This window comes from Aricia agestis, chromosome 17, assembly GCF_905147365.1.
Source record: "Aricia agestis chromosome 17, ilAriAges1.1, whole genome shotgun sequence".
NCBI classification, from domain to species: domain Eukaryota; kingdom Metazoa; phylum Arthropoda; class Insecta; order Lepidoptera; family Lycaenidae; genus Aricia; species Aricia agestis.
Genome location: NC_056422.1, coordinates 12,536,700 through 12,752,777, shown reverse-complemented (window position 1 = coordinate 12,752,777; position 216,078 = coordinate 12,536,700). Strand labels below are relative to the sequence as shown.

General features: G+C 37.6%; 12 protein-coding genes and 3 long non-coding RNA genes across 18 annotated transcripts; 6 read left to right on the top strand and 9 right to left on the bottom strand.

Moving 5' to 3' along the window:
• Window positions 1-5,719: 5,719 nt before the first annotated feature.
• On the bottom strand, window positions 5,720-9,380 carry LOC121735521. Its single transcript, XM_042126360.1, has 3 exons — window positions 9,240-9,380; window positions 7,532-9,158; window positions 5,720-5,873 (listed from the first exon to the last, which is right to left on the bottom strand). Exons 1-3 carry the CDS (start codon window positions 9,308-9,310, stop codon window positions 5,739-5,741), a joined length of 1,833 nt encoding a protein of 610 aa, XP_041982294.1. The 5' UTR covers window positions 9,311-9,380; the 3' UTR covers window positions 5,720-5,738.
• A 449-nt stretch (window positions 9,381-9,829) lies between these two features.
• Window positions 9,830-15,996, top strand: LOC121735522 (sterol carrier protein 2). The gene is made up of 2 exons (XM_042126361.1): window positions 9,830-11,129; window positions 15,351-15,996. Exons 1-2 carry the CDS (start codon window positions 10,023-10,025, stop codon window positions 15,852-15,854), a joined length of 1,611 nt encoding a protein of 536 aa, XP_041982295.1. The 5' UTR covers window positions 9,830-10,022; the 3' UTR covers window positions 15,855-15,996.
• Window positions 15,997-29,052: 13,056 nt separating this feature from the next.
• LOC121735527 (ski oncogene) lies at window positions 29,053-88,683 on the bottom strand. Its single transcript, XM_042126367.1, has 2 exons — window positions 87,843-88,683; window positions 29,053-32,559 (listed from the first exon to the last, which is right to left on the bottom strand). The coding sequence occupies exons 1-2, from the start codon at window positions 88,635-88,637 to the stop codon at window positions 32,086-32,088; spliced, it is 1,269 nt and encodes a 422-aa protein (XP_041982301.1). The 5' UTR covers window positions 88,638-88,683; the 3' UTR covers window positions 29,053-32,085.
• A 12,313-nt stretch (window positions 88,684-100,996) lies between these two features.
• On the bottom strand, window positions 100,997-118,546 carry LOC121735547. Its single transcript, XR_006036875.1, has 3 exons — window positions 118,333-118,546; window positions 107,674-107,680; window positions 100,997-101,007 (listed from the first exon to the last, which is right to left on the bottom strand). It is a non-coding gene; the product is annotated as an uncharacterized LOC121735547 (long non-coding RNA).
• On the top strand, window positions 102,027-109,338 carry LOC121735543. Of its 2 annotated transcripts, XM_042126393.1 has the most exons (4): window positions 102,027-102,115; window positions 105,491-105,656; window positions 106,260-106,356; window positions 108,419-109,338. In XM_042126393.1, the coding sequence occupies exons 2-4, from the start codon at window positions 105,495-105,497 to the stop codon at window positions 108,430-108,432; spliced, it is 273 nt and encodes a 90-aa protein (XP_041982327.1). In that variant the 5' UTR covers window positions 102,027-102,115; window positions 105,491-105,494; the 3' UTR covers window positions 108,433-109,338. The 2 variants fall into 2 exon arrangements, with proteins under 2 accessions (XP_041982327.1, XP_041982328.1); XM_042126394.1 differs by lacking the exon at window positions 108,419-109,338 and having other exon boundaries at window positions 106,260-106,361.
• LOC121735537 (sepiapterin reductase) lies at window positions 102,113-103,089 on the top strand. Its single transcript, XM_042126384.1, has one exon. The coding sequence runs from the start codon at window positions 102,126-102,128 to the stop codon at window positions 102,924-102,926; it is 801 nt and encodes a 266-aa protein (XP_041982318.1). The 5' UTR covers window positions 102,113-102,125; the 3' UTR covers window positions 102,927-103,089.
• Window positions 112,781-118,133, bottom strand: LOC121735534 (mitochondrial 2-oxoglutarate/malate carrier protein-like). Of its 2 annotated transcripts, none has more exons than XM_042126378.1 (6): window positions 118,110-118,133; window positions 117,150-117,371; window positions 116,327-116,500; window positions 115,615-115,717; window positions 114,501-114,619; window positions 112,781-113,438 (listed from the first exon to the last, which is right to left on the bottom strand). In XM_042126378.1, the coding sequence occupies exons 2-6, from the start codon at window positions 117,368-117,370 to the stop codon at window positions 113,249-113,251; spliced, it is 807 nt and encodes a 268-aa protein (XP_041982312.1). In that variant the 5' UTR covers window position 117,371; window positions 118,110-118,133; the 3' UTR covers window positions 112,781-113,248. The 2 variants fall into 2 exon arrangements, with proteins under 2 accessions (XP_041982312.1, XP_041982311.1); XM_042126377.1 differs by lacking the exon at window positions 118,110-118,133 and adding an exon at window positions 117,996-118,098.
• LOC121735548 lies at window positions 117,477-135,896 on the top strand. Its single transcript, XR_006036876.1, has 3 exons — window positions 117,477-117,488; window positions 129,011-129,015; window positions 135,768-135,896. It is a non-coding gene; the product is annotated as an uncharacterized LOC121735548 (long non-coding RNA).
• On the bottom strand, window positions 119,037-128,131 carry LOC121735524 (slowpoke-binding protein). The gene is made up of 10 exons (XM_042126364.1): window positions 127,575-128,131; window positions 125,922-126,051; window positions 124,649-124,720; window positions 124,251-124,353; window positions 123,603-123,788; window positions 122,847-123,028; window positions 121,668-121,830; window positions 120,105-120,221; window positions 119,332-119,459; window positions 119,037-119,130 (listed from the first exon to the last, which is right to left on the bottom strand). The coding sequence occupies exons 1-10, from the start codon at window positions 127,807-127,809 to the stop codon at window positions 119,079-119,081; spliced, it is 1,368 nt and encodes a 455-aa protein (XP_041982298.1). The 5' UTR covers window positions 127,810-128,131; the 3' UTR covers window positions 119,037-119,078.
• On the bottom strand, window positions 132,003-148,830 carry LOC121735533 (mitochondrial 2-oxoglutarate/malate carrier protein-like). The gene is made up of 7 exons (XM_042126376.1): window positions 148,568-148,830; window positions 147,822-148,040; window positions 139,024-139,117; window positions 138,097-138,182; window positions 135,459-135,561; window positions 134,105-134,223; window positions 132,003-132,587 (listed from the first exon to the last, which is right to left on the bottom strand). Exons 1-7 carry the CDS (start codon window positions 148,645-148,647, stop codon window positions 132,407-132,409), a joined length of 882 nt encoding a protein of 293 aa, XP_041982310.1. The 5' UTR covers window positions 148,648-148,830; the 3' UTR covers window positions 132,003-132,406.
• Window positions 148,831-150,851: 2,021 nt separating this feature from the next.
• Window positions 150,852-165,100, bottom strand: LOC121735539 (non-structural maintenance of chromosomes element 3 homolog). Its single transcript, XM_042126387.1, has 6 exons — window positions 165,090-165,100; window positions 156,051-156,360; window positions 155,643-155,817; window positions 151,486-151,598; window positions 151,178-151,273; window positions 150,852-150,953 (listed from the first exon to the last, which is right to left on the bottom strand). Exons 2-6 carry the CDS (start codon window positions 156,261-156,263, stop codon window positions 150,879-150,881), a joined length of 672 nt encoding a protein of 223 aa, XP_041982321.1. The 5' UTR covers window positions 156,264-156,360; window positions 165,090-165,100; the 3' UTR covers window positions 150,852-150,878.
• On the top strand, window positions 157,437-171,911 carry LOC121735540 (glutathione S-transferase 2-like). 2 transcript variants are annotated; one of them, XM_042126388.1, is made up of 5 exons: window positions 157,437-157,517; window positions 162,594-162,728; window positions 168,146-168,313; window positions 168,955-169,097; window positions 171,684-171,911. In XM_042126388.1, exons 2-5 carry the CDS (start codon window positions 162,596-162,598, stop codon window positions 171,852-171,854), a joined length of 615 nt encoding a protein of 204 aa, XP_041982322.1. In that variant the 5' UTR covers window positions 157,437-157,517; window positions 162,594-162,595; the 3' UTR covers window positions 171,855-171,911. The 2 variants fall into 2 exon arrangements, with proteins under 2 accessions (XP_041982322.1, XP_041982323.1); XM_042126389.1 differs by lacking the exon at window positions 157,437-157,517 and adding an exon at window positions 161,620-161,627.
• Window positions 171,912-174,043: 2,132 nt separating this feature from the next.
• LOC121735685 lies at window positions 174,044-196,031 on the bottom strand. Its single transcript, XM_042126587.1, has 9 exons — window positions 195,971-196,031; window positions 190,086-190,223; window positions 189,144-189,311; window positions 188,219-188,361; window positions 184,436-184,607; window positions 178,831-178,962; window positions 178,138-178,305; window positions 174,754-174,896; window positions 174,044-174,224 (listed from the first exon to the last, which is right to left on the bottom strand). The coding sequence occupies exons 2-9, from the start codon at window positions 190,216-190,218 to the stop codon at window positions 174,048-174,050; spliced, it is 1,236 nt and encodes a 411-aa protein (XP_041982521.1). The 5' UTR covers window positions 190,219-190,223; window positions 195,971-196,031; the 3' UTR covers window positions 174,044-174,047.
• A 1,853-nt stretch (window positions 196,032-197,884) lies between these two features.
• On the top strand, window positions 197,885-210,030 carry LOC121735684 (glutathione S-transferase 1-like). Its single transcript, XM_042126586.1, has 9 exons — window positions 197,885-197,986; window positions 198,262-198,402; window positions 199,030-199,197; window positions 199,787-199,929; window positions 200,242-200,399; window positions 207,633-207,766; window positions 208,284-208,451; window positions 209,031-209,173; window positions 209,671-210,030. Exons 2-9 carry the CDS (start codon window positions 198,270-198,272, stop codon window positions 209,830-209,832), a joined length of 1,209 nt encoding a protein of 402 aa, XP_041982520.1. The 5' UTR covers window positions 197,885-197,986; window positions 198,262-198,269; the 3' UTR covers window positions 209,833-210,030.
• A 1,460-nt stretch (window positions 210,031-211,490) lies between these two features.
• On the bottom strand, window positions 211,491-214,622 carry LOC121735545. The gene is made up of 2 exons (XR_006036874.1): window positions 214,500-214,622; window positions 211,491-211,700 (listed from the first exon to the last, which is right to left on the bottom strand). It is a non-coding gene; the product is annotated as an uncharacterized LOC121735545 (long non-coding RNA).
• Window positions 214,623-216,078: the final 1,456 nt, after the last annotated feature.

The following is a 216,078-nucleotide window of genomic DNA, read 5'->3' as shown; positions in this document are numbered from 1 at the left end:
TTAATTCTTAATGAAAAAAGTACTTAAATCGGTTAAGTTTTGGAGAAGGAATCAGCGGACAACGATTCGATGATTTTCTGTTCTTTTATTAGAACTTTTGTCGTGTTGTCTCTATCGCGCTCTGCGGTGGGAGACTTGAGATTGGTGAGACAGCAATACATTTTCAAAAACCTATTTTCAATTTCTCTCGCCCCTGGACCCTGGTGTATCCTCCTAATTAACTGCTGGGCCGATTTTGATGATTCTTTATTGTGTGTGTTTTGAGAATGGTTTAGATTCATAGTTTGGTCCACTGGAAAATGCCCTTTTAATTATTTTTTTGTGTGATGTAGGTATGTACCTAGTTATTATGTAGGTACAGACTGGACAAAGGCTTTTGTTTTGGGTCCGCTAGTATTTTTTAATTTCCTATCATCCCATTCCTCATCCGCATCCTCTTCCCCAAAAAATGTCCTCTTCCTCATCCGCATCCTCTAAATTTGCGCGTGACAATTCCTCTTCCTCCTCCTCTTCCTCATAATCACTTCCTCAACAACCCTAGTCTACAGTCTACACTTTACAGTCTATACTACTATTTGACTCATAAACTCATCATAAACATATAAAATACTATTTGACTCATAGTATATATTATGTCTATGATTTGACTCATTGGGTACTATAGACTGGAGAGAGCCTTTTATCGGTGTATTTAAAGCGTCAAAAGCGTGTAATATTATGTCCTACTTAGTAGGACATAACAAAGGAGTCGGTCTGCATATTTTATATAATAAAAGTGTTAATAAATGTCTTTAGTGAACATTTAATGCTAGATATTGTTGAGTTCTGTGGTTCCCGTAAATAATAAATCATAAGAATGGTCAAAGAATGCCTAAAACAGGTGGATTTAGCATTAAATACGTAACAATTGAACAACGTTTTTTTGGTTTTTTAATCGGTATTTTTGTCAGCTAAAAAGATAATTTATAATTTTTTTAATCCCTTATTCGTGCTATATAAGACATTAGTGCTAAAAATGTCAAATCAATTAATAATTTGGCTATAAAAATTGCATAGCTTTTTACGTGTGTTTATGGATTCTCATCTCTTGAACTATAGTTAATCGATATTATAAACTAATTGACTTTCTTTCCTGTATCATAATGTGCTTCGAAATGATCGACAGATAGAAATATTCAAGAAAATAAACGCACACTACTTGTATGAAAAAAAGCACAAAATGGCCACGCGATGACGGGCTAAGACTACATCTTTACTATAATACTTTATCTATGATTTGACTTCTCTTGACTTCTATAGTCTATACCAGAGGTTCCCAAACTCCTTTGTTTCGTGAATGGCCCACTTTTAACCGATTCAAGAAACCAATGCGGCGGCCGGCGCATATTTTTGAAGACTTTTAGTCGTGGCGGCATACAATTTTCTCGTGACACGTTAGCCATGTCATACGCCATAGAAGTAGATGACATGGCTACCGTGTCACCCGCCATGTTCAAAAAGGTTTATTGTTTTTTTTTTTTCTTTTTTACGCGTGTATTATTAACTTGACGTAATTGTAGTTGAGCCCAAACCACTGAATATGTTAACGGAAAGTTACGTTGTTTTGAGTAGTTTTACTAAGTGTTAACCTAAAAATGGCTGGTAAGCGATTTTTTTATTCAGATGTTGCAAACCTTTTGTAGGTTTCAAAGTTAGAAAAATGAGTATATAGATCTGGGTTTCCGATGTAAATTATACGTTCGTAGATAAATTTAAAGAAGTTCGTTGTTAAGTTTTTTTAACCGACTCCCAAAAAGATTTCCAGTAATAAAGCTTATAGGTACAAGACCACTTTTAACCGCAGGGAAACGTTTTGTTCCTATGGATAAGGAAGTTTGCAGAAACAGCTAGTTAGAAATATTTTCGAAAGAAACAACTTAGATAAAAACAAAAAATCGTTAGTGAGTTAGTAATACTTTGATGTCAACGCAAGTATTTTTCTACATCATTGTTTAAAAAAAATTACGAGAACTTGAAAGTCTAAAATAATATAGAATAATATGGACTCCCAATATTACTTCTTTATTTTCTTAAAAGTTTACTACTAAAAAGCCCGGCCGCACATTATCCGAATTTCTGATCAGAAAAATTCGGATGCTTATACATTTTAACACGTCAGAATTCTGATAATATGCGGGGTCCATAACAAATTGTATGAAAAAAGTGCGTCCAGGCGAATTTTTCTAATCAGAAATTTTGGATAAAGTACGGCCGGGCTAAAAAAAGGAGACAGCCCCTACTTTTTTTCAATTAACAGAATATTCAGAAACGAAGCCTGTGGGCTTGTTTTACGTGGAAAATTAAGACGGTTTTGTTTGGAGTAATACCTTCTTTATTTCATTAATTTTATTAATTAATTAATTTCATTAATTGTAATTTGAGGGAGATACAATCGCTTTCTAAATGACACGGCTCACGTGTCATACGCTACATTTTAAAAACCCATGAAGCACGGCTGCCGTGTAATCCGCAATGGATGCACCTTTAAAAAAGGTTGAAGGCCCCTACTTTTTTTTCAATTCACAGAATATTCAGAGGTGAAGCATATAGGCTTATTCTACGTGGAAAATTAAGATGATTTTGTTAAAAGTAGGACCTTCTAAAGTGTAATTTGAGGGAGATACAATCGTTTTTTAATGACACGGCTCACGTGTCATACGACTCATACGCCACACGTTAAAAACATGTATGACACGGCTCCCGTGTCGGGAATATAATGTACATACTGCGGACCCCCTGGTTAAATAACAAATTAACTAAGGTGACAATTAGGTTAGTGTTATTATTACACAAGCGTAATGATAACAAGTAGAATAAATTATATTCTAATTATTTGAACACAATTTCAATAAATACCGTGTAGTGGTCCGTGATGCATTTCATAATCCCGTGATTTCTCCTTCAATATTTTTGCTTCAATTTTGATTCACTCGTACGTGCCCCCATAATTTCTGTCACTTGTATAACACTTGTATCGTAAATTTACGAAAAATATCTTAATACAATCACAAAATACCGGCTAGTTGACGCCATATTGGCGTCAACTAGCCGGTATTTATATATATTAAAAGTGGGAGAGCCATGCTTCGGCACGAATGGGCCGGCTCGACCGAATAAATACCACGTTCTCACAGAAAACCGGCGTGAAACAGCGCTTGCGCTGTGTTTCGCCGAGTGAGTGAGTTTACCGGAGGCCCAATCCCCTAACCCCTACCCTATTCCCTTCCCTACCCTCATCTATTCCCTTCCCTTCCCTTCCCTACCCTCCCCTATTACCCTATTCCCTCTTAAAAGGCCGGCAACGCACTTGCAGCTCTTCTGATGCTGCGAGTGTCCATGGGCGACGGAAGTTGCTTTCCATCAGGTGACCCGTTTGCTCGTTTGCCCCCTTATTTCATAAAAAAAAAATTGTAAACAAAACGCACCTAGCGCCGCGGTGGTGAGCGTTGAACTAATTCAATCAAACGGCTGCTTTTGACTCAGCTGTAGTGTTGAACATTTTGAGCTTTCAGTTATAGCTCAATAAGTTCAACACTACAGCTTCAACACTATTCAATTAAAAAGCTAGACGTGTGATTGAATGTCGTTGTTCAGTCAAAGGGCTAACTGTTTGATTGAGCGGCTATTTTAACCAGTTGGCTGCGACATCGACACACTCTTTCTGATTATGGAATATGCAAGTTCTTACAAAAACAATTTCAGCGCTTCTTACCACTTTGGCTGCCTATATTCATTGGAGAAGTCAAGTCGGGTCACCAATTACATTTTTATTGACCCCCGTTAACGACTTGTGGACCCCCATTTTTTCCACGCAAGCGTAGACCCCTGTCGGGATTCCGTGGACCCCTGGGGGTCCACTCACCTCTCATCTGGACCACTTTGGGAATCAATGGTCTATACTCTATGCCTTATTTAGCAAAAAAATCTATACCTACTAGTGCGCCCTCTATCGTAAATTTTTTGTAACTATAGTCTATCAATAAAGTGAAGAAATTAACTACGGAACCCTTAAAGTGGCGACATCGTAGTGTCATCCCTTTTTTCTTAGATTGATTTGAAAGGGATGACACTACGATGTTGCCACTTTTTAATTTCTTCACTTTCTTGACAGACTATAGTACGGTCTACGGTTTAGAATCTCTATTTAATATTACGAAGCCTACGAACGAGGATTATTGTCTCTTTGATTCGTATATTATGGTATATTTCGTATTAAAATTAAATGGTAATCAAAAAAACAATTACTTATAACAAACTATAATAAAATATTTACACACTAAAATATTTTAGTGTTTAAATATTTTGTAGTAATTTTTTGTGCAGGAACCTACGTAATTATTATTTTAAGCTGAAAAATAACTCAAACATCTTAATTATTTTCGTATGAGAAAATGATTTTGGTATAACCACAGAATATAATATATTGGTAGTACCAAGTATTACGTATATATGAGAATTGCGATGGCGCCCGTCCTTTAAATTAATATAGATTAACCTAACATACTCCACACTTATTATTATATTGCCAGCATGTTAAATAAAACCAATAAGTAATAAAATCGGCCAAGTGCGAGTCGGAATCGCGCATGAAGGATTCCGTCCCGATACAGAGCAAAATAGGCTAAAAATTGTACTTATTTTTGCCTGGGAGCCCCCTTTCAATTTTAATTTTATTTTAAAATTATTATAAAACGAGCTTCTGCCCGCGGCTTCGCTCGTGTGAAGCAGTATTATTACATACAAACTTTCATCCCTTCTTTTAACCCCTTGGAGGTAGAATTGGTAATTTTGAATGGGCTGGCTCGACCGGAGAAATACCACGTTCTCACAGAAAACCGGCGTGAAACAGCGCTTCCGCTGTGTTTCGCCGAGTGAGTGAGTTTACTGGAGGCCCGATTCCCTTCCCTATCCTCCCCTATTCCTTTCCCTTCCAATCCCCACCCGCCCCTATTACCCTATTCCCTCTAAAAGGCCGGCAACGCACCTGCAGTTCTTCTGATGCTGCGAGTGTCCATGGGCGACGGAAGTTGCTTTCCGTCAGGTGACCCGTTTGCTCGTTTGCCCCCTTATTTCATATAAAAAAAAAAAAAACCCTTTCTTAGCGGATGCCTACGTCATAACATCTACCTGCATGCCAAATTTCCCGATCGGTCCAGTGGTTTGGGCTGTGCGTTGATCGATCACCATGTCAGTCAGTCACCCTTGAGTTTTATATATATATAGATATTAAAGTACACGTAATACGTACCTATATGTACTTATAACAAAAAATGTATGAAAAAAAATTCAAGTGCCCTATCTCTTGCCATTATTGATATAGAGTGAAAAAGGCCGAAAAAATGACGTTATTTGTATGGGAGCCCCCCAATATTAATTTTATTTTGTTTTGTTAGTGTCAAGGTTGTTTTCAGTATATTTTGTCATTATAGCGGCAACAGAAATACACAATCTTTGAAAATTTCAGAAGTCTAGCTATAGCGGTTCTTCAGATACAGCCTGGAGACAGACAGACGGACAAACAACGAAGTCTTAGTAATAGGATCCCGTTTTTACCCTTTGGGTACGGAACCCTAAAAATTGTTAATCATTCAAGACAAAAAAGAGGTTAAAAATATAAAAAATATGCATTTTTTTGAGTATATTACTATCAGAAACACAAAACAACAATAAGAAAACATTGTAAAGAAATATAAAAATAGTTAAACTGGTCGTTGTCCAGGCGGAAAGGTTTTTCGCGCATTTCCATGGAACGACCACTTTGTAGACTTTGGGTACGACGTGTAGACAATATCCTGGAGACCATTCCTGTGTTTGCGGTCAGAATTTGGAGATAGCTGAAATAAAAATATATAAATTAGGTACCTACTAATTTAACTTGGCTTATAAACAGTGTCGCAGTCCGGTCCGAAGCTAGTAGGTCTGGAGATACTGACACAAAATTCTTGGTCATTTGTACCATTATGGCGGTTTTACAGGGGTATAATTACGTAAAGGCAAAAAGGAAAATTATGGTCATAGCACTCGCACTGGCAGCCCAAACGCGTGAGCGTTAATCGAACGTGTCGGATAATTAACGAGTGTCGAACGATTTGTTCCACAAAAATGCTTGTATTTTCAGATAGTCGAAAAAAAATAAGTAGGCGAAAGCGTAATGCCATACTTGTCGGGTGTGGCTTACAGCCCGCCATACCGACGCGAATACGTTAAAATTAATTAAAAAATTGAACCATTTGTACCAGGCTAATTTATGCATAGCTAATCATCGTCGAGTAGCCATTCATGAAAATCACCTTGCCATACTTTTCCGACAGCGCCTAATGGCCGCCATACCACTGCAAAGGTGTAATTTTTTTTTTCGCCAAACGATTTGTACCACCCTGAAACTTTTTTAACAGTTCCCTGTATGATCATAAATAGGACCCTGATAATGCCATACCTATGAGAGGCAGCGAATATGAACAATATCATTTCAAAATCCTAAGATTTTGTATGTAAATTCAAACGGTTTTTCAAGTATGGCGCCACTTTTTCCCTCTACTACAAGTATGGCAAATATATCAATGGTCACATTGTATCGTATAATTTCCAATAATCCAAATGCCATACTGGTACAAATAGTCCAAATTTTATTACTTTTTTGCTAAAGTCCGAGAGTCATCCCGCCCCATGGTTACAATCTGTAACTGCCAAATGAAGAGACTACAATGAAGCCATGATGTAAAAATGATTTTACGTATTTTATAGTCGTATTTTTGAAACGTGTCAAATAAATAAGTATTTCAAGTATGGCAGCACTTTTTCCCCCTACTAGAAGTATAGGAAAAATAATAACGGTCATATTTTGTCAAATACTTTCCATAAATTTAAATGCCATACTGGTACAAATCGTTTGGCGAAAAAAAAATTACACCTTTGCAGTGGTATGGCGGCCATTGGGCGCTGTCGGAAAAGTATGGCAAGGTGATTTTCGTGAATGGCTACTTGACGATGATTAGCTATACAAAAATTTGCCTGGTACCACTGGTTCAATTTTTTTATTAAAATTAACGTATTCGCGTCGGTATGGCGGGCTGTAAGCCGCACCCGACAAGTATGGCATTACGCTTTCGCCTTATTTTTTTTCGACTATCTGAAAATACAAGCATTTTTGTGGAACAAATCGTTCGACACTCGTTATAATATAACCGACACGTTTGATTAACGCCCACGCGTTTGGGCTGCCAGTGCGAGCGCTATGACCATCATTTTCCTTTTTGCCTTTACGTAACTGTACCCCTGTAAAACCGCCATACTGGTACAAATGACCAAGAATTTTATGTCAGTATCTCCAGGCCTATAGGTTTTGGAGCGAGATCGGATTATAGCGCCTTCTTGCTTGCTTGAATAGGTAAAATTAAACCATTGAGGCGCCCTCTGAGAGTCTGCTCAATTCGCCCTTTGGTAGGGCCAGTCTTGCTTATAAAACTTTTCAATATTCTAAATTTAAAGTTACCTTTTCAGGAGCACCTGCACTAGGCGCAATATCTGGCTTGTCCCCAGCATGTAAATCAACTTGTGGTCGCGGGGATTTATGATTGTTTACTGCAGTGTCCCCTACCGTACTTTCAACAAAGTTGTTGTCGTTCTTAGGGAGATTCATATTCAGTTGCCCATCGGAATGTGTTCCGTAGGACATGGCGTTTGCCAACAGGCAAGGCGTTTTGTTCGATGCTATGTTGTTCACTATATACTCTTTGTTCATCGAAGCATTCATGTGACCGCTCGATAGATTGTTCAGCTGCGGCGATAATGTTTGCGGTAAACTCTCTTCGGGCTTGTGGTAAATCTCTGCTGGTAGAATTTCCACCGGTTGCCCAAGAGTGTTGTATTCCAGTTTTTGTCCCTGTGGTTGTATTTTGAAGACTGGCGGTACAGGTGAATGAATGTGTTCACAAATGCCAGATTTTGGAGTAGGCACAGACCCCGGCAGAACTTCATTCATGAGCTTTTCGGTGGCAGGGTGGAATGGTCTGTGCATAGGGGGAGTGAGGTCGGGAGCTGGTTTTGACCGTGTGGTTTGCTGCCTCGGAGTAATCTGATAGACTTGCTGCTCGTCCGGGTACAAGCCGTTGTTGCTGTTATGTACTTTTGGAGTATCGGCTGTAGTCGCACTCAATGGCGCAATACTCGGGTTTGCCATTGGCATACTAATGTTAGGTATGTTAGGATGCAATGCGTTTAACTGTTGCGAAGGCGCTGTAAGATGAGCACAAGGGATCGCATTGTTGGCTTGATTAAAATTATTTAAACTCTGTCCCACTGGTATTTGTGCACCCTGGTTGTTAGGATTCATTTTTATCGCTACTGCCATGGGGTCGAAACCTAGATCTCCATTACCCATTACTCCAGGAAACAGTTCTTGAAATTTTGCCATGCCTTGCGCATGTTGACCGTATGGAGAGTGATTTTGTAGCATTTGTTGCGGGTTGGTTGGAATGACATTATTAGGTACTTGAGTGAGACCATTATTGGCTATTTGTTGAACCGGTGCTGCTGTTGCTCTACAGTTTTGACATTGCATAACATTATACATCGGAGGTGGAGCCAGTTTTGGTGAAATTGGTTGAGTGTTTTCAAGTGTATTGTTTGCCATATTTTGATCATGGTTTACTGTGTTCATAAATTTATTTCCCATCGCTTGCATAGCTTTAGCATTCTCCATAGCTTTTTGCATATCAGGCATATTGGTCGCGTTGTATTGATTAGGAAAATTATGTGGGTCTTTAGCAATAGGTAGACCCATTTGATTAGCGATAGGAGAGTTAACAAACGTATTCTCGGGCGTCATTGTTTTAAGTTCGTCGTAAACTTCTTTAACAATTGGTTGGACGACTGCCGGATCAAAGTGGTTATGTGTGGCGTTGCCAAAATTAGATGGGCGGTGATGAGTGCAGTTACCATGTGCTTGACCATTAGAACAGGGCTCCCCACACGAACTCTGGACAGCAGCTCCGCCTGGACTGTGACCACAGTTGCCACCATGGCTGTTATGTCCATAGCCATGTGGTGCATTAAAGCCCACCATTTGTGGTTGGCTACTCGAGACTTGCTGATTATTAAATACATTGCCTAAACAACCACTGTAAAGGTTTTTTTTATGAAAATGCATTCAAATAAAATGTGAATTATTTGGAAAGAATGTTTCATCAAGAAATACTTACCAATTTGCACTTTGAAGCTGGTTCATTACACTCTCTAATTCATTTAAAATTTTTTGTTTATCCAAAGCCATTTCCAATCTCTGTTGTAATTACAAAATTGAAAGAAAACTATTATATTAAGACGTATATTGTCAATCAGAAATAAAAAGCCATTGAAAAGTCGCCAGTGTATTGTTATATTTTATTTATTTTTAGTCAAATATTTTATTTCATACCAGTATTTCATTTTTCGAAGAAATTCGTAATTACTTATAATAAATTCATACAAATAAGTAAAATTTCTATCCAGAATGGATATTATAGTAAATTGCTGTGCATACCCTTGTATAGTTTGTATACTAATTACTGTACAAAACGTATTAAAGAAAGAGGTTATGAGTTAGTAGTTGCCTACTTATGTGATGATAGCATCCGCCACAAAAAAGTACGCAGGATAAAAAAAATATTGACATGTCACTGACGCCTGACGGTGACAGCATTCAGCAAACATATGACAAATGACAGCTGACTTGCAAAGCGTAATTTTGTGGAATTCGGACTTTGGTTCATTTTCCTTTCCATTTTGCACACAGATTACTAGTATATATTTGATTTTGCATTTCAAGTTTTACTTTGATACGGGGGTCACGCTTCAACTGACCTAGCAAAATAATAATTAACTTATAAACTTCGTGCTAGCTGCGTCAGTGCATTTCGTAAACTAATTGCGCGGCCACAAACGTCGTCTTCGAAGACATCGTGTAATCTCAACTCAGCAAATCATACGAGGTAATTATAATCAAAATGCCCAGAAAAGTTTTTGTGGTCGGTGTCGGTATGACGAAATTCGTCAAGCCCAGTTCTGGCGTCGATTACCCGGAGCTAGGGAAGGAGGCCGTCGAAGCGGCGCTAGCCGACGCCCGTATCAAGTATGAGGCGGTACAGCAGGCGGTCTGTGGCTACGTTTTTGGGGACTCCACCTGCGGCCAGCGCGTGCTGTACCAGGTCGGGATGACCGGCATCCCCATCTACAACGTCAACAACAACTGCTCCACCGGCTCGAACGCGCTGTTCCTCGGAAAGCAGCTGATCGAGGGCGGCGTATCCGACGTCATCCTAGCCGTCGGATTCGAAAAAATGGCCCCCGGTGCCCTCGGCGGCGGCGCCTACACGGACCGTACGAATCCGATGGACAAATTGACCCTTAAAATGTCCGAGCTGGCAGACCTAGCCGGCGCACCGATGACCGCACAATATTTCGGCAATGCTGGCATTGAGCACATGAAAAAGTATGGCACAAAGGAGATACACTTTGCAAAGATCGCCGCCAAGAATCACCGTCATGGAGCCAAAAATCCTAGGGCTCAGAGTACAAGAGTTTATACAGTTGAAGAGGTCATGAACTCCAGAAAAATCTATGGTCCTCTCACAAAACTAGAATGCTGCCCGACGAGTGATGGGGCAGCAGCAGCTGTCTTGATGTCGGAGGAGGCTGTCATTCGGTATGGACTGCAGAACAAAGCAGTAGAAATTATCGGTATGGAGATGGCCACAGACACCGAGGCAGTCTTCAAAGAAAACAGTTTGATAAAGATTGCCGGATACGATATGACCGCATTGGCCGCAAAACGCTTGTACGCTAAGACAGGAATATCACCAAAGCAGGTTGATGTTGTAGAGCTTCACGATTGTTTTGCTGTAAATGAGCTAATAACTTATGAAGGGCTGCAACTGTGCGGAGAAGGTGAAGGCGGTAAATTTGTTGATTCCGGTGACAACACGTATGGAGGCAGATGTGTTGTAAACCCGAGCGGTGGCTTAATAGCTAAGGGGCATCCTTTAGGGGCTACGGGATTGGCACAATGCGCTGAATTAGTCTGGCAGCTCAGAGGGGAGGCTGGAGATAGACAGGTTCGTTATCTACATTGTAATGGTTGAGTTGTCTGTGTGTTCATCTGAATGTTGTAGGGCAACAGTTGTTCATCATAGAAAAAGATTCTCATACAAAATTTTATTTAAGAAATACACAGTTTAATGACACTCAATATGCAAGTCACAGTACAAGGATCAGATTAACTTAATTATATATTCACTGAATCTCAATTAACTTATACATATAGTGGCTTATATATTCAACTTTTTGTTAACTCACACAATATACAGATCTCAAGAAAATAAATTATAACTATGTTGCTAACGGTCTTGCCTGATAAAGGAAGAGGAATATTAACTTGTTATTTTGCTGAGTTACAAAATATTATTGAATTCAATTGTATTATGGCTTCAGACTGAATTCTCTTTGAAACTCTCAAGTAGCATCCTCCATCATGGGTGTAGCAGTAAGCAGACAATAGATTTTCAATTGTTATGTGGCAGCCGGCTGCCGCTTGGGGATTGATGGGATAAAATTTCTATGTCACATTAGCATGTCAAATTATCTAAGTGCATGTCAGACAAAAAGTAGACTGTCGCCATACAGCAAATTGAACATAACAGAGTTACAGCCACTCAGTATAAAATTAAATGTGTAACATATAATAAAAATCTTAAATATATGTATAGTACAAGTCCTTCAGGTACTTAGCATGTGGCCAGACTGACGTTGTGTGAAGCGTCCATAGATATTATTATTATTATATAAAAAGTATGTTTATCATAATATAAACACATGTTCTGCTCCATACCAATCTAGGTAAACTTTCTAATGTTACAACTGTTACATAAATGCTAATATTCTTTAGCTAGAAACATCAAACAGCATTCTGATGTTATTTAATGAATGGTTAGTATTTGCATAACACAAAGTTCAAGGCTCCTGCTATTATGAGTAATTAGCAGCTAAAATTTAACTACTTAAGAGCCCCGGAGACGATCAAATGGTTTGATTCAAACCTTACGTGTTTGATGCAACCCTTTGATGTCGGTTTGAACGGTTTGTCAAACGACACTGCGCAGTTTCATTCAATACGCGCTGTCGAGTACACGTCTTGTGATGCAGAAGATGCTCTAGATTCTAGAACGAGGATCGCGATTTTATTATCTCATGTTTATAACGTTAATGTCCTCTGTCAGAAGAGAAAAAAAAAAGATATACGGGGGAGAGCCATAATTCTGCACGAATGGACCGGCTCGACCGAAATAATGCCACGTTCTCACAGAAAACCGGCGTGAAACAGCGCTTGCGCTGTGTTTCGCCGAGTGAGCGAGTTTACCGGAGGCCCAATCCCCTAACCTATACCCTTCCCTACCCTCCCCTATTCCCTTCCCATCCCTACCCTCCCCTATTACCCTATTCCCTCTTAAAAGGCCTGCAACGCACATTCAGCTCTTCTGATGCTGCGAGTGTCCATGGGCGACGGAAGTTGCTTTCCATCAGGAGACCCGTTTACTCGTTTGCCCCCTTATTTCATAAAAAAAAGACTGGTCCAAAGAATGGTATGGACTATGGACTAACATAATATCGTTTTACCCACGAATTCTTTTTTTCTTCTTCATAATCCAGCACTAAACTAAGCCGGGTTTGATCAAACCTTCAAACGCGTCGGAACACGATCAAACGGCGCGTCAAACACAACGAAAATATGAAATTTCATCAAACAAGCTTCAAACCAGGGCTCGAAAAACGTTATATTTTTCGAAACGTTATCGCCTTAAATACCTAAAGAACATTATATTTCGGTTTCGTTCAGAACGGAACGCTATTCGGAACACTAATTGAGAACATTATGATTTTTTCGTTTTTGATCCTTAAAACGGTTTTAACCGGTTTTTGCCATTACCTCGATCGATATAACAAAAACTATTATTTTTATTTTTTTGGTCATTCATTCGCGGGATCGCGGCCATAGTATGAGAAATGAGAACTGAGAGTAGAAGTCTTAGTAATAGGGTTTACTAAGACTTTGTTGTCTGTCCGTCTCTCTGTGTGTCTATATGTCTCTAGGCTGTATCAGCTCAAGAACCGCTATAGCTATACTTCTGAAATTTTCACAGATTGTGTATATCTGTTGCCGCTATAAGAACAAGTACTAAAAATAAAATAAAGTTAATATTTAACTTTATTTTTATTTCTTAGGAAAAAATAAAACCCCCTGTATTATTGCACCATTCGCTAGTATTTCTTATTATAAATAATTTTTCCACAGTAACAATGCACGGTAAAATCCAGGAAAGGTTAGATTTTTAAGGTTTTATTGTTTTCCCATACATTTCTTCAAAATATGAAATATGGCACCGGGTTGCTCCATGGCAAACAGGCATTTATATCATCAGGAGGGCAATTTGAAGAGGATCGCATAAAAAATTGAGGTGGAATAGTTTCCGGTACTCATGCGCCGACTCGTGCTGCACTATATCCAAAGTACTCAAAATCCGTTAATGCGATGCGACCCGGCCGGCAATAGTGTGCTATAGCGCATTTTGCGCTGCGCTGAGCCCCGATCCGCCCCGGCACGCGCCGACAAACTGTGCGTGTACCTTTCTTTAGCAGGCGGTGCGGAAGTCGGCACTGCGCTTTAACAAAAACAAGTTTATTCATGTCAACCCGTGGTCAGCATTCGGTGGTCCCGCTGTGTGGATTTAACCGTTTTATTTCGTTTTTTAAAACGTTCTCATTTTGTTTTCGTTCCCAAAAGCGTTATTGCAAAGACTTGTTCCGAACGATTTGAAACCGTTAATTAAATAACGTTCTCATTTCGTTTTCGTTCCCAAAAAACGTTATTGCAAGGAAACGTTTCGAATAATTTGAAACCGTTATTTAAAATAACGTTTTCGAACGTAAATGTTTGACAAACCGTTCAAACTAGCTTTGTAAACGATCAAATCGGTTTGAGTCAAACCAAAATTTACGTGTTTGAGTCAAACCGTTTGATCGTCTTCGGGGCCCTTTATAGTATTTTAATTTGACAGTTAACACACTGTCAAATTAAAATGCATATTCAAAGAGTATTCAACAAAAATTGCAATCAAGTTGATAAACTTCTTGTTAAATAGAATATTGGATGGTTGGGTAAGATAGGGTGCCTTTTCATTTACACACATTACTTTTACTTACATTATTTATATATTTTAATTACTAGGTAAGTATAAAGAAAAAAAAATATCCACAGCCGAATATATAACCTCCTCGTTTTTTGGAAGTCGGTTAAAAATACATGTACAAGTACCAAGTACATAATAGTAATGAAAATGTTAAGAAATGAAATCAAACTTCTTAATGACACAAGTTACAACTTACAATTTTCTTGTCGTGTTTTTCATGGTTTTGACTATTAAAAAAATCTAATGTTATATCTTGTTACAGAAAAATATAATTATTAATTAATTTACAACTATAATTTGTTAGCTAACGTTCTTGTAATTAAGTAATAATATTTAGTACATACTTAATTAATTCTTCCTTGTTCCTAAGCTGAATTCAGTATGATAAATTATTTTTTAATCTTGCGCTCCAACAATAGACTATTAATAGTAACTTATTGCTAAAGATACTATTTCCTTATTTACTTAACAACCTTAACCTTACTTACACCTTATGTACAACATAATTGCATTGTCCAATTTCATAATTTAAATCTTTAACACCTCGATTGTGGCAAGCCGGGTGTCGTTTGGGGATTGATGGGTCAACTAAAGCCATTGAGAATTCGCCATCTCTAGACACATGTGGAGAATCTAAATCGTGTCGTCATTTACTCATCCACAATACAACAGCTTCACATTTACAAGTGTACAACCCAGGGCCCCCGCTACCATAATATGTGCAATGTGTGCATGTGTGCATTGCATTGGGCAACATCCTCTAGGGCGCCAAATCGTCATCTTTAGGGGCGCCAAAAAATTGCCTAAGGGGGCGCCAAAATCCTTTTTTTGCACACAGGCGCCACTAGCCCTTACGGGGGCCCTGGTACAACCAATAATATTAATTAAACAACAATGGACTTTGTTACTTGTACACGTACTCGCATATCGGTTAAATCTCACAAAGAGGACATTGGTCGCGTTTTCGATAAGCCAGCAGTGCAAGGGTCACTGCTATCAACTACTTATCACGTTCTTGACGTTTTCGCCACACTCGTTAGTCGTTACGCCGATAAGGTGTGATAGCAATAATTTATTCTCTACTCGTTTCAGGTACCTCGCGCGCGAATCGCTCTTCAGCACAACTTGGGATTAGGAGGTGCCGTCGTCATAGCCATGTATCGCAAAGGTTTCGCCAATGTCGTGCCCAACCAGGTCGCGGCCATCACCGATGATCCCCAGGACTTCAAAGTGTACAAATACATGAAGATCCTGGAGGAGGCGATGGCATCTGACACGGAAAACCTCATAGAGAAGGTGAGGGGCATCTACGGCTTCCGAGTGAAGGCCGGGCCCAACGGCGCCGAGGGCTACTGGGTGATCAACGCCAAGGAGGGCAAGGGCAAAGTCTGCTACAACGGCAAGGACAAGTGTGACGTCACCTTCACCATCAACGACGCGGACGTCGCCGACCTAATCTCCGGCAAACTTAACCCTCAGAAGGCGTTCTTCCAGGGAAAAATCAAGATCCAAGGCAACATGGGCCTGGCGATGAAACTGACGGACCTACAGAAATCAGCCGCCGGCAGAATCGATGCTATACGCTCCAAGTTGTAAATGTTAGCGCTAGTTTTATACACGGGAAGGGTAGAGGGACTAAGGCATTTAATGTAAACAACATTGAAGGCGATGTCAGTATGATGGTCACAAGAAATCGTAATAAGTTTATCACTGTATTGTTATAATGATACATGTGAATCGAGTTATTTTTATTGCTGAGATAACGAAGAAAGGACCGCAATAAAAGTATGTCATATTCTTAAAGATAATGACATTTAAAACATGTTTTATGGAAATGTTAATAATAATTTATATTGCCAATACTTTTATGTTTATTCAATGTTAAATGTTTATTTTATTTCTATACTTAATTAAGAATAATAATTAATACCATTCCATATTTTGCAACATGCACTATGTAAATTTTATTACGTTCTTTATAAAATAAAATATTTTTATACAAAGTTTACTTTTTATTTTTATTGTTATTACTTGCCTGAGCTGCAATATAAATACTTGAGAGGTGTCAAGGGACACCCGAATGGAACGAAGTTATTTCTTAGTTCTTACGTTCAAAAATCCTGTATATTATATTACAAATACACTCAAAAAAATTATTAAATAAAACGCCGTCTACTGACGCCCAGGAATACTAACAACGCGTCGCTGATTATTCTCAAAAAACGCAATCTAGTTGACGCATAGGAATACTATTCACGCCCTCTGCCCCTACCATGCAGGTACTAATAAAAAAGTGTCGTTACAACTTTTTCAGTCTAGCCCGATGCGCAGCGCGCGATAAGGAACTACGGTCCAATATATTTTTTTGTTTTTGAATAATAATTACCTATACTTAGTTTCTTTTTGTTAAAACTTCCACTGGAACATATTATTATCTAAGTACCTAATATCTTAAAATATTATTTAGAAATAACTTATAGGTTAGGCTTACCTACCTAATACTACGGAGTAGGATGTAGATACTAATATATATTCTGTGCTAATATAATATATTATCTACTTTAAAACCTAACTAGCTGTTGCCCCGTGCCCGCGACTTCGTCCGCGTGGACTTCAGTTTATAGCGCGCGGTGTCAACAAAATTGTTGTCAAATTTAAAAGCTTTTTAAAACCCTAGTACCCCTTAAACAGGGCTCCCGCTACCTTATGTGCAATGTGTGCAATGCACACGGGCGCCATTCTGTAGGGGCGCCAAAACCGAGGACCCAAAAAATTGCCTAAAGGGACGCCAAAATCCATTTTTTGCACACAGGCGCCAGTAGCCCTTACGGGGGTCCTGCCCTTAAATCAAAATACCCAAAAACAGCTGTGCAGTGTGCACATAATATTTCATTATTTTAAATTAAACTTTATTTATGCCTAAAACCCATTTAGCCCCCCATTACACAACTTTACCCATAAACTATAATTTATCATTGATAGGTTAAAGGTTACGTCACTGCATAGATACATTACTGAGTAGTGAGTTATATTATACAAGCGTGTAAAACAATCTAAAGAATCGAAAAATATAGTATTTGAAATTGTACCACCTGTAGAAATACGTAAGAGCAAGCGATAGCGCGATGTAACTTAATTTGAACAAATTTTATGCATTTTCACCCCCTTACACGCCCTTTTTTCAGTAAAAAGTAGCCTATGTCCTTTCTCAGGCTTTAGACTATCTGTGTACAAAATTTCATTACAATCGGTTCAGTAGTTTTGGCGTGAAAGCAAGACAGACAGAGATACTTTCGCATTTATAATATTATATATATACTAGCTAACTAGCTATTTGACCGAGCTTTGCTCGGTATTCGATAAAACACGAATAAAATACTTTAGGGTGTGTATGTGTTCCTTATAGAGAGTTCACTGTGAAAGTAGCAGCGCTAAAAGACTCCTGTATATTCTGTGGTAGTATTTTAAACTTCGTCTATTTTCGTATCCATTCGGCCTGCGCCCTGCCTACCCTGCCCCGGTCCCCGGGGCAGTTCTAGATGCCGAAAACGCTAGTCAATTCATGGTCAAAGTAACAATTATTTGAATTTTGAACCAGTCTTCGCGACGCGGTAGTCTGTATCCTGTAGCCTGTAGCCTTGTAGGTATGCGTGAATTTTTGTACCTACTACCTGGTTACGTAGACTTTAGACCAGTGGTACTCAACCTTCTTTATAATCGGGCCACAAAGACGTTTTTTCCTTGGGTGGCGGCCTGCGGGCCGTAACCAAAATTGATTACTTAAGGTGACGCCGCGTTAAAGTAAAAAACCGTGTTGGATATTATGTTTTAGATTGCTTGCAAATGCAATGGAACAGCAAAAAATGGAAAGGGCGAAAGCGACAAAATGTTTTTTGTCGCGTAATTTAAAAACCATAAATACATTTCATATGAGCTATGAGCAAATTAAAGTGTATGCTATGAAATTTTGGAACCTTAAATCACTTTCCTCTGTTGACAAAATAGGAATCCCTTTTTTACAGAGGTTTTTTAATTGATTATTCTGTGTTATAAAAGTTGACCAATCGTGTTATGCTATGGGTAATTCAAAGACATGATGAATACTGACAATGAACTTTAGTTTATTAGCTTTCAGTCATTGCTGAGAAAAATCGATATCGCTACATCCAAATTATCAAGGCGTCGCCATAACGTTCTTTGAAATAAGCGATTTAAAAGAATTAACGACTTTCACGACGACTTTGCAGTTTGTACTATTTTTCCGGTGGGCGTGAAATTCAAAATAGTTTAACTTAACGCGCGCCACTGAAAAAGTCCTAGCGGGCCGCAGGTTGAGTATCGCTGCTTTAGACTTTGACTAGACTTTTTATGTAAAGGTTATTGTTAATAACATTTTCATAACAGTATTTAGTTGACACTTGATAATACAAGCTTACATCCGTTTGCGAGAACAAAATTTATCACATATTTATAAACAGTCGAGTATATTATATTATTAACCTAATTAAGTCGACACGAGAAAATTTTTTTATAGGTACCTAATGGGCATTGTCCAAAAAAAATCACATGTACTTTTTATATTTTTTTTCGTTAAAATAGGGTATTTTAAGAATATAAATTAAATAATTTTGAAATTCATTGGCTAGTTTTTTCTCAATAAATTTTTAAAGTTTCGCTCTGACGTCATCATCGGCGGCCTACCAAAAGTTCGAAACGTAATGTTGGTCGAATTTATTGCTAATTTAACGCCATCGAAGGTCAAACAAAGGTTAAACATATTTGTTCAAAAATATAAGTAACTAATGGGTATTTTTTCGTTTATATACAGAAAAACGATCACTGACCTTATTCCTCGAAATGTTTTTGTAATGAGCAAAATTAAAAAAAAATGGACAATCCCCATTGTGTTCGATAACTGGTCGTCTCGTAGCTATTCCATCTTACCTCGCTCTACCCCATAGTGATTATAATATTCTCTTTGCTCTACTCTTCCTAGTTTTACCAGAGACCAGGTTTTACCAAGGATAACCATCTTGGCACTTGAAGGTAGTTATATTATCTGAAAAAATCGAAACCGGATATCAAATAAGTACCTACTTACTGTATAATATTTTATGTACATATTTTTAAAAGATGCAATCTGCCTCAGTTTGCTTTTAAACATTTTCACTCATAGATAAAGTAAGTATTATATTAGAGGTTATAGGACTTATATAGGAGATAGGGATAGCTGCTAAAGACGTACAATATTTCTTAACGATCGTATTGTACTTCGGTATGATATACTAATAATTAATTACACATTAAATTAAATATCACATTATAGTCATTACTATTGATATATTTTTTTTTTAATGAAATAAGGGGGCAAACGAGCAAACGGGTCACCTGATGGAAAGCAACTTCCGTCGTCCACGGACACTCGCAGCATCAGAAGAGCTGCGGGTGCGTTGCCGGCCTTTTAAGAGGGACTAGGGTAATAGGGGAGGGTAGGGATGGGAAGGGGAGGGAATAGGGGAGGGTAGGGAAGGAAATAGGGTAGGGGATTGGGCCTCCGGTAAACTCACTCACTCGGCGAAACACAGCGCAAGCGCTGTTTCACGCCGGTTTTCTGTGAGAACGTGGTATTTCTCCGGTCGAGCCGGCCCATTCGTGCCGGAGCATGGCTCTCCCACGTTAAATTAATTATTATAGACTTAAACAAAGTCTAGCTCTCACAGTACTAACAAATAAACGGCCAAGTGCGAGTTGGAGTCGCGCACGTAGGGTCCGTACTATTTAAGAGCAAAAATAACCTAAAAAAATGTATTTTTGTATGGGGGGCCCCCCTTAAATATATTTTATTTTATTTTACTACAAATTATTAAAAGTACTAAGACGTAATGTCTAGGTTGGGTTGCACCAGAGGCGTGGTTAAAGTTAAAGTTGTGGTCAAAGTTATGGTTATAGTTAAGGCTAATTTAACTTTGACCACAGAATTTGACAGAAGACGTTGCTGGTCCGACAAGGCTTTATAAGAACGTGGGTGGTGGCGCTGCTGGTAAAGGAGAACTGTCAAAAATGGCGTTTTTGTATGATGACAGCGTTAGTTCCTTTTTTTCGACACGTGTATTTAAAGCCTTGTCTAGCTCTTTGGTTATGGTTAAATATGGCGTCTTGATGGCGTCCATTTTAAAAGCTTTTACTTAACTTGCTCTGTATGTATGTAAGTATGTATGTTACGGTGGAATTTTGGAACTCAATTTTAAAGTAGATATAGTTTTGGTTATTTTGCATTGTAGTTATAGTTAAAGTTACAGTTATAGTTAAAGTAAGTTGGTGCAACCCACAAATAATACCACAGTGTAGATAAATAGATCTATTTATCTACACTGTGCTAATAGTACCTACCTATTTTGTGAATATTTCAAGTGCCTACGTGTAGCCATCCATACTTCCAAACTAATATTATAAATGCGAAAATGTGTCTTTCTGTCTGTCTGTCCGTCTGTCTGTTTAATCTCTTCACGACCAAACCGCTGAACCAATTTTGCTGAAATTTAGTATGGATATACTTTGAGCCCCGGGAAAGGAAATAGGATACTTTTTATCCCGGGAAAATGTACGGTTCTCGGGCGATAAACGATTTTTGGCGCAACGAAGTTACGGCCGTCATCTAGTGTTTAATGTTATTAACCCTTTTAATTTATTTTATTAGTGTAGGTAGGGTTGCCAGGTCGTTAAACCGAAAAGCCGGACAAAGCAGCCAGCTTGGCCGGACATTTGTACAAAAAAGTCCTGCTATCGAGCACTTAGAATCTGAACTTTAGTGTAGGAATAAGTTCGTAATTTTCTGTTTTATTAAAACAATTTTACATTTCATTACGTGTAAGACCTTCGAAAATTAGTAGATTTTCATTTAAAATTATATTGATTCAAAGCTCTACAAAAGCCGGACTCCTCTTAATTTTAGCCGGACACGTAATCAAAAACCTGACTGTGTCCGGCTTTATCTGCATGCCTGGCAACCCTAAGTGTAGGCCACTTTTTCCGCCGCCCCATGTACGAAATCTACCGCCTCCTTAGAACGCTGCCGCCCTCCTAGGACGCTGCCGCCCTCCCATAGGACGCTGCCGCGGCCTATACGGCCTTTTCATAAATCTAGGGCTGCTGATCTACCGGCTTCCTATTACCTATGGCTATTTTTTTCATAGATCAAGACATTACAAATCATGGGCGTACCCAGGTTCTGGGCCAGGGGGGGGGGGCAAATTACCCAGGTTCTGCGCCATCCGATTTTTCATAAGCTAGGTGTTTATAAAGAATAAAAAATTTATAATGTGAACATGATTCAGGGAGGGCAGCGGGTACGCCCATGCGTGCTCCCATTTTCCCATTTTCCCAGCGTGTTCTCCAAATTGTAACTTACAATAGTGCCTTAAAGTGGACTACCCTATCATGTACTTATTGTTCTCATTGGTGAACACGCTGGGAACATTAAAATAATTATTAGCACGTAGGTAATCCCTAGTTCTGTTATTGTCAAGTCACTGTAAAAATTACTCATCTTGTTTACTAACAAGTGTACCCTACGGCTTAAGTTTTAAGCCAGAACCTTGCGCAGCTTTGCGGTCTGAAATAAAGGATTACTAGTCCAATTAATAATAGTAAGTTCACCTCGGAATTCGAGATACCCAGCTGTAAGTCTGTCAGGCGCGGTCGCAGCCTGAATTTGGGGGGGGTCACTCACTACACAAATAAATATTTTTTTATTTGCGCCCTCGGACGGTTCTGGGTTGACAGCTGTCTAAGGTCGGACGCAGTGGTGGTTAGGGAATAGCTAGAAATTTTCTTTTATTATTTGGCTAGATTTTGAGATGAGATTTTTCAATTTTGTCCTTAGACTTGGGGGGGGGGGGGGGGTCATGTCCCCTGTGACCCCCCCCCCCCCCTTCGGACCGCGCCTGAAGTCTGTAAATATTTGTATATTGGCACCCTAAATGTTGTCTAAAAACCTACATATGGTAGGGTATGCGCAGCTATTAAATTTCAAGGTCAAAAGGTCACAAAAATCGGTTTTTTGCACTTATTTTGTGAATATTTAATTTCCTATGGGTTTTTGCTATTTGTATTTATTACTATAATGTAGAATACAAAATTCTCTACAACTTTTGTTCAAAAATTTTTTTCATACGGTGAACCGTTTCCGATAAAGAGTTAAGAGGGCGGAGAGCGCGCGGTATCTATGTTTAATTTTCGAAATTCAAAACGTATTGCCTGTGTAAGCGTAGTCCATAAGTTTAGCTATTAAATACATGAGAAGTATTGGTCAGATTAGTGTGATAACCCGAGCTGGCTGCCATTTTACAACCGCGAGAGAGAGACAAAATTTGAGAGCCAATTTATTGATGAATTAATATGCCATACATTACGACATTAAAGGATCGGACACCGGTGTCGCGACACATTGAATATGGCGCGTTTTCGACCGGAGGCACCGGTTAACCTGAAGTGATACTTTGACCGCGCGCTCTCCGCCCTCTTTATCGGAAACGGTTCACCGTATAAAAAAATTTCGAACAGAAGTTGTAGAGAATTTTGTATTCTACATTATGGTAATAAATACAAATAGCAAAAAACCCATAGGAAATGAAATATTAACAAAAAAAAACGCAAAAACCGATTTTTATGACCTTTTGACCTTGAAATTTAATAGTTGCGGACACCCTACCATATTACGTAGGTTTTGAGCAAGGTTTTGAGACAACAATTAGGGTGCCAATTTACAAATATTTACAGACATACAGCTGGGTATCTCAAATTCCGAGGTTCCTACCTAATTTAAGCCTAATTTCACTGGACCATACATAAATAATTATTAAGTGTCGTACCTACTTGAATAGTAAAGCGACACTAAAAATAATAAAGTGTCTTCAAAAATCTTTACTGTGCAGTGCTATAAGCTCTAACGAAATCGACAAGGATAGGGAAGGAAAATTATATTAATAGCTGATATCCTCATTAGAAAATCCATAGCATCAACACAATGATATTGTGAACAAAGCTAATATTATAATAAGAGGACTCATGCCTTCTAGAATGAAACAGCACACAAACAATAATAATATTATTCATACTCATATTATAATATGGTCAACTTGGTTGGTTTTCCTTTTGTAATGTATCTAGAAAGACGGTGTTCACAGTAGATGGTAAAGTAATCTTTTATAAACTTAATACAGACGTTTATCTTATATCTTTAAACAAGCAATTCTTGTATACAGGGTGTAACGAAAATAAGTGATAATACTTTAGGGTGTGTATGTGTCCCTTGTGGAGAGTTCACTGTGAAAGTGGCAGCGCTGAAAGACCAAAAATTTTTTTCACTTGTGTATGGGGAAACTCGTGACGCTCGGGCCTTTGCCCATACAAAAGTGAAAAAATTTTTTCGTCTTTCAGAGCTGCTTTGCAGAGTTTGTTACACACTGTATATATATAATTGGAATCTCGGAATCGGCTCCAACGATTTTCATGAAATTTAGTACTTATATACAGGGTGTAACAAAAATAAGTGATAATACTTTAGGGTGTGTACGTGTTCCTTGTAGAGAGTTCACCGTGAAAGTAGCAGCGCTGAAAGACCAAAATTTTTTTTCACTTTTGTATGGGGAAACTCGTGACGCTCGGGCCCTTGCCCATACAAAAGTGAAAAAAAAAATTCGTCTTTCAGAGCTGCTACTTTCACAGTGAACTCTCTACAAGGAACACGTACACACCTTAAAGTATTATCACTTATTTTTGTTACACACTGTATAGGGGGTTTCGGGGGCGATAAATCGATCTAGCTAGAAATCATTTCAAGAAAATGTCATTTTCATCGGATACCGAGCAAAGCTCGGTCAAACAGCTAGTAATAATATTATGTCCCCACGTATTTATTGTGTGGCAAATATAGTTGATGTTTCAAAGAAACATATTGTAGACGGACTTTCCCAGTCTTTGGGGCAAGTCCATCTAAAGGCGCATTTCGACATCGTATGTACCTACACTAAAGAGACTAAAAACCAGATAGTGACATCTGTAAGTAGGAGTTATTGAAGAAGAACTATACTGTTATAATCTTAAAGTCTCATTTAGTTTTTATTGAGTAAAAAAAAATAATTGGGGCAAGTCCGGCATGTGTTTGGGTTCAGGGCTATCAAAAATTTTTTGACATGTCACATGTGTAATCCGTAATTTAAAATAAAACAACGTTATAAAAGAACATATTAATATTATTTACTTATAAAGTTATGAGCCCAAAATCATAATTTTCGGTGGTGGAGGTCAGGTTTCCAGGGCACTTGTGAACCGGGCCACTTTATGGGCAATGCCATCTAGTAGGTTTGAAAAGGTTGACAATATCTGATTGGAGGTAAGACCGGCATATGACGGCCTTTCCTTATGCAAGTTAGACGGACTTCCCCACTATTGCACATTTAGGTAAGTAATATTTTACAGGTGATAATAACCAAATTAAAGCGATATTAAAGAATTGAACACCAGTAATAAGTAAAAGGTTCACTAAATTACTTACGTAACCCAAGAAACTCCAAATAATCCTTCGTATTGCCCATGCGCGTAGCGAGGTGCTCATATTTTGTTTTAAATTTTTACCTCACCTTCAACACTATTGTGAGATACTCATAAAATCACGAATTAGAAGTTTAGCATTTCCTTATACTATACTCACCATACCATGGTACCATGGCATGGTGGTGATCTGATGATGGGATCCTTGAGGAATCGAGGGGACTTCTTGGAATTTGTATGGAAACATATAGTAATTTCAATTTTTTCTAAAGTATTCGAGGCACATGCTACCAAAAAAAAAAAAGACTTCACATCAGGTTATACCCTGGATCCGAAGGTACCCAATAGAACTTTCGAATCCCTATAGATACATGTTCGGGGATTTTTGCGTTGTTTAAACCACTGAAAGCATAAGCCAATTTATCAATTTGATTAATCATCGTCATTACAATTATAATTATACCATGGGTCATCAAATTATGACCCAATTAGTGGTACTTTTCGTGATATTTTGCATCGAAGCGGATGTTTTTGATGATTGTTTCGCTGTTTGTGGACCGTTTTTTTAAAAATTCTTGTGGTGTTGTATAGGATATAATCTAAATTTTGTATAACAATTACGAAAGCGGTGATTTGATGATGGGATCTATGAGCAGTCGAGGTAAATCCTTGAAATTTATTAAAACACACATAGTGGTTAGGAAGTTGTTTCTAGTAACTTAAACATAATTATGTCACAAATAAGTGAAATTTCATACGAAGGTTTCCCTGGAGCCAGAGACACTCAACATAACTCCTGAACCTTTAAAGATAAAAGTTTGGAAATTGCAGCATCGCTTAGATAACTGCAAGCATTTACCACTTACCGCTTACAGTAACACAATGTGAATATTTAACATTCGTACTGGTTATTTACGCATAAAGCCTTATCTTGTAGATAACTAAAAAGAGTGAAATTATTATTTTTAACAAAAAATTAAAACCGACTTCCAAGGTAAAAATAATAATAATATGAACTAAAAAGTATTAAAATAACTCTTACTCTTTAATACTTATTGCCTTAATCAGAATTCGTCTAAATCTCAACTATTTCTGTACCTAATACAGTCTTCATTGTTTTGAAGTCGGTACCAGCTAATTGAGTGAGTTCAGTCAATGTCAGAATATCTGAAACTTTTGGGACTGGTACCGACTTCAAACTAATGATGACTGTTTATGTCTATTGTGACTGTAGTATGTACTATGTACAGAAATAGTTAAGGTTTAGGCGAATTCGGAAAAGGGTACTATTAGATAAGAAAAATTATTTAATACTTTTTAGTTCATATTATAAGGATGTTATTCTTGTTTTTACCTTGGAAGTCGGTTTTAATTTTTTACCGACTTCAAAACAATGAAGACTGTATTAGGTACAGAAATAGTTGAGATTTAGACGAATTCTGAATAAGGCAATAAGTATTAAAGAGTAAGAGTTATTTGATACTTTTTAGTTCATATTATTATTATTTTTACCTTGGAAGTCGGTTTTAATTTTTTGTTAAAAATAATAATTGAAATGAAATGTCGCGTCGCGCCGAATGCGGAATGCCGATTCGCCGCAGCGTAGTTACACCGGTGCAAGTGCAGTGCTTGGTGGCTGGTGCAGTGCGGTCTCATCTTGAACCTCCTCGTTTTTTGGAAGTCGGTTAAAAAGCGGGAAAATGAAACATCCGTTTGGAAATGATTTCGTTTTATTGCTCCACATTTTAAAAGCTTTTATTTTCCAAAAACACACATCCACCTCGTTACGATAGTGTGTGTGCCAACAGAAATCGATTCTCATTATATTCTTACGCTAATTTATCAGGTACTTTATAAAGTATATTATAATATACAATTTGCTGATTTTCGGCACTCAATCGCTACTTAAGTCCTCAAGTCACGCTAATTCCGAAAGGCTTGAGAGGCTCCTAAAACTAGCAAAATGTTGAGGCATGTAACATGTTGCCCGTTTTAGGAGACTCCTAAGTAGCATTCGAGAACGGCCATATTATGTGTCTCGTACGAATCCAAAAAACGGAATGTTATTGGATTTAAATTATTTTTCATCGCAAAATAATTTCTGGTTGAAGCACACACAAGTCATAAAGAAGTCAAATCCACTTAAACTGGGAAACCGGTAATAAATACGGTAACACAAATACAAATAAACGTTCCTCTCGACTTATTTATTTTTTAATTGTATGCTCGTAAAAAAATATAATAATAAATATTTACATGCGAGATAGTGGGGCAACGAGAAGGTTAAAAACATGTTTAAAACATAATTAGGTACATCATCAACATCTCAAGAGTCAAGATCCTTGGATTCTGAAATCTGAACCTTAGGTGCCCATCATGTTTTGCCAGAGACATGATACTTACAACTAGACTGTGCACTGTGTGTGTGTGTGATACATACTTATGATACTTATGTACTTATGTCATATTATATTATAATATTATTATAAATGCGAAAGTGTGTCCGTCCGTCTGTCTGTTACCTCTTCACGCTCAAATCGAACCGATTTTTTGAAATTTGGGATGTAGATACTTTGAGTCCCGGGAAAGGATAGGATATTATCCCGGAAAAATGTACGGTTCCCACGCAATAAACGAATTTTTGCGCAACGGAATTCCGGGCGTTATCTGGTTATTGATAACGAGTCTAGCTAATAGCGGTAGTATATAGGCGGTATAAGCGGCGATTTCCGATAGTATAGGTAAAAAATAAAAGCCAGGATTTATTTGGCTAGCACCGACTCAAAAGAAATCCAGAGCTTCATTAATATTACTTTTCTTACTTTATACTTTTCATGCCATTTGGTGCATCTCCAATAATTCAAATTCATGGTTACCTGAAAGATTAAGATTGTTGTTTTTACTTTCCCGTAGAAGGAATAGCAACTACCTACTCATTATTGCACCCTGTCACCTTTCACACGACAATAATTCACCGTTTTTCATAAAAATATAATAAACTTTATTACGAAAAAGGACTTGTTCGTGTTGCAAATCGAAACACGAAAAACAAACAAACAACCAAAGCAAATCGCCATCTTACATTTAGTATTACCAGTACCAAAATATCTAATTACCACACTGTTGCTCAGTTTTGAATTATACTTTCGAGTACAATCACCTAATATATTAATTATTAAAACTGTACAACTTCGTTTAAACACGTTTCCAAGTTTACGAAACGTTCGTATTGGCAAATTATTAAAAAGAAAAGTATTTCATTTTCTAACATTTTAATCAAAAGAAATGATTATGTGAGCTGGCAAGAAGTCAGACAAGGACACACTACCAGCGGGAACGCTCTCGCTCGGACCGCTTTTTGCATGCTACCGCTTAGAGGGAAATACCTACCGTATTGTTAAAGAAATAGAACTAATTTTAGGAAAACATCGTTTTTGGGTGCGCTGTCTAGTTATAAGTATCATGTCTCTGTGTTTTGCAAGCTGCAGCCCTTCCACTCTTTACAATTACTTTGGAAAAAGATGTTTATTTAACAACTAAGTATAATTTTTAAACAAATCTTAAAAAAGTATTTATTTTAAACAGAAATTGATTAAGATAAAAAATATTTTCTCAGAATTTAAATAACAGAGAATGTTACAAAATACTAGTGTTGGGCTATGTTTTATCGACATTCCGGGATGACACTCCAAATTTAATCCATTCTTCTTTTTATTTATTTTGTTGGCACAAAACAATCCACTTGCATTTTTAATTTCTTTAAAAAATAATACGTCGAGAGGTAGGTAATTGATATTATTATAGCTTGAGAAGGAAAATAAAAAACCTAGACATTTTAAGGATTATAACGGAACTAAATTAAATTGAAATTTAGTGCCAAATCTTTGAGATTTAAGACAAGATCCAACAACACGGCAATCTGGGCTTGTGTTAATTACATTTTTATCAAAATGAAGCCCTCTATTTGTTTTTTATTTTCCTAATCGGGCTCATAAAACGTGATATTTCCAAATTGCGATATTTAATGAATTCTACATAATGTAATACATTCACGCTTTGAGATCACAGGAGTATGTTATACCCTAACAAATCATCAAGTGCAAGAAAAACTTGTCTAAAATAACTCTAGTGCATAGAGATGTGACACACTATTTCAATATCGAGTCTTTCAAATAATTCACAACTGTGTTTTGCTTTTGCAAAGCCAAAATATTTTACTCGTAAATTTTGTTACATTAATTGTTGGTGATAGTAATAGACAAGTATTTTCTGCACTTACTCGTGCTTTAGGGTTTAAAAACAGCCTTACAATCGCTCATATTCATACCATATTATAAAATAGATAATATTTACATTTTTACTCTCACTGTCTCTTTTTTCGAATATTTTATAACTAGGAAAACAAATACCAAATACAATTTTGTTAGCAGGTTAAACCTTTTTTATAAAAGCACTTTAAAATCATACTCCGGGTTAAAAATTAGCACCGTTTTAAACTTTTACAATTTTGATTAGCAGACAGTGAGAGACTTTGAAACTTTTCCATCGATTAAATGTAATATATAAGTAACTTAAGAATTCAAGCCACGCTTATGAGAGACCTAGAGGCCTAGCATAGAACTGTACACAAAACGTAATAATGTATTGAATGAACGTAACATATTTTAAATCACCAATCCCATAAAATATTTATAATTTAATTACTACTCCGATAGATACCAACTTCAGTGAAACCAACAGTAGGTAAATAAGTTTTTTTATCAAAAAACTAAAACAAACCACAAGTAAAAAGGAGGATAACAATCGTAAAGTGAGAGACGGCTTAGCCCAATAATCATTAAAAATAACAAAAATAGTTTCACAAAAGGATCAGACTGAACTGTTGCCAATAAATATTAAATTATTTTATTTACAATAATTAAAGTCTACGTTAGCCAAGCCAAAAGTATTATAGCACCAAAATACAATATAACCAACAGTGGTACTGACAGAAAAGTTTCATTATAATATTATACAACTTATTATACATACCACATACTGACATACAGCTCGATTACGATTATTTCTATTGTTTAAAATAAGTTATTTCACTTGCCTGCAGTACCTATTTGAATATATTAAAATGGTAATTTTTTCTCAAAAGTCTCTGACTAGAGATACGACCTTACCTAACTGAAATACTTCATAAAACTAGCTACAACATAACATAGCACTCTCAAAGGAATAAAATATTAAAAGAAAAAACATTAAGAATCTAAACATGTTTGAGCTTTGCCAAATGTTACAAGTCACTTCAGTGTGTGAAATCTAATTTCACGTTTTCATAATATCGTTTCCTCAGCGCGGGTAGAACTGGCTCTCGGTTGCCAGAAAAAATCGAATATTCTATTCGATAAATCTCAACTAATTTTGTTAACTAACTACATTCTTTACAAGAATTCCCCTTCACTACTCCACTTATATGTATAACACGAAAATATCGAGAATCGATATATTAAGTTTCACGAACCGGGGATTAAATTATTAAAAAAACCGTTACATCACAAAGACGTTTAAAATAAAGCATCTAATCAGCTAAATCACAAATTGCGTAATCATAACTTTAGTTACGAAGAAGATAGTTCAGTCGCCAAAAATGCACACTGGCAATAACTATGAAAAATATCGACTTTATAAAAAATGCTAAAGGTACATCACTAGTTCATTACAAATGACGTAAGATATTTTTAAATTGTGATGATAAGAACGAGACATAGGTACTACTGTCATTATGCCAGACGGTACGTATATACAACCGATTACTCTTAAAATATTATTAAAAATGTAAGTAATTGTATAGTCTAACAGACAGAAAAGTTCTATTATAGACAGGCAGTGATAATTCACACCGTTATAATAATCAAATTATTGCTCCAAAGTACATGCTCGAAATTAATAAGTAGTCTTAAAAAAACTTACATTTCTTATTAATTTAGCCAAATATAAATTTATTTACAATGAGGTAGAACACGGGATGTTAGCCCTTTATATTTTGTAAACTTTGATTTCATTATGTGTCAATTCAATTGAATTTAGGCCGCTGAATTACAAACTTTATACACTCAGAAAATCCAACTGGTGTGTTGAAACATAACAGAGATAATCGGTACTAACAATACAAAATATTGTAGAAGATTACTGGAAGTTAACAAGGATTTATATTTAGGTACACAGATTTTTTTTACAACCATTCCAGAAAATTGCTTCTCGAGTTTATACAGAGTTATGTTTAAACAGGATCACCGAGGAGCGATCTAGACGCGCGGCAGCGTGTCAAGCCAAGTTCAATCAATGAAACTGGCTAGCCAGTGCCGATTTTATTTTGTATAATTGTACAGATAAAAAACTTAACATCGGTTTATTGTATTGGTAACAAAGACAGACGAATACTGTGGTAGATAAAGATAAACCTTAAAAATAACCCTGTATAAATTATGCTTATTGTTGTATTTTAAATCTATTATATTATATTACGTGAGTATTATTGAAAAAGCATAGATGAGGTTACATGGAAAGGTAACGGGAGTACCTTCAGAATGGCACACATTCAAAAAAGACTACATGAAAAACTGTATATTAAATAGAAAAATCATTAAAACTGTACTTTTTAGATACGTATATGTACATCGATTTCCACATTTAAAAAACAATTTGAATATTATGTCGTACTCGGGAAACTGTCGTTCCAATCAAGGCATTGAATAAAAAGATAATGTTACCATCTCACGTGATAGTAATTGCTACGTACACTGCTAACGAGTGTGCTTGACAGTTTCGACATGCCAGCTACTGTAACGCTGGAAAAACGTGTAAACAAATAAAAAATACAGCGGCACAATATAACAGACATTCGGAATATTACTTCAAGAGCGACCTATTCTCTGAGAAAAGTCTACGTCTACTTCGAACTTCGAAGCTTCATAGTGAAGATTTATAAAAAAATTACATCGCTTGCAACGAGTGGTTTAAAAACTCGAGTTAAAAGTAAGTATAGTTAATAAATATAGTATTCAAAATTAGGCTCAGAAACTCGAATTAAATTAATTAAATACTGTTTACGATTTAAAATTATTCTAAATGCCTTGGTTAGGTCGGCAGCTCGGCACTAGTCCTGGGACGCCGAGTCGGACTCGGCGCTACGTACACATCACTAACTTCGGGGTCACTTTGTACTCGACGCACGAGCGTTCGTCACAACACAACACTAGAAGCGGAGCCTCACGATGACCCCCGTCGGTCAACACGGCTCGCTGGGGTCCGGCTTGACTTCCGTCTCGCTCTCGCCCGCTCGCTCGCGTCGTTCTATCTCCCTCTCCCGCTCCTCGAGTCGTGCCTCGCGGCGGGCGAGCTCTGCTTCCCGCTCGTCGAGGCGCCGCTCGCGCTCGCTGAGGCGCGCCTCGGCGTCGAGCAGGCGCGCGGCGAGCTCGGAGTCGGGCGGGGGGGAGGTGGAGGAGGTGACGTCATCGGCCGGGGGGGTGCGGGGCTTGAGCGCCACGTTGGGCTGGAAGTCGGGCTCGAGGCGGGTGCAGTCGGCCACGCGGACCACACGCTCGGGGTGCTGCAGCGCCGGCTCCTTGCCCCAGGGCCGGAAGGCTCGGTACCGCAGGTGCACGTACGGGTCCAGGTACAGGGGATACCCGTAGTCGTCACCCCGGGACTTCTTAGGAGGGGACTCCGGTGGCTCCGGCTTGCATACCACCGTCTCCACCGCCTGAAATTGAGAAAATGCTTGTTTTAGTCACAGTAAACTCATTCGATGTTACCTTTCTTAATCCTGTTATTCGTCATTTTAGAATTTTCATTAGCAATTTTAATAAACATTGGTCGTCACTTGTTAAATAACGCAATTAAAACCTTATCGATAAAACATCTTTACAAGTTACAACACTAGACTCTTCAGACATGTTCGATTCGATGCAATGTTTTATTATTTATTACATTAATATCTTAAATCGAAGTCGATATGATATCTCTTAGCAAAATTACTGTGCCTAGGTTATCCTAGGTTTACAAGGACTTTGGGCAAACAAAAAATCCTATTTTCGTCCAAAGGTAGTTCTTGGTCAAACGGTCAAACCACAAGGTTCAAAGAATATTTTTACAAAATCAAATTAGCATTCACTAAAAATGAAAACATATTTTGTTATGATTCAATTACGAATTAAAAGCCCACCAGAAAGCCAAACATCCATTTGCAGCTTTTAATTTGCCGCCGCGTCAAATGAATCATGTTTACAAGTCGGCGAATGCGAAATTGAAATAAAAAAGCGTAATGCGTCTGGCCCTAATCGGTTACGTAACCCCCCGGTGCACGCGTGACCTCCGGGAGGTGGGGGGCCCCAACTCCCCAGCCGTGGGGGTCCAAAAGTAGGTCGCCGGGCCGCAGACGACCCCCAGACGCGGCCTCACCCTGTCCCGCGCTAGCGATGCGAGCTGAATTACAATGTAACCAAGTAATGTGCAGGTTACACTGTTATTATTTTTTCTCACTAGGTTAATAAGGAACGTAATGTAATATTATGTTATGAGTTATGACTTATGAGAATCAAAGCCAAGCCCTACTAATGGTTTTGTACATTTTACCTTATTAGCAGTAGATAAAATATTTAAATTAAGAAAAAAATAATTACTGCTCTTTTGTGATAGATAATTACTATTTTCATACCTAATCAATATTGTAATTAAGTATTATCAAGTATATCAAAAACAAGACTAACATATTTTATCGTCTGATTGATTAAAATATGTACTAAACAAACTAACTGAACTATTTCGTCAACTGTCGTGTCTTTCACCTTGCAGGATTACAAAAAGATAAATTATAAGCATTAAAGCCCGGTTAATTGTAATGTAAAGGTAAAAACTACCAAAAATCACAGAAAAATTGGAACCAACCATGGTTCTTAGCTCGTGATAGCACACAAAAGCATCTTTGCACATAGCAGCTATCTGAAAATATTATCACAACCTATAAAACTATAGAGCACCGATATCGTGCATCGCAGATTCAATGGATGGAGATATTTCATCGATTTTAAACCCGGCCGGGGCGGAAAGGGTGCAGCTATTCTAAATATAATTGCAAAGCTTTTCGCTCAAACTATAAATTGTATGGATACATTTTTATTGATTTTCCAGTTGCTACCATCATCCAACATTCCCGTTACAGATAACTTTATGTTAGGTACTGCTTAGTTAATCACATAGTTTAAAAAACCAGACGCGACCACAGACTTAACAACAAGGAAAAACTTATCCAAAATAACAAATATTTTTATACCTATTGAACAACCGGAAAGTGACATGCGATTAATATTGATTACAGAAATGATAATAAACGAATAAATAATAGTCCAAAAAATGTAATTATTATTTCTGTGTTTAAGTCTGTATCAGCTAAATGCTAATGTTATCATTTCAGTCTACTCACTATCATATTTGAAGCAAAAAGACTGATAAAATGCTGTTAAGGGTGTAACAGAACGAAGTAATAATACATACTTTAGGGTGTGTATGTGTAAATAAAGAGCAACGCACCTTCAGCTCTTCTGATGTTGCGAGTGTCCATAGGCGACGGTAGTTGCTTACCATCAGGTGACCCATTTGCTCGTTTGCCCCCTTATTTAATAATAAAAAAAAAGAATATTATTACGCTGATAAAGTGCGATGCCATATATTTTGACTAAATTTTTTTAGCTGTAACTTCGGCATTCCGTTCATGAATTTATTATAACACTTTATAATAAATTCATCATCGAATTTTAATAGCTGTTGTGTTCTTTCTGCAAATAAATGATTATAATAATTATGAAGAATTCGCCCTTATGTTCACATGATTTATGTTATAATAAACTGAATACCTGCAGGCTGCAACACATAACACCGGGGCCGATCCCGGATTTTATCGATAACACTATTTCCCATCGCTTAAGCTCTGACGTCACTGGGAAACCAAAGATGGCCGCCGCAGACGTCAGCGCGGGCTTTACTTCGCTTGTAGTTTTACTTTGCTGTACCTACTTGATTGCTACTTAGTTATTTTTATTTTATTTCATGGAAAATTGTATCATTACGATCAAAATTAAAACTGATTTTGTTGCTACTAGACAATTCAGCACAGATTAGGTACTAAATATTTCCTATGTATGATGACTGATTAGTGATCATAATATTATTATTTATTAGACATAAGTACCTACTGTGTTAGGAAGTATTCCAACATGTTTTCCAATTAAAAAAAATATATTTGCTTATATCATGGTTCAGAGTGATTTAAATTCAATGGAGATTAATTTTCATAGTTATATACACTGTATTTCCGTAAATTCGTTATCATTTTGGGGTTTTACAAATTAAGTAAGTACATAATTTCATTGATAAAATCATAATATCATCAGCATCAGCTGTACCAGCCTAGTAAAACTGGCCGAGATTTTGTTGTGTGCCGTACGTGGCGACGCATTGATACTATGGCGCACACATACAAGCTGCGCGCGGTGCCTTTGTACGAAGATAACTTACTTCCCCTCCTTTTACTATGTCAGCTATGCGCAAACTGCGCAAAACAGGCAAAATTAACCAGAGCTCGCTCCTGTATTTTTCACGAATTTCATACTACTTTTTGAGCTGAATTAACTTAAATTAACTTCACGGAGGCAAACGAGAGTAACGTTACAGGAGTATGCAATTTTTTAAATTAAACCCGACGAAATTTTATTTAGACGTTTCATCAAGGGGAGAGATGTAATAGGATGAATCGTTTTATTTTTATATCAACATTCTAGCCAGGTGAGTTTCACCACTCTGCTAAATTAATTTAAATAAAGTATTCCGAGGAATTTGCAAAATTTGTCCTGGAAGAAGTCAATATTTTGAGAGGTGTAGAAAATGTAAGTGGAATTTTCTTTAGTGTTCCAAAACCTCCACGTTTTAAATCGGTCACGCACAAATTGGTATTTGGCTATTAAACGGCCCCAACTACGACGCAAGTCACATAATACTAAGAATTTTTGTGTCTAGTTTCGTTAGCACCAGTGTCTTTAGCAGTTTACGCAGTGGTGTGCTAATGGACAAATATTTGTGTTTAATAGATAATGGGCATAGACAACAACAAAGGCAATGCGGTGGTTTATAAATAGTCTGGATCAATTGACTCCCAGACAAGATCAGCTACTGGACGTAGGATGTGCGTAGGGTTGTCAAAAAGAAAAGTTATCTTATGACGTAGGTTACACGATCAGTTTCTCATCAATCTGGTAAAGATTGACGGAAAACTGATCGTCTAACCCACGGAGTCATGGACTGATCATTTTTTTAATATTATGTAGTTTTTATTACCATCAATCTGACGTCAATCACAGATTGACGCCAGATTAATGGAGATTTATCGTGTATAATATTATATCGATTGATAAGGGATATCAGACCGCAACGCGACGTGTAGATTATTTCTAAATTTGTATGGATTTGACAGATTTGCAAGACGTCCACGCTTTTGAAATCTGTCAATTCAGTACAAATTTAGAAACGCATCTACGCGTAGCGTTGCTGTGTGTTTTGACCCTAAGATCGCATTTTTTCTCTCTACATCGACTCTTGAGCAAGCGATTTCGAACGTGTAGACTGTAGAGGGCCTTCTAGGTACGACGAACATCGATTATGCATAATATTATAGTCAGCTTCGCAATCATATTGGTTATCGATCATAGACATCATTGAGTATGTACAATATACATGCATCAATTAACAATGCGATATAACTATTATAACTTCTAATGCTAAGTACTCACATGCGGTTTTGCTCGATAGTTTTACTCCAAATCGAGTAATAATTACTGTGAGGCCCGCAAATCTCACAGCTCGAAGGCTCGCATCGAGCTGGCTCGATGGAATTAAAATATAAGTATAGCGATACAAAAAGAAAATAATTTTTTAAAGATTTTCTTGTCCATTAAAGATCGAAAAAGTAATTTTTCTCGGAGTTGCTAACCCTACCGTCACGAATCAATGAAGGCGTGTGTTTTGATAGACTACAACAAACACTAAAATGGCAGCCAGACGAGTAATTACGATTTACGCCTAGACATTGTTTAGAGTTTACTATTACATAAATAACACCGGTTTATTCGCGGAGTAAGGATTCTGTGGAAAACTTTGTTGGGTTTTCGTTTAGAGAAGAGTTTTGACTTATGGGGCTAATTCTATAAAGTAAAGCGCTGTAATAAAGAAGTAGATATAACTAATATTACTAATGAAAAATATCTGTATGGCGTCTTTACTCTCTATACTTAAATATGTACCGTACGCACGTTATAGTTAACTTAGATACAACTTTTGTAAAGCTACTTTCTACCGTATCAGACAAGGACAAAACATTGTGTAAAATGTTTGTATAGTAATACATTTTACACAATGTAATTTATGCTATACTGATGCTAAGGGTGTTTTAATATTATTTTTAAAAGCAATTTTTGGGAAACTTCTGCAGCAAGATTTCCAAATTCAAATGACATTAATCGTAATATGCATTTTGCAAACGTCTCAATAACACCTAGAGTCTAGACATTTATTCAAAATTGTTTAGCCGGTTATATGGCCTCTGATTTCTAAACTATCAGTTTAGAAATCAGAGGCCATATTATAATTGACGGCAGATTTCATGCGATTCGCTGGCGCCAGCAGTAGATAGTGAGCGCTGCTGTAGTCGTTATTACCCTGTAAGTACACTATTATTGCCTATAGTGGCTAATTATACCGGCCAGACGCACTTTCGTGTTATATTCAGAGTAATGTGCACTGAAGGAACCATTTTGCTAATCTAAAGGGGCAATAGAGTTTGAAGTTTAAGGTATATTGGAGAGCAGCGGGGCTAAAATGGTCGCTTTGGAGAATCATGATATGAATCATAATTTATGATTCATTTTTTTAAAATCGCAAAATGCAACTCTGCTGGCAATTCATGTCTAGTAATTCGTACTGATTTGACATTTGTCAGTTTGACAGTTTTCACAATTCATTTGCTGAATTGATTGAGAGGAATTGCTAAATGTTACCATTTTAGCCCCGCTGAGCTTGGGCATTTAATATGCTACATATCGAAATAGAAGATGCTAATACAGCCTCTGAAAACAGACGTAGGAGTCTTTGGAGACAATTTGCTTTTATATGTAATTGATTGTACTGTCGGTTCTTGGTGGAAATTCATATTGAACACTAATAAAACACAATATTTCTTGCACTTTTTACACTATATTACGATATTATTAAATTTTTTAACAAATTACACGACCGGTTTCGAAATAAATCATCATCAGGTGTAAGTTTAACGTCGGTAGTTTTAAATAATTAAATATAATCAAAACAAACATTAGGGTTGTCAGCATCATGGTATTTTTTTTTGCAATTTGGTAGAATTTTTCTTCCACATATGACTATTTTCTACTGATGTTAAATTTAATATTTAGTTGGAATTACCCATTTTAAATTGATAAATTAATGATATTATGCTGGTAATGCAAATTGAACAATTATTGCTTAATTTTAGGCTCTGAAATCTGTATATGTGAATACAGATTTCAGAGCCTAAAATTAAGCAATAATTGTTCAATTTGCTTTTGTTGGAATAAGGAATAAGAATCTAGGATACAGAATAAGTATGATTTTTTAATATAAAAATATTCTTGATTGTTACAATCAAGAATATTTTTATAAGTATTAAAAAAATTGTTACGTCTACAGTAGACGTAACAATTTATATGTCTACTATCTGACAGTTGCCTTTTCACGCAAGCGTTACGCTGAGCCGTTTTTGGTGAAATTTCCTATGAAAATAATTTCAGTCCTGGGAAACGACCTAGGATAGCTCAGCCACGTGAACGAATTTTCACGTAAGCGAATCACATTACTGAATCTTATATCTTTAAACGAGCAATTCTTGTATACATATATATTTATTTATAATAATTGGAATCTCGGAATCGCCTCTAACGATTTTCATGAAATTTAGTATATAAAGCTTTCGGGGGCAATAAATCGATCTAGCTAGGAATCATTTTTAGAAAATGTCATTTTATTCGTGTTTTATCGAATACCGAGCAAAGCTCGGTCAAATAGCTAGTAACTGTTTATTTAGCGATTTGTTAAATTTTATAAAAATCGCAGTCAGCAAGATAGTAATATTCTTGTTGCTCTCAATACTCTAAAGTCTAAAGACTAATATAGTATTAGCAACCTAGATAATCTTGTTGCTACCTAAATCTTATACTTAGGTACAAGTACAACTTACAAAACATAATATTGTCACAATAGACAAATATTGTTATGTAGTCTGAAGGATGTCTGTGATAAGCTGATAATGCTTATCAGTGTGTATAAAGTACCTAGTTATTCTATTACATCATCATTGCTCTCTGTAATAGACTATTGTCAGTATTCACATCACATTAATTTCTGGCCTGGCCCCTTAGACAAAGTATCTTTCGTTAAAAACGAAGACGAAATTCGTTAACAAAAAGTATGCGGTTTGACATAAGTCATCGCTAAATGACATTTCGCTTGCGAAGACTAATGTCAAATCCCATACATTTTGATAACGAATTTCGTCATCGTTTTTAACGAAAGGGACTTTGTCTAGAAGTAGCGGTTTCTTAGCTTTTTCGACAGGAATTTGTTTATTAGCAACAACAACAACAACAAAAACAGCTTACAACAACAACAACAACAACTTAGTTTCGGCGTTAACCAATCGACATCATTAAGTAAATTATACTAAATAAATAGAGTTTTGTTAAAAAACTCCAGAAATTGGTCACGACGGACTATGTGTACTCTACCAAACAAACTCAGAAAAATTACGGGCAAAATGCGAGTGTACCAAAGTTCTTAAAGATATTTTTGATAACAGAAGATGACCTTCAGTTTATCAGTCAGACAAGTCTTGATTACTCAGCCGTTTCAGAAGATAACTATCGTAATTTTAGTGATAAGGACACCACTACCTATCTTGTTCCCAGTTGATGTGCTGATTTCGAACTTCGAAGATTAAATAATATTATTAAAGAAAATATGTCGGGAAAAGGAAAATATTGAAGAAATCAAAGAAAATATTAGATTTTAAGAAAAAAAGAAAGAATAACAACTAGAACGATTTTAATGCAAGCTTTACTGATAGTAAGATGATAAAAGATGAACCGTAAATATTTCCGAAAAAGAGTACGTCCTATATCCTTTCCGGATACCAAATTACCATACAAATTTTAGGTAAATCGGTTCAGCGGTTCGGGCGAGAAGCGATAACAGATAGAAGGCAAACATACACACTTTCGCATTTATAATATTACATATTAGTATGGATGGATGTAACGCTAAAATATATCCAGAAGCACACGACAGCAGTCTGCGCAATGGCGGGGGTATAAATATATCTATTACGTAATCCGACGCACCCACCCTCTGGCGTCTGCCCGCCACCCCCAAACACGCTCGCAAGGTCAAACGCCCGCCACGACGATACAACCCCTATTGTGTTGTACCAACGTTGAATATTCCATGCAGGCATGTGCCAAAATCCCGCCGTGATTCAATATCTAACAATCAATGAATTCTGCCCTTGTGCTAACTACATTTCGACAAATTTTCGTTACAATCTCTACTATTTTGTACAGTTATACTTTATTAATTCAGTCTGTGTAAACAAAGCTCTGCTATTATAATGCTACTAATTTAAGTAATGCATAATCGCGCAATAACTACAATTCAATTTGAACGGATTTCCACTTTTCTTTTTTTTTCTAAAATGTAGCTTATTGGAATAAGAGTTTAGTGAAAAGAATAATAAATGATTTGAAAATAAATAATAATAAATCATTATCATGATTCGGGAATTATTTAAAAGTTGTTTATGCCTAGCCACAGAATATATATTAGTTATACAAGCTAGCCACAGAATATATATTAATAGTCCGAACTAACTCTACGTTTTAGTTCTAAGCTTCTAAGAACGCGCGTAAAAAAGTTAATCAGTCCTTCTAATTCACCGCAAAATTTACAGTCACGCTTGTTAAGTCTCGGACTTTAGTTTTTGTTAATACGTATAGCACTAAATATCTTTTTTGTTTCAACGTTAACATGAAATTGTAAATTTTAACACATTTTGAATAGTTGCTGCTGCAGCGCTGATTTTCGAAGCGTCAGGGTTCCCTAGAACAATTTTTTTTATTACTATCAAGCTAATTTTTTGTGAGTAGCTTAATTTTGATAAGACGAACTTGCTACCACTTTCAATTTTTTTCGTAGATAAAAATGTTGTTCGTCAACAAAAAATTAGCTTAATGGTAATCAAAAAAAAGTTGTTCTAGGGAACCCTGACTATGAAAAATTATTATTTTTAGGTACTTTTCTACTAGTAGCAGTCGTCTTGACCAAGACTTATTAGGAATGCTATGCTTATAGGAATTCAGAAACGAAAAATTAAAACAATATAATAAATACCTAATACCTATTTGTCTATGTCTTCGAAACTACATTTTTAAAGTCAATTCGATATTTAATTAAGTTGGATTACAAGTATCGCCTAGTATTGTTCATTTAAAAAAAGTCTTATAAGACAAAAAATTAAGCAGATACAGTAACATCTACAGTAGTAAGCAGTAAGCACTATGATTAAGAGGATACATCAGGGCGAGAGAAATTGAAAATAGGTATTTGAAAATGTATTACTGTCTCACCAATCTCAAGTCTCCCACCGCAGAGCGCGATAGAGACAATACGACAAATGTTGTAATAAAAGAACAGAAAATCTTCTAATCGTTGTCCGCTGATTCCTTCTCTAAAACTTAACCGATTTAAGTACTTTTTTCATTAAGAATTAAAGCAAGGCTTGAACTGTGTTCCTATGTTTTATTTATTTTTTGTATATTCTAGCCAGTTTTGTTTTCTGGGCGTTTGAACACAGAGGAAAATCTGGCCATTTTTTTGGGTTTTTGGACGTTCTTATCTTTTTTAATAATAAAATTATGAAAAAAAAAAGAAAACATAGGGACATGCTAATAGTGGCCATAGATATTCAGGAAAAAAATCATAACTCTACCGGCATTATCCAGGGACGAAACAGAGGACAACGTTTGTATGAAAAAACGGCGATGTGGACTCCTCTTAAGCATTTGACTCTACATTTTTTTATTTTCGTTCCAATGCCGGATTCTCGCATTTTGCATATTGTCTATATAACTGGATACGAGTTCCACAATTAAAAGTGTTTTGTACTATTCGGGTGTCGGACCGACGAGGGTGTTCTTGTAATTGCGTGGGCTGCATCCACGTCAGCTAAAATCAATACCACGTTGTCAAATCACGCCTGATGGTTGACCAATGTTAGCCAAATTACATTTCCGTTCTCGCTTTGGGACGATCTAATTTGGTTATCTTAATGAAATGTTTTTGAAACAAAAGTTATGTTACTGTATTAAGAGACGAAGTTAAATTTTCCGTACCAAATGTATTTAGAAGTAATTATTTCGGTTGTTTAGAGAACCTTTAGTAGATTATTATTATCGATATATTTTTAATAATCAATTGTTTATTTTACTAGGCAGTTAACGGGAAACTTGTTGACATGTTTTTCTTAAAAAAAAAATACAAATCCAATTCGTGGCAACTTTTAAAACATTCTCACGCGCTCCCAACGACGCTCTGGAATAAGTTCCAGGAATGGCCCTAATGTGGGACTACAGTAATGGCTTACTGGAATCCGCACAGCCTTCTGTAAAAACGGCTCCTAATGTTCACGTCTAGCCTCTTTGCGAGGACATAAAAAAAACTTTGACATTTTGTTCGCGCCTCTCTGCACACAGACAAAATTCAAAATTAGAATAGAACTCATATTCCCTTATTTCTTGTTATCTATGAAAATCAACGATTTAATCAGAGGCATTTTTTATTGACATAATATTTTAGTAAGTACTTATGTTAATTTTATGTTAATAACAATAATTCGAATTATATAAAGTATAATATTCTTATACCTGCACAAACGGTAGGAAGATATTTTAATTCTTGGTAATATCATAATATTATGTATTCTGTGGTAATATTTTAAGTTAAAATGTTATTTGTCTCGCGGCAAATCTCAAGATCGGATCTTATGTCAGAGAGCTACATTATTCTTATTAAATATTATATCTTAATCTGATATTTTAATAAAAGTAAGCGCATTAATAATATTTATGATCGTGCCAAGGCCGAGGAGATATTTGACGCCCACATCCAAAATTCGAGTTCTTATCTTCATTGTCGACATTTTGTATAAAATGTAGTGCGTATAAAAGTGATTTAGGAGATCCATCCTGCCACGTGACCCAGGGTCGATATAATATTATTATTATTTCTTTCTGCAGATAAATCCTACTTATAAAGGCGAAAGTTTGTATTATGTATTATGTATATTGTTGTGTATATGTATATTGTATGGATGTATGGATGTCTGGAATCTGGATGTCTAGATGTATGTATGGATGTTTGTTACTCTTTCACGCAAAAACTACTGAATGGATTTTAATGAAACTTTACAATAATATTATAGCTCTTCTCTTATAGATCAGAATAACACATAAGTAGGCTATAATTTTAACCGACTTTCAAAAAGGAGGAGGTGTTATGTGATTTTCAATTTTTTTCTTTTCGTGTATAGGGCATCATCCACACAAGTGTGTGTGGATGATGATGATGATGACATAATAAGAAACGTTTCGTTTTTTTTTATCCATTTTCTTTACATACACAGTGGTGTATGTAAAGAAAATGGATAAAAAAAAACGAAACGTTTCTTCGTAAATTTTATATCGCAAAATGTCAAAATGGCCGCAAGTAACCGAGATGTGGAGCTATTCATTTAACAACACATCTTGCCTGACATGCCTCTACCATGTGATACATTTAGAAGAAGATCTGCCAATTTTTCAGCAAGCTTTTTCTACTAATTATAACAAACATATTAAAATATTTGGTTATTTTTACCATGAACTAGTTACTAGACCTATAACTTAACATTTGCATTAGCACCACTCCAATTTTCCCGCAAGACTTTCAAACTCCCGATTTCCCATTAAAAACCGTTTATGACTAACGCATTCGTGAAAGTCATAAAAATTAATGGCGTTAGCTCATTAAAATTATCACTTTTGGCCTTAACAATCGACAGTTGGATTCTTGGTGAGCCGCCAATATCACCTTTTGATGTTAATTTATCTCTCCGGATGTTTGGTATACGGTTTAGGGTTTTCTAATTGTTGGAAAAATATTTTTCTCAATCTTCATAGAACGAGTCATCGAGAAATTCAAATATTTCAGCGAATTTTTTTAAGATACTTAGAACGTGTATCATAAAATATTTGGCCGTAATTCTCATCCAATCATTACAGAATTCGGAGAAAGCTATGTTTTGGCAAGTAATTACATATTTCTAGTTAGCGAGGTTTCGGTAGAGTTCCGGAAATTCGGAAGACACGTTTACTGATTGATCGCACGATCGATCCAGCGATCTCGTTCAACCCAAAAAAAAGTTGAGACTTAGAAGCAGATTAACGATAAACATTTTCCTATTACTGCAAAACAAAAAAAAAACCGGCCAAGTGCTTGGCGGGCCACGCGCAATATAGAGTTCCGTAGTACCGCTAGTTTTTTGATAATTTTGGTATGGTCATGGGTACCTTATCAAAGCTAGCATATGCTTTGATAAGGGAGGGGTCCCTATCGTGAAAAGCGCCCAAGTGCGAGTGGGAATCGCCCTTGAAGGGTTCCGCAGCAGCAAATAGGCAACGTGTTTAGGAAATCAAAAATATTTTTTATATACATGTATGATGTACACCGTCCGCACCGATTTTAATCGGAGAAGTACATACATATATTATTGTCGAAATTGGACAAGTAAGATGGATAGTAATGGGGGGGTCCGGACCCCCAGGACACCCCCCATACACCCATGGGTATGGTCAATGAATGTACATATTTTATAACGTTTTTTACACTACTAACGATACCATCTCAGTTACGTTCAAAGGAATTTGAACGAATAGTTCCTTTATACTTCGCCGAAATTTTTTTTCAGTTGATCGACTATTAGGTGATAAATAACTTTTGAAGTCTTCTAAGCCGCGATAATTTTTTTTTTAAATTCAGCATATTTCCTACTACCGTGAATTTTTTCACATTTCCAGAAGCAATACCGTTTAGCTGGTAGAAAGGGGGGGGACACTGGACTGAGGACTTTAACGATTTTTTCCGCTTTGAAACTTCATATTTCACAAATGGATCCCTAAATCGGAAAATGATCTATGAAACATGAATAGGTACTCAAAATATTTAAAAAAACCTATCCAACGACACCCCACACGGTGGGGTGGACGTAAAAAAAAAATGTATCCCCGCTTGATGTGTAGGAAAGGTACCATAAAAAAAAATACTTTTTAGATTTCATGTACTACTTTGTCGGCATCATTAATATGTGCATTCATACCAAATTACAGCTTTGTAGGTCCTAGTATAGTCTCTGAGCAAAACCGCGGAAAGACAGACGGACGGACGGACGCACGGACGGACAGACGGACAGACGGACGGACAGACCGAAACTATAAGGGTTAAAAAAGAAAGAAAAAAGAACATTCCATATTCAAAATGAGGGCACAGTTTTCAAGATGTCGTTGCCCAAAAATTAAGTATTAAAATAGCGCATTTTTACGATCAACTGACATTGTCGGTGTTGCCAACATGTCGGGATTCCAACATGGCGACGAAGAATTCTGTCGTCCAACAAGATGAATCATTAAACAATAATCTGAGATGAATTCCAATATCATTAAAAGGAATTTAGGAGAGAGTGAGTTTGGACGATGGCGACGTGTAGACTGTAGACGCCGTAAATGAGAAGAGATCGCATTTGAAATTCGAACGTGAAAAATAGTGGTCAACTTGTCAACCAATGAAAATTGCTAGCACTGGATTAAAATCCTGTCAAAAAACTTTCGAAACCGTGCATAAAATATTTACTGTTTTGTTATGACTTGAACTTTATACCCAAAAACAAATGAAAATAACAGTGATCACTGATCAGTAATCCACGTGCTTAAAATATTCGCATTCTTACTGACTTTCTCACAACTTTTACACAACAGATCACAGTGCCAAATAATTTAGATATGACTAGAAGAAATTATTGATGGCACTCCTATACTTATTGAATAATTATGACGCCGAGTCATACTTTAAAATAAAATTTAAAACTATTTATAAATTACAATCCACATACAAAATGTCACTACATAATTATTTTTTTTAATAAAATAAGGGGGCAAACGAGCAAACGGGTCACCTGTTGGAAAGCAACTTCCGTCGCCCATGGACACTCGCAGCATCAGAAGAGCTGCAAGTGCGTTGCCGGCCTTTTAAGAGGGAATATGGTAATAGGGGAGGGTAGAGAAGGGAAGGGACGGGAATAGTTGAGGGTAGGGAAGGAAATAGGGTAGGGGTCAGGGGATTGGGCCTCCGGTAAACTCACTCACTCGGCGAAACACAGCGCAAGCGCTGTTTCACGCCGGTTTTCTGTGAGAACGTGGTATTTATCCGGTCGAGCCGGCCCATTCGTGCTGAAGCATGGCTCTCCCACGTATAAATAATGCTTTGTAAACAAGCGGTATTGCTGAAATTTAGTACTTGATTCACAAGAATCACAAGCAATAAACTATCAGAGGTTAACAAAACTAAAAATACTTTAGGCAGTGCTTTAGGCTGTGCATGGATATTGGGTACCTACCATTTATCAAATTGGATATGAAAGTAATAAAGTGTACTGAAAGAGTAACTTTTTTTTTACTTTTGTATGGCAAAAATTCATGACGCTCGGGCGCTTGCGCAATAAAAAGCACAAATATATATTTATTATGGCTCTTTTAGCGCTGATACCAAGCTGATAATTTTATATTGAACCTTATAGGGTCACATAATATAAACCCTAAAGTATTATCACTTAGTTTTGTTACACCTTGAAGAAGAGATTGTATGATAAAATGAGATTTTTTTACTAAGACGTTTTTTAACCTTTCACATAATTTACATTGGTTCCATAAAGTTAATATACCTAGCGGAATAGAAAAACAAAGGCCTGAGTAAGAGAGATGTAACTATCAGTAACACTGCGTAGTAAAAAGAGACGTGTGACACATGACAGCAGCACTCTTTTTTGACGTCCAGTCGGCACGTGCCGCACGTTGACAATTTAATCTCATAGATATAGAATCATGTTAAAGAATTCATGTTCAATCATGCTTGTCACTTGTGTAAGTGTATACGACATACGTACCTACACATATTTTTACACATAGATGAAACCAATTTCGGTTTCGTTTGACAGCTCGAGATTGTTGCTCTATTCTACTAGGTATTTAACTTTATGATTGGTTTAAGCAGGATACGCAAAAATTCGCGGCAACAACTAGTTTCAAACAAACATGACAAGCGTGCCGTTTTCGTCCCATTCAGTTTGAATTTCGAACGCAATTTTGAAATCTTGTTGACAGATGGCAAATGGATTCCATCATCAGCCATCTGGACAAGAACCTTGTTGTGTCAGTTACGTGTAAACCTAGATCTGGAGCTCTGGAAAACAGATGGTAGCAAGATTTGACGTCTTGACTGAAGTATTTAAACTGCATTTGCATACCAATTACCATTAGGACAATTGTTTAATATTTTTAATAATATTATTTTAAAAAGATAAAAAACCAACTTCAAAACTGTCTTCAAAATCACTTTAATCGGACTTGCAGTTCCGGAGATATGCGAACAGCCGAATACAAACATAAAACATACAGACTTACACTTTTGAAAGGCACATTTGTTCAGACGCTGATAATATAGACTAACATACCTATATAGGAAAACTGGGCAGTTCTGGAAGTTTTACATAAGTACATACGGGTCGAATTGATAATCTTCTTTTTTGAAGTCGGTTAAAAACGGGTAGAAACATGCACTATCAAAGATATATCGCAGATAGCGGACCTATACGTTATTTCGTGGAGCCATGTAACTTGTAAGGCTCGTGTATAATATTGACTTGACATAGCCCGACCAAGACGAGCTGCCATCTGCCTATAAATCAATTTGAATGAATCAAATAACGTAAACCATGAGAGTACTCATGTACTTTCCTACATCCCAGTATCAACGACGTTAACCAACCTCAAAAACCAACGCCCGAGAGCCCAAGAGCCCGAGCTAAAACTGTTCTAACCACGTTCTTACTGACAAGCTGTTTTTGGTCAATACTCCATTTTCAGATAACGCGCTACGAACTGTATAACAAATCGAGAGGCAATATTGTGTATAAATCATAAAGTTAACATAACTAGCGGAATAGAGCAACAATCTCGAGCTGTCAAACGAAACCGAAAATACCGAAATTGGTTTAATCTGTGTGTAAAAATATGTGTACGTAAACACTTACACAAACATGATTGAACATGAATTCTATGAGATTAAATTGTCAACGTGCGGCACGTGCCGATTGGACGTCAAAAAAAGAGTGCTGCTGGCATTTGTTCCTCTATTTCGCTAGGTATATTAAGAGGATTCCACACCGCCATTTTTCCCATACAAACGCTGTCCCCTGTTTCCTCCCTGGATAATGCTAGTAGAGTTATAATTTTTTTCCTGAATATCTACGGCCACTAATACAATGTCCCTATGTTTTCCTTTTTTTCATAATTTAATTATTAAATAAGATATGAACGTTCAAAAACCCAAAAAAATGGCCAGATTTTCCACTGTGTTCAAACGTCCAGAAAACAGATTTGGATAGATTATACAAAAAAAGCAAAACATAGGAACACAGCTCAAGCCTTTTTTAAATCTTTAATGAAAAAAGTACTTAAATCGGTTAAGTTTTGGAGAAGGAATCAGGGGACAACGAATCGTTGATTTTCTGGATTTTCTGCAGTTGTCTCTATCGCGTTCTGCGGTATAGGCTTGAGGTAAGGGAGACAGCTATAGATATTACACGTACTTTTTTTTCATTTCTCTAGCTGCTGTGGTATCCTCTTAACTTTATGGTATAAATACGCATATACGTAGAAGTGAAAGCCTTAAAACGTGACCAGACCTATCCTAATATCTACAAACCAGTTGCATCTGAAGCCAAAACAGAAGCTTTCGTGTATCCTCAGGCATTTAGAGACGTGCAGTGAAAACTATGAAGTGCATTCGTAAGTCTTCTTGTTTTGGGTCTGTTAATTTGTTTAAAGGAACATAACAATTTGGCCAATTTTTTACTGATTGTAGAGTTCGTAAAACTGCATTAATGTTGCATTAACATAGTATAATCAGGGTACAGCAATCGTCGAGTTGGCTCCACAGTGCCAGTCTAATTTAGGGTACTCTCTTGCTCTTATTGCGTACTATTTCTGTTAATCCATTTGACATTTCTGCGAGAGAGCTACTCGTTGATGTTCGAAATGAATAATTTCAGTGTACTCTATGACTCATGTCTCTACTTTGTCCTTCGAGCTAAAAAAACATAATGTCACTGTCAATTGGACTTTGATTGATGAAAAGGCGGGACGTCGTAGAGTCCGAAACAACTAGATTTTCATGAACATGACAATTTACAGACGAAACAGTTGACCACAGGCAAGCCACAGGCCAAGTGCAAGCCAACTTAATGGCTGAAAAATGTACGTTTGCGAAATATAAGCTTTCAACTCTACACCATCATACGAAGCTCATATGATTTTCCATTGACTCTGCTTGTTTTTGCTGTCCCAGTTTTGGAGTCCAAAAATATTATTGCTACCAATCGCAACGGTAACTTATCTATAAAGTTGTTATACCAACATTGTTAAACTGGACTCTCTCACAACTGACATACCAATGTTATGAATTCTAGTATTTGGATTCTGAGTATTGTCACTTAATTAATCATAATCTGATTCTGATCTGATTGAAATGCATAAGTTCCATATTAGAATTTTCCGCGAACGACACTCGTCTGTTTCACAATATCTGGCGACGCGCCAGCTCTCCGCACCTGTCCCTCCACAATGACTAATATTCATATTTTCATTTGTTTTGCTTTTCAATACCACAATGTAAAACATAATTGGACCTCCAGAATCAGGCACACATAATGCGTATTTTGGGATAACTTTGAGTACGGAATAATAGCAGAGTTTTATTCACAGGTAGAAAAGCGAAAGTATAGACAAACTGTGGACATATTAAACTTAAGGTGCCGTTCCGATCTTTACCGCGGCTAATCGCTAAGTAGGATTATTTCAATTTTTAGGACTATAGTCTGTCATAAAGTGGCATTTTAATTGAATTTTTCGGAACGAAAAAAGAGTTTAGGCTGATTAAGAGGAGTCCACACCGCCGTTTTTCCATACAAACGTTGTCCTCTGTTTCCTCCCTGGATAATGCCGGTAGAGTTATGCTTTTTTTCCTGAATATCTATGGCCACTATTAGCATGTCCTTATGTTTTCTTTTTTTTTCATAATTTTATTATTAAAAAAGATAAGAACGTCCAAAAACCCAAAAAAATGGCCAGATTTTCCTCTGTGTTTAAACACCCAGAAAACAAAACTGACTAGAATATACAATAAAAATAAAACATAGGAACACAGCTCAAGCCTTGCTTTAATTCTTAATGAAAAAAGTACTTAAATCGGTTAAGTTTTGGAGAAGGAATCAGCGGACAACGAATCGAAGATTTTCTGTTCTTTTATTAGAACTTTTGTCGTATTGTCTCTATCGCGCTCTACGGTGGGAGACTTGAGATTGGTGAGACAGCAATACATTTTCAAATACCTATTTTCAATTTCTCTCGCCCCTGGTGTATCCTCTTAAAGCCCGTCAAAGACTTAGTTGACTCTCACGTTGACTGCTCGCTGACCGTCGGCACGAGGTCGGCACCGACACCGAAATATAATATGAAACTAGATGACGTCCGCAGCGCCATTGCGCCAAAATCGCGCGGGAACCGTCAATTTTTTCGGCATAAACAGTATCCTATGTCCTTTCCCGGGTCTAAAAGTATCTCCAGCAAAATCGGTTCAGCGGTTTAGACGAGAAGAGGTAACAGGCAGATATAATATTAGTATGGATATCAGCGTAGGCCGCTACGCATTATTCAAAAATGCTTTCTAGAATTTCATACAGTTTACATCTCGGGCCATCAGCGCCGATACCGGTCAGCGTGAGATTAGCATAAGTCTTAAGCCGGGTCCAGACGAGTGTAACGCGTAATGTAATTCACCGTGTAATGTTACACGAATTCTACGTGTGGACGGCACTACGAGCATTACATGTAACGCTCGGGGTTTATCCATTGGCTGTCGGTTTTCGCGCGAGCACAAAGGCTCGTTTGGACAATTCGCTTTGAGTTCGTGTGCCGTCCACACTGTTGACGCTAAATTACACGTAAGTTTACATTACACGTTACACTCGTCTGGACCCGGCTTTAGAGCCTAGATTGGGCTTTTCTGTCAATTATGTTTCGGCCCATCCGAGCTGATGCATGGCTTTCTTTTATTTGTCTTTAGATAGGATCTGAACATTGTTGATCGCAAATGAAACAAGGATTAGTAAACCTTTGATGATATTATCACTATGCGTATTGTTGTCAGTATATCCTTTAACATATCGTGCCCGGCTCATATTAACTGGCGAACATAATATTATTATATTAGAGCCACATAGCATTCGTATGCTGGCGACGTTGTACAAAAAATATACACAGCACGTGATGTATGTATGTAATGAACCCGTGAGAGAATGACACCGGAAGACTTCGTTCGGTTTTTTAATTTGGATGAAAAATATGTGATTTTCCTTTAAAGTAACTTAAACTAAGGCAGATAAAAATTGAAACTTCTAATATTGCTAGCAAGAACGTAGTCTTAAATATTTTTGCTTTTATGTTAGGTTTTATTTATGTATAGTTGGATATTGAAAGCTAAAGACGTGGGAGAGCCATGCTTCAGCACGAATGGGCCGGCTCGACCGGAGAAATACCACGTTATCACAGAAAACCGGCGTGAAACAGCGCTTGCGCTGTGTTTCGCCGAGTGAGTGAGTTTACCGGAGGCCCAATCCCCTACCCTATTCTCTTCCCTACCCTCCCCTATTCGCTTCCTTACCCTCCACTTTTCCCTCTTAAAAGGCCGGTAAATGTTGCGAGTGTTCATTGGCGACGGAAGTTGCTTTCTATCAGGTGACCCGTTTGCTCGTTTGCCCCCTTATTTCATAAAAAAAAAATAGCATACATAAGGTTATATTTAAGGTTATCTGCCTAATATCCAAGGAATCCCACAAGAGATCTATCCATTCTTATGTCTGCTATCTGTTACCTTTTCGCTCTTTTATCGCTGATAAAGATTTGGATGAAATATATTGGTAAGTATAGGGATACTTAAATGGATCTCAGGAAAGGACATGGTTAGTTCTTATCTACGGTAGACTGCGCTTTACAACATCAAGTTTGCTTAAAATGTTGCTTGAATCTCTAGAGCTAGAATTAACGTACAACATTCTAGAACAGTGTTTCCCAACCTTTGTCAGCCATGGACCTCAAGTAGAAATCAAGCAGTTTTCACGGACCCCCTTAATAAAATAAACATGAAACAGCAAAAAATTCGGAGTATGTACGGTCCAGAGATGACACCGCGGACCCCCCATTCGCGGACTACCAGGGCTCCGCGACCACAGATTGGGAAACACTGTTCTAGAAGGTGCGCTTTAGAATGAAGACAGCCAGTTGAATGTACGGAGAAACTGGTGAGGTATTCGCACTTACTGGCATACCAGCACCGAGTGAAGGCGCATTGCTTAAAAATTACAGCGCCGCACTAAAATTCCTAGAGTCCATTACACGACTAGGTTCTAGATTTTTGTCGCGTACCAAGTAAAAGTGGTCTCTAAGGGTGAAGCCAAACGAGCATAATTTGTGAGTTGTGAGTCGCAGAATTTCAGCCGCGTAAATATCTTTTCATACAAACCATGACACCCTAGGAATAAAGCTCTACCTATAACAATAAATAATTAATTGTTTTGTATAATATGGAAAAGCGTGTATCATAAATGGACACTGTTAAGCATTCGTGTACTAACCCACACAAAAATTATGTATTGAGTTATGAATGTAGTTATGTTCTGTAGATGATTTAGAACAAGACTGCATTTAAAATTCAACAACAAAAAAAATTGTGGGTTAGGACACTAATGCTTAACCGCTGTTAAGCATTAGTGTCCTAACCCACAATTTTTTTTGTTGTTGGTCGCTACGTGTCTTGGTCGCTACCAAATAGGCTTTTCAAATTCTAAATAGTTACAAACTATCAGCATTCTAAGGATCTAAGTATTAGTACTGTCGCGGTATAGTGAGACATATTTTCGAGATAATAATATGGAAACAAGACAGCATTAAATTCGTGTGCGATTGAATGAAAGAAGTACTTAGCGTTTTACTTTGTACAATTCCTCTCTCCGTCGACCGGGCTTTATGGATATACAGCTCGACAAGGCTTTAAATGAACGTGGCGAAAAAAGGAACTACCGCTGCCATCATAGCAAAACGTAATTTTTGACAGTTATCCTTTACCAGCAGCGCTCCCGCCCACGTTCAAGCCTTGTCGAGCTGTAGACGAAAAGTTTATTGACGGAAGCTTTCCGTGCTTTCTAGAAAGCGATTTGCATAAGATCCATACTGTAAGGTTTAACAATGATGTCACGTATATGATCTACAATAAAGATATTACTTTTTATCGCTTTGACCACCGGCGTCGCCATTTTTGTTTTACGACTTATCCACTACCGTTTAAATCTGAACGATCGTGGACGTGGAAGGAAATGTTTAACGGACAGTTGGTACTCTACTAAAATTTTCCTACTAATTCTTCAACTCCAAACAAAAAGCAATAGTAGTTAAATCTATCAAGGAAGTAGCTTGCTCCTTACTACATCCTATTTTCACCATCCACTCCCTAACGCTAAGTCGCCTTGTCTAGTCTAAAAGACCGCTAAGGGCGACTTGCCCGGTCATGTATCTTTTACGACGCTTTTCCATTTCATCAAGTCCTACGTTCTTGTAAAGATAAAGGCCACTTATGAACACTGCTGAAAATACAAACTTCAGACTTCGAAGAGCAAAAGTTGATCCAAATCCCCTGTTTCTAACTCCGACAGTTTTTTCCAGATTTTTCAAGAATCCTTTGCTGGATGCAAAGGATTCAAGAAAAATCTACGAAGAAAATGCAAGAAAACATATACGAAGTATTCAGTGTATATATAATATTATTCTAGCGAGTGTTATCAGTTAGTGGGTCCGCAGCCCGCAGGGCAGGCAGGGCAGCCATCAGCCGGTCAATGACACATCTCACCCTGCGCGCTGTGGACGATCTTTAATTACTACACCGATTGTTGTAATGAGACAGAAGAATAGCAGAGAGATCTGTTTTGTTTTTGACCGACTTCCAAAAAGGAGGAGGTTATACGTTCGGCTGTATGTATCTTTTTTTTTTTTGTATGTTCAACGATAACTCAGCCGTTTGTGATCCGATTTTCAAAATTCTTTTTGTGTTGTATAGGGTTTAACTCGAATTTGGTACCATGTTCACAAAAGTGGTGATCTGATGATGGGATCCTGGAGGAATCGAGGGGACTCCTTGAAATTTGTATGGAAACATATAGTGATTTTAATTTTTTCTGAAACATTCGAGGTAAATGCTACCAAAAAGTAAGATTTCGCACCAGGTTATACCCTGGATCCGAAGGTACCCAACAGAACTTTTGAATCCTTATAGATACAGGTTGGCGGATTTCGGCGTTGTTTAAACAACTGAAAGCATAAGCCAACACATCAATTTATTTGATCATCATCAATAAAATCATAATTATGCCATGGGTTCAAATAATGAAGACTGTAGTATGTACAGGAATAGTTGAGATTTAGACGAATTCTGAAAAAGGCACTAATAAAGAGTAAGAGTTATTTAATACTTTTTGTTCATATTATTATTGTTTTTACCTTGGAAGTCGGTTTTAATTTTTTGTTAAAAATAATAATTCTGCTTTTAATGTGTCATTATTACAGCTTCTAACTATTTCGGATTATACTTACAGCAAATCTGTAATTTCCTTATGCGTTAAACTAGCGTCAAGACTCAAGTGGCTGATTTTTGGAGTTACCACCAATCGTGTCGAGTTTGACGTTGGTTTTATTTTATTTGCAGGTTTTGCGTTTATTACCGATATTCAGAACTGGATACCATCTAAAGTAACCGCTACAAAACTTCATGGTTGCTTATTGCTAGTCGTTCTCACTACTATAATGCTTCGTTCAAACGTGGTTCAAACCTACGCGACCAAGCGACTGCGAAGCGGGAGCGTCAAGTTGTCAAATGTGGTTTTGAATCCTAACACACACTTGACAACTTGACGCAACTTGACGCTCCCGCTTCGCAACTTCGCTTGGTCACGTAGGTTTGAACGAAGCCTTAGGGTCGTTTTATAAAATTACAATATTTTGGCTGCATCTAAACTTTATTCATGTTGAATTGAATATCAGAATCTGTATTGCATGTCATAAATAATAAGTGCTAATAACTAATAATCGGCTCTTGTATATGTAACAACTAATAAGACGCACAATACTCGTTATCTATGTATAATTGGTGCTATGATAAGATATGACGCATGACCTGGTTCCACGATGGTACCACGTGGTACCAGAGGGAAGAGGGTTAGGGTCAGTGACCCGAAGGCGGGAAGATATAGTAACTTCAAGGAAGTGTACTAAGACTTAAGATTGTTCTACCAAAGATGGTTGTTTTATATCTGAAGGATGTTTTTGGAATTGGAATGAATATTCTTGAAAAGATATTTTAAACACTATTAAACAATATAGAAAGTGAACAGGAACATTGCTGGACCGAAATACATTCCGCCTAGCCAGTAGCCATTGCCCTGCGTCTTGGTGCTCACCACGGCCACGTCGTCCCCCATCAATGTGTTTGCGGCGCGCACGTAGACAGCTACCGTTACAGTGATCACGGGTTGTGCTGCTCGCGAAGTGCTGGACGCTTCTCTCGACATCACAGCCTGAACGACCTCATTCGTCGGGCTCTTGTCACTCCCGGAGTGCCAGCGATACTGGAGCTCTCCGGTTTGGTGCGCGACGATGGAAAGAGACCCGATGGAATGACCCTGGTTCCCTGGAATGTGGGACGGGCCCTTGTGTGGGACGCTACTTGTGTCGACACAAGTAGCGTCCCAACCACGGCGCTGCCGCTAACCAAGAAGAGAACCTCAAGCGGCGCAAATATGAGAACCAGCATTATTGAAGCCACCCGAGACCCCAGATCCGGGAGCTACCTGGCACAGCGGATAGCAATTGCCATCCAACGTAGCAATGCTGTCAGCTTGCTGGGCACTTTGCCAGGTGGGGACGACCTGGGGAAGTTTTTCTTTTTATAGTTTTTATTTTTTTAAGTTTGTTAATATATATTATGTATATTTTTAGAGTGTATTTCTAGTGATAAATTGTATGGTTTATTCGATGTTCTTTTAGAGCTTTAAGTTTTATGAATAAACAAGTAATTATATAGAAAGTTCTGTCCATTTATTGCCCAGGAAATGTTGACCCTAGATTGTTACTGACCCAAAGGCGTTGTTTTTGAAGTAAACAGGAATCTCCTAGCAAATATATACCTAAAATTGATATTAGGAAAGTAGCGGAGTATGGTACTTATATAACTCAATAATTGGCAAGAAATTTCCAACTTTAATAATATGGTCTCTATCCAAATATAGCTGTTATGGAAAAATTGTAACAATTATTATCTATTTTCGCCAATACACAAAAAAGCTCGCCAATTAGCAAAGTTTATTGACTTCCAGGATGTTTTTGAAGTCAGCACGAGTCTGCTTACATAGAGACAGTACAGTTTTGTAGTTAGTATAGTTCTGTTATAAATAAGCAAAAAACGCGACTAGTATTCACAAATTTGATTTCCTTTTGACCGAGGCTCACAGGGACAGTTTTTTTCTGGAAAAAAAAAAGTTCAAAAATCAAAAATCCGTTCAGTAGCTTCAACATCAAAGAAAGGTCTATCCAACCTCATAAAGTTTCATATTAAAATGGCGGTAAATTGTTTGTAGATCAATAAGTAGAAACAAAAAAAATCTACCTTCAAAGTTTGGGAAAACCATCACTGATTGCGTATTAAATGCGCAATTATTACACAGACATCGAGGAAGGAAAACACATTAGCTAATATCTACACGTGCCATTTGATATTCTCAAAGATAAGGACAATAATTCTGCCTTGAACACATGGTCAGAATTCAGAAAGATTATAGACGAGATTAAACATTAAAAGTTACGAGAGTGAGGCAGATCAAAAGACGAAAAAATCTAATAGGGTTATGACTTGAGAGGCAAAAAGACCTTCCGTTACTGGCTGATCCATCAATTAGAAGCTTGAACCCATCGACGGCTCTTAGTAAACCATTATCATAATGAAGAGCCAAGTCTTAAATGATGAATCATAAATCAAAATTCGAAACCCAAGAGAGCTAGCAGATAGTTTAACCGCACAATGGAAGGATTTACGTAAAGTCACCCTTAGGATGAATTTATGTTTATGAATATAGGAAAAATATAGTTTTACTTAAGTAGTTAACATTTTCGAAAAATAAAGTTTGATTACTTTAATGCTGGATTGCAATATTAATCAGAATAATATCTTGCTCAATTTCGGTGTAGAGAAAGAAATGGGAATCCAAATATTACAGCACAGGCATCTTTATGCAGTAGTTGAATCTATGCCATATTTCAAAGCCCGCGATGCGTACGCGATTAAAGTTTGAATAACAATGATGGGATGCATTATGCAGAACGGCGTGATGCGTGCGCGCCGAATCAATATTCCCGACACCCGGACACGGTCGCCTACACTTCAATAGCGAGGTTATCTGCCGGTGACGCCGCACAGAATATAAACCACTGAATTATGGCGAACGTGACGGTGTTGCCAGGTCAAACGGGGGAGATGATAATGCACATGGCTACTGTTTATAAATTGGTTGGTTCGTCCAGTTATCACCTCTGATAGTATCTTCGTAGCAACAAAGGACCGATCGAGTACTTCTCGATCGATCTCGATTTCTGGGTTATTTCCCAGGACTACTTTACATTTTTAAGGAAAGTGCGAAATAGCTTCTCTCTGTAATTGTGTACCACTCACCAGAGTCAAAATAATGCTAGCTGGTAGTTATGATTAGGTTTGAAACTTAATGCAAGCTGGTAAAGCATGAAGGTTTCAAAGGGGTATTTCGTAGAATATTGATAATATCAGCAAACTAAGGCAGAGGCTTAGTTTCTCTACACTTCCCTCATTTCTCTCAATCGGGATAAACTACTAGTATAATGAGATTAACAGCACCGGAAAAACCTTACACGATCATGAAAGTAAATATCGCTTTATCTATTTGCTTCTTGTTTTCGTCTCAACGTCAAATGTCGGAGCTGATTCAGCTAAAGTAACGTCACACCAGATAAGATACTCGTCGATTTGCGTCTAAATTTACAGTTTAGAAAATAAAGATACCATACTAGCGTGTGCTAGCGTCCTCTTTGAGGAAAAATATTGTTGATGTGGCAACTCCATCTGTCGCCATTTTGAATCTGTACGCGGCGGCGCGGCTCTGAGCGCGGTGCGGCGACCCCATGACCGAGCGTACATATTAATGCTTTGACCGCCCACGGCCACGGAGCAATTCGACCGAGTTGAGAAGGCTCCATAACATTAGACGTCACACCGAACCGACTGCCTCCTCGAAGTAGCCGCGTTCGAGCGACCAGACTCACTGAGGCGTGCTCTTGTTGCGTCTCAGACGCGTTTATTGTTTTCGATTTACACTTTTTCGTGTTTACGAACCAAGGCGAGGTCGCCTAGCATCCGTTTGGAATATATTTTACGACTACGCAGCGAGAGCTCCGTGGAAAGTATTTTGATCGCTTTTCGCTAGGCACAATTTCGTTATCGCAACGTGGAAGCTGCGAAATTGCTTTTTTATGTTACAATTAAAACGTTCAATTTATTTTTCCGTATCTAGATAGACTCGTATAAAACTCTTTGTGTGTTTCACATAAAACAATACGTATAGAGATGGGGGCTCGATTGAAGAGTGTATTTCAATGGCCGCGGCTATTAACCTATTTTTTCATCTATTATTACTGGTGTAAGCATGATTATTTCTACTACAATGAGAAGTATGGCTTGTATCTTTTGAAGAAGGATATTATATATTATCGAAGGACCAACTCTACGATATAAAGTACTGTTACTTTGTATTGCAAACTTGGTCCTTCGAAATCCAAGGACTAAGCGCCAAAACCTTGGTAAATACCGACGCTCAAAGAGCACACATACACAAGGAAGCTCACTTATTAGTATTACACGCGGCTTGCGTGACAAAATAACATTCGGCCTTAGCCTTCGAAATGAGCTTTTCGCTTTCCAAACACGCTACTGCCTATAGATAGAACAATATAGACGATAAAATACGATTAGAAAGGGCGGGAACTACAATGGCGTCGGATTGCTGTCAAATTAAACTTATCTGAGGCAGCAGATCAGTTCAAATTGGAAAATCGGTGACAGTTATATCCAAGCACGAATTATGCTCGCTTTTTCGGAAATATTATTAAGCTTGCAATATCCAAACAAATATTTACGGAGCCTAGCTTGAGTGTTCTTTACGAAAGTACTTCCCTTACCCTCCCATGTCCCGGAGGAGACGGCGTCTGGTCAATATAATATGTGTACAATGTAGACATCAGACAGCTATAACCTAATTGGCAACATGGCTGCTCAATTAGAAGCCTCGGCATGGTCAATCGGTCGTCAAGAGCGCGCCAAGGTCAACTTTACAACTGGGCCGCGCCATCATTGATTTCACTACGTGATGGTCACCACACGCTAGGGCTTAGAAGGACAAGCCCAGTGAGTTGACAACTAGTGTAGTTTTCAGTACTTTCGAAATAAATAACATGCAGACGTAGAAGATGTATATCACCAAATACTATTTAAAAGTGACCGAAGGCTTATAAGTATCGTTATTCGTGAAGTGACGTCGACTTGTAACCTTGCCACGGGAAATAATTAGTATACAAAAATAAACATGAATGACTATAATTAAAAGTGGTATATAAATAGCTTCTTAGCAAGAAATTTTAAAAGGATATATACGTATGACTTTACAAGATAAAATAGTCGTAAAGTAGCTAATATAATGCTGGTTTACAACAGTTAAGCATCGTAAAACTGACAAGTGTAGATTCAAAGTGGGTAAATAAGTTTCAAGGAATTTGCAAGTTTTTACTATTGTGTAACATTTTGTACTTTGGGTGTTCGAGTCCCTATAAATTATATTTCTATTTCTTTATATCTATGTATATCTTTATAAATTTCATTAAAGTATGTTGTCATTGCACAATATTTTTCTTTAAATTTCTTTATACACCGGTCCACAGTAATATTATCAAAATCCAACGATTAGTCCAACAATTTTTACCTCGATGATATTATTATGTCAACGTCTTTGGTAGACATAATAATACTTGTCCCACAAGATCTGCCCGTGTGGGGAGCACACGAGTGACGCAAGCTATGCGCTGTCAGACGTCTCTGCCCCACTATTGTGGGTGGTATCACCCACCTGATATAACAATAACTTGTAGCGTTTAATCTTTTCTACTGAGAAACTGAGGTAATTGTCTTTGTCGCTTAGTCCACCTACATTCTGTAATAAGATATTATGCAGATAAGGTACAGTTAGTTTTGCTTACATATATTTGATAATAAGTTTTAATCCTTCGATCGTGGATTCTTGGAAATCTATTGTGTCTCGCCCACCGGTGAGCTTATGGCGCTTGATGGGTTAAAATCGTGCTATCTTACTAACATCCACAGACCACAATATGACGAAGTAGCAGTATTTAAACCGCCCTAATTTTGATATACCAATGGAACAATACCGAATCTTATCTTCCAACTAGCAACAGACATAGCCACGATTAAACTACCATGGTCTTAACCAGACCAGTAGCTTAGACTCTTCCGAAAAAAAAAAACGAATCTTATCAAACAAAATAGTAGAAGACAGATTTTTTGATTTGAACAGCGGGGCTAAAATGGTCGCTTTGAAGAATCATGATATGAATCATAATATGATTTATTTTTCTGAAATCGCAAAATGCAGTATTTTTGTGCTGATTTGACATTTGTCAGTTTGACAGTTTTGACAAATCATTTGCTGAATTGATTGAGAGGAATTGCTAAATGTGACCATTTTAGCCCCGCAGATAGATAGAGTACCGATATTGTACTTGCATTGAAAAAGATGTGTAAATAATTGAAATAGCAAAAAAGGGAAGGTTCTGAAAATACTGAAAAACTAAATGGTATACAAGTAGTTACTATAAGGTAGTAACTGTTACTAGTTACTACCTAATATAGCAATAGTCGGTTAGAGTTACTATACGGAAACTCTTTTGAGAGTAGACTTTATGACCATAGCCTAAAGGTTCTGTTGAAGGTAGAATAACTGTAAACAGAGTCTACCGTGAGGTTTCTGGAAATATAGTTAGTCATACACATAGATGAGCGTTTCCTCATCCGGTCAATTTAACAAATTAACTTTTATATAAGCAGCTTTACAATTATAAGTTTTAAGGCCCCAGCCGGGCTAGCACGGTCACGGTTCGTTCCGAAAAATTCAATTTACTTAAATGCCACTTTATGACAGACTATAGTCCTAAAAATTCAAATAATATATCCTACCTTATGACAAATATTATAGTCTGTCATAAAGTGAAATTTTAATTGAATTTTTGTCGGTCGCGATTAGCCGCGGTAAAAATCGGAACGGACCTTAAGTTTATGTCCACAATTTGTCCATACTTTCGCATTTCTACTGGTGGCCATGCTAGCCCGGCTGACGAACACAGAAACATTCTTCTTTTACATACTTACGATGACTGTGTATAGGCTAGCATGCTGATTCATTTTGAGCGTTTTTTTGTTCTTTTTAAAAATTTAAATACTCAAGTGAAATGACTTCCTCACTTTATGCCCGCGTGGGTCGCGTTCCTTATACGTGAATACAATATTTTTAGCCGCAATCTTGACTTACTTTTATTATGATCATAAAGATGTGAAGATTTACCTGCAACAAAAAAGAATTCATAAGCAACACTCGCGACGACAATAACATAAATTATGCGCGCCATTTTGTAACGTCATATTGCAAGTCTTTTGGCGTCATACCTTCATATTGAAAATGACTTTTTCAATTTGTTACTGTCGTCTTTTTTTTGTAATTCGAATCCAGAAATTCATCAAATTGCAGTTCAATTAAGCACATAAAAACATGGTAAAAACGTAAGTACATATTATTATTATTTTTTTATGATATAAGGGGGCAAACGAGCAAACGGGTCACCTGATGGAAAGCAACATCCATCGCCCATGGACACTCGCAGCATCAGAAGAGCTGCAAGTGCGTTGCCGGCCAAGTAAGAGGGAATAGGGTAAAAGGGGAGGGTAGGGAAGGGAAGGGAATAGGGGAAGGTAGGGAAGGGAATAGGGGAAGGCAGGGAAGGGAATAGGGTAGGGGATTGGGCCTCCGGTAAACTCACTCACTCGGCGAAACACAGCGCAAGCGCTGTTTCACGCCGGTTTTCTGTGAGAACGTGGTATTTCTCCGGTCAAGCCGGCCCATCCCTGCCGAAGCATGGCTCTCCCACGTTTAAATTATTTCTTGATGTACCTACAAATAATAATATCAATCAGCTTAAAAAAACGAACAAATATTAGGTACAAACATTACAACGAACAAATATTACAATTAATACAAATTACAAACCCAACCATGTCAGACAGATCATAATCATCATTGACAGGATAATGGATATACCCGATATACCCCTACCAAATAACGATGTCCGCCATCTGCCTACGCATGAAGGCTAGTCACAAAATGCAAGTATTTTGATATCGTTGACAAATTGTCATACAAGTCGCCTCGTGGTTTTGATGATAGGGCTATAGACACACGAAACAAGTCAGCGGGGCTAAAATGGTAACTTTTAGCAATTCCTCTAAATCAATTCAGCGACGATATTACGAGCAATATCGTCGGTGATTCATCTAATTTTGTAAAATAGCGTCCTACGTCAACGGCAATTCAATTCATTAGCAGATTCATAATTAAAACTGCATTGCCATTCTGAAAAACATAAAAACGAACATGACCGGTTTTTTTCTACATTTATTTATAATTTTATGAATGATCCACGAAATATTTGATATAATTGTTATATTTTATGTATTAAACTGTACACTTATTGTATATTTGTTCATTTTATAACTAAAAACAAAATGTTGTTTAATAATTTCACCATAATCTTCAAATAACGTTATATTTTCGTAACGTTACTGCCGCAAGGTCATTAACGTTGCGAAACTATCTATGCCCATATAACAATATGAAAATTTAACCGATACTTGAAATTATTAATTATATGGAAACATAATATGGTGATTTTGATTTAAAGAGAAGTATCCTAAGCATATGCTACCAAAAAGTTTTGCACCAAGGTATGCTATGGTTCCGAAGATACTAAGAGAACTCCGGATTCCTTATAGATAAAAGTTTGGGGGTTCCGGCGTTGTTTTACGAAGAAAGCATATTATTATGCTACTATGTAAATTACATTCATCATCATCATCATCACTACCATCACACCACAGACCAATTATTATACATAAGACTCTTGAATCCCATAAAAAACAGCGTGTCTGCAGTTTTTAGTTCTCATCTGAACGATAGATGGCGTTGAGTGTATCAAATTAGCCTAACAAATAAAAAATACAATAAATAAATGCACCATCTAGTAGACTATTTTTAAAACACGTTCACAAACTGCAAAATTCTCACAAAAATGTCGCTGATTAATTTTAATCGGAAATGACATTCATTAAAGCTTTCTTAAGTCCGTTAGTTTTTGGCTCTTTTAAAATATCTATATTTTTTTATAAATATAGATACTAAAAAAAATATTTTTTTTATTCCGTCGGCGGGATTCGAACCCGCGACTCCCGGCTTGAGCTACCAATGCGCTCATCCATCTGTTTTTCTGACATTATGTATTTCTATTGCCGCTATAATACTAAATACTAAAAACAAAATAAATTAAAAATTTAAGGCGGGCTATATGTAGCTTCACTCTGCATCCTCTATCAGTTGTATCACGGGGAGTGCTCTGAGGAATTGTTCGGAATCATACCTCCGGCAACTTTTCGCCATCGCCCCACGCGAAAAAATATACTTACCATCCTCATCACCTTGATGAGTGGCAGTCTTCCACCATGCATTTTTCGCGTAATTGTAAAACTCTGGAACGAACTGTTACCAGCAGTATTTCCGGACCTATACGACCTGCAAACCTTCAAGAAGAGAGCGTATTCCCTCTTAAAAGACCGGCAACGCACCTGCAGCTCTTCTGATGTTGCGAGTGTCCATGGGCGACGGTAGTTGCTTTCTATCAGGTGACTCAGGACTCACAAAATTACGCTCGTTTGGCCTCACCCTAAGGGTTCCTTGTTGACTACGGAACTCTTAAATATGCGTCATGTCGAATTTTTTTTTATGAAATAAGGGGGCAAACGAGCAAACGGGTCACGGCTCACGGATCACTGAATAATTAAATTAATCAACAATCTTGCGCGTAAATAAATAGTACGAGCACACCCGCGTGCACTGCGCAGTGTTCGCTGTAAATAAGAACAAGTATGACATGTCCGTGTTCGCGTGGTATGGCGCGTAATTTCAAACGCGGTACAAGATGGTAAGTATAGATGTCCGCATCTAGCACAGTAAAATTTAATACAGACAGACAGAAGGCCTGACAGACCGAAACTATAAGGGTTCCTTGTTGACTACGGAACCCTAAAAAGTAGGTAAGCACAAATCTTGCGAAAAAACTTTGGTGCTCGAAGTTGGGCTTTGAGTGAGATTTCGTGCGGCTACTAACATGAACGGAAGGTGTCGCGTCGAACTGGCATCGTTGCATACCAAAAATTACCGTTAAAAATATCAGTATTAATAACGTTATTTTATATCTATAGGTATCTAAAAATGTTACCCACAGACTTGTATGAATATTAACGAAATGTGTCGCGTCGAACTGGCAACGTGGCATACCAGAAAATAACGATATTTTTACCGGTAATAATAACGGCATTTTTAAAGTATATTTAAATGTTATGTTACCTACTAGATATCGTTAAAAATATCGTTAAGCTACCCTTATAAAAATAACGGTACGTAACGATAATTTTTCTAGTAATCGATAACGTTATGAAGCCATGCTATATGCTGGCAACATTTTTTACTTTACTCATGTTTGTATAGTCACCGTAAGATTGTAAAAACCGCGAGATTGTAATATGACGAAGTGATGGATTGTAAACAAACAGTTTTCCGGTGATTTTAAATTAATTATTTCGTATTTAAAATAACTTCAATTGCCTGAATATTTGATGTATAACATTGAATAAAATTTAGATATATTTAAAGTGCAGTTTGAATTATAAATTAGGTTAATTTTAATAACCGAACATTCACACAGCACTTTAAATATATCTAAATTTTTTTTATGTTATACATCTCATACTATTTGGCATTGAAATTACTTTAAATACGAAATAATTAATTTAAAATCACCGGAAAACTGTTTGTTTACAATCCATCACTTCGTCATATTGCAATCTCGCGGTTTTTACAATCTTACGGTGACATATACAAACTTCAAAGTTTTGAAACCGACTTTGTAATTTTAAATTTCTTTATTTAAACAATTTCTATAATGTTATGCGAGTTGCGACATAAGAATAGTTCTAAGATCAAAGATGACGTTTATAGTAACATTTGATGATTCTACTATTTGACAGAAAAGCAATTCGGATTTATTGGACCATTTTTACGACTTTTCATAGAAAAATGTCAAAGAAATGAATTGCTTAGTACGAATCATTAAATGAATTGCACGTTAAGAGAAGTTTAAAAATGAATCGGAAATGATTCATTGTATGATTCAACTAAGCGACCATTTTAGCCCCGCAGAATGTAGGGTGAACGTACCACGACTATACCACGCGACATTTACCATCAAAGGGGTCAACGCTTAATCCTTGGTGTGAATTGCCATCAATTCCTCATTGTGTTCATTATTCTCGCTTTGAATGGTACCCCGGTTTTGAATGTTCGGATGCCCAAGTAAATAGACCATAAATAATTGAGCCGCAGATTAAAAATCTATGCCTCTTTAGGTCTTTTGTTAAAAAGTTTGAAGACTTTAATCTTAAACTGCCGTAGCCCGTACTGGTTTTAAAAATATGTTTGAGTATTTTGAAAATGGAAAAGCGGTTTTGGTTCTTGTACCCTAATGGCCGCGTTGGCCAAAAGCTCGATCTACATCTGTCAAATGCGATTTAAAAAAAGATTTTTGGCGCCAGACTGGAACGCAGAAGGGTGCGAACGTAAATATTATGGGCAATTTATCATCCACATTGTTCAGATAAACGGGTTAAATTACGACATATTACGAAAACTAGTTTTGTTTCTAGACCCAAATGTCAAATACATAACGCAAATTGTGCCATTTGAATATCGAAGCGATACTAGCTGGAAACATTTGAAGAAATAAGTTTATGAGCTTTGATCAACGATTTCGAAATGTACGGCGACTTTTATGCAAGCAAAAACAAAATTGTACGTGGTTTACGTTAAAGATCACAGCTCAAATGCCATAATAGCCGCAAACAACCCAAAAGCCGTGCAAAATTAATTATCAATGTTATTTAAATGCATAAGATTCAATTCACAAGAAGCAAAATGTGTATCCCGCTTTCCTAAAGCCTCAAACTTCGCTTGAATTCCCCTCACATGACTTGAAACTAGTGCCTCTGCTTTCATACAACATACAACTCTTGTATAGCTAGTACGTACTTACTCGGGTTTAAGAATGTTTTGTATGAGCGCGTAAGTTGGTATAAAAGCACTTATAACTTAGTCCCCTCCGTGCATGGAGAAAAAATTCTATAGGGATATGTTATGACATAAGACATATGTTGAGAGATTTAACCCTATGTACCCCAGGGTGCTTACTACTTAGAGGGGGACTCGCTACATAGGAAGGGGTACAGTGTTACAAGTAATTAAAACTAGGCTTAATGCAGAGTACCTAGGCACAGTTACCCTAGGCTTTTCAAAGAAAGAACGACTCAGCATTCTGAAGTGAAAATTTCGTTTTTTTTTAAACTGAATGTAAAGAAGTGGTAACAAAAAAAAAGAAACAACCACCGTCTGTTTTTTTAATTCTAGAGCGCTTTTTGATTGGCTAGAGTTTTGAACCAATCAACAACTTTGTTGAAAAGATAAACTTCCATAAAAATCTGAGAAACCGAGCCCATAATATCAGATATTAACGAGTATTAATTAAAAATTAGTTATAATTAATAGTTACTGGCTAAAAGCCGAGCTTTGTGAGGGCTCGCGTCGTCTCACCTTGCTGACTGATAATAATAAATAACACATCTAGAATAAGAATAATATCATATTATAACTGTCTCCAGGCTGTAACTTGAACGGCAATAGCTAGATAGTTGTCACAGATTATGTATTTCTGTTGCTGCCACAATAACAAATACTTACTAAAAATAAAATAAATTTAATATTCCTATACAACAAACGTGATTTTTTGCTCGGTATGTTACCTGAAATGTTCACAAAATAACTACTCAGTTTTATTTATAAGTACTTTAATAATTCATAATAAAATTTAAAGAAAAATAATAATTAATAAAATTAAATAAAAACACTTTTTTTTCCTATTTTTGCTCTATAGTGGTACGGAAGTCGGAACCCTTCGTGCGCGAGTCTAACTCGCACTTGGCCGATTTTGTTGCAGGTTTTACGATGTAATATGCACTTTTGTGACTGAAAGTATATTACCATAGTAACAACAATCAATTTTACCTTCATAAAAGTTTTTAATTTTTTCATTTTTGCAGCATTCTTATAAGGTGATTGTACCCTTCTTTATGATTGGTTAACAAAGCTGAGCCGAGGTCAGTGCTCGCCGCGCCGGGAACAAACAAATTGAAGCCCGCGAAATGATCCTGCAGGGTTCTAAATTCAAAACTTTTTCACACCCTTCGATTTTTAAATTTTGCTTTACGATACCCACCATTTTATTAGGGTTTCGTACCCAAAGGGTAAAACGGGACCCTATTACTAAGAAGCATTGTCTGTCCGTCTGTCTATCTCCAGGCTTGTATCTCAAGAACGGTATTATATATTATAGAGTTGAATTTTTCACAGATTGTGTATTTCTGTTGCCGCTACAACAACTAATACTAAAAACAAAATAAAATTAATATTTAAGGGGGGCTCTCATACAACAAACGTGATTTTTTGGCTTTTTTTGCTCGATAATGGCAACAGGTGGGGACTTCAACATTTCACAAAAACCTTAATTATGTACCATCGAGGAAATTGATTCCTAAGCAGTTGACAGACCAGTGTCATTTGGTCGGATCATGTCAATTCAATGTTGTGATCTGTCGGCTGGGTTTGACATAACGCGACCAATCTACGTAGGTCCCCCATCTGCCTAGGAATCAACTTCTCTTATAGTACATAATATGTACTTTAATAATTACTAGATATTGAAATAAAATTAAAAATTAAGGGCGCCCATACAAAAAAAAAACATAATTTTTGGCCTACTTTTGCTCTATAACGGCACGGAACCCTTCGTGCGCGAGTCCGACTCGCACGTGGCCGATTTTTTCAATCTATGTCATTAAAGATGCGACAACAACCTTTCAACTACTCATTATTTTCTGAAAATTAGAAGAAAGTAGAATCGTAAAGGTTTTACGTAGACACTATACCACAATAGACATAACGACCAGTAGTTCGACTGCAAAGAAACGTACAGCCCGTACAGGTTTCAATATCTGTCAAATTCGTCGGGTTTCACTAGGATTATAAACGGAATGTGCCTCGCGCTGGCTGATATAATTTATTTTTAAATATTTAAAATAATGATTTCAAAATTGGATTCTGATAATTTTAATCACATGTGCCAAAACACAAACAACAATACGACCATTGACCAAAGAGGAATACGTCCAGCGAATATGTCATAGTTTTAAATTCGTAGGTAACAATTTAACAACCCTAGCGACGATTTTCGTCATAATACGTCAAATTTAAAAATTTCAACATTAGTTCTAAGTCGGCATACTCTATCATTCTGTCTACTCTGACTATACTCTACGTAGCGTAGACGGTACTTTCTAGATAGTAGTACTGGACTCTACTACATTAAGATTTTCTTGGGTTTAAAATAATTTATATTTACTTATATTATATTTTATTACTAGCTGTCCCGGCAAATCTTGTTTTGTCATATAAAGTATTTCGCCCATATTATTTTATTGAAGTGACTAAATAAGTACCTATGTCACCATGGCAACGTCCATAGCTATCCCGTCGCACAAACAAAGCAATGGTTGCAGTCAGTCTTGAGTTGTAATCATTTACTATAATTGTTTATTCAACAAATGCACTTATTAGTATAAAAAAGTAGCCAGTAGCCGATTCTCAAAGCTACTGAATATGCATATCAAATTTGGTAAAAATTAGTTAAGCCATTTCGGACGAGTACAGTAACTAACATTGTGACGCGAGAATTTTATATATATAAGATATAAGTAAATAGTACAAAAAACAACAGAAGTTACCCATTTGTGTGAATTACAACGCTATTCTCTACGAATAATAAAAAGTTTTTATTCACGAATAAGTTTTTATTATTCGTAGGCGGTAGGCTACTCTACATTAACGGCCGTTCCCAATATTTGATATATCTCTGGTGTCTCTGGTTTTGCCCTACTAGAGATAGGAATAGCTCACATTAGACATAAATTTTATGTCAATTGTGAGCTATTCCTATCTCTAGTAGAGCAAAACCAGAGATAGATCAAATATTGGGAACGGCCGTAAGTATGACGTATGTAGATTGTAGACCCTCTACGCTTCGTAGCATAACATTACAATAATTCTACGATGACGTGTCATTAAAAAAACAATATGTAACTAATTAAAATGTTAATTATTAAAGTATTTTTAGCTTCCTAGATAATAATAATTGTACTTATTACTTGTACATAATATGCACTAGTTAAAAATAAAATGTTAAATATTCATAATATAATGAATATTTAACATTCTATTTTTAACTCGTATAATTTACCTAATCTTATCAGTTATCTGTATGGTACACAATTCTACAGTACTAACAATTATATTTTTTTTGTCAAAATAAGAAAAAATTACATATGTTACCTACATGTTTTAAGTATTTATATTTTTAAGAATACTTTAAAAAGGGTACTGAGATTTTGACGTCATTTTAAAGTGCCAAGACGCGAGAGGAAAACTAAAAAACTTGCGTAGTATAACCAAAAATTATAAACTGTCAGATAAAGGTACTTTCAAACATTTTTTACATACTAAATACTACCCTTTAATAAATAGTTATTCACTTATCGGTTACATAAGTAAACCTAACCTACAGATACATATTATATACTTAATAATGTATTACATTATCTAATATATTTAAAAAATAAGTCGGGTTTTCCTTCCTGACGCTATAACTCCAGAACGCACGAACCGATTTTCACAGTTTTGCATTCGTTGGCAAGGTCTCGGGCTCCGTGAGGTCTATAAAAAAAAATCTGAAAAAACTTCAAGAGGAAAGCAGGAAAACAGGGAAAATCATTTTATGGCAAAACAACATTTGCCGGGACAGCTAGTACATAATACATATATTATATACATTATTATTTATTTTAATACACGGTCCTTGTACTAGACATTCACAGTTACAAAACATTACGTCCTATTACATCTAGTATCCTTATAATTTTATAGGTAAGCAGATATACGGCTGATAGTGATAAACCGAATTAAGAAAGGTACCGCCATCTTATTCAGTAATGGAGCCACCCCCGCACTCCCTCGTCTAGAACGTGCAGACCCTAAGGTTGACGTCCCGTTTACAGCTGACAGGAGTACCCTCCCCTCCCCCCCCCCGTCCCCCGAGCGGGCAACGACCCCGCAATTATCTTTTATCTGTACCATAGTCCATAGACACATACTTGTATAGCGCGATAAAGCGCGTTTATTGGCAAAATGTATCTGATTTCTAAGCGCCTGGATTACGCTCAGTCTAAAGATTGATTGGTAGAGTCCACCTATGTGCTTTGTGCGTTAGGCTAAGAATAATAAAAAGTAAAAACTAAGGAAGAGTAGTTGTGTCAAAAAAATTGTCCACGAGTCTACAAAATATGACCCGAATAATTTATGCATGTATTCGGTACACAATTTTGTGTAAATATAGAATGTGACAATAATTAATATCAACGGCTTTATTTCTTAAATTTAGTGTTTCGTTGCTATTGCCAATTGCCATATTTTAGTGTGCGAAAAGGAACCAAATTCAAAACTGTTTAAGTACTTAATAAAAATGATTACGGATAGGCTCTCTGAAAACTACATACGTACTACGTAGTAACATAAAAGGGAAAGGAGAGTGGGTAGTTGGGTACCCTTCATACACAACTCTTTCTGACTCAAAATCGCCTTAGTATGGAATCCTCCATCCGGAATAACATGCTGCCATACGGAATCGTACCGTGTAAATAAATACGTATACGTCATCCTTGCCATCTTATTATGTAGATTATTTTTAAGCGTATAGTTTCTATTAAAAATAAGTAGTAAACTTTATAGTTAATCTAATTCCATCGTGAAAGCTGGTGAAACCTCATTGGATATGCTAAAAGTGCCGATGGTATTCAGTACTCACACAGATCAGATGTAGATGTTAGATATCAAAATAATTATAATGTGCATATTCTAGCCTAGGTAAGCGTATATACTACATAGTCTAAACCGGCGCAACTACTGACGTGGCAATCGCAAAGTTACTTGTACTATAATAATATTATAATAAAGGTTGTTTTGTATGGGTGGTAGGTATTTCTGGATCAATTAGACTGAAGTTTCCGTAAAATAAATATCGGAAGTTTATTTTCTTCGTAGAAAAAAAACATACTGTGCTCAGAATGAAGACTTCATCACTGCTAATCATTACTTACATTACATACTGGATTTTACTAATTTATAATATTTGCGTTTCGTTTTACGTAACATAAGTAAACGTGGGATCAATAAGAACATTGTCGAGACTCGAGACAGAGTTAAGGCTTCAGAGGAATGTACTATTTTGTTTTAAGGAGTTCATTGCACGGGCCACGGACCTAAAATGTAGACTATATTATAATAGCTCTATATAATACATATGGTATAGAGCTCTACATACTGTTGAGTACAGTTTTTTCATCGTATTTTCTACTTTTGAGACACATAAATATTATAGTGATAGCAAATTAACACCTCCATCGTGGGTATCGCAGACGCAATAGAATATAGATTTTCAATTGTTATGCGGCAGCCGGCTGCTGCTTGGGTATTGATGGGTTAATAACTATAGACTACAGTGCAACTATTGTTGCTTTTTTCGTTTACTTCGAAGTGTTCTTATCTTTAAATCAAAAAGTAGCGTAGAATTTAATCCAACTGTTAAAACTACATAGCAGCCGCCCGCGGCATAGTCCTTTTACTAAATTACTATGCGAGTTTTTTGATGTAATAATTGGAGATAGGTTGTTGCTAGGAGGTGGCGCGCGAGTCCAAGGTCGATACCCCCTACCACAACAAACCTCCGCGTACGCCGCCAATTTTAAATCACTAATTTACCGATGCGTCGAACGAGCCCAAAAATCGATTTTTTAAAAAAATGATTGATTAGCTGGACGCGTCACTTTTTTGGCACGTTCCGTTCTACGCAACCGTGGACTATTTTAGTGGTTTTCTTATATTATAAACTTTAAGATAGCTCCTGGCAGTGTACAACAACAATACATTATTTTTATTATTTTCGTTAAGTACATATTTTTATGATGTTAAAACTTAGAGTTATGTAAAATCGGTGGCCGCTCGTAATTACGTACGTCAACAGCGATTAAAAATTGGGCATGCAACACCAATTCAAATACACGAGAGTAGTAGAGAACATTTCATGCACAAACAACTTATTTCTACACCGGTTCGTCTGTCTCGCTCGGGCATGCGATATCGCTCGTGCTAGAGCGGGAAGCAGCTACAAGGTCACTGGTCAGCCGTTCTCTCAGACAGCGGGTCGCGGAGGGGGAGGGCGGGACGGGGGGAGGGAGCGGCGTGCGCGGGCGCAGACAGCGCAACGACATGGCGGCACATGGCAGACGTGACGTCACGACTCACGACCAACCGAGCCTTCACCATAACATCCACAAGTTCTACACGCGTATAAGTTACCAGCTACAAAATATCTAACGCTCATGTGGTACCATCGGGCACCGGGTTTTTCAGTTCCGTACCCTAAAGGCAAGGTTGAGATAAAGGATACTAAATTGAGGTTAACCATGATAGGTAAACTGTTAAAATAAATGATATACGGTAACTGTTAAAAAGATGTATTATTTGTTACCAATAGCCACTACAATATCAGACTAATATAAATGCGTAGATCTCATACAGCAAGGTAAGTTATGTAGCGGTGTTTAGTCGTTTTATCCGGAACCCTAGTCGTACAAGCCCAACTCGCGCTCGGCCGATTTAAAACACGCAAATCGCAATAGGCTTGAAGACTTGTAACTGAATTTTTAGTTACAAGCTGACAACAATTTATTGCTAAACTGGTTCTATTTGCAAATATCACCAGAAAATGAGGATAAATAAAACATAAATAAATATAAAATATGTTGGAATAATTTAAAAGGTGGCATATAAAAGCTGAAGAATAAAGTAAAGTAATAAACATAAATCAAGTCGCATATTATACTTAAAATAGGCAGATTTTTTAATCTCCGAAATACTAAGAACAATATAGGTACTAATTATCAAAAAAATAAAAAAGATGCGGTACAATTTTGAGGCTACTATGTTGAGGAGAATTGCCACAATTCTTTCAGCATTATGCAATAATTGTACAAGCCGGAAACAGCCGGAAACGTCGATAAACATGTATTGATTTTTGTTCTATATTTTGAAAATTAAATAATTTTAGCAATATGTTTCAGTTTCATTTTTATTTTGTGTTACTTACTTATTCCAAATATTTTTTTTTATTGCTTAATTTTTATAATTAAGCTATTAAATTCTGCCGTTCGTTTAGTAACTATACTATTCTAAATAGGAAATGGGTATTATGATAATACCTATTTCCTTTCTAAGTCTAGAATACGAAAAATAAATATATTTAGAATCTAAAATACAGAGCAAACCATCGCTGATCGTATCTCAAAGTTTTTCTTATTCTGTTGTACCTATCTCAAAGTTGTTATCAAAAACATTTTTTTTTTTAATTTTAGACTCACAAATGTCGCATTACTATTCCTCGCATCCTGTGATGGATATCTCGTCATCGGTATACGTTACATTAAACCTGGAGCATAATCTACACAAATCCTTCGGAGGTGTCATTGCCTCCTCTAAAAAAATCAAAATTATTCATGCCGTACAGAATAACGCGTATGCCGCAGCAAAAAAATACTACAAATAGAAGTACTTACGGAAAATTTGAATAAAAAATGCGCATAAAATTTTTATACGGTTTCGTACAACACATAAAACTATCCGATAGCTTGAAAACGCAATAAAAAGTCTAAATATAGTTTTGAATAACTTAAAACCCTTCGAATTATTGTTTTATCTTTGCCACTGAGTTAAAAATAAGTTTGACCATAAAAGCCAGTACAGTTTCCTATTTTGGACACTTATTTTTAAATACTTGAACATTCATCGTGATGTTATTTTTTTACGATGTTGTTTATAGATTTGGTTAGGCTTTTAAAAGTTTTTTAGATGAAGAAAATTTTGCTTCGTACATTATTCTTAATGATTAGAAATCAAAAAAAAAATCTGTGGTTTTGACATAAGTTTATCGATTTACTAGAGATTTTGATTGGCTGATTTCAAATTATTATTAAACAATTATATTATTAACGCTGTTGAATACATAAAGTCCTGTCAAAAACCTTAAAAAATCAGGCATTAGACACGTGTAAATCGTAAAAGAACTAAAAGCGGTCGACGGCCTCTGAATATTTTTTTTATAAATTAGTATCTAGCCCTCTAAAATTAAATAAAAAACCTGGCAGATGTCTAGCCTAGACTAGTTTGTAATCATTAGATCCATTGAATTAATTAATATAATAAATAAAAAACCGCAGATGTTTTTGTTAGGCTTAGTTTTTTTTTTAGATTTTCGCTACATTTAAAATACTTACTTAAAAGTGGAAAATTAAAAACATCTTAAAATACAAAATGTTATGAGGTTCAAAATACTTCGGATAAATATGTTTTTTTTTGTACAGTTTGGTTTTTGGTACAAAATTTTCGATGTTACCTTTGGCTTGGCTATAAACATCTGGTTTTATCCACAACTTGAATTAATTCTAGATTAGTATTAGGTTGCTTAAGAATTATTTCTTAGATCGATATTAATATTATAGGTCTACCAGAATCTGATGGCAAATTTTGACGGCAGATTTTAAAAAAATATCCTTGATCATTGGATACATTTTTATTTTCGCATGTTTCACTCACAGAATAAGCCGCTATTAGGAAAAAAAGGATCAAAATGTTTTATTCCAATTACCCCGGTATTACTAGTCAATTTATTTTCTCACTCTTTGCCATCAGATTCTGGTAGACCTATATTTAAGCACAGTATGTAAGTACAAGAAAAGTTTAAGGATGTTAAAAAATCTATAAAACTGTACTACACTTTTTTTCTTATAAAAATAATTCATACTTACTTAATAATCTATTCAGATTTTTAAAACGAAATCAAGTTTTTTGTAGTCAACACGTGTGTCTAGTTTGAAGGCCGTATTTAATTGTATTTCATTCTTCAAATAAAATTTTTGTACTATTTTTTACTAAGTAAGTACTAAAAAGTTTGTAAAATAGTTACCTACTTTTCTTTTCAGGTAATCAAATGGACAGGTAAATTATAAATCACAAATTTGAAATTATACAGTCACAACTCACAACTAACAACAAGGAAAATAACTAAAATAAAAAACAATACACGACTATAATGCATAGGTAAAACTTAATAAGTCTGAAATTAACAGCTGTCTCGTCTACTTTTAGTTCTTTTATCGTTATAATTAATTTAATGTATGTCTTCATAATAAATTAATTGCAAATATACTTTATAATTAATTTTTAATTACCGCATTCCAAATAATTCATACAAATGTGATGATAAAAATAGCATTTAACTGTGTACGGTTGGTCAACTGACAACACTTTGTAAGTAATTAATAATTATGTTTATTTGGAATAATTGAACAGTTGAATTAAAGGAAATTGCTTTGAGTTAGCTATATTATATTAATATTGTGCACAGTATTATTGTGCATTAATACGACCTATTTGTCACTTCTTTACAATATAGTTTTGTAGAAAAAAACTTGAACAATATTTTTGTCTCGCATGGGAGCAAGAATACTTAAAAAATAGATTTACACTTTAAAGTAAAAGCACAGAGAGTAGCGTTTAAATCTAAAACCTTGCGCGAAGCCGACGTTACATAATATTCCCACTCTCCCAGTAAAAGTTCACGAAAACTAACGCTTGACCTAAATAGGCGGTTTCGTCTGAAAGCGTGCGCCATTTTTTCACCAATTTACACGAGAATATTTTATATTTCATTTTTAGGGTTCCGTAGTCAACAGGAATCAATAGGAAAAAACTATGTGCATAAGTGCATAGTTTTTCCTATATTTTTTAATTTTAAGTTGTGCAATTTACAAATTTTCTATTCTATTCATTTATGGTGAAATATGTGGAAGTCAGAGACCAACATTATTGTCTACACCTGTGAGTTGTGAGACCATTCTTAGGGTTCCGTAAAGTAAGGGTAAACCCAACCACGATACTATTGTAAATCTCCTGAAGATTTATACCTTTTTTTCAAATTTAAAAACAACACAATTTTTACTACGTTCTGTCTACTCTGCTTGACCTATAGCCTTTTTTTTTTTTTTTTTGGTCGCTCTTGTGTACTGCGCACACACTTGGGCAATATAAAATTACTCCCGCGTAGCTGGCCTGGTTTCAATGAAACCAGCCACCGTCACCGAAACCACAGTATAGCAATATGACATAATATTGCTATACTGTGCCGAAACCGGTATGGGAGCTATTAAGTATTATTATAATAATCCAGCGCTGGATTCGATCACCTGGATGTATATATAATTCTAGAGTCTAGAGTCTAGACTACAGAACTCTACTTAATTAGTCCGGCTCGCACTTCGTCAATTTTCATGAGAGAGACCTGAGACATCACCTAAGCACACGCCAAATAGGAACACTGTAATATTTTAGTGTCTGTTTACAGCTTTTACAGCGAACATATTAGTAGCAACTATGTAGAGAAGCTGTAGCTTTAAAACATCGGCCAAGTGCGAGTCGGTCTCGCGCACGAAGGGTTTCGTACCGTTATAGCACAGTTATAGAGCAAAAATAGGGCAACATTTTTTGTTTTTTGTATGGGAGCCCCCCTTAAATTTTAATTTTATTATTAGTTATTCACTGCACATATTTAATACAGTTTATAACTGAGGATGAAGTGAAATTTTCAAGTGCCTATCTGTTGCCATTATCGACATAAAGCGAAAAAGGCCAAAAAAATCACGTTTGTTGTATGGGAGCCCCCCTTGAATATAAATTTTATTTTGTTTTTAGTATTTGTTGTTATAGCGGCAACAGATAAACACAATCTGTGAAAACAGAAGTCTAGCTGGTCTAGTTATAACGGTTCTTGAGATACAGCCTGGAGACAGACAGACAGACAGACAGAGTCTCAGTAATAGGGTCCTGCTTTTACCAGCTTTGGGTACGGAACCCTAAAAAAGGAAATTACACAGAAGCTGCAGATTTAAAAAATTAAATTAAGAAATTTAAAAAACCCCCGCCAAACAACTTTAAAAAGTAATGAAATAATATATTTTACTGGCTTTAAGTTTATATAATTCCTATGTGTAAAGTGATATTTTAGTCCATAATTGTTGTCACTGTGTCGGGGGACCGCCAACAGTGTCTTCTGCATTTCGTATCGCCATGTCACTGATTGTCTCGATTTGGTTTGCTGAAAACTGACCCTTAAACTATAATGTTATGTGAAATCAAACATCTACATTAGCGGTCCCCCGACACACCTTGACAACAATTATGGACTAAAATATCACTTTACACTTAGGAATTATTTAAACTTAAAGCCAGTAAAATATATTATTTCATTACTTTTTAAAGTTGTTTGGCGGGGGTTTTTTAAATTTCTTAATTTAATTTTATTTCATGCTTTTTTAAACTTGTGTTGGTTATAGTGCAGAATAATTCCTATCAACAGGATCATATTATATCCCAATGAATACCATCTAGGAATGTCCTTTTGGATGAGGCCGTCAATATGAGTCCAAACATGAAACCTCCACTTAGCTCCATATGGACTCGGCTCCTATAGAATCCAGGTGATGCTGCAGCAGCAGCATGCAAAAATTTATTGATTATCTACGTCTTACTAGTTGTCGCAATTAAAATGAGCCCAAACACGAAACCATTGCTCTAAGTTGGTGAGGAGTTGGGTATCCTATTGATTACCAGGTGATGCTGCAGCACCAGGTCAACTTTCCATTAATGTGTAAATATTCATAAACGTCACGAACTAGAATGCAATAAAGCCCACCAAACGACTGCAAGTTGCTAATCGGCCCTTCACGAACCAGATGAACCACGATTTTTCAGCACGGAGCAGGCTGATCATGATGAACTATAGCTAAGAACATTCTCAATTAAGTCAGCTTTCAAACAAAAAAAACTAGATCAAAATCGGTCCACCCGTTTGGATGCTACGATGCCACAGACAGACAGACAGACAGACAGACAGACAGAAAGACAGACCGACAGACAGACACGTCAAACTTATAACACCCCTCTTTTTTGTCGGGGGTTAAAAATAAAATAGTGTACACGAGACCAAATGACACGATGTGAAAAAGTTCAAGTTATCAATTAAGTAGTGAAAAGTCACTTAACACTTAGAAGAAACAAATGCTCTTCTTAGGAGGAAAGTTCTAACTTTTAAGTATTTCCTAACTCGGTGCTATGGTTTTGAAAAAATATTTTTCAAAAAAGTTCCTCGGCATTTTGGATATCCCTGTTGTAGAGAGCCTGTGGGTTTTCAAAAAACAGTATCGGTAGTATCGGTAACAAAAAATTGAAAATCTAAAATATTTCCTCAGCAAGCAACCACTGCCAAGAATGGCCGCTAAAAATACATCGTCGCAACCCGCAATTTTATTAATACCTACATTACACTGTGTTTATCAACTAGTTTAATGTGAAGCTAAGAGAGATTAGGTTTTAGAACATTGTGCTGATTACGTCAAGCATGAGCCCAGCCAGGGCTTTTCAAACTTTATATCGTGACCCCCCGTTTGTCAGTATAAAAGGTTTGATACAATTTTGATTTTTTATTTGTATGTCAAATCGTAACGTTTTGTAGTCACAAGTATTTATTTGTATGTTTGTTTTGGTATAATTAATTATTGCAAAATAATATACTAGATTCCGTATGTGTATGCAAAACTGTTTAACAGTCATCGCTCGCTCCATGTAAATTTAGAACGGTAGCATAATGCAACTTTGTAAATTTGATTAGCCATGTACTTACTTGTCTTCGACATACCTACCTGAATACCAAGCAGAGAAGTCGAGGCATATAGATGGTGAAATTAGTACGCAAATGTACACTCTATTAGGTACGTTAAAAAACTCTTTATAACTCACTGCCAAGGAGTTAACGAGTTGATGATGATTAATTATAGCTCAAAACACTCTTCGTCGTGTAAGCTTCCCAACGTTAAGACTACATCAAAATCGGTTTAGACATTTGGGAGATATGAACATACACAGTTCTCTTTTTTCATCAGAATTAGTGATTCCGATACTAAAACGTGGTCTAGTACTGCTGCGCAGTTTTACCGAGAAGAGCGTTGCTGACACCAAATGTGTTAATATGACACTTTAAATGTCATCAGTCATTAACTCATTACCCAGTCGTACTGACCACAAACATATAGCCCCACAGGCCATAGCATGGCGCAGATCTATGAATTATGCAACCACTTTTAAATTACATTCGGGTAGCATAGTTCTTCGTACCCAATGGTATGAATAAATTAATTATTAGATTAAAGATGGCAGATAAAGGACCTACGTTATTTGGTTGTGTTATGAAAAGTCAATGTCAGTCGTGACTCTCTCGGCTGGGCCTAACATAACCCAACCGAATCACGTAGGTCCGCCATATGCTTACAATTTCTCTAATCCAACGAAAATCATCAACATTAAACCTTGTATTTAAAGCGTTAGGCCGTAAACCTCGCTGTACACTACCTGGCAACTGCGCATCTAAGCTAGGGCCTAGGTCACGCGCCGTTTCGCATTGTAAATCGTACATTTAATACGTAAATCCATTCGGAATATGCTGACGCTTTCTTTTTAATATTCACCAGGTAGCCGCTTAGTCTGCAAGTTAGCGTTACAAGCTACCTATTGTACATTTTGAACTGTAGTTAATTTATTTTATGATGGTTTTCTTGCAGAAGTTACAAAATGTGTGTAGTTTCGTACGTTTTCGTTAGTGTTACGCAGGTTAAGAATTTACAAAATGATGAAATTTTTCTTTAAATAAGAGAACAAGGAAAGAAGAAAGACTGCGTGTTCATTTGGCCGGGTTAATTCCTTAATCCTTATATTTTCAAGTCTATGGAAGGTTATGTATGTCATACTATGAAAGAACACTAGTTGCAATTCATGGTTATGGCGATGATAACAATATCATTGAGGTTGTGATAATTATGTTTTGCACTCGAATCTCGAAAGTCTGGCCGATAAAAGCTGATTACAATAATAAACATCGCTACGTCAAACGGTTCATTGTTCATCAAATCAGTAATGTGCGTTTTGACAGTGTTTATCCTAACGTATAAAAAATATACTTTGTTTAATACACTACGACGTGCTACTGAAACTTTTTCCGGGGACCCCTTAAGCAAAATCCATTAAAATCAATTTAATCTGTCGGCCATGTCGGGGGAACAAAATATTATGTAAGCATTACATTAAAAATTTAAAGTAGAAAAAATATTTAAAGTAGCGAGGGCATAATATCAATATTCCTAACTAATTCGAATCTAATTAGAATAAGAAACCGGTTGGAGTAATTTCCATATTTTATGTGAATATTAAATACTTTTTTTTTGTATTATTACACGCTGAATAGCTATTCCATCGCAGATATGCCAGCTTTAAAGTATCTGCTATGCTTAGACCGATCACTGACGAAAGATGAAAAAAAGAGTTTAGCAAAAATAGCTTAGGGTAGCTGTTACTGCAAAAATCTTTTTAGGGTTCCGTACCCAAAGGGTAAAACGGGGCCCTATTACTGAGACTTCGATGTCTGTCCGTCTGTCTGCCTGGCTGTATCTCAAGAACCGCTATAGTTAGACTTTTTAAATTTTCACAGATTGTGTATATCTGTTGCCGCTATAACAACAAATACTTAAAACAAAATAAAGTTAATATTTAAGGGGCTCCCATACAACAAACGTGATTTTTTTGGCTTTTTTTGCTCGTAATCCACAACAGGTAGGCACTTGAAATGTTCACAAAATCTTTAGTTATATTCGTAGTTTAATGCTTAATAAGAAAATTAAAATAAAATAAATAATTCGGGGGGGCTCCCACACAAAAGACACTATTTTTTTGCTCTATAATGGTACGGAACCTTTCGTGCGTGAGTCCGACTCGCACTTAGCCGATTATTTCAAGGTTTATACTTATTAATACTTAAGAATTAGAGAATTCAAGTTCCCTTAAAAAAATCCTCACACTTAGGACAAATACTAACCCATGCTAATGTCTTCGTCCTTGATACGTTGGAAAAGTCACAGGCTAGACCCCCTTTTAAATATTTTTCTTAAAAAGGGGGATAGTCTATGATTAAAGCTAAATTTAACCGAAAGTGAATTCATAAACCACAACTTAATTTTTCCTGGAACTTACAGATTTTCTCGGAGCTGTAGACCTGGGACCTCCTGCCTAAAGGACATAATATTATTCTCAAACTACATTTATCTAAAACCCCCAGTAATAATGAAAATTGTGTTTGTATCCAGCACAAAGATAATACAAAAACGTGTACTTTATCGCGCTCCTTGACATTTCTTGATAACCTTTCGATGTGCCTCATTTGATTACAGAAGCCGAGTGGACAGTAAATAAACGAGTACAGACGTATTTTAAATTCAGATGACACACTCAAACCTAGACTTCAATGTAAATAAACAAGTATATTTTCCTTATTATTATCAAAAACGACGCTTTCGAATCTTCAACCTAATTATGAACCGTACGTGATTATCTATTAAATGAGCTTTAAACAATAATAAATAAATATAATATTGACTATCCATAATTTATGAATTAGGTCTGGAAAGCAGGTGATTAATACCTGTGGTTCCTCAAAGCCATTGTTACAATTTAGTGATTCGAATGTGTACAACGCGACATTAGCAACATTTTTTATGTGAGACCCCAGGTGAGCTCTGAGGATTTGATGGCTAAGACCTTTTTTTTAGTTGTTTTTTAGGCTGCAAACGCATGAATATTGAATACGCTTGGCTGTCAAAATGCCGTTCAATATTAGAGTGTATATGAGTTCAATAGAGTTCACAGTGAGTGTAGAAGCGCTAAAAGAGCGCCAACTTTATTATTATTATTGTACTAGCTGTTGCCCGCGACTTCGTCCGCGTCAGTAAAATGTGATAACAAAGATAATAAAAAAGAGAATAACTATGCGTTTTAATATAAATTTCAAGGAGTCCCATCGATTTCTCATGGATTGCATCATCAGATCACCACTTTTATGATCATGTTACTAAATTCGGGCTACATCTCATTCAACAACAAAAGGATTTTGGAAATCGGCCCACAAATGGCGGAGTTGTCCGCGAACCATTATAAAAAAAGTGAAATACATCCTCCTCCTTTTCGGAAATCGGTTAAAACTAGCCTAAGTTATTCCTTACTACATCAGCTATCTGCCAAAAAAAGTCCCGTCAAAATCGCTCCAGCCATTTCAGAGATAAGCCGGAACAAACAGACCGACAGACAGACAGACAGACATACAGACAAAAATTAAAAAAAATGTTGTTTTGGTGTATGTAGCATATATATGTCGCAGCCGACTGGTTTAAATAGCCGTTCAATCAAACAGCTAGCCCTTTGACTGAACAACGCCATTCAATCACACGTCTAGCTTTTATATTGAATATTTTAGTCGCTCATTCAAAAGCCGCCGTCTAATTGAAGTAGTTCAGCGCGCACCGCTGCGGCGCTAGGTGCGTTTTATTCACAATATGGCGTCAACTAGCAGGTGTTTGTTGGTATTTGTGGTTGTTTTTCGGAAAGAAAGTAGTTAATAAAAGTTACAAGTGTTATTAAAAAGACAAAAATTGTGGAGGCACATAAGAGTGAATTAAAATTTCAACAAATATTCGAGGAGAAATTACGGGATTATGAAATGGATGGACGCAGCCTCCCCCAAAGGGGGGTTCGGGGGGCTGTGCTGTGCAGCCCCCCGTCAAAATAAAAACAAACACAATCCAGAAAGTCCAAAAGTTGGTTAGGTTAGGTTAGAACTTAGACCACAACGCAGAGGGAGCCGAGCGAGCGCAGCGAGCGTGCTGCGGCAGCAGCCGGCGACCGCTGTCAAATAAAAGGGGGGCTCGGGGGGCGCAGCCCCCCGCCAAAACAAAAACGAACCAGTTGGCTAAGCGTCGTCTAGCTGTAGTGTTGAACGTTGTAGTCAACAAGTCGGCTAAACGACGTATAGCCGTGTGATTGAATGGCGTTGTTCAGTCAAAGGGCTAGCTGTTTGATTGAATGGCTATTTAAACCAATAGGCTGCGACATACACATTCATATGCATGTAGTAAAAACAGTTCTTTCAATGTTCCAAACAGACACTCCAATTTTATTTATATGTATAGATCTATATATTAAGTAGATGATCAATTAATGACGTTGGGGGCTTTCTCATAGAAACATATCAAGATGTCAAAAGTAAGTAACTCTTTGAGCGCAGGCTGCAGCTACTTTTATAGTAAACTCTAAATAAGGGACACATCATACCCAACTAAAGTTTTATCACTTAGTTTTGTTACACCCTGTTTGTGCCGATGCACAGCCCTCCCACGGTAATACAATCTGTTTTTGTATCACATCACTCCATACGTTTACGTTTATAATGTTGAAAGAAAATTCAATGCGTAGGTAAAGTAAACAATACAATACTTTTAAATAATTTAGTACTATCCAACGATGTCAATACTTGGATATGGCATACGCCATCAAAACTGTAGCAATGTTTTTGCATGCTAAATGTGTATCGAGAAAATATTGTCGTCCTTTTTGTCTTACAGCAATAGCATAATATACTACTTTCTCTTTCACTCATTTTACGCTGTCAATGCATATTTTACGTAATCAATGCATTAAACACGTCCGGCTGTTACCGCGTCCTAAGGCACACTGCTCTCAGATGAGTGAGCTCACTCATTTCGAGGGCGACACATTTTCGCTCTGACGATTGTATGGAATGCCTTTTCTAAAGGTTATAATTCTATGGTACTATCGTCACTGTTTCAATGTTTAAAATAATAAACCCATAATGGTTCCTAATAAGTATGGAAAACTCTTTCAAATTTAATTTTGTTTATTTTCAAAGAAAAATATTATACAGTTCAATTATTTTTTTCTGTCTCAAATTAGGGGTTCAACGGAAAAAGTTTGGGAAACACTGCAAGATGGCATGTCACATGCTGTCACATGGCTGATTTCAATCAAATCAATCTGTAATCTGTATTTTCTTTCCAGTTTTCATCCTATTTATTTTTCATCTATTTTTTTAGGAAACGTGTCATGATATAATTATTATAATGTCGTCTTTAATACAAACACGATAATAATATTTTGATAAAGGTACGCAGTGCGCTAGACCAAACAAAATGAAATTGATATAAAAGTAACAACACTTTACTGCGACGCACTTTTCATAAAGATATAATATCGTTGTTGAAGAATGGGGATTGCCCATTTTTTTTTAATTTTGCTCATTACAAAAACATTTCGAGGAATAAGGTCAGTGATCATTTTTCTGTATATAAACGAAAATAAATACCCAATAGTTACTTATATTTTTGAACAAATATGTTTAACCTTTGTTTGACCTTCAATGGCGTTAAATTAGCAATAAATTCGACCAACATTACGTTTCGAACTTTTGGTAAGCTTCTCGTATCAGCTTTCACATAATGAGAACTTGCATTTGACGAACCAGCCATTATAAATAAGATTGAAAGAAAAAACATACTGCAGGGGTCAATTATTGGCCGGCGATGATGACGTCAGAGCGAAACTTTAAAAATTTATTGAGAAAAAACTAGCCAATGAATTTCAAAATTATTTAATTTATATTCTTGAAATACCCTATTTTAACGAAAAAAAATATAAAAAGTACATGTGATTTTTTTTGGACAATGCCCGCGATACATTGCGTTTATTGATTTACATAATTACACTTATGTCTGTGGACTGTGTCTCGTTTCACCGCCCACAAGCCGACGACGTCATTATAATAAGAATAACACAATATTAACGTCAACGTATTGACAATATTTGTAATAGATTAAATAGGTTCGTATTTGCACTAAAAAGAATACAAAATATAGTATCTAAAGAAACAGCCTTATTATCATATCACGGCTACGTCTCATCTGTCTTAAGATATGGTCTGATATTATGGGGAAACTCAGTAGAAGTGGATAGAGCATTCATCATCCAAAAGAAATGCATTAGAGCTATAGCGGGAGTAAGAAACCTAACGCCCTCTAAACCGCTCTTTAAAAAATTTAAAATTCTACCTTTAGCCAGCCTATACATATTAGAAGCGTGTTTATTTGTTAAAAAATATGATTATTTTTTCGAAAAAAAAACCAATAACCGAATCAAAAACAAACTTAACATACCCACACAAAAGTCGTCTTAAAACAGCAAAAATGCATATTGTATGACAGTAAAAATATATAATAATCTTCCCGATAAAATTAAAAAGGACCACGCTACCTTTGATAAATTTAAGAAAGATCTTTCTGAGTGGTTGTTAGAGAAATGCTTCTACACAGTACAAGAATATTTTAATGATAAAATAGTCGCAAATAGGTTTAAATGACATTTTATTTAAATTGTTTTTTTTACTCTCTGACATTAAATGTATTATTCTATTAAATTATTATTTTTTACTCTCTGACATTAGGTATTATTCTAGTTAATTATTTTTATATTATTTATGACAAAACAATAGAATTTTTATTTTTCTAAAACATTGTATTTTACTGAATTAAATTGACAACTGACATTGTAAATTTAGATTATTGTTATTTTGACATGAATTCATTGAAATGTAATTATTATTGTATGACATGATTGATGATTGTAATATGTTAATGTCTTAATGTTTATAGGTAATTTTTTTCTCTTTTAAAATTTTAATTTTAAAGTTATGATGAATTTAGTTAAAATTATTGAATTAACGATAACAATGTTTTTGGCTTTAAGTTGACAATATTGGTAATAATTATATTAATGTACTTACTTTGTTATTAGTAATTTAGTGTGACATAACTGATAACCACATGACAATATTTCCACGCCCATGAGGCAGAAATTGTGATCAAATATAAATTGTAAGACCTTTGTACCAATTTCTTGGAAATAAATAAATTGAATTGAATTGAAAAAAAAAAACGGTCAAACGTTTTCTAATAAAAATATTAAAAAAAAAAACAAATGTCAAGCCGCGCGTTTTCAAGCGACGATAGTGGAAAGTGGGGTATAGACTATAGTGGGACGTTCTCTATGCCGTATATTTTGCAATTTATGGTAACGTTAAAAATTAAAATACTTATGTACATAATAAAAAATAATGTATTTTTAATTACTGCTCAGCGTGTAGTATAGTAGGTAGTATATAATCAAAGTGCTTATACTTAACACTTTCGTGTCAGCATTATGTCGACTGTATACGACTGTAGAGCTAATGATTATAGTTGTTCATCCATTAAGAATGTGGTAAATGCTTATTATATGTATATTTTTACGAAATTTCCTATTTTTGCTACAGATTGTAAAAAGGGTTTCCTGTTCCAAATATACTTCACAGATAAAGTAATCGTTTACCGCTACAATTACGTTGCGGTTACCCGATAGGAAGTGGAAATATGACCGTAGGGTACTCTACAATGTAGAGAGGCAGGTTAAGACATTTGAAACCCTTGCTGTTTTTGCTATTTTATAATATTTACTTACATAGCGAAATTAACATTGCTCGGCAGAACCTTATTATTATAGAGATAGATAATATAGGGTCGAGTCTCACTTAACTTTACCATAACTCTATCCAAGTATAATGGTGAAGTAGAGAATATTTGTAACGACTGTTATGTAGGTACGTAGTTTCTTTCCCATTGATAACGATGATGATTAATAAAAAACTTTCGACTTGCCTGTTTTCTTTTAAGTGTAGCGTGGTGGTTTTGTTGCGGGGGCGGCGGCGGCGGAGCGGCGTCGCGCGCGGCCACGTCGTCCAACAGCGCAGCGCAGCGCTCGCGCTCCCGCTCCTCCTCGCCCACCAGCAGGAACCGCCGCCAGCGCGACGAGTCGAATCCCCAGTGGCACGTGCGGTGCTCCGTGCCGTGCGAGTGGCACACGAACCGCCGCGGCCGAAACACCCCGCGGCACTCCGAGCACTGCACCAGCCCCAACTCGGGCGCGCACACGCCTCGCGCGCCCCCGAAACACTCGTGGTACACGCGGAACCCGGGCAGCTTGCGCGGCGCCCCGGCCGGCGCGTGCAGCAGCGCGGCGCACAGCCGCTCCGCGTCCGTCTGCGTGATGAGCCCGCACGACGGCGCCGAGCGCGGCAGCACGCCCGTCGACTTGAGCTCGTGCAGCTGCTCCGGTGTGCATCGCGAGCAGTAGATCTGGAGTTCGTCGCACACGCGGTTGATCTGCTCTAGACTGAAGTCCGTCAGCACCGAGGTGAGGATCTGCGGCAGGCACAGGCGCCGCTCGCCGCCCACGCTGAAGCACGAGATGGGCTCGCCCTCGAGGGCGGTCTCGCCGCGCTCGCCCAGCACCGGGTCGGCGGCGAGCAGGATGGGCGGCGCGGGCCGCGGGGGCGGGGGCGGCGGCGCGGCGGCGGCGCGCGGCGGGCGCTGGCCCGGGCCCTGCAGGCTGCGGGGCGCGCTGGCCTGGTAGGTCCTCAGCACGGAGGTAATGTGAGGCGTCACCACGTCCATGGCGGAGCTCTATCGCGGCGCGGGCGCGCGCGCGTGGCGCCCGGCGAGCGGCCCGGCCATATCTGCCGCGGGCGCCGCGCCGCGCCTCGCCCGTCCCTCACCCCGCGCGCCGTTCGCGCCCGAGGCGAAACCGTGCAAAAATACGCGAGCGAGGGCCGCTCGCTCCGCGAACCGAGGTGTCGCGGAGCACCGACTCCGAATCTCCCCGCTCTCGCCGCGAGTCGGTCGGCGCTGTTCGATCGCGATCGCGGCGGAGAGGTCGCGCATCGGACGTGCCGGTCGAGGCGAGGTGTGCGGGCGCGAAAAACGAGGGCGTGTGTTCCTCCGCTCGCGAGCGCAGTCGAGGCAGCAGACGGATGGCTCGGCTACTGGAGAGTCTAGCCGGCGCCCCGCACCCCGGACCGCCGCGACGCGTCACGTGACCGACCTTCCCGTCAAAATATCTAGAATGGCGGCTCCACTAGCGCAGAGCGCTCCACCCGCCACAAAGAGCAGCATACACAGAAGCGTCAGAAGTAATACATTTTATCTGCTCACAATAATTATTATTGATTGGTAAATTGGACCTGGGAGGCGGAACTATTTGTTGTTGTGTTATACAGCGTGTAACAAAACATAATCCCACCAAAAACATTTCTCGTAAAATGTAGCCGAGACGACCACATAAGGTCCCTTTGAAAAAGATACGAGATCTCATGTAGAGCCAAGCTTCTGAATCTACACGGCCAAACTCTACCGACCCTAACTTCAACAAATTCTACATACCAGTAAATATGTATGGCTTTGCCGTTTCGCCACCGTCGTGGAGATGATGCGAAATGCGAATATTATTTAGTAACAAAACAGCCGAGCCATACATATTTACTGATAATATGTAGAATTTGTTTAAGTTAGGATCAGTAGAGTTAGGCCGTGTAGATTCAAAAGCTTGGCTCTACATGAGATCTCATATCTTTTTAAAAGGGCAAACCTTATGTGGTCGTCTCGGCTACGTTTTACGAGAAATGTTTTTGGTGGGATTCGTGATATAGGCGGACGGATAATAATTTGTTGAAAAGCACAGCGACTGTTACTTAAATTATTGTATACTAAACTTAGATTACGTACCAAATTTCAGCTTTCCAGCACTTCAGGAACTAACCAAAAATATATATTTTAAGGTGTTGGTGCATACTGCGGACCCCCCTTAAGCACATGAAACTTGCTTTTAAACTTTAAAAGTAACAGTCGCTGTGCTTCTCAGCAAATTATCCGCCATCCGCCTATTTATACCAGGAATGCGTATGCGAATTAATTTACATGGACCCCCGCCTACAATTGTGGACCCCCATTTTTTGTCAGGGCCAAAGAAGATCCCCGTCTAGTCTCGTGTGGACCCCTGGTGGTCCACCTGGACCACATTGGGAATCACTGCTTTAGAGTTTAGGCTGTCGATGTGTTCCTTATACATACTCTTTCAGCGCTGCAACTTTCACAATGAACTCTATATAAGGAACACATATACACACTAGAGCATTATCAATATTATGTTTTGTTACACCCTGTATATTTTATTGTTTTAATATTAAGCAAATAAGAGAAATCTATAGATATTAAATATTATATGAAAATAGAATTCATATATCCCTTGGTCACGCCATCTCGTCGCGTGAACGGCTGGACCGATTTTGCTGAAATTTGGTATAGTTACTTTGAGTCCCGGGAAAGGACATAGAATACATTTTGTCCCGGGAAAATGTATATGTAATTTGCGCGTTAACTATTCAATCGATTTTGATGAATTTTGCTATGGAGATACTATGAGTCTCGGGAAAGGACAAGGGATACTTTTTTGTCCCGGAAAATGTACGGTTCCCGCATAATATACTTTTATGATTTGCGCGTAAACTATTCAATCGATGTACGAGAATAACTATAAACTAAAGTCCACGCGGATGAAGTCGCGGGCTACAGCTAGTAAAATAATAATAAATTATAATAATATCATGTATGTAAATAGATTAAAGAAACCTCTGACCCACATTTAATCCATTGAAATGTTACATGAGCTTTACATTTTTAGAGGACGCAATTTTATTTTTGGGACACGTGGGGGAGGGGGGTCAATAGAAGCTTAACCTCAAGTTTGTGTGGCGCCAACCTTGTCCCCCGGCCACCTTGAAAAAAGGGGTGACAACACTATTTTCGCGATATCTCTTTTACTGAAATAGTTTTCTCGACCTCGACCCCCTTAGAGATGATTTGCGAGCCCCTGGGAGGTTGCAACTCACCGTTTGAGAAACACTGACATAATTTATTAAATAGAATATCATTCTTAAACCTTACTAATAGGACCAGACAACCCAAGCTTGTCACTTACAAGAATGAATCTAATAGTAAGTACTTACAGGATAATATCCTAATAAGAAATCAGATAAAAAAAACGAATAAGAAATCAGATTAACAAAAATCTGATCGGATTTTTTTTACTATGTAAATATGTTTAAAATAATAATGATTTATAATGTGTGTAGACTGCAATGTTATATTATGTTTAAAATAATATTGATTTATAATAGTGTGATAGTATAATTTATTTTTATTATTAGCAAAAAATAAGGGAATGGAGGGACAAGATGGGGCTAGTGTACTTAAAGTTTCAGCCTATGTAAAGGCGATAAAACGACTGTTGTCTGTGCACCTATTATAAGAGACCATGATTGTACCCAAACTTCCCATATTTCCTAATTTTCAATTTTTTTTTCATAAAGGCTATAAAATGAATTTATCATCTTAGATAGCTCCACCTAGTATATCCCACAACCTGAGCACTTTTGTGGTACACTTTACGGAAAAACTATCACTTGATTTGTGCTTTAAGATAGTGGTTTTTATTTATATGTAAGTAGATGTGTTATCATCGGTCAGTCAAGGTTTGGCTACTATTAAAATATAAAAAAACTGCCTTAAATATTATTAAGGAGATCGCAGACGACAGACTTTTTGTGCGATCGAGTTAGCGGCACCAATACAGTCGGCATGGCCTCCCTTACCAGTTACCACGCAGGAAAACGACGCGAGCCCTCACAAAGCTTTTTAGCTAGTAATATTATACGTGTTGCTGTCTTAACTCTTAACTGGTATCGGGGAACAAAAGTTATCCCAGGCGTTTGAATTTTCTATGATATCTTTACTATTTAAACAATGTACTCTCTTCTGATTCTGTGTAATCTCGTTACGTCGGGTAGTGCGGCGAATGACGAACGTACGTGGCTCTACTGTTGCTGAAAGCGGAGTTACATACAGTGCTGGGGTCAAAAATTACCCCCATTACCAGAAGTGTATGTTTTTTTTCAGTGGTACCTTGTAATTTGTAATGGTTTTTAATATTTTTTCGATATATCGGGAATTTTAAACCAAAACTGGTGCCTTACTCCCGAAACTGATATCGATTTCGATTTTCGATTTCAACGGTTTTTTGACACTTTAGACATCTAAAATATGTCTAAAAAATGTCAAAAAAACCGTTGAAATTAAAAATCGAAATCGATATCAGTTTCGGGAGTAAGGCACCTGGCTTTTATGAAATAAGTACTCGAAATCTAATTCAGAAACCACCCTGAAAACTGTTATAACAGTCTGCGACGTGAAACAGTTTACGATCGTAAGAAGAGGAAGGAAATCAGCTGTTCTAGCGAAATTATCATAGTTACAGTTTCGGATTCTTCTAATTCTAGAAGCAAACAATGTGTATCGTGATTCGTGTATAGCAAGTACTTACCTATTATTGTAATGTAAAGAAAATTTTGCCAAAATCACATACAAAATAGTAAAATTTTACGAGTATTTTTTGGTTTCTGGTTTTGCTCTGTATTTTTTTATTTTTAGTCGATATCAAACGAAATTAATGTGTTTTATTATTAAGACTATATAAGAAAACCAGATAAAAAAAGAAATAAAAGATATTATGTTTATGTTTTAATATATTCAAGGGCTCCTAAAGTAACAGTCTTCTAAGCATGATCGAAAACTTAGATCTTTTTTTATATATAAGGAAAAAATATTATTTATTAATGCTATTGGCCTTAAAAGCTGAAATTTATTTAGGTTAAGAGATTTATTTCAGTATACAAAACTAATTGATTTGAAAAAAAGCTGTTTTGATATACAGTGTGTTTGTGTAAACACCGTTATCCTTGAAACCATCACCGACCATCACCGACACCAACCATTGTATGGGTATGAAGACGAATTTTTTGAGCTCCGAGAATTGTTCTCATAGAAAAAGTTGTTCATTTTGACGGTCTCATTTGATGGTTTTAAGGATAACGGTGTTTACACAAACACACTGTATTTTTTATGTTTCATTGGAGTGGGATCACTTTTTACCCCCGATACCAGATACGTTGCCTTTTTTAGCGAAACCAGCTAAGGGTTAATGTTGAGTGGAATAAAATGATGATGATTCTTATTTTTCACGTGTCACTCTGTTCTAATCTACTCTTTGAAACCGCGACACGCGCGGGGAATGCGCGGGTCGCGAGAGGGGCTCCGAAGCGGAACGAGGGGAGAGGGGGGCAGCTGCGTCTAGTACGGTCGCTAGCAGTACCTACACGAGTTGCTTTTGTCATATATCACGTGCAACCAACATTAAGCCTTATCTCACTAAGTGTAAGATACATTTTCATTTATGCTCGCAGAATTAATATAAAATACTCATGCTACACGGAAAAAATACTTTTGTTATCTTCGCAGCATGGTACAGTTTCCAGTGCAGTATTCCTAACAAAGAGTTTTGTAATCGCGCGGCCTGCTGAGTGCCTGTTTATTATAATCTGGTACGGTGTCCAACTTTGTCGCTATATTTTTCTTTTCTACTGTTCCCATTCATTTAATATCTAAGGTTTAGACTTAATCCCGACTCAATAATTACATCTAAATAGTTTAAATTCTATAAATTATTATGTATTATGTTAAGGGGTCATGTCTTGAAAAAGATTGAAAAACACTGCCCTAAATAAATTAAACACGATAAGAGTGCTAAAATTATTAAAAAAATATATGGACGGATCACGGAAGGCTAAACTCCCTTCTACTTTATTTAATTACAATCGTGCAGTTTTAAGATTTTTGAAAAAATGGTTTAGAGCAGTGTTTTAACCAGTGGGTCACGAACTCACGACCCCGGGGGTCAATTGATTTTTTTCATACCAAGTCGCAATCACTAATAAGTAAGAAGGTTGAAAAACATTAGTCCGGCTAACGAATGACTGAAACGAGGGTAAAGAGTGCGTGAGCGGGAACCTAAGCGATTTCTGCTGGAACTTATTCAGGGTGATTAGGGAGAAAACATACTAAACGAGGTGAGTCTAGGGAGGGGAGGGCGACACGACAAAGGTCTAATTTTTTGGTTTTTCACCAATAACTAAAAAACTGTGCGTTGTAGCAAAAAATATTCTATGCTGAAATTAAGCCTTATTAAATTCTCTATAAATTAGATTAGACGCCCCTCATAAGTAAATCATTGTTCAACCAAAATTTACTACTTTTGGTTGAAAGATGATTTACTTATTTGAGTTAATTGATCACCAACATTAGTAAATTATCACCAACATTATACAGTTTATTACTTACTAGCATTTTAATGTAAAATTATAACCAAAGTATTTTCATTTTGCTATCCTAATAAAGAATAATCGGCCAAGTGCGAGTCGGACTCACGCACGAAGGGTTTCGTGAAAATATCAAGTAGTACTGTTGCCATTTATTGATATCGAGCAAAAAAGGCCAAAAAATTCACGTTTGTTGTATGGGAGCCCCCTTTCAATATCAATTTTATTTTGTTTTTAGCAATGATGAAATACTCAAACCAGTTACTACCGCGCGCGTTGTGAAGCTTCAAATACGGCCCAATTGGGCCGTCTGTTGTTTAGTCTGTATCGAGCGCAGTCACGAAAGCCGCGTCTTGTCTTACCTAAATAAATTGAAAATGACGTCGTGCGTGTATCGAAAATGTACCAATTATGACTCGAAAGTAAACAAAACACATGGAATCTCTTACCACATGTCTTGATCGCAATAAATACCTCGATTATTTACATTTTCAATTATTTTTTCGAACAATCTGGAAAAAATCGAATTTTCGTCATAGCTCAGGCGAAGAAAGAGACAGCGATACGATTCGACGTTTAAAAATAGAACTGTCTCTTTTACGTAAATGGTTTTTCGTATCTTTTATTTCACTCATCTGTCAAATTTGTCAATGTCAGCAATTTTGAATTTGAAAATTGTTCGGAAGAGATTTAAGCCGGAAAATAGTATGGACGTAACATATCTGTATAAGTACAATATCATCGGTTTTTAGTATTTGTTGTTATATCGCGATCGGCAACAGATATTATATACACAATCTGTGAACATTTCAGAACTCTAGCTATAGCGGTTCTTGAGCAGGGGCGGAATGCGGATCTACTATATGGCTTTTTGGGCTGCAGCCCAGGGCCCCGCGAATACAGAGGGCCCCCAACCGAACTGAAACCAATCCATACTAATATTATAAATGCGAAAGTATCTCTGTCTGTCTGTCTGTCTGTCTGTCTTGCTTTCACGCCAAAACTACTAAACCGATTGCAATGAAATTTTGTATACAGTTATTCTAGAGTCTGAGAAAGGACATAGGCTACATTTTGATGTGGGAAAATATCTTATTTCCATGAAAATATCGATGAAAATGAATTCGCATTGCGCGTGGCCAGCGCTCATCCCAGGGGTCCTGGGTTCGAGTCCCGCAGGCGGAACAAAAAGTTTTCAATGTTCCTGGGTCTTGGATGTGTATTAAAATAAAATTTCAAAAATCTTAAACATATTTTATGTATAATATTATAAAAAATCCAGAAATATATCGATGGAATGAACATTTTAGTTCTAATACGATTCAACAGATGGCGTTTTATTTTTTACTTTATTGTAACATAGAACTAATCATACTTATTAGTTAGTATGTTTTTGTTTATAGTTTTTAATACGTTAGAATATTATGTTTAATAATATTATCACTTGGTATAATAATAATCAATCTATCTTATCTTATGTAGAACTCCTACTGCATTTCTAATCCATACTATCCATACTAATCCATATCCATACTAATATTATAAATGCGAAAGTATCTCTGTCTGTCTGTCTGTCTGTCTGTCTTGCTTTCACGCCAAAACTACTGAACCGATTGCAATGAAATTTTGTATACAGTTATTCTAGAGTCTGAGAAATTACATAGGCTACATTTTGATGTGGGAAAATATCTTATTTCCATGAAAATATCGATGAAAATGAATTCGCATTGCGCGTGGCCAGCGCTCATCCCGGGGGTCCTGGGTTCGAGTCCCGCAGGCGGAACAAAAAGTTTTCAATGTTCCTGGGTCTTGGATGTGTATTAAAATAAAATTTCAAAAATCTTAAACATATTTTATGTATAATATTATAAAAAATCCAGAAATATATCGATGGAATGAACATTTTAGTTCTAATACGATTCAACAGATGGCGTTTTATTTTTTACTTTATTGTAACACTAGCTGTTGCCCGCGACTTCGTCCGCGTGGACTTTAGTTTATAGCGCGCGGTGTCAACAAAATGTGTGTCAAATTTAAAAACTTTTTAAAACCCTGGTAAGTGGTACCCCTCTTAGGGCCGCGCTACACCGGAATGGCAGCGCTGAAAGTGCTCGCCTCGCCGCTGCCATTCCGGTGTAGCGCGGCCCTTAATTAATCAAAATACCCAAAAACAGCTGTGCAGTGTGCACATAATCTATACTAACATTGTAAATGCGAAAGTATCTCTGTCTGTCTGTCTGTCTGTCAGTCTCGCTTTCACGCCAAACGCCAAAAGTATCTCTGTATGTCTGTCTGTCTGTCTGTCAGTCTCGCTTTCACGCCAAACGCCAAAACTACCGAACCGATTGTAATGAAATTTTGTATACAGATAGTTTAAAGCCTGAGAAAGGACAAAGGCTACTTTTTTACTGGAAAAAAGGGTTGTAAGGGGGTGAAAATGCGTAAATTTGTTCAAATTAAGTTAGTTCCAACAGTTCATAATAGATGGCGCCGTGCGTCTTCTACATCGCGCTGACGCTTGCTCAAAAGTCTTTCTATAAGACGTGGTATCATCTTACATTTAAGTTTCGATTTTTTTCGATTGTTATATCTATTCTACGGTATTAAATAAGTCAGTACTTTATCTGTGCAGTGACGTAACCTTAAATCTATCAATGATAAATAGTTTATGGGTAAAGTTGTGTAATTGGAGGGCTAAATAAGCTTTAAAATTTGGCATAAAATATAAAGTTTAATATAAAAAAATGAAATACTTATTGTGTGCACACTGCACAGCTGTATTGATTTAAGGGGTACCAGGGTTTTTTTATAAAAGCTTTTGACACCAATTTTGTTGACATCGCGCGCTATAAACTGAAGTCCACGCGGACGAAGTCGCGGGCAACAGCTAGTAGACGATATTGTCAATAATAAAAATTATATAGAATTTAAAAATTAAAAAAAAAGCGAATATAAGGTTGGCGCATTATCCAAATGCCGTAGATGAACATTTAGTGAATGAGTGCAAATCTTACTTACTGCAGTCTAAGACAGAGTCTTACACCTCTTGCAGTGAATTTTTTTGGCTAATTTATGAAAAGAAACTTGTTGATGTTTCCCCAAACTGCTATACCAACTTAAAGATTTTTAACGATGCCGATCACTAGCTGTGAAGCAGAGCCATAGAAAAATATAATACACGGGGAGCAGAGCGTTCTTTCTCCAGGATGTCGTATATAGAAAACAAATACAACGCCCCGCTGTATTTGTTTTCTATATACGACATCCTATATGGTCACATTTAGCAATTCCTCTCAATCAATTCAGCAAATGAATTGTCAAAACTGTCAAACTGACAAATGTCAAATCAGTACAAAAATATAGAAATGAATTGCAAGCAGAGTTGAATTTTGCGATTTTAGAAAAATGAATCATATCATGATTCTTCAAAGCGACCATTTTAGCCCCGCTGGACAACAATGTCATCATTAATTATCAGTTCTTACGATACAGTGCGATGACCAAATAAAAGAATTTGCAGTTTGTTTGTTAGTTTGAACGAGCTAATCTTAGGAACTACTGGTCCGATTTGAAAAATTCTTTCAGTGTTAGATAGCCCATTTATTGAGGAAGGCTATAGGCTATATCTTATCACGCTAAGACTAATAGGAGCGAAGAAATAGAGGAAAATGTGGGAAAAACGGGGAGAAATTATTTGACAGGGCTTAATTGAACGCGCTAATCTCAGGAACTACGCGGAACGTCTAGTATAACATGACTATTTATAACTCATATAAATAAATTAAATATTTTGTTTTCATATTTTCTTCCTGTACTTAACATAATATATTACACTAGATGTTTTGCGCGGCTTCGCTAGCGTAAGTTAGATATTTCACAGACAAATTAGTCCACAAAAAATAGCCTATAATCCTTAACGTGGTCTACTTCTTACCTGTGCCAAATAACAGAAAAAATCCTCCAGTAGTTCGTGAGATAAGCCCTTTCAAATAATTTCCCCCGTTTTTTCTACATTTCCCTTTATTTCTTCGCTCCTATTAGTCATAGCATAGCTTATAGCCTTTTTCAATAAATGGACTATCTAACACTGAAATAATTTTTCAAATCGGACTAGTAGTTCCTGAGATTAGCGCGTTCAAATAAGCCCTTTCAAATAATTTCCCCCGTTTTTTTCACACTTTCCTCTATTTCTTCGCTCCTATTAGTATTAGCGTGATAAAAATAGCCTATAGCCCTCGATAAATGGGCTTTCTAACACTGAAAGAATTTTTCAAATCGGACCAGTTGTTCCTGAGATTAGCGCGTTCAAACAAACAAACAAACTCTTCCCAATTATAATATTAGTATAGATTAGTATAGATATACCTACATCACTACAGAGAATAGTTTCTTGTCAAAATGGCAATTAGTTAAATTAGTTAGAGTAATTAGGTAGGGCCCCTAAGCAGTATTAGCCCAGGGCCCCACAAATTCAAGATCCGCCCCTGTTCTTGAGATACAGCCTGGAGACAGACAGACGCACAGACGGACAGACAGACATCGAAATCTCTTGAATAGGGTCCCGTTTTCACCCTTTGGGTACGGAACCGTAAAAATGAACCAAAAAATCATTCTTAACCGGAAAATAATAAACAATAAAAACCAGAACTACTTAGGTACTTATAACATTTTAATTTAATAATAATAAATAATAATATAATGATAACGGGACTCAAAGTACCTACATACCTATGTCCATACCAAATTTCAACAAAATCGGTTCAGTGGCTTGGGAGTTGGGCGTGAAGAGGTTAACAGACAGATATATAGACAGACAGACATAAAGACACACTTTTGCATTTATAATATTAGTAAGTAAGTATGTATAACTCTCATCATCCATGCTAATATTTTAAATTGGAAAGGGTAGGTGTCCGTCTGTTATCTCTTCCAGGTCCAAACTGCTGAACCGATTTTACACGTGGGACGTGTGTCCGGGCATGCACGGCCATTGAGGTACTATAGACTGGAGAGAGCATTATATCGGTGTATAAGCGTCAAAAGCGTGTAATGTTATGTCCTACTTACTAGGACATAACAAAGGAGTCGGTCTGCATATTTCATGTAATAAAAGTATTAATAAAGGTTTTTAATGAACATTAATGCTAGATATTGTTGAGTTTTGTGGTTCCGCTAAATAATAAACCATAAGAATGGTCAAAGAATGCCTGAAACACGTGGATTTAACATTAAATACGTAAGTTTTGAACAACGTTTTTTGGGCTTTTCAATCGGTATTTTTGTTAGCTAAAAAGATAATTTATAAGTTTATTAATCCCTTATTCGTGCTATGTAAGGCATTAGTGCTAAAAATGTCACATCAATTAATAATTTGGCTATAAAAATTGCATAGCTTTTTACGTGTGTTTACGGATTCTCATCACTTGAACTATAGTTAATCGATATCATGAACTAATTGACTTTCTTTCCTGTATTGTGCTTCAAAATAATCGACAAATAGAAATATTCAAGAAAATATACGCACACTACTTGTATGAAAATAAGCACAAAATGGCCACGCGATGACGGGCTAAGTCTACATCTATACTATAATACTTTATCTATGGTCAAATACCTACGAAGCATAGACTTAATTTAAACTGTAGCATTATAGGTTTATGCTACGAAGTGACATCTGACTTGTGTCATTGTCAGTGTCCAGTGATGTTTGAATTTCGATCATTGAGGTACTATAGACTGGAGAGAGCCTTATATCGGTGTATAAGCGTCAAAAGTGTGTAATGTTATGTCCTACTTACTAGGACATAACAAAGGAGTGTGTCTGCATATTTCATGTAATAAAAGTGTTAATAAAGGTTTTTAGTGAACTTTTAATGCTAGATATTGTTGAATTTTGTGGTTCCGCTAAATAATAAACCATAAGAATGGTCAAAGAATGCCTCAAACACGTGGATTTAACATTAAATACGTAAGTTTTGAACAACTTTTTTTGGGCTTTTCAATCGGTATTTTTGTAAGCTAAAAAGATAATTTATAAGTTTATTAATCCGTTATTCGTGCTATATGAGGCATTAGTGCTAAAAATGTCACATAAATTAATAATTTGGCTATAAAAATTGCATAGCTTTTTACGTGTGTTTACGGATTCTCATCACTCGAACTGTAGTTAATCGATATCATGAACTAATTGACTTTCTTTCCTGTATCATAATGTGCTTCGAAATAATCGACAAATAGAAATATTCAAGAAAATAAACGCACACTACTTGTATGAAAATAAGCACAAAATGGCCACGCGATGACGGGCTAAGACTAAATCTATACTATAATACTTTATCTATGGTTTTGACTAGTGATGGGACTCGAATCAAAATTGAGTATTCGAATCCTTTCGAATCACCACGAAAATAATCGAATCGTGATTCGAATCAACCATTGATTCGAATAGACTGTTGATTCGAATCAAATCTTTAATTCGAATAGATTGTTGATTCAAATCAAATCCTTATTTGAATCATGATTTAAATCAATAATCATACAGAAATACTTAACTACAACGAAATGAAGCTGTCCATTTATCATTCTGTCTGTGTCTGCTACGCTTTCACGCATAAACCACTGAATCGTTTTCGATAGGAGTTAGTATAGACGTTTGGAAAGGACATAAGCAGTTAAAGATGGATAGCTATCCTCGATCAACAGTAAGCTGCTATCCATCCGTAATTTGCGTTTCACAATCAACGATAGGCCCAATGAGAGCTCGCGTCTTTATAATCGCACTGAACATTACCTTATAATTATGGTACTAATATTTCGCGGGGCGTTGCACTGACGTGATTCGAATCAGCTCGTGGAATCGAATCAGCTCGTGAATTCGAATCAGCTCGTGGATTCGAATCAACTCGACAATTCGAATCAATTTAAAAACTGACTCGAATCGAGATATAAATGTCGTGATTCGAATCAAAATATGTGATTCAAGTCCCATCACTAGTTTTGACGTTAAATACCATATTGACGTCTCACGTCAGTTTTATATGCTGTAATATTTTGTGGTTTGAAATAGAAAATTCTTAATTATTTATATTGTAAAATAATAATCTGGGTTCATTTCTCTTCTAGTATAATTCGTAGCCTTTACGTAAGTTATGTATTGCTTAATCAATAAGCTACTAAACCAAACTACATGTGGCTGCATTATATTATTGTATCTGCAATGAGCAATCATTGTTTTTTACATACAATCTCATGCGCTCTATAAATATTAAAGACTAAGCCAAGAGTAGGCTTTTTGTATTATACATTTCAAGGCTGTTGTGTACTATGAAGTGAGACTAGTTTGAAGACATTCTCTTCATCATTTACAGATTTTGAATGGATCCGTGGGGCGCGGGCGGTGCGAATGTAGAAGTAAAGGAAATATCAGAATTCGAAGACAATTTTAAACCAGAGAAGGACAATAAGCTAGCTGATAGCGCCGAATACCTCGCGATACTGGGTTAGTGGTCATTTTGTTTAAAAAGTTAAAACTACTAGATAATAATTGTCCCTATCAAAACAAAAGGTTATCAAGGTTACTAATACTCGAGCGATTTCAGTTTTCGCTCAGTTATTTCATAATTTGCTACAGTGAGGTAGACGTTACTTTGCCATTTTAAATAGTATATCAGTGGCAGTTCATTTTTTATTAAATATACTCATTTTAACTGTACTACTTACAGAGCGAAAGCTTCAAGCTTTAAGGAAGAAGAACAAAGTTGTTGAAAATCTAGCTGCATATAGAGAAGATTGTATTAACCGATTAATGCGAGACGGCTGTGATCTCGAGCCAGTCATTGGGGATACTGAATCTGAGAAGTTAATTCAAGAGCAAGAATAAACAATATTGTAAGTAATCATGGCTACCTCCTGTGCTATTGACCTGTCCGGATCATCATTTTGTGTCGTCAGTGGTGCATCACAAGGAATCGGTAGAGCTATCGCTGTTGAAGTTGCAAAATTATTAGGTCCCAAATCAGTCATGCTACTGCTAGCTCGTAACAAGCAGGAACTAGCCATCACCGCTAGTCTGTGTGAGTCACCCAATGTAAAAGTCATACCCACATCCATCGACCTTGGAGTAGCCACAGAAGCTGAAATGAGTGTTGTTCTCAAACAGGCACTAAAAGGCTACAGTCCCGAGGACTTCGCCAACAGCCTGATCTTCCACAACGTGGGGTCTCTCGGCAACTTAGCGGTGGAGACGTTCCGCATGGAAAATGTCGAGGAACTACGACAATATTACGACTTGAATGTTTTCAAGGTTATATCTCTAAACACTCAGTTCCTCAAAATATTCGAGGATGTGGAAGACAGAGTGATAATTGTGAATATCACTTCTCTCTGTGCGATAAAACCTATGGGTGGGATGGCCTACTACTGCAGCGGGAAAGCCGCTCGCGAAATGTACTTTAAGGTATTGGCAGAGGAAAAGAAAAACATCAGAGTACTTAATTATGCTCCTGGGCCAGTCGAGACGGCAATGATTGATTACATTGTCTCCGAGGCTGTTAATGAGAATCTCAAAGACGTGTTTAACTCATTTAAAAATCAAGGCTCCCTGCTGAAGCCAGAAATTACAGCTAAAAAGTGTGTTAAAGTGTTGCTCGCTGGTAAATTTGGCCCCGGAGAGCATGTAGATTTCTTTGATGATGAGTAATCTTTGTTGATTAGATATTCATTCTCTATGTAGTTCGCTCAACGCTTAGTTTTTCTACTCTTTGAATATTAGAAGAAAATGTATCTTGTAATAGTATTTATGTAACTTCACTAACATTCCATGTTCACTTAGAAGCAGATTTATATTTATCAAGATTTACTTCATGGTTAATATTAATGGAAGGAAAATTTAATATCAATAATAGAAAAGCAATTTGTTAATTAGTGTAGAGTTTATTGTATACTATAGAATTATTTCAGTTTTATGTAATCAAAAAAATAGTTATTACATATTTGCTACTTTAATAGTAGCAAATATGTAATAATAACAAATTAGAAAAAATATAAATCTACTTCTAGCGTCTACATATTTTATGAAAATATGAATGCAATTCATATAAATAAAAGCTTTGATGTGGAACTGTTTTATTATTTAACCTCAATTATTTTATATGAGTTACATTCATTTTTTATTGCCCTTTATATTTTGACCCTACAATTTGAATTCCAACCTCATTTATATTTTTAATATTTTCTTGAACAGATACCAATTTTAATAAGGCCTGTAAAATTTAATGGTCATAAAAGGGTGTTAAAGGAAATATAGCAAACTTCACCTTGTATAAATTCGGCTGTCCTCTCACTACTTGTCTTCTAATGATCGGGCCACACCAACGAGAAATGCTATTAATTATTGCGATAATGCTAAAACATTAGCATTATCGCCTATAATAATTAATGGCATATAAAGGCGATAATACTATAACATGTTTTAGTATTATCGCAATAATTAATGGCATTTCTCGTTAGTGTGGCTCGAGCATAACTGAAAGAGACAACATGTGGTAAGTTAAAGGAGTGATCACACTGAGACGGGCCGTGTCGGGGCTCAGCGTGCCGGGGCTCATCGCAAAAATCCGCCTCCATACAATTTGTATGGAAGCGGAAATCCGCTGTGCCCCGACACAGTGTGCGATATGCGCATCCGCTTCCATACAAATTGTATGAAGGCGGATTTTTGCGATGAGCCCCGGCACGCTGAGCCCCGGCACGGCCCGTCTCAGTGTGCTCACTCCTTAAAGGTTCAGTTACACATGCTTATTTCAAGCGCGCAGCATGCTTAAACCGAGCAAGCTGATTACGACCAAGTGTGTCCATGCATTGCTCAAAATAGCATGCTTATTTCGAGCATGCTCAAAAATCGACAGGCGTGCGATTTTCGAGTATGCTACATGCGGCGCGGGTGGCGCGGGGTATGGTTTAGGCACACGTTGACAGGTATGTGGTAGTATCAATCAGTTTTTCTCTTTTAATAGAAGCAAATGTATCGAGTTCAAACAGCATGCTTGTCTTAAGCATGCTAGTTTTGAGCATGTGTAACTGTACCTTGCCTTGTCAATCCTCAATGCCATTCCTTAGTTCTTATATTTCCATTGAATACACGCAAGTTTGTATTACGGGCTTTCATTTTACTCAATTAGAGGTACTTGCGGCTACTTTTGACAAGGCAACCCAACATTAATCCATTCTATACGTTCTAAAGATTATTTTAAAATAAATTTGATCGAAAAAAACGATTCCTGCAGGATTTTACGGTCGGATCCAATACTAAGATGTTGTACCGTCGAAGAAATTCACATGTAGTTGGCGGACCTACTTATAATATTACTAGATGACGTCCGCAACTCCGTTGCAAAGAAATTTCAGTAAAATCGGTTCAGTGGTTTGGGCGTGAAGAGGTAAAAGACAGACAGACAGACACACTTTCGCATTTATAATATTAGTATGGATGGATGCGAAAGTGTGTATGTCTGTCTGTCTGTTACCTCTTTACGCCCAAACCGCTGAACTGATTTTGCTGAAATTTGGTATGGAGATACTTTGAGTCCTAGGAAAGGACATAGGATACATTTTATCCCGGGAAAATGTACAGTTCCCGCGCGAATTTAGCGCAACGGAGTTGCGGGTGTCATCTGGTTTAAAGTAATTAAAATGCCAGCTGGGTTTGATATAATATACGATAGGGGCTGTTTCACTTCCTGATAAGTGCCGGATAGGCTATCTACAACTTAACTTGACAGATAGAGTATGGAGAATCTTTCATATACTTAAGTTGTGGAAAACCCATGGGGCACTTATCAGGAAGTGGTGAAACAGGCCCTAAATGATGTAGGTCCACCATCCGCCTATGAATCAACTTCAACCTTGTTAACACCACCATATAATATACGATAGGGGCTGTTTCACTTCCTGATAAGTGCCGGATAGGCTATCTACAACTTAACTTGACAGATAGAGTATGGAGAATCTTTCAGATACTTAAGTTGTGGAAAACCCATGGGGCACTTATCAGGAAGTGGTGAAACAGGCCCTAAATGATGTAGGTCCACCATCTGCCTATGAATCAACATGTACCTTGTTCACAACACAATGAAAGCGTCCCGCAAGTCGCTATACATATTCCTAGCTGGGTTTGATATAACTACAGATTTTAGAAGCAAGATTATATAACGCTACCCAAATGATGTAGGTCCGCCTATGAATCAACTTGTACCTTGTTCACAGCACGATGACAGCGTCCCGCAAGTCGCTGTTCATATTCCTGATGGGTCTGGCGTGGCGGTGCCGGTACACCATGCCGCTGCTGCTGAGCGGCACGGTGGCGCTGCTCGGCCAGGCCTGGATGTTCCAGATCAGGGTGCAGACGGTGCACAGGCTGCACGAGAACGATGTGAGGTTTATATAATATGATGAGTCTGTTGACTCGTAAACCGCTGTACCGTTTTGAAGGGTATGGAGATACTTTGCGTCTCGGGAATGGACATACGATAATCTTATTCTAAGTACTCATATACGGTTTTAATCGATAGTTTTACTCCAGCAAAAACCACCGTGTGGATCGCAAAACTCACAGCTCGAAGGCTCGCATCGAGCCGGCTCGATGGAATTAAATACCTACTTATATCTCATTTCCTTCGATTTTAAGTAAAACTATCGAACAGTGCTGAATGTGTGGACGAAAGCCCGAGCCGTGGTTACTCGATCGAGCAAAACCGTATCCGGAAAAGTGCATGGTTCACAAACACGCATCGCATCACAAAAAAGGTTGAAAAACACTGCTAAGTATACATATAGCAACAATCTCCGTCTTATACGGCCTCTACAGTCTAAACTCGAAATGATCATAATTGCCTGTTTGTTTATCAACGTAAAGAAGGAGGCCTTTAATGTCCTAATTAAAAAAATAAAATTACTACAAGATTTCCTTTAATGCATTTATTAATAGTTTTAATACCGTGACGATCATAACTTTTGCAAAAATTTTAAATTTCAGCTGGGCTTCTACGATGACGAGGGTTCGGTGGAGGAGTCGTCGTGGGAGACGGAATCCACAGACAGCTGGGAGACCATCGTGGAAGAAGTCGCTTACGGTTGATATACTGTTTATTATGAGAAGTTAATTCATAAGGGAGTGATGTTATAATATACTATTTATTATAACAGAAGTTAATTCATTAGGGAGCCATACGCAACTTGGTCGTGTTATGTGAAGTCAATCTTACGGACGAAGATAGTCGGTAGATTTTCGGGACTGAAAAATATCGGCTTAAGGGTCAATTTATAATAGCGCAGAGTCGAAGCGAAGCGGATTTCCAAAACTGACCACAGAAAATTCAACCTTAACTCCAGAGCGAAACCCAAACATTACTTCTGCTTGGCCAATCAGCGTTGGTCGGGCGCATTCGCGCCTTTTTAATACTCATAAGTAATAAAGTGCGTTAGCGCTTTGGAGTTAAGGCGAGGATAAACCCCAATTTGTTATTCCGTGACTCCCGGTTTACCTAGTTCCAATATAATAACGAAGTGTTAAAAAATATGAGATATAAAGCACAATATTCAAAATACCTTAAACCATAAACATTTTAATAAAACGTAATACTTTGGCTGTAATTAATTTACAAACTTACCTCCGAAAAAACTCTATTTCATCGAAATATAAGTATTAACTAGGATAATTGTACATTTTATTTCAATAAATTGTTAGTAAATCTATATTAAAAATTCTTTAACCGAACAATTTTGTTTCTTAATATTTATTTCCAAAGATATTTAAAAAAAACATGAAAAATAGAGAAGATCCGCCCGAGAACCTACAGTTTTATGCTAAGCTAAAATGAATCTTATTGCGATGCGTATACGCTTGGTCTTTGGTTGTGTGCAAGGTTATCGTTTTTGATTGAGATTAATCCCCGTCTTAAGGTTAAATTTGTAATGTTCACTTTTAATAATTCGCTTCGATGCGCTTTCGATGCGCGCTGCACTAGTATAAATTAACCCTTACTCAATTATTCAGGCACTTTTCAAGCTGTTAAATGTTTTGTTCTATCTATTATCTACATTGCAAATGCCTCTTGATTGACATTAAGGAGAAGAAAATTGTATAACAAAATATAATAATTAGAATTCTCAATATCCATAGTTGATAGTGCCTTAAGATAGCTTAAAAAGCAATAAGTATTAATGATTTAACATTATATGAACATATTTTAGTAGTTTGAAACAAATTGGATCGAAATTTGAATTATGAATAAATCAGCATTAACGTTAAATTAATAATTTACAAAGTTTAGGAAATAGAATTTTAGTAGATATTCATCTCCGATGGTATGGGTATGTTCCCTTATAATGACCCTACCTATCTGGGTTCATTCTTCTAATATTTATCAATGACTTGGTTAGATAAGAACATGATAGCTAAAATAATTAGGTAACTATTTCAATACGTTATGCAATATGTTATATCAATGTAGATAACTAATACTAACTTGAATGAAAAAGTAACTAAGTAATTGGTACTTTGTATTAAGTATGTAATTAATTTAGTTGGGAGATATATTTTATATTTTCGATTCAAAGCAAATCTACGGGTGGGTTGCACCAACTTACTTTAGCTATAACTTTAACTTTAACTACAATGCAAATGTCAAATCTTTGGTTAAAGTAAAAAATGGACGCCATATTTAACCATAACCTTGAGCTCGACAAGGCTTTGAATGAACGTGGCGAAAAAAGGAACTAAGGCTGTCATCATACAAAAACGCCATTTTTGACAGTTGTCCTTTACCAGCAGCGCCCCCGCCCACGTTCATTTCAAGCCTTGTCAGACCAGCTGCCATCTGTCAAATTTTGTGGTCAAAGTTAAGGTTAAAGTTAAAGTTACCCTTACTATAATACATACAATAACCATAACTTTAACTTTAACTACGCCTCTGGTGCAACCCACCCATAGTAGTTAGAAAGGTCAAATACAGTTGATTTGACATAATATTTTTTAAATGTCGTTATTATGTTCAATGGAAAGCAAAACATTAATTTTTAGTACAGCAAAATGTATCATGTTAATAGCGAATTGAAAATATATACTAATAAATAATAATAATTTGATTAAGTATGTAAAATTTATATTGATGGCAACATTTTGGCATTTTCCAGACTTAAACGGCTGATAAGAAGTTGAAAATCACGCGAAAACGGAGGAAAATGAGGAAAATTCCAAATATTAGCACCACTGGGATGATGTAAGGTGCTGGAAACATAATAATTTAAATTAGCCATTTTTGTAATGGCGCCGCAGGGGCGTAGCTACTGTTACCTTTCATGCGAATTGCGCAAGTTACCCTTCCTGAGGGCCCTCGAACAAACTTTTATACGGGGCCCTCCCAAAGCACGCTACGCTTCTTATCGATAGAGTTGTTGCTTGACCATACGATGAAAAACGCTTAACAGCACCGTCAAATCGGCGTACGCACACAATACGTGTTTGTTTATCAGTATGTTATAAAGGAAGTGATAATTTCTTTTTTTATATATTCTGTTGCGGACTTGTAAAAAGGCAAAAGTAGTAATCGAGTCAAAATCGAGTAAAAAAGTGGCCGAGCAGAAATTTTATTGTTGGAGTATTAGGATTTATAAGCAAATGGCTGACCAACGTAATTTGGTCGGGTCAAGCTTAGCTATCATATGCTATCATTTGCTATAGCCGACAGGCAGCTCTGTTTCAATATTTCTGTTATTTGTTTTATTGAGTTTATTGTATTTATGGGCCCAAAGTACTTAAGAATGGTCTTAACAGTGGTTCAGTAGATGGCGCTTTAAAAAGACATCAAATATTGTTTAAAATTTATTAATCAACGACGCGACGGTATCTGCAGAAGAAATTATATGGCCTTAAGTATGTTCCTAAGCTTATAACAGTATAAAAGTAAACTAAAAAGACACCACGCTAATTATGGTACTTAATCCATCCAAATATTATCTAATTAAATTCTTTCTTTCATGTCATATTTTATTTTGCTGTAAAATGTCTTATTGGTACGTTGGGAGAGTCATTTGACGGATAAATGCAAAAAGACGGTTAAGGCAGAGTAGACAGAATTATAGAGTATGCCGATTTAGAACTGATGTTGAAATTTTTAAATTTGACGTATTATGACGAAAATCGTCGCTAGGGTTGTTAACTTGTTACCTACGAATTTAAAACTATGACATATTCGCTGGACGTGTTCCTCTTTGGTCGTATTGTTGTTTGTGTTTCGGCACATGCGATTAAAATTGTCAGAATCCAATTTTGAAATCTTTATTTTAAATATTTAAAAATAAATTATATCAGCCAGCGCGAGGCACATTCCATTTATAATCCTAGTGAAACCTGACGAATTTGACAGATATTGAAACCTGTCCGTCTCTTTGCAGTCGAACTACTGGTCGTTATGTCTATTGTGGTTAAAGTTTCGGATCACGCCCCATATTGTAGTATTATGAAATGAAATGCAAGCTTAAAGGAGTGGCCGTGCCGGGGCTCAGCGTGCCGGGGCTCATCGCAAAAATCCGCCTCCATACAATTTGTATGGAAGCGGATGCGCGTATCGCACACTGTGTCGGGGCGCAGCGGATTTCCGCTTCCATACAAATTGTATGGAGGCGGATTTTTGCGATGAGCCCCGGCACGGCCCGTCTCAGTGTGCTCACTCCTTAATAAGACAATAGGACAGTACTGTATTTGTTTAAACACGACAGGATAATAACTGCATACTATAAAATATTTTATTAAATTGGCATCGTTGAAAATCCGCAGACATTTGTAATATTAAACATTTTAAATTATAAAATAAATTTAATTCGAAGCAATTATTTGTTAGAGTATGGTAAATTCGTTACAGTCATTTTGGGTAACTTTGAATTGCGGTTTAACTTTGAACAATACATTATTGTATTGTTCAAAGTTATATTGCAATGGGGATTGTCCATTTTTTTTTAATTTTGCTCATTACAAAAACATTTCGAGGAATAAGGTCAGTGATCGTTTTTCTGTATATAAACGAAAAAAATACCCATTAGTTACTTACATTTTTGAACAAATATGTTTAACCTTAGTTTGACCTTCAATGGCATTAAATTAGCAATAAATTCGACCAACATTACGTTTCGAACTTTTGGTAAGCTTCTCGTATTAGCTTTCACATAATGAGATTTTTTTTTTGGACAATGCCCATTCAAAGTTACCCAAAATGAGCGTACTGTCTCTCTTTTCTTTGAGGCACGATGAGGCACAGAGAACTATGAGGCACGATATTTACAGGATAAGCACTATTCATGTGTGGTGACTGGTATGTGATCTGTCCCTCTGGTGGATTTTTTGGGAACTAATTTTTTTGCTGAAGCTTATAAGACTCAAATCGATCTAAAAATCTATTATTGTTTTGTTGTCTTGAAATATAAAATATTTTTACACATTACAACGAATTATAAAACCATATTTTAGCTGAAATTATAAAAGCAGTGCCAATAAACTACATAGATAGTCTTCACCTGTACTTATTCTAAGATCTTTTGTAATCATATAAACATAATAAATTTGAAGTTATTGTTTAAATGTTGTGATTACACCGATACTTATAATAATTCCCCGCACCATAATAATATTCACCAATATTTTTGTAACCAAATATGAAAAATATGTATAATATTTTACTACTTGATGTATAATTTAAGAATTTATTGAGTTTTGTCTAATTGTAGCTTATTGTCAAATCTTATAACGCCATAGGACGAATTTTGGCCATTGTAAATTGATTGTAAAAATATTACTTTAGTAATGACATTCCTTCTTATTGGTCAATTATATCATCTTTGTTTTAAAAATTCTTGTAAATAGTAGTTTTTAATGTAAATTATAACGTTTTGTGTTTTTAGAGGTGATCCATTCATTTTGAGACCGATTTCCGATAAAGGAGGTTACATAACATGAACATTGCTTTAACTACCTAGTTATGTATCTAATTAAGTGTTATGTATTAGTTTTAATTATTATTAACCTTAAAATGTATATCTAAGGCTAGGATATAAACGCAAGCGACATTCGACACTGTTTTGAATTTTTCGATTTTGAACTCTATTGGATTACAGCAGAGTAATAATTTCAGTTCTGTAAATCCTAGAACTATGGAATTTTGTCGCCTATAAAGTAAAGACTATAGTCCCAGCATTAGGTAATATCCCACTAATGTAAGCTACAGTCGTTTTTGAGTTTATTTACCTTTATTATGACCTTTACTACCAACTACATAGGAATCACCTCCAATAGCTCTACCATGAGTTTAAAGCTATAGTATTTTTCGATACTCGATACCGACAACGTAAATTTTTTGTATATCCTCTAGCGGTTACTTGCGGAACTAAAATCGCCATACTAAATATTTACGTAGTCGGTATCGAGTATCGATAAATACTATAGCTTTAAACTCATGGTAGAGCTACAGGTCTCAAAGAATCTTATAGGTAAAATAACTCTAAACGGACTAAAATAAGGAATTGAAAGTTTGTGATATTAAATAAAATTGTTGTTACATTTTGTTCGGTTTTATTCATGCAAGGAAAACAGTCGAGACCGCACTAAAGCGACACTACGCTTGGCGACAAAACGGATCTATAGTCTGTATGACGTCACTGCTGTCCTGCCCCGCGTTCTATTTAGCGTTAAAAACGATCAAAACGCTCAAAATGCCTCCTGTTTTGATCGTTTTTAATGCTAAATGGAACGCGGCAGGTGTGAAGTCACTGAACGCTGACTGGTGTTTGGAAATCCGTTCCGTTTCAAGTTACTTTTAATTCGTAATTTTTGTAAAAAAAATTCATATATATTATTATTTATTACATATATTTGCATGATCCCTATTTGAACAAACCTTGTAAATTATCTACTTCCTCACCTGGTTTCTTCAACTGTTAACTGTTATTATTCTTTATTGTTATTAGTTATATCTGGCTACACATAAAATGTAGTTATTTTTATTTCAAATAATTTTTCCGGTCCTAAAGCCTCCATTTATGCGAAAAACCGCCAATTTTTTTACTATTATTGTGTTCAAACGTCAAATCTTTGGAAAGTGAACCACGCGTTCCACTTGATGTTAAAAACGATCAAAACGCTCAAAATAGAAGGCATTTTGAGCGTTTTGATCGTTTTTAACGTCAAGTGGAACGCGGAGGATGTGTCGCGTCGCGTCTCGCCGCGTAGTGTTGCGTAGTGCAGTCTCGCAATTTTTTTGTTCACTATCGCTAATATTCTGAACAAGTTGGACATCTGATATTGTAACTCTTAATACAAATTATTAATAGTATATTAAATATTTACTCATAGACAGAATAACTAGTGTCTAGTAAGCATAGTTAGCTATTTTTATACTGGTTAGCTATACTACAATAAAAAAAAAAAAACATTTTAAATGGCCAATTATATAATATATTTCTTAGATGTTATTTAACATTACATAAATAATAAATACTTTATAGGACCACTCCGATCGGTTGAGAGAGTATGAACACTCAAATCTAACAATATTATTTTTATAGGATGGATGGGAATCGCCAAGTCAGATCTTTTCTTTTGGGAGACTGAACTCTCAAACCCTTATATTATATGACCATTTTCAACCCTTTGACATACTTTAAGTATTATAAATATAGCACGCTAGGTTAAGTTATTTACACAACTTTTCGGAAAAAACCTGGCATCTTCAGACAAAAAAATTAAAGTCCCTACGGCCTACATACAGAAAAAACACACCTTACAAGAGCCGCAGTTTATGTGTGTTTACCGTTTAGGCGTTTAGGCGTAGTTCCACTAGCCTCTGCAGAATTCTATTTTAACTTTTAGTATTATCTGTGCTGGCACCAAAAAGTTTTTTCTCCTTCATTCATTTTTGATCGGCCTCAATTTCCTACATGTTTTGTTCAAGCTGAACTGTACAGTTCATTTCTTCCTTATTCATTCTGTACATAAGTATAGTATAGTTTGTTCAGCTGTTCTAGGAATATAAAAGTCAATACGGTGTGGGGGCCAATTTTGCAGTAAGTGGGGATGAAACCACTCCATAGGGTCAAAACTCCCTCGTTTCGTATCACGTTCGTGAGGACCTTCAGTTGACTGGTGCCCTTCTCCGCGTTTTGGACTCTGAAAAAGAAAACAAAAAAACTCTAAGAATTGCTGACTACCCCAATTGGCAAATAGCATAAACGCTATGTAGGATTAGACTTAAGTTATATTAAAGCTAGCTTTAAGTTATATTAAAGTTTTGTTGCCGCGATTTATAAAGCAAACAGTCAAATAGAGGCATATTACGTATGCAATTATGTTTTTTCACCAAAAGCTGTGTAAAATTGCGCTATAATCGCTTAATATACATCTTTTTATATAGGAACGCTACGCCGTGCCGCGCTGCGCCGCGCCGCCATAATATTTTAAAATGTCACTTGAGATTCGAGAGGCGACAGCAGCTGTTTAACTACCTTTTTATCGTCATCATAAACGTGATTATTTTGTATCATTTTGCTTGTGGTCGAATTATGAGTAACGACTGGTGCACATTCTGAAGCGACATTTTACAATATGGCAGCGTTAGCCGTTAGTTCCTGGTCTCACCACGCAGCAAAAACCTTTTTTTTTAAATAAAATAAGGGGGCAAACGAGCAAACGGGTCACCTGATGGAAAGCAACTACCGTCACCCATGGACACTCGCAACATCAGAAGAGCTGCAGGTGCGTTGCCGGCCTTTTAAGAGAGAATACGCTCTCTTCTTGAAGTTTGCAGGTCGTATAGGTCCGGAAAAACTGCTGGTGACAGTTCGTTCCAGCCTTTCAGGTTTCAGTCTTGAAATCAGCGGGCATGTGGGGCGGGCGTGGCGGGCGTGGCGGCGGCGCGAGAAGCCGTCTAGTACGCCGCGCCGCGCCGCTGCTTTCGAGGCCAGTTCCATATAAATCTATACATTGGAATGCGCCACGCCCGCGCCGCCGCTGCTCCTGTCCCGCGCCCGGTGATTTCGACTGAAGCCTTAGGTTTGATTTATATGCGTCCGCTCGTTCACGCGGTGTATAAAGAACTAAAAAGAATTGCTTCCTATTAAAGTGACGTTTTAACGTGGGAGAGCCATGCTCCGGCACGAATGGACCGGCTCGACCGGAGAAATACCACGGGCTCGTTTGCCCCCTTATTTCATTTTTAAAAAAATTGTTTACCTGGTCTTGACGATGTCGACAGGCAGGGAAGCGAGAGAGGTGGCCAGGCCGGAGATCATGGAGGACACGAAGTGTAGCGAGATGCCTTCGCCCATATGCGTCAGCAGCATCTCGCGGGCCTGGAATACGAGATTTTCTTAATAATCCCGGCCAAATCAGTTCTACGCGATCCGCTATCTGCTTGTGACCCGCTATTTCCGGGTGGGACTTGTCGGCCCCTGAACCTTTATCAATAACACAGCTGCAAATAAATCACATACATACCTAAATAGTGGGCCTCTTTCACCACTTCCTGACAAGGCTATCCACCAATTAACTTGACAGATCAAGTATGGAGAATCTGTCAAAAAAGTTGTGAATAGCCTATTAAGCACTTTATCAGAAAGTGGTGAAACAGGCCCTAAGTATTTAATTATTATACTTTTTATCTACAGGGCATACATCCAACTTTTTAGCCTAGATAAACCTAGACTAAGGTTAATAGGTTTTAGTTGAGATTATCTCTTAATGAGCAGCCTCGTATGGATTCTAGCGGAGAATTCGATAATGTTTGCTTTATTTTATTAAATATTTAGGTCGTAAAAGGTGTTTTAAAAGGACTTAGGTACAAATGAGAGTAACAAGTTTAATAAGTTATTTTTGGAAGTATGACAACCCTTTTGCTCATGATGTTTCTCTTTCCATCAAGCCTATTTGACGACCTCTGTGGCACAGTTGATGGGCTGTTGGTAGCTCAAGCCGGGGGTCGCGGGTTCGAATCCCGCCGACGGAACAAAAAGGTTTCAAAGTTGATATTATGGTTTGAATGGTGGAATTGATCTCATTGATTATAATACACAACCTGGGTCATGGATGTGTATTAAATATGTGTATGATATAATAAAAATCTTAAATATATGTATAGTATAAAAGTATTAAAATATATATTTCCGTTGTCTGGTACCCGTAACACAAGTCATTCAGGTACTTATACCACGGGTCCAGAGTGACGTGGTGTGAAGCGTCCATAGATATTATTATTATTTGCTCGTTTGCTAGCATAACTTCTCCGATGTTCCACTTTCTATCATATTATCCCTCTGATCGTTTGCTATCATAACAATACAACCCAGACCTGAGCATATACAGCAAGCTGCGAGCCGTTGACGACCATAGCTCGGGTGACGGTAGCTCCCGCGCCGCGCCACAGCGTGAATAGTCCTTCTTCGCGCACAATTCTGAAAGACAGTACATTCATGTCTAAAGGTGATCGCAAATTTGTCCGCAACGTACGCGCCGCATGCCCGCATCCCAGAATTCGTTGTATTCGGTGCGGATGAATGTGTCCGCACCGTACGCGTACGTATCGAGTGATACCAGCGCAGGCATAACTGCACAGGTGACCAGGGCCTGTAGACAAGTGGCAAAGCGCTAACGCTAACGCTAACGCTAGCGCTACAAAATGTATACGATTTGACATAAGTCATCGTTTCGCTAGCGAATACTAATGTCAAATCCATACATTTTGTAGCGCTAGCGTTAGCGTTAGCGTTTTGCCACTTGTCTACGGGGGCTGGGCCTGTAGACAAGTGGCAAAGCGCTAACGCTAACGCTAGTGCTACAAAATGTATGCGATTTGACATACTAAGTCATCGCTTCGCTAGCGAATACTAATGTCAAATCCATACATTTTGTAGCGTTAGCGTTTTGCCACTTGTCTACGGGGGCTGTCCGCTAGACCGTAGCATGTATGGCGTCAGATCACGAATTAAATTAACTACATTGAATTGACCAAATGACGTTGGTCTGTCAACTGCCTAGGAATCAACTACTCTGATAGTACATACCTGGCGAGAGCATTAAACACATTCCTATAGTTCCTCCTCTTCTCCGGCGGGAGACGCCCGTCGGCCGTCATCCTTATGAGCGCGACCTCGGCGGGCGTGCCGACGTACGCGCCCACCGCGCCCGACACCACGCCGATGCCGACCTTCGTGGCGAAACTTGGGGTGCCGTAGTTGCTGGAATGTAGAGATTGGGTTAGTTTTGTCTATGTCAGCATTTCGATGGAATATAGAGAAGGTGGTTGCTAGAATTATTGGATTTAAGCTTTGTGTCTTATGTTAGAATTTTGATCCAGTACCATCTAGCATTTAATACTCATTCTTTTGGTGGAAATTTGAGTGGCGCCGGCTATAAAGAAAGTTTTTCCGATTGAACCGGGTACTTACTCTGCGCCATAATATGACATATCTGATATCGTGCATAATATTATGTAAGTTACTCTGTGCCATACTGAACCAGGCTGAAAAAGCCCGGTAATTTAAAATGTCGCGCCGATCTCAGAAGCATGAAAAGCACCATCACTCATCAGGATTATCCGCCGGTCCGCTACACTTTCATGGATAACGCAGGTTGGTAAGCGATAAAGGTTTTCTTGCAATACTTAGTAAGTTTAAAGTTTTGTGCTTCTTATGTGAATCAGACGGTTAAGCCCGGCCGCACATTATAACTACGAAATTTCTGATCAGAGAAATTCAGAATTTCTGACGTGTCATAATGTATAAGCGGGGCGGGGCGTCCGAATTTTTCTGATCAGAATTTCGGATAATGTGCGGCCGGGCTAAGTATCCCATCGCCAGTAAACAAATTACCAACATCTCAATTTACGTCTTATAATAATCCGACACGCTGTTAAAGCAGCCCATTCTGCCCGTGGTATACGTGGCCTGTCGGAACAGCGCCGCGGTCAGCCCCTTGTAGAAGCCCCCCGCGCCCTCCGTCCGTAGGATGTCACCGGCAACCGCCACCAGCGACTTCCGCTCCGGGCCCAGCAGCTGCATCCTCGTCTTCATCAGGTCCGCCGGCTGCACCACGCAGATCGCCAGCATGCTGGTTCATTTGATAGGCTTTAATAGTATAGATTTTTAACACGCTTTAATGAGCTTGGGCTGTATGTATGTAACTGAATCTTTGAGCACGATTTTTACCTATCTAGTATCTCAAGTAGTCTAATTCATTCGAAACTTTGAGTTTCAGTTTTTCCCACAGACATAGATCAAGATAGATACCGCATATCGCTCCATTGTATGAAAACGAGCGTGTCACTTTTTTCCTACCTACTTGTAACGTACCAATGATAAGAATCGTGTCCATTATCTTGGCCAACGTTTCTATTTGAATTTCTACAGCTCAATACGGTACTCTTAGGCATTTGGGCATTTTTAAAATTCCGATTGACGTCCGATTCTTATAGCAGAATAAAGAATAGACTTTCGAAAGACGAGCATTGCTCGTCGTTTGGGAAGTGCCATAGTACATAAGTACATGCGGTATCTATCTTGATCTATGTCTGTGGTTTTTCCAGTAAAATACGTAATAATAATACGTTTAAATATTGCGATTGAAAGTGATTGTTGAAGGTACGCGTATGCATAATACTTTTTTATGAGACCATCAACCTTATAATCAGATCATTGACATTATATGCATGCATAATTTTATAAAATGACTTACCCGCTCGATCCGCCGATCACAAAATTCACCCAGGCCGGCATCTTTCCTTTTTTATCACCCATTTTGTATGAAAAACACTCACAAATAAACAAACAAAATTTCGTTACAAAACACCAAAACCACCTCTGAAGTGAGATATCTGTCAGTCAGTTTGATAAGTTTACTTTTATTGTTTGTGTAGGTTCTTATCGGCCGGCTAAAGGTTAGCCGATGAATATTCATTAATTTATACCTATGTATATAAAACAGATATAAGCACAGTATTGTTATAGAGTCCTAATAAGAATAATGAAAATATGAATAATTATATTATGACGACCGCAACGAACAGACAGACAGACATCGAAGTCTTAAGGGTCCCACACATTAACAGTCCGCCTGCAGGCTCTGGTCGGCAGGCTGCCTGACAGTCATTGACCGTCGATACAAAATCGTCAGGGGAACTGTGGGTATCTGCTCTTTTCCGATTAACTGCCAGGCGGCGGCCTGCCGGCGAACTGTTAGGCGCTTTGCAGACGACGGGGCGGGGCAGGCTTTTTGTTCACGAAGCAATAAAGACCGCATCTGTCCGTCAATGTCTGCGGCTGCCCGCGCCGCGTACACAAAGGCCAAAGCACACGCCGTCTGCGTTACTGCATGTAAACTGGTTTGTGTGATCCACGGCGGGCAACCGCGGACATGCGCCGCCAGTGTCCGCCGGGCACCTGCAGCGCATTCTTTTTGCCCGCCGTGTGCATTGGTAACATAGGATTCCCTTTGTGCTATCGTTCGCGGGGAAATTGACCGGCCCGCCCGATCCGTCGTCTGCAAAGCGCCTTAATGTATGGGGTCCTTTAGTAATAGGGTCCCGTTTTTACCCTTTGGGTATGGAATCGTAAAAAAGCTGGCTGGTTACTTTCACAGCGAACTCTATACAGGAGTTTACAGGGGACATAAACAGTGCACAGTACACCCCCTAAAGTATAAACACTTTGTTTTGATAAGCCCCGTATATTAGAAACTTCTTGTAATACTTAAGATGTTAAATGATACTCAAAAATTTTGTATATTGTTTAATTATTACAAAATGTACAGTAAAAATATTCACCATTGCTGCCATTCCTCCGTGTAGTCTTGATCTTTTAATAAGTGTCTTCTGTAAAGAGCAAAAAAAAAATACTAACATAAAAAATTAAAATATAGTTTATACGTATTTGTATTCCAATAAACAGAATTTTTTAACACCCATATAAAATATGTTACATATAGGTACCCCGCGTTTTCTTTTGTTGGTTGAATTTCGAATAACACCAAATACCATCTAAGCTAGACAGAGGCAGACAGTCGGACCTCTCACCTGCGCACTAGGGGCGGCGCGGCGGGTGCGGGGGGTGCGGCGAGCGCGGCGGGGCGGCGCGGCTCGCACGCTCGCGTCACCTCGCTCAGCAGCGATAGACACGAGCGAGACAGACGCTGGCTGAAGTTCTGTGGAATATTTTAATCCTTCGATCGCGGATTCTTGGAAATCTATTGTTGTCGCGATCACCGGTGGTCTCATGGGGCTATTTAGATGAGCCAGTAGGCACCTACGAAACCGTTTTGGGACTCAAACATTCGGATGAGAATGCCGCGTCCTGCTCTAACAACAGGTCATTTCTCGTTAGAATAGGATGCAGCAATATCGTACGATTGTTTTAGTCTCAAAACGGTTTCGCGGTACGGCCCTTGGTTAGGAGAAAAACCACTATGTTTGTCGCAGCGTTTATGCTTATTTAATTTAAATGTAAATAGTGGTAGCGCTTTACAATGTAATTTTTAGACCTAACAAGGCTGCTTTTGTGGGCGTAGATGACATTGCTATGGGGGCGTGGCCTGCTTCGCACGCAGCTGTTGATCAAAATGACGCCAGAGGGAGCGTTTACATGTTGGCCTCATGCAAAGTGGCGCTTCGATAGCATTGACTGTAGAGTGTTAAGTGTTAATATTATGGTCAGACATTGGTGACATTGGGACTTAGCGAAATAATGCAATTCTATGTTCTCTTACCCATCTCTCTGTAGTTTCACTTACTATGCCCTATGGGAGCTTCTCGTTCAGCGCAACACGTTCAGTGGTTTGAGCGGTACTGACCGGCAGACAGGAGCCCTTCATCTCCCGCAGGTCGATCTTCCGGAACAGCTCGCTCATCACCAGCTCGTGCAGGTTTGGCGGCCGTGGCCCGAAGATCTGGCCCATAATATCTACCACCTACATCAATGTCGGTAAAAGCTTTAGGATCAGTTTATACTGCGGCGGAAAGATACGCAAAGCGACGTTGCATTTTTGAGAAATTGAATTTGGCCTCAATTCTTTAAATAAGAGATACATCTTCAATAGGTAATAAATAAATCTGTTGTCAAAAAAAGGTTTAAGGTTATCGCACATATTTTGTCGGCAACGTACGCGCCGCACGCGCCGATTTTTAGTATTCATTGAATGCAATATATGAAACTTCGCACATTCACCCGAATCTCGTGTACTATGCGGTGCGTTCGACGCGTACGGCGCGTGCGGTGCTGACAAGCGGGCGATCAGCTTTAAGAGGATTCCACACCGCCGTTTTTCCACACAAACGCTGTCCCCTGTTTCCTCCCTAGATAATGCCGGTAGAGTTATGATTTTTTTCCCTGAATATCTATGGCCACTATTAGCATGTCCCTATGTTTTCTTTTTTTTTTTTCATAATTTTATTATTAAAAAAGATAAGAACGTCCAAAAACCCAAAAAATGGCAAGATTTTCCTCTGTGTTCAAACACCTAGAAAACAAAACTGGCTAAAATGTACAAAAAAAGTAAAACATAGCCTCAAGCCTTTCTTTAATTTTTAATGAAAAAAGTACTTAAATCGGTTAAGTTTTGGAGAAGGAATCAGCGGACAACGAATCGAAGATTTTCTGTTCTTTTATTAGAACTTTTGTCGTGTTGTCTCCATCGCGCTCTGCGGTGGGAGACTTGAGATTGGTGAGACAGCAATACATTTTCAAATACCTATTTTCAATTTCTCTCGCCCCTGGTGTATCCTCTTAATGGACACTCGCAATAGAGAATTCAAAAATTCCTCTAATGTTTTCTTCAATTGTATTGAGGTTGAGTGCATTGGATTTGAAGAACATTGTGAAGTTACTCTGTTGTAGGATGTTTAGCATCAGCATCAGTAGCATCATCATTATCAGCAGTGACTATCAACTATCAAAGTCTTATCCAAGTCTTATTCAAGTCTTTAACTTACTTATTAATTATTATCAATCAAATCTATACTTATAATATTATAAAGCGGAAGAGTTTGTTTGTTTGAACGCGCTAATCTCAGGAACTAATGGTCCGATTTGAAAAATTCTTTAAGTGTTAGATAGCCCATTTATCGAGGAAGGATATATGCTATATTTTATTACGCTAAAACTAATAGGAGCGAAGAAATAGAGGAAAATGTGGAAAAAAACGGGGGAAATTATTTGAAAGGGCTTATCTCACGAACTACTGGAGCAATTTTTCTGTTATTTGACACAGATAAGAAGTAGACCATGTGAAGGATCATAGGCTATTTTTGTGGACTAATTTGTCTGTGAAATATCTAATTTTCGCGGGCGAAGCCGCGCGGAACGTCTTGTCAGCCTATATTAATTTTGTCTACCGCTGGACATAGGCCTTACTTACCTGTGAATAACTCGGCGCCAACGTCGCCAACAGCGTCAGATCTGTGTCGGCGGCGGTGCACATCTCGAACAGCACGTGGCCGAGCGACAGCACCTCCGCGTGTCGCAACGGCAGCGAGCGGCGAGGTGTGGCCGCGACTAAAGTGTTCTCGAGACCGCTGATACTGGAATGTGAACATTAATCGTAGGGTGGTAGGAGCTAAGTTTGGATGCTAACGTGTGACGAAGAGGCCACAATGTTGTGTCGGCGATACAGAATAAAGGTCACATCACATTGCAGCGTGACGTGCGATTTTTGAATTCCCCATCCCAAACTGAATGAACTTTACTTACTACACAAGAAGATACACATTGAATTGACAGACTTGCTCCTTAGGTTGTTCCTTTCTGTTCCAAATAATGCCTCAATCGCAAAGCCTCGCGACAGGCTGCAATGTGAGTTGACCTCAATGGGCCAGTCAGTACTCAGTAGTTTAGCAGAATATAAGATGGTGTCAGCGTAAGGGCGCTTGTGCACTACACGGAATTTTACCGTCCGACGTACATAACTTTCATGTTTGCCATATAAATAAGGTAGGAAATCGAGATGCCGCGCCGCGCCGGATGGTAAAGTTCCGTGTAGTGCACAAACACCCTAACACATCATTCTATTATTCCCGTCCGTTGTTTCATCGACCGTTTCCATCCAACGACACAACATATCAATGTGGCATAATATTTCCATACTCCGGTGCTTACTGCCACTACCACTGCTACCTGTATTTAATAATTGTGTATTTGTAGAAAAGAAAGATAATTCGGTAAGGTTTCTCTTTCATAGTCCATTTTTGCTTTTTTTTTTATGAAAAAGGGTGGCAAACGAGCAAACCCGATCACCTGATGGAAAGCAACATCCGTCGCCCATGGACACTCGCAGCATCAGAAGAGATGCAGGTGCGCTGTCGGCCTTTTAAGAGGTAATAGGGGAGGGTAGGGAAGGGAATAGGGTAGGGGATTGGGCCTCCGGTAAACTCACTCACTCGGCGAAACACAGCGCAAGCGCTGTTTCACGCTGGTTTTCTGTGAGAACGTGGTATTTATCCGGTCGAGCCAGCCCATTCGTGCCGAAGCATGGCTCTCCCACGTCTAAACGCTTTTACTTTTTCTCCAAACATAATTATAAATTATCACAAACACATACCGCGCCACCCCATTCTGCAGTATAACGTTCCCTGTGTGGAGGTGACAGAAGGGGGGGAATCCCTTCTCCCTTAGGAACAGCAGCCCCTCCAGCAGCTGCCGGCCGAAGCGCGCCACCTGGGAGACCGGCAGACCGGCGCCGGTGGCGGTATACTTACGGGAGTACTCCTCGCTCCAGGTGCTCTGTAAGTGGAGGCTGTGGTTAATAGAATATGAAGAGCGTCCGTGGCCTAATGGGTAGACCTTCGGTTCGCACTTCTAGGGGGCGCAGGTTCGAACCCGGGTGGAGGCGTCCTATGACATATGACCTATGAGACGTTTTCTGATCTCAAGTACATAATACGGACGCTCGTACGGTGAAGGAAAACATCGTGAGGAAACCCGCACATAGTTGGTCCCAGACGTATTGACTAGTTCTTTCCTCTGGACTAGGCCGACTATGATGCGAGAATGTCGTATGCGCTTGGGCAACCATACGGACATTTAAAAATCTTGTCCCAGGTACTACAGTATTTGAGGAGTGGTTACTTCGCTCTGAAAAATACTGTATAAATCATCCACAACGGATGAAAAGGCCTAGTTTTTTTTAAATAGAATATGACAAGAGCTATAAGGATTAAGGGCATGATTCACATTTAGCAAGGCAAGAGTTCTAAAGCCCTGATTCACATCAGAAGCCAGATTCTTTTGTTACGTTATGAGTTATGACTTATGGTATATTGCATTATATTTTAATTAAAATATTTTTAGAGAATACCTTGTATATGAGATCCTTGAGGCTGCCACTGGGGTTGTAGGGTATGACAGCTAGCGCGTGGCCGCTGCGCAGCTCGAGGTCCAGCACAGGGTAGATGTAGGGGTGGTGCAGCGCGCGAAACAGCTCCAGCATCAGACCGCGAGTGTGCTCACTCGCTTCCACTACGCAGTTAGGCGGGAGGGGGATCTGGAGACAGATGGAGACAATAGATAAATTATGGAGACGATAGACAACTTATGGAGACAAAAGCTGACCCAATAGTCAGTGGGGCCTTACATATTGCTAGGCCCCGGGCGGAAGGTCTTTGTGAGACCCTGAGCGGCAGGTCTTTGCGAGGCCCTTTGTCTTCCAAAAAAACACCTTGCGAAGCCCCTGCAAGAGCGAGGCCCAGGCGGGCAATCGCCTGGGCCTTGCCACCCCCTAATGCCGCCACTGCTCATAGTCAAAATATAGTCAAAATGCATTCGCCAGATTTTATAAGCGTCATGACTGATGACACTTAGCGATGAGTTATGTCAAATTCCATGTACTGACGCACTCAGTATTTATAAGTTTATGCTGGTAAGTTGGATAGGAGTAATAGTAATAGGAGATATTTCAAATTTTCTATTCCTAAAGGTTCTTAAGGTTAATTTCATTTAACCATACCAGCGAAAGCAGTCGTTCAGTTTTAATGGAGTTATCGTGGATAGCGAACCACTGCTTGTTCGGTCTGGAGCCGATACAACTGAGCGGTGATATGAGTTCATATCTGAAAAAAAGTTAAAAATAAAAACTTAAAAACAGAAAATTTGGTGGCAGCAGTGGGATCATTATTATCTCTATAAGATATATAAGAGTCCAGAACTTGAGTTGTACAAATACAATTAGGATAAGAATAATTTTATTAACAACTTTACATCTGTCGACAAATGTTTAATGTTACATTTTTGTTTTAACTGTACAAATAAACAATTTATAGTAATTTTACATTGAAAAGTTTTTCATACATTTCAATGTAATTTAAATGAAATTAAGACGCTAATTAAATAGTCAAACCAATTTACCTTGGAGTGACTGATAAGTACTCGTTGCAAATCACCAAAGCGACTGAGCTCTCCATCGACCGGTCTGCGTACCTGAAAAAACAACTTATCGTCTAAACTCTAAGATTACGGTTACACGGTCAGTCTGGCATCAGTTCAGTCTATCAGTCTGATACTGACATCAGAATGTTGGCCGGAAAGTACGTAATAAAAAAATGATCAGTCCGTCAATCACACGGTTACACGATCATCTCGTCAGTCTGGATCAGACATTGCTTGGCCGAGAGCACTGTCAAGCCACGCAGTCGGTAGGTGTAACAAGGCCCTTACAGTACCCTAAAATATAATCCGTTTAGACGGTGTAAGGTGTCAGTTATAATCATTATCGATCTACAAATTCCAACAGGTGGATCGTCTGACACCTTATACTTTAAGCCTCTGTCGGCAAGCAGTAATAAAATATGTTGTCCTGTTCCTAGACAACATAATAATGAGTTGTTTATTGCAGCAAAAATCTCCACGTTCTATAATCACATTTTCTTTAAAACATTAAAAAAACGGTTAAATCAGGACTATACATAATTTCCGTTAAACTCGAATTTTAAAACATACCTTGCGGCTATTGATCAACGCTAGGCGCGCCGCTTAAAAGTTGTTGATTCTCAGTCAAATTAGGCACTGCGAAATGCGAATTCAGACCGAAACGCGACACGTCTGCGTAGAAGTATGGTTTGGACAGATTTGCAAGACGTCTCACCCCCACGGTCTATTAAGTACAAATTTAAAAATGCATCTACGCGTCATCTGAATTGACCCTTAGGCCACAATAGACATAACGACCAGTAGTTCGACTGCAAAGAGACGGACAGGTTTCAATATCTGTCAAATTCGTCGGGTTTCACTAGGATTATAAATGGAATGTGCCTCGCGCTGGCTGATATAATTTATTTTTAAATATTTAAAATAAAGATTTCAAAATTGGATTCTGACAATTTTAATCGCATGTGCCAAAACACAAACAACAATACGACCAAAGAGGAACACGTCCAGCGAATATGTCATATTTTTAAATTCGTAGGTAACAATTTAACAACCCTAGCAACGATTTTCGTCATAATACGTCAAATTTAAAAATTTCAACATCAGTTCTAAGTCGGCATACTCTATAATTCTGTCTACTCTGCTTAGGCCTCAGGTCCAAAGACACTACAGATTACAGTTACACACACAGTGCGTGCAGTTGGTATAATACGCTCATTTTGACCCGGACATCGGAATAGAAGTAATAGCATACCGCGGCGATGCTGAAGGCTCCGATGGTGATGATTTCCCAGAACTGGAGCCCATGATCGACTTGTTGAACAGCAGCTTCGCCAGGGAATCTATCTTCTGTGCAACTAGTGGAGTCTTCTCTGAGTTCTCTTCTAGAAGGCAAAAAGAGTTTGAGATGATATGTATGAAATAACTGAACAGCTGATGTGGTTTAAAATGAGTAATTACCTATGGGATTATATCGTTCTATCTCTCTCGATGATCCTCTTATGAAAGAGGTGTAGAGGCAACAAGAGTATCCTTTATGTTCTAAGGACTTTTCCTCATCTAGACAATGATTTTGTCTTTCAAAAAGAAAACAATAGATATAGGCAGGCGCGGTCGTAGCCTGAAATTTGGGGGGGTAACTTACCATAGTCACTACACTAACAGCTAGAAATTTCTTTTTATTATATGGCAAGATTTTGAGATTTTTCAATTTGACCTTAGATGAATGACACCCCTCCCCTCCTTCGGACCGCGCCTGTAGATAGGTATTTTTCCTGTATGGTAGTTGTGCGGGATTAGCTATACCTAATCAAGGCTTTACGCAAATTCGAAATTTCGATCTAGCAAGTAGCAGAGTAGTAGTACGTATTTTGACGTGGGAGAGCCATGCTTTGGCACGAATGGATCGGCTCGACCGCAGAAAGACCACGGGATCACAGAAAACCGGCGTGAAACAGCGCTTGCGCTGTGTTTCGCCGAGTGAGGCCCAATCCCCTACCCTATTCCCTTCCCTACCCTCTCCTATTCCCTTTCCTACCCTCCCCTATTACCCTATTCCCTCTTAAAAGGCCGGCAACGCACCTGCAGCTCTCCGGATGCTGCGAGTGTCTATGGGCGACGGAAGTTGCTTTCCATCAGGTGACCCGTTTGCTCGTTTGCCCCCTTATTTCATTTAAAAAAATGTATTGTAATGTATCTATTTTTATATCGCACATTATACGCATCGCACATAGCATACACCGTAGGCCGTAGCGTACTTGCACGGCTTAATCCGACTTAAACAAAATATCGGTCAAGGGTTGAAAATATGGACTAACAGTTCATGTTTGTTCACAGGAACACCAGGTAACACTATTTTCTAACTGAGTTAGACTGAGATGGCTTATTTCTTACAGGTATAAGAATATCAAATAACAAAACTACAGCAAGCTCAATAATCAAATTCAAATTGACACGGTCACGGACCATTTAAAAACCATCGAAAACAAGCAATGGAACAGCAAAAAATGGAAAATGGAAAGGTCGTAAGCGACAAAATGGTTTTTGTCGCGTAATTTAAAAACCATAAATACATTTCATATAAGCTATGGGCAAATTAAAGTGTATGCTTGAACCAATCTAAGTACAAGTTTTGGAAGCTTAAATCACTCTCCTCTGTTGGCAAAATAGGAATCCCTTTTTTACAGAGGTCTTTTTGATTGATTATTCTGTGTTATAAAAGTTGACCAATCGTGTTATGCTATGGGTAATTCAAAGACAAAGACATGATGAATACTGACATTGAACTTTAATTTCTTAGCTTTAGTAATTGCTGAGAAAAATCGATATCGCTACAGCCAAATTATCAAGGCGTCGCCTTAAAATGTTCGTGTGCAGTCAGGAATCAAATTAACATGGCAAGTCTTACCTTCACTCTCCTCCTTATCCGTGGACACAGACCGTATACGGAAAGCATTCCTCTTGTTAGCAGCAGCCACCGACTCCGGATCCAGCTCTGCCGCCGACTGCGCTCGCCTGCAAGCGCCTTTACGTTTCTTCTTCCTGTAACTAGACCTGGATCTCTCCTGGTAGAACCTGTCATGTCCCGTCGTCTCTGCCTCAGACTTCCCCTCCGCCTTCAAATGCTGGTAGAGGTTAAACATTTTTTGCAATATCACTTTGAAGGCAACACACGGGCGTTTGGACGAAGAACTCACGATTCTGTGTCAGTTCTAATGGAAGACTCACAAGTGCGGTATTAGCCCGCCCACGTTAAGTTTAATCATATATAAACACAATTAATTTATACGAAACTTATTATGTCATCTCAATTTGATTGGATTATGCAGTATTATGCAATTTTCTTAATTTGACGTGAGCTTAATTGGATTTAAATTTATATTTAATCAGCTGGAAGAAATTGACTGAGCCCATGACAGTAATACCCTTAGGGGGATTTAACGTGGTCAGAGTATTATTATGTTGCTCAGGGTCAGGTCTCACCGCTACGAAACGCGACGCAACTCGACGATGCATAAATTTTTTTATAACATTGATGTCTGCAATTTCGTATTACTAACTAGACGTTTCGCGCTGCCCTGTTCGCGTAAATAAGGAATTTCGCGGATCCCTTACATTGTCCCACAAAAAAGTAGTCTTGTCTTCCTTCCCAGTGGAAGAGGCCATATCTGTACCAAATAACATAAAAATTGGTCTAGTTGATCGTGCGATTAGCGCCTTTAAACAGACAAACTCTTCAGATGTTTATGAATCCACATATTGTCGCATTTTGATGTCAGCTGACCCTCATTCGTTAAAAAAGGTATCTTATCTTCTGGCCAGTTTGACGTTATTTACACAAAACAATATCTTAGGGCAAATATTAGGACATTATGTTTTTAGACATGGTTTGACGGGCTATTTGATAAACATGTACTGCATACATTGTCACAGAGCTGCCTAGCTGTAGCTATCATTGTATAGGTCTTATAAGATTACCTACATACTACATCCCTTTAAAATAACCTATAATCTGGTCAAGATAAGCAAGCAAGTATAAACTGTATTTATACCCGCATTGGACTTAAATTTCAATAACTTTAACTTTAAAGTCAATAGACAAATCATAGACTAACTGCCGCAATCAGAGAAGAATATTATTTACTTCTGTAATTAAATGAAGAGTTTGACAGATAATGTACGGGGCTTATATCAAAATCTTCAATTAACAGTTACGCCCACAGAAATAAATCAAGATAGAACGGCTAAGCGGGTGGAGTACGCGTGTTTCAATCTTGCTCTGTCGTGCAAGATTCGTTGAACGTTCATTCAGTCAGCGCGCACGTTTCCTTGATTACACCGGAGCGGTGGTGCAAAAATGCTTCATTGTGCAGTGTCTAATTGTAAAAACAGAAGTACGAAAGTGAATCGGTCAAAAGGAGGTATTTCTTGTCACGGGTAAGTTATTTGTTTTATCTAAAGCAAAGCAAAAATTGACACGAGCGATTCCTTAGCAACGGACGCGCGTCGCCGTTCTATTTTGATTTATTTCTGTGGCTACGCCTCTAGTACACCGACGACGCTGCGAAACGCGAAAACTCTGCGAAACAGCAATAGAGCGAGATGCAATATAAGCCATTGTCGTGTGGCGGATGAGACAGTAAATCGGTTCGCCACTGTTTCGCAGTTCGCAGCGTCGGTGGACTAGAGGCGTTATGTAATTACTATAATTAATATTCGTCTCTGGCAGTTAAATTTTAAGGCTCAAAACCAATTTTGAGTAACTCTCTAGAGACTAGAACAATGAAACAAATAAATATACAACAATGTTTAATAACAAAATCTAAGTTAGTCACATAAATCGTCTATAAAAATATAACACATGGAATATCTGTCATTCAAAATCAGACCTCCCTTTCTTTTCGCTTTCTCTTTCACATGAAAGAGCGAGAAACAAAACTTACTAAACTGCATCAAAAGATCGTATCATATAACATCTTTTACAAAGCTATACAAAATATATATTATTAGATACAAAACGAAGTTTTTATTGTTTTGGTCGTGTTTTCTATAGACACTATTAAATTACAGTGTATTTTGTCCTTGTCTGATACTTTTGATAACGCTTGATAGACAAGGTCAAAACATTGTGTATGTACTATCAGAGAAGTTGATTCCTTGACATATGGCGGACCTAAGTAATTTGGTCGCGTTAAGTCAAACCCAGCCGACCGATCACAGCTAACATTGAATTGACATAAGCCGACCACATGACGTAAGTCCGCCAACTGCCTAGGAATCATTTTCCTCGATGGTAAAAAATCTACAGTGTGTACAGGGCAATGATATTCTATGTTACTAACGTAACTAGATTGGAAGTTTACGGTAGCAACGCGTTGCCACTTCGAAGATGCCTGCAGGCATATCTCACATACATAACGACATAACGAATATATGACTCGACATTGTCTTTTGAACAAAAAAGTGGTTACGCATTTCTGAGAATCTTTTGTAAGACATTGCTACTCTAGTATTTTAGAAACTCATTGGTACAGGGTGTAACAAAACAAAGTGATAATATTTAAGGGAGCATATGAGCTCCTCATATAGATTTCACTGTAAAAGTAGCATCGTTGAAACAGCATTTTTTGTGATTTGTATGGACAAGCGCTCAGCGTTTGCCCATACAAAAGCTAAAAGAAAAATTAATCTTTCAGCACTGCTTCTTACGGTGCGTCCACATTTGTATCATTTGCGCGATCAGATCTCAGTGTCAAAATGATACGCGTATCATGATACGCCCCGATCGCTATTAACCGCGTATCTGATACGTGTCGTATCAAATACGCGCATGATCGGCAGAATGATCTAATAGGCGTCCACACTATGATACGCATACTTGATACGGCGCGATGATCGCGACGGAGATCTGATACAAATGTGGACGCACCCTTAGACAGTGAATTCTATAATATAATAGATACATACACACCCTAAAGTATAATAATCAATATTTTTAGTTACAATCTGTATACAATATTTATTATTCTATACTTGCGATGACTACAGGTTTGGCGATAAATATACATAATATGCATACAATTAATATCTATATATATAAAACTCAAAGGTGACTGACTGACTGATTGACATAGTGATCTATTAAATGAGCCCAAACCACTGGACTGATCGGGCTGAAATTTGGCATGCAGGTAGATGTTATGACGTAGGCATCAGCTAAGAAAGGATTTTGATAAATTCCAACCCCAAGGGGTTCAAATAGGGGATGAAACTTTGTATATATTAAAACTTCTTACCGCGAGCGAAGCCGCGGGCAAAAGCTCGTATATAATATATGCAGATAATTCTAAACACATTTTAAAGATACTGATACGACATAAACACATAAGAGTAAATAATATTTTACACAATTAAAAGCATAAGTGACCCTAATATAAGCATAACAACTTTGAACTATTTCAGCTGAAAAGGAACCATAAAATTTGTACTATCAGAGAAGTTGATTCCTATGCAAATCGGGGACCTAAGTAGTTTGGTCGCGTTACGTCAAACCCAGCTGACAGATCACAATTAACATTGAATTGACATATTCGACCAAATAACGTTGGTCTGCCAATTGCATAGGAATCAACTTCCTCAATGGTACATATAAATCAATAAATACTTAACTCATACAGTGCCATACTTTTGTAACTTAAACAATATTTTAGAGCAAGAAATAAAATATCCCTCTTTCTTGGCTAATTAATATAAAGGGTAGCAAAATCATAAGAGCGACAGTGACGCAACAGCAAAAACTCGTTTAAAAATTCACAAATAACATCCCAATAAACAAAACAAACAATTTCTAAGTACATTTTTTCACTCTCACTGTATAATTATGTCAAATTTGGCACCTAATAAATGAAAAGAACTGTGGAAGGAATTTTAGTTTATTTAATAAATTAACTAAAATTCCTTCACATCGATCGTCACACATTTTAATGTATTTAAAACATTGAACGTAACAAAGTATTAATGCATCAGGCAGTAAAGTTACTTCAAATATTTGAGTAAAAAAATCTTTTATAAAATGACTTTTTTTCGTTATAAAGTATTACTTACTACTAACATTTTACACAGGATTAAATCCTTTTAAAAATATATAAAAGTGTAGAAAATAACAAAAAATCACGTTAAAAAAAAGGAAGAGATTTTGTTATTGTGCATGACATGCAAAATAATCTTTAAAAAGTATTTGTTTTTAAATTATATAAAAATGTATAAAAAAACATAAATATTTTTGTTGTTAACAAGCCTATCTTTAGCTTAAAGACAAAATAATATTAGAAAAATAATAGAAAAAAAAAAACTGACCTTTAAAAGGCAATCTTTAAATAAGTTGCTTTAAAATTGTGCTATTTTGTACGAAAAATAAATACATACCTCCGTATTTCATACTTCATCCTATGCATAAAAAGCCTATGTATAGTAAACAAACTTCAAGTATTCTGATTTCTGCTTCAGGAATAAGTTCAGTGTGACCAATAGCAGCCTATGAAGCACAGCCTATGTAGAGTAGCCTACGTGTTCAATTAATTGTCTGCTTCAGGAATAAGTTGAACAATGAACATATTACCCAAAAGCAGTCTAAGTCGAAGCACTTCTATGTAGCCTATGTGTTCAAGTATTCTGCTTCAGGAATATAGTTATCACGTTCTCAACCAAAAGCTACTTGAAGCACCGCCTATGTTAAGTAGCCTATGTGTACTTTAGGTAGGCAGCGTTCATCTGCTCCAAGAATATGAAGGTCAGGACTGTGTGAGGGCCGAGTCTGGTGTAGTAGGGCAGGAAGCCCTTCCATAGGGAGAAGACGCCCTCGTTCTTGAGTAGGGACGTCACAACTTCGACCTGAGACTGGCCCTTTGCTGCGTTTTGGATTCTGAAACGAAAAAAAATAGCTATAGATGGGTCGCGGAACCTAACCCAACCAAGTCGTCTTAACCAACATTGCTATTAATTACCTACTATTTCGGGTTGTATTTCGACAGGCGTTAATTTTTGAGAAAAGTTTATCCGAGCTTTTTCGCTTGCCTTGGCACCTTCTTTCGATTGGTGTATTAAAAAGGGGTAGTCGTCGGTGGTTGAATTTTTTTCATCTACATTTTTTTAAGTGTTTTCTTCATACTAACGAGGTTCGTATATCGGCCTGTATCTGGCCGGGGGTTGATTTTTAAGAAAAGTTTATCTGATTTTTTTTGCTCCCTTTGGCGCCCCCTATCGATTGGTGTATTCAAAAGGGGTGGTTATAAGAGGTTAATGTTTTGACGCAAAATTTCTCGAAGTCTTTTCCCATAGTGCCCCGTTTCCTCCAGTCTATGCAACATAGGCTGTTTGAATAGTTTTATAAAACTCAAGCTACTGTATAAAATTCTTTGTAGCTTTATTATTATTTTTAGCGATTCAATTGAATGACTAGCACATTTAGTGAATGACACGATTCAATCGAATGACTAAGGAACAGGAAAAGGACAACTCGTCAAGACGTTGACTGTGACGTTTACCGTCTTGACTAAAAGTCATATTATAGCGTAGACGTTAAATGGGATGCCATATATTTTTTTAAGTAGGCGTTGACGGGGTAGTTATGGGTAAATCCATGCTGTCATATTATTTTCTAACACATTTTAAAATAATAATATGACAGCGTGGATTTACGCATAACTACCCCGTCAACGGCTACTTAAAAGCAGTTAAAACTTTAAAGTAAATTATTTAAATCGACAAAATATCAACACACTGATATCAGCTGTGCGAGCTGTTTGACGCCATATTTGTTTTAGTGACTACTAGCGCCACAGCGGGGAAAAAATGAAATACATTCAATTTCCTGACTGATTTCATGTCCGCTCTCTTCAAAGGGCTATGTTATAAATCGCTAACTAGTTGGACGTTGAGTGACGATCGTTCAATCGACGTTCGACCGAGTCATTCAATTGAATGTTGTCATTCAATGAATGCGCTTGTCATTCAATCGAATCGCAGATTGAACCAGATGACTGCTACATATATAAGCCTACTTGTGCAAATCTCACTTAAAGTTAACTCCGCAATAACATCTCTCTCGTTACCCTACACGACCTTTTATGTTGTATTTCAACTCTGTAGAACACGGCTTGGGCAGATTCTAAATTACAATCAATGAGGGTTTTCGATATAAAATCGTTTGCCACCAGAGGGACGGTAGGGTCTTTCGTGTCAAATGTCGTGTCAGACATACATATTATGACAGCTCTATCGTGACATGTGGAAGCTATTTCGTGACAAATGACAACTGTTTGACACGATAAACCCTACGGCTACAAAGCGCCAAACATCCCTCATTCCAGGTCAAACATAACATCTTCGTTGAGAGATAAGAGATAATATGAATCGTGTTGCCTCTCTCTCTCTGTTTACCTGGTCTTGATGATGTCGACGGGCATGGAGGCGATGGTGGTGACGAGGCCGGAGACCATGGACGCGCAGAAGTGCAGAGTGATGCCCTCCGCCACGTACGCCGCGAACACCTCGCGAGCCTGTTAATTAGTGACACATTAGGTATTGAGTCCAAGTGTGGGTATAGACTATTTGCGGGACAAAAAGTATTTGACTGGATTTCCCAAACCGCTTTTTTGCGCGGCAAGGCTGAAAACTATCTTATTTTTTCAAGATATCGTTTTCATTATTGATCTTAAAAGTAGAACATAACGCTTATAATTTGGGCCTATCTTTATTTTTTAAAAATAATTATTATTTTCCAAGAAAATAAACATAAACAGGCGATTTTCAATTTTGGTGGCTTGTCGCCGACCCATTTTACTCAATATCTTGATCGATTAACAGAAAACTTGATACTGGATAAGATTTTTATTTTTATGTAGTCGTTTTATATAGTTGACTCTTCATAATATATGAATTTTATTGTACTAACTTCTGTAGTTGAGTTTTTATAACACAGTTTAGGTCTGTCGCGGAGAATTTTTAAATTTTGGTGGGATTTACGAAACGTTGTTTCTACAAAATACCATTGATCCCTTAAGCATAAAAAATACGCCATTTACTTCATTCAGCCACACGCTAACTAGTTTAGGAGGTGGCTGTGGGCTGGGCCGTACCAGTTTCCAGCCAGAAATGAAAGAAAACCGTTTAATCACAAAACCCCCGATTTTATGCAATTTTAGTGTACTTAAATTATCCTACTTGCGGCAATAATATCATGTTGTTATTTTGAATATCGGTAGAGTTTTGGTTTGTTTATGGTTAAGTTAATGTGCTATAACTTTAGCGCACGTAGTTTTTTTTTTCAAAGATTAATTTTCTCGCAAATTCCAATTTTGGTGGGTAAGAGGGTGTGTTTTTATAAAATACCATTGATTCTTGAAGCAGACAAATTCTCCATTCACTTCATTCTGTCACAAGCTAACTCGTCTAGGTGGTGGTTGTCGTACCAGTTTCTCGTAAACATCTAATCATTCCATCCAGTCAGGATGGATCACATCCAACCAGATGCGGAGCTTGCCTCGGCGGGTCCCCGTATAAAAAAAATTTTGGGGACCCTGTTTGGGAGGGGGAAGTTTTTATTATTGGCCTTGGGGGTCCCGTATAATTGATACGGCAGATACGGTGGTAGCTACGCCCCTGCATCCCACACTTAACTCTTTGATTAAGTTAAAATACTAAAAAACGCGGTCCTACAGTCTCACGAGTCAAGCCAATAAGGTAAAAAATCATATTTTGTTCTAGAATATATATGTCTCAACTCAATTTGTACCTGTGAGTAAGTGCTGAGCTGCGCGGCGTTGACGACCATCGCGCGGCCGACGGTCGGCGTGGCGCCGCGCCACAGCTTCAGTACACCTTCCTCTTTAATGATCCTGAAACAGAACATTATTGTAGTATCTAGTGATAACATCAAATAATATTAATGAAGCTCTATGGCTCTATGGACGTAAGATTTAAAGAGGGGTCTAGAGCTGCACGGGATTGTTGGCGCTCGTTGGACCAGCCATGTTCAGCGGGGCTAAAATGGTCGCTTTGGAGAATCATATAATTAATCATAATATGATTATTTTTTATTAAGAAAACTATTTATTTATATTTAGTATACAGACAGGTTACAGTCATTGCATGGTTGTACAAACATAATCTTAAGTTCTAGGCTAGACGGCAACCCAAAAATAGTATACATAACATAATTATTATTAGGTTGTTACTAAAATAAACTATTACAAGAAAACTGATAATATCTACTACGAAACGTTGAGTATACAATGAGTGACTAATATTTAGCTTAACTTATATTACTAAAACAAAACAAAATAAACAATACTTATTGTGTAGAGAAAAGGAATGGATCTGAAAAATGATTACTATGCGAGTTATTAACAATGTTTGTCATAGTCGGAAACAAGAGATGGCAAATACTTGGCTTTCATAATATTATTGATCGTTGTCTTATAATTTGAAAATTGACGAAAAATGTCTACGCTCCAACTACCCACTACAAGGTCATTATAAGTACGACACATTCTAACTAGCGGATTGTAATAGGACGTATTGTTTTTGAATGCCTGGATAGCGAACATTTTCGGTTTACGCGATCTATACCGAGTGTTAAGGGGAGGTTATTCCTAAATTAGCAGGCCGATGTCTGTCAGTGCTAATATCGACGTAAAAGACAATAAAATAACATTCATATCAGCGCGCCTTGTACAGTGGCTGTTACGCGCTCGCCGCGTGCCTTGATAGGGCGAAATAGGAGAAAAAACCTTTTTACTTAGATAAAAAATAGTATAACTAAACATGTATCCGTACATTTCCCTGTAAAATTTTAATAGTAATCGAACTATCCAAATTATTTTTTGATTGAGTCCCTGTAAGTCCTATAAAACTGAAAATGTTTTTAAAATCGAGGTTGTTTCGGAATTTTTTTTTATCGAGTAAAATTATCTGTATTGTGTTTCTAACCGTAAAAGTCACTAGTTAAAAGATGTATCTATACATGTATATATTTTTCAGTTTTTTTTAATGACGCTTTCTTTAAAAATTACTCATTCTAGAAACGTGAATTTGGAATAACTTAGCCTTAATAGTTATCACTGTCTTTTACCACACGACCGAGATTAAGTTTTCAAAACTGATAAATTGGCTCCCAATTTACGTAAATTGGGAGCCAATTTATCAGTTTTGACATTTAATGATTTTTGTGGGTGTAAGAATTGTGGAATGTGTGGAGTTGTACCCAGCACTAAAGTTATCTACTTTATTAACCCCCGACAAAAAAGAGGGGTGTTATAAGTTTGACGTGTCTGTCTGTCTGTTTGTCTATGTGTGTATCTATCTGTCCGTGGCATCGTAGCATCCAAACGGGTGGACCGATTTTGATCTAGTTTTTTTTGTTTGAAAGCTGACATGATCGAGAGTGTTCTTAGCTATAATTCATTATCATCAGCCTGCTCAGTGCTGGACAATTAGGGTTTATCTGGTTCATGAAAGGCCGTTAGCAACTTGTAGTCGTTTGATGGGTTTTATATTTCATTCTAGTTCGTAACATTTGTGAATATACAATATACGTATACACATAATAATGAAAAGTTGACCTGGTGCTGCAGCATCGCCTGGTAATCAATAGGATATCCAACTCCTCGCCAACTAAGAGGAGAGGTTTCGTGTTTGGGCGCATTTTAATTGCGACAACCAGTAAGAAGTAGATAAAGTATAAACAGTAAATATTTACATGCTGCTGCTGCAGCATCACCTGGATTCTATAGGAATCGAGCTTCGTATGAACCCAAAGTGGAGGTTTCATGTTTGGGCTCATATTAACGGCCTCATCGAAAAGGACATTGATAGATGGTAATCATGAGAATATGATTCTGTTGATAGGAATTATTCTGCACTATAATCAACACAAGTTTAAAAAGTATGAAATAAAATTAAATTAAGAAATTAAAAAAAAAACCCCGCCAAGATAACTTTAAAAAGTAATGAAATAATATTTACTGCCTTTAAGTTCAAATAATTCCTAACTTGTGTAAAGTAATATTTTAGTCCATAATTGTTGTCAAGGTGTGTCGGGGGACCGCTAATGTAGATGTTTAATTTCACATAACAAGTTTAAGGATCAATTCACAGCGATCTGAATCGGGATAGGTAATCAGCGACTTGGCGGCTGTAGGTTGTAGTTTACTTGGCGGTCCCCCGACACACCGTGACAACAATTATGGACTAAAATATTACTTTACACAAGTTAGGAATTATTTGAACTTAAAGGCAGTAAATATTATTTCATTACTTTTTAAAGTTATCTTGGCGGGGGTTTTTTTAAATTTCTTAATCAATACTTATAAGGTTTATTGTATTTATTTTCATAATAAAGTTTTTCAAAATGTTATGCCATAATATCTTACCTAGTGAGTGCGTTGAATACATTCTTGTAGTTCCTCCTCTGTTCCGCCGGTAGTCTACCGTCTGCTGTCATTCTTATAAGGGCCACCTAGAAAAAATAATGTTATATGAATCTTTCGATCGGGGATTCTCGGAAATGCTATTGTATTCTATTGTTGTCGCGATCAGCGTGGCTCGTACGGGGCTTGATTGGGTTAAAATCAGATTTTTCTTTATAAAATATGGTTTTTACGTTTCTTAGTTTAACAAAGCTTTAAATTTAATATTATGCCTCATAAGTCATAATAATATTTGATAATAATTTATATCAAAATCAGTTTTTTAATGGTACATTCAGATTTTTTCATAAAACTTTAAATGGAATATAACGATATTTACAAACATTATGTCAGTATAATTGAGTATTAACTATTATCTACATACATTATAATTGTCTCTTTAAATAATTCGTATTTCTTGTTATCTTGTTCAGTTATCACTTTACTACGCCAGTGTGTTATGGTATATGTATAATGTATGTGTGTTACATAATGTATGTTAATTATTGTAAATATATAATGTATTAAGTTAACAGTATCTTAGCCACTCTCTGAAGCCTAGGCTTTACTAACTAGTAGTCTAGTTGCACCGAATTTTAATTACAGCGCCTGGCGGGAATTGCACATTTTTCGGAAATACAACTACATACTTACATAATATGTATCCCTTGTCTTTTCCCGATTCAACGTACGGTACCTCTATACCCAATTTCATCAACATTAGGTCAGCTTTTTGAGCGTGGTGAGGTAACGTGTCAACAGACATGCAGAAAGACAGACAGACAAAAGGACGTAGGCTCCTTTTTTTCCCGCGCCCTGGGCGGTCGCCTAGCGTCGCTCCGCCTAACGCCGCTCCTGCTAGTAAGTAGTATAAGCTCGATGGGTGTCTACCTCAGCTGGAGTGCCGACGAAGGCGCCGACGGAGCCCGCGGTGATGCCCAGTACTGTCTTTATACCGAAGCCCGGAGCCGTGCCGCCGTTGCGTCTGAAACATACCGACATATTGTAGCATTGCCGTCATATAGCGGTGAATTCCCTGATGCCTGTATATTTTTAACCGAAGGCTATATGTTATGTTAATATTAAAGAGGAAACAGTGCCGTAAATAGGGCGGTGCCACCGGTGCCCAGGCACAGGGCGTAGACTCTAGGGGGGCCTATATCCTATCCCTACCCTCCCCTATTCCCTCTTAAAAGGCCGGCAACGCACCTGCAGCTCTTCTGATGCTGCGAGTGTCCATAGGCGACGGAAGTTGCTTTCCATCAGGTGACCCGTTTGCTCGTTCGCCCCTTTATTTCATAAAAAAACACCTATGTTAAATCTGGATTTTAATTTTTTACATTGAATCGTGTGCTTATTAAGTCATTGGAATAATCTGATAGGATGTGATGGATCATTGAGTGGAGACCCCCCGGCTTAGGATTTTCAAGTGCTCTTAATATTATCTTATCTTTATCATAATAATCAATAGGAAACACAATCGGTTGTTACTTTTTAGTTGACTTTACCTACTACAGTCTACAATTCATACCTTACTCACTCTCTATAAATGAGAAAAGTAGGTATGAATTGTGGTCGACAGCACATGAGGCTTTTCACTTGTACTACGAGCCTTACATCTATTACCAGATTTTAATATTATAGTGGTCGTTGTTTGCATTATATTTGGCAACTTTTTTAGAGTTTATAGGGGGGGCATATTCTTGGCGACGCCCTTGGCCCCGAGCGAGTAATTTCATACCCGGTACCCGCTACCGGGTAAGAAATTACTCGCTACTCGCTCAGAAGTTCAGATTTTTTTTGTACAAAATGCATTCTAAATAAAAATATTTAACTTTGAGGTTCGTCTCGCCATTTGGGCTCCTTTAAGAGGAGTCCACACCGCCCTTTTTCCACACAAACGTTGTCCCCTGTTTCCTCCCTGGATAATGCTAGTAGAGTTATAATTTTTTTCCTCAATATCTACGGCCACTAATACAATGTCCCTATGTTTTCTTTTTTTCATAATTATTAAATAAGATATGAACGTTCAAAAACCCAAAAAAAACGCCAGATTTTCCGCTGTGTTCAAACATCCAGAAAACAGATTTGGCTAGATTATCCAAAGAAAATAAAACATAGGAACACAGCTCAAGCCTTTCTTTAATCTTTAATGACAAAAGTACTTAAATCGGTTAAGTTTTAGAGAAGGAATCAGGGGACAACGAATCGTTGATTTTCTGCAGTTGTCTCTATCGCGTTCTGCGGTATAGGCTTGAGGTAAGGGAGAGCTATAGATATTACACTTTTTTTTTCATTTCTCTAGCCCCTGGTGTATCCTCTTAAGCACAGTAGGCCAGAGGAAAAGCATAGTCGACTTTTAATCGCAGCAAATGGTAAAGTTTACTATGTCTGTAATTGTATGCACGCCGCACGGGCAATGCCGTGTATAAGTAAATCTATTATCACTTGTCACACTGGCTATAATTATTCGTATAAATATTTCATCATCGACAAACATATTTTGTTTGTGAATTGTGATAAGTAAGTACGTCAATCACGAAGTTGTTGTCTATTGGGAAAATATAGTTAAATAATATAGTATGATAATAGAGTCTGGCTAGCGAAAGATGAGACTGGCTTTTTATTCCAAAACTGATTATGGTAACACTGTCGTTAACGTCAGTGTCACCTATAGTGAAAAATATTTCTGTGGTTTACGTGATTTTCTAATTTAAACGTGACGAAAACTTTGAAAAGAGATTTGCGAAAACTGCTTTTAGCTATGGTTAGTAAATACAAACAAAAAAGAAGTGAAAAGGATGCATTTTTTAAACAAAAACAAGATTGTTTACATGAAATATCCCAGTGCATTGGTAAGTACAGGTAAAAGATTTTGATACTTTCAATTACAATTAATTAAAATCAATATTATTTATCATGTAATTGAATTTATTGTTTTTCAGGTAACATGAATGATGCAAAGGATTCAGTTATGCAAGTTAAAATATCAAGCATAAATAAAATATGAGATATTATGTTCCAAAAAGAGTGTTTAAAGACAAAATCAGTTCCCTGGTAAGTTTTCTTCTTAGACCGGTAAGACCCTAACGTTACAAAAAAAAAAATACCTGAAAGCAAACTTGTTATTGAATGCTAACTTTATTTATGAACATAATATTTTCAGATGTCAGTGTTTGCACCCTAAAAAGGATTAAAAAAGAAGGCCACATAAATAAAGGCGTGTGGTTACGGGAGTTTGGCTGGGAGGTGTTAATGCATACGCCATATAGTCCTGACCTTGCACCTTCAGATTTCCACCTGTTTCAATCGCTGCAGGATTCCTTAGACAGTGTCAGGTTGACATCACAAGAGGACTGCCAAAACAAGTGGTTTTTTCATCAGAAGCTCCAAAACTTTTATAGCAATGGGATCGTGTCCCTACCAGCAAGATGGCAAAAAGTTGTCAAGCAAAATGACACCTATATATTTTAGTCAATTGTAAATAAACTTTATAAAAAAAACCTTTCGAATGTTTATATAAAATGCGAAAAAAAATTCCGCAGCCTTTGATTTTCTGTGTTGTTTTTTCATCTCCCCTTAATTCTTGGTTTTTAATCAACTTGCAAGGGAGGGTTATTAGTTTTAGGCATGTACAAGTATGTATTAAATAAACATATTTGAGTATAATTAATACAATCTATGATGCTTGCGAGTAATAATATAATATAGGAAGTTTAATATTTAAATTAAATTATATTTAAACTTAGAAACAGTAGTGACAATTTAGTTTAAGAAAATGAAGATAATTGTTCAGTTAAATTATATTTTGTGATATATTTCATGATGTACGGTAAGTATTAAAGAAGAAGACAAAAACATGCAAGAGTTTTCGTCAAAATCAAAACACAATGAAATGTATTGCAAAATAAAATTTAAGTAAACAACAACAATAAACTTATTCTTGAAATGAGTTATCCAAACTAAAATATAATATTATTGTCATAAATAATCAAGTATCAAAACTATAATTCCGGCTACAGACAAGGTTGCCATACGTAGATTTTTTGAATTTGCCGCCTTTTTCCAGTCTCATCTTTCGCTAGCCAGACTCTATTATGTAACATGTAAGTAGTTCTGTTAAATGTGTCCATTGTATAGAAAACTTGAGAGGTGTCAAGGGACACCCGGATGGATCGAAGATATAAAAAAACCGCCTAGGAATACTAACTAACAAATTGTCGTACTTTTGTGGAATTGTAATAAAATTTATTTAAACGTCCGGTAGATGTTACAGTTTATTCTCAAAAATGCCATCTAGTTGACGCCCAGGAATACTATCAAGTATCAACGCCCTCTGTCCCTACAGCGCAGGTACTATAAAAAGTGTCGACCGACACTTTGGTGTCGTGTCGTTACAACTTTTCCCGTCTTGCCCCCTTCCCCAACGCGCGATAAGGAACTTCGTTCCAATATTTGACAAAAAGCTTGAATATAATATTATGATATTATAATAACTATACCCCTCTATACTACGTAATGGACTAATATTATAAATGCGAACTTAGTCTTTTTGTCTGTCAGTCTCGTGATTTATATTTTTTATGAGGCCACTTTAATTTTGCCGCCCCTATGTACGAACTCTGCCGCGGGCCGCCATCCTAGGACGCTGTCGTCCCCCCAAGGACGCCAAAGACGCTGCCGTTTGCCGCCATTTATGTATATAGGCAGTATAGGCCATGACCTTATATCCAGAGCTGCTTTGTACCTCTTCATGGTTTAACTGCTGAACCAATTTTTATGAAATTTTGTATGGTTCTTTCATCTTTGAGTCCCGTTAAAGGACATTGACAACAATGTATAGTTTTTATGCAAGAAACATGTAAAATACGTTTTTCGCGCGATTGTCATATTTCGGCACAATGAATAAGACCATCTTCTATACTTCTTTTAACCAACTTCCAAAAAGGAGGAGGATATAACATTATGTTCTTCTGCTTTTTTATAATATAATATCATAGTTCGTCTGTATATTTTTGCTATAATATTTTTAAGCAAAGGCACTTAAACATAAAACCTAATAGACTCACAGACCTTTTTCATAATATGAAACAAAATCATCCACTTTTAGTTCTCAATTAGTCTAGAGACTGGAGACAAAACATTTCAGACTAATCAACATTAACTCGACACAATAATGTAACCGCAACTGCAATATGCGGTCACCGACAACTAGGTTACCACTTAAACCTTATGCCCATGGTAATAGGGTTCAATATAGCCCAACGATAATACCTTAAACTGTACAGTGTAATCATTCCAATGCATATAATATGTACAATAGGAGTATCAAATGCATTTTAATGAATATAGCCATGCAACAGAATACAGGTAGTATATTTAAGTAAGTAATATAAGTATGAATGAGTAATGGTTAGTTTTCTGGTTGACGCTCTAGGTAGGGGAGAGGGGGGCTAGATTTAAAAGGGGTAAGTATTAACAAGTCTATAACTACTAAATTAAATGACAATACGGTAAGACGTTAAATGTTATAAGTTCGGGCGACGTCGGCGAACGATTTGCGACAAGTGTGTTGCCCGCCGGCCGGCACGTTGTGAAGTTATGGTATGCCGTATGTCGGTGCAAAAATACAGGTAAACAAACATTTTTAGGTTTCGAATTTTTTGATTCATGCTTTAATTATTTGGTTTTGCGATTGCAGATTTTTATATAATTAATGGTTATTTAGTTGTTAATTACATTTCCGTGTTATTTTATTAAATATACCTATAGTTTTTTTTTTTAAATAGTTATATCCAAAAAGTTCCTCGGGGGCTAGTTTTAACAAAAGGAACGGGGTAAGTATTAACCGTTAATATTTGGTATTACAAGCAATTTGGAGCTGCATAATAGCTGAATAAATAAATAACCAATTTATTATTATGTTGTTCTTTTACTTCCATGGTTACATGAAATTCTAATAAGTTTACTAGCGTTAATACTTACCCCATCACTGTTAATATTTGCCCCCGAAACGGGGCAAGTTTTAACCGCTGACTTTTTTTTAAAAAATGCGTCTCCCTTCGAATCCAAGTAATTTAGATGAATTTTTAGCTTAGTATATGCAAGTCATATAAATTTCCGTTACTCTGGTATAAAAATAATAACATAAAGTTTTCAAATTAAGAAGATAAATGACAATATTCAAAATATTATGTTAGAACTAGCCCCCCTCTCCCCTACTTACATTTTAGAAATGACTAATTAAGTAATAAGATTTAAGAATAACGTAATATTATTACTTAATAATAAATGCGAAAGTGTGTCTGTCTGTCTGTTACCTCTTCACGCTCAAACCGATTAACCAACTTTGCTGAAATTTGGCATGGAGATACATTTGAGTGCCAGGGAAGCACATAGGATACTTTTATCCCGGGAAAATGTAAGATTCCCGCACGATAACCGGATTTTGGCGCAACGGGGTTGCGGGTGTCATCTAGTTTAATATTATAATTGTGTAGTTTTAAGTGAAAATTATTAAATGCCGAGTCTTTTTATTACCATTTTTAATTGTAAGTATCAGATAAATCTCAAGCAGACAAAAGTAAAACCTACTGACTCATCAACTCCAATTCAAACTAACTCATCAACTCCAATTCAAAATAACTCATCAACTCCAATTCAATAAAATATTGCTTTAAGTTTAAAATGAAAATTACCTAAAGTCATTATGAGTTCATATCCGTTATCTGGATTTATCGATTTTGCAACTGTTGTAGTAGTTAGTAACGAAGATAAGCTTATCTACACAGCCCATGTGCTAAATAAATGTGTACTTACAGATGTAATTGTTGTACAGTTTATTATTTAACTTATTACTATAAGTATATTCTATTCGCTTAATAATTATTAATGTGCAAAGGATAATAACATGCACTGTCCTTTGTATACTGCATGCAGTCAGCAAATATCAGCTTGTAACACAGAATATAATATGAGTGGTATAGAGTGGCATTGATACATTTTAGTGCAAAAAGATCAATTTTACATTACTGTATTAAGAGGAGTGTAAATAAAAATAAAATAAAAATAGCCTTTATTTTCTACTACAATTTACAAGCATGATTAATTATTAACAATTATAAAGTATATTCATTTTAAGTAGTAGTCGCCTCTTCGGCGTAGGCCTCTCCTAAATCCTTCCAGCAGTTTCTATCCCGTGTCATTCTCATCCATAGGGGTCCGCATCTCTCTTTAAATATATCTCTCCATCTTTTATTTGGTCTTCCTTTTTTCCTTTCTCTCGGTCCTGTCTCTCGGTACCCACTCTGTTAGACGTTTCGTCCATCTATTACCTGTATGTCTGCATATGTGTCCTGCCCAGTGCCACTTAAGTAATCTTGTTCTTTTTCTCGCGTCTATTACCTTTGTTGTCTTCCTAATGTTTGTATTATTTACCTTGTCCGATAATTTGAGGCCGAGCATGCTTCTTTCCATTTTCCTCAGACAGATGGCTATGCTTTCCTCGTCTTCCTTTCTTAGGGACCACGTCTGACAACCATATGTAAGGCATGGCAGTATTGCGACTTCAAAAACTTTTTTCTTTATTGCTATATTCATATTTTTATTTTTCATGATTTCCTTTAGTGACCAGTATTTCTTCCAGCTTAAAGTAATTCTCCTTTTTGTTTCCTTTTCCGTGTTGTTTTCAAAAGATACTAGCTGCCCTAAGTAAATATATTCTGATTCATATTCTATTTTTTCATTATCTACTATTATTTCAAATAGTTCCCCGTGGCTCAGAATTTTGGTTTTGGATTTATTCATTGATAATCCTTTCTTTTGACTTTCTGTTGCTAGTTCGGTTATCATACTTTCCAATTCTGTAGGGTTTTCTGCAAAAATTACAATATCATCTGCAAAGCGTAAGTGGCTTAGCAGTTCTCCGTCAATCCTTATTCCTTTCTTATCCCAATCTAGTTCTCTAAAGATGGATTCGAGGACAGCAGAGAAAATTTTTGGGGACAGGGGGTCCCCTTGTCTCACCCCCTTTTGAATTGGGAATTCTTCTCCTTCACATTCAAGTCACACACACAGTCACAAATACGTCAACATTATTAAAAAATATTTACAAAAAGTGTAAATATATCTTGTGTGTATATAGACGAGACGCCTCCGTGGTCTAGTGGTACAGAGCGCGGCTCTTGACTCGGAGGTCGTGGGTTCGATTCCCGCGTTGGAAACATGTTATTTCCAAGTTTGGTTAGGACAATGCAGGCTGATCACCTGATTGTCTGACAAGTAAGATGATCCATGCGTCGGATGGGCATGTAAAAAGTCGGTCCTGCGCCTGATCTTCTTCTCCTGATCACACTTGGGCACTATAAAATTACTCCTGCGTAGCTGGCCTGGTTTCAATGAAACCGGCCACGGTGGCCGGTTTCAACGATGGCTGGCTCCAACGATTTTCATGAAATTTAGTATATAGGGGGTTTCGGGGGCGATAAATCGATCTAGCTAGGAATCTTTTTCAGAAAATGTATTTTTATTCGTGTTTTATCGATAATCGATAAACTGAAAAATATGACTCTTCCTGACATCTATTGGCGAATAATAATACTATTTTGTAAGCAACTAATTGTTTTAAAGACCAGCAGATGGCGTTATTGAGTAACACGAAGTCAATGAGTGTTTGCTATACCGAGCAAAGCTCGGTCATCCAGGTACTGTATTATAAATGCGAAAATGTGTCTATCTGTCTGTTACCTCTTCACGCCCAAACCGATTTTGCTGGCTATGGATATATTTTGAGTCCTGGGAAAGGACATAGGATACTTTTTATCCCGTAAAAATGTGTGATTCCTGTGATAGAAACGTATATCTATAGATTATAGTATATATATAGTATATATATGTAAAAGATGACACTAAAAGTAATGTTTTATAAAGTACCATTTAAATTTCAGCTCATAGTTAATATCTGCGTCAATCTTAACAATTAATAAGTGATTGAGCATTATTTGTATGATAAAATGATGGATGTAAAATAATGAGCTAATACATAGTAACTAGCAAGTCAATATTCACTTTTAATTTCTTTTATATCATTATTGAAGTGTAGTATATAGTAGGATCATTTTATTATTGTGAGAATCTGAGGACTATAATGTTACTAGTCTTTGGTTTAGTCAAGATTTACATTATATAATATGTAACTTTTGACGTCAGTAAAATCTATCTAAGTCATAATCTGTTGACACAGACAATGTATGCTGATATCATATGCTTACATGCAACATTACTTTTCGCTTTTTATGTCTTGTGATAATATAAAATTATGTATACATTTTGACATAATAAAAACTATTCTGTGTCTTTTCCTGAGTGTCCATGTTTCCATACCAAATAAAACCTAAATCTGTTGAGTGGTTTAAGCCTGAAAAGGTACAATACCCTCTGACCGTATGCAAAAAACAAAAATGACAATGTTTGCGTTGCGTCGCGCAAGAAGATGACGAAAATTGAAGACGAAAGCGCATAGTGTGGACATAGCTATACAATAATCTGCATAGGCATATAATATACTAGCTTCTGCAACCTGCAAGGAGCTTTATTTTCTGTTTCACAGGCACTTTAGGGAAAACAGCTATTATAGTAATGTGGACACTATACAAGGTGTACATTAAGAAATATTTGATCTTAATACTTACTCCTTATATGAATCAAATAGCCAGTTGTATATTCCCAAACGTGTGGTTGTGTATGTCGCTTGTCGGAGTAGACCAGCTGACAATCCAGTGTACAGAGACAGGAAACCCTCCCTGCTGATAATCTCTCCAGCCACAGCAAATGATGTTCGGCCTCCACCGCTCAACTGCATTCTTGTTTTGATTAAATCCAGTGGCTGCACTACGCAGGTGGCTGCCATACTAGAATTGGAGAATTTTCATCTAAATATTAGGTGTAATAGGTATAGGAAGGGTTCGCGGTTTATGGAGAAAAGAAAGGAGGCTTTTGCCCCAGAATTCCGGACATGATAGGTTACTAAAATTATTGGTATAATACTGTGCTAGGTATTAGCATTTTTAAACAAATGTTGGCTGCAAATCATATTATGTCAAGATAGCACATTGCTCAAAGACATTGCTCGGGAAAAGTAATGAACGAAAAAGTTCCATGGCGTAAGTTTATCAAGGACGTGACCTATGTCTGTGTTACATAATCATAATAACAAACAGAGATAGTGAGATAGTTAATGATATATTGTCACACAATTAGCACCGAAACCCTAACTTGCCCTTGAAACCTAACAATGTAAATTAGAACAACAATTAATTTATTTTCAGACTGTTGGAATGTTTTTCAAAATTTTCAGCATTCTTTACTGAGACGGTACAAAATATAAAGCCCATGACATTGGACATTAGAAAGGTTGTAAGAAAGAAAAAGTACTCACCCGGCAAGGCCACCGAAGGCGAATTTCAGCCCATTTGGAACGTAGCGCTCTTTTGGTGGAGCTGCAACCGCCTGAGACATTTTTCCACAGGAATATAAAAATTTATTATGGACACTATGCTCTATAACCCTACAACACAATAATAGATTAGGTTACAACTCAATAAATTTAAAATTTCGAAAATATTCCGCAACACGATGTTGTAAACAGTCCAAATAACCAAATTCTAAAAATTTTGCACAGACACCGTCCACACTCCACCGACGCTCGTGAAACATATGACAATGACATTGACATTTCGTTTTGTATGACAGCAAATGACAGCGGTTTGGCAAAATGACGGTAATTTTTTTATTTCTGTTTTTATTAGTAGGTAACAAGCATATATATTTTCAACAATAAAACAAAAAAATATTTTATGCCATTTATCCAATCATTTGTCAATTCACTTAAGCAACTATATAGGTCTTCGCATTTATCGCACGCATATCGCACGTGTGACGTGACCATGACGCTTTTATTTTCAACAATAAAACAAAAAAATATTTTATGCCATTTATCCAATCATTTGTCAATTCACTTAAGCAACTATATAGGTCTTTGCATTTATCGCACGTGTGACGTGACCATGGCGCTCGTGGCCAACGAGTTGCTGGCGTTTATCCAGCATGCCATCGACACTATGGACGAGGTCAGCATCATGCATATCTGCAAGTCCTCCTTCTCCAGCGAGGAGATTTGCAAGGGCAAGCAGCTGCTGTACAAGATGCTCGGACAGAGCGCGAACATGCCGTCGCGCCGAAGAGACGGAACGGAAAGGAGCGTGCAGGACATCATCTCCCTGCTGAAGCAGACGGATCCTGACAAGGTGCCGGCTTTTAATAATAATAATAATCATTTATTGCAGGCAATAAACCCATATAAAATATATAACATTAAATTATTAAATTAAATTAAAAGTTAAAATTAAATAGTACATAAACATTGTGAATTTTCAATAATAATACAAATAAAATAAAATGCTACAAAAATATCGTTTAAAAATAATTCTAAAAGTCATTTCTGGTTTTTGTGGCAAAGTAGCTGCACAAACTGCCGCCCGTTACGCTGGACCACGTCGACGTCGTCAGCTTACTGAAGGACATCAAGTTCCTGAAGGAGGAGCTGGCCGGAGTTCGATATAGATTGCAGGCATCAGAGTCAACGATAAGTGACTTACGTATTGAATTATCGCAATTAAAAAGTGGTAATTCAATAAGTAGTTCACCTGATGCCGCTTACGTCACTATACGTCGAGGCGCGCAAGCGAGCACGTTTAGCCCGTCAGCATTATCATCGGACGGGTCAACGAACACCGCTGCTGCCGCCCCCGCCCGCGTTCCCCTCCCGGTTGCGCCGACGCCGAGTCCACGGGCGACTCAGCAAAACTTTGCGACTGTTGCTGGTCGCCCCGCACCTCCCCCGCGGGCGAGAACTAATGGGGATAATGAGAGCCGCAAGGCTCCGAAGAGTCGCGAGACTAAGGAGAGCCGCAAGGTGGAGTCTTCTCGGCCTGGCAAGGACGAGAGCAGGAGGTGCGATGAGGAGGGCTTCATACTGGTGGAGAGGAGGAAGAAGCCCGCCGCCCGCAACCATCGCGGCACCGCACCATATGTACCTGAGCTGCGTCTGCGGAGCGAGGTCCCCGCAACGCCCCTGTACATATCCCGCCTGCACTGGCCCATGGAGGTCGAGGACGTCGTGGACTACATCCAGAAGAAGACGACTCTGCGCCTGAGGTTCGAGCGTCTGCAATCTCGCCACAAGGTTAACTTTAGCTCCTTTGTGGTGAGAGTACCGACGCATCTTCTGTCGACTTTCGAGGCGCCGGAGATCTGGCCGATCGATGGATGTAGTCTATCGGAGGTTCAGGGGGAGACTCCGGGACGAAGCGAGTCACGTCGCCGGCAAAACGTGACAGTGTTAGTTTTTAAGAATATATATAAAATATGTATGTTAGTTTTAAGGTATTTATTATATATGTATGTTAGATTTATTATATGTATAGGTATTTGTTATACGTGTGCCCGAATGATGCCCGAAATAAATGATTTGAATTTGAATTTATCCCTCACCCCCTTTAAAATAAAATTATTTTACAAATTTTGAGAATAAAAATGAATCTTACAAGTTACTAGCTACTAGGCAATGCAAATGCAATAAACAAGAGAACCAAATACGAAACAAAATTATTTAAGTATTAAGTTTATTACAATCAAACAATATTTGAAAATATTAAAACATGATAGATTATAAGTACATATATACCTAACTATTCTGCAGGAGCTTGCTGATCCGTAGCTATTTTGAATTGTTCATACCAATGGTTGGGTTCTTTTTCCAATGCCTAAAAGTAGATAAGTGAATATATAATAATAATTAAAATGAAAACCATAAAAACCTATAACAACAACAATGTCATACACAATTGACAATATTATGTATGTATGTAAAGTACAACTAATAGATATTATAACAGTTTTAACTTGTTTTATAGCAAGCAAAAGTTTACTTAAAATCTTAAATGTATATGAGAAACGAAATTAAAAAATGTAACAAAATTATACAAACCTCAGCCATTTTATTCAATAAAAACATTTTTGGAACTTCCTCTTCCGCTCTTTGTCCCCATTCAAATACATACTTAGCTAGGTCTCCCTCTCCTATCTGTAAAAAGAAAAAATATTACTCAACCCATAATAATTTTGTTTTGAAGAGATCGCAAAACTACTGTGTCACTTTACAAAGTTGTTTGCTTGCTATTTCTTGAGGCAAAAATTTGTCAATATTATGTGGAAACATAAAAGCAGATATTTACAAATTATTTTCAAGGGAGATGTATGAACCGCAGAGTGCCTGTGCTAAACAATATTAATTACCTTATGATATCGTAAGTACATCTGCCTAGTAAAAGTGTTGGTTAATATTTTTCTCCCAGCATGATCATTTTCTTCCAACAAACTTGCTTCTTCAAGAAATTTCCACATGTCTTCTGCGAATGTTCAAAATAGATGATTTTATTTAGCAATGTTATCAAATCTAAATATATTTATTACATATAACTCACAGGTGAGTGACTGACTGACTGACAGACTGACATAACATAGTGTCAGTCTGTCAGTCATCAATCTATCAACGCACAGCCCAAACCACTGGATTGATCGTACTGAAATTTGGCATGCGGGTAGATGTTATGACATAGGCATCCGCTAAGAAAGGATTTTGATAAATTCTTTCTTATTTTATAACAGGGGATGAAAGTTTGTATGAAACTTTGACAATTTTAAACCGATCGGGCTAAGACTTTGCATGCATAAAGCTATGCATGTAAAGTAGGCATTCCTTAAGAAAAAAAAAAAAGTTAAATTCCAACCCTAAGGGGATAAATAGGGGATGAAAGATTATATATAATAATACTTCTTAACGCGAGCGAAGCCTCGGGCAAAGGCCAGTATACAATATAAACATTCTTGATTAACTTTATTACAATTATAGAGAACAACAGCAATAAAATACAGCATTAAAATCTGCTGAGTATTTTAAAATATTGAAAGAAACAGAGGTGACTTCTTTAATATTGTTACGTGCTAGGGTTCGAGGATTTGGAGAGAAAGACCTGGTGACTCTCTTGAAGACTTTATTAACACTGCACTAAACACTAGGTCACAACACTTAGCACTAAGTCCGAACACTAATCACTAGGTCCAATCACTAAGCACTATCACTGTCCTAGGTCGTAGCCAAGTCGCAGGTTTCACTGGTTCACTCACTATTGATCACTTGATGTCGCCTTGAAGATCGCTCAGATTGAACTGACTTGCCGGGCCTGCCTGCGGCTCTTTTTATATGGCGAGACGAATTCCAGAAATTTCCCGATTTCACGTAAACAAGTAAACAACCGTGGGAAATTTCTAGTAGGCTCGGGCATGTGCCACAATAAAACTGCCGTCCTTGCGATAAGTGCAGTAAGTTGAATTTAATTTAGACCTTATGGACTCAGTCATAAGGTCTAAATTCAAACACGCTAACAAATAAAGGGTAAACACGTAAACAAACATTAGACCTTTCTAGAAGGTTCGAGTATGTACTTGCGCACCTGATGCCGTACCGTAACACTACTCCCCTCTTAGAGATGCTCGTCCCGAGCATCATTGTTACTGCCATGGTAACGCGCCACGCTGTTCCTACGACTACTCCTGGTCTGTGGTCCCTTTACAGCAGCGCAAGTAATACATCTGTGGCACCAATCCTGCACATCATCTCTCCAATGCAACCAGAAGAATCGTTCTCGCACTTTCCTTAGCATCCTCTTGACGCCTAGATGACTCCCTGATACGTCCTCATGTATCTCGCGGAGAACATCTGGTACTCTTGCCCTTGGGACAATTATCTGAAAATAGAACTCTCTGCCGTTAGCCTTCTGCCATTTCCGGTAGAGTAGTCCGTCCTGAAGTATCAGACTGTCCCATTGCTCCCAGTACGCCTTAGTGACAGCGCCAGTGGGTGCAACCTCACTCCAGATTGGTTTTATGTTACCCCGTTTCTTCCATGTGATGATGTGCCGAAGGTCGTCATCTCTTTCTTGAGCCTTTCTCATAGTTTCATTCTCCATGTGCCCCAAATTACTTGTTGTCTTTGTTCCGCTCCGTGCCTGGGAGGTAACAGTTACCGGGGCTTTCTCCGCGTCATCCAGTACTCGCCCCTTAGTTCTGGATTCTATTCGTTCCCCATGATTCCGGGTAGGGGACGAAACCGCTTGTTTCTTCAACTCCTCCATTTGTTCCTCGATCCTTTTCATTCTTGCCATCTGGGTCTCCTTCTGCGGGCAGTTGAGCTGAATATGGCCCCTCTCGCCGCACTTGTAGCACATGGCTCCAGAACTTCTCTTCGTAGGAGCCTTAATCTCCTTCTGTGGGCAGTTGAGCTGAAGATGGCCCCTCTCGCCGCACTTGTAGCACATGGCTCCAAAACTTTTCTTCGTGGGAGCCTTGACCTCCTTGACTTCCTCAGAGACCTCGTGGATCTTATGGGTCTGTCGTATGTCACGGCGAACAGCCTCGACTTCCAAAGCATGCGCCAATGCTTCCTTAAGCGAGGTGTGGTGACGAAGCCTCACTGCAGCTCTGACCTCCAGATCCCTGATTCCATCGACAAATGCTTGCACAATATTGGAGTCGACCATCTTGGCGTCAGCTCCTGGGTGTGCCTTCTTGACGAGTTTTTCAATTTCCAACGCCCATTGTTGTAATCCTTCTCCTGAGCGTTGGACTCTGTCACGAAGTTGAGCACGAAACACGTGCTCCAGGTGTCGCTCCCCGTATCTGGATTCAAGTGCCTCCATCAGGTCTTTAAACCCATTTCCTGTATGCGCTTCTAGGACCGACAAAGCTTGCCCTCTGAGCGCAACAGTGAGAGCGGTCAGGCGTTGTTCATCATTCCATCCGTTGGCAGAAGCAACAGTCTGGAATTGCTGACGATAAGCATTCCAAGAAGTAGTGCCGTCGTATGGCGGTACTTTTACTCGTGGCCCGTGTGCCACTCCGGAAGTTCCACTACACGTCGCGACTCCTGTGGTTTCCAGGCGCACTACTTTTTTTTGTAGTTCAGTGAGGCCAGTTTTCACATTTTCCACATCAACCCCTAACCCGGTAACTCGTTCGTCGATTACGTCGACATCTTTACGAAGCTTAGTCACCGTGTCACTGACATCCTTTATAGCTAAAAGCGCTTTCTCTTGGAGGTCCTTTTGTTGCTCTTGTGACTCTTGCAAAGCGCCGAGCTTGCGGTCTTGTGACTCTTGCAAAGCGTGAATTTCAGCTCTTTGAGAATCTTGTAAAGCGCCGAGCTTGCGGTCTTGTGACTCTTGCAAAGCGCCGAGCTTGCGGTCTTGTGCCTCCATCATTGCCCTTTGAGAATCTTTCAACGCCTGACTTTCAGCTTTTTGAGACTCCTGCAAAGCCTGAATTAATTCAATTATGCTTTCCAATTGAAGGGCCATTTGAGGGGCCGTAGAAACTACGGGCGTAGCAGGATAGATGGAACTAGTCGACGGGGCCTGAGCAGGCGGGGCCCAGTGGGCGGCGCCAGTGGGCGTGGCCTGAGTGGGCGGGGCCTGGTGGGCGGAGCCTGAGGGGCGTGGCCAGTGGGCGTGTCCCGGTGGGCGGAGCCAGTGGGCGTGGCTTCGCCCAAAGTGGGCGGAGCCTGGTGGGCGTGGTCAGTGGGCGGAGCCAGGTGGGCGGGGCCAGTGAGTGGGACCTGTCCCTCAGTGGGCGGAGCTTGGTCCCCAGTGGGTGTGGCCTCCGCAACTCCCCTCTCGGAGTCAATGGCAGCAGCTCGCTGCGCCCTTGTCCTGACACTCCCCTTGAAGTCCTCTCTCGGAGTCAATGGCATCTCCAAATCGCACTTCTGACACCAGTTGTTACGTGCTAGGGTTCGAGGATTTGGAGAGAAAGACCTGGTGACTCTCTTGAAGACTTTATTAACACTGCACTAAACACTAGGTCACAACACTTAGCACTAAGTCCGAACACTTATCACTAGGTCCAATCACTAAGCACTATCACTGTCCTAGGTCGTAGCCAAGTCGCAGGTTTCACTGGTTCACTCACTATTGATCACTTGATGTTGCCTTGAAGATCGCTCAGATTGAACTCAATTGCCGGGCCTGCCTGCGGCTCTTTTTATATGGCGAGACGAATTCCAGAAATTTCCCGATTCACGTAAACAAGTAAACAACCGTGGGAAATTTCTAGTAGGCTCGGGCATGTGCCACAATAAAACTGCCGTCCTTGCGATAAGTGCAGTAAGTTGAATTTAATTTAGACCTTATGGACTCAGTCATAAGGTCTAAATTCAAACACGCTAACAAATAAAGGGTAAACATGTAAACAAACATTAGACCTTTCTAGAAGGTTCGAGTATGTACTTGCGCACCTGATGCCGTACCGTAACAATATAAACAAAGTCTTAAATAACCAACAACTTGTTACATACATGTGTAATGTTCAGTCCGGCTCTTTTAAAATGAAAACATTACCTTCTTTCACTGGTCCGTTTGTCATGTAAATGTGTGTAAGAGCAGCAACTAGTAGTTTCCGTTGATGCGGGTCTACTGCATTAGACAATGGTGCATCCTGACAGGGCTCGTCCAATACTACTATGTATTGAATACCACTCTTAGCCTCAACTTGCACCAGCTTGTACCCATACACCTGAAATAAATGATGAAAATTTGGTTATACCAATGTGGTAAGTAAAGAAACTATAGCACTGTATTTTTAGAATAAAAAAAAAATAATGTAATGTTAATAGACTGAAAATATTAATTTTAGGAAATCATAGGTGAACAATTAACGATAATTACTATTCACTAAGAACTACAAGCAGGTTGGTCGCTGTAAATACTACATTTATACACAATTAAATATTTTTGTATGCTACTCACACGTTTCAGTATCTTATTTGCCTCAACTATTACGACGTTTACTTGGTTTGCTGGAGTTTGATTATTGGTATTGATGTGTTTTATTATTTCAGCCCTCTTGATCGGTAACTTGCTGCCTTCACGGCAGACGACAAACCTCACACATTCTTTTATTGCGTCTTGTAACGGTGATAAGTCGACCTCGTTCGAAGCTCTACTTCTTCGTTGGCTCATTTTGTATCCACAATGCAAGTAAGCTAAATGATTGATCCTAAACCTTTAGTTGGTAAAAGTTGTGATTGCTGATGTTTTGTAGTTATCATTTATCAACCTGAGATAATTTAAAAGTCTCTTAAAATGAGTATCTTCTAGTTTATGTGCAGAATAAAGTAGGTAATAAAATTATTATTTACGACAATCAAACATAAAACAAAACAAATGTTTACAAAATTTTCTGATTTTCGCGCTATCAGCGACGTCACATGACACTGACGTTGACATTTGACAGTTTTTTTTATACTATGGCGCTCGGCTATTTATCCATGGCTAGTGTCAAGTAAAATATGGCGGGGAAAAAAATAATCGTGAAAAGTTTACAAAATTTTAAGTCCTTTTTCCAGATGATCGTCAAGTTGAAAGTCTAGTAAAAGTCTAAAAAAGTAGTCAGTAAACTCAACGAGTCAAGTCAGTTGTTTTAGTAAAGTGGTAGACCCTTTACTAAAACTTTCGATGGAGTTTTGGAGGGAACACAAAATGGCACGTTTCTTGAAGTTGTATCACTTGCTACGCTTCAATCGAATATTTAACATTCTACCAAAATTACACATTAAAAACCAAAATAACACAATTTTAGGAAAATAATACAAAAACACAACAATATCACTCTTTCATATTCCCAGAAAAACTCAATTTTTTTTGTTATAAAATAAAGTAAAGTCTGTCAAAAAAGTGAAGAAATGAGAAAGAATTTAAAAAGTGGCAACATCGTAGTGTCATCCTTTTTTTTATCTAGAAAAGAAAGGACTTTATCGTAGAACGATAATGCCGTCCTTATATTATGTATTACAATACATAATGCAATACAAATAATTATAAATTAAAAATCAGCAATTAAATCATGTCAATAATGTCATCCCTTTTTTCTTAGATTGATTTGAAAGGGATGACACTACAATGTTGCCACTTTTTAATTTCTTTACTTTTTTGACAGACTATAAAATAAAGTTTTATTTTATTATTTTGTGAAAAAGAGTGATTTTAAGGTAACATCATAATTTACTCAATAGTTTTTTAAGCACATAATTAACTTAACTTTTAACTCTGATCATGTCGTTCCATAAAAACCAAAATATGATTGGAATGTTGCGAATGACATCATCGTCTTTATTTTGTCTCTCGCTCGTACGACGCCACGAGTCGAACAAAATAATATTTCCTCAGTTTATCTTTGCAGTTTATTTGACTCGGTGCTCCGGTAAAGACTATTCGGTACGTACACAATAACTTCGTTATTATTATACTCTAAGGCGTGATGAGAACACGATATATTATTAATATAATTTATATTATATGATAATAATAAAGAAATGCGACTGTACTTGCGGTATAATTATAGTAGTTCAAATATATTATTAATACTTATCGAAATTGCCGGATGTAACTGCAAATGATAGAGGCTCGTCTAACATTTCCAATAACTAGGTACTAAGTATACCAGAAACATACGAATTTGTTCTGTTTTAGAGCTCAACTAGGTACTTAACATAACCAGGACCCCTATCATTAACTTTGTCAAAACCTGAGCTAATCCGTGCAGGTATGTAAACAGTTGTAAAGTGAGTGGTTCTGTTTCGGTATCATTTGCACTTTTACTTCTGAATGGTTTTAACCTGTAATATTTGTCTCTGAACTGGATTAAGAAATGTCAAACACGAACGTCAAATTTGACTAACGGAATTGTTTTTTTTTTAGGAATTGAAATGGCTTAGCCATAACGACTAACGGAAAAATTGTAAATCAAGATGAAAATATAGTTTAAAAAAAGATTGATATTTTTTATTATAAAATATACTATTTTCTAATATATAACGTGGTCAATGTAGGAATAGTTACTTTTGCACCGATTTATTGTATTTAAAGGTAATTATTATAAATGTGTAAATGGTTTTATTTATATTTTTTGGTATTTTATAAGCCCTTTATGAAAACACTGAGAAAATAACACTCCTTCATGTTTATATTATCACAAGCATGGCGATCTAGAGGAGAAAGAATTCTCTGACATTGGCAACTAACTGAGTCGGCAATTAAAAAAGAGAAGAAGAAGGAGACAAAAAAAAAGATAATTAGATATTGTTATTAAGTATAGAGATTATGTTTTAAGCAAGAAATTGATAAGTTTATTATATCCTATACCTATTTGATACCTACGCTAAATAATCTACCATGAAAAAGTGTTAGAAATGCATCAAACTTGTGGATTACAATTACATGCATTACAACAGAGTTGATGTCATGAGTTGAACATAGTTTGTTGAACTTGAACTCATTCTTGAACACCTACGTTTTTTTGAGCTTTCAAATAGGTATTATTGTAACATAAACAGGCAATTTATAAGTTTAATAATCCCCTTTTCGTGCCTTGTAAGGCATTTTACATTATTAGTACTGTGTACGCTGAACCAAATATTTTTCAGGATAAAGGATGATTGCTAACACTGAGATACTATAAGTACTACATTTTATAATAAAGAATTGCAAGTGTAATGATGACGAAGTCCTAGGAAGATAATATATATTCACTCAAAAGCTTTAATTAAAAGAAATTTAATAAATACTCGTTTTTAAATGTTTTTTCATTTATTTTCTCACTTAAATATACCTTAGATACATATTCATACACAGCTTTCATCAATAGGTACTACATTTGTCTTAAACCTTATTATCAACCTAGTATCAGATAGGCAAGTGTTAAATCTCTTTTATATTATACTTATAAAAATATTTATACAGCGGAAATCTTAAACAAGGTCTTGTCACTTAAAATCAAAGAAGATGAATCAAATATCCCTTGTGTAAATATTAATTTATTATTATTAAAGGAGTTCAAATACCAACTTTTGATGAAAGATAAAAACAATATTATAATTTCAGACTTTTATTTGGCAAACCAATAACAATTAGAAACTGCATTGCAAGTTGCAACTATGGGAAATTGCCTGGGATATCTCAGACAGAGAGCGGTCAAGGGTTTTGTGTTCTTTGTGTTGTATTATGTTGTAGAATGCCTCCCGTGTGAGTATCTCTATATACTCACACAGGAGGAGTTCTGAATGTGTCAGAATTGCTCCTCAGTCACACACTGACTGCTCCAACGCAAATGCTTCAACGCGTGACCACTCTGTCTGATAGGTCCCTAAAACGACCACATCTTTTTAAAATGTATAATACATGAGGACTTACTAAAGTCCTTATTACATTAAAATTTAAAATGTATTTTAAATTTTAATGTAATAATATAAAACTAATATTATTATTATTGAGGTACAAAAGAATTTTTGGTAATAATAATATAAGTTCCAATGAAAATATTATGTTTTATGAACAATAAGTATGTTTGTTTTGCAATTTTTGTTATGTCTTTTTGGAAAAAGTACTATAAGTAATGTAGGATTATATTTTTGAGTTTTAGTGACTATTCCCATTATATATTATATCATATTGTAGTCAAGAGAAGTTATAAATGAAAAAGTGCATATGAGAATTTAGCTAATTTGGATTTTATATTATCAATGATTTAACTTTTCTAGTAGTTTAGGTGTATGTGTGTGTGTCAATATTTATTCGTGAATATACATGAATCTAAAGTTTCAAAGGTTGTGTTCTCAAAATTCTTGTTATTGAGAAAGTAATACCTTTGAATTTACCTCTTTCGTGCAGCGTTTATCATGCATGGTTTACAAGGAAATAGTTTGTGAAATAACACAAAGACCTACTGCAATCAAAAGATTGTACGAAATGCTCCTAAGATAGGTTCCTAAGAAGTACATAGTAAGTCCTCATGTATTTTAAGTTTTAATTTAATATAAAACTAATACTTATTATTATTATTGAGGTAAGTACAAAAGTATTTTTGGTAATACATAATAATATATGTTCCTATGATAATATTATGTTTTATGAACAATAAGTTCCATATGTTTGTTATGCAATTCTTATTAAGTAAGTCTTTTTTGGAAAAGTACTATAATGTAGGTTTTTGTTTTTGAGTAAAATTTAGTGATTTACACTATTCCCATCATATAATACCATATTGTAGTCAAGAGAAGAAGTTATACTTAAATGAAAAAGTGCTCATATGAGAATTTAGCTAATTGGGATTCTATGATATTATCAATTATTTAACTTTTCTAGAAGTTTAGGTGTGTCAATGTTTATCCGGAGCATGTTATACATACATCTAAAGTTTAAAAGGTTGTGTTCTGAAAATTCTTGTTAAAAGTAAGTAATATTGAATTTACCTCTTTGGTGCAGTGTTTATCATGCATATACCAATAATACTTCAGATTTACAAGGAAATAGTTTGTGAAATAACACAAAAACCTACAATGCAACTATAAGATTGTACCTGTAGGTTTTTGGTGAAAATTCATACTTGTTTTACAGTAAGTAATTATACACAACACTTGTGTTCCTTATACCTTGTATGTGTTTCTTGTGTACTAAATCAATGCAGTCTTAGCTCATCGCACAAATGCAAACCTTATTGTTGACTAGACATATAGGTATACTACACCTCACTTATGTTATTATTCTGAAACCTCACTAACACTAAATGGATTACTAAGGTCTCTACGTTTCTTATGTATCACTTCGTGATTAACTTGAGAATACCTACTTAATCGTTTTCCAAAAATTTGGACACTTCGAATGTTTAGTTTTTTGGTTTTAATAACGAATTATTTTCACTAAAATATATGCTATAGACTAAAATATAACTTATTAAGTAACTAACCAACTAAATAGCAATATAATTTAAGACTAAAAAGTATGTAATATTAATAAATAAAATTACTAAAATGTAAACTATTCAGTAAAAGCTACTCGTTGGTTGGTGTTTATTGAATTGCTGTATTTGACGTAAAAGCAAGCGAGCTTATGTCAGAAGTGTTGTCATGATTCGAAATTATTACTCAGTTAACAATGGAGAAGTGAGTTTGGTGTCACGTGACCACTGACTGGCTGGAAAATAGAGGTCATGGTACCAAAATGCGAGCCAGTCAGTATTCTGGCTGGCTTTAAGAGCTCATGATAGAGGGGCTGTTGCTATTTTTAGTTTACTTATAAAATTTATGTTAAAATTAGAACGGTCAGTAGTTATTTAATTTAATTCAATCGTATTTAATAAATTGGAGAACACCGTTGTATTCCATTCAGTATTCTATTATGAGCTAACCTTGCGATGATGATGCGCTTTGAATGATTCTAACCTGTATCAACTATCGAGTATCGACGGGCCAAAAAAGCCGGCTGCCGGTATTCAAGGCCGCGACGCGAGTGCGGCCAACAAAGGTGACACAAAAAAGTAAATACTGTTTGGTTGTAACTATGCTACAAAACTTCTTACTTAAGTACTTTGTAATATCATAGCAAGTAAATTTAATATTACCCTAGTCCTTATTTGCCACATTTTCATATTGGACGAGATAATGCCAGAGCCGCAGCAGCTCTGCACCCACCCACGTAAAGAAAAAGTAATCATCGAAAGTGAAAAAAAAATAATTGAACCGGTTTAAATAACAAAACAATGTTTTTAATAAATCTGGAGGTGTGTCGATCGCCTTGTAACTATTGTGGTTAGTTTGACAAGCGTTTGTTGTTACCATAAAGTTAATATACCTAAATAGTTCCGCTAGGTAACTATATTAACTTTGTGGTTGTTACGCAGTTTGTGGCTTTTACTTTATACGACGTAGTTAGCAAGATAGTACTTACTTATATTAGTCTACATAAATCTAGCATACCTTTCGCAAAGTCTACTAAGTCTAGCGTACGTAATAGCGCTCAAAGCCGTAAAAGTATTTGCAATTTTTTCTTAAAAATTCCTGAAACCAACTTAAAAAAATATATCCACAGCCGAACATATAACCTGCTCGTTTTTTGGAAGTCTGTTAAAAACCGAGGAGGTTATATCAGTTTACCGGAGGCCCAATCCCTTACCCTATCCCTTTCCCTACCCTCCCCTATTCCCTTCCCTTCCTTACCCTCCCCTATTACCCTATTCCCTCTTAAAAGGCCGGCAACGCACCTGCAGCTCTTCTGATGCTGCGAGTGTCCATGGGTGACGGAAATTGCTTTCCATCAGGTGGCCCGTTTGCTCGTTTGCCCCCTTATTTCGTAAAAAAAATAAGATTTTATGGGATTCCAGTCAGCTTTTGCGTTAAACTAGGTACCTACTGGCTGATTCTTGCTGCAACTACAACTAATATATATATTCTGTGCTACAACTAGGAGAGTGCCAGTCTTCCGAATTTAGTTCTAAGCTTTTTATTTTTTTACTTACAGAAATGCCTAAGACCACTTTGACCTACTTCCCGTTGAAGGCTCTGGGTGAGCATCTTCGTCTGCTCCTCGCTTACGGAGGAGAGGACTTCGAGGATGTCCGCCTAGACAGGGAGCAGTTCATGCTCATCAAGTCGAGTGAGTATGAATATCTAGTCTTCTTCTTCCTAGTCCTGGCTGAGGGAAGTGACCACTATTATTTGCTTTCCGCTATAGGGTTTCCGCTTGTCTCTGTTTTTGGCCTGATGAAGTGCCTCCTGGAACGTGCAGTTAGAACCTAGTATATTCAATGGCAGATTTATATTTTTTTATGAGTGTTCCGCTGCCCCATGTACGAAATCTGCGGCCCCTTGGAAGTTGGAAGTGGCCGCCTAATAAATAAGCCGCGACGAGGCCGCGACCTATACGGCCTATTTATAAATCTGAGTATATTTAAATATTATGCAGATTTTATTCTTTACTGCATAGCGACTAAAGTTAGAAATTGGAAAAAAATCAGCCAAGTGCGAGTCGGACTCGCGCACGAAGGGTTCCGTACCGGTATGGAGGCAATTTGAAAATAGACAAAAAATTGTGTTTTTTGTATTGGAGCCCCCCTTAAATATTTAATTTTATTATTATTTATTAAAGTACAAATGTAATTAAGGATTTTGTGAAAATTTCAAGTGCCTAACTGTTACCATTATTGATTAGGTACGAGCAAAACAGGCCAAAAAATCACGTTTCTTGTATGGGAGCCCCCCTTAAATATTAACTTTATTTTATTTTTAGTATTTGTTGTTATAGCGGCAACAGATATTATACACAATCTGTGAAAATTTCAGTAGTCTAGCTATAGCGGTTCTTGAGTTAGAGCCAGACAGACATCGAAGTCTCATGAATAGGGTCCCGTTTTCACCTTTTGGGTACGGAACCCTAACAAGCAATGGGACAAGCGTATTCCAACGCGGCTGACGCGCGGCGTGTTTTACGTTTTGTGCTTGTCGGGTTAACTCCCAAAGTTAAAGGGCCCATTCACGGCAGGACTGCCGTGCAGTCCTGGGGGGTGAGCCAAAATCTTTTCGTTTTCGCTTCGTTATAGAATCGCCGATGGAAATGTCTGGAATTGCCAAAAGCGTTCGTTAATATTATGACGTTGAAGTTCGACTTGTCTTATGTCAATTCCATACATTTTGATCGGCGATTCTATGACGAAGCGAAAACGAAAAAGTTTCGGCTAAATGACCTGGCATTGAATGGGCCTCACTGAGTGGTTCACACTCGGTGTTGCCGGCCGGAAACACCGAGTGTGAACCTATCAGTGAGGCCCATTCACTGCAGGACTGCCGTGCAGTCCTGCCGTGAATGGGCCCTTTAACAAGAATATTTCACTCTGAAATTAAGTTTTTTTTTTCATTAAAACTACTGCAGCTATTTATAAAACTAAGTAAGGTAAATGACTAGTAGATTGGACAGTACCAGTCATTGGAAAAAGCACAAAAACACAATATTTATTAATGTTGCTTTAAAAATTTCCTGTTTTTAACGTAAAAGAACGCCTGTTTTTAAAGAAAAACAGTCAGTTTTTAAAGCAACATTAATTATAAATGTGTTGTTTTTGTGCTTTTTCCAATGACTAGTACTGTCCAATCTACTAGTAATTTACCCTAATGTTTAATATTTGCACAGTCACAGGCATGCGAAAGATTTTTAAATAGGCATTGTATTAAAAGTAATTAACATTCTAAATAAGCAATAAAAATTCAAATCTTCATCATTAAAATTACTTCATATTTCATATAACATAATATTTCATATACTTAATAATTTAATCATAATTTTTCACGAGTCACGTAAACAGATAAAGTTGATAATTTTGATAAAAATATAACTAAGTAGGTCTTCCTATATTGATATATCGTGAAAACTATATTATCATGAATCATGATAATGCTTAGGATTCAGTTGGTCAATTTTAAAATTACTATAAAGTAGTTTTAAGCGAATAAGCCTCGTATCCATTAAAGAGGCCCATTCATGGCAGGACTGCATGGCAGTCCTGCAGTGAATGGGCCTCACTTATTGGTTCACACTCAGTGTTGCCGGCCGGAAACACCGAGTGTGAACCAATCAGTGAGGCCCATTCACTGCAGGACTGCCGTGCAGTCCTGCGCAACATTTGGTTTGCGACATGTCCCACAACATGTTGCGGCGACATGTCGCCTGAGAAACTCATCATTTAACATCCCTACTCCCTACTAGTTGATCTCCGCAAGTCACAACTCGTTGCGCCAAAATTCTATTGCGCGGGAACCGTATTTTTTCCGGGATAAAAAGTATTCTTTGAACTTTCGCGGGACTCAAAGTATCTTCATACCAAATTTCATCAAAATCGGTTAAGTGGTTTGGGCGTGAAGAGGTAACAGACAGACAGGCAGACATACTATCTTATAAATTATAATATTAGTATGGATGGATTTTATATACTTAGTTCAATACTATATTCACCAATATAGGCACGATAATAATTTATTAAAGGTCGTTGGAGCAGAATAGGATCCCTAAGGGCCTATTTTACCCCTTTCTGATAAAGTACCGAATAGGCTATTCACAACTTTTTTGACAGATTCTCCATACTTCATCTGTCAAGTTAAGTGGTGGATAGACGATAAATATAATATAAAGGGCCTGTTTCACCACTTCCTGATAAGGCTATCCACCACTTAACTTGACAGATAGAGTATGGAGAATCTGTCAAATAAGCCTATCCGGCACCTTATCAGGAAGTGGTGGAACAGGCCCTTAGTTTCTTATAATATTTTTAGGCTTAGGGCCTGTTTCACCACTTCCTGATAAGGTGCCGGATAGGCTTATTTGACAGATTCTCCATACTCTATCTTTCAAGTTAAGTGGTGTATAGCCTTATCAGGAAGTGGTGAAACTGGCCCTTAATATTATATTTTATCGGCTCTAGCTTGTCGATTTACGCGAAGCAAATAAACGTAATTCAATCGTGGCCCGTGTGGTACTGATAAGTGTTACGTTATATCAGAGACCACAGTATTATCGCTTGAATTGTCGCAATGTATTAGTTACTATGTCGATAATACTACTGAAACCAACATCCATCCTTCCTATTATAAATGCGAAAGTGTGTCTGTCTGTTTGTTACCTCTTCACGTCCAAACCGCTGAACCGATTTTGCTGAAATTTGGTATGGAGATACTTTTAGTCCCGTGAAAAGACTTAGGATGCTTTTTACACCGGAAAATGTACGGTTCCCTCGTGATAATCGAGTTTTGGCGCGGGTGTCTTGGTTTGAGCTATAAAGTTAACTAGAGATCGCCCAATGGTCGAAATTCGACCTTAGTTTCAACGACATTAGGACTACTTATTTTGTAAAAAAATATTGACTTTAGAATATTTTTTCAACTCTTGTCTCTAGGACTCAGATCTCAGACTGGCCGCGTAAGCATTGTCTAATAGTATCTAAGATTTAATAAAAAAAAAAACTATAATCCATTTTCAATTTGTGACCTTGTTGTCAACAGACTTTAATCATAAATAAAAGAGTATAATTCGTATGCACAGGCTTGTCACTCAATAATCTGTCATTTTTCCTAGTGTGTGTGTTGTAGTGTGTGTAATGTTTTATTTGTTAAAAAAATGTACGGTATGATAAAAGCATAATTTCAAAATAATATTAGCTCGATGCACTCCTTCACCATATAAACTATAACTGTGCAAAATTTCATTCACCTACGTTTCCCCATTTTTCGTCAAAAGGGATACAAAGTTTTTGGCTCACGTATTAATATATAGATATACCTAGCGGAATAGAGCAACAATCTCGAGCTGTCAAACGAAATCAAAATTGGTTTTCATCTGTGTGAAAAATACGTGTACGTATACACTTACACAAGCATGACTGAACATGAATTCTATGAGATTAAATTGTCAACGTGCGGCGGACCGCGGACTGGACGTCAAAAAAAGCGTGCTGCTGTCGTGTATCACACGTCTCTTTTTACCACGCAGTGTTACTGATAGTGACATCTCTCTTGCTCAGGCCTTTGTTTCTCTATTCCGCTAGGTATATTAAGGCGGGGATTAATCTCAATCCAAAACGATAACCTTGCACACAAAAAAAGACCAAGCGTATACGCATTGCAATAAGATTCATTTTAGCTTAGCATAAAACTGTAGGTTCTCGGACGGGTCTTCTCTATTTTTCATGTTTTTTTTTAAATGTCTTTGGAAATAAACATTAAGAAACAAAATTGTTCGGTTAAGGACATTTTAATATAGATTTACTAACAATTTATTCAAATAAAATGTATAATTATCCTAGTTAATACTTATATTTCGATGAAATAGATTTTTATCGGAGGTGAGTTACAAACTCACCTCCGATAAAAATCTATTTCATCAATTAATTACAGCCAAAGTATTACGTTTTATTAAAATGTTTATGGTTTAAGGTATTTTAAATCTTGTGCTTTATATCTCATATTTTTTAACACTTCGTTATTATATTGGAACTAGGTAAACCGGGAGTCACGAAATAACAAATTGGGGTTTATCCTCGCCTTAACTTTATGGTTTGAACTATCATTCTGTCTACTCTGGTATTGTTGTTTGAAGTATAAACTATACCTAGAGACGTAAGCTAGTAACATTTATTTTTGGTGACAGGGCGTCCAGAGTTCATATTCATTATAGCATCACAATTGACAATTCACACACCAGTCACCACTCACAACAATATAATCTACGTTCTAGTACCTACCAAGTGCTTGCTTGCTGATCTGAATATTTGAATGTCTTATCCAGATTGTGTGATGTTTTCAATGCGATAGCGTTTTTACCAACGCTTATCAGTTATCACCTTAGTCCTGAGGCCCTTAGGAGTTAGGGTTTTGCGTTGGTGAAATCTTAAGGGACAAATACGTAGACCATCCATACGATGGTCTATGTATTTGTCCCTATACGAGTCCGAAATACAATAAGGCAAATCGGCGACGAAAAGTTTTAAAATCATAATATTAAAAAATCTGCCGATTTTTAGTGGTGTGGTGCCATAATGTGTTTTGGTCCTTATACCTCACATAATATCTCCTACTCCAGGAGGAGTAGGAGATTACCCGCAACGAAATTAATCAGAAGAAAGGTAGGAACATTTCTTCTGATTAATTTCTTTGCGGGTCGCAAGACAGATCTAGCTTGTCCCTTAGGCACCCCAGAGATCAAAGGGTTTCGTGGTTGGTTACCACTGCTGATCCTGGCGACACAGGAATTGCAGTGGTGGGAATTCCTGGAATGTGTGGTGGTCCAATTGTACGTCACTTGAAATAACATCCAGAAACAGTAGTTTAAGGTTGTTAATCCTTATTGGTGCACGCAAGTAAGACCGGATTTATATTTTTTATGAATACGAACTACGAACTCTGCCGACATCCTAGAACGCTGTCGTCCCCCCTAGGACGCCATAGGACGCTGCCGTCCATAGCCCGTGTCCTATACTGCCTGTACATAAGTCCAGAGCTAGCGTGGGCCTAACTATATACATCTTCCAGCGACCCCCTTCGGTCAGCTGCCTGTCCTCGAGATGAACGGGCGCAAGCTGGCGCAGAGCACTGCCCTCGCGCGCTACCTCGGCCGCAAGTACGGCATCGCCGGGGCCAACGCTGACGAGGACTTGGAGATCGACCAGCACGTGGACTTCGTGCACGACATCCGCTCCAGTGAGTATACAGGAACAGAAGAAACATAGGAGAGAGAAACAGATGAACAGATGCGGAAAGAGGAACACATAATATTATACAAACTCACACACATACAGACTACATTAAAGGCACATCCGATATAATACAAACACACATTTTAAAGAAATACAGTTACACAGACACACGCACAGTAAAAAGAAACACAATAAACTTACGTACGACCATAGACTATAGGAAAATATACATAGGAAAATATACATAAGTACACTAAAGAGAAACAGTTAAAATACAAATTACAAACACACACGGTAGGATCCGAAATACAGCTATTTCAAGTAATTAGATTTCACGGCTACAAGCATGCAAGTGTGCACACGTATTCTTGTAGTCATGAAATAACAAATGTAATCGTCGACAAGCAAAAATCAGGGCTCTCAAACGTTCATATAGAATATGTACCATCGAAGAACTTGATTCATAGACAGTTGACGGACCAACGTAATTTGGTCGAAGTATGTCGATTCAATGTGATCGTGGGTTTTGGGTTTGACACAACGCGACCAAATTACATAGGTTCGCCATCTTCTTATGAATCGACTTCTCTGATAGTAGGTACATACCGTACAGAATATGCTGAGATTCCATTTCTACCATTCCAGAGGCCGGCACCGTCCAATACGAGGACCACGAAGAAGTGAGAGAGAAGAAGCACGCTGAACTGTCCAAGAACTTTTACCCAGTAGCCCTGGAGAAGCTGGACGCTATCATCAAGAAGAATAACGGACATCTTGCTCTTGGCAAGGTAAGCTACTTGGTTTTATCTTATATACAGTGTGTAACAAAAATAAGAGATAATACTTTAGGGTGTGTACGTGTTCCTTGTAGAGAGTTCACTGTGAAAGTAGAAGCGCTGAAAGACCAAAATTTTTTTCACTTTTGTATGGGGTAACTCGTGCCGCTCGGGCCCTTGCCCATACAAAAGTAAAAAAAAAATCGTCTTGTTCTACAAGGAACACGTACACACCCTAAAGTATTATCACTTATTTTTGTTACACACTGTATATAAAATTTTAGTGTCACAATGTCAGTTATCGACTATCGTACTCCGAAACGGCTTTACTGATTTTTACCAAATTTTATATGCATACGAGCTTTTGGCCGCGGCTTCGCTCTCGTTAAGAAGTACAAACTTTCATCCCCTATTTTAACCCCTTGGAGGTGGAATTGATCAAAACCCTTTCTTAGCGGAGCCTACGTCGTAATATCTACCTGCATGCCAAATTTCAGCCCGATCGGTCCAGTGGTTTGGGCTGTGCGTTGATAGATCACCATGTCAGTCAGTCACCTTTGAGTTTTATATAAGTATATATAATATAGATTCAGTAGGTCTGAGAATCGGCTACTGGCTACTTTTTATATTGATATTATAAGTGCATTTGTTGAATAAGTAATAGTACATTATTACAACTCGAGACTGACAGCGACCATTGTTTGTGTGACGGGATAACTCAAAGCGATGGACGTTGCCATGGTAACATACTTATTTAGTCACTTCAATAAAATAATAATTATGGGCGAAATACTTTATATTATGGCAAAACAACGTTTGCCGGGACAGCTTAGAACAGCCTGCCAGAATACTTTCTATAAAATAAGACATGACGCCCACAACTCCGTTTTGTCAGAGTATAGAGTATGCCGACTTAGAACTGATGTTGAAATTTTTAAATTTGACGTATTATGACGAAAATCGGCGCTAGGGTTGTTAACTTGTTACCTACGAATTTAAAACTATGACATATTCGCTGGACGTGTTCCTCTTTGGTCGTAACTCGTATTGTTGTTTGTGTTTTGGCACATGCGATTAAAATTGTCAGAATCCAATTTTGAAATCTTTATTTTCAATATTTAAAAATAAATTATATCAGCCAGCGCGAGGCACATTCCGTTCATAATCCTAGTGAAACCCGACGAATTTGACAGATATTGAAACCTGTCCGTTTCTTTGCAGTCGAACTACTGGTAGTTATGTCTATTGTGGTTTTGTCATGTCATGCCGTCAACTGTCAAGCAGCATGCCTAATCTTTTACTCGGAAGTAACAAAAGTTGTTGTATAACATGAAATTTCATAATATTATTATCTTTTAGCTACGTAGGTGGTAACAAAACATGTTTTTCACACTAGTCAAGGTCGTAACATTTCACTAGTCACGGTGTGGTATCGATCGCCGTTGTATCACTTATCATGATACAGTAAAAACTAAGTGATAAAATAACGTCATGTCATTCGTTATCAAATACGGAAGTTACTTATCTAATAAAAATAGCTATGAGTTAACAACGTCCAACACACGTCTAATATTATAGGATACTTCTTCCTTTTTAAAAATATGTTGAATAATAATTAATAGTCTTGACCTGTTTCACCACTTCCTGATAAGTGACGGATAGGCTATCCACCAATTAACTTGACAGATTAAGTATGGAGCATCTGTCAAAAAAGTTGTGAATAGCCTATTCGGCACTTTATCAGAAAGTGGTGAAACAGGCACTTATGAGGGAGACTAATGGCCTGTTTCACTACTGCCTGATAAGTGTCGTATAGGCTATCCACAACTTATCCGACAGATACTCCATACTTCATCTGTCAGATAATGTGGCACTTATCAGGAAGTGGTGAAACAGCTAGTCTTTATTAAATAATTTGCCTCTACCCTACCTAACCTATTAATGTATACGTTGTATCCTACTACATAATTGCTTTTGGGTTAGGTCACCTTAATTCTGATCGATTCGTGTGATAACCACATACTTATTTACAGAGTGGATAATTCAACAATAGTGTTTTTGTTTGTCAAGAGACTCTTCAAGTCATAATTATTAATACTGTTGTAGAATCAACAGACGAACATTGTCCGCAGTGCCAATATTTTTATAAGTATGGCGGCTAAAATTTAGTAGAATGAAGATTAATATTTCTTTATCATCATCACCAGATGTCGCCCGCAACTCCGCTGCGCTAAAACTCGTTTATCGCGCGGGAACCGTGCATTTTTCCGGGACAAAATACTTTCCCGTGCCGGATAAGTGCCGGATAGGCTATCCACAACTTATATGACAGATGAAGTATGGAGTATCTGTCAGATAAGTTGTGGATAGCCTATCCGACACATATCAGGAAGTGGTGAAGCCCCTTGTGTCCATTTATACTAGCGCAGAGTGTTGATCCTTATAGTTTGAACCTACCTCTTTTGTCGTATAGGTTATCCACCAATTAACTTCACAGATCAAGTATGGAGAATCTGTCAAAAAAGTTGTGAATAGCCTATTTGGCACTTTATCAGAAAGTGGTGAATCAGGCTCTAACTCACCAAATTCTTGTTTCAGCTCACATGGGGCGACTTCCTATTCGCTGGCGTAATCGACTATGTTAAGCACATGATGCGTATGGACGACCTCTACACCAAGTACCCAAGCTTCAAGCAGCTGAGAGACACCGTGTATGGTCTGCCCAAGGTCAAGGAGTTCAGCCAGAAGTGCCCCCCGTGTGACTTCTAGACGCAGCAGTGTCATCTAGCAATGGTCAAAATGGCGAGGCGAGTCACAACAAATTATTTAAAAAAACAATCTATGTCCTTTTTAGCCTCGCGGTTTGGGAGATATTAGTATTGCTAGTATCCTGTCTTGTCTGTTTTTTAACTCATGCCGTGAAATTCTATGTATACCTGCTTCAGTATCATTTTCGTCAACGTTTGTTAAAGCGATGATGAAGTGGCTGAAGAATTTGAATATGGTACAAAAATAAAGAAAGTGGTTGCCTTTTTGAACTCGTAGTTCAAAAAGGCTTTGTTTGCAAATTTATGATATGTTGTTTTGTGTGCCTTGATAATATGCATGGTGATTGGTGTGTAATGCACATTAAATATAATAAAATAATTAAAGCAAGCATAGTTCCATCTGTATTAAAAACTCACACTGTATCTGTATGTCGTATTTTTAAAGTTTACTGAAATATAGCTGTAAGATAATGTTTGTAACGTTTTATCGTGAAAATAAAGTTATTTACACGAAGTATATTTTAATTATTTTACCTATTAATAATTACGTCACTATGAGCTACGTATCGCTTCGCTGTGGCACAAGTTTGATTACAAAGTGCTCGCTACGTACTACTGCGCTGTGCTACGTACTACTACGATGTGCTACGTACCACTAGTGCTACGTAGTACGTACTACTGCGCTGTGCTACGTAACACTACGCTGTGCTACGTAACACTGCGCTGTGCTACGTACCACTGCGCTGTGCTACGTACCACTGCGCTGTGCTACGTAGTACGTACTACTGCGCTGTGCTACGTATAGGAATAAAATATATTTTCACAAAAATATAGTTTTTAATAACAAATTGTGTAGCTTATCATAGTGTAGCTCTTTGTAGCTAAACGTAGTAGTACGTAGCACAGCGCAGTGGTACGTAGCACAGCGCAGTGGTACGTAACACAGCGCAGTGGTACGTAGCACAGCGCAGTGGCACGTAGCACAGCGCAGTGGTACGTAGCACAGCGCAGTGGTACGTAGCACAGCGCAGTGGCACGTAGCACAGCGCAGTGTTACGTAGCACAGCGTAGTGTTACGTAGCACAGCGCAGTAGTACGTACTACGTAGCACAGCGCAGTGGTACGTAGCACAGCGCAGTAGTACGTACTACGTAGCACAGCGCAGTGGTACGTACTACGTAGCACAGCGCAGTGGTACGTAGCACAGCGCAGTGGCACGTAGCACAGCGCAGTGGTACGTAGCACAGCGCAGTGGCACGTAGCACAGCGCAGTGTTACGTAGCACAGCGTAGTGTTACGTAGCACAGCGCAGTAGTACGTACTACGTAGCACAGCGCAGTGGTACGTAGCACAGCGCAGTAGTACGTACTACGTAGCACAGCGCAGTGGTACGTACTACGTAGCACAGCGCAGTGGTACGTAGCACAGCGCAGTGGCACGTAGCACAGCGCAGTGGTACGTAGCACAGCGCAGTGGTACGTAGCACAGCGCAGTGGCACGTAGCACAGCGCAGTGTTACGTAGCACAGCGTAGTGTTACGTAGCACAGCGCAGTAGTACGTACTACGTAGCACAGCGCAGTGGTACGTAGCACAGCGCAGTAGTACGTACTACGTAGCACAGCGTAGTGTTACGTAGCACAGCGCAGTGGCACGTAGCACAGCGCAGTGGTACGTAGCACAGCGCAGTGGTACGTAGCACTGCGCTGTGCTACGTACCACTGCGCTGTGCTACGTAGTACGTACTACTGCGCTGTGCTACGTACCACTGCGCTGTGCTACGTAGTACGTACTACTGCGCTGTGCTACGTAACACTACGCTGTGCTACGTAACACTGCGCTGTGCTACGTGCCACTGCGCTGTGCTACGTACCACTGCGCTGTGCTACGTACCACTGCGCTGTGCTACGTGCCACTGCGCTGTGCTACGTACCACTGCGCTGTGCTACGTGCCACTGCGCTGTGCTACGTACCACTGCGCTGTGTTACGTACCACTGCGCTGTGCTACGTACCACTGCGCTGTGCTACGTACTACTACGTTTAGCTACAAAGAGCTACACTATGATAAGCTACACAATTTGTTATTAAAAACTATATTTTTGTGAAAATATATTTTATTCCTTAGTACTTAAAAATATTATATTTAAATGCCATCTTATACTGTTGCTATTCTCTAAAGCTTAAAAGATACAAAATCAAAAGTTAAGTTCAGACTTCTGGGCGGTGTCGCACCAGGTCTTGACGTGGGGTATGCTGTACACGTTGTCCACGACCTGCCGGAAGCTAGGGTACTGGACGTCCAGGTCTGGCATCTGCAGCATCACCTTCAGGTAGTCGAACATGCCCGCAAACACAAAGTCTACCCAGGTCAGCTGGAATGAAAATCAAAAGTGTTAAGATCTGGCCATGGGGGTACCCAGGTAGGGGCAGGGGGGAGGAGGCAGCTGCCCCCCTTTCCCCCCTAGAAGATAAAAGAAACGTAAATTTTCCTGGCAAGTGGGAATTAAAAACGTTAAAAACCTACTCTGCGCAAAATGAAGTGTTGGAAACAAAAAATCTTTTCAGTCAGATATTTTTTAACCGACTTCCTTGTTTCAATTCGTACCTACCTAACCTACCTACCTACATAAACCTACCAGAGTTCAGATCGAGCATCTTCTCGAAACAGTTATGACATCTGTCTGTCTCTGTGTCGGTCTGTCTGTCCTTCACGCCTAAACCACTGAACTGATTTTGCTGAAATTTGGTATAGAGATAAAAATAATATATATCCCGCGATAAATAAATTTTGAAGTCGTAATTAGCTCGCATTTACCCGCTCCTCAGACCACAGTCCGCAATTTAGCTAGTAACTTACCGATTAGCTAGTAACTTGATGACGCAATTTAGCTAGTAACTTACCCTTCCAAGGGCTAAATGTCCATCGTTCTCCCGGATGATCCTGTCCAGCTCCTTAAGGGCTCGGGGGTAGAAGTCCTTGCTGAAGGTGTCGTGTTTCCGCGCCTTCACCGCCGCGTCAGGCTCATAGTGGACCATGCTGGCTCCTGGAAGCAGTAGCGGAGTTAAACGGGGGGGGGGGGGGGGGGGGGGCTATTACGCAGCTTGTTATATTATATTGTTATTTGTGTGCGGTAGAAATAAGAATAGTAATTTAAATTAGTAAAAAAAAATTGAAAAACTGGACTGCATTCGTCAATTTGATGATGTTTATCAAACTTTATTCCTCTTCAACGTTACTGCCAGGAGTGCCAAGGCTTTACAGCTTGCATAAGAACCATCTCATTCTGGTACAGTCGGATAAAATAAGGATTAAAGTATATAAAAATAATGTATTAATTTCACAACCCCCTTGTTTTTTTTGCGTAAAAAGGTTACTTTTATTGCTATACCTAATTTATCTTTCTACTTTAAAACAAACTATACTTAATTTAGCAAATTTCAAAGCACGTAATCTATTATTCGTTTTTTTTAATGAGATAAACGCAAACGCAAACGAGCAAACGGGTCACCTGATGGAAAGCAACTTCCGTCGCCCATGGACACTCGCAGCATCAGAAGAGCTGCAGGTGCGTTGCCGGCCTTTTAAGAGGGAATAGGGTAATAGGGGAGGGTAGGGAAGGGAATAGGGTAGGGGATTGGGCCTTCGGTAAACTCACTCACTCGGTGAAACACAGCGCAAGCGCTGTTTCACGCCGGTTTTCTGTGAGAACGTGGTATTTCTCCGGTCGAGCCGGCCCATTCATGCCAAAGCATGGCTCTCCCACGTATAGATAGTTATTGGTTAAGACCTAAAACACATAGTTATAAGATAACTTCTTGAGTACTTTGCAAATAATGCGCCATAACTATTATCCTGATAGCAGTGCCGTCTTTTTTGCGCCCTGTGCGAGCTTCTACAACTGCGCCCTTGCTTTTTTACATATTATATTACTCAAAGCAATGTATAGGTCTATTTTACTGTTGGAATCGTGCTCTAGGGGCGCAGCGGGAACTATTATCGGGAGCAAACCGAAAAAAGAATACTCCTGCCTGGTTTGGCCATTTTTGCGCCCCCCCCAGAGTCTACGCCCTGTGCCTGGGCACCGGTGGCACCGCCCTATTTACGGCACTGCCTGATAGACCTGTATAGATAGCTAACAGATTGCAGTATGTGCACGAAAATATTGTAGCTGGTTTTTTTCTGGAATATTCTTTGTCACTGCAACTTTTAAAGTTATTTTTAGTTAGTGTCCTAACTGTTCTTGTCATCCATACCCATACTTTACTAATATTATAAATATGCGAAAGTGTGTCTGTCTGTCTGTTACCTATTCACGCTCAAACCGCTGACCCGATTTTGCTGAAATTTAGCATGGAGATGCTTTGGGTCCCGGGAAAGGACATAGGATAGTTTTTATCCCGAAAAAATGTACGGTTCCCGCTCGATAAACGAATTTTGGCGCAACGGAGTTGCGGGCGTCATTTAGTAAGTCATATTTTAATCTCTGTTGGTTGTCTGGAAGAAACCACTTGAAGCGATATAAGACTGCCAATTTGCTTACTTTTTGTAGGTATTTTTGTGGTATTTTTATTATAAACTAGCTGTCCTGGTGAAGTGTGAACTTCGTCTCACTTTAAAACCTTCCCTGGACTTCTACGAATATTTTAAGACAAAAAAATTAGCCCAGTCCGTTCAGCCGTTTTCGAGTTTTAGCGTTACTAACACAATTGAAAATCCATTTTAATATATATATAGACTAGCTGTCCCGGCAAACGTTGTTTTGCCATCTATATATTAATACGTGAGCCGAAAACTTCGTAACCCTTTTGACGAAAAATGGGGAAACGTAGGTGAATGAAATTTTGCACAATATTATAGTTTATATGGTGAAGGAGTGCATCGAGCTAATATTATTTTGAAATTATCCTTTTGTCATACATTTTTTTAACAAATAAAACATTACACACACTCTAGGAAAAATGACAGATTTTTGATTGACAAGCCTATACATACGAATTATACTCTTTGATTTATGGTTGAAGTCTGTTGACAACAAGGTGACAAATTGAAAATGGATTATAGTTTTTTTTTATTGAATCTGAGATACTATTAGACAATGCTTTAAACACGGCCAGTCTGAGATCAACTGAGTCCCAGAGACAAGAATTGAAAAAAAATTATAAAGTCAATATTTTTTACAAAATATAGGTAGTAGGATGGTAGTAGGTGCTGCCAAAGAAGCTGCAAAGTCTGGTGGTTTAAGTAATTTCAAAATTTTTTGTCAGGATCTTCTTCCTCTGGCCAAGTCGCATTTGACTCTGGAGTGGAATACCATTTGGACTGAGTCGAGTAGGGATAAAGGACGTTTTTACGCTGAAATTCAGGATTCAGTACCTAGTCGACCGTGGTTTTTTAAATATTTGAAAGCTAATAAGCCTGTTTGCTCTACTATCTGTCGGCTACGTCTGGGTCACTCGTGTAACCCGGTATTTCTAGCTAAAATAAGGGTGAGGGATAGCTCATTGTGTGAATGTGGCTTGGATGAAGGCTCTCCAGACCATATATTTTTTGCTTGCGAAAACAACCTTTCATTGTACGATTACCTTCCTCCTAATATTCCTCGTCCCACTAATCTTAAATCTATTTTATCGTTAGTATATTCTCCATTTATTGACATCTTATGCTCGTTCATTGCTCATAATCACATTAGGCTCTAGTTGTAATATGATTTCTCTTCCTTTTATATTTAATATAAGTAGATTGTATTTATGTTTATGTACTCTGTGTATCTTTAAAGGCTAAGAAACAATATGTTGCTGTACTTATTTGCTTGTTCTGGTTTTTTCTGTTTCATTATTTTATCTTGTATTTGCATGGTCGCATGAAGTCATCACCCGTGCCCGCTGCATGGCAATCAGTTTACGTTATAAGTTATAACTGTTCACATTTTTCGCCTCAACTCTGACGCTGGCAACTCCTAAATGGGGAGGCTTACGCCAAAAGAAGAAGAAGAAGAAGTAGGTAGTAGGTAGTCCTAATGTCGTTGGAACTAAGGTCGAATTTCGACCATGGGGCGATCTCTAGTATAAATAATTTTTGGTATGAAAAATAGATGTTGGCCGATTCTCAGACCTACTCAATATGCTCACAAAATTTAATGAGAATGGGTCAAGCCGTTTCGGAGGAGTATGGCAACGAAAACTGTGACACGAGAATTTTATATATTAGATTTATGTTTTTACCTTAGTTTTTACTTTTTTGAATAAGCAATTAAAAAAATAAAAAGTAACTCATTGTTTACTCACTATATCGTATATCTCCCAGAAACTCCAGACTCTCGTCGATCTTAAAGTCCTCCTCCAGGTCTTGGCCGACGAGGCCGTACTTCCGGCCCAAATACTTGGCGATGGCAGAACTCTGCGTGTACACTCGCCCGTTCATCTCTAGCACGGGCATTTGCTGCAGGGGCGTCGCTGGAATTGAAACAAAGTTATTTAAAAAAAACTAATTGGATAGGATTAGGTATACTAAAAATAACTAGTTACTTTAGCAAACGAGGGAGTAGAAGGTGGTAGAAGATACTACAACTGTGCTTACGATCTTACGGAAAGACAGTCACGTTTCTTTTCCTCGGAATTCCGATATCAAAAAATATTTTTAACTTAATTTTGACTTCGTATGGAAATAGAGTATTGCGCTATAGCTCATGAGAAAATTTTTCTTTCGAATATTATAATATTTTCTAACAATAAAGTGTACAGGTGGTGTAGGTGCACAGGCACGCACAGGGCACAGGTAAGGTTCAGCAAAATTATGGAAAATTCTGTATCACCTGTAACATGCTTGGCAGCCCTGGATTTATAAATAGGCCGTATAGGCCGCGGCCTAGGTGCGGCAGCGCCCTAGGGGGCGACTGATTTCGGACACTTGGGTCGGCGGAAATAAAGTGGCCTACACTCCGAAAAAATATAAATCCGGCACTGCTTGAGGGTACTCACAAGTCTTGAAAGTGGGCCACTCGGCGAAGGTAACGCGGTGGTCGGTGAACGGCTCCCGGCCGTACGCCAGCAGCAGCCGCAGCGCCTCGCCCAGGCCCTTCACGTCGAAGTAGTGGAGGACGGTGCCCATGGCTGTAATTATAACATCCATACTTGTAATTTAAATGCGTAAATAATATATAAATCCCGGAAAAAGTTAAGTTTTTTTTTTATGAAATAACGAGCAAACCTGATGGAAAGCAACTTCCGTCACCCATTGACACTCGCAGCATCAGAAGAGCTGCAAGTGCGTTGCCGGCCTTTTAAGAGGGAATAGGGTAAAAGAGAAGGGAAGGGAAGGGAAGGGAATAGTTGAGGGTAGGGAAGGGAATAGGGTAGGGGTTAGGGGATTGGGCCTCCGGTAAACTCACTCACTCGGCGAAACACAGCGCTAGCGCTGTTTCACGCCGGTTTTCTGTGAGAACGTGGTATTTATCCGGTCGAGCCGGCCCATTCGTGCCGAAGCATGGCTCTCCCACGTATATTATCATGTAAGTACCACATATATTAGTAAGTTTCATGTGAAATGAAGAGCGAATGCGTGATGTAACAAGAATTTGGTCTAATCAAGTTGTAAGAGGCACAGACCAGCTCTGGATTTATGTATAGGCAAGCATAAGCTGTATAAGCCATGGCCTATGGGTGGCACGTCCTATGGCGTCCTAGGATGGCGGATGAGTTTGTACATAGGGGTGGTAAAATTAAAGTGGCCCTGGCACAAACACAGCACAGAAGTTCCCAATAATACTATCAGAGAAAAGATTATATCAGTCTTGGTTTAGATCAGACAACTGGCTGAACTGGCTCGTCCAGCTATGTTACGTGGGTCTGCCATCTGTCTATGAATAATTTTCTTTGTTGTTAAATGAGAAACAACGGTATGGTATAACAAATAATAACAAGGTACGCCTTAACAGACTTTTATAGCTTTATGAAGACGCTAAAGCCTAAAGTTTCTTACTATCTTGCCTATAATAAGACTAAGACTTACCTGCAGATAAAATTTAGGTATGTGTAGGAATCCGCGCTTTATGACTGGCTTCGGACAACAAATATGTATAAGATTCCAACACCATATAAAAGGAGCACTCACTGCTTCAGGCTATAAAAGTTATAACCAAGTTCCATAAACACCACTATTAAAATAAATAGATAAAACTAAAGGGACATTACCTAAAGTTACTTCAACACGCGTCCTTCGGTGTCCTGGGAGTTACTGACTCCTGTGTTTAACCAATTGAGTAGACATAATAATTGACTCACAGCTTAAACTATGCCAGTTACTGGAATGTACTATGAAATACTCGTAGTTACTAGTTGCGACTTGCGAATAAACGGGAAAAACTTGTAATGGTATTAGGTTGTATATTGTGTTTTGTATAATTAATAATTATTTAGATACTTACGTTAACTACCTAAAGATGTTCTTTCTTTCTGCAGTTTACAATCATCATTATCAATACAGCTTTTAATGTTTTTTCAGTGTCTACCAGGAAAAAAAAAACAGTGTTAATTACTACGTTAAATCAGATGCGCCAGCATTCAACAAATAAGTACACCTCTTGTAATACAACAAAATTTTAACGAAAACGCTAAGTAACATAAAAGCAATTGATGTAATTAAACTGTTTTATGCAAGTTACTGGAATGATTTAAAGAAGCCTATGCAAATGTTAGAAGAATGTGTGCATATCAAGTAACCGACATTACAATTCTTAATTACATTAGTGCAAACATTGCGATAAGAGTTTGTTTTCGATTTAAGTAAATACTTAGTTAATTTAATATTTATTTCATAATGAGCTATTAAATATTTTACTTTTAAAACACAAAATATTAATTTTTCAAACAATATTAAGTGTAACGTTACTAAGTGATAACACTTTAGGGTGTGTATGAGTCTTTTGTATTACTAAGTTAGTGTTTATTGTGAAATCCATGACGCAGGGGCGCTTACAAATCACAAAAAAGAAGTCATACACACCCTAAAGTATTACCTAGACTCAAGATAATACGATCTAGATTCTAGAGATGTGCCGATGAATGGCCGACTAGCCGACTATCCAATTAGTCGGTTGCAAAGAAGCCGACTAATCTACCGACTAGTCGGCCTAACCAAGGGCGTCGCCAGCCGATGGCGCAGGGGGGGACAAGTTGACTTTACCTACTACAATTCATACTTTTCTCCTTCTCTATGAATGAGAAAACAGTACAGAGTCCAATGTGTAAAGCTACACGAGCACGAGCTCTTGACTATGCAATAAAAACTTGTAAATAAATAAGTTATAATAACATTTATTAGAAAAATAGAATAAAAGGAGTTGAATTTGAATAAGTGTACAGCGTACAGCATATTTTTTTTTAAATTACCAGATTTTAAAATTATAGTAGTCGTTGTTTGCATTATATTTGGCAACATTTTTAGAATCTCTAGGGGGGGGCAGCTGCCCCTCCCTGCCCGCCCTTGGCGACGCCCTTGGGCCTAACCGATCATGGTTTCGGATGTTTCCGTAACGCTTCGTTTACTGCAGTCTGCACTGATTCGCGGGTTGCGCAGCATGTACCCACTACCACGCACTACGCTGCCTACGAACGTCGTAAGAATTGAGATGATCGTCATGAGAATTGAGACAGTTGATGGTTTTCAGAATGTATTTTTTACTATACAGTCAGGTATAGTCAGGTAATTTACGGCACATCTCTAGTATTATCACTTAGTTTTATTACACCTATAAATGTACCGTCGGTGGCCAAATTATTTAAATACTTACTTGAAAAAAATAATCATTTTTGTGTCTTATAAGTTATTTAACCCATGGGTACCGTACCGTGACAACGCACATGTGACTCATCGAGTGCTGCGGATGAACTGGGCTTCATTTAAATAAAATTAGGGGTGCAAACGAGCAAACGAGTCACCTAATGGGAAGTAGCTTTCTTAAAAGGTAACAATTTCCTTTTCTTCAAACGAATCTACTGCCAACATCAATAAGAAATACTTTTATTGTCTACACTCTATAGCTCCTTAACGTCTCCGAGGTCCAGTGACTTAGAGCGTGGCTCTTGAGTCTTGACTCGGAGGTCTTGGGTTCGATTCCCGCGTTGGAAACATGTTATTTCCAAGTTTGGTTAGGAAAATGCAGGCTGATCACCTGCCCATCCGACGCATGGGCATGTAAAAAGTCGGTCCTGCGCCTGATCACCCGCCATCGCCAGTCGTGTCGGTCTTCCGTTCCACAGCCCACTGGGCACTGGGTTATGAGAGAAAGGAATAGAGAATGTGTACTGCGCAAACACTTGGGCACTATAAAATTACTCCCGCGTAGCACGCCTGGTTTAAATTAAACCGGCCACCGTCACCGAAACCGGTCTGGGTATTATCTATAGCTCCATTTTCCCCAACTCGCGCTTGGCCATTTATTTCGTAACTTTGATAGTTACTTATCAACGTAGTGATAAGTTCGAGTACTCACTTCTCAGCGATAGACAAAGTAAATAGTAACAGTCGAATGTTTTCTTCGTTACGTTGAAAAAGTAAAAATATTTTAAGGTAATTTAAAATGCTATCCGCGATTCGTTGCAGATCGCATTTTTCTTTAAAAACAACCTTTTTTTAAATTTTACTGAAAAAGAGATAGTAGTATATACAGAATGAAAAAATATTAATTTCCACAGAAACTTTGTTGATCACGTGAGTTTTTTACTGTAGAGAAGCATATTTTTTCCGTAAATTTCCAAAAGTCGTAGAACAGAAGTTTTTCAGCATAATAATTACCCCCTGAATCACCGCCTTTTGGCTTACTATAACTTATTTGAAACTCCCTGCATATTATAAAGACTATAATAATATTATAGTTAATAGGGGACATTTATAAATTAATTCCTTCTGTTACCAAATTATAATATCTAAAGAACAATGGCCAAATCGTACCAGGTTGGCGGTGGCGTCCCGATATGCCATTAGTAGCAAAAATTTCCTAATATTTTAAGGCATCGAAAATCATTAGAAATGTGTCTATAAATAGCCACAAAAAAAAGATCAATATATTTTAGTTTTGTTATGTTCTGACAGCCGGCGATCATTCGGTCTATTATTTGGGTAATACTCTAGGAAAAATTGAAATAATTAGAAACGAGATCGCCGAATAAACACTTGTAGGCCACACCGCAGACGGGAAAAAGGTAGTTCTTAAGTCTAACCTCAAAATAATTGTAAACGTAATTATTATTACAAAAAAATCGTGGCTATTTAGACATAATTCTGAAACGGAATTATGTTTAGAGCATAAGAACAACCAAATCTAACTATAGTTTATTTTGGGACATCAAAAATAAAAGTCTAGTCCAGCTCCTATACAAATTGGCCATGATTCTTTATTATATAACTCAAAGGTGACTGACTGACTGACATAGTGATCTTGACCTTGAGTCTGGACTCTGGACGGATCGGGCTGTGGCATGCAGGTAGTTGTTATGGCGAAGGCATCCGATAAGAAAGGATTTTGATCAATTAATCTACGCCCAAGGGGATAAAATGGGGGATGAAAGTTTGTATGAAACTTTGTCAATTTTAAACCAATCGGGCTGAGACTTTGATACCTAATCTTATATCTTTAAACGAAAAATTCTTGTATGTAAGTAAGTATATAAATATGTAATTGGAATCTCGGAATGGGCTCCAATGATTTTCATGTAATATAAGTAATAGGGGGTTTCGGGGGCGATAAATGGATCTAGCTAGGAATATTTTTTAGAAAACGTAATTTTATACGTGTTTTATCGAAAACCGAGCAAAGCTCGGTCAAATAGCTAGTTAATAATAATAATTCTTAATGCGAGCGAAGCCGCGGGCAAAAGCTAGTTTTTTTAAAGAATAAAAAAAACCACATAATGTAAGTTTAATAAAATTTATTGAAAACATAAAAGTATTATTGGTTACTAAAGTTTCGTAGACACTGATTAGCCTGTATAAACCTAGGACTAAAACTTGCTTTAATACATTTTTATACAGCGGTATACTCTGTTCAGCGGGGCTAAAATTGTCGCTTTAGAGAATCACATTACGAATCATATTCATTTTTTTAATACCTCGATCGTGGGAATCGCAGACACAATAGATTTTCAATTGTTATGCTACAGCCGGTTACCGCTTGGGGATTGATGGGTTATGTAATCGCAAAATGGTCGCTCTGCTTGCAATTATTCATGTTATAGTAATTCCAAAAGGTAATTTGACATTCGTCAGTTTGACAGTTTTGACAATTCATTTGCTGAATTGATTGAGAGGAATTGCTAAATAGGACTCTTTTAGCCCCGCAGATCTAATTTAATGCAAACGTAAACAGTTAACAAAGAATACAATACATTACAATTCAAGAATTAACATAATCAGCGCCATTCGCACCGAAACCTTCTCTTTCATTAATACGACAAACGAAAAAGATAACAATTTTAATCACTTTTGACTCCAGTGTGCACCTAGACGATCAATTTTATTGTGCAATATCATTGAACAATATTATTGAACAATTTATTTGACAAAAAGATTGAAAGTTGGCTTCCTAAAATCCGGACACAGACTTCGGTGCCTTCTCGCTGAAGGCTTTGACCTTGGGCAGGCTGTAGACGGTGTCGTAGACCTGTCGGAAGCTGGGGTACCTGGTGTCCAGGTCCGGCATCTGGAGTATCACCTTGAAGTGGTCGTAGACACCAGCGAACAGGAAGTCTGCCCAGGTCAGCTGGAAAGATCATGAAGGATGTGCTTTAGATTTTTGCAAATAGTTCTAAGATCTAAGTTTTTTTTAGTATTCATTAAATAAAATATTATGTAATTTACAGGAGGAATCCTAAAAATACCTTATCTGGTGAGAACACCAGATGAGGCATTTTATAATTTAACTGTTGCCCGCGACTTCGTCCGCGTGGACTTTATAGTTGTTCCAGTACATCTATTGAGTCGTTTACGCGCAAATCAGAAAAGTATATTGTGTGGGAACCGCACATTTTTACGGGACAAAAAACAATTACTTGTCCCAGATTCAAATTAGTATCTCCAATCTCTATGCCCATCAAAATAGGTTAAATAGTTTATCATAAAAGTTTATGGTGCGGGAACCGTATATTTTACGGAATAAAAAGTATCCCTTGTTCTTTCCCGAGACTGAAAGTATTGGCATACCAAATTTCATCAAAATAGATTGAATAGTTTAGACTTTAGGCGATAACCATAAAAGTTTATTGTGCGGGAACCGTACACTTTCCGGGACAAAATTAGTATTCCTAGTCCTTTCTCGAGACTCAAAGTATCTCCATACCAAATTCCATCAAAATAGATTGAATAGTTTACGCGCAAATCATAAAAGTATATTGTGCAGTAAACAGTAATTTTTCCGGGACAAAATGTATCCTATGTTCTTTTTCGGGATTCAAAGTATCTTTATAGCAAACTAGATGTCCCGCGCGGCTTCGCCCGCGTAAATTAGGAATTTCACAGAAACCGTACATTTTCGAATAAAAATAGGTATAAATACTCGTTTCACGTAGTCTACTCCATACAGTGTGTAACAAAAATAAGTCATAATACTTTAGGGTGTGTACGTGTTCCTTGTAGACTTGTAGAGAGTTCACTGTGAAAGTAGCAGCGCTGAAAGACGAAAATTTTTTTTCACTTTTGTATGGGCAAGGGCCCGAGCGTCACGAGTTTCCCCATACAAAAGTGAAAAAAAAATTTGGTCTTTCACCGCTGCTACTTTCACAGTGAACTCTCTACAAGGAACACGTACACACCCTAAAGTATTATCACTTATTTTTGTTACACTCTGTATAAGTGCCAAATATTGCTATAAAATTGCTCCAGTAGTTCGTGAGATAAACTCTTTCTAATATTTTCCCCGTTTTTACCACATTTTCCTAAGTTTCTTCGGTCGTATTACTCTTAGCGTGATAATATAATATAATATAGCCTATAGCCTTACTCGATAAATGAGATATCTAACACTGAAATAAATTTTTCAATCGGACCTGTAGTTCCTGAGATTAACGCATTCAAGCAAACATACTCTTCAGGTGTGTGCATTTTAAGTATAGACTTTTTTAAATTATCGCTTGACTATAATATTTGTAGGAAGTAGGATACTCGTATTATGTGATGTCGTGACCACGCGAAATATAACGTTCCTCGCAGCTTCACCCGCGTAAATTAGAAAAGACAAATTAGTCCACAAAAAATAGCCTATGATCCTTCACGTGGTCTACTTCTTATCTGTGCCAAATAACAGAAAAATTGCTCCAGTAGTTCGTGAGATAAGCCCTTTCAAATAATTTGCCTCTTTTTTCCACATTTTCCTCTATTTCTTCGCGCCTATTAGTCTTAGCGTGATAAAATATAGCCTATAGCCTTTCTCAATAAATGGGCTATCTAACACTGAAATAATTTTTCAAATCGGACCAGTAGTTCCTGAGATTAGCGCGTTCAAATAAGCCCTTTCAAATAATTTCCCAAATTTTTTCCACATTTTCTCTATTTCTTCGCTTTTATTAGTCTTAGCGTGATAAAATATAACCTATAGCCTTTCTTGATAAATGGGCTATCTAACACTAAAATAATTTTTCAAATCGGACCAGTAGTTCCTGAGATTAGCGCGTTCAAATAAGCCATTTTAAATAATTTCTCCCGTTTTTTCCACACCTTCCTCTATTTCTTCTCTCCTATTAGACTTAGCGCAATAAAATATAATCTATAGCCTTTCTTAATAAATAGGCTATCTAACACTGAAAGAATTCTTCAAATCGGACCAGTAGTTCCAGAGATTAGCGCGTTCAAATAAGCCCTTTCAAATAATTTCCCCCCGTTTTTTTCCACACTTTCCTCTATTTCTTCGCTCCTATTAGTATTAGCGTGATAAAATATAGCCTATAGCCTTCCTCGATAAATTGGCTATCTAACACTGAAAGAATTTTTCGAATCGGACCAGTAGTTCCTGAGATTAGCGCGTTCAAACAAACAAACAAACTAACAAACTTTTCCGCTTTATAATATTAACTAGCTGTTGCCCGCGACTTCGTCCGCGTTAGCATAGTAGATCACATCCCAAGTATTATTTATTGTACAAAAATATTCAATGTACAGAATTGACTTTCCTACGATTTTATTATATATAGATGTTCAGCACGGCTTTGCTTGCGTAATTTAGGAATTTCACGCAACCGTTTTCCGCATAAAATAGCCTTTGTTCCTATACGTGGTATATTTTTCATGTTTGCCAAATAACAGAAAAATTGCTCCAGTAGTTCGTGAGATAAGCCCTTTCAAATAATTTCCCCCGTTTTTTTTTTCCACATTTTCATCTATTTCTTCGCTCCTCAGTCTTAGCGTGATAAAATATAGCCTATAGCCTTTTTCGATAAATGGGCTATCTAACACTGAAAGAATTTTTCAAATCGGACCAGTAGTTCCTGAGATTAGCCTTTTTCGATAAATGGGCTATCTAACACTGAAATAATTTTTCAAATCGGACCAGTAGTTCCTGAGATTAGCGCGTTCAAATAAGCCCTTTCATATAATTTCCCACGTTTTTTCCACATTATCCTCTATTTATTAGCTCCTATTAGTCTTAGCGAGATAAAATATAGCTTATAGCCTTTCTCGATAAATGGGCTATCTAACACTGAAATAATTTTTCAAATCGGACCAGTAGTTCCTGAGATTAGCGCGTTCAAAGAAGCCCTTTCATATAATTTCCCCCGTTTTTTCCAAATTTTCCTCTATTTATTCGCTACTATTAGTCTTAGCGTAATAAAAAATAGCCTATAGCCTACCTCTATCAATGGGCTATCTAACAATAAAAGAATTTTTCAAATCGGACCAGTAGTTCCTGAGATTAGCGCGTTCAAATAAGCCCTTTCATACAATTTCCCCCGTTTTTTCCACATTTTCCCCTATTTCTTAGCTCCTATTAGTCTTAGCGTGATAAAATGTAGCCTATAGCCTTCCTCAATCAATGGGCTATCCAACAGTAAAATAATTTTTCAAATCGGACCAGTAGTTCCTGAGATTAGCGCGTTCAAACAAACAAACAAACTCTGCAGAATTATAATATTAAGTATAGAAATTAAGTATAGATGATTTCGGAAGGACTTAAAGACAAAAATATTACAAAGTCAGAGCATGCTTTGCTTCCTTAAAATATTCAACCACCACCGGTTCAACCTTAGCCAAATGAATTCAATAGGTCGAAGCCGCATTAGAACTTAACTGTGGAAGTGGACTTCGCAAATCGCAAAATTCGTAAAGTGACTTCGATGTTCAAGAACTTGTCTTCATCATCAGCTATTTCAAGAATCAAATTACCTTTCCTAGAGCCAGATGTCCGTTGTTCTTCTTGATAAGCTCGTCCAGCTTAGCTAGAGCCGTGGGGTAGTAGTCTTTCACTAGAGCCTCGTGCTTAGCTGCTTTGGCCGCTTCGTCTTTCTCATGATGGGTGGTGTAAGCTTCTGTAATGTTAAAAACATTCATGACTTCAAATACTTTTACACTATAATAAATAAATTAGCTCGTCTGTCAAGCGCCCAAAATGAGCGTCTTCTCGAACAATTTGATCATTTGCGGGGTACTTTGGATAACTCATACTTTCGGACATATCAGCTATACCATCAATACCATCCATCAATCAAGCCTTTAAAATCAGGATGTTCTGGAAAGATCTGCATTAGCTTCATTGGGTTCTGAATCTGATTTAAAAGCCTTTAAAATCAGGATGTTCTGGAAAGATCTGCATTAGCTTCATTGGGTTCTGAATCTGATTTAAAAAGTTTACTCATGCTCAGTTTCTGAAAAATTTTAGACAAGAGTTTGTCTATTTCACAGATAGATTACTAATTATACTCCACTCGGGCCTACGAATAATAAAAACTTTTTATTCGTAGACTCGGGCTAACTTGTCGCTAGCGGTCGTTGACTCCCTGTCAAAAACTTGTAATTTTCCATATAAACCGCGATTGACAATGAAGTGTCAGATATTGTCAATCGTGGTTTTATATGGAAAATGACAAGTTTTTGACAGGGAGTCAATGACCGCTAGCGACAAGTTAGCCCTCGGAGTTGAGTATAGGTTAAAGGGGAAAATATTAAGTAGGTTTGATTAGTCAAAAACTCAAAACACAAAGCCGGGCAAAACTAAGGTTTTGCCCGGCTTTTTGTGTTTTGACTTTGACTTTTGTGCAAAGCTTTGTTTCAAGAGACTCGTTGGTCTGTTTATCATATTTGTATAACTCACTTAGACGAATGTCATAGAAGAAGTCGACATTCTGGTCGATCTGGAAGCTGTCCTCCAGGCTGTCTCCAGCCAGGCCGTACTTGTGGCCGAGGTAGCGCGATATGGCCATGCTCTGGGTATACTTCTTACCGTCAATCACCAGCATGGGCAGTTGACCGAAAGGCGTGCCTGAAAAGTTTAGACTTTAGACAACAGAATGATATAAGGGTTTCTTGTGGTACGGAAAAATTATCCTCTGATTTGAAATCTCTTATTGCTTTATTTTTTTGCGCCAGTATGAGGGTTGTTTTTCGAAGGTGTCATATAATAATTGCTTTGTATAATCTATAATATAAAAATGAGTCGCTGAATGAGTTGCTAAGCGCAAAACTCGAGAACGGCTGAACGGATTGGGTTAATTTTAGTCTTAAAATATTCGTAGAAGTCCAGGGAAGGTTTTTAAGTGACACGAAGTTCACCGGGACAGCTAGTAAATTATATTATTAGTGATTTTAGCTTGATGGGTGTCGTTAGATCCATGTTTAGACTTTAGTGTGAGAGTGATACGGGATATATCAAAAGTAGTTGATTTTATGTTTGTCATTAATTGTCCTTACCAAACTTGAAAACAACCTATTTTCCAACGCAGGAATTAAACCCACGACCTTTGAGTCAAGAGCACGCTCTAAACTACTGCACCATGGTGGCGTGCCGTCTATATAAGTACCATACTTTGATATACCATAATAATATATAGACGGAACGCAACCGGTATATAGGTACCATCGAGGAAATTAATTCCTAAGCAGTTGACGGACCTACTTAAGTTGGTCGGCATATGGGTTTGACCATAAACTAAGGAAAATTTTTCTCTATGGTTTGACTTAACGCGACCAAATCACTTCGGTCCGCCTTTTGCCTGGGAATCAACTTCTCTGATAGTACATGTATGAAAATACTCACTGGGCTTGAACTTTGCCCACTCATCCTTGGTCAGGCGGTGGTCATTGAACTGGACGTCGTTGTAGGCCAGTAGCAGACGCGCGGGCTCGCCCAGAGCCTTCAGGGGGAAGTAGTAGAGGTCCACCTTCGACATGATTGCTGGAAGGGATAACAGGACCTTAGAATGTGTTAATTGGTGATAGTACTTGTTTTTTTTCTTTTGTTTTTTTTTTTAATGAAAGAAGGGGGCAAACTAGCAAACGGGTTACCTGATGGAAAGCAACTTCCGTCGCCCATGGACACTCGCAGCATCAGAAGAGCTGCAGGTGCGTTGCCGGCCTTTTAAGAGGGGGCAGGGTAGGGAAGGAAATAGGAGAGGGTGGGGAAGGGAAAAGGGTAGGGGATTGGGCCTACGAGTACTATCGCACTTGTACGAGTGGGAAGTAAAAATTATCAGTAAAGATGACTATTATTTATAAATAACCTAAGATTTATTCTTATTCTTAGTCAATTTACCATTCTAAGGGCCTGTTTCACCACTTCCTGATAAGGCTATCCACCAATTAACTTGACAGATCAAGTATGGAGAATCTGTCAAAAAAGTTGTGTATAGCCTATTAGGCACTTTATCAGAAAGTGGTGAAACGGCGCTCAGAAAGGCCCTCAGTCAATTAATTATATTGCAACGTCGGAAAGCGTTGTACATTTTTAGGGTTCCGTACCCAAAGGGTAAAAACGGGACCCTATTACTAAGACTTCGTTGTCTGTCCGTCTGTCCTTCTGTCTGTCTGCCTGTCTCCAGGCTGTAACTCAAGAACGGTAATAGCAAGAGAGTTGAAATTTTCACAGATTATGTATAATATCCGTTGCCGCCACATATGGTTGCCGCTATAACAACAAATACTAAAAACAAAATAAAATTAATATTTAATTCCCGTACAACAAACATGTTTTTTTGGCCTTTTTTGCTCTATATCAATAATGGCAACAGGTAGGTACTTGAATTTTTCTCATAGTCCTTAGTTATAAGTGTACTTTAATATTTAATAATAATATTAAAATAAAATATAAAATTAAGGGGGACTCCCATACAAAAAACCATACGTGCGCGAGTCCGACTCGCACTTGGCCGACTATTAAATTTTCATAGAATCCAGCAAACACTACGAGTAGCAAATCTATCAATTCCATGTGAAGTCCATTCCCACTACTGTGGCTCCTGTTTCGCCAGGATCGACAGCGGTATTCAACCCCAAAAAATCCTTTGATATAATCTCAGGAAGCCTGAGATACTCACTTGTTCACAGAGAGCTAGTAATGTGTATCCTCCGTAGTCAATAAAGTTTTTAATTTAAAAATGCCTATTGTTGTATTATTCTCAGACCAAATAAAAAAATATTTGGTCTGAGGTATCCATACTAATAAAGTGTCTGTCTGTCTGTCTGTCTGTTACCTCTTCACACTCGAACCGCTGAATCGATTTTGCTGAAATTTGGCATGGAGATACTTTGAGTCCCGAGAAAGGACATAGGATAGTTTTTATCACGGAAAAATGTACGGTTCCCGCGCGATAAACGAATTTTGGCGCATCGGAGTTGCGGGCGTCATCTAGACTTTACAGATAAATTATTGTTACTACGTCAAAGGCGTGTCTGAATAACAACTTGTGGGCTCGGCACTGATATAGCGACCGGTTTACTGACCTTGGTATTAGGTACCGATAACACCATCCATTTTACGATATATGGCGAAATCATACTTTGAATACAGTTGCAGAATATATATTATAATAGTATGGTTGTCATGTTAGCGAACAATGTTTGAGTTCACAGGCAGCTCAGACCAATTAAAAATACTTTTTATTTGGTCTGAGTTCACAGGATGTTTGATTGAATACTTCCTAATTGCAGTATATTCCACGAAAGGTTGTCGAAATACATAATATTTTGGTCCCAGAAAAATAGCGTCATTACGTGGTCATTACGTTTACAAAATCTTTTTACTTTTCTAGGACTCAACGTGTTTTCGTCAAAACCACCAGTTTCTATCAAAACCTAAATCAATAAACGTAGGTAAGGTTTTAAACAGTTAAATTTATGTTATTACTCATTAGACATTAATTATCAATATAGATATGTCGCAGCCAACTAGTTGAAATAGCCATTCAATCAAACAGCTCAAAAAATCAAGCAGCAATATAGGAATGAAACCTTGACCATAAACTTGTTGTTGTAACTTACCTACCGGCATTTTAAGATCAAGGCCAAATGTTAATGTTACAAAATACAAATTACAATATATATATTACGTTAAACATAAAACATAATGTTTGTATGCTGTTTTGTATCTCCGACACGTAAATCTAATTGCCATAGCAATAGAGTTTCCAATGACACATAAAAGTAATAACTCCTATGTTTTATGTACCCATTGAAATCTATCTCTACATATCTGTAGTTAAAACAATGTAGGTGAGTACAATTATTATTATTTTTAGGGTTGCGTACCCAAAGGTTAAAAACGGGACCCTATTACTGAGACTTCGATGTCTGTCCGTCTGTCTCCAGGCTGTAACTCAAGAAGCGTGGGAGAGCCATGCTTCGGCACGAATGGGCTGGCTCGACCGGATAAATACCACGTTCTCACAGAAAACCGGCGTGAAACAGCGCTTGCGCTGTGTTTCGCCGAGTGAGTGAGTTTACCGGAGGCCCAATCCCCTAACCCCTACCCTATTCCCTTCCCTACCCTCAACTATTCCCTTCCCTTCCCTTCCCTACCCTCCCGTATTACCCTATTCCCTCTTAAAAGGCCGGCAACGCACTTGCAGCTCTTCTGATGCTGCGAGTGTCCATGGGCGACGGAAGTTGCTTTCCATCAGGTGACCCGTTTGCTCGTTTGCCCCCTTATTTCATAAAAAGCGCTATTACGCGCTATCTACGAGTATACTTAATATTATAAAGCGGAAGAGTTTGTTAGTTTGTTTGTTTGTTTGAACGCGCTAATCTCAGGAACTACCGATCCGATTTGAAAAATTCTTTCAGTGTTAGATAGCCCATTTATCGAGGAAGGTTATATGCCATATTTTATCACGTTAAGACTAATAAGAGCGAAGAAATAGAGGAAAGTGTGGAAGAAACGGGGGGAAATTATTTGAAAGGGCTTATTTGAACACGCTAATCTCAGGAACTACTGGTCCGATTTAAAAAATCTTTCAATTTTAGATATCTCATTTATCGAGGAAGGTTATAGGCTATACCTATTTTATCACGCTAAGTCTAATAGGAGCGAGAAATAGAGGAAAAAGGGGAAAAAACGGGGGAAATTATTTGAAAGGGCTTATTTGAACGCGCTAATCTCAGGAACTACTGGTCCAATTTAAAAAATTCTTTCAGCGTTAGATAGCCTATTTATCAAGGAAGGCTATAGGCTATATTTTATCACGTTAAAACTGATGAAAGCGAAGAAATAGAGAAAAGTGTGGAAAAAACGGGGGAAATTATTTGAAATGGCTTATTTGAACGCGCTAATCTCAGCAACTACTGGTCTGATTTCAAAAATTCTCTCAATGTTAGAGATTCCATTTATTGAGAAAGGCTATAGGCTATATCTTATCACGCAAAGACTAATAAGAGCGAAGGAATATAGGAAAGTGTGGAAAAACGGGGGAAATTATTTGAAAGGGCTTATCTCACGAACTACTGGAGCAATGTTTCTATTATTTGGCACAAATAAGAAGTAGACCACGTGAAGAATCATAGGCTATTTTTTGTGGACTAATTTGTCTGTAAAATATCTAATTTATGCGGGCGAAGCCGCGCAGAATATTTCGCGTGGTTACGACATCACGCGTAAACGTCTGGACCCATTTTGCTGAAATTTGGTATAAAGATACTTTGAGTCCCAAAAAAGAACATAGGATACATTTTGTCCCGGAAAAATGTACGGTTACTGCACAATATACTTTTATGATTTGCGCGTAAACTATTCAATCTATTTTGATGGAATTTGGTATGGATATACTTAAATGAGTCTCGGGAAAGGACAAGGAATACTAATTTTGTCCCGGAAAACGTACGGTTCCCGCACAATAAACTTTTATGATCATCGCCTAAACCAGGGCTTCCCAAACTTATTTGTACTGTGACGCCCTTGGGACTTTGCCATTTCTTTACGACGCCCCTCAACCCAGCCCCCAAAAATACTTTCTAATTTTAGAACTAGCCTACCCAACATAGGTTATCATAAAACACTATTTGGACATTTATATGGTTATTAGGAAATAATGACCAAATCAAAATACAAGCATAAGCCAGCAAGGCTGGCGAAATTGAAGGATGCGCTTGCTTTTCTGAGCATATCTTCTGAAACCGGGGATATAGACTGCCCGGGATGTATGAAAGACATAATGGGCGAGGCGTTTACTCGATTTGGTTGTGTTGACATGCGACGCCCTTGGGACAATGTTGCGATGCACCGGGGCGTCGCGACGCACAGTTAGGGAAGCCCTGGCCTAAACTATTTAATAAATTTGGATGAAATTTGGCATGGAGATTGGAGATACTAATTTGAATCTGGGACAAGGAATGTTTTCTTCCCGGAAAAATGTGCGGTTCCTACATAATATACTTTTCTGATTTGCGCGTAAACGATTCAATCGATGTACGGGAACAACTATAAACTAAAGTCCGGACGAAGTCGCGGGCAACAGCTAGTTCATATAAGAGAATAAGAATTATTTGATGCTTCTTAGTTCATTTAAGAATAATTATCTTACTACTTTACTTTAGGAGCCGGTTTTAATTTTTTGTTTAAAAATAATTATTAGATTGAAGTTTTCGTAAACAGTTTTATAAAATTGTTCTATAAAACTTGCCTAAGATTTAATTTAACCATTAACTAAATGTTAAGTTGATATTTCTCAAACTTTCCAACTAAGTATAATACTAATTAACGTAAGCAATAACTTATTCGAAATATTATTATTTTTAATTATACTTACTTACAGTTAAATTGTAGGTACTTACCTAAGTCTTATTTTTTATTTAAAATAATTTAGATATTTACTGTAGCTAAAGGTATTTTAGTTATAATTCCATGACCATGCATGCAGATTGCAGCATGACCATCATAGACCATGCTATTTATAATAAAAATTCTACGCGCTACTTTATACGTGGGAGAGCTATGCTTCGGCACGAGTGGGCCGGCTCGACTGGAGAAATACCACGTTCTCACAGAAAACCGGCGTGAAACAGCGCTTGCGCTGTGTTTCGCCGAGTGAGTGAGTTTACCGGAGGCCCAATCGCCTATCCTATTCCCTTCCCTACCCTCCCCTATTACCCTATTCCCTCTTAAAAGGCCGGCAACGCACTTGCAGCTCTTCTGATGCTGCGAGTATCCATGGGCGACGGAAGTCGCTTTCCATCACCTGATGGAAGGGGGCAAACGAGCAAACGGGTCACCTGACCCGTTTGCTCGTTTGCCCCCTTATTCCATTAAAAAAAAATGTATGTGAAAATGTTTTATTTAACCACAAATTACTAAATTATCTAAATATCTACGCGAATTATTATTAATGTTAGCTTTACAAGTTTAATTTGCTACTTATTTTAAAAATTAAACTTTTATTAAGCGCTATTAACTTATATTTTAAGCCTCTAAAGTCTAAGTTCACTCTGGACCGAACTGACAACAGCAGTATTTCCGGACCAATACGACCTGCAAACCTTCAAGAAGATATTAGATAGCCTATCTTAAAAGGCCGGCAACGCGCCTACACCTCTTCTGATGACACTGATGTTGCCATATTATGTCCATGGGTGACGGTATAGTTGCTTTCAGATGACCAGTTTGCTCGTTTGCCTGCTAGTTTTATTTAAAAAAAGTAAGTTATTCACAAAGCTTACCTAGTTCACGACAGTACCACAGCAAGGCTATAACACGACTGAGTATTTACGATAGGTGCGCTGTACGGGCTTGTCCGATAAAATGATACGAAGATACTGGATTAACTGGATACACTACACAATACAAAGCTGTACAGTAGATTAACTGTCTATTTATCCAGGCCACTACATTACAGTATCGAACTGTACCCCTCGCGGGGAGCAAATCACTAGGGACTCAGAAGCGAGCGGTGACGCACGCGCAATATTTTTTCGTCTCCATTTAACCACTGCTGTGACAGAATCGTTAGTCCTTATTAATCTGATAGATATGAACAATTAAAAAAACCGGCCAAGTGCGAGAATTACTCGCCCATGAAGGGTTCCGCAGCAACAATAAAGTTTATTTTTTATGATATTAAAAGGTTTTTATTTATTTTTATGTTTCAGTTGATTTAATGAAAGTTAATTTAAGGTTATATCTATTCCACGTTATTAAATAACTCAGTACTTTATTTGTGCAGTGACGTAACCTTAAACCTATCAAAGATAAATAGTTTATGGGTAAAGTTGTGTAATTGGGGGGCTAAATAAGCTTTAAAATTTGGCATAAAATATAAAGTTTAATATAAAAAAATGAAATACTTATTGTGTGCACACTGCACAGCTGTATTGATTTTTGACACCAATTTTGTTGACATCGCGCGCTATAAACTGAAGTCCACGCGGACGAAGTCGCGGGCAACAGCTAGTAGAGTAATAATACTTTAATGGTGTCTCTTTTTACACGGACCAAAATTAATGCGACAAATGATTGAAAGAATTATTTTATTGCGTGGATTAAAAAACAAATGAATCTGCATTGTTCTTCTTGCTGAACTTATCTCAAAATTACGTTAATGTACACTGGATTCTAGTATGATGAGTTTACTGTAAGTACTTATGTTATTTCGTATTTGTGCAAGGTGTAAGAAGATATGGTCTGCTGTATGTAACTTATACTGTGTACATTATGTTCCAACACGTATAAGAATAGATATCAACGAATTGAGATAATAGAGTACCGTAGATAGTAACAGAACGACTTTGCAAAATTTTGGCGTAAACAACCCGATTTTTGATGGACAGGCTACGAATAATAAAAACTAAGGAAAAGTAACTCCGTCAAAAAACATGCTCCCCAATACTTGTCAAAAAAGTGTACCTTAGGTACACATTTCAATACATTTGCAATATTTAGGTGACCTTGAGCGGTACTAGGCTGACGTTACATGACAGATCAAAAGGAACCAAATTTAAAACGGTAATAGTATGGGAGTTACGATTCCTTAATCCTTAGTTTTTATTATTCGTAGAGGACAGGTTTAGTGTGTTGGTGAGGAAAATACGAGAAAAAAAGTTTAAAATGTATATTTTATTTGGCAAACCTGTCGCGGAATAAGTAAAAAAGTTAAGATCGTGAATTCGTGAGATTCGTTTAGCATGCGTCGGTAGTATTTAGTATGTTAACATGAAAGGCAGATCTGAAATTCCCATGCTTAGATTCACGAATATAATATTTTCCAACATTCCTAATGAATTCATTTTAGCTACCTTTTTAAAGAATCTAGATGACCTAATTCCTATGTCCTTTCTCGGAGCTCAAAGTATCTCCATAGTCCATACCCAGCAAAATCGGTTCAGCGGTTTGGGCGTTAAGATATAACAGATAGACTGTCTCACATCAAGCTGTCAACTGTTAAACACTTAACTATGTTCCTGTTTTAATTTCGTAAAAAAGAATCACTAATCACTATTGATGATCCACTCGTGGATTACTCAGAGTCACCAAGCCAAGGTATCTGAAGCTGCTGCGTCATCGTTAGCAAAACGTTTTTATTCATATTAAAGGATGATGATTGTTGAGTGTGATCACTGATCAGTTACATACCAAGTATTGTGGCAATAGCACGTACCAGTGGACAGTGTTGAGTTCTGTGAAAACAGAAGAGTAAATTATATAGTGCAAGTGGTCTCAGTAAAGAGATATTAATCAAAGTGAGTACAAGTCCATACGTGAATGTACAATAAGTTTTATTTTCTGTTCATTTAAATCAGTCATCCTTAAAGTGTAGGTACTCTGCGGAGGCCTTTTGTTTTTGAAGTGTCATCATACACCAGTTTGAGAACCGCTGATTTAAAGTGTAAACCCTGACTTAGTAAGAAAGAATATACAGGGTGTATATTCTTTCTTACTAAGTCAGGGTCACCAAGTCACGCCTAGTTTTCTCTTGTTTTGGTGACTGACCCTTAATCTTATTTATTGTTTCAAGGTATAAATATGACGAACGTGAAACTATATTATTTCGACATCAAGGGTCTGGCGGAACCCATCCGTCTGCTGCTCACACACCTCGGTGTCGACTTCGAAGACGTCCGAATCAAGAGGGAGGACTGGCCGGCTTTGAAAGAGAGTGAGTAAAAAAGTTACAAAAAGCACTACAGAATTAAATTCACAGATTGAAGAGATGTAGATAATTGACAAAGAATAACTAAAAGAATAAGCTTAAAACCAAAGCGAAAAGTCATTGGTATGGTCCAAATCATGAATTTTAAAACAAACGCGAGAAATGGAGAAATTTTGGCGAAGTAAGTTTATACGTGGGAGAGCCATGCTTCGGCACAAATGGGCCGGCTCGACCGGAGAAATACCACGTTCTCACAGAAAACCGGCGTGAAACAGGGCTTGCGCTGTGTTTCGCCGAATGAGTGAGTTTACCGGCCCAATCCCCTACCATTTCCTTCCCTACCCTCCCCTATTCCGTTCCCTTTCCATCCCTACCCTCCTCTATTACCATATTCCCTCCTAAAAGGCCGGCAACGCACCTGCAGCTCTCCTGATGCTGCGGGTGTCCATGAGCGACGGAATTTCCTTTTCATCAGGTGACCCGTTTGCTCGTTCGCCCCCTTATTTCATAAAAAAAAGTAAGTCAGGCGTAAGCCTGTTTGGATTGTATTTAAGCATATTACAGTCCTGTAGCCAAAACAACTGATGATTTATATAAATTACCTACGTCGTGTTACGTAATTTTTTTTTCCAGAAATGCCTTTTGGTACCATGCCAGTTTTGGTAGTAAACGGCAAACAGTACGCACAGAGCATAGCTATAGGGCGGTACCTGGGCCACAAGTACGGCCTGGCTGGGAAGACTAACGAGGAAGACTTCGAGATAGACCAGAACATAGATTTTGTCATTGATATTAGGATAAGTAAGTAATTAGTACCAACATGTTTTAGCTTTTGGTAAAACACATAGACATTCGAGTTATTAATTATATGACCATAGAGGCGGACTCTATGGTCATATAATTAATAAGTATGGTAGATGACTATGTCACCAAATCGTCTCATACACCAATCATACACCCACAATACACCCGTCGTGAAAAACTTGCGTAAGAAAATTGCGCAGGATGTCTAAAGTTCTAACCAAATTTTAAGATACTGTAGATGTACTTATAAAAGAGATGAACAGTATGCAGGAGGATTTAGCAAAGTAATGGCTATAAAAACATCACAAAGCCTAAGGATCTGCAAAGACCCAAATGCGCCTGGAATTTATTGAAATTATCATCATAATTAAGTGTCATAATTTCAATGAGTTTCAGGACACTTGGGTCTTTACAGCAAAAAGAAGGACGGGTGTTAACCCGTCCATTCGTCTGTTTCATAAAAAAACGAATTAAGGTTCTTAAAAGATCAAATTATGTACTCGTATACCAATTGATGTGCGATCATCCGTTCCATAAATTGACGAAAGTACGGTACTTATAATAAAGACATCAATTTTATTTCCAGACGCTATGGGTGTGTTTATTGAAACTGATGAGGCAAAGAAGAAGGAGAAACATGAAGCCCTGATGAAGGACTACTATCCTGTTGTCTTTGCCAAGTTGAATGACATTCTGCTGAAGAATAATGGACATATAGCTTTAGGACGGGTAAGTAATAAGTTTATGATTGATGTTTTCTTTACACAGACAGTGACAAAATTTCTACACATTATAATATGCTATTCGTAGGCTATTCGTCATTAAAATTAAAATTAGGCCATAGGCCATGTATTTAAGTTGGGTCAGTCAGTGTTTAACCTGGCTTTAAGCACTTCTAGAATATTGACAAAGAAAATACCAGCATGGTAATATTAATTAATATACTTATTAATTATTCTCAGCCACACAAAAATATTGCAGATAATATTCTCATTTAAAGCCTTACAACTTATTGTTATTGTTCAACTATTCTATTTCTAGCTCACCTGGGCCGATTTCTACTTGGGCACATTATTAGTAGCCTTCAAGAGTTTCCCCCAGATGCCTGACATTGAGGAGAAATACCCTGGATTCAAGAAGAGCATACAAGTGCTCCTGTCCAACCCTAAAGTTAAGGCTTTCAGTGAAAAGCATATTAAGTAATATAGAATACTGTTATAATACGTTAATTTTTTTAATATTATTATGTTTTTTAATGTTATTTTTATATTATCATTCTTGCCTGTGGCTTCACCCTCATAAAAAAAGGTTTTGTGATAAAAATTGTGTGAGTTTTTATGTTCTGTAAAAAAGTCTCAAAGGTTTTTGTAAATTATAATTTATAGTGTAAGCTTTATGTAGTGTCTAAACTTTTTTGTGTGTAACAAACACAATATCCTTATATGATGTAATAAAGAAGAATGTAATAAAGTGGTTAAATGTAATGTTTGTTTTATTAGCTCATTTAGCAACATTAGCTCTTTAACGAATGATATCGACACGAATTTTATCTGCCACAGAAACCTGAGTCAACTCTTTCTACTCGTATCCCACGCTAAGTAACCTTGAACAGGTGCAGTGGCGCCTGCGGTGAATGCTATGACGTTTTGGCTTTGTATATTATCATAAATCATAACAATATATTGTGGGATAGGGTAATCAAAAAGTTTGTTAGTTAGTCTTGTCCTTACAAAATAAGATAATAGGAATAATAGTAATACCGTGGTAATTGTGTAGCCACTCGAGCGTCATGGAGACCTAATAGTTTTTTTACATTAGGTAAAACTGATAAAATATTTTTTTAATATTTTAATATTTTTTAAATATTTTTTTAATAAGAGCGTTTTTCATTTTACAAGGGGTACAGAAACTGCAGCCATTTTAAAGTTTTGAAAAAGAAAATATTATATTCAGAAAATTGCTTATTTAGGTAAATTATGAATATATTTTAGACAACACGGACTAAATCATTTAGTTTAGTGCAAAATAACTGCGAAGTCGCGGGCAACAGCTAGTACTATTATAAAGCGGAAGAATTTGTTTGTTTGTTTGAACGCGCTAATCTCAGAAAGTACTGGTTATTTGAAAGGGCTTATCTCACGAACTACTGGAGCAATTTTTCTGTTATTTGGGACAAATAAGAAATAGACCACGTGAAGGATATAGGCTATTTTTGTGGACTAATTTGTCTGTGAAATATCTAATTTACGCGGGCGAAGCCCTACGGAACTCTAGTTTTTTATATTTTTAACCGACTTCGCAAAAACGAGGAGATTTTATGTTCGGCTGTGGATATATATCTTTTTTTCAAATGTCCCTACAGGCTTACCTAACCTTTGAATCGTCAGTGCTTTATATGGAAGCTTCTTTGGGGTATACTAAACATTCCCTATCTTAATCTGACAGATCCGATGACATTTCATACTATATACCATATAAAAAAAAATTAAACCACCACGTGAGAAATCTGATTTCTAAACCATGATAACTAGACATATGTCGGAAGTCTATACAAGCTTAATCTGACACGCTCAAGCTTGCCCCGAAATCCCCTCTTCCCCTCCCCAACTATAATTTGGTCGGCGTCAAACCTAGATCACGTATAGAATTGAATTGACATAATCCAACCAAATGATCCTACGTCCGTCAACTGCCTAGGAATCAATTTCCTCGATGGTAGGTACCGTAAATTTTTCCAGGATGAAAACTATGCCCTTTCCCGACTTTTCCTAACAAAATATGTCATTGAAATCGACGAGCTAACTTTGACTGAAGTATGGATTCCCAAAACGTACCACAAGCGTACCACTATTGATCATCCACTCAAGGATTACTCATCAAGGTCACCATAAACTGCCGTCTCATCGTTACCATAGCGTTTATATTTGTACTCGTATAAATGATGGTAGATGGTTTATCTCATCAGTAGCGAACGAGGCCTTGGGCGAGCAACACGTGCGAGTGGAAACTTTGTTAAATTTGGTGAACAATTAATATATTTTGTGAGCGTGAGTATTACTTACATTAGCTTTCGGTTACGTTTTGATTGTTTAACATTTTATTTTAATGCATGAAACAAAATACCGGTTGTTAGGGTGAACACCGTTATTCTTAAAGTTAAAACCATCAAATGAGCCCGTCAAAATGAACTTTTTCTATGAGAACAATGCTGGGAACTCAAAAAATTCCGTCGTCATACCTGACACCACAACCTGTATAATATGGGTCGAGGAACTGAATTGAACTGAATTTCAATTTGGAAGTTTTTGTAAGTTATTTAATTGTGCGAGATGAAAAAATGCTAATACCACAGAATAGATTATATTAGTAGTACCAACTAATACTCGATGAGTCGCATCATCATTAAGTAGCATGGGCGCCGGCAGAAATAATTTCCAAGGAGTGCAGATTTTAGTTTTCTTTCTTTTCTTTTCTTTTTACGAACAACAGTGACTGTCTATTTACGTCAACAGAATACATATAGTGCCGAAACATACCAACTATCTTTGTACGGCATGGTAATAGGGATACAGACGGCTTTTTATTTCAATAATTCCTGTTGATGCCGAGATTCCCAAGGGGTGTAAGTGCACCACCTGGCACCCCCCTGCCGGCGCCCATAGTAAGTAGACTTCCACTAAAATATAGTTTATTAATGACCTAAACTAGTAGCTGACATATTGTAGGTTAATCGAAAATCGATTTTAATATCACAAAATACAATCTTGGTAGCCGGCGTATGTAAAGTGTAAACACGTTATTGAACGTTATGTTTTACCGTTTAGTGTTTACACTTTACAATAACTCGTGAAAGCGTATCAAGTGTATTGGCAAAGGATTTGTAAATACTCGATGTAATAGTTCGTACTCGTAAAGCATATTTTTAGATTTATTTCAAAGATTTAAAGATTCAAACCGCCGTACTCAGAGACATTTAATTATGATTAACCTTCAATTTAGTGAAGAGTTTGACAGATAATGTATGAGGCTTATGTCAAAATGTTGGATTAATTACATTTAAGTAATTAATGTTCCACTCTGAGTGCGGCAGAAAGACTTCATAATATACTCGTATATTGGTGTATTTAAGATGTTCTTTTCGTTCGTTTTCTTCGTTTCCCTTCTAATATTATATACCTTCCCTAGACATCCACATCCTTATTTTAAGACTAAAATTACCCATACCTATATATATTTTTTTACGTAGTAGAGCCGTGCTTTGGCACGAATAAGCCGGCTGCGGCCACGGGCTCACAGGAAACCGGCTTGAAACAGCGCATGCGCTGTGTTTCGCCGAGTGAGTGAGTTTACCGGAGGCCCAATTCCCTACCCTTCCCTTGACTTCCTTACCTCCCCTATCCTGTAATCCTATTCCCTCTTAAAAGGCCGGCAACGAACCTACAGCTCTTCTGATGTTGCGTGTGTCTATGGCCGACGGAAGTTGCTTTCCATCAGGTGACCCGTTTGCTCGTTTGCTTTGCTTTATTTCATTAAAAAAAAACCAAATTGATTCAGCCGTTCTCTTTTTAAAGAGACTCATAAAATTTATTAATATTATTCCTTAGATGAATGATTGGTCTCCAATCATTTATCTAAGTATTATTCATTATTTAATTAAATAGATTATGTCGGCTGTACATTCTCGCCGAGACACAGCGAGGCGGCCCGAGTGCGAGAGTGTAAATTCCGTCGGCGGGATTCGAACCCGCGACCCCCGGCTTGATCTACCAACAGCCCACCAACTGAGCTACAGAGGTCGTCGCATCTTATGTATTTTTGTATCCTGCTTACGTCTTTTTATGTCTTGCAAGATCCCAGTCGGTCCAGCCGTTTTTAACCGACCTCCAAAAAGGAGGAGGTTATATTAGTTCGTCTGTAGATATCTTTAAGTTAAGCGTGAAGAGGCGACAGACCTAATATTAGTAAGATAACACGCACAAGTTAAATTGGCATCTAATTCTAGGTGAACTCTATACAAGGTGTAACAAAAATAAGTGATAATACTTTAGGGTGTGTATGTGTTCCTTGTAGAGAGTTCACTGTGAAAGTAGCAGCGCTGATTACACCATTTTTTTTTTTACTTTTGTATGGGGAAAGTCGTGACGTTCAGGCGCTCGTCCATACGAAAGTGAAAAAAAAATTTAGTCTTTCAGCGCTGCTACTTTCACAGCGAACTCTCTATAAGGAACACATACACACCCTAAAGTATTATCACTTATTTTTGTTACACACTGTAGAAGCAGATGCCATTTTATATTGTTCGTATTGTACAGTAAGATACCGGCTTGATGCAGCGACCTTGGTATTCATCACGTAAGTCGCCGGAGCCATGACGTAACATCAATTAGGATGCTACACAATACACATACTCACGAACTTGTTTTTTATTCGAAATGATTATTATCATGAGTAACAGTCACAGACCGTGACTGTGAAATTTAATTAGACAGTTATGTTATTACTAAACTTCAGAACGAATACTCAGCGTATTCGTACTTCGACTAAGGCCCAATTTCACCAACGTCTGTTAGTGTTAACAGCTTGATAAAATGTCATGTCTTCTACTTTCATTCGTATGAAAAACGAAAGAGGTAACGTGATACTAATAATTGGAGTATTAACTTTAACAGTCGTTGGTGAAATTGGGACTTAACCTTTTAATCCCCAAGCGGATCCGGCCGCCACAGATTATACTGCAGCCATTCCGTCTACAGTCTACACCCAAGCGGCCGTATGTGGCCGCGCTCTTTCGTTCGATTGAATTACGTATTTCGTCGACTTAGAGACTACTTTTGTATGAAGAAGTTTGGTTAGTTATGATCTACGATAAATTTGCCACATTCTGAATGCAAAATATTATACAATCTGTGGTCGACGAATACGATAGATTGAAAATGAAATAACTGCAACTCATCATCAGCTCATCTCTTTACATATAGCGCCAATTTACTAACGATAGCAAAAGTTCACAATTAAAATGTTATGATTTGCTAGATGGTACTTGCAATTTCGTAGATAATAATTCGCATATCGTGCAGGAAATGTACCATACTACATCCTGCCAAGATAAGTGCTATTTTATATTGTATTTTATCAAAAATTTCGTAAAGAGATAACATATAGGTAGATAGATGTATGATTGGTTTGTCTTCTAAAATTTTTTTAAGAAAATTAAAAAAAAAACACGTTTTAAAAAATCGATAAATTTAACAACTGCATTGCTAACCCGAAATTTAAGATTTTATAATTCATTTTTATACTTGAAACTAAGCCTCGAATTGTTTCATTTTCTAAAATTAGATAAGTACATTATATTTCCAAGAATTCAATCTGAGCAAAAACACGTTATATCTTAAAATTTTCTCGATAGAAAAAAATCACAACGATGCATGTAATTTTCACGAATTTTTCATTTATTGCCATCACCGTGCATTGAACTAAGTTAATAATATTTTAACACATAAATACTAATAACGTATAAAATTCTATCATTGAGAAACCGACCTAGCGGATTTTTTAAATATTGTATACTAGCTGTTGCCCGCGACTTCGTCCGCGTGGACTTCAGTTTATAGCGCGCGGTGTCAACAAAATTGGTGTCAAAAGCTTTTTATTAAAACCCTGGTACCCCTTAAATCAAAATACCCAAAACAGCCGTGTAGTGTGCACATAATATGATATATTTTTTAATTAAACTTTTTTATACTTACCAAATTTTAAAGCTTATTTAGCGTTACACAACTTAGCTGCATAATGCATTACACAACCTTAGCTTTGCCCAATGCCCATAAACTATTTAGTATTTATTATTCGTAGACTGTTTCTGATATCTATGTTGGTAGGTGAGTTATTTAATAACATGTATAACAATCGAAAGAATCGCTAATATTAACTCTACATGGTACCACCTCTTATAGAAATACATATGAGCAAGCGATAGCGCGATCTAGGCGACTCTTGGCGCCATCTGTTCCAGTTTTTGGAACTAACTTAGTTTGAACAAATTTACGCATAAACACCCACTTACAACCCCTTTTTCCAGTAAGAAGTAGCCTATGTCCTTTCTCAGGCTTTAGACTATCTGTGTACAAAATTTCATTACAATCGGTTCAGCAGTTTTGGCGCTGTTGTTTTAGAATTTGATATCTAAGTTGGTAAGTGAGTTATTAGTTAATAACGTGTATAACAATCGAAAAAATCGAAAAACGTAGTTTAACATGGTACCACCTCTTATAGAAATACGCATGAGCAAGCGATAGGGCTATCTAGGGGACTCTTGGCGCCATCTGTTTTGAGTTTTTGGAACTAACTTAATTTGACCAAATTTACGCATTTTCACCCCCTTACAAGCCTTTTTTTTAGTTAAAAAGTAGCCTATGTCCTTTCTCAGGCTTTAGACTATCTGTGTACAAAATTTCATTACAATCGGTTCAGTAGTTTTGGCGTGAAAGCGAGACAGACAGACAGACAGACAGAGATACTTTCGCATTTATAATATTAGTATAGATTTATTGAATTATTGAGAAAAAACTAATTTGGCGATGAATCCGCGTCGTCCTTCTTCACCTGCCATATGAAAGACGGGCGTGAGTGTGAAGAGAGAAAGACGATATTTAATTTTTTGGGTTAGTCGCCCTCTTAATACGTATGTAAAGTTTCGAATGAATTAGACCAGGGGTTCTCAAATTTTCGGCTCCACGAACCCCTGTTAAAATTTCCAGGTGACAGCGAACCCCTTACTAACTAATGAAAGGTTTTTATTTGAATAAAAGGTAACATAAAGTGCCAAAAGAAATGTCTTTCTTATATTAATGTGATGGGTGTGCTTGTTTCTTGTCGCAAATAAAATCAATGTCAGGAGTAACTTTAGACAATTTTAACCTTAATTCTGACTCGGTATGAAGTCGATTTCTGTATTTAGTTTTTATCATGACCAGGTGTGAAAACCCACTCTCACATAAGAATGTTGTAGCAAAGGGAAAAAGGAAATTCACCGCTTTGCGTGATTGTTTGAAATATTCTACCTATCTAGCTGCCCAAAAATCGATCAAAGACGTCCTTTTGAAATCAGCTTGAAAAGTTCTACGGACATTTCTAATAGTAACTCCTGTTGCTTGACACTCAAACTAGAAATTATGCTCTCGTTCATGACCGCAAACCTCTTACGAATCCAGCCATCTTTTCCAGCCAGTTATCAAGCTACCATTACGTAAATTTTGTTGCGAACCCCTTGCCGTCGAATGGCGAAAAGTGGGGTTCGCGTACCCCACTTTGAGAAACCCTGAATTAGACTACTTGAGATACATAAAAATGGTGTTCGTAGAATACGTTACATACATACAGCCTAAGCTAATAAAAGAGTGTTGAAAATCCATACTCATATTTTTCAGGTAATCAAACATGGCGAAACTGTACTACTTCGACACCAAGGGTCTGGCGGAACCCATCCGTCTGCTGCTCACACACCTCGGTGTCGACTTCGAAGACGTCCGAATCAAGAAGGAGGACTGGCCGGCTTTGAAAGGAAGTAAGTTAAAAAAGGGAAAACAATGATAAATAACGCAGATTCGAAAAATTGGAATTGGAAACAGTTTAAAGAAAGGAGATAGAATTCACAAATACAAAATAAGAAAACAATACGTAGAGAGAGCAAGCATTTAAACATAATATTATCACGTAGTGTAATAGCATTATAATTTACGAGCTTTTGCCTGCGGCTTCGCTCGCGTTAAGAAATATTATTATATACAAACTTTCATCCCCTATTTTAACCCCTTGGGGTTGGAATTTATCAAAATTCTTTCTTAGCGGATGCCTACGTCATAACATCTACCTGCATGCCAAATTTCAGCCCGATCCGTCCAGTGGCTTGTGCTGTGCGTTATATATATAGATAACAATCGGAGTACATTTGGTGCAAAAATTAATAGCGTTTTTTTTATTATGAGGGATTCAAATTCTATCACCCAGACTAAAACATATCTGTTACCAGAACATTTACTGCAGTTACTACAGTTCCCTAATCAACTCATTTATTTTTTCAGAAATGCCTTTTGGTACCATGCCAGTTTTGGAAATGAACGGCAAGCAGTACGCACAGAGCGCAGCTATAGGGCGGTACCTGGGTCACAAGTACGGACTGGCCGGGAAAAACGTGGAGGAAGACTTCGAGATAGACCAGAACCTGGACTACGTCAACGATATCAGAATAAGTAAGTCTTATTTAACCAAACTGATCTGATGCTGTGATTCTTGAACGAATGGATGTAGAGGGCAGGAGACAACAAGTAACAACGCAGGAGGGCTTTTCTCCAAATAAAGAAACTGTCTATTAAATAAAAAAACTTGAGAGGTGTCAAGGGACACCCGGATGGAACGAAGTTATATTATAAAAGAACGCCATCTATTGACGCCCAGGAATACTAACAACGACACTTTTGTGAAATTGTAATAAAATTTATTTAAACGTCGGGTAGATGTCGCTGTTTATTCTCAAAAATGACATCTAGTTGACGCTCATGAATACTATCAACGCCCTCTGCCTCTACAGCGCAGGAACTACTAAAAATGTGTCGATACAACGTTTTCCGTCTAGCCCCCTTTCGCAACGCGCGATAGGGAACTTCGTTCCAAAGTTTGCATAGGAAGCATAGCAGAGTCCATAATATTATGAAGATCTTGAAACACGAAACCATGTCTGGAACTTATGAAAATTAATTATCACTTAACAACGGTCCTGTAACCTGTTCCATAAATAGACACAATTGTAAACTAAATTTTATAATTTCCAGAGGCTCTAGGCGTCCTTTACGAAAATGACGAGGCAAGAAAGAAGGAAAAACATGAAGCTCTGATGAAGGACTACTACCCTGGAGCTTTTAGCAAGCTCAATGAAATTCTGTTGCAGAACAATGGACATTTGGCTTTGGGACGGGTAACGTATTCGTTACTTAGCAGGGTTATGCTAGTCGGTAGCCTAGGTGATGAAAATAGATCCTAGAATATACAGGTGTAACAAAAATAAGTGGTAATACTTTAGGGTGTGTACGTGTTCCTTATAGAGAGTTCACTGTTAAACTCTGTTAAAGTAGCAACGCTGAAAGACGAAAAATTTTTTTCACTTTTGTATGGCTTGCCCACCCTAAAGTATTATCACTTATTTTTGTTACACACTGTATAAATACAGTCATGTAAATAATGTCCCCTGTTTAGTAATAGCCAATAGGTATCCTACAACTCCGTTACTTTCTCACTTACCTTTTACAATTTGAAGATCGTCATCTAATTACATTTTGCAAAAGGCAGTCCGAATAAGAGGATGAAAAGAAAGAACCGATAATTATATTATTCTTCAGTTTAAAAAATCTAGAGAGTACTTTTATTACGTCGCAATTTTTGACCTTTCTCTTGAGATTTACGTTTTGCTTACAGCTGACCTGGGCTGACTTCTACGTCGGTGGAATGATAGACGGCTTCAAAATGCTAACCCAGATGCCAGACATTGATGAGAAATACCCTGGACTCAAGAAGAGCCTCGAAGTACTGGAGTCGAACCCTAAAGTTAAGGCTTTCATTGAAAAGCATAAGAATTAAGAAGATTACTTATAGTTAATAGTGTTTTAGATCGATTACATTTTGAATATTTTTATTACTTTTATATTTAAGATTCAATCTCCTAATTTAAAAAAAATTGTACGATGTTTTGTGTGAGAATGCACCCTTGTGTTTGAAATTTGGATGTTTAAAAACTGTTTTATTTATTGCATTAAACGAGTTGCTAAAGAAATCTTCTATGATATTTATCTATTTTATTTATTTATTTAACTCGGGCATCTTGGCCCAATATTATAAATACCTTAAATATTAACATACATTTATTAAACACGTATTGTCTGCGACGTGGGGCGCAACGTGTTCGGAAGTCGTCCTCGGAACCTCCTGTAGACGACTTCAATCGGCCAGAACTCCTCCTTCTCGGAGGTCGGTAGATGATGCGTCGGGACCCTCACCACAAAAGAGCTAAAATTCACTTTGTGGCGGGAGTCCAAGCGCTCGACCCTCTAAGTGGGTCGAGTGGGTCTTGTAGTCCACGACCTATCCTTTCTGTCTTTGACCATTTTTCGTCGCCAACCAGAATCAGTAGAGAGTAGATAGATACAGCCTGCGTCGAGATACCTTACATCAAAATATAATACTTAGAGAAAGTATGATCTACAAGTTCTATATATAGATATAAACCTAAAAAGCCGAATTCTTTGATGAAGTGCAGTGTAGCATGGGCTTCGGCCTAACCGAGCATACCGCTCGCCGCTCGCGCTTCGCTCGGTTGGAAGCAAGGCTGCGCCAACACCCCACAACGTCTGTGTGTGAATTCTTGAAGCGTTTTTTTTTCTCGAATCTTTGTTTGAACTAATTTTTATTTCTTATTTGTTAAATTATAACCAAAATTGGCTACGCCGCGGCGCTATTGTCTTGGCGCCTGTATGCGCCGCACACTACGCACATATTAAAGGCGGCTTGGCTTTGGTTGGAAGATAATATTTTGAGGCACAATTAATGAGGAGAACAACGTTTGCCGGGTCAGTTTGTATATTAAATATAGATAGATGCTCTCTACTTTCAGTCACGGTGCGGCGCGTTCAAAACGCGTATCAAACGCAGAAAACGCGCACGCCTGAACGCGCCCAGCATTTTTTTGCAAATAGAGCACATTAGTTATCAGTACCGCTGATAATGATAACGTTGTTATGTCAATGACATATTATTTTGAACACCTACCGCAACCCACAAACACTCGATATCATAGCAAGATGATATTGTCAGAATGATAGTAGGTAATATTCTTATCATATGAGTGTAGATCTAGTTATCTTGCGGTTGTTTGCGTTTGAAATAGTAATAGGTATAAAATTATTATTATTACTGTAATGTTTTCACGCTATATGACAGCATCAGCACACAGTAAACAAAACTATTAATTGTTCGACGTTTGACAACGTTTCTGTGCACACCACCCCGATCTTCATTGGCCCACATTATTTCTGATTCGGATTTCAATTTCGTTTTCAATCGAAGTTTCATTCAAATATAATTTAAAAAATATCATATATATTCAATAAATCGATTCCAATTACGAGTATAATTATTCCACATTATGACAAGTAGAAATCCGCTAACGATGGATTTTACCATTTTACATAACTCCACCCCTAAAGAGGGTAAACGGGAAAAATGCAAATAACAAAACAAACTATCTGTTCATTTATTTATTCCCCTATCAAGTACACCTTAGCAGGGACCATAATACAGCACATACAAGCTGGGGTCGTTGCAACGCATGCACATCTCGTTCCTGTAGGGCACGTAGTTGGAGGCACAGACTGGGGAGTAGATGGACTCGCACGCCGACTGGCAGCCCTGGGCCGATACCATGGCCACCAGCAGGCAGACTAGCAGGATTGCTGGAAGAGATGAGACATGAGTACAGCACATCATGTAGGAGACAGTGACGGATTAACCCTTAGTCAAATTAAGCAATCGCCTTGGGCATCACGTCTATGTGGGCCCCAGAAGAGTACCTAAAGGTTCAAAGACCGATTCTAGTTGACATACATCCATATCCTTATGAATAGACTATAATATATTATACATATAATAAATAAATATATATTTATTGTTTTATAAATTACATAATAATAATATTAATGTTTGAACGGTGAGATCCCAGTCGGTGTGGCGGCCAGTAGGTCCGACATTTTCCGATTTCCTTAGATTTTATGCTGCTCCACCCTTTGCCTTTAGATGTTGTGACATTGGCTTGGTGGAGAGGGGTCACTCAAGCTGGGTGGAGTTTCTAGGGTGTCAAAGAGATATCGTTCTGTGTCGAATCTACCCCCCATGTGGCTTAGGACTTTATCGTTCCTGTCTTTTATAGCTATTTTTATGTTATAATCTTTTATGTGTTTGGTTGACAACTCCGTGGCTCTTTTTATGAAGCTTGCCACAGCGTCTCCATCAGTGTCAGTGTAATAGACATAGGTGTTAGTGTGCCGGGATATGGCTACAACTGCATGAGGAACGCTGTCATGGATTGCCAGCTTTCGGGACTTGGTATGTATGATGATCACCGAGGGACTCGTTAATCCCTGAGCTTCATGGATTGTGAGGACGCGAGAGTCCGTTCCCGATCCATAGCCTGTATTAGTGAGGGCTGCTTTCTCCTCTTGTGTGTGGACAAGATACAGGGTATTTAGATCGGTTTTAGGTATTCTCGCTTCTGTATACTTCATTAGCTTTAGAGACCGCACAATTTCCTTCGATGAATAGATGTTATTATAGACCATGCTTAAGGCGTATGCCAAATCCATAGGGCTCCTGTGTGTGCAAGACAACTTCTGGGTGATGCTGGTTACCAGGTTTGGACGAGTGTAATTAAGTTTAAAGAGGTTTTCACGCTCTATAAACGGGAGTTGGTTAATATCTCCAATGAGGATGACATCGTTGGCGCTTGTTAACTGATTCGCCATGACGATTGAGCCGAAATGGTTCATGAGGGCCTCGTCAACTATCAACCTTTTGTAGGTTCCTTTTGTCCCATTTACCAGCAAAGAGGCCATGGTACGAACTTTATCTTTAACTTTGTTGCTAGTTCGTAGCGATAGCCTTTGCTTTAGATCCTCGGCTGCTTCGATTGTAGTTGTTATTATAACGTCTGTTTCCTCATTGAAGTTATTAATGATCCAAGTTGTCTTCCCACATCCAGGAACCCCATTGATCCACGAGTAGTTGATAGGTTTCGCGAATATGTCCCAGTCCATGCTAGATTCGGGGTCCCCAGATAGGACTTCTGCCATTTCTAGTATCCTGTCTTCCAGCATTATTCTGGTACATTCCGCTATTACCACTATTGGATCCTCAGATTTTGTGATAAATTTGAGTGTTCCCGTGCGTTTTGTCTCATCCTCGTCCAGAACCACGAATCCGCAGTCGGCACTTAATGCCGCCATATACTGCCCTGTCATCGCCCCGGCAATTATTGTGAAGGTGACATTGTCGTATATGGTAGCTTTTGCATCCTCGAGTCTCACTTCTAACAGCTTTTGATTTTTCCGCTGATAGGCCTGCATGATCTTATTGCAGCTTTATGGTCTTATTTGCTCTTATTATCGCCTGGAACTCGAGGAAGGCATTTATTATATGATCTTCGGGGTTCTGGGCCAGTCTGAGTTTTGGCGGAGCACTTGCCCGAGATCGGCCCTATATCTTTTGTTTTTATTTGCCGGTGTTTGTGTAGATGGTTCCCTCAAAAAAGCCTCCATTGCTAAAGCCTGCCGATTTGTTTGTGACGAAGCCTTGATCCGAGAAAGGGTGTTATTATCCTCGATCATTCTTTCACGATGAAGTACTTTTTTGATGGAGCCCACAAACGCTTTTAATTTGGCCGTTGAGTTTAGAGACTTCTTAATTTCATTTTTATCTCTCTCTTTCTCATCCTCTTTTTTGTTCTCCCGTGATGCTTGGAGTCGTTCACTTGCGGAGGATGAGTTCGCCTTATTGCTGGGTTGGGACGCTGCTGGCTGATCATCACGATTCTTTTTGAGGAAGCTTAGGTCATCTCCTCTGTTCTCGTAGACGATTATCTCATGATGTTCTGAGGCTTTTACTATTCCATAGTAATTTGCTGCAGTGTCTTTGAAAACAAAGTTGCTCAAAACAGGGTTTTACGCACGGAAATAAATCAAGATAGAACGGCGACGCGCGTGCGTTGCTAAGGAATCGCTCGTGTCAATTTTTGCTTTGCTTTTAGTTAGAACGAATAACTTACCCGTGGCAAGAATTACCTTCTTTTGACCGATTCATTTTCGTAGGTACTTCTGTTTTTACAATTAGACACTGCACAATGAGGCATTTTCACATAACAGCTCCGGTGTAATCAAGTCGAGACATGCGCGTTGATTGAATGAACGTTCAATGAATCTTGCACGACAGAGCAAGAATGAAACACGCGTACTCCACCCGCTTAGCCGTTCTATTTTACGTATCGCGTATTCACGTAAAACCCTGTTTTGAGCAACTTTCAACCGGTATCCCGGCTACTGCAATTTTTGCTAAGGTCTGTATAATAATATTATAATGAACTACGAAAACTAGCGCCATCTAGCTAAACAGTTCATAACTAATTTTATTTTTGTACGTTATTTTTAGATTTTATAATTAAGCTCAAAATAGTAAAGAATAATTTTAAAATGAAAATTATTTACCGATTTTCAGACTGTACATCTTCTTAGCTGTCCCAGTTTTTGAACGTCTTTGTTTTGAGTTGCATATGTTTTATACTAGTACGTGTAATAAGCCAAATGTTATAATTCGTTTCGGTTATAATTATTTACACTGAAAAATTAGTTTAACAGTCAATTTTATAGCAAGACGAATTTGTTAATAATGAATAATTATTGTAACCGTAAAATTATTTGTTCATTAAATTAGCATACTCTAATCTAGGTAAAATTATTAACTTACATAGAAAGTACAAACATTAGGCAATTTGTAGTAAATAAAATTAAATAAAAGACACGTAACACTGATCAAAGTATATTAAAAACGTTTAAAAACAGAGCAAAGACCTGAATACAAGAGTTGATTCATCAATGGAGGTATCCCGGTAGAACACGAATTCTGTGCGGTCCCTCGAAAGCACTCTCGTAAGGTTGGTAGTTATTGCCGTCGCCATCTTGTTGGTACAGCTCGCGCTTTACAAAATGGCGGCCACCTGTCAAACGCGCCTTCTCCTCCTTTCGCGAGGCGCTTGGACCTTCTGCCAGCACAGCGAGTGCGCAAATCAGTAGAAATATCGTCGTTATTTTGATTTTTGCCATGTTTTACGAAATTAAGATTTGTTTCAACTAAACGCGTGCTTCCCTTTTATACGTTTATTTTCTTTACATTTGATATTAAGATGTATGTTAAAGAAGAGGGCATTATCGTTCGATTAGCACATACTCGGATTGACGTGGTTTCAGAGGATTTGTATCGCAAACATGGGGTGATTATCTTTGTTTGTTGATATTATTATTTCAACGGTCAAAACATCCTCTTAAGCTTACTTATGCCAGTCTAGGTTAAAGGTAATCCTTGGTTCATAATCTAACAATTTTCTTAAAACTGCAGTGATGGATTACCCTTAACCAAATTAAGCAATTGCCTAGGCCCTAGGGCATCACGTCTGAGGGGGCACCAGAGGAAGTACAAAAAAATATGTCCTTAGGGCACGTTCACGTCTCACCCTCACCAAAAACCACATCAAAAAAAGTTTTTAGGAAAAAAACTAATGTTTTTAAGCGGCAAAGGTTTAAAGACCGATACTAGTTGACATAGTACAGATTCCCACAGGCATGGATTGCTTAGGGCATCAAGTAGCCTTAATCCGTCACTGTTTAAAAGCCTATAATAATAACACTCTTACTTATTGGTTAATTATCTTAGCTCTACATAGTAGGTACTTATATTAAAATTTTAACTCTATAATGTAAGTTTAAACGTAGTTAAAGTCTCTATTTACTTCTAATCCAGGCACAGAGCAAGGAAAGTAGCATCCCTGGACGTAGACGGTAGACTGTAGTTTTGTTCTAGCTTTTTGACAGACTTCCAAAAAGGAGGAGGTAATACGTTCGGCTGTATGTATTTTTTATTTTTTTTATGTATGTTCAACGATTACTCAGCCGTTTGTGGCCCGATTTACAAAATTCTTTTTGTGTTGTATAGGGTTTGACTCAAATTTGGTACCATGTTCATAAAAGTGGTGACTCAATGATGGGATCCATGACTAATCGAGGGAACTCC

Coding starts and splice junctions, on each gene's coding strand:
- LOC121735521 (XM_042126360.1), bottom strand. CDS start 9,310: ATGGCTTTGGATAAACAAAAAATTTTAAATGAATTAGAGAGTGTAATG. Junction 9,159..9,239: donor CAGCTTCAAAGTGCAAATTG/GTAAGTATTTCT, acceptor AAACCTTTACAG/TGGTTGTTTAGGCAATGTAT. Junction 5,874..7,531: donor GTGCAGGTGCTCCTGAAAAG/GTAACTTTAAAT, acceptor TTTTTATTTCAG/CTATCTCCAAATTCTGACCG.
- LOC121735522 (XM_042126361.1), top strand. CDS start 10,023: ATGCCCAGAAAAGTTTTTGTGGTCGGTGTCGGTATGACGAAATTCGTC. Junction 11,130..15,350: donor GGGAGGCTGGAGATAGACAG/GTTCGTTATCTA, acceptor TACTCGTTTCAG/GTACCTCGCGCGCGAATCGC.
- LOC121735527 (XM_042126367.1), bottom strand. CDS start 88,637: ATGGACGTGGTGACGCCTCACATTACCTCCGTGCTGAGGACCTACCAG. Junction 32,560..87,842: donor CTACACTTAAAAGAAAACAG/GCAAGTCGAAAG, acceptor TCTCAATTTCAG/GCGGTGGAGACGGTGGTATG.
- LOC121735537 (XM_042126384.1), top strand. CDS start 102,126: ATGGCTACCTCCTGTGCTATTGACCTGTCCGGATCATCATTTTGTGTC.
- LOC121735543 (XM_042126393.1), top strand. CDS start 105,495: ATGACAGCGTCCCGCAAGTCGCTGTTCATATTCCTGATGGGTCTGGCG. Junction 105,657..106,259: donor ACAGGCTGCACGAGAACGAT/GTGAGGTTTATA, acceptor TTTAAATTTCAG/CTGGGCTTCTACGATGACGA.
- LOC121735534 (XM_042126377.1), bottom strand. CDS start 118,057: ATGGGTGATAAAAAAGGAAAGATGCCGGCCTGGGTGAATTTTGTGATC. Junction 117,372..117,995: donor GTGATCGGCGGATCGAGCGG/GTAAGTCATTTT, acceptor CAAATGAACCAG/CATGCTGGCGATCTGCGTGG. Junction 113,439..114,500: donor GTCGACATCGTCAAGACCAG/GTAAACAATTTT, acceptor TTTCTTTTTCAG/AGTCCAAAACGCGGAGAAGG.
- LOC121735524 (XM_042126364.1), bottom strand. CDS start 127,809: ATGTTTAACCTCTACCAGCATTTGAAGGCGGAGGGGAAGTCTGAGGCA. Junction 124,354..124,648: donor TACTTATCAGTCACTCCAAG/GTAAATTGGTTT, acceptor ACTTTTTTTCAG/ATATGAACTCATATCACCGC. Junction 119,131..119,331: donor GCGCCGCCCCTAGTGCGCAG/GTGAGAGGTCCG, acceptor TGCTCTTTACAG/AAGACACTTATTAAAAGATC.
- LOC121735533 (XM_042126376.1), bottom strand. CDS start 148,647: ATGTCTCAGGCGGTTGCAGCTCCACCAAAAGAGCGCTACGTTCCAAAT. Junction 139,118..147,821: donor CTATTTGATTCATATAAGGA/GTAAGTATTAAG, acceptor GGTATGTTTCAG/ACGCAACGGCGGCACGGCTC. Junction 135,562..138,096: donor GTATTCAACGCACTCACTAG/GTAAGATATTAT, acceptor GTTCTGTTTCAG/GATCATTAAAGAGGAAGGTG.
- LOC121735539 (XM_042126387.1), bottom strand. CDS start 156,263: ATGAGCCAACGAAGAAGTAGAGCTTCGAACGAGGTCGACTTATCACCG. Junction 155,818..156,050: donor CAAATAAGATACTGAAACGT/GTGAGTAGCATA, acceptor CATTTATTTCAG/GTGTATGGGTACAAGCTGGT. Junction 150,954..151,177: donor TATTGAATAAAATGGCTGAG/GTTTGTATAATT, acceptor ATCTACTTTTAG/GCATTGGAAAAAGAACCCAA.
- LOC121735540 (XM_042126388.1), top strand. CDS start 162,596: ATGCCTAAGACCACTTTGACCTACTTCCCGTTGAAGGCTCTGGGTGAG. Junction 162,729..168,145: donor GTTCATGCTCATCAAGTCGA/GTGAGTATGAAT, acceptor TACATCTTCCAG/CGACCCCCTTCGGTCAGCTG. Junction 168,314..168,954: donor CGTGCACGACATCCGCTCCA/GTGAGTATACAG, acceptor CTACCATTCCAG/AGGCCGGCACCGTCCAATAC.
- LOC121735685 (XM_042126587.1), bottom strand. CDS start 190,218: ATGTCGAAGGTGGACCTCTACTACTTCCCCCTGAAGGCTCTGGGCGAG. Junction 189,312..190,085: donor GTGGGCAAAGTTCAAGCCCA/GTGAGTATTTTC, acceptor TAAACTTTTCAG/GCACGCCTTTCGGTCAACTG. Junction 174,225..174,753: donor GACATTTAGCCCTTGGAAGG/GTAAGTTACTAG, acceptor TTTTCATTCCAG/CTGACCTGGGTAGACTTTGT.
- LOC121735684 (XM_042126586.1), top strand. CDS start 198,270: ATGACGAACGTGAAACTATATTATTTCGACATCAAGGGTCTGGCGGAA. Junction 208,452..209,030: donor CGTCAACGATATCAGAATAA/GTAAGTCTTATT, acceptor TATAATTTCCAG/AGGCTCTAGGCGTCCTTTAC. Junction 209,174..209,670: donor GACATTTGGCTTTGGGACGG/GTAACGTATTCG, acceptor TTTTGCTTACAG/CTGACCTGGGCTGACTTCTA.